General features: G+C 38.8%; 1 protein-coding gene across 1 annotated transcript; it reads left to right on the top strand.

Moving 5' to 3' along the window:
* Positions 1 to 77,601: 77,601 nt before the first annotated feature.
* Positions 77,602 to 221,873, top strand: PRTG (protogenin). Its single transcript, XM_043920675.1, has 20 exons — positions 77,602 to 77,984; positions 80,231 to 80,533; positions 145,578 to 145,722; positions 146,780 to 146,919; positions 148,421 to 148,558; positions 148,815 to 148,973; positions 149,594 to 149,753; positions 150,547 to 150,794; positions 152,966 to 153,130; positions 156,906 to 157,211; positions 160,105 to 160,293; positions 193,603 to 193,698; positions 194,360 to 194,546; positions 195,198 to 195,325; positions 200,358 to 200,528; positions 207,390 to 207,572; positions 208,980 to 209,100; positions 210,355 to 210,520; positions 212,648 to 212,752; positions 213,235 to 221,873. The coding sequence occupies exons 1-20, from the start codon at positions 77,891 to 77,893 to the stop codon at positions 213,637 to 213,639; spliced, it is 3,609 nt and encodes a 1,202-aa protein (XP_043776610.1). The 5' UTR covers positions 77,602 to 77,890; the 3' UTR covers positions 213,640 to 221,873.
* The last annotated feature ends 2,084 nt before the right edge of the window (positions 221,874 to 223,957 follow it).

Genomic DNA, 223,957 nt, shown 5'->3' with positions numbered 1-223,957 from the left:
ATCATGGTGTGATCACTCACCTTGAGCCAGACATCCTGGTGTGTGAAGTCAAGTGGGACTTAGGAAGCATTACTACAAACAAAGCCAGGGGAGGTGATGGAATTCCAGCTGAACTATTTCAAATCCTAAAAGATGAGGCTGTTAAAGTACTGCAGTCAATATACCAGCAAATTTGGAAAACTCAGCAGTGGCCACAGTACTAGAAAAGGTCAGTTTTCATTCCAACTCCAAAGAAGGGCAATGCCAAAGAATGTTCACACTGCCATACAGTTGTGCTCATTTCACATGCTAGCAAGATTATGCTCAAAATCCTTCAAGCTAGGCTTCAACAGTACATGAACCAGGAACTTCCAGATGTTCAAGCTGAATTTAGAAGGCAGAGGAACCACAGATCAAATTACCAACATTGCTGGATCATAGAAAAAGCAAAGGAATTCCAGAAAAACATCTGCTTCATTGACTATGCTAAAGCCTTTAACTGCATGGAAACAAATTGTGGAAAATTCTTAAAAAGATGGGAATACCAGGCCATCTTACCTGCCTCTGGAGAAACCTGTATACAGGTCAGGAAGCAACAGTTAGAACTGGACATGGAACAACAGACTGGTTCCAAATTGAGAAAGGAGTACGTCAAGGCTGTATATTGTCACCCTGCTTATTTAACTTATATGCAGAGTACCTCATGAGAATTGCCGGGCTGGATGAAGCACAAGCTGGAATCAAGACTGTTGGGAGAAATATCAATAACCTCAGATATGCAGATGACACCACCCTAACGGTAGAAAGCAAAGAGTAACTAAAGAGCCTCTTGATAAAGGTGAAAGAGTAGAGTGGAAAAGCGGGCATTCCAAAAATGAAGATTATGGCATCTGGTCCCATCATTTCATGGCAAATAGATGGGGGAAAAATGGAAACAGTGACAGACTTTATTTTCTTGGGCTCCAAAATCACTGTGGACTGTTACTGCAGCCATGAAATTAAAAGACGCTTGCTCCTTGGAAGAAAAGTTATGACCAACCTAGACAGCGTATTAAAAAGCAGAGACATTACTTTGCTAACAAAGGTCCATCTAGTCAAAGCTATTGCTTTTCCAATAGTCATGTATGGATGTGAGAGTTGGACTGTAAAGAAAGTTGAGCACCGAAGAAGTGATGCTTTCTGACTATGATGCTGGAGAAGACTTTTGAGAGTCCCTTGGACAGCAAGGAGATCAAACTAGGCAATCCTAAAGGAAATCAACCTCGAATATTCATTGGAAGGACTGATGCTGAAGGTCCAACACTTTGGCTACCTGATGCAAAGAGTCGACTCACTGGAAAAGACCTTGATGGTAGGAAAAATTGAGGGCAGGAGGAGAAGGCGGCGACAGAGGATGAGATGGTTGGATGGCATCAGTGACTCAATGGACATGAATTTGATCAAATTCTGGGAGATAGTGAAGGACAGGGAAGCCTAGTGCGCTGCAGTACATGGGGTTGCAAAGAGTCAGACCTGACTGAGCAACTGAAGAACAATTCATTCAAGAGGCCTGTCATATAATGTATTTACAACATTGTTTCTATGAGAAAAGGAGTTCCAGGTTTTAATTCAGAACTAAGTGTCTTTTCATCCTTCCTCTGGATACCTGGAAGGGAATCCAACACCCAACCCCTATCAGCGCTGGGAATGTATTGTTCTAGCCCTGTTTCTGTTAAAATCACGACTGTAGTTTTAATCTGTGGGGTGCAGACCCCTTTCCTCCATGTTCCCACCCTTCCAGGGCTAACCAGCTCAGGCAGTAGCTAGCCCTCACCATGTCTCCCTGTACAGGAAGTCCTTGCTTTGCTGTCCAATGTGGCAGACACGTTCCTTTTATAAAGGATATTGAACTGTGTTGTGGGCATCCCAGGTGTAATGGTAAAGAATCTGCCTGCAGTTCAGGAGACCCGGGTTTGATCCCTGGGTCCAGAGGATTCCCTGGAGAATGAAATGGCAACCCACTCCAGTATTCGTGCCTGGAAAATCCCATGGACAGAGCCTGGTGGGCTACAGCCGATGGGATTGCAAAAAGTCGGACACAACTGAGCAACTAACACACACAAACTAAGTGTTAGAATCTCAGGACCTCATTCTGAATAGTGGGCTTCAGTAGATTCCTGTGTATTTTTCTTAAGCATTAAAACTTACCACTAAATCAGCCGCCTGTTTGGGTTCTCCCAGTCTCTTCATCTGCTAGCCATCTTATACAGTCCATCCCTCCTACACCTATGCTCCTTTCTAGTAGACAAATCTGATCAGATTACTCTGCCAAAACCCTTTGAAAGCTCCCCAGAGGCAGAAGCAAGGAGCCCAAACCTATTGGCATGAAATTCAGTCTGTCCCCAGCTTAATGCATGAGTTCCACCTTCCATTGTACCCGACTCAGGCACCCTCCTCTCCCCCCAAACCGGGATATCCTCCAGTCCCTAATCACTGCAAGTTTCTCTGCAGCTGTTAATGTCCACTTGCAAAATCACTCCTCCTTTTGGACCAGTGCAAGGGTGCTGTGGCCTTGGCGTTTGGTACATAGTAGCATGAATTGCATTGTTTCGCTTTGCTTTGTTTACATAATTCTCTCCTACACACTTGGGCACCTTGAGAACAGGGACTTTGTATACATTTTTAATATGTTCACTTCCCAACACATAAATACTTGATAAACATGACTACAGTAAGTTCCCTACATGCAAATGAGTTCTGTTCTGAGAGCATATTTGTAAGTTCACAATTTGTTCATATGTCCAACAAGTTAGCCTAGGTACCCAGCTAACACAATGAGCTATATATACTGTATTATAATAGGTTTATAGTACTTTTTACACAAATAATATATAAAAACAAACACAGGCTGAGCACATACATATGCATCCTTAGAAGCTTCCTTATTATATAAACAGACCATCGCTGATCTTTTTGTTTGTTTGAAGGATTGGTATTCCTTCCAGTGAAGTTATATTCAGGATAGTGTGTGTGTGCATGCTAAGTCTCTTCAGTCATGTCCAACTTTTGCAACCCCATGGACTGTAGCCCACCAGGCTCCTCTGTCCATGGAATTCTCCAGGCAAGAATACTGGAGTGGGTTGCCATGCCCTCCTCCAAGGGATATTCCTGATTCAGGGATAGAACCTGCATGTCTTTTAAGTCTCCTGCAGGTGGGTTCTTGACCACTAGCGCCACGTGGGTGCAAATCAAGTGAAAGTGAAAGTCGCTCAGTCATGTCCAACTCTTTGCAGCCCCATGGACTGTAGCCTGCCAGGCTCCTCTGTCCATGAAATTCTCCAGGCCAGAATACTGGAGTGGGTTGCTGTTTCCTTCTCCAGGGAATCTTCCCAACCCAGGGATCAAACGCAGGTCTCCCTCATTGCAGGTGGATTCTTTAACATCTGAGCCACCAGAGAAGCCCTAGCCAAAAGCAGAGAAAGCTGTTCACAGCCCAGAGCTGTTGATCATTTGCTGGCTCTCAGTCTCCAGGGAGGAGAGGGGTGGGAGAACCTTCAGATGCCCTGGGGACTGAAAGGCCAAGAGCAGGCACAAAACTCTGGAGCAGAGTGTTCTCCTTGGGAAGCTAACCAGTTGTTAAAGCCGTAACTGTAGGCTGTTGAGGATCAACTGTAGGCTGATCTGAATTCATTGTTCAGATTCTGATTTAAGTTCTCTTATGAAGAATAATGACTATCAAGGCACACCCTATATCTGCCTGAGAGTTGTTTTTTAATATATATATTTTATAAATCAGAAACTCAAGTATATTCTCTCCAGTTAGTAAGAAGTAATGAGCACAGTGAGCTAAGGATAATCTGTTTAAACAAACAGGACTTTCATGAATGCTAGACTTAAAAACAGAATCCAGATCAATGATGTGGTTAATACTACATTACGGGGCATTAGGCCAAGTGTAGCATAAACTTCTAGACTTGAAGACAATGAAATAGCTCAGTGGGATGACCAGAGTCTCAGTGATGAAGACTGAGTAGCCAAGTACATTTGCTTTTTCAGTATTTCTCTGTATTGTAATGCTGTCATGCTTATGAATAAGTGTTGATGTTGTATGATTTTAAGCTATGAGGAATTCAGTGTTTTATTCTTCAAAAGAAGTGTGAGAAGGGAAAAAAGAAAGCTCTGTTAACTCAGTCACTACTAGAGCTCTGAATATCTGTGGTTGCCCCTGTGAATCAGTTTACATACTTTCCCCATTGCCATCTGGGAACAATGTGGATAGAAATTTGGGGTGTATCAACAAGACATCTAATTACTCATTTAAGCCAGGGATGGAAAAAAGGGAACACACAGCATACACTGCAAGCCTTTGGAAGGTATATTAAGACATTTAAGACTGAGCCAAGGTCTAGTCCAGCATTGTCCAATAGAAATATAATACAGTTCACATTATTATACAGCAGAAACTTAACATGGTAAAGCAATTATACCTCAATTAAAAAATTTTAAGAAATAAATATAATGCAGGTGACATATAATTTTAAATTTTCTAGTAGCACATTTTAAAAAGTAAAAAGAGGTAAGTGAATTTGACAGTAGTAAGATATTTTAATGAAGTATATCTAAAATATTAACATTTCAACATGTAATTAACAATGTTTTTTTATCATCTGATATTAAGTCTTCAATATACAGTGTGTATTTTATGCTTCCAGCACATCTCAATTAACAATGACCATATTTCACATAGCCACAAGGGGCTGGTGCTATGTATCGGACACCACTGGAATCAGTGGGCCTGGGTCATGCTTCAACATCACAAAAAGGAATGAAGCAGCAGCTAAGAGTGGCTCACCCAGGGAGGTGCTAAATTAGCTTACTTCCTACAGGCAACTCCAGTCGTGGAAGAAATTCCTCTAAGAGAGCCCAGTGCCAAAAACTAAGCAGCATTCCAGATCGCCAGTCTGTGCCAATTCCCAATTTTACATTTAGGAGCTTAAGGATGGCAGTCTGGCTGAAAGGGGAGCTGTATCTGCACTGTGAACAGTCTCCCCACATGGATTCTGTCTGCTAGGGATGGCTTGGGAGAGATCCAATGCAGATTATGGGAAGAGAAGCCAAAGCCCCAGATCACACCTGCAACCTCCTCCCTAAAAGCTGAAGTTGCCCCCTGACAGTGATGCTGAAAGTGCCCCACAATGAACGTCCTGCATGCTGTGGGAGAAAGCAAACGTGTGGAAATCACTGGCAACCGGCGTCCATTGTGAAGCACTGGGTCTAGGACTTGGGAAGAGCGTGACAGAACAGGGAGAGGGGGATGGGGAATGAGGTGATTTATCAGAAACTGCCAGAAATGGGGAGGGTGGTGACCAGACCAGACAACTGGGAGGACAAGGCCACCGCAGAGGAAGGAACTCCATGGGGTCGCACGGGGTCACCTGGGGGAGAGCCTCTGCGACCTTGGGAGGAAGGCAGAGACTGGGGGAGGGACAGCTGTTTGTTTTTCCTGCTGCAAGGAGAATAACAAAATGCTATCGGGAGAGCTAATAGGCTGCAGATGCAGAACTTCTGGCTGAGCGCTCAGGTCTGTGAAAGGCTTTGAACTGGAGCCAGCCCTCCCATTTTCAGTGCGTGTGGCCTGTGAAAAAGAAAGTGAAGTAAAACAAAGAGACTCGCCAGAGATAATTAGTTACTCCTAGCGGATAAAACAACAGAGATGATACTGGGCTGGAGAAAAAATAGGGGTTTGATTGTGAAAGGGACTTTTGTTTGTTGCTAAAGAAGTTGATTAACACTGAGGAAGCTATTCAGAAGTGACACGTAAAAGGTGTATGCTTTGGTATGAACTTTAGAAAGCTAGCTCTGCCTTTTTAAGGGTAGCAAGCCTGGGGTCCAGTGCTAATGTGGAGAGCAGGTGAGAGATAGTAGCCAAGGGTTCAGGTGTATGGAGTGAGGTGGTGCTGTTGTTGGGCAGGGAGGATCCTATGAGTACGCTGACACCTACTCTTACACTTGAATGGGTGCTGGTGCCCCCATTGGTCTACCACATTGACTTTCCATGTGGTGACATCAGAGGGGAGGCTGCTGGTAGGCACTTGTGGATCTAAAGGTGGGTAAAGATTTGGAGGTTATCAGCAAATAGTTGGGAGCCTGTGAGGGGATCATATTACATGTGCAGCAAACTAAGAAAGCTGATACAAATGATCAAACATCACTTTTTAAAAAATTACATTCATTTTTAATTGATGATTGCTTTACAATATTGGTTTGATTTTTGTCATATATCAACATGAATTAGCCATAGGTGTACATATGTCTCCTCCTTCTTGAACTTCCCTCCCACCCCACCCCTCTAAGAGAACAGATTTGTGGACAAGTACAGGGGAGAGGATGGAGAGGGGGAGATGAAGGGCAAGAGTAGCATGAAAGTATATATGCCAACATATGTAAAATAGGTAGCCAGTGGAAATCTGCTGTTTGACTCAGGGAACTCAAACATTACTTCTAAAAAATTCCATTGTCAGATTTTACTGGACTAACATAAGCTAACAAAGCAGAGGAAAAGTCTACAGCTAATACTATATATGTTGTATTTAAAACATCAGTTTTACATTTTAGGTTATACCAAGAAAAAACACTGGCTGGCCTTTGGCGTCATTCAAACAAAAGTAACCACATTGATGTTTAATATCTGATTATAATTTTTCCCTAAGAGTAAGTTTCTTTGTCAAACATCACATAATTAATAATTTTTATTATACTTTGTGTTTAATGGAATAAGTGGTGATTGAGAGATTATAAGAATACAATCTGTAGTGTGAAAGTGAAAGTCCCTCCCTCCTGTCCGACTCTTTGCGACCCCATGGACTATACAGCTCATGGAATTCTCTAGGCCAGAATACTGGAGTGGGTACTCTTTTCCCTTCTCCAGGGGATCTTCCCAACCCAGGGATCGAACCCAGGTCTCCTACATTGAAGGCAGATTCTTAACCAGCTGAGCCACAAGAGAAGCCCCAATCGGTAGTGTATATCTAGCCAAAACCAAATTTTAGGTTTTTCTTCACTCCTTGTTAGGTATTCCAAGACCTGTAATTATTGCCAACAGTTTTTTCTACTTGGTGTTGATCTTCCTCTTTCCGGCAGGCAAGAACCTAATGCTTACTGATGACCTGGGCTCCCAATTGTCCCTCAGTCAGGCCACATTACTCTTTGCTCGCTTCCTTCTGAGGCCCTTTATGGTCCTCTTCCTGGAGCCCTGGCACCTGTGGGTAACGTCGCTGATGGGAGCCACCTGAAATCTCGCGAGGGTGAGCGAGACCCCTTCCCCGCTAACGTTGCGAGCCAGATAGGCCATGGCGGGGAGGAGTAGGGAGCACGCGGTCTCCAACCAAGGGAAGACGCCGGAGAGGAAGGAGGGCCTGGCAGAGGACTAGGGGCCGGAGACTAGGCGCTGTGGTCACCAGGTGATCTGGATGGAGAGCAGATAAGATAGCAGTCCTGGAGGAAGAAGAAAGCCCCTCCTCTCCCCTTTTACCTCGTCACTCGAGTGAGCCCGCAGCACCCCAAGTGAGTAAATTTAGTTCCCTTGGGACTGACCTTCCTCAGGGTGAGCGTCAAGGCAATTGGATGAGCCCCCCAACACCCCCCCCCTCCACACACACCTGTTTGCTGATGCCTGAAATTATTTTAACAGCAAATAAGACCTTTCACTTCTGTACTTAAAAGAATTGAATTACAATACAAAGGACAAATATTTCCTGACCCATATGAGTTCGTAGTGAAGTATAGGGGACTAAGGTGAGGCCTGTTCAGTAATGATGGAGGTTGGGAAATGGCACGCCTCCCCTGAATGGAAAAGCTCTGAAATGGGAGGCTGGGGTTGGAAAAGACCGGTATTCACAGCCTTGCCTGTTCCTTTGGGCTGTTAACCTGAAATCGATCGAGTCCAGGAGAAACCGGGCGGGGCGGGTGTAGGCGTGCAGAGCCCCAGGGGTGGGTGGCCGTGTTGTCAGCTGTAATAGGGGTCGCTACTTGAGTCATTTCATCTGCAAGAGATCGAGCTCAGAACTCCTACGTGAGAGAAACATTTCACAAATCGCTGCGCCGCAGAATGCTTCCAAGTATTGAGTTACTGAAAAGATGCTTACTATTCATGGGCATGAACTCAGAGAACAAATATGCTCACTCCAAAAGGGACAGACATAAATGTGGGGTTTTCTTTAATTATATTGGTTCCTAGTTAAATATAACAGACACTGCTTCTCCGAGTGTCTAGAGAATCTTTTCCACAGTGACGATAACTTTTCCCCTTTGACTTAACCTCTTTCTGCATCTCGGTGTCCCCTGCCAGCGGTGCAGGGATGGCCTCATTCCCAGGACTGCCTGCTGGGTTATGGGGCTTGGAAGTCTTTTTAGCAGTGGGACACAGATTCCTCAGCCCTTTAAAAATGATCTAAGGTACATACAGATGTGGTTAAAATAGTGACTCAGCCACTAAGTGAGTGGATATCTTTTCATCCATGACAAACACGTCTGAAAATTATATAATTGTTTCCTCACTTCCTAATTAGGACACTGAAAAGTTCTGGAACAGTTCACTGGAGCAGTCTAGGGAGGCCCTTCCATTCAGACAGCACTTTTCCTCTTTAATGTATTTCCATGTTCATTGTCTGCTTTGATTCAACGCTAGTAAAGTAGGCAGGGCACATGTCATTCTGCTCACTTGACAGACCAGAAAGATAAAACACGACAGGGCAAGGGTTTGCTTTCCTCCCAGAGTAAATTAGGAGCAGACTTGGATCTAGAAGTGAGGTCAGCCACGTTGGGTGGTCTCCTGACCCCAGCTTCACACAACTTCAGACCCTTGTATCCAGGACTCATGAGCTCACCTGAATCTCACTAGGCCTGAGTCAGGTGAGCTGTGGAGGTACCCCCTCCACTAGGTTATCAGTCATCCAGCCAGCACCCTCCTCCCTCCAGATAGGATGGGGGATGGACCCTGAACCAGGGATTAGGGCAGGAGAAGCTTTGCATTTGTTCAGGTAAGGTTCTTAAAGTGGAACTTTTAGTGAACAGAATTCTCCAAACAACATTTCAGTGATAGACAAAATTTTCTAAATAGTAAAACATTACTGTTAATTAGAAATTAATATGTCAAGGTGCTTTGGACTTAAAACATGACACTTCACTCACAGAGGGGCTTTGCTAATCATCCTGTGGCCACGGTGGCAGAGTCAGGGTCTCTGTTCTGTCCCTCTCAGACCTTTGTTCTGTGTCTTGATCAATTCTTCTCTGTCCTCTGTGGGTATGTTTGTGCATGAGGATAGAAAGGGTAGATGGATATGTATAAATTCGCTGCAGTATATACAGGGCCTGATCTATTATGAGGGCTTTGCTATCCTGCCTGCATATCCCTACACACTTTCTTTCTCTCCCGCACTCTGTTCAGCAAATTTTTGCCTCAGATCATGGACTCCATTGGTTATACCAGCCTCCCTCTCCCTTTCTTCAAGAGATAGACGCTGTTTATCTTTCCCAAGAAATTTTATGGTTTAGGTGGGAAAGATCTTGCTCCCTGCAGAGCTCTGAGAGGAAGATCCAAGAAAGAAAATAACCTTGTATTTCTGGCATTTCCTGGCTGCCCAGAGCTTTCCTCTACAGCTGACATTGATAAAGTTTCATCAAAGACATTAGTCGATCAGGCTACTGGCTTTTATAACGTCATATTAGCATTTAAGATATTGGTCTTTTTTCTGCAGAGAATATGACATATCTCTACTTTGCATGTTATCAGATTGCTAAAAACTCAAAACAGCCCCTACAGTAATTGATAAGTGATTTTTAAAATAGAATTTGACACTCCTGACAGACACAAAAGTATTCTTAAACAGACACCTCCCTGTTTTTGCATAGGATGATACAACATCATAAAGATGTCATTTTCTCCTAGGTTAATTTAAAAAGCTAATGCATACTGACAAGGTTTTTTAGGCAAATTGATAATGAAGTTCACATGCAAAAACAAAGGCATCAATAGCCAGGAAAACACTTGAAAAATACCAACTACTAGAGATGACTTACCCTACCAGATATTAAAGTATACTCTAAATCCTGTGTAATTAAAAGTGTAGTAGTACCACATGAAAAGATATATTGACCAGTAAAATAGAATGCCCAGAAATAGATCCAAAAATATATGGAAAGTTAGACATTAAAGATGGCATCTCAAATCATGGGGTATAGATGGATATTTTAATAAATGACACTACAAAAGCCAAAAAGTGAAAAAAGCCCAAATGTCCATGTAATGGATGGATAAACAAAATGTTGTGTACTCATACAATGGAGTATCATTCAATAAAAATGAGATATTGATATTTTCTATAACCAATAAACCTTGAAAACATTATGCTAAATGAAAGAAGCAAGTCACAAAAGACCATTATTGTATGATTCCATTTATATGAAATGTCTACTATAGGCAAATCCATAGAGACTGAAGTTGGTTAGTGGATGCCTAGGCCTGGGGATGGGGAAGAATAAGAGTGGATGCAAGGTTTCTTTTGGGGGTGATAAAAACATTCTAAACTTAGACTATGTTAATGGTTACAAAAGTTCCTTAATATACTAAAATCATTGAATTTTACACTTAGAGGGTAAATTCTATTGTATATTAATTTATCTTAGGGTGCTTTTAAAAGGGACAAATGATCCAACAATCCAATAGAAAAAATGAAGATATTTTTCAAATATATGAAAAAATGTTCAAACTCACTCAGAAATGCAAATTAAGCAACACAGAGATGCAGTTTTCATCCATCATATTGGCAAAATATCAAAATGTATGATGATCTGTTCTGTGGGCTGTGGGAAACAGGCATTCTCACACATTATTGGTGGAAATCCAAACTGCAGAGAGAATTAGGCAGTAACCTAACAAAACTACACAAGGAGTTTGACTCAACAACACCACTTTTAGGAATACATCCTGCAGATACACTTCTAACAATGTGAAAATATATGTGCACAAGGTTACTCATTGCAACACTGCTGGTAGTTACAAATCTAAATGCTCATTTGAAAGATTAATTGAATCAGCTATGATTCATCTAGAAAATGAAAATCCTAAGCACTCTAGAAAAGAATGAGGACGACCTCTATAAAACTGATATGATTTCCAGGATATACTGTTAAGTGAAAAGAATAACATGCCCAAGAGCATTTTTAGTATGTTATCCTGCATGTGAGAAAGAAGGGATATAGGGAAAATATATAAATATTTGTTCTTTAATACACAATCTGAGGAGAAACCAAAAACTGAGGAGACAGATTACTGTTACAAGTTCAGTTGTGGTTCCCTGGACTCCCACTCCTGAAAAGATATGTCAAAGTCCTAACTCCTAGGACCTCAGAATGTGATCATGTTTGGCAACAAGTTCCTCCCAGATGTAATTAGTTAAGATGGGGTCATGCTGGAATAAGGTGGGCCCCTAATCCAATGTGACTGGTGTCCTTCTAAGATGATGACCATGTGAAGAGAGAAACAAAGGGAAAGCAGCATGTGGAGATGACAAGCATCTGGAGCATTGATAAGGGAAATGTGTCGGTGAGCTAAAGAGCATCAAAGATCACCAGCAGACCATCAGAGGCTAGGAAGCAACAAAAGGTATTCAGAGGGAGTTTGCCCCTGCCATAATCTCCATTTTGGACTCAGAGCCTCCAGAACTGAAAAGATAACTTTTTATTGTATTAAACCAGTCAGTTCATGGCACTTTTGCATGGCAGCCTTAATTACAGTTCTCTACAGGCTGTAGGTGGGGAAAGGGTTGAAAGAAGGGAGGAACTGGACTGGGGTCATGGGAATAAGGAGAGAGCATACTTCTCTGAATAGACCTTTTTACTATATATATATATATTTAATTTATTTGGCTGTGTCAGGTCTTAATTGTAGCATGGGGATCTTTAGTTGTAGTTGGCAGCATGTGAACTCTTAGTTGTGGCATGTGGAATCTAGTTCCCTGACCAGGGATCAAACCTGGGCTCCTGCATTGGGAGTGTAGAGTCTTAGCCACATTCAGGGAAGTTCCTGAATGGATCTTTTTTTGAAGCTCTAACTCAGAACCCTTGTAATGTTTCATATACCACCCCAAAATAAACATTTAAAAATCAAGATGTGGGGGAACACATGTGGCATTCAGACAGTAAAAACTGAACCTTACTGAGGTAAAAATAACACAACTCCACTGAGGAGAGGAAGGGGGGAAAGGAATAACTTAAATAACTTTGTAGAACAATATTGTAGTTGGATACCATAAGGTTAAATACAAACTACATACAAACTTTGTACTCTGGTTTTTAAGTTTTTTTCACAGTGGTATGAGTTAGCAATTCTGAAACTACTGTAGGTATATATTCAGAATTGAACAAATAAGTAAATATATTGTAAATATTGAAAGTCACATTTCTCAAAGCTAGAAGAGGCTCTAAAGGAGTGAGTGGGTTAAATTTGGAGGCATTCTAATAAATCATGGTTTGTAATATATATAAATATAGATAGAGCCATCCTTCTCTACTAAAAAGAACCAAGGTTCCTTAGAGAAAAAGTTGAATCCAGGGTTGGGGCAGGGAAAATTAAAAACTGAGCCTGGACCATCTTGCAGTTACAGAAAATAAGTTCTCAAAACATCAGAAGAACCAAGGAGCCAACCTCATGGCTCTCTCAACAGTAAGAGTGGAACAAATTGAGCAAGAAACTGATAGTATTGTATTACAATCTATAGAAAAAATATCCATGAGTCTGTATTGATAAAAATAATTGAGTAAGTAAAACAGTGGTAGCAGGAGACAGCTCTTCCTCACAAAAGAATTTCAATGAATTAATGTGAGAGGACTTAGAAAATAAAAACTTGGTTAGGTAAACATCATAGTGATAATTGTTGCAGGCAAGGCTCATACTAATCGATTCTGGAGTTTAAAGAGAAATGGACATTTGCATATTCTTAAAACTATTTCCTTGGAGAGAGTAGTTACCGAGAGGAAAATAGTAACTTTTGGAGAAGCCCTGCATACACCATCTTAACCAGGTGATCAGGGTTAACATCACCAATTGATAAGTCATGTTGATATCAGGTACCTCTGATTCAAGGTAATGAGAAGGGCATAGCATCACTCATGATCTTCTTGTCAAATGCATAGCTTCAACCTAATATAATAAGAAAACATCACACAAACCCCTGCAAAACACTACAAAATAACCCTTTAAAAGAGTCAAAGTCATGAAAGACCAGGCAAGACTGAGAACTGCACAGATTGGCAGAAACCAAGGGTGCATGACTAATAAATGAATTATGGGATCCTGGATGGGTTCCTGGGACAGAAAAAGGACAAAAGTGGAAAAACTGGTGAAATTCAGATAAGGTCTCTATTTTAGTTAATAGCATCATATCAGTGTTAACTTGCTGGTTTTGATCATGTGCCATGGTGATATAAAATGGTAACATTAAGGGCGGCTAGATTAAAAGTATATGCAAAATATTTGTACTATTTTTTACAACTAAGTTTAAAATTATTTCAAAATATTTAAGGAAAGTGATGTAGTTTGAAATGTTTATCCTCAATCTTACCCCCAAGTTTTAGTTATTTACCATCATATGTATAAATAACATTTCTGCTTGTATTCCTTGATTTACCAATTTTACACTTTACCTATTTCCTGCTATAATAAATGATATAGCTCATTTTTTTTTTCTGTCTCCTACCACTATAAAATCCTAGGAATAGTTATATTCCAGTTTTCAGTTTCTCTGTTGACCCATCGCTATGGCCTGAATGTCTGTGTCCCCCCCAAATTCACATGTTGAAATCCTAACCAAAGGTAATGGTATTAATATGTAGGTTCTTTTGGGAGGTGATTAGGTCATGAGAGTGGAGACCTCATGAATGGAATTTGCTCTTATTAAAAACTACCCCCCCAAAAAGAAAAATAAATAAAAATAAAAACTATCCCACAGAGCTCCCTTGCCCTTTCTACCACATGAGGATACAAGGAGAAGTCCAAACCTGGAAGAGGGCTCTCACCAGACCAGGATGGCACCCTGATCTGAGACGTCTATCCTCCAGAACCGTGAGCAGTAATTTTCTGCTGTACATAAGCCACTCAGTCTATGGTATTTTGTTATAGGAGCCAGACAGACTAGGGCAGCCATACTTAAAACTTTAAATACAATAATATCTTTATCTCTTCCATCTTGGCTTCCTATCAATATCCCTGCTTTTTTCTCCAGCTTGGCTTCCTCTCTTTCCTTTCTCCTAACTCAGTTCACCTAACTTTTAGTTTTGTATTTTCATTTCCTAACAGTGGATCTGTTAGTGTATCTGTCATTTCCTAACAGTGGCTTAAAGCTTAACATTCAGAAAACTAAGATCATGGCATCTGGTCCCATCATCTCATGGGAAATAGATGGGGAGACAGTGGAAACAGTGTCAGATTTTATTTTTTGGGGGCTCCAAAATCACTGCGGATGGTGACTGCAGCCATGAAATTGAAAGACGCTTACTCCTTGGAAGGAAAGTTATGACCAACCTAGATAGCATATTAAAAGGCAGAGACATTACTTTGCCAACAAAGGTCCGTCTGGTCAAGGCTATGGTTTATCCAGTGGTCATGTATGGATGTGAGAGTTGGACTGTGAAGAAAGCTGAGCGCCAAAAAATTGATGATTTTGAACTGTGGCATCGGAGAAGACTCTTGAGAGTCCCTTGGACTACAAGGAGATCCAACCAGTCCATCCTAAAGGAGATCAGTCCCGGGTGTTCATTGGAAGGACTGATGCTGAAGCTGAAACTCCAATACTTTGGCCACCTCATGCGAAGAGCTGACTCATTGGAAAAGACCCTGATGCTGGGAGGGATTGGGGGCAGGAGGAGAAGGGGACGACAGAGGATGAGATGGCTGGATGGCATCACCGACTCAATGGGCATGAGTTTGAGTAAACTTCAGGAGTTGGTGATGGACAGGGAGGCCTGGCGTGCTGCAACTCATGGGGTCGCAAAGAGTCGGACACAACTGAGCGACTGAACTGAACTGAACCATAATTTAGTCTTCTTTGAACAGCCTGTTAAGTCCAGTAACTGAAAACCAGTAAGCAACAATTATATTATTATGACCAGGTAAATATTATTCATTGCTGAGTCACACAGTGTATGTATCATAATTGAATTTCTTTTTGTGCAGCTTTCTGTTTTTCCTGGAATTTCTCAGTAGCTTTCTTTTCTGTTCCATTAGTTGTCTTTATCATATTCCCAATTATTTCCAAGCTCTTCCTAGCTTAAGTATTAGGTCTCCATTTTCCCTGGAGACCTCTTTTCAGGGATTTCTGGCTTCCTGCTCAGGTTGGAAATGCTTGCTCTAGAAATCTCTGGGATCCCTTGACTCCTCTCCTAGATTGGTTCCAGGACCTTCTAGGTCTTATTTTTACCTCAGTGTACTACCTCCTTTTTTGAGAGCCTATCTTAGTAAATTCCTTAGAGACTGTGTGAAATAAATTTCTTGAGTCCTTGCATGTCTGAAAATACCTTGGTTTTACCCTTGTATTCAAATGATAGTTTTGTTGAGTATATAAAAGTTGATCATTTTTTTCCCCTCAAAGATTTTAAGATCTTTGTTCCACTGTCTTCTGTATTTATTGTTAATATTGTCATTCTGATTTTTGTGCTTTTGTTGATGTTCTATTTTATTTGCCCCTGAAGCATTCAGCATCTTCTTCATTCTCAGTATGGTGCACTTTAATGTTATATCTAGATCTGAATCTATTTTTTAAGTTTATTGTACCAGGCACTCAGTGGACCATTTTAATTACAATGTACATTTACATTGTAACATCATTCAGGTTTAAACATTTTTCTTATATTCTTCCTTTCATAATTTTCCCCCTTCCGTGTTCTCAGTTTGTTCTTTCAGAGACTCAGGAGACAATTTGGTCCTCAATTGGTTGTCTTTTCCCCTCATTTTTAGTGTCTTTCTGGGTTTTTTTGCATGTTAATGTCCTTGTGTCTTATTTTTGTGTCTTCATGTTGTTGGCATCATGTTACTTTCTGGGAGAGTTCTTTTTGTTTCTATAATCTCTATTGAATATCTGTTTCCACAATCATATTTTAATTTCCAAGATCTCTTTCTTGTTTTTTTCCTTTTAAAATAGCATCCTATCCTTGCTTTAAAGGCATGGTTTCTTCTCACATTTTTCTGAAGATATTATTTACAGTTCTCTTCTGTTTTACTGAATTACTTTTGTTTCCTCTGAAACCAAGTTTCTCTATTTGTTTGGCTCTTTTGTTCATGTTGTAATTTGAGCCAACTGTCTGGCAGTCCTTGGATTTCTGTTCTTGTTTGAGAAAGAGAGACTTAAGAAATTGTGTGAATGGGAGAGGCCTGTCAATCAGCAAGTGAGTGAGCAGGAAGCTAGCTGTCCACTGGGCAGTCCCTAAATGCTAAATCTAGAGCTGCTCAACTTCATTAGAAGAGAACTTCTCATTTAAACTTTTTAAAGTTTTTTCCCCTAGGGAACAGATTGCAGCTTCCAGGGGTTGTGTGTATAGACAGGGGAAAGATGGTAGGACTCACCTTCCTCCTCACATGGTTTGGTGCAGCACAAGTTTCCAACCTGGGTTCAAGTCCTGGTCCCCTTCCTGGGCAACCTTGGTGAGTGACTGCAACATCACAGGGCCCAGGCTTCTTCCTACTGCAGTTCCGTCTAGGACACTACCTTCAACCTCAGCAAGGTCAGGTGGTAAGGGCAGTCGCAGAGAAGCGTTCTCTATGTGGCGGTAAGCCTGCGAGGCCAGCTCTATAAATAGCCACGGTGATTACAGAGTAACACTCCTTTTAAATGCTTGCACTTTATAGCTTTCCATTCAAAACAGTCCTGGCCCCCATGTTTAGTCTCTCCAGGGGATAGCTATAAAGGCCACCTTGTTTCACAGCTAAGGAGAGGTTACAAGGCAATTAAAATATTTTTGGCTCTTCACTCCTGTGATGATTATCCCTGTGTGGTGGCAACCACTAGAGTATTCCTGCCTCCGTTACCCACGAGGAACTCGACAGTGCAGCAGCAACAAGCCGGACTAGAATTAAGAGTCTTAGCCTGAAACCTTCCTGTGGTTTTCAGAGATTTTGAAGTAAAAGTCAGAAATAGTGATGTCTCTGGGACTTCCCTGGTGGTCCAGTATTTGAGACTTTGCCTTCCAGTGCAGGGGGTGTAGTTCGATCCCTGGTTGAGGGGTTAAGATCTCACATGCATCATGGCCAAACAAAAGAAAACAAAACATAAAACAGAAGTAATATTGTAAAAAATTCAATAAAAACTTTAAAAAATGGTCCACATTAAAAAAAAAACCCAACATAAAAAAACTAGTGATGTGTCTAATTGCGATAGCCAGGCAACTGCCACTTACTTCAAGATGTGTTTTTCTCCTGTAGGAATAGGATTAGATCCTTAAGGAACAGAATAGATACTTCTTATGCTAGAGTGATTAGATGCTCAAAACTCTGTCTGTTCTTCAGACTACTGATTTACATTTACATACTGATAAATGTAGTATGTGCCTGTGTGCTCAACTGATCAGTTGTGTCCGACTCTTTGCAACCTGATGGACTGTAGTCTGCAAGGCTCCTCTGTCTGTGGGATTTTCCTGTCAAGAATACTGGAGTGGGTTGCCATTTCCTTCTCCAGAGGATTTTCCCAATCCAAGGATTGAACCTGAGTCTTCTGCATCTCCTGCATTGCAGATGGATTCTTTACTGCTGAGCTGCCAGGGAAGCCCAATAAAAGTAGTCTTTGTACAAATAAATGTATGTTCAGAGCACATGGAGATATTTAGGTAAATACAATGTGCCACATCTAATAGCTCTGAATAACAAATAATGATGATTATCCTGGTCATAAATATTATCATTATGTGGAAAGAGTAGCTGTCATAATCTTAAAAATGACCCTGACACAAGCAGCCTGTTCAGTGTTCAAAATCGTGATTAACTCCTCAGAGCATCCACACAGGGCAGGCTAGACAGGTGTCGTTACCACCACCCCTGCGCCATACAGCTGAATACACAGAGACCTAGAGAAGTTCTAGCAATACTTAGTAATCAGTTCTGTATTAGGCTCATTAGACGTCAAATACTCTGTGTAGTCTGTCTCCCTCAGGCTTGGTGGCCAGTGGACAAAAGCCCACATTACACACCTGCCAGTGCTCTCTGCACCAAGCGATGGAGGCTGGTGTTGAGAGTGCTTGTTCCTGAGGTATAGATGACAAAGAGGAGAAGGAGAGAGAGGATTTAGAATGTTAAGAATTCTCCAACTCAGCAGGAACAGATTCTGCAAAACTTTTTTTTCCCCTCTTTCTCTCTCCCCTGACCCCAAAGAGCAATTATGAAAAATATTTCCAGGAAGGAAAATATTAAAATGCAAATTAAATACAGTTGTGACTGTAAATTACTGAATAAAAATGCCAGCACTGTGTTTAAGAGTCCAGTGTAAGCACTGAGGACTACTGGTCATGAGGCCAACGGAGCTGACATGAGATAGCGTAGGACCACAGAGATAATCCAGTCCAGATCCCTCATTTTACAGATGAGAACACTGAGGCGGAGATGGTTAGTGAATTTTCCCAATGACTGGAGATAGCATTAGTACTGCAGCCAGCACAGGGCTGGATACAAAGCAAGTACTTATATCCATTAGGAAAGTGTTCAGTTGCAAAGAGTAGAGAATTGGCTTTACAAGTTGGTTTTTCTCAACATGAGTCCAGAGGTAGGAGTGCATGGCCTGGCTGTTCCTGGTCCTAAACAAGAAAAATGAGCCTTGCACGTCAGCAGCCGATCTGCCCAGAGGCTGGGTAGAGTTCTAGGTCGCAATGTGACCAGAGAAGGGTGGCCTTGTTAAATGATGAGAGTAACCAAGGATATTTAACTTGAAGAGGAGGAACTGTGGAAACTTAAGAGAACAGGCCCTGTATTGCACAAGAGGTCAGAATTAAGACCAGTAGTGCAACTGTTAGATGACCAATAGGATTGGACAACAGGAATAATCTTTTTTAATTTTTTTTTATTTGACTGTGTTGGGTCTTACGTGTGGCATGTGGGACCTTCACTGTGGCACATGGGCTTCTCTGTAGTTGTGGTACTCAAGCTCAGTAGTTGGAGCATGGGGGCTTAATTGCTGCACCAGGGATGGAACCTAAGTTCCCTGCATTGGAAGAAAGATTCTTAACCACTGGACCACCAGTGAAATGCCAGGCATAGTTTTAATGATAAGCACTTACTGAAAATTATCTGCCTTTGAAAACAGTTTCTTAGACACATTCATGGAATTGGAGGGGGTGGGGGTTGGATGCTGCATGTTGGATCCGGGCGAATGAAAGAGAGCTTAGGAGGGAGAGAAGAATCAACAGCACTGAATGGGCAGATGGTCTCCAAATTCCCTTTTGGAACAATCCATTTAGCAAGGATCTGTTGAGTTTCTACTGTGTTCCACTGAGGAACCATATTTTCCAAATAAGAAGCTGGTCTGACATTTACGAAAAAGCTAAGGGAGAGAACAGGGTGTCTGATGAGTGTTACGTACTGTCTTCTCCGGAACCACTTGGTTCCTCCAGATGCCAGGGCTCCCGGTACCCCCTCCCTCTCCAGAGAACCGGCTGTTTTCATCCAGGCTCTCAGGGCGGGTGAACATGGCCAGATGCGTAGTTCAGTAGCAGCATTTTTTCCAGATACGCTGGAGCCTGGGTTTACTGTGTCGCATGAGATGCCCACGTGTCTGCAAGGCAGCTGGGAAGTATCAGAAGGTAGTGGGGAGCTCAGTCACTCATCTGCCATCTCTCAAGGCTTTCTTGCCCTCGCTCTTCTCACCTGGAACATGAAAGAGTATCTTCCTCCCAGATTTGCTGTGAGGAAGTTCTGGGCTTTTCATAGTGCTCAGTCCTTGGTAAGGATTCAACAGGTCTGGTTCATGTCGTTCCTCAGCTCTGTCACTGGTTTTGTCCGGTCACTTTTGCAGACGTGGGTATCCTGTCCTTTACATTGCGGCCAGGTTGGGCTGGAACAAGCCCGGGGATTCCCCCCAGGGCTGAACCGGCTGGTCCTCAAACAAAATGGCCGCCGCGCTTTCCCCTCCTCGGCCGGGAGGGCATCTCTGCCAGGAGGGGGCACCACGAGCTCATGTTTCCGGCAGAGACGTGGCTGACCATTTGGTAATCGCCCCTCAGCATTGCAAGGAGCCTGAAAATTCGCCTATTTAATAGCTGCCTCTACACAGACTTTTAATCACGGTGCTGATGGTGTGACTGGATTTTCCACTCTTCTACTTGCTTCCAGATCAAAATCATCTTCCTGCGGACTGTCCTCAGTATTTACGAAAGGGGTAAAGAGAGAATGTGGCAAGGCCAGCTTCCCCGCTGTGGTCTTTCCCTGTGCTCAGAAGCACAACTACAGACTCCAGGGAGCATGTACTGTGGAATTACACCTATAATAAGCCATTTGCATGCTATTCAGGAGCACAAATGGCCACTGATGCTGACAGTTGCCTCATTGTCACATAGAAGATCACATATAAGATTTTGAACCCTCACAACTCTGGCAGTGACTAGGCTGGAGAGGTCCAGAAAAAGTGGTTAAGGGGGTCTTCTTGGGTTCCTGTGAGCAGGATCAGTGTTGTGAAGACTGAGGAGGACTTGAACTAAAGGCAAATAGGGCCAAAGTCTGGGCTTCCCATGTGAGGCTAGTGGTCAAGAATCTGCTTGCCAATGCAGGAGATGTAAGAGGCCAGATTGGATCCCTAAGTGGGGAAGATCCCCTGGAAGAAGAAATAGCAACCCACTCCAGTATTCTTGCCTGGAGAATCCCAGGGTCCTGGTCAGGGGAGCCTGATGGGCTACAGTTCATAGGGTTGCATAGAGTCACCCAGGGCTAAAGTCTTAAATTTGTCGTGGGTTTGTTAAGTGAATTGAAGAAGGAAATTCCTCAACTCTCTTCCACTCTGTGACGTTTCTCAAGAGGAGAAAGAGGAAGGAAGAAAAGAGACAGAATGGGAGGTGGAGTGAAAAGAAAGATTAATTATGTGAAACAGTTAATGTTCAATTAGATTATCCTGCCTTTTCCCTCTTAAGTGCATAACTTTAAGCTTTAGAAAGCAGAAGATATATAAATGTTTTATTTGGTCTTTGCTTTGAGCTCTTCCTGTCTCCTGTACATGTGTGAGCACTAAACATGTATTTGGTTGGCAGGCTGGAAAATTAACGGGCTAAATCAAATTATGTGGACTGGTTTTGACCTTTTGAATGTTAGGTTGTCAAAACTTTCTTCTTTGGTGTACTAGCCTCAACTGAACATTTAGGATGCATTCATTTTGAAAAGGAAAAAATTATTTTCAGACCCCATACAAGATTCTTTTATCATTTAAAAAAGATATGATGATTCCTCATTTATGGCAAAGGAAGTGGTGCAAACAGAACAGGTGTCTCTCTGTTCTCCTTAAAAATTTTTTAAATTTAGCTTTTATTTTATATTGGGGTACAGTTGATTTACAATGTTGTGTTATGTTCAAGTGTCAGTTATACATATACCTATATCCATTCTTTATCAGATTCTTTTCCCATATAGATTATTACAGAATATTGTGTAGAGTTCCCTGTACTATACAGGAGGTCCTTGTTGATTATTTATTTTATATATAGCAGTGTGTATATGTTAATCCCAAACTCCTGATTTATCTCTCCCCACCCACACTTGCCATCTTTGGAAACCATAAGTTTGTTTTCAAAGAATGGGTCTGTGTGTGTTTTGTAAAAAGTTCACTTGTATCATTTTTTATATTCCATATATAAGTGATATTATTATTTGTCTTTCTCTTACTTCACTTAGTATGATATCTAAATACATTCATGTTACTGAAAATGGCATTATTTCATTCTTTTTATGGCTGAGTAATATTCCATTGTGGGCTTCCCTCATAGCTCAGTGGTAAAGAATCTGCCTGCTAATACAGGAGACACGGGTTTGAACCCTGGGTTGGGAGGGTCCCCTGGAGAAGGAAATGGCAACCCACTTCAGTATTCTTGTCTGGGAAATCTCATGGACAGAAGAGCCTAGCAGGCTATATCTTCCATGGGGTCACAAAGAGTTGGACATGACTTAGTGACTAAACAACAACCACAACAGTACTCCATTGTATATGTGCACCACATCTTCTTCATCCATTCACCTGTTGATGAATACTTAGATTGCTTCCATGCCCTGGCTATTGTAAATAGTGCTGCAGTGAACACTGGGATGCATATATATTTTTGAATTATGGTTTTCTCTGGATATATACCCAGGAGTGGGATTGCTGGATCATATGGTAGTTCTATTCTTAATTTTTTAAGGAACCTCTCTACTGCTCTTCACAGTGGCTGCACCAATTTACATTCCCAACAACAGTGTCAAAGGGTTCCTTTTCTCCACACCCTTCCCAGTATATATTATTTGTAGATTTTTTGATGATGGCCATTCTGACCAGTGTGAGGTGATACCTCATTATATTTTTGACTTGCATTTCTCTAATAATTAGTGATGTTGAGTATCTCTTCATGTGCTTTTTGGCCATCTGTATGTCCTCTTTGGAGAAATGTCTTGTTTAGGTCTTCTGCCCATTTTTTCTGTTGGGTTATTTTTTTTTTTTTTTTTTTTTGAGCTACATAAGCTGTTTGTATATTTTGGAGATTAATCCTCTTCTGTTAGAGCTAAACTGTAAATCTTGTGAAGCAATCATTTTTCTTCATTACTACCAAGTGCTTTGTGTGTGTGTTTGAAATTTACATGAAAGAACCCATGTCTTGAAAGACTGAAAGTCTGTTGAGGTTGGAGAGGTGGAATGGGACAGGGGATGTGAGAATGATGGTTCTGCAGTGTCCAGTATTGTGTGGACTTCAGTGGAGGCTTGTTTTTTTTCACTGGGCTGGGACAGAAGGGGTTGCTACATCCTGGAACAGTCCCTCCTGCTCTTCCCCCCATACCATCTGCAGAGTGGAGCAGGTGGTGTGTGGTTGAGTACACTAGCATGGTTTCATCTGTTGTTGCTTACAGGAGGAGAACCTTCCTGTTGAGGTTTTGGCTTTCTCCTGTCTAATGAATGAGTCCTACTCTAAGATCAGCCTCTCATGTTGCCACTGACAAATGAACTCTGTTAGAGGATTTTGCAGCAACTTTAAAAAATATCATCAGTACCATGCTGCATCATTGCAAAATGCATTTTCCTTCTCTTGCTTAAAAGTCACACTTCTAGTGTGCAACTGCCTTATATGACAGCATATAAAAAGCAGAGATTTTTCTATTATGAGAAGCATATCCAGTCAGATTTCTGACAAACTGGAAGATGCTTTAGGTCCTATTTCCTTTTTGGGGACTTTCCCAGAGTGTCAAATAATGAGCAGGGGGCCAGTTCTACAGGCTGTTCTGAGGGGTGGTGCTCTATTAAAATGCATTTGAAGTGAGAAGAAACTAGCGTTTGCTGGAAACACACTGTAAAGGAAGACATTTAACACATGATATGAATTCTTTCATTTAGTCCTCACTTCAGTGTATGAAGGTTTTCTTAGGTAAGGAAACAGGTTCAGAGACAAGGAGTAATTTGTTCTGAGTCACCTTGCATGTAGGCTTTAGAGGGGAGTTGAAATCTAGGTTTGTCTGACCAACCGTGGTGCTGTGTTGATACTCCATGTTAAGTTGATTGCTATAGAAATGCAAAATGTTATTTGTCAATCATTTCTATGGCACATATTTTATACTAAGCACTGTTTTGAGTTAGAGCCTGAGCTAGGGTGGTTGTGGATAGAGTGACTGCCAGAACCTGGAGGAATGGCTGGGGAAATGGGTTCAGGGGAGTTGTCAAAGGAAGCGTCAGTAGCACCCAAGGATGATTCATTGTGGGGTCTGAGGCAAGGAGGGAGCAGTCAGTTTTGGTACCAGGGTTGGATCTGTACCAGAACATTATTGCATATGAATTCAGAGTAGCCTGAGGTTGAGGAAGATGATCCCCCTTCCTCAGGCTGTACTGCTGTAAGCTTTGCAAAAGGTTCAAGAAAACATTGGCCCAGAGGAATGTAAAACATAGATGTGTAGACCAGCTGAAGTGAGTTTTAGGCCCAGTTGAATGTTGTCTTGGCCACATTACCTTGAAGCAGTGAAGTTCTCAAGAATCTGGCTTTCACAGTTAAGAGCTCGCTTCACATTTCCATGTTTACCTACTTGATATGTGACCTTGCACCTCAGTTTCCTCATCTCCAATAATAGCTGCCTTTTAGGGTTATGGTAAGGATCCAGTGATATCATTTACAAGATCTCTTGGTTCAGTGCTGGCCTGAGTTCTGCATATTATACATAGCACCTCTGGGATTTCACGTTCCTGTCTATCCGCCTTCCCTGACATTTCCAAACTCTCCGTCTCTATCTCCCCTCAGTCTGAGACCATATGCAGATCTTCATCTTAATACCAAAACAACAACAAACCAAACAGATTTTCTCTCCACTGCTTTGTGGTGCTACCCTCCTAGTTCTCCTGGTTGTTCCTCCAATCTTCCTCTTTTTTTTTTTTTTTTGTAATTATAGAGGTATAATTGACATACAGCTTTTCTCCAGTCTTCTTAAAAGAGGACTCATGGGCTGCTGGTTCCAAAAAGCAGAGACATGACTGTTGCATATGTCTGAATCCCTGTGTCTAGCGAAGTGCCTGGCATGTAGCTGGCACTCAAATATTTGCTGAATGAATGACTGACTGTCTCCATTTCTTCATTCGCAACTTGTATCCTTACAATGTAGCTGCTTGTCTCACCACTCTTCTAAAACTTCTCTTTCCAAAATTACCTCTGACTTAATTACCAAAATCAGGGCTTGTCTCTTCATCCTCTTGTCTCTGAGCTCTCCCTAATGACTGCAAGTCTTTAATCTACTTTGGAGTATAGTGAAGCAAATCTGAAAGTACTCCAGAGGACACAGACAAGGCTAGGCTCTCCAGTTTCTAACTTATCTACTTGGTTAGCAGTATCCTTTGAAGTCTTCTGAGGTCATGTCTCTTTGATGGGGGTGAGTGGCATAAGACAGTGAACATCCCGGAAGCCATCTTCCCTGATCTCAACAGCTGGAAACAATCTCCTCCTCTTCTCTGACATGCTGAACTAAGCTTTATCTGTGCTTCTCTAATGGAACTCTTTCAGTTTTGAGTTATGGTTCATTATAACCATATCTGTGTCACCTGCTACATTTACACCATCTAATGGCAGGAACTGGGCTTTTTCCTCATCTTCCTATCCTACTCAGCCTATACAATTAGATAGTGCAGATAGGCAATTTGAAAGAACTAGGGACTTCCCTGGTGGTCCAGTGTTTAGAACTCCACACTTTCAGTGCAGGGTGCACAAGTTTGAGTCCTGGTTGGGGAACTAAGATCCCGCATTCTGTATGGCATGGACAAAAAAAAAAAAAAACATGAATGACTTAATTTAAAATTTTTTTCTTAAAAAAAGAAAGAACTAATGGTGGAAAGAAGAGGAGGTGACCTTAAATGACTACAGAGCTCCTGCCCATGGAGGGTTTTTATAATAAGCCTTTCACTCGTGTTAAACTGAGTAAAGCCCTTTTTTGTCTTAGCCCTGTGTTGGGTACAATTGGAAGAATAAGATAGAGAATAACACTGAGAGCAGAGACCTGGCTTACAGTCTAAGAACAACAAGCTATACATGAGAGATGTTAAATAGCAATTAAAAAGTGCAAGAAAAAATATGAGAACAACAGGTTAAGAACATATTGAAATAATAAGTAGCGACTATATGCTAGCTATGTGTTATAGAACTAGTGGGGGCTGGGAGGAGAATCTCTGAAGTTGCAGTGATGAGGGGCAGTTTCTAGAAGACATTGGGATTATGCTGAACTCTTTGGATGACTCCATTCAGTTTTCCACAGTCTTAGATAGATATGTCCTAGCATTAATCCCATTAGCATTAATCTACAAGCTATGGGTCTTAGGTACTGTGCTCTTTAAAGCTCAGGTGGTCAAGTAGTAGGATGGTCAAGAGTAAGAGCTCTGGGTCAGCAAGATCTGCATCTGCCTGGCTGGGGGCCCAGGAACACGTGTTCTCTCTGATCTGGTAGCTTGCTGCAGTAAGAGGAGTTCAGTCCAGTCTCTAGTATTTTTTTAAATGTCTAAATGTCATGGTACTGTCTTCTCCCGGAAATATTTCCAAAATGTAAACAGCATAAATGCTAATTGTCATTAAGTTCGAGCCACAGCTGGGCTCAAGAGGATGCAAGGGTGAACTTTCTGGGCTGTTCTTGGCTGACAAGAGACGCCCAGTGCCCGTTGAGGGCGGACTTTGCTGCTGGCCCCCTTTTTCTCCTCCAGAGTCTCTTCTCCCCTGCTCCTGCAATGGTGCTGGGTAATCAGAAACACAAATCAGATGATTGTACTCACTTATTATCTGATTTGTTTGGGGTCTACTCCATACTTGTTTGAGGCAAAGTTATCCAGTTACTAGGTAACTTGACCTTTAATCCCACCAATTTTAAGTTAAAGGTTCTTTATTCTACACTCCATCATTTTACCAGCAATAGGTTTTGTTCAGTTACACCCATGTAGGGCATCCTCAGTTTTATGTATACATCTATCAGTTCAGTTTAGTTGCTCAGTCATGTCTGACTCTTTACAACCCCATAGACTGTAGTATGCCAGGCTTCCCTATCCATCACCAATTCCTGGAGCTTGCTCAAACTCACATCCATCAAGTTGGTGATGCCATCCAACCATCTCATCCTCTGTTGTCCCCTTCTTCTGTCTTCAATCTTTCCCAGCATCAGGGTCTTTTCCAGTGAGTCGGTTCTTCCCATCAGGTGGCCAAAGTATTGGAGCTTCAGCATCAGTCCTGCCAATGAATATCCAGGATTGATCTCCTTTAGGACTGACTGCTTGGATCACCTTGCAGTCCAAGGGACTCTCAAGAGTCTTCTCCAACACCACAGTTCAAAAGCATCAATTCTTCAGCACTCAGCTTTCTTTATGGTCCAACTCTCACATCCATACATGACTACTGGAAAAACCATAGATTTGGAGGAGCCAAGATGGCGGAGGAGTAGGACGGGGAGACCACTTTCTCTCCTACAAATTCATCGAAAGAATAACTGAACGCAGAGCAAACTTCACAGAACAACTTCTGATCGCTAGCTGAGGTCATCAGGCGCCCAGAAAAGCAGCCCATTGTCTTCGAAAGGAGGTAGGACAAAATATAAAAGATAAAAAGTGAGACAAAAGAGCTGAGGACGGAGATTCGTCCTGGGAAGGGAGTCTTGGGCGGCATTGCTTGGGGTAGGGTCCGGGCCTGAGTGCCCTGAGGACAATCGGAGGGAGCTTCTGTGAGGTGCCAACTTGAACTGTGGGAGACCAAAGGAGAGAGAGTACATTAACCGGCCCGAACACACTGCCGGCCGTTCGCAGAACAAAGAGACTGAGAAAGTCCAGAGAAGAGCTCGCAGGCTGCGGACCGGCCCAGCCCCACCGGAGGCAGGAGGCAGGGGGGAGGGGAAGGTCGCGGGGAGACACAGGGCGCAGGCACCCGACCGGCGCGGGCGGGGACTGGGGCTGGGGACGCGGAGGGCGGAAGGCGCGCGCACCCAACTGGCGCCAGAGGAAACTGAAACTGGGTCCGCGGAAGGGAGAGTGCGCCCACCAAGCCCCTGGCTGCCTGGACCGCTCTGACGGGGAAGGCACAGAGAGCAGGCGCAGCTTTTCGTTCCGCGCTTTTGTGGAACACCCGAGGGCTGGAGCCTCGCGCAGCGCGGGGCGCGCTCCATATAGAACAGCCGGTCCCAGCGGCGCAAGCCTGTCCCCATAGCGCCAGCCACTCCCGGCAGCGCCAGCCCATCCCCGCAGTGTCAGCCCCACCCGCAGAGCGACGGAACTAGCTACCTGAATAAGAGTCCACCTCCGCCCGCCTGTGTCAGGGCGGAAATGAGGCTCTGAAGAGACCGGCAAACAGAAGTCAAATAAACAAAGGGAACCGCTTCAGAAGGGACTGGTGCAACAGATTAAAATCCCTCTAGAAAACACCGACTACACCGTAAGGGGCCTGTAGATACCGAGAAGTGTAAGCTGGAACGAGGAGCTATCCGAAACTGAGCCGAACCCATACTGACCGCAACAGCTCTAGAGAAACTCCTAGATATAATTTTACTTTTTTCTTTTTTTTCTTTTTTTTCTTTTTTATTTTTTCTCTTTTATTTTCCTTTAAAATCCCCTATTACTCCCCCATTACTCCTTAACTTTCATTTTCATAGATTTTTACGATTTTTTTAATTAGGGGAAAAAAAATTTTTTTTTCTTTCTTTCTTTTTTTTTTCCTTTTTTTTTCTTTTTTCTTCTTTTTTTTTTCTTTTTCTTTCCTTTTTCTCTTCTATTTTCTATTTTTCTTTTCCTCTTATTTCTTTTAAAGTCCTCTAGTACTCCTCTACTACTCCTTAATTTTCATTTTCAACACACTATAACCTTACAAAAAAAGAAGAGAAGCCCTATTTTTAAACCGAAGATTATTCTCTCCCAATCTTGACTCTCTGTTTTCTACCTCAGAACACCTCTATTTCCTCCTTTCCCCTTCTCTTCCCAATCCAATTCTGTGAATCTTTGTAGGTGACTGGGCTACGGAGAACACTCTGGGAACAGACAGCTGCATAGATCTGTCTCTCTCCTCTTGAGTCCCCCTTTTTCTCCTCCTGCTCATCTCTATCTCCCTCCTCCCTCTCCTCTTCTTCATGTAACTCTGTGAACCTCTCTGGGTATGCCTAACAGGGGAGAATCTTTTCGCCATTAACCTAGAAGTTTTCTTATCAGTGCTGTATAGCTGGAGAAGTCCTGAGACTACAGGAAGAATAAAACTGAAATCCAGAGGCAGGAGACTTAAGCCCAAAACCTGAGAACACCAGAAAACTCCTGACTACATGGAACTTTAAGTAGTAAGTGACCGTCCAAAAGCCTCCATACCTACACTGAAACCAACCACCACCCAAGAGCCAATAAGTTATAGAGCAAGACATACCACGCAAATTCTCCAGCAACGCAGGAACATAGCCCTGAACGTCAACATACAGGCTGCCCAAGGTCACACCTAACACATAGACCCATCTCAAAACTCATTACTGGGCACTCCATTGTTCTCCAAAGAGAAGAAATCAAGTTCCACGCACCAGAACACTGACGCAAGCTTCCCTAACCAGGAAACCTTGACAAGCCAATCGTCTAACCCCACCCACTGGGTTAATCCTCCACAATAAAAAGGAACCACAGACCTCCAGAATACAGAAAGCCCACTCCAGACACAGCAATCTAAACAAGATGAAAAGGCAGAGAAATATCCAACAGGTAAAGGAACATGAAAAATGCCCACCAAGTCAAACAAAAGAGGAGGAGATAGGGAATCTACCTGAAAAAGAATTTAGAATAATGATAATAAAAATGATCCAAAATTTTGAAAACAAAATGGAGTTACAGATAAATAGCCTGGAAACACAAATTGAAAAGATACAAGAAATGTTTAATAAAGACCTAGAAGAAATAAAAAAGAGTCAATTAAAAATGAATAATGCAATGAATGAGATCAAAAACACTTTGGAGGGAACCAAGAGTAGAATAACGGAGGCAGAAGATAGGATAAGTGAGGTAGAAGATAAAATGGTGGAAATAAATGAAGCAGAGAGGAAAAAAGAAAAAAGGATCAAAAGAAATGAGGACAACCTCAGGGACCTCTGGGACAATGTGAAATGCCCCAACATTCGAATCATAGGAGTTCCAGAAGAAGAAGACAAAAAGAAAGGCCATGAGAAAATACTCGAGGAGATAATAGCTGAAAACTTCCCTAAAATGGGGAAGGAAATAGCCACCCAAGTCCAAGAAACCCAGAGAGTCCCAAACAGGATAAACCCAAGGCGAAACACCCAAGACACATATTAATCAAATTAACAAAGATCAAACACAAAGAACAAATATTAAAAGCAGCAAGGGAGAAACAACAAATAACACACAAAGGGATTCCCATAAGGATAACAGCTGATCTATCAATAGAAACCCTCCAGGCCAGAAGGGAATGGCAGGACGTACTGAAAGTAATGAAAGAGAATAACCTACAACCTAGATTACTGTATCCAGCAAGGATCTCATTCAGATATGAAGGAGAATTTAAAAGCTTTACAGATAAGCAAAAGCTGAGAGAATTCAGCACCACCAAACCAGCTCTTCAACAAATGCTAAAGGATCTTCTCTAGACAGGAAATGCAGAAAGGTTGTATAAACGTGAACCCAAAACAACAAAGTAAATGGCAACGGGACCACACCTATCGATAATTACCCTAAATGTAAATGGGTTGAATGCCCCAACCAAAAGACAAAGATTGGCTGAATGGATACAAAAACAAGACCCCTATATATGCTGTCTACAAGAGACCCACCTCAAAACAAGAGACACATACAGACTGAAAGTGAAGGGCTGGAAAAAAATATTTCATGCAAACGGAGACCAAAAGAAAGCAGGAGTCGCAATACTCATATCAGATAAAATAGACTTTCAAATAAAGGATGTGAAAAGAGACAAAGAAGGACACTACATAATGATCAAAGGATCAATCCAAGAAGAAGATATAACAATTATAAATATATGTGCACCCAACATAGGAGCACCGCAATATGTACGGCAAACGCTAACGAGTATGAAAGAGGAAATTAATAGTAACACAATAATAGTGGGAGACTTTAATACCCCACTCACAACTTTGGATAGATCAACTAAACAGAAAATTAACAAGGAAACACAAACCTTAAATGACACAATGGACCAGCTAGACCTAATTGATATCTATAGGACATTTCACCCCAAAACAATCAACTTCACCTTTTTCTCAAGTGCACACGGAACATTCTCCAGAATAGATCACATCCTGGGCCATAAATCTGGTCTTGGAAAATTCAAAAAAATTGAAATCATTCCAGTCATCTTTTCTGACCACAGTGCAGTAAGATTAGATCTCAATTACAGGGAAAAAATTGTTAAAAATTCAAACATATGGAGGCTAAATAACACGCTTCTGAATAACCAACAAATCATAGAAGAAATCAAAAAAGAAATCAAAATATGTATAGAAATGAATGAAAATGAAAACACAACAACCCAAAACCTATGGGACACTGTAAAAGCAGTGCTTAGGGGAAGGTTCATAGCATTACAGGCTTATATCAAGAAACAAGAAAAAAACCAAATAAATAACCTAACTCTACACCTAAAGCAATTAGAGAAGGAAGAAATGAAGAACCCCAGGGTTAGCAGAAGGAAAGAAATCTTAAAAATCAGGGCAGAAATAAATGCAAAAGAAACTAAAGAGACCATAGCAAAAATCAACAAAGCTAAAAGCTGGTTTTTTGAAAAAATAAACAAAATTGACAAACCATTAGCAAGACTCATTAAGAAGCAAAGAGAGAAGAACCAAATTAACAAAATTAGAAATGAAAATGGAGAGATCACAACAGACAACACTGAAATACAAAGGATCATAAGAGACTACTACCAGCAGCTCTATGCCAATAAAATGGACAACTTGGATGAAATGGACAAATTCTTAGAAAAGTATAACCTTCCAAAACTGAACCAGGAAGAAATAGAAGATCTTAACAGACCCATCACAAGCAAGGAAATCGAAACTGTAATCAAAAATCTTCCAGCAAACAAAAGCCCAGGACCAGATGGCTTCACAGCTGAATTCTACCAAAAATTTAGAGAAGAGCTAACACCTATCTTACTCAAACTCTTCCAGAAAATTGCAGATGAAGGTAAGCTTCCAAACTCATTCTATGAGGCCACCATCACCCTTATTCCAAAACCAGACAAAGATGCCACAAAAAAAGAAAACTACAGACCAATATCACTGATGAACATAGATGCAAAAATCCTTAACAAAATTCTAGCAAACAGAATCCAACAACATATTAAAAAAATCATACACCACGACCAAGTGGGCTTTATCCCAGGAATGCAAGGATTCTTTAATATCCGCAAATCAATCAATGTAATACACCACATTAACAAATTGAAAGATAAAAACCATATGATTATCTCAATAGATGCAGAGAAAGCCTTTGACAAAATTCAACACTCATTTATGATTAAAACTCTCCAGAAAGCAGGAATAGAAGGAACATGCCTCAACATAATAAAAGCTATATATGACAAACCCACAGCAAGCATCACCCTCAATGGTGAAAAATTGAAAGCATTTCCCCTGAAATCAGGAACAAGACAAGGGTGCCCACTCACCACTACTATTCAACATAGTGTTGGAAGTTTTGGCCACAGCAATCAGAGCAGAAAAAGAAGTAAAAGGAATCCAGATCGGAAAAGAAGAAGTGAAACTCTCACTGTTTGCAGATGACATGATCCTCTACATAAAAACCCTAAAGACTCTACCAGAAAATTACTAGAGCTAATCAATGAATATAGTAAAGTTGCAGGATATAAAATTAACACACAGAAATCCCTTGCATTCCTATATACTAACAATGAAAAAACAGAAAGAGAAATTAAGGAAACAATACCATTCACCATTGCAACAAAAAGAATAAAATACTTAGGAGTATATCTACCTAAAGAAACAAAAGACCTATACATAGAAAACTATAAAACACTGATGAAAGAAATCAAAGAGGACACAAACAGATGGAGAAACATACCGTGTTCATGGATTGGAAGAATCAATATTGTCAAAATGGCTATTCTACCCAAAGCAATCTATAGATTCAATGCAATCCCTATCAAGCTACCAACGGTATTTTTCACAGAACTAGAACAAATAATTTCACAATTTGTATGGAAATACAAAAAAAACTCGAATAGCCAAAGTAATCCTGAGAAAGAAGAATGGAACTGGAGGAATCAACCTGCCTGACTTCAGACTCTACTACAAAGCCACAGTCATCAAGACAGTATGGTACTGGCACAAAGACAGAAATATAGATCAATGGAACAGAATAGAAAGCCCAGAGATAAATCCATGAACCTGTGGACACCTTATCTTTGACAAAGGAGGCAAGGATATACAATGGAAAAAAGACAACCTCTTTAACAAGTGGTGCTGGGAAAACTGGTCAACCACTTATAAAAGAATGAAACTAGAACACTTTCTAACACCATACACAAAAATAAACTCAAAATGGATTAAAGATCTAAATGTCAGACCAGAAACTATAAAACTCCTAGAGGAGAACATAGGCAAAACACTCTCCGACATAAATCACAGCAAGATCCTCTATGACCCACCTCCCAGAATATTGGAAATAAAAGCAAAACTAAACAAATGGGACCTAATGAAACTTAAAAGCTTTTGCACTACAAAGGAAACTATAAGTAAGGTGAAAAGACAGCCCTCAGATTGGGAGAAAATAATAGCAAATGAAGAAACAGACAAAGGATTAATCTCAAAAATATACAAGCAACTCCTGAAGCTCAATTCCAGAAAAATAAATGACCCAATCAAAAAATGGGCCAAAGAACTAAACAGACATTTCTCCAAAGAAGACATACAGATGGCTAACAAACACATGAAAAGATGCTCAACATCACTCATTATTAGAGAAATGCAAATCAAAACCACAATGAGGTACCATTACACGCCAGTCAGGATGGCTGCTATCCAAAAGTCTACAAGCAATAAATGCTGGAGAGGGTGTGGAGAAAAGGGAACCCTCTTACACTGTTGGTGGGAATGCAAGCTAGTACAGCCACTATGGAAAACAGTGTGGAGATTTCTTAAAAAACTGGAAATAGAACTGCCATATGACCCAGCAATCCCACTTCTGGGCATACACACTGAGGAAACCAGATCTGAAAGAGACACGTGCACCCCAATGTTCATTGCAGCACTGTTTATAATAGCCAGGACATGGAAGCAACCTAAATGCCCATCAGCAGATGAATGGATAAGGAAGCTGTGGTACATATACACCATGGAATATTACTCAGCCGTTAAAAAGAATTCATTTGAACCAGTCCTAATGAGATGGATGAAACTGGAGCCCCTTATACAGAGTGAAGTAAGCCAGAAAGATAAAGAACATTACAGCATACTAACACATATATATGGAATTTAGAAAGATGGTAACGATAACCCTATATGCAAAACAGAAAAAGAGACACAGAAATACAGAACAGACTATTGAACTCTGTGGGAGAATGTGAGGGTGGGCTATTTCAAAAGAACAGCATGTATACTATCTATGGTGAAACAGATCCCCAGCCCAGGTGGGATGTGTGAGACAAGTGCTCGGGCCTGGTGCACTGGGAAGACACAGAGGAATCGGGTGGAGAGGGAGGTGGGAGGGGGAATCGGGATGGGGAATACGTGTAAATCTATGGCTGATTCATATCAATGTATGACAAAACCCACTGAAATGTTGTGAGGTAATTAGCCTCCAACTAATAAAAAATTTAAAAAAAAAACAAAAACCCATAGATTTGACTATATGGATCTTTGTTGGTAAAGTAATGTCTCTATTTAATATGCTATCTAGGCTGGTGATAGTTTTTCTTCCAAGGAGCAAGCATCTTTTAATTTCATGGCTACAGTCACCATCCAAAGTGATTTTGGAGCCAAAGAAAATAGTCTCTCACTGTTTCCATTGTTTCCCCATCTATTTCCCCATCATGAAGTGATGGGACCAGATACCATGATCTTCATTTTTTGAATGTTGAGTTTTAACACAGCTTTTTCACTCTCCTCTTTCACTTTCATCAAGAGGCTCTTTAGTTCCTCTTCACTTTCTGCCTTAAGGGTGGTGTCATCTGCATATCTGAGGTTATTGGTATTTCTCCTGGCAATCTTGATTTCACCTTGTGCTTCATCCAGCCAGGCATTTCGCATGATGTACTCTGCATAGAAGTTAAATAAGCAAGGTGACAATATACAGCCTTGATGTACTCATTTCCCAATTTGGAACCAGTCCGTATTTCCCTTTACAGTTCTAACTGTTGTTTCTTGACCTGTGTACAGATTTCTCAGGAGGCAAGTAAGGTGGACTGGTATTCCCATCTCTTTAAGAATTTTCCACAGTTTGTTGTGATCCATGTAGTCAAAGGCTCTAGTGTAGTCAATGAAGCAGAAGTAGATGTTTTTTCTGGAACTCACTTGCTTTTTCTATGATCCAACAGATGTTGGCAGTTTGACCTCTAGTTCTTCTACCTTTTCTAAATCCAGCTTGAACATCTGGAAATCCTTAGTTCACGTATTGTTGAAGCCTTGCTTGGAGAATTTTGAGCATTACTTTGCTAGCAGGTGAGATGAGCGCATTTGTGTGGTAGCTTGAACATTGTTTGGCATTGCCTTTGTTTGGGATTGGAATGAAAACTGACCTTTTCCAGTCCTGTGGCCACAGGACTGAGTTTTCCAAATTTGCTGGCATATCGAGTGCAGCACTTTCACAGCATCAGCTTTTAGGATTTGAAATAGCTCAACTGAAATTCCATCACCTCCACTGGCTTTGTTCATAGTGATGCTTCCTAGGACCACTTGACTTCACACTCCAGGATGTCTGGCTCTAGGTGAATGATTACACCATCATGGTTATCTCAGTCATGAAGATCTTTTTTGCATGGTTCTTCTGTGTGTTCTTGCCACCTCTTCTTAGTATCTTCTGCTTCTGTTAGATCCACCCCATTTCTGTCCTTTATTGTGCCCATCTTTGCATGAAATGTTCCCTTGGTATCTCTGATTTTCTTGAAGAGATCTCTAGTCTTTCCCATTGTATTGTTTTCCTCTATTTCTTTGCATTGATCACATAGGAAGGTTTTCTTATCTCTCCTTGCTATTCTTTGGAACTCTGCATTCAAACGGGTCTATCTTTCCTTTTCTCCTTTGCTTTTCACTTCTCTTCTTTTCTCAGTTATTTGTAAGGTCTTCTCAGACAGACAACCATTTTGCCTTTTTGCTTTTCTTCTTCTTGGGGATGGTTTTGATCACCACCTCCTGTACAATGTTATGTACTATGACTATGTTATGTATTCTGACTATGACAGCTTACTAAACTAGATACAGCTGTGAAGTTTTCTTTTTGAAGATGATATTATTGTTTAAATCAGTAGACTTTGAGTAAAGCAAATTACCCTTCATATTACGGGTGGACCTGACCCATCAGTTTAAGGTCTTAAGAAAAAAGACTGATCTCCCCTGATGAGAAAAGCATTCTGCCTCCTGAGTGCCTCCAGACTCAAGGCTTCAACATCAACTCCTGTGGGAATTTCTAGCCTGCTGACCAGCTCTGCAAGTTTCATACTTGGCAGCCCTAGTTCTTTCAGTCAGTTCCCATCTATTATCTATCTATTCATACATACACACACAAAACCTACTGGTTCTATTTCTCTGGAGCACTTTGGCTAATAAACTACTCAGTAAAGATTTATCATATCTTACAAATGCTTTAACCTATACAATACACACTGCTTCATGCTAAAAAAAAAAAAAATGCTCTCAGAATATATTAGACTCTGAAATTTCAGGAAGTGATTAAAAAAACAACCCTAACTTTGTCTAACTCAAGTATTCCTTAAGCATATTAGACCATAGGACCCCTTCAACCTGTTAGATGTTCTTCCAGCCCAAGGAGCATTGTTATCCATTGAAAGCCATGGGAGAAATTCTGGGATTAGCTTCAAACCCTGAAAGTACAAGTGAAAGTTAAAGTCACTCAGTCGTGTCCGACTCTTTGGGACCCCATGGACTATATAGTCCATGGAATTCTCCAGGCCAGAACACTAATGCAGATGCAAAGCACTTCACTGTCAGGCTCTCAGTAGCCTTTCTAACCTCTTTCTGTTTCTCACCATCATTTTTTTTCTCTACTCTCTCTCCTCAAAATAACCCATATGATAGCCTCAACAGACTGGCTTTCCATATTGCTATTTGGCTATTTCACACGTCTGGACTTTAACGCTTTTCCTTCTGCCTTGATTGCCCTTTCCCAGCCCTCCACCATCAGCTACTTCTGCACTTACAGCTCAGTCTCTACATGTAGACACCTCTTCATCTCCTAAGGCCTAGTTCATACGCCTCTTTCTCTAGGAAGCCTTCTTGGAGGGCCCAGCCCAGCGCCTCCCCCGGAGCGGGCCCTCCATCCTGTGCTCGCGCAGCTCATAGCCACTCCTCTGCTAGCACACCTGTCCGGCGGGGTTGCAGTTTCTGCTTATACACTTGTCTCCTCGACAAGTCTAAGAGATCACATAGGGCAGGAATTGGCTTATTCATCATGGTGATACTCGACTACAATTTTGTTGAATTGAATGAAAAAAATGAATAGACATTCCTTAGTTTGAAACTTCCAAAGTTTTTCAAAGACGCCACAGAGCATTAAACTTCCCTGACTATTAAGATCCTCCACAAAATAGCCTACCTATCCATCTAGACTTCCTTCTTTCTGCTGCCAGCCTGCAGGGCCCACTCCCACCCTCGCTTCAAGGCTATTACCGGATCCCTCCTCCAGTCATCCGTTTGTTAGCATAATTTTCTGAAAGGAAAAGGTGCTCCTGTCTTTTTTTCATATTTATTCAATCACAGGATTGTTGGTGGGGATCCTACAGAATAAGAAAACTAAATGTTTTGCAGGAAGTATAAAAGGTCAGACCTGGAAGGGAGCCCCATTGGGAAGGGGACATCTGTGGACTGACTTTCCTTTGTGACAGATTACAGCGTGGTTGGGACAGCAGCCCTCCACCACCCACCCATGCCCTCCAATTCTCCTGTAACTGTAGCCAGAGTCTGCAGATGCCTGTCTGGGTAGCCCCGGGCTGCTGTCCCTCATCCCAAAACCTGCTGAAGTTATTCAGGGGCTCTTTTGTGTTAACAAGCTCCTTTCTAGAAGTTAGGAAGGAAAATTAAACCACTTGCCTTTTACATCTTAATGTGAATTGTCATAAACTTTGCCTTTCTAGTAAAGTCTGAGGGGAGGGGATTTCTAAAGGGGGCTACTGAAGCTATTTGCCATTCTGACTATGACAACTTAGTAAACAGAAGTGGGAACCAGTCTTTCCAAGCTAATAGGTACATTTTTCCCTAACATTTCTTTCTTAGTCTAGTGGTACATCCACTGGAGGCCCTCAAGCTTTTGAACACTCCCTTTATGGAACAGCCCCTGTTGGTTGCTGTAGAACGATTGACAGAATAACCTGGGTGTGGGCTCTGCAGATGGCCTCTCAGGATCCTAGCCCTGCCACTGCCATTTACTAGCTGTGCGATTTCAGGCAAGCCACAAAAACTCAATTTCTTTATCCATTGAATGGGACTTATAGTAATTATGCTCACTTACAAAGTTGTGAGTCTAGACGAATAAATAAAAAGTGTTCAGCAGAGAGACTAGCCCATGGCGAGTTCCCAGGTGGTGCAGTAGTAAAGAATCCACCTGCCAATGCAGGAAATGCCAGAGACTCAGGTTCAATCCCTGGGTTGGGAAGATCCTCTGGAGAAGGAAGTGGCTGCCCACTCCATTATTCTTGCCTGGGAAATCCCATGGGCAGAGGGGCCTGGCGGCTACAGTCCATGGGGTCACAGAAAGTCAGACATGACTGAGCATGCACATGAGCATTGTTACTTGTTAGCATTTATTCCCTGTGTCCTCCACTAGGGCACCAGATACCTAGAAGACCCTTTGTGAATGTTAGTTGAAAAGGAGAAAAGCATTTTGGAACAATGGAAGGGACACTTGGGAGAGATGTCCCGGGTGTGATCTGTTCATTTCTCCATTCACTCACACTGAATACATAGCAACCAGGCCAACCAGATAGACATCCTCCCAACCCCAGGGGCCCTCAAGTCTAGAGGAGACAAGTATACAAACAGATCACAAATTGGACCAAGTCCAGGAAGGAACTGAGATTAAAGCAGAAAAAGGGAGGCGGGAGGGGAGCAACATCATGTAGGTACCTCAGAAAGGTGAATTCAAGCTGAGAATTTAAGGATGGATGCTGGGGTGGGATGGGGGTGTGTGGAAGAACTGGTGGGAAAGAAAGGAGACACAGCCATGGGTGCCAGCACTGAGCTTTCATGCCTGCAACTTTGGCTGGGGGGTGGGTGCTCTCCCCTTCTGCTGAGATCAGACAGACAGCTGCTTCTTTCTTAGGTGCCCAAGGAGAACGGGTCCCAGGCCCCCAAAGCCCATGATCCTGTCTGCCATTGGGAGCCAAGCTGAGGGTACTAAATCTTCTCCATCTTCCTCGGGACAGCCCTTCACCCACAGTCCAGGGATGCAGCTCCAGGGACAGAGTCAGATCCAATTTCTTCCCTTGCTGCCATGGGAGAGAGAAGCCTTTCCTCCCTCCCTCCCATGCCCCAAGAGCTGGCGCCAGAAGGGAACTCAGAGCCTGGAAAGATTTCTCTGGGACAAAAGCAGGAAGACACCAGAGAATGGATTTCTGACCACTAGGGGCCTCTGGCGGGGAGCTCTGTCTGCAACTCATCAAGCAGCCTTTTGTTACCTGCTGCTCGGGGATTATTGACCCAGTTGTCAATTCTGAGAGGTTATCGGTTTAACATTCCTACCTGGCCCGGGGACTGTGTTTTTCTGTGTTTCATTCCTACCACCAGACGTTGAGATTTGCATGTGTGAGTCCATTAGGGGACAGTGTTTACTTCTTCGATTTATGTGGGGCCTTCTCTTTGAAGAGCTAAATCCAGGCTTGCAAATCATGCCAGTAGGTAACTGTCAGTGTCCTGACAACAAAGTCTATTGCTTTTGCCCTGAAAAAAAAGAATTTTGAGAGTAGGCCTTTCCATGGCTTCTGGTGACCAAACTGCTCCCTACCCTCCCACCTCCCACAATTATTCACTGATGGAAATACTCACCTGTCAGACTTTTTACTGAACTATTTTAAGTATTTAGTTGTATGACTACTTGCATCCCTTCCAGAAGTAACCATGCTCCACTCCCACCCCGTACTATTGAATCAGACAGCAAACAAATAAGATGCACTGGGGCTTCAGAGAATCTCCTCTGGTGGAGGGGGAGGTGGCTGCCATGAAGACCTGAGTCCACAGCCAGCTTAAAGATAACAGAAACAGGAGTTGCTGCAGACATACTGGCAAGATGGACAGGCGTCCCCAGAAAGAAATTCAAGCAGCTATTCTCAGGTGGCAGATGTAGCATCAGAGAACCACTGTGTGTTAATACCCTTCTCTTCCCCATTTTTCTGTTTGCTCACCTATTTGGAGGGGGGCAGTGATTTTGTTTTTAAAGATTTTTTTTTTTTTATGTGGACCATTTTTGAAGTCTTTATTAAGTTTGTTACAGTACTGCTTCTGTTTTATGCTTTGGGTTTTGGCTGCCAGGCATGTGGGATCTTAGTTCCCTAACCAGGGATTGAACTCAAACCCTCTGCATTGGAAGGCAAAGTCTCAAGCACTGGACCACCAGGGAAGTCCCTGCTCACCTATTTTTGAACCAGTTTGTCTTGGCATTGCAGCCTCCTAAAAGCGCAAGTTGTGCTACCTGCCCCAGGGGATCCTGAGATGGCAAGAATGTGTGACTGGGTGCAGAGCAGTCATATTTGGGGTGTTTTTAAAGCAGGGGGATGGCCAGAAGGGTCCTTCCAGAGCAGGGGTGGGTAGGTGGTGCTGGGAACAAGCTTCACAGACAGAGAAATCTGTTTATCTTCACACTCTGGAGAGGCAATCACTCTTCCCCTGACAGCGGAGAGTACTGTAGGGAGCACATTCCAGGAGAAGAGACGTGTGGGCTCCCCGGCCAAGTGGCCCTCTCCTCATCATCAGTAGGTCTCCATGAGATAAAATGGGGTGAGAGCAGCAGGAAGCCTGTTCCATCTTTCCCGCTAGGTCTTCAGAAGAAACTTTGATCAAAGGAGAAGTGGTATTTGTGAAGAGCTGAGAAAACTTGAAAGAAAATCACAGTGGGCATGGATATTTGTTTATATTTGTCTGGGTTTCTGGGGCAGTCTGGCCTGCAGCTATTCAGCGGCTCTGCCCTCTCTTCAACTCTCCACCCCTCACCCCATTTATTCCCCTAAACAGAGAACTTTTCTGAAAGGTACAGCATTTCTTACAATTCTGTCATTTTTCCAAGTACCTAATCCATTCATGATTTTAGAGGCTAAGCAGGAGTCGTGAGGGTTCGCTCAGATTTTACAATTTTTATTATGTAAAAAAGTAGAAACTCTCAGGAATGTTCTTATCTTTGTCTCCAAGGCCTCAGAAAGGAAGGCTTGTGGACACAGACTGGTCAGAGAGAAACCAAATGTGTGTGTGTGTGTGTGTGTGTGTGTGTGTGTGTGTGTGTTACAGGGGCATTTTTTTTTTTAGATCAAAGAGTTTCATTTGGTGTCCTTTCTCTCCTCTTTCCTTCCCCTCCCCCCTTCATCTCAGATCAGTTTGAAAAGGACTCGGATCTCTTTTCCCACACACACACAGGCCGACCTGATAGTAGAGGAATGAGGGGGGAGGGGTCTGTGCTGGTGTGGAGTGGAGCCGACTCAGCACCCCCAGTCTCTGAGCTAAAGAGGATCCTGGTAAAAGGAGACTGTGTATGATTGCTGGACAGTGTGGAGGTGCAAAAAGTAAAAACAAATGCCCCCAGATCATTCAGTAGTAGTGTTACTTTTTTATTGCTTCACCCAAGACTCCTGACAGCTGCCGTGGACTGAGTGTTTATATTCCAGGCACTGTGTTGAGTATGTTCCAGGCAATGTGTTCAGCACTGTCCACAAATTAGCTCATTTATTGCTACTGACCACAGTCTGTGATAGAGCCAACCCCTGATTTCCAGATGGGGAAACTGAGGTTATGGGACATGAACTGACCCAAGACTTCCTGGCTGGTGGAGCCAGTGTTCACACCCAGCTCTGTCCCACTTCAAACCCCCAGGTCTTGGTCACTCTGCAATAAATGGTGCTTATTTGTAATGTAGATATAAATCCAGTGCAGGGACTCCTCTGAGAAGAGTTAGGCAACGCACTGTCCACGACAGTGCAACAAAATGAATAACATATGTCAGTAAACATGGAAGTCTTTGTGGGAGCAGAAGGACCCTGGCTCGGCTGACAGATGGAGACATTATTGTAGTCATCACGGAGTGTGGCACATCTGGAAATAAAGGCCAGCCTTGAAATCAGATGTATTCCAGACATGCACAGGTCCCCCTGCATCCCCCTTGGAAAAACCTTTGCTGGGTCCTGCTGTGCCCTCCAGCTACGAGCCTGTTCTCTCTTCCCTTGCCCTGCCAAACTTTCTGAATGAAAAATGGAGCCACTCATCATCCCGTTTCCTCAACCCCACCCCCTGCACTCCGGCTTCCTCCCACTGCTCTCCTGAAACCTTGAAGGGGTCACCAGTGAACTGACTGCTCATTTCTAAATCCTGTGACATTTTTTCCATCTTCATTCTCTCAACCTTCCCCCAGCATCTGATGCTCTTTATCATCATTTTTTTCTCCTTCGATTCTGTGGTTCTGTCCTGTGCGAATCCACTCACACCTTGTCTCTTCCTTGTGGTCAAAACATGGTCTTGGTGGACTAGGCCTCTCCCTCTTCTCTCTTTTCTCTACCCTGTGCTCTTTTAGTGATGTCTTGCAGTTGTCACTGCTTCAGCTGTTGTCTGTGAAGAAGACATCTAAGGGGATTCTGGGAAATCTTGGGAAGGTCACATAAGTGCTTTTCTGTGCCTCACTTTTCCTCATCAGTAAGTTAAGGATGGCCCCAGGTACTGAACGGGAACATCCTGTACAAACTGTAAAGCACTGTGGAGATACTAGCTATTGTTATTGTCATAATCTTTCTTTTCTCACCTTCTGCTCTAAAAATAGCACTCACTGGCTTTTCCCCCAAAATTGGAGCAGGACTTTTCAACCCCTCAAACTGCCATTCCAATCCCAAGGTGCATAAATATTGTGAGTTATTAAAATACATCAACTGCCATTTAATGGTGCAAATCTGCCATGAGAATTTTATGTTGCCAGCTCGACTAAGCCCTTGGCCACTTGGTAGTAACCCTATTACTATTTTGTAAGTTGAGTGCCCACACTGACTGCTGCTAACTTTCTCTCAACCGGAACTTTCCACGTTCTCTTCATCAACCCTCAATTCACAAAGAAGGTGAGAGCATTTCAGTCTTCAGTTTAAATTCTGACTCTGACTCTCATAAGCTTGATGACCATGGCAATGCATTTGGCTTCTCTGAACCCCAGTCTGCTGATTTATAAGAAGGAAACTGTAAATGGTTGAATAGTGTCCCCCTAAAACAATTATGTGACTCAGAATATAATCCAGTAACTCAGGGTGTGATCTTATATGGAAATAGTGTGGTTCCAGATGTAATTAATTAGGATGGTGTCAGGACTTCCCTGGTGGTCCAGTAGTTAAGACTCTGTGCTTACAATGTGTGGGGCACAAGTTTGATCCCTGTTCAGGGAAGTTCCACATGCCACATAGCATGACCAAAAATGATTTAAAAAAAAATTAGGATGGTGTCATACTAGAGTAGGAAGGACCCCAGTCCATTATTATTGTTGTCATTGTTTAGTCACTAAATCATGTCTAACTCTTTTTTGGCCATATGGACTGTAACATGCCAGGCTTCTTTGTCCATGGGATTTCCCAGGCAAGAATACTGGAGTGGGTTGTCATTTCCTCCTCCGGTAACTCTTCCCCAGGGATTGAGCCCATGTCTCCTGCATTAGTGTCCTTGTAAGAATAGGGCTGTGTGAAGTCACAGGGAAAACACCATATGAAGGTGTAAGGCAGAAATTGGAGTGATGAACCTACAAGCTAGGAACACCAAAGACTGTCAGCAAACCAGCAGAAGCTAGGAGAGAGGTGTGGGGCAGGTTCTTCTTGGAGCCCTTAGGAGGAACCAACCCTGCCAACTCCCTAGTTTCAGAGTTCCAGCTTCCAGACTGGGAGGCAATGAATTTCTGTTGCTTAAACCTCATAGTTTGTGACACCTTATTACAGCAATCCTGGGAAACTGATACAAGAACAATGCTCATCAGAGAAGAGACCATACACTAAAGTGTTAGGCTGTTGGTATGGGATCATCCCTGCCCCACTTTTCTGGGGTCCATGTTGTCTGCCTTGCAGCCAAACTGTTATCTTTGCCATGGTCCCAAAGGGAGGGTGATGTCCTCTGCTTGAACACGTAATAACCACCTACCCCAACTCTAGTCCTGACCCCTTCTTTACTCCACAAAATCCTGCCGGCAGTGAGCCTGTCTTTCAGAAGCTGCCATGATAGCTAGAACCATGCCCCAGTCCCCAAGGATGTGCCTCTCCACCACATCACACACACCTTCTTACTTGACCCTCTCTTCCCACTCATTTATCCTACTGACCAACTTACCTTCAGTCACATCCTCAGTTCAGTTCAGTTGCTTATTTGTGTTCGACTCTTTGTGACCCCATGGACTACAGCTTGCCAGGCTTCCCAGTCCATCACCAACTCCTGGAGCTTGCTCAAACTCGTGTCCATTGAGTCAGTGATGATGCCATCCAACCATCTCATTCTCTGTCATCCTCTTCTCCTCCTGCCTTCAATATTTCGCAGCACCAGGGTCTTTAAGTTTCCACTAACATGAAAAGAGAATAGTCCCTGGAATTTACAGAAGTTTTCTCTTTCCATTGCAACTGACTCTTCAATTATATGATTCAAATCAGCAGTGGGTTTAAGATCAGCTTCTTTGCTATATATGCTTTTCCCCCCTCCAGCCTCTACCTCTACAGTCTATAAGATAAAACAGACTACTAAGAATGAGAGCAACATTTTTATTTTTAAAATAAAGACATGTTTTCATTCTCCAACTTATAGGGGTTGGTCAATAACTCTTTTCTTACCCAATATTTGGCTTTTCTAGAGGTGAATTTATCCTTCCTCTTTCTGCCAGACTTTCCAAACAGGTCTGACTGTGAGATAGGTGCTGCTTGTGATTCTGCACAGTTCACAGACTCCCCCTCCTTTGAGAGGCAACCATACCCCACAGGCCTGGGCCCCGGAGGCCACATCCTTACTATGTGACCCAGTGACCTTGGCCATAGGTGTGCTAATTCCTCCTTGGGACATGAAGTATGGAAGGGAGAGATGAGGGATCCTGGGCCTTGTTGATGCTAAGTCATGTCAATGGAAGGACACCCAGAGATGTCCTGGGTCCTTTCCTTTCTTTCATCTGATTCTTTCTTTCTTTTTTAATTTTTAAAAATCTAAGTATAGTTGATTTACAATGTTGTGTTAATTTCTGCTATACAGAAAAGTGATTCAGTTACACATATATGTATATATACATTGTTTTTAAAAATTCTTTCGCATTATGGTTTATCATAGGGTATTGAATATAGTTCCCTGTGTTATATAGTAAGACCTTGTTGTTTATCCATTCTATTGTCTCTCTATATAATAGCTTACATCTGCTAACCTTCCACTCCATCCCTTCCCCAACTGTCTCCCCGCTGGCAACCACAAGTTTGTTCTATGTCTGTGAGTCTGTTTCTGTTTCATAGATGCGTTCCTTTGTGGTACATATATTCAGTGGGATAATACTCAGCCATAAAAAAGAACAAAATAATGCTATTTGCAGCAATGTGAATGCAACTAGAGATTATCGTGCTAAGTGAAGTAAGTCAGAAAAACAAGTACTATGTCATATCATTTATGTGTGGAATCTAAAATATGACACAAATGAACCTATCATGTGATTCTTTTTTATTCCAAAATAGACCCTACAGACACTTCCAGTCTTCTGTCCCATGTGTAAGGAGCTGTCTCTTCCATCCACACAAAAAAGAAAAATCCTGAACAAATGGAAAATAAATGTCTTCTTAAATCCATCAGAGAACTGAGGTCACAGGGCAAACTCTTGACTCCAAAATTGAGGAGATACACAGTAGGATACAGAGAAACTCTAGTAGTCAGAGTAGAAGCCCCAAAGCAGAAAACTCTACAGCAACCACTGCCAGTTTCCTTTTACTTGGCACTGACATCTGGCTTTCAGCAAGACAGATCCTATACGTTCTTGTCCTTAGTTTAAGATAGACAGTGTTGGCTCCTGTTGTTCAACTCTGATGAACATGGCCTAGACATTTCTACATTCTTTCACATAGTCAAAGCTACCAAGTGCTCACTGGGTAAAAGATTGGTACCAGCCCTGGTGAGAAATGTGAAAACATGGGATTCCTCCTCTCCTGGAACTCACAACCAACCAGAAGCAAATTTACAAAATTAACGTTAAATACAAGTTTGGTTGTGATCTGCTAAAGCAGAGGCACCAGGAAGTGCTATGGGAATTTAAGCTTGTGAATATTTGGGAAAGCTTTTGAAAAGCAAATGACGTTGAACTGGGTCTGATTTCAACAGACACAGATAGTGGTGTGGTGGTTTTCTTGTAAGTGGGTGAAAATGAAAATCCAGAGTTTAGAACCAGAACATGAAGGATAAAGAATGGGCATGCAGACACAGAGAACAGACTTGTGGACAAAAGGGGGAAAGGAGAGGGTGGGATGAATTGAGAGAGTAGCATGAAAACATATACATTACCATATGTAAAATAGATAGCCAGTGGAAATTTGCTGTAGGATACAGGGAGCTCAACTCAGTGCTCTGTGACAGCCTAGAGGAGTGGGAGGGAGGTTTAAGAGAGAGGGGACTTATGTATACCTATGGCTGATTCATGTTGCTATATGGCAGAAACCAATACAATATTGTAAAGCAATTATCTGCCAATTTAAAAAAAAAAAAAAAAAAAGAATGGGGAGGGACTGAAAGCGGCATGCGGGCCTGGAGTTGTGGGACCAGACTGTGATGAATGTAATAAATTTGACATCTTGCTGTAAGGTGAACTAGAAAGAGGAGAGATGCTGAGGGAGGTCACTGAAGTACATCAGAGAAGTTCTTGAAACCCAAACTAGATGGAAACTATGGGAAGGAGAGACAGACAGAAGCTGTGTGGCAGGTGAGACTCACTAACTGGATGTGTGCACACGAAGGGGACAAAAGGAGGCAGAGATGGGTCTATCTCTACCCATCCCTTTCTTCACCCCACACCCTTTCTAGCCCTGGTGATCTTCTGCACTTTGTGACCTCAGAGGGCTCCATCTCTCCTCTGAGCCACCAGAGCTGGCCTGGCCTGTGTCCAGGAAGGTGTGGGGCCTCAGACTCTCTCAGAGTGTGTGTCCTTAGCAGAATCTCACTGGTACAAGTCAGCATCAAGTCATACAGCCTTAAAAAAGGGGAAGAAAGGCTAAGCCATCTGTCACTATTCCACTATGTACATGCCTTGCATTTTAATCACATCTCTGACTATTAAGTCACAGATTTTCCAAACTGAAGGTGATCTTGTAGATCACAGCATCGAGTGCCCTCATTCACCTCTGAGGAGACTGGAATCCAGAGGAATTAAGAAGCCTGCCTGTCTTACATCAAGAAACAAGAAAAAAACCAAATAAATAACCTAACTCTACACCTAAAGCAATTAGAGAAGGAAGAAATGAAGAACCCCAGGGTTAGCAGAAGGAAAGAAATCTTTAAAATCAGGGCAGAAATAAATGCAAAAGAAACTAAAGAGACCATAGCAAAAATCAACAAAGCTAAAAGCTGTTTTTTTGAAAAAATAAACAAAATTGACAAACCATTAGCAAGACTCATTAAGAAACAAAGAGAGAAGAACCAAATTAACAAAATTAGAAATGAAAATGGAGAGATCACAACAGACAACACTGAAATACAAAGGATCATAAGAGACTACTACCAGCAGCTCTATGCCAATAAAATGGACAACTTGGATGAAATGGACAAATTCTTAGAAAAGTATAACTTTCCAAAACTGAACCAGGAAGAAATAGAAGATCTTAACAGACCCATCACAAGCAAGGAAATCGAAACTGTCATCAAAAATCTTCCAGCAAACAAAAGCCCAGGACCAGATGGCTTCACAGCTGAATTCTACCAAAAATTTAGAGAAGAGCTAACACCTATCTTACTCAAACTCTTCCAGAAAATTGCAGATGAAGGTAAGCTTGCAAACTCATTCTATGAGGCCACCATCACCCTTATTCCAAAACCAGACAAAGATGCCACAAAAAAAGAAAACTACAGACCAATATCACTGATGAACATAGATGCAAAAATCCTTAACAAAATTCTAGCAAACAGAATCCAACAACATATTAAAAAAAATCATACACCATGACCAAGTAGGCTTTATCCCAGGAATGCAAGGATTCTTTAATATCCACAAATCAATCAATGTAATACACCACATTAACAAATTGAAAGATAAAAACCATATGATTATCTCAATAGATGCAGAGAAAGCCTTTGACAAAATTCAACACTCATTTATGATTAAAACTCTCCAGAAAGCAGGAATAGAAGGAACATACCTCAACATAATAAAAGCTATATATGACAAACCCACAGCAAGCATCACCCTCAATGGTGAAAAATTGAAAGCATTTCCCCTGAAATCAGGAACAAGACAAGGGTGCCCACTCTCACCACTACTATTCAACATAGTGTTGGAAGTTTTGGCCACAGCAATCAGAGCAGAAAAAGAAGTAAAAGGAATCCAGATAGGAAAAGAAGAAGTGAAACTCTCACTGTTTGCAGATGACATGATCCTCTACATAAAAACCCTAAAGACTCTACCAGAAAATTACTAGAGCTAATCAATGAATATAGTAAAGTTGCAGGATATAAAATTAACACACAGAAATCCCTTGCATTCCTATATACTAACAATGAAAAAACAGAAAGAGAAATTAAGGAAACAATACCATTCACCATTGCAACAAAAAGAATAAAATACTTAGGAGTATATCTACCTAAAGAAACAAAAGACCTATACATAGAAAACTATAAAACACTGATGAAAGAAATCAAAGAGGACACAAACAGATGGAGAAACATACCGTGTTCATGGATTGGAAGAATCAATATTGTCAAAATGGCTATTCTACCCAAAGCAGTCTATAGATTCAATGCAATCCCTATCAAGCTACCAATGGTATTTTTCACAGAACTAGAACAAATAATTTCACAATTTGTATGGAAATACAAAAAACCTCGAATAGCTAAAGTAATCCTGAGAAAGAAGAATGGAACTGGAGGAATCAACCTGCCTGACTTCAGACTCTACTACAAAGCCACAGTCATCAAGACAGTATGGTACTGGCACAAAGACAGAAATAAAGATCAATGGAACAGAATAGAAAGCCCAGAGATAAATCCACGAACCTATGGACACCTTATCTTTGACAAAGGAGGCAAGGATATACAATGGAAAAAAGACAACCTCTTTAACAAGTGGTGCTGGGAAAACTGGTCAACCACTTGTAAAAGAATGAAACTAGAACACTTTCTAACACCATACACAAAAATAAACTCAAAATGGATTAAAGATCTAAATGTCAGACCAGAAACTATAAAACTCCTAGAGGAGAACATAGGCAAAACACTCTCCGACATAAATCACAGCAAGATCCTCTATGACCCACCTCCCAGAATATTGGAAATAAAAGCAAAACTAAACAAATGGGACCTAATGAAACTTAAAAGCTTTTGCACTACAAAGGAAACTATAAGTAAGGTGAAAAGACAGCCCTCAGATTGGGAGAAAATAATAGCAAATGAAGCAACAGACAAAGGATTAATCTCAAAAATATACAAGCAACTCCTGAAGCTCAATTCCAGAAAAATAAATGACCCAATCAAAAAATGGGCCAAAGAACTAAACAGACATTTCTCCAAAGAAGACATACAGATGGCTAACAAACACATGAAAAGATGCTCAACATCACTCATTATTAGAGAAATGCAAATCAAAACCACAATGAGGTACCATTACACGCCAGTCAGGATGGCTGCTATCCAAAAGTCTACAAGCAATAAATGCTGGAGAGGGTGTGGAGAAAAGGGAACCCTCTTACACTGTTGGTGGGAATGCAAACTAGTACAGCCACTATGGAAAACAGTGTGGAGATTTCTTAAAAAACTGGAAATAGAACTGCCATATGACCCAGCAATCCCACTTCTGGGCATACACACTGAGGAAACCAGATCTGAAAGAGACACGTGCACCCCAATGTTCATCGCAGCACTGTTTATAATAGCCAGGACATGGAAGCAACCTAGATGCCCATCAGCAGACGAATGGATAAGGAAGCTGTGGTACAGATACACCATGGAATATTACTCAGCTGTTAAAAAGAATTCATTTGAACCAGTCCTAATGAGATGGATGAAACTGGAGCCCCTTATACAGAGTGAAGTAAGCCAGAAAGATAAAGAACATTACAGCATACTAACACATATATATGGAATTTAGAAAGATGGTAATGATAACCCTATATGCAAAACAGAAAAAGAGACACAGAAATACAGAACAGAATTTTGAACTCTGTGGGAGAAGGTGAGGGTGGGATGTTTTGAAAGAACAGCATGTATATTATCTATGGTGAAACAGATCTCCAGCCCAGGTGGGATGCATGAGACAAGTGCTCTGGCCTGGTGCACTGGGAAGACACAGAGGAATCGGGTGGAGAGGGAGGTGGGAGGGGGGATCGGGATGGGGAATACGTGTAAATCTATGGCTGATTCATATCAATGTATGACAAAACCCACTGAAATGTTGTGAAGTAATTAGCCTCCAACTAATAAAAAAATAAATAAATAAATATTAATTGAATTCTAAAAAAAAAAAAGAAGCCTGCCTGTACCTATTGTATAGCACAGGGAACTCTGCCTGATGTCATATGGCAGCCTGAATGGAAGGGGGGTTTGGGAGGAATGTGTACCATGTCACTCAGTTGTGTCCAACTCTTTGCGACCCCATGGACTGTAGCCCGCCAGGTTCCTCTGTCCATGGAATTTTCTAGTTAAGAAAATTGGAGCAGGTTGCCATTTCCTACTCCAGGGGATCTTCCCAACCCCAGAATCAAACCCTTGTTTTTTGTGTCTCCTGCATTGGCAGCTGGATTCTTTACCGTTGCGCCACCTGGGGGAGAATGGATACATGTATGTATGGCTGAGTTCCTTTGCTGTGCACCTGAAACTATCACAATATTGGTAACTGACTATACTCCAATACGAAAAAAAAATTCAAAAAGTAAAGTGAGCACATTTTTCCATGTTAAAAAAAAAACACATTAATTTTGTCATGTTCACAAAAAAACCCAAGCAGATAACTTGACCTCTCTGGTTCTCAGTGTTTTCATCTGTCAATGTAAATACAAATCATGCTTTTTTCACAGAGCTGTAGCTTAGATTAAATAAGACTGTGAAGATAGAGTGCTGAGAATAGTATCTGAAGCAGAAAATAGATGTCGGCTATTACTATTATTAACTGCTCAGACATCATTATTGTTGTATCATGGCTTTGAATGTATGAGTAATTTTCCCATTCAGTCCATGCATACTGAGTGAGTATCCACCATGTGCCAAATACTATGCTAGGTGCTAAGCGTGGAGTTAGACCTTGCCCTCAACTATTTCACAGGTCACTGATTGCTGGGACAATGTGGACCAGGAACGAGCTCCAGGAGAACAGTGCTGCCGGCTGGCTGCAGGAAAGCTTTCAAGAGAAGACATTTGATCTTCTTAAAGGATCAGTTGGCGGGCTGGGGATGAGGAGCGAGACAGCCTCACAGGCGTTCTAGCCTCAGGGAATATCCTGGCAGAGACTAAGAGCTGAAAAGCAAGGGAGGCAGAGGTAAGAAAAGAGACCACAATGCGGAAAGGTTCTTATAAGTAAATTGCAAGCTTCCTGTCTGTCCCTTAGGAGTAATTAGCACGGTGTTTAATTAAAAAAATGACTTGATTGATTTCTTTTTTCCCCTTAGACACACATGGAGAAAATGGATTCATTCTCAGCTTCCGTTATCACCACGCTGTTTTTGATTCCCTAATCTGCATTTCCTCTTCTCTTTTCTCTACCATATGGCCAGATACCTTTGTAGTTGAAATATTTAAGATTCCTATACCCCACTATTTCCCATTACCACCCCCCACCACTTTTCCCTTCTTCTGTAGCATCATTACGAACAAAGCTAGTAGAGGTGATGGAATTCCAGTTGAGCTATTTCAAATCCTGAATAATGATGCTGTGAAAGTGCTGCACTCAATATGCCAGCAAATTTGGAAAACTTAGCAGTGGCCACAGGATTGGAAAAGTCAGTTTTCATTCCAATCCCAAAGAAAGGCAATGCCAAAGAATATTCAAACTACTGCACAATTGCACTCATCTCACACGCCAGTAAAGTAATGCTCAAAATTCTACAAGCCAGGCTTCAGCAATACTTGAACCATGAACTTCCAGGTGTTCAAGCTGGTTTTAGAAAAGGCAGAGGAACCAGAGATCAAATTGCCAACATCCGCTGGATCATCGAAAAAGCAAGAGAGGTCCAGAAAAGCATCTATTTCTGCTTTATTGACTATGCCAAAGCCTTTGACTGTGTGGATCACAATAAACTGGAAAATTCTGAAAGAGATGGGAATACGAGACCACCTGACCTGCCTCTTGAGAAACCTATATGCAGGTCAGGAAGCAACAGTTAGAACTGGACATGGACTGACAGACTGGTTCCAAATAGGAAAAGGAGTATGTCAAGGCTGCATATTGTCACCCTGCTTATTTAACTTATATGCAGAGTACATCATGAGAAATGCTGGGCTGGAAGAAGCACAAGCTGGAATCAAGATTGCCGGGAGAAATATCAATAACCTCAGATATGCAGATGACACCACCCTTATGGGAGAAAGTGAAGAGGAACTAAAAAGCCTCTTGATGAAAGTGAAAGAGGAGAGTGAAAAAGTTGGCTTAAAGCTCAACATTCAGAAAACTAAGATCACGGCATCTGGTCCCATTACTTCATGGGAAATAGATGGGGAAACAGTGGAAACTGTCAGACTTTTGCGGGGGGCTCCAAAATCACTGCAGATGGTGACTGCAGCCATGAAATTAAAAGACGCTTACTCCTTGGAAGGAAGGTTATGAACAACCTAGATAGCATACTAAAAAGCAGAGACATCACTTTGCCAACAAATGTTCATCTAGTCAAGGCTATGGTTTTTCCAGTGGTCATATATGGATGTGAGAATTGGACTATGAAGAAAGCTGAGCACCAAAGAATTGATGTTTTTGAACTGTGGTGTTGGAGAAGACTCTTGAGAGTCCCTTGGGCTGCAAGGAGATCCAACCAGTCCATCCTAAAGGAGATCAGTCCTGGGTATTCATTGGAAGGACTGATGTTGAAGCTGAAACTCCAATACTTTGGCCACCTCATGCAAAGAGTTGACTCATTGGAAAAGACCCTGATGCTGGGAGGGATTGGGGGCAGGAGGAGAAGGGGACGACAGAGGATGAGATGGCTAGATGGCATCACTGACTTGATGGACATGAGTTTGGGTAAACTCTGGGAGTTGGTGATCGACAGGGAGGCCTGATGTGTTGCGATTCATGGGGTCACAAAGAGTTGGACACAACTGAGCGACTGAACTGAACTGAATACCCCACTGTTTCCCATTACCACCCTCCCCAACTTTTCCCTTAATCAGGCAGCTAGACCAGAGGATGAATAGATGTCTATTTCATGGCAAATAGATGGGGAAACAGTGGAAAGAGTGACAGAGTTTATCTTCTTGGACACCAGAATGACTGCAGCCATGAAATAAAAAGACGCTTGCTCCTTGGAAGGAAGGCTATGACAAACCTAGAGAGCATATTAAAAAGCAGAGATGTTACTTTGCTGACAAAGGTCTGTATAGTCAAAGCTATGGTTTTTCCACTATTTATGTTTGGATGTGAGAGTTGTACCATAAAGAAAGCTGAGTGCTGAAGAATTGATGCTTTTGAACTGTGGCGTTGAAGAAGACTCTTGAGAGTCCTTTGGACTGCAAGGAGATCCAACCAGTCAATCCTAAAGGAAACCAATCCTGAATATTCATTGGCAGGAGTGATGCTGAAGCTCTAATACTTCGGCCACCTAACGTGAAGGGCTGACTGATTGGAAAAGACCCTGATGCTGGGAAAGATTGAAGGCAGGAGGAGAAGGGGACAATAGACGATGAGATGGCTGGATGGCATCACCAACTCAATGGACATGAGTTTGAGCCAGATCTGGGAGCTGGTGACAGGGAAGCCTAGCATGCTACAGTCCATGGGGTCACAAAGGGTTGGACACAACTGAGCAACTGCACTGAGACCAGAGGACATTTGATGCCTCAATTAGTAGAGGAAAAACTTTTGACACTTCAAAGTTCAAGGCATTTTTGGCCTGTTATTTAATTAATGATAATAGATTTCAGTTTCTAAAACCATACACATAGGCTTCTCCAAGTGTTATATATTTTTCACAAGATGTAACAGGCACTCCTGTTTGATTTTACTGAAATTACAATTTTTGTCTATTAATGTTATTAAAATATTAAAATAATATTTAGAGATCCTTTATTTACTCTTTATTATTTGTATTTACCTGTATCAACATAAATTTTTTTCTTATTCCAAAGTAATATGTGTTTATTACAGAAAAATATGGAAAAATAGAAAGTCCACATCAGAAAATTAAATCTATACTTAATCTCCTAGGACCAAAAAGGTAATTACCATTAGTCTTTTGCCATGATATTGATATATCTTCATACATAAAGTTTTATTTTTACAATATCAAACAAAGCAAAATTTTGCTTAAAACTATGTTATGAATATTTTTCCATGTCAGTACACAAAGTTCCAACAAATCTTTTAATAGCTGCATGTTATTCCATTGTAGCTATTCATAAATTATTTAACTAGTCCTCATATCGACAGAAATTCAACTTGTCATCAATATTTTGTATTTTGTAAATCCTTGGATTGAGCTCTTTCAGACAAGTGTGAGTATTCCTCTGGGGTAAATACCAACATGTAGATTTGCTTGGTATAGAAATAATAAAACAAAGCAGTTATATGTAGGTATCAAAAAACTTAGATGTCACAGGAAAAGAAGCATTGGAGTTGCTCATCTTAATCACGAGAAATTTTCATTTATTCCTTTGAAAACAAACTTTCTTAAGTTGCTTAGGGAGAACAAACATTCAGGTCTTGGAGGGACCCTCAGAGCACAGAAAACAACAACAATAACATCAAAAATTCTGATGCATGTATCAGAGCAAGTTTCCCCACTCTTGAGCCAAGAGGACAATCTTCTGCTTTGGAAGGAGGGGGAAAGTCCAGGCTGGGTTGGAAGACAGTGATAAAAATCACTAGCAGGTAGTTCCCTGAGAAAGGAGACTTGTGCCTGCTGGCTTCTTCTAACTTGGCCTGGGATGTGGTGTTGGGAAACAGGAAAACCCCAGATGGGTTTGGGGAGGCTGAGAGCAGAGGACAGTCGTCCTCTTGTCCTTTGGATGACCCCAGAGACAGCCCAGCACAGAGCAGGTATATCTCTGTATCTGAGCAGCTGGCCCCCAAGGCACCAGGGTGGTGGGATGAGCTCCCTTGTGCCCCAGAGGCAGAGAAGAGTCAAGGAATGAGAGACAACTCAGCTATGAGCTGTGCAGATGGGAGACTGAGAACAAGACGGCTCTGAGCCCTCCAGGTCCTACACTCAGCCCTAAGGGAAAGTGGGAGCATGCCCCTAAATTTCCGTCACCCTGAGGGAACAGGACTTAAAGAAAAGCAAATTTACTTTTTCCCCCGCACGTCTAGGGTTTGGGGAATATCCCCAACACCCACCTAAACAAATTTAACTATGGTAAATTTTAAACTCACCATGTGCCCTTTTATTTCAATAAATGCTTCTTGGGCATCCACTAATTGCAGGGCACTTGAAGGAGTCCAGTGGAGGGGACAGACACCCAAACATGCTCAGACTCAAAGGACAACCAATACATGGTGAGGCACAGAGGAAGTACTCCTGCTTTCTGGCTGGCAGGAGGTCAGAGCCTTGAGGAAGGGGCTGGCATTGGCTGGGGGACTAGAGACAGGGGTAGGAAATTGACAGGGAAGCAGCAGTGGTTTCTGCTGTGAAGAAGTTGGCCGCATTTGTGTTTAGAGCACAAGGCTGGAGGAAAGGGCCACAGAGCACTGAATGTCCCAGATCCTGCCCTCACTTCTGACGCACTGGCACTGCTATTCTCTAATTCCGTAATCAGGGGGGCAGGGGCCCTGAGGTGGTTCTCTGTTGCAGCAGGCGGACTTCTCTTGTTCTGGAGCATGGCTCTAGAGCACGCAGGCGCAGAGTGGTGGTGCCTGGGCTTAGTTGCTTGGAGGCATGTGGGACCCTAGTTCCCCTACCAGGAATGGAACTGTGTCCCCTGCATTGGAAGGTGGACTCTTAACCACTGGACCACCAGGGAAGTTCCCTCTTTCAATCCTTAGAGTTGTTTTTTGATACTTTCCTTCCCTCTCTTCTTGGGGCCATGCACTTTCAAGCCTTGGTTTTTTGAACTTGAGTTTCATATAACTATAATAATAGCAATAAACAAATTTAAAACAGTATTAACTGTCATTTAGGGATTTGTCATAATACTAAACTCTTAACCTAAATTATCTTCTTTATCCTTACAATAATCCTAAACATAAAAATTATCCCATATGGGAATATTATCTTTCCTTTTCTAAGCTCTACCCTAATCTCAGTAGTGTCTAAATAACTAGGATTTTTCCAAGATGTTCTGTATCATCCAAGGTGTTTTTTCTCATGTCCATATTGTTTTCTTAACAAAAATAATTTTAAACTAAGCCTCTAAAATGATCCTCTTTTAATTTTCTTCCTGTTCTTCATCCAGTTACTGTAATTTCATATTTCTCTTCCTCAATGCAATTTCATACTAATATTTATTTTTCAAACTCATTCCTACCTGTGTGCCTCTCACATTTGCTTCCTCTGCTAGGATTTCATTCAAGCTGCTTTTTTCCCCCTCTTCCTGGAATATCCTCCCTGACCTCTGTCCCCCTAACAAAACCCATTCATTAAATCATTCCTATTCTTCAAAAACAGGCTAACATGCTGCCTCCTACAAGCAGGCTTCAGGAAGTCTCCCCATCAAAATAATTCCCTTTGTGAGGGGAGAATGGACACATATATATCTATGGTTGAGTCACTCTGCTACACACCTGAAGGTATTACAACATTGTTAATTGGCTATACTCCAATATAAAATAAAAAGTGAAAAGTTTCACTGTGTGTGACACAGTGTAATTTCCTCTTTGCCACCTCATCAGGAGATCTGCAATAAATACCTACATTTTTTTTAAGTTAAAAAAAAAAGAATAACTCCTTTCCTCCTCTCTGTCCCTGTGAACATTGTGTCTGTCTTTACATGGTTGTATTTAAATTCTAGGGCTTCCCTGGTGGTGCTAGTGGTAAAAGCCCACCTGCCAAGACAGGAGACATAAGAGGCGCAGGTTTGGTCCTAATATGTATATTTTTCTTCCTCTTCCACTAGATTGTGCACCCACATCATATTTCTTGTTTGTCTTATGCATCCCCATTGTTCATATTTTACTGATTTTTACTCATATAAATATTTGTTGAATTAAATCGGAGACAAATCCAGATTTCTCATCAGGTGTTCTGGGCCTTCCCATATTCTGTCCTTTCAGCATATACACTAGATTTTTGTGAAGCCATGTTCATTAATAACAATCATTTCCTCTTCTTCCCATGGTCATTTTGTCCTAAAGTGGAGGCGGAAGGAACTAGATGAGCATCTGGCAGCCAGAAGTGCCCTAGGCATGCCCGAGTCCTCAACAGGCAGACACCATGGTGCGGGGGATGTGGAGTGAGGGAGAGGCTCTGGACTTCCAGCCATTGGAGTAGCCTTCTCTGGGGGCACCCTGATGCTGGGGGCAACTGTGGTTTCAGGGAGCTGAGATCCCTGCGACGGGAAGCCTGGAAAATACTCAAAAGTCAGACCCAGATTCCAGCAGATTTTCAAAAGAAAGGAAAAAACGAAAGTGCAGAGATAGAGAGGACTCATGGTGAGGTTTGCTGATTTCCTTTTCAGATTGATGGAGAGAGGTTAACAAGGAGGAAATGTCCCTGTGTCAGTTAAGTTACACATGAGCAAATCACTGAATTCCTCTTCAAAAGATGTCTGTCCAAATGTGCTTTAAAATATTCACAAGGGGGAAAGAAAAAGTTCTTTTAATAAGAAGTCCTTGTCTGAAGTACAGCATAAGCAATGGACAAGTTAGATGCCAGAGAAACCAAATCTAGCCATATGCTGAGCATATCTCATGTGCGTAGTCTTAGAAGCTTAACGTCCTTAAGTAGTTTGGGGATGAAGGCAGAGGGTTAGCCCTTGGGAAGGGTGCTCAAAATGTCTCATTCCACCTTCTAGAATACAAACAATTATACATAAAGAATAGTTTGCAAGAACAAGAGTAATCCAACGTCTTCATTCCTAGAGAGAGACTATGAAAAACAAAATGGGGCCTGTCTTTAATTCTTTATTTATCAGGGACAAAAACTGCCCTGGCATTTTAACTACCCAGATTAACAAAATAAAAGTAAAAATAACAAAAAGCAAGACTGTGTCATGCATTCCCACTTTCTCATCTTGTTGATGAGATAAAAATGAGTCCCTAAATGGTTGAATGACTTGCTCAAGATCATCAAAGACACTGATTTAAACTCATAATTTCAGAGAAGCCAAAGGGCTTTCCAAAGGGAAGTAATGCCAAGATATTAAATGATTCTTATAGTATGAGAGATGGGCAACTCCCCATGTCCCTTCCATGGTCTTGGCTACCCTGCCAAATGGGAAGAGATTTGAATGCCAGCATCTGGTGGCCCATGTGCCCATAGCCTGGGGAGGTCAGCCAGTAAGTCAGTTTCCAAATAGTGCTGGCTTTTAGAAAATGGCCAAGCAGGGAGGAACCAAAAATTAAGGCCTTTTAAAAGCTCTTCACAAAAGGCCAGGAGTTCTCCTCAACCAATCCTGACCCCAACCAACCTTGTGACCTTGTTACCTAAGGTCAGCTTAACACTTTAGAAATGGTCCTGGCTGGCTCTGTAACCTCTGTCACTCACAACTAACAAATACGTCTTTACAGAGGTCACCTTACAGATTTCTTTCCTTTCAATTCACATATTATCCCAAAGTCTCTTTGGTTTCTATTAGGAAATTCAAGCTGTCTAATTTGAAACCTTTTTCACTAACACAGGATGCTGTGGTAATTGTCACTAACTCAAAATTCTCTAGAGAGTCAACATACCAATACACTCTTTGGTAAAATGAGTACATTTCACAGCGACACTCAGAGAACAACCACAGTGTATGTCCCTGTAAACTTTCATGTTGCTGTTCAAGACAAGAGAGCACAGGATGGCAGGAAACTTGCATTTTAGGGGTCCAAATAAGTCTTGTCTTTGGATGAATTGTCAGTAGTCTCTCTGGTTCATAGAGATGCTTAGAGAAAAAGAACAGGGGCCTAAATAAATAATCATCAACTATTCTCATGACATTGTCAAATGTTGAAAGATCAAAAACAACCTGTTTAGAGTGAGGGGTTTCCATGTGCAAATAGAAAATTTAAATGACTACAGCTATTCAACACAGCTTCAGTTTTAATCAAGTTTCAATTTTTTTGAGGCAGGAGAATAATCAAAAGTTATACCTAAGGGACCTCTCTGATGGTCCAGTGGTTAAGCCTCCACATTTCCAATGCAGGAGGTGAGGGTGCAATCCCTGGTTGGAGAACTGAGATCCCACATGCTGCACAGTGTGACCAAAAAAAGAAATTCCTCTCTCAAAAAAAATTATACTTAGTCCCCAGCCTTCAAATTCCTTACATTTATTATATGTATAAGCAACTTATAGTTGCTGAGTCATGTCCAACTCTTTGTGACCCCGTGGACAGTAGCCTGCCATGCTTCTCTGTCCATGGGATTTTCCAGGCAAGAATACTGGATTGGGTTGCCATTTCCTTCTCCAGAGCAATCTTCCCAACCCAGGGATTAAACCTGGATCTCCTGCATTGTGGACGGGCGCCTTACCAACTGAGCCACCAGGGAATCCCATATATTTATTGTAAAGATATCTTATTACTCAAGGGATTTACCATCACAGGATTCTCTCTGGCTGATCTTCCAATTCATTTAAAGTATGTTCCAAATTCAGTAAGACTTTCTTGTTAGAGTGGGGTTGGCTTCCAAGTTCTTGTCTTTAGACCATTTTTCCTTAACTAAATTTAATCCAACGACAGTGTGCTGGATGTTAGGGATTTAGAACTAAATAAAGTAAAACTCCTGACCTCAGTGAGCTCAAAACGAGGGACAGGGAACCTGACTAGTAAACAAATGAGTGAAAGAGCAGTATTTCGGAAGAGGGCAGAGAATACATACGTACACACACACACACACACACACACACACACACTCACACACACGAGTATGGTGAGGGCAGGGCAAAGGTTAGTGTGGTAAGCTTGCCTCCTATATGGCCTCCTAATACAGGGTACTCACCCACTATACAGGTGATTCCTGCCCTGTGTGGTCTCTCCCATATCATATCAATTAATCTCTATGACTGTAAATATGGTAGAAGTGTTGGTGTGTGACTCTGAGGCTAGATCATAAAAGACACGGCTGCTTCTGCCTTGCTCTCTTGGATCGATCATTCTGTGGGATATTAGTAGTCATGACTGGAGGACTCCTAAGCATCAGAAGAGAACCTCCATGGGAAGGAACTTTCACCAAGAGCTGGCATCAACTTGATGAGTCACCTGCGAAGAGCATCCTCCAAGCCCAGTTGATATCTTGACTGCAACCTTGTGAGTGACCCAGAGTTAAGATGCTCCTGAATTTTTAACCCATTGTTGCAGGCAGAGTAACGACTTCTTCTTTTAAGATTTCCATGTTGTAATCCCCAGAACCTAGGAATATGGAATATTACATGGCACAGGAGGAAAAGGTAGCAGTTGGAATGAATATTTTTAATCATCTGATCTTGAAATGCAGAGTTTATCCTGGGTTATCCATGTGGACCCTGTGTCATTACAAGTCTCATTAAATGTGGAAGAAGAAGAGAGGAGAGGTTAGAGCAATGTGAGCACTCAGCCACCATTGCTGGCTTTGAAGATGGAGAGACGGGCATGAGAAAAGGAATGCAGTGGTCTCTAGATGCTGGAAAGTGCAAGAAGGGGAGATTATCACTAGAGCTTCCAGAAAGGAAGACAGCCCATCCGACGCCCTGATGTTAGCCCAGGGAAACCTACGTCAGACTTCTGACCTCCAGAGTGGAAAGATAATAAACCTGTTGTTTTAAGCCACTGTGTTTGTGGGAATTTGTTACAGCAACCACACAAAAATAATACATTTTTTTGAATATAATGATAAAAATTGAATATTGAATATCATTGAATAATGATAAAAATTGAATATTGAAAATTGAATATTGAATATCATTGAATAATGATAAAAATTGAATATTGAATATAATGATAAAAAAAGTTTGATTTTATTTTCAGACGCTAAAGGGGGGAGGGGTGATAATTTATTATGCATCAATAGATAACCAGTACAGATGTCGATGCCTCAAAGTGGGCTGCTGCCAAAATAAAAAACTTAAAATGTGAAATTTGGAGCCAGACAATAGGAAGAAACTGGAAGAACTTTCAGGAAAGCATTAGTAAAAACCTAAAGGGCTCTGAAGAGACTGTCCATTGAAGCCTGGTGGCCTTTGAGAAAGCTGACGCTAAGGTCTTAGAGGAAAGTTAGGAAATTTTTATTAGAAACTGAAGGAAAGGTGATACTCAGTATGCAATGGCAGAAACTTAGCAATGCTGTTGCTTGTAGTAACGGGAAAGTAATAAATGTTTCTAAAGAACTAAGTGTGCTAGCTAAAGAGATTTCCAAGCCCAGTATTGCAGGCACCACTGCTTTCCCTTTGCTGCTGCTAAGTCACTTCGGTCGTGTCCGACTCTGTGCAGCCCCATGGATGGCAGCCCACCAGGCTCCGGTGTCCCTGGGGTTTCCCTTTGCTACTTTAGGTGAAATGTGAGACGACGAGTGAGAGAAAGCTAAGAAAGGACTGTTCACAGGAAGATCCCAGGACTTAGGTTTGAGGACGCCCGGCTTTTCCAGGTGACACGTGTACTGTGATGTGTACTAAAATGAAGAAAAGGGGTTTCCGGAGGAAAATAAAATCAAAGGCATTTGCAGGAAAACATATGCAAAGATGAAGTTCGCTGTAGAGTCCTTTGTTAAAAATCTCATAAACATTCAAGACGATGCTTCAGAGAACCTTTCAGTTTTAAAAAATTGGGCTTCTAAGAAACTTAGAAGGTTTGGGTGCTGTCCCTTACCAATGGGGTGAGACACTCAGGGGGCAAATGTGGTTTTTTGTTTTTTTTTTAAATAATTTTATTTACTTATTTTTGGCTGTGCTGGATATTTGTTGCTGCACAGGCTTTTCTCTAGTTGTGGTGCTCGGTCTGCTCATTGCAGTGGTTTCTGTTGTCATAGAGCACAGGCTCCAGGCACGCTGGGCTCAGCAGTTGTGGCTCCTGGGTTCTAGAGCACAGGCTCAATAGTTGTGGCACATGGACTTAGTTGCTCCAAGGCATGTGGAATCTTCCCGGACCAGGGATCAAACCCATGTTCCCTGCATCAGCAGGCAGATTCTTAACCACTGGACCACCAGGGAAGCCCTGTTGTTGACTTCTTACTCTCTGATAGCTTCCCAGGGTATCTCTTGGCTTTCTTTCTGAACTAGCCTCTGGCAGAGACATGCGTTCATTAAAACCCATTTATTTTACTCACGGGAACCCATCTAGACTACATCTCCCCACCCCCAAATAGAAAGTTTGGGTCAGGGGTTGAGTTCTGGCCACTGGAAAAATGGGCTACAATGATGTATCCTATTTCCAAAACTGACCCATACATACCTTCTGCAAGGTCCTCTATACTCTGTCTCTCAGTCTGTTGGCCAGATGTAGAGTCCTCAGCAGAGGACTGTGAAGCCCTTATCTGATGGCAGATCCTGGGTTCCTGCATGACCATGTGGATCTTCATCCATTAACCAGGATTTACACTGGACATAGATAGCATGAAATAAACTTTTATTATGTTAAACTGTGGAGTTTTACAGCAGTTATTGTTCTTTATTACATATAAAACATGGGCCTACCAGAAGAGCATGCAGAAATGAAACTTGATCTATACATATCATAAATTGCTCAGCATCTTCCTTATATGAAGCAACTTCCTATCTGCTAACGGTTGCTGCAAGTATTAATAAATTACTTTAGAGTCAAATTAGTCAAATTCCTATAACCTAAGGTGACTGTCATACACAACGTGGATATCTAGAAGAGATTCATCTAAGTATACTCTACAAATCAATAAGTAACCCTTGTTGTTACAGCAGGTGGATTTGAAGCTTCTTGGTCATTATAAACATGGAATTGGATACTTGTGCACTGATCCAATAGTTCACAGGAAAGCTTGCATCAGATATTGTTTTGACCCTTGTAAGACAAGAATTCTCATTATATTCATTGAGAACAAAAATCTGAAATGAACAAAAGTGCGAAATGCTTGACTGAACATGGAGCTCAGATGCACATTATGTATGCAAGTATAATATGGTTTACATTTATTGAGCACTTATTTGCTGCATGCCAGGCACTCTGTCAAACTTTTATATGTACCATCTAATTTAGCATTTATAACAGCTTTGTGATATAGGTACTAATTATCTATGTACCACAAGTAGGGAAACTATAGTTCAGGGGATTAAATAATTTGCCCGATATCATAAAGGAAAACAATTTGAAATCAAGTGGTCAGATTCAAGATTAGAGAATTCATTCTTGATAACTACAACGATTATGAAAATAAAAATGAAAATTAGGAAACAAAACTTCACTTATATAGTTAGTTCCAAATCAGGTGTTTCAGGCAAACAACTGAAAGTAACTATTCATAATACAAATTTCTTTCTAAAGTTTTGAAGTCAAGATCAGAGCATCTTGCAAGCTAATAAAAGCCAGTAAAATTATTTTTTCACTTGAGAAATTTGTAGCTTAGAAAGATCCCACAAGTTTTTGGAGTAACAAATGAAAAATAATCTACACCAAATGTAAATTGGTGTAGCCACTGTGGAAAAACATTATGGTGTTTCTTTAAAAAACTAAAAATAGAATTATGATCTAGCAATTCCACTTCTGGGTATAGATCTGAAAAAGACAAAAACTGTAACTCAAAATGATGCTTGCACCCAATGTTCATAGCAGTACTATTTACAATAGTACTAAGACATGAAAGCAACCTAAATGTCCATTGACAGATGAATGGATAAAGAGGATGTGGTATGTATAAACAATGGACTGTTACTCAGTCATAAAAAAGAATGAAATATTGCCATTTGCAGTAACATGAATGGGTCTAGAGATTACCATATTAAGTAAAATCAGAGGAAGACAAATATTATATCACTTATTTGTGGAATCTGAAAAATAATACAAATAAACTTATTTATAAAATAGAAACAGACTTACGGACATAGAAAACAAACTTATGGTTATCAAAGGGGAAAGGAGTGAGGAAGGGATAAATTATGACTATGGGATTAACAGATATACACTACTACATACAAAATAAACGGATTTATTGTATAGCACAGGGAACTAACTATATTCAATATCTTGTAATAATCTATAATGGAAGAGAATTTGAAAAAAGAGTGTTTATAGATGTATATAGTTGCTATTTAGTCACTAAGTCATGTCTGACTAGTCTGTGACCCCATGGACTGCAGCTTGCCATGCTCCTCTGTCCATGGGATTTCCCAGGTAAGAATACTGGAGTGTGTTGTCATTCCCTTCTACAGGGGATCTTCTGACCTAGGGATGGAACTCGTGTCTCCTGCATTGGCAGGCGGATTCTTTACCACTGAGCCACCAGTGAAGCCCTGGTGGGGTTTTATACACACACACACACACACACACACATATATCTGAATCACTTTGTTGTATATCTGAAACTAATACAATATTGTAAATCAACTATACTGCAATTAAAAAAAAATCCACACCAAGTTACATGAAATTTCAGAGCAACTTTCAGAGTACATCTGAAGAGAAAGATCAAGCCACAGTCAAAGAATCAGGAATCAATTATTTTAAAGGACTCTTCAATACAAAGTAATGCCAGAAGACAGTGAATGCCTTTAAAATTTTGCAGAATGGTGATTTTCAATTGAGAATTCTGTATCTTGCCACACTGCCATTCAAGCATGAGTGAAGCAAAAGCATTTTCAGATATTCAAGGACTTAATATATCCCAAGCACCCTTTCTTGGAGATCTACTACAGAATATACATTAGCAAAATAAAGGAATAAGAAAGAAGATATGGGATCTGGGAAACATGACTCCAACTCTGGAGAACTAGATAGGAAAGTTCTAGAACAAGAACTATGCAGCATCTGATAGATTTCTGAGCCCAGCTTAGAGGAGGGAGATGGTGGCTCTGATGTGGTGGCGGGTGCACGGAACTGCTCATTCTCATCATGACTCTTTATGTCCATGTGTTACTTTAATAACTTTTAAATTATGTCCTGTCTTGGATTATCCTCTCCACCACTTAAACACATTCCTCCCCAGTCCAGTCCTCCTAGCACTTCTACACACTGCTGTTATACAGCATGTATCATGGAGCCTTATCAGCATTTGTTTATACGTCTGTCTCCAGAGTTATTATGTGAGTTTTATGAAGGTTGGGACTGTGTCATTTCATCTTGATTTTCTCAGTCTCTAACAGAGTGCCTGAGTATGTGTTTGCCCAGTTAAACCAAATACTGATTAAGCTAGTTGCCTGAGAGACATCCCTCAAAAAGAGCATTTTATGTTGACATGATAGGATTTTAAATCAGAGGCAACAGTCTATTTCAGACCTTTAACATTCTCCCGACATTACTATTAAGCCATCAACAGATGAAATGATTATATCTACCAAATGCACTAAGTCATTCATTGAATAGATATTGTGTCCACTTTATGCCAGAAAATCTTCAGCTTGCTCCTTGTCAGGTAAAATCCTCTAGTGGGAGAGTAAGTAAATAAATAGAGTACAAATAAACATATACAATAATGCTGTGGGGGGTAAGGAAACAGAATGACTGTGGAGGAGAATGGAGTACTCTTCTGGATGGGGTGGCCAGGGAAGCCCTTCTTTTGTTCTTGTTCTTCCTCCATTTCCCTCCACCTTATTAGAAAATGGGGCAGTCTCAGAAAACACACAGGTTTTAAGGACTGCCCTGAGCTAGGTCTGATTCTTTAAGTAGAGATGGAAAAAGAGAGTGCAGCTTTCCTCTCTTTCCCCCCATTTAAGGTGATAAAGCAGAACAACTTCTAAGGGACTTGGAAAGGCTTTCTTGCATCCTCAGAAGTTGTGAAGGAGCCACTGTGAAATCTTGGAAGAAATTAGCACTCCTTTACGAGTATAAGAGCTTTGAACTGAGAGCAAGTATCCAGGGTGCCAGTCCACCTTAGCTGCTGCCATTTGGTGATAGATGGGATTGGACTGGTATAATGGGAGTATGATTGCTTAGCTGATGTCAAACCTAAGGGAAACTTCAAGCATCAAGCTTGAAAATGACAGTCTCTCCTAATTCCTAAAACATTCATAATTAAGGAGGATCAATTTTTGTCAGCACATGTTATAAGTTGTACCTACCACTCCCAAAATATATAGTCATAGATTTTCATTCTGGAAAATAAAAACATATCAGATTACTCACTCCTTGTTCAGTTATCACTAAACATGCTACAAAAGAAAGTTGCTCTCCATTACGAAATGAATCTTTATCGGTAGACTATTTAAAAAAAATAAATAGAAGGCAGCTACTGACTTGTTGTCATCAGTCTTAGTTATTTTAGTGATAAATTTGAATTTGCAGAATGTACATTTTCTGAAAAATGCTAGCTGAAGCAAACAAATTATAATCTGTTTGTATGGTTATCTATGTCCTTGCATTTATTTACCTTTTCTTCTCTAACTCTTGTAGACAAAAGGTCTTAAAAACACCTTGCAAGGATTCGAAAATCTTTTAAAATCTTAATACCTACTTTAAAGATTCTATGTCTATCAGTATAATTAAACTATTCTCCCTTAATCACCTTCATATATCATCTATCCCTTGCCAATGATAGTCACACAATCTGCAAACTAGTGAATGTATCTGTACGTTTGTTAGCTGAAAGAATGTGTGCTTAATGTCAAGGATCTACAGGTTTATGAGCTCCTAGATAGAGCTGGTGAACCATTTGGATACAGCTACCCAGCAGACAGTAAACAGAAATGACTAAATACAGCTAGTGCTCTTATTTATGGTAGATAAGAGGAGTAACAGCAAACCAATGTATAGTGACAGACATAAAATTTCCCACTGATACAAAATGCATTTTCAATGCGACATTAAATCCCTTCCAATTTATAGAGGTCTTTGAAGGGCTGATCAAGAAAATTATTGGTTTATAAAATGTAGCTCAGTAAATTATGGGCTAGAAGTTGCTACTCTCTTTCTTTATGTGGGTCATCAACATTTCCATAACAGAGAGTGGAGAGAGGTTGAGGCTCAAAGCTTGACGTTTGAAACACTGGCCAGCTGAGTTGGGGGTGGGGGAGAGGGGACACAATCAGAGGCTTTCAGTTGTGAATTACATTCCTTTCCCTACTTCTACTTCAGCCCCACCACACACATACCAACCACTGACTGGAGACTATCAGCATCACTCCACTCATCAGAAGACAAAGTGAAAAGCAGTTTATTTCTCCCTTGGAAAACCTGGGGACCCATTGGTCCACTGTGTGCAAAGCACTTTGCTAGGTGCTATGTAAAGGTGTTGAGGGATGGTGCACTATTTGAGGACAGTCATAAAAGATTTATGAATGTACTAAATAAAAGCTTAGCATGGGTGTGTCTAGAAATTGAGTGCTGAAGTCCCTTTAGACCCCTGGCGTGTCTCTAATGAAGCATGACAGTGTTGGGGCCAATATCAGTCCACAGCATTCCCTCTTACCACCACTTTTCTCTTTTTCTCATCCACCAAACAGAGCATGAGTAAGAACACTCACCTCTTTAGTGGTTTAGGAGACCTGTGACAGGACTGGCTGGAAGATGGAGAATTTCTAAATCCTACAGTTATGTTGTGAATTTATTCCCCAACTTTTACTTCTTTGGTCAAAACACTTTTTTCACCTCTTTCTGTTGATCTCACTTTACAGTTCTCCACTATACTTCCCTTCAGCATCCTCAAATTTCCCATTTTCTAATCATTTTTCTTTCTTCCCCTGGAATTATATCAAGCAGAGCTGGACACAGAACTCTTACATGAAGAAAAGCTCATTGCTAGAGAGAAGGGAAAAGATTAACTTGCAGGTGCTGGAAGTTATACTTAGGCCTCCCACTGCCATTGTTCATGCATGTGTGTATTTTGCTTGTTGTTTCTTAGATGTATTAAAGTAAAATCCCTGAAATAAATTAAATCTTGTCTACTGTAAATAGTAGACATTTGTCTTGAACATAATCAAAGACAAATATGAACCCAATAATAAAGCCACTCTTGGTGTGGTTAAAAAAACATACAGGGAGTTTCCCTGATGGTCCAGTGGTTAAGAATCTGCCTTCCAATGCTGGAAATAAGGGTTTTATACTTGGTCAAGGAACTAAGATCCCACATGCCGTGGGGCAACTAAGTCCACGCTGCATCTATTTAGCCCATACACTCTGGAGCCTGTGTAGCATGACGAAGAGCCCACGTGCTACAACTAAGACCCAACACAGCCAAATAAATTAAAAAAAAATACACACAAAGCAATAAAGCATGGATGAGATGAGCCCAACTTTGAATTTTGCATTGCCACTTAACTGGTTGTAAGACCTTGAGTATGTATTTTTAACCTCTCCAAACCAAGTTCTTTAACCTCTGTGGAATAGATTAGCTATTTCTATGGCTGATATTATTTTGGCCTCCAAACATTTACCCTCTTGGGTTATTCTCTGCTTGTATTCTAGGCCTTGACTCTTAAAATGTGGAATTCAAAGATAACTATAATAAGCTAAACCTAGTAGGACCAAAGTGACATGTAATGAGACTAATCCTTCCTTATCCTGGTCAGTGTGCATCCATGAACACAACACAGATTTGCACTGGCACAGCTGCAACCACACACATTGTTGCCTCAATTGTGATCAATATCTTCAGGACATTTTCTCACAATCTACAGATAAATCAGGTTTCCCCATGACCACCCTTGATGCCTGTCTATCAAGTGTAATTAAATTAACCAAAAAGTACAAGGTTATGTTTATCACAGTTAAATTACATGCTATTTGAAAAACAAAGATGTTTCTCACCTGTCACATAGCCCAACGGTACCAACTATGTATGTGTTTACTGGTCCAGGTAAAGCAGAAAAAGGTGGTCTCAGATAGACCGTGAAAGAAGACAGGAGAATGTGCCATCAAGAACCAGTAAATTGTTTTATTTCAGAGCTTCAGAAATATAGAGACAACTCTTGGCTAGTAAAAGTACCTTGGTGGTCCAGTGGTTAAGAATTTCACCTTCCAAAGCAGGGGACATGGGTTCAGTCCCTGTTGGGGAGCTAACATCCCGTATGGAACAACTAAGCCCCTGCCACAACTTGAGAAGCTAGCACACTATGGAGCCCGTGCACTGCAACAGGAGAAGCACCAGTGCTTCAGTGAAGACTCACTGCAGCCAAAATAAAATAAATGTAAATACTGAATGACTAAAGTACTTTTTAAAAAAGTACCGTGTTAGATCTGTCCATAGTTCTGACTGTCCACTTCTAGCTATTATTCCTCTTTCCCTTCTACTTTTCACAAAACACTCAGAGCTAAGAACAAGGGACTCGGAGTCAAGTAGACTTAGAGGAGAAGCATGCTTTTGTCACGTATCTGCTATGGGAAGTCAACTAAGCTGCTTAGCCTCTCTGAGCCTCTGTTCATCTATAAAACGAGGACAGCAATACCTAGCCTAATCCTGTAAAGACTGGGTGAGATAAATTGCTGTAGCACCTGGCATGGGGCTCATAGAAAAGAATGCTCCAAAGAAAAGAAAAGAAAAGAATGCTCCACAGGTAACCCATCCAAAGGGCAGCTTTTTGGGAAATCATCGCCCCCAGGACAAAGGTCAGGCTCCTTAGCATGGCATGCTAAAGGCCTCTTTGGACGTGGTCCTGCCTCTTTTCCCTCCACTCTCCAAGGTGGCCTGCATTTCAGATTGCTGATCTACAGCATCCTGAATATACTTTGCTCCTTTGTTTGGTACTTCAGTGTCATATTCATACCATTCTCTGGAAGGCTCACCCCAATCCAGTCCAACTAGAAAACTTCCACTCACCCTCCAGATTCACTGAAGATGTCAGCTCCACAGTCAAGCACATGTTAGGAGACAATCCTTCATGGTTCTCTTGCATTTCTGTACATCTTGCAAGAGAGGAACCAGCTGCACTTTGTTCTGGACTATCTCTGCAACAATGTTTGTGAGGCAAGTAGACATGGAAGACAGAAATGGTGCCTCCTTCTGGAGCAAAGGGCAGGCATGCCTACTAACCATTATAAAAGATTTGGGTTCCTAAAGGCCAGGGCTCCTCTTCTGTAATACAACCCACTGTATGTGCAGGTGACATCTGGTTCTCTTTGTTCTGCTCTGTGGAATTTTAGGCTTAGGGGAAAAATTGAGGCTGATGCACAATTGCCTCTAGCAATTGTATTCTAGCTACTGCTATCACTATGCTTAATAAACTGCCCATCATCTCTGACACAGGAGTTTTGTGTCTTCTACCAGAATCCACGAAACAGTGGCAGGCTAATCCATTTGCTTGCAAGCAGGGTAAAATCTGAGACCTTCTGACTTCTTGGTAGCATGCTCCCTCCTTCCCATTTCATCCCTCTGTAGGCCTGCGATTGCTCCCTAAATTCCATTTTCAAATTATCATGAACATTGCAGACTTTATCACAATATTCAGTATCTGCATCATTTTCTGATAACTGTATCTGCATCATCTATCAGTCCTATAACACATTGGACCCTGAGTACTTTATTGATTGAGTGAATGTAGCCAGCTCTCTGCAGTTTCTCAAGACTCTTCCCATAGCTAACTTGTATCCAAGGGAATGCTCAGTGCTCTTGTCCTCAGTTCTAAATGTCCTGTGCTCTTCTACAAACCCTTATCATCTCCCCTTTCTGGCCCTGGAATGACCCATTCATTCCAGGTGGTGGTTGATGAGTTACTTCTGGCTCCTGTTTCCTGACTCTCTTCTGTTCCCTTGGAAATTATGTACTAAACAGTAACAAATTCTCACTTGAAGAGTCCCCCAGGACACCTCTTCTGAGTTTCTACCTTCCAAGACAACTACCAGGACTGGAAAAACATTCTCATTCTATCATATTAGTTGTGCACTTCTTACATGCAAATTAAGATAAATGACTCCACTGAACTTTTTATCCAAGCCAATGATATTTAAAATAGACTAGACAAGGTCAACCCCCGGGACTTCCCTGGTGGTCCAGTGCTTAAGACTCCATGCTTCTGTTGCAGGGAGCATGGGTTCCCCTGGTCGGGGAACTAAGATGCCACATGCACAGTCAAAAAAATAAAAGTCAACTCCAAATATATAACTTTGCACTATTCTCCTAGAGAACTTTCTCCTAATTGCTTTCCATATATTTAATCAGTATTTCAGTATACTAATTCATTATTTCTTCAGTCAGGAAATACCTATTCATTTCCTCTTCATGGTACTGTCCTTTTCACTCTGGGGAACACAAGATGAATAGGATATAATTTGTGCCTACAAAATGCTAGTGATATAGTAAGTTACATGTCACAAAAATACTATAAGGTTTCAGACAAAATAATGTCTGTGCTGCCCATAGAAATATAAATAATATTTGGAAAAGTCTCAATTACAGTGTGGGAGTGAAGGGTAAAGAAAGTAATATAGGTTTAGAGAGAGATCCTGCAAAGGCTTAGAGTCAGGACAGTTCAAGTGCTATTGGGCAATCACCAGTGGTTCACTTGGGCCTGAGTGTCAACTATATTTAGGAAAAAATGGACAGTAAATTTGTAATGATAGATTGGGGCCAGATCAGGGGCCATTAGGAATGAGTTTGTTGTTTAATGAACATTTGGCATTTTACAGGCCATGAGAGGGACGTGAAAGGTTTTTGATGAGAAGAAAAACTTGATCACAGACAAATTAATCTAGTAGTCACTGTAGAAATGGGTGGGAGCATGGAAAGATTGGAATATTTGAGGGGAAGTCTCTTAATAGCCCATTCTAGTGTGATGGGAGGTACTGAGAGCAGGAACATGGGCAGGATACTGAGTGTAGAACGGATTTTAAAAGGCTTCAGAGAGAAACTTGACAACCTGGAGCTCTTGAGTGGGAGTAGATGCTTCAGCTGAATGTTATTTTGCATAATCCCCTTAACATCTGATCAACTTTGTTCATATCATGAGATGTGGGTGGTCAAATGTCTTGTTGAAATGAAGATGTTTTGCTTTTCCATTTTCCTGACCTACTCTGATATATTCTTAGCAAACATGGCCTTCTGCTTTGTTGTTATCATTCACTGCTTTTACTGTACATTTACAACCTGCTTTTTAAAAATTGTGGTTAGAAAAAACAATGTAAATTTACTCTTGACAATTTTAGGTGTGAAATATAGTATCAACTATATGCACATCATTGTACAACAGATTTCTAGAACTTTTTCATATAACAAACACTATAACCATGGAACCTCAACTCTCCAGTTTCTCCTCCCTGCAGGCCCTGGCAACCACCATTCTATTTTCGGTTTCTATAAATCTGATTACCTTAAATACCTCACATTAGTGGTATCATGCATTACTTGTCTTTTTGCAGTTGACTTACTTTGCTTAGTATAACTCCCTCAAGGTTTATCTATGTTCTGGAACATGACAGGACTTCATTCTTCTTTTAGGGCTGAATAATATTTCATAATATGTGTTGTGATATACATATTGTTTTCTTTATCCATTCATCCGTTGATTAACTTTTAGGTTACTTCCACATCTTGGCTATCATGAATAGTGTCACAATTAACATGGGTGTGCAAGTATGTCTTCAGGACTCTATTTTCAATTATGTATACCCAGATGTGGGATTGCTGGATCATATTGTAGTTCTATTTCAATTTTTTGAGGAACTTCCACAGTTTTCCATAGCAGCCACACTATTTTTCAATCTCATGAAAGAGTTACCACCACTTTTAAAATAATCATTTCAGAATGCTTCTGATGGCAAACTATTAAGCTCATCAGTGAGTCAGTTCTTAAATCACAGGAAGATCATAACATGTGATACTCATCCAGGCCCTGGCCAGCTAACCAATATAGTAGTAGCTCAATTCCAGGGGAAAAAAATTGAACAACTCCAGACTTTCACTGTGTTTTCTCATTTGCTATGCTTCATAAGCATAAACAAATGGGCCTATGATTCCACAGAACCAGGTAACACTTAGAGGTCAGAGGGCTGGAAGATCATTTTGTACAACTCCATAACTTGTTGGGAGAAGTTATGTCATTTTCCCCCCTGGAAGGCTAGGAGTCTTGAATTTATTTAGAGAAACCTGATTTTTTTTTTTTTTAACCTACCATCATCAGATTTCAATTCTTTTTTAACTATATAGACTCTACCCTCTTTGGCCTGAAAATAATTGCCCTTGTTTTACAATATGAAGCAGAATAGGGCTTAATTGTATTTGTTTGAGATTTTTCCTTCAAACAGGTATTTGGGAGATTAAACACCTAGGCATTTCTTATCTTTTTCAGGAGCAGCTTAGGAAACTTTCCAATAAGTCAGCAGTGTCACCATCAGTGTAATCACCAAACAAATGAATCAGATTTGACTTAAAAAACCTGAGTATTGCAAAACTAAGCCCACTCTAAAAGGACACAGATTTGGTACTATTGGGAATATTTACTCACAAAATAATAATAGCAATTATTTACAGAGCTGTGCACTACTATCCATGCATTGTATCACAGCACTCCATTAGTATTATATATACATATTCCCATTAAATGGATGAGGTTTGAGAGCATAAATAACTTGTCTACATTAAACTGAAATTTGAACTCTAGTCTGTCAGACACTCAAAACTACACCCTTAGCCACTGCAGTGTTACCTACTGTGTGCAAGGCACTGTGGTGGAATCTGGGGGGCATTCGAGAACTGGGTAGCAAGTCCTTTGGCAGCTTATGCAGCCTACTTCATGATATAAGGCAAATGTTTTACTGGAAAGAAAGTGTAACTGTCCAATAAGACATGTACTGTGTTATTTAAAGACACATGCTATAAATTCTGAAGTCCACAAGAATAGGAGGGAAGGGAGGAAGGGAGGAAGAGGGAGAGAAGAGATGGAAGGAAGGGAGGAGGGAAAGAAAATAAGTTTAAATTTAAGACATAAAGGATTATACGGTAGAAAGGGCAACAAACAAATCAGAAGGCATGCATTTTGGTTTCCAGTTATTTATCACTCACTAATAAATGACTTCGGGTATACTGTAAATTTTATATGATACTGTATAATTACATCATCAGGATAAGTTTATTGCTGCCGAACATGAGACTATAAATATATCAGAAAAGTTTAATTTGGGTTAATCTCATCACATTATATATGTGCGTGTGTGTGTGTGTGTGTGTGTGTGTGTGTGTATCACTTATATTATTTTTTTTTGTGTGTGTGTTTTGCATATTTAATAAACAGATACCTGTCAAATACAGGATGAATATCCACATACTCATACATTACTAGATTTCATTTGTTTCAATCAAATCTTTTGGAGAAAAGTTTGATCATATTCACCAAAAAGGCTGAACATATATTTGACTTTTATCCTGATATTTCTCTAGAAAATCTGTCCTATTGTGAAGTATAGGATGTTTTCATCAAGCGAGAAAAATGTTTCTATGATCTTTCATCTTCAGTCATATCTAGTAAATAGTGATGGTGCGGAAGAACATGTTAACATGGAAATTTGCTTATACTAAATTCTAAAAACTCAAGATACAGTCACATAATTTCAAACCAAATAAGCTATATGAAAAAAATTAAAATTATTAAAATTAAAATATTGAGACCGCATGTTCTCATGCTCTGGTTTCTCTTTATTTACAGATGGTGTAACCTCTTACCATCGAGTGACTGGAGTAGCGGGTCAGTCTGTCAGGCTACCCTGCTCATATACTGGAGAAATCACAACCGCATGCTGGGGCCGAGGGGCATGTTCTTTGCTGAGCTGCGGAAGTAACATTATCTGGACTGATGGATACAAAGTCAGTTTTCAGAAGGACAGATGTTATCAACTAAAAGGAAATATTGGTGAAAGGGATTTGTCTTTGACCATAGAGAATGCTGTCCCATCTGACAGTGGCTTGTATTGCTGCCGTACTGAGAAAAGAGGGTGTTCAATGATATAAAAATCATTCAAGAGTTGAGCATAAGGCCAGGTGAGTTTGTCTTCCTACTTCCTTTGATCACTTACTGTAGGTTCCCAGAGATAAGAGTTTTCTGTTTGATATTAACTCCCTTTTCCTTTAATAGAGAAACAGGAGGTTCTTATAGTTTTGTTTTCTAATAAATCTTCAGTAGAATAACTTGTATTTGTGTGGAGTGAAATATTAAGACTAATCTTGTTTCAGGATCATAGGCTAGAGGACCTTTCTAGTCAGCATCTCCTAAAGCCGTTCTTCAGGAGTTCTAGTTGCTTAATGAAAATGCATTCACTGTTCCACATTGAGGTATAGTGAACATTTCTATGGAGCTAAATTTATTCCACTTGAAGAACTGCCCTTTTCATATTAGATGCAGTGCTGTGATCCTCCCCAGAACAAGTCAAGGTCCAAAGTCATCTTAGGATCAAAGGCTCCTATGATTAATTGAAATGTTAAAGAAAGGGCGAAGTAGCAGTTTAAAAAAAAAAAAAAAAGTTCTTCCTTTGCTTTTTAGCTTATCTCTCCCCTCCCCCAATCTTTATTCTTCCGATTTATTCAAAGAGGAGAGCATAAAAGCATCTTGTTAGCAATTCTTATCCAGGAAATATGAGCACTTAGGATCGATTGAAAGGGAACTGGGAGAAGGGGGAGTCAAGAAGGAAAAGGATGTCATACAATAAAAAAATCTAGTTGGCACACAGTTAAGAGCATCATTTTGTGTGTATTTATCAGATGTTTAGAGTATCCTTGCAAACGTTTCATTACCTCTAAACATTTTCCCTTTCCATGGACCTTTATTCCGATGCTTAGAAATACTTGAAATTCATCTAAATTTTAAGTAAATTTTGGGAGGCAAGAGAGCCCAGGGTGTTACAGTTTTACATGCAGTTAAGTTGAAATTGTTAAGTAGACTGATCCCTATTATATAGTAAGCTTCCGGGGAAGGTTACTCCCAGCAGATGTTCTAAAACTGTTGATCCTCTCCCCGCCTTTTTCCCCCATAAGGAGGACTTTTGCAATATGCTTCAGCAGTGAATGTGTTGCTGTCCTACTGACAAAACCTAGATTTCTGTCAGCAGCTTTCATTAAGGTTAGCTTTTAGCCTGTGCCCTAATCATAGCCGTGGATTTCATTTTGGATTAGGAAACCCTAATCCACATGTAAATATTCTCCGTGATCCACACATGATTAGCAATCTGATTACATTTTTAATGTACCTTTTAACGCCTCTTGTTATCCTTAATTACTTTTAAGAGATGTTAACAAATTCACAACATTTGTGTCTTTCCAAGTCAGTTTAACTTGTAACCAGGTAGTCTATGCACGCCTAGTCCCCCAGACCCACCCAGCTCGGAGAATCTAGAAATCTCATCTGGCCTCACCTCTCAGGACAGGGCCTTTTGTGTGCACAGTTCTGACGAATTAAAGAACTTGACTAAGTTGAGAGATAATAAAACATCTCCCCAAACGGCAATTGTTCATTTCTGGGCACTTTTCAGAGATGGTTCTAAGCCGGCGCTGCTTCTGATGGGAACGGGGTGGGGGGGGGGGGGGGCGGACAGGAACCGTCCCCAAATGTGGGGGCTGATCTCCCGGAGATGCCTCCAGTGGAGCTGACAAATCTCTGAAGTGGGAAATAGTTTTCCCTCCGCAGGGCCTCGGCGTGTGAGGGATGGAGGGGGATGGGCAGGGGCCATCAGGGGAGAAGTCTCCGGCCTTTCCACGTCTCTCAACACCATCCCTCCCCCACCCCGCCTCCTCCTTACCCGAATCCTAAACAAGCCCAGGAGTGAAGGGGGGTGGTCTGCGGGGGAAAGAGGGGCCCTGGCCGGGAGGCTTGGCCTTTATGGCTCTGTCCTCGACGGTGGTGGGGAAAGCCAGAGGGGAGGGGAAGCGGGCCGGAGACCTTCAGCCGGGGCTTGACCCCCAGGTGCATTGTCCGGCGGGGCCCGTCCCCTCCCCCCGGGGCCACGACCCGGCCGCCACGGGGCCCCCTCCTAGCGAGCGTCTCCCTCCGCGGCCGCACCGACCTCGCGGTCCTCAGACCAGGGGCCAGATGTAGAAAGTAGTCCCCAGGCCAGCAGCAGCGGCGCTGTCCACTCCACCGCCCCCGCCCCCTCCAGCCGTCGCCTCACTCCGCCCCCGGGCCGGACGCTCTGGACCCCCGCCTCCTGCGAGCGGGTGTCCGTGCGCCGGCCTCGCCGCTCCCGCAGAGAGCAGACACCGGTCGCGTCACGCCACGCCGGTACCCGAGCGGGAAACCCACGCTGCGCGTGTCCAGCCGCCGCGCGAAGAGGGCTCGGAGTTGGGGACTGGCAGGCGGACAGCGGCTGAGGGACGCCGGGGGAGCATGCCCGCGCAGCCCCGCTGAATGGCGCCTTCCCTGCGACCCCTCGCCCGGCCACGGCCGCCAGGGATGCTGCTCGGCGCGCTCCTGCTCCTGCCGCTCCTCGGCCGCGTTCCAGGTGGGCGCGCTTTCTTCTGCGGCGGTGGGGAGTGAGCGGGCGCGAGCGGGCTGGGGAAGGAGGCAAACGGCTGCGTGCGTTGGGAGGCGGCGGGGTCCTCTGCGGGAGCGCTGACCCCCGGCCCCCTCCCTGCAGCCAGTCGGGAGCCGCTGGAACGCGAGGTGCCCGCGAGCTCTCCTGGGGCGCGGGCGACAGTGGCCGCCTCTCGCAGCGCCCGCCCCTCCTCGCTGCGCTCCCCCGGCCGCGCGCTGGGGGCCGGCGCCCGCTGTCCACTGTCGCCCCTGTCTCTTCGTGCCATTGTCCGCGCTCCGGCCGTGTCCTCGCTTCCGCGGCCAGACAGGGCACCGCGCGCCCGCCTGTCTGTCTGGGCCGCAGCAGCCGCACGTGGCTTTATTTATATTGTTTCCTTAGTGGCAGCCTCGCCGCGCAGGGGGCGCCGCTTTTCCGCGCGGCTCCCGGGTTTGTAGTGGGGGCTGCCTCACATTTTAGGGCGGGGGAGAAACTAGGTGAACTCAGCGCTCAGGTCAGACCCCTAAGTGCCCCCACTTTCCCGGAACCGGATCGAATGAGGAGGAGACGGGAAGCGTGGCATTGGAAAGAGGAGTGGAAGTTTTGTGGCCCAGTTGGGCCCCGGAGGGGAGGAAGAAGGGTCCCGAAGCTGAGAAGGAAGGTATCTAAGTAGGATTTACTTCTCACAGCTAGGTATTTTGGGGCAGGATCTGAGGTGTGCATGAATCTAAAGATCCCTCCAAACTCCAGGTTAGCCTTGCGCAAACTTGGATGAACTCATTTTTGGCTTTTCTTTTCCTTTTTTTTTTTTTTTTTTTTGCGTCCGGGTTGCTTTATCCTCAAAGGGTTAAGAAGTGTAAAGTGGAGGGGGGTGGGCGGGGAAAAGAGGTGTTCAGAAGAATGGGTTCTTTTATTTATTTACAGGTTACAAACCCCAGACTTTGGTGTTCTAACCACACCCCTCTTCTCCAGGAGGAGTTAGTTTTCTTTTAGCATGAGAAAAGGATCAAAGTCAGATGTGACTCGGAAACACAACGGGCGCCTTCCGGAGTGGTCCTCGCTGCGCGGGGCTGTTAGGGTCGCTCTTGTCGCCCTGGGCATCCATTAGGAGAAGTCAGCAGCCCGGGCGTGGGAGCGTGACTGGTGTGTGAGGTTTGGAGGACCTGCCTTGATGAGAAACAGATCAGTACGTGGATTGGTACTGTGAAATCAAGACAATCAGAAGGAATATGAAATGCACTCCCCCCGCCCCCCGGCTCCAGGGCGCTAATACTCAACTCGGCCCCACTCAGTATGCAAGACTTTCGTTGACCTTTGCGCTAAATGAAGGAGGTGACAGGGTATTAGTTGGTCATCGGATGCTTTATTCTGGCCGGGACCTGGGACGATGTGTATACTTAGAATAAAGCCTTTCCTCTGCTCTGATGAAAATGTGTATTAGTTGATTAAGCAATCTCGTCTCCCTATTAGACAGTAAGGACCAATTAGTCACACTCCACCCCCCCCCAACAGTTGGTAGTTCTTAAAAAAAAAAAAAAAAAAAAAAAAAAATAGAAGGTTCCTAATCCGATCACCCACTGAGTACAAGCAGCAAGAGTTACCAGCATTTCAGAGTCAACTGTTTGTCCTTTAAATACCTTACCATACTCTGCAGAAATTAAGTAAATGGGTCTCTTTCAAGAAGAGACAGAATCTTTGCTGTTAAAGGGCAGGTATAAAAGTGCAAACTTGTAATTTGTCACAAAAGATAAACGCACTTGCCAAAGGACTAGGTGCCAAGAGTTTCAAAAACTCTTCAAGGGACAAGGAAATAAACTCGCTTGTTCACAGAGTTGGAGTTTTGCTAATGATTTCTTGTAAAATTAGACTTTTACGACTTACTCTGTTCAAGATCTTTTTGACAAGCTTGTAAAAGTAGCAAACAGCTTTTGCTCAAGAGCTTTCCTGATGATTTTGAAACTCTAGCAGGGCACTTGAGAACAGAATTCTTAAAAGGGATGAAAAGTTATTGAAATCTTCCCTAGGCTTTTAGTGTAAGATGTTGTAAAAAGATTTATCTGATTTGCTGAAAAGGTTTGCTGAAACTTAGATTGGTTTATTAAGGTGTTTGTCAGTAAACTAGTTTGGTTTGTTAAACTGTGACCCATTACACTCTGAATATGTGTTTTACAATTGTGTGTTAAGAAATAATTTTACACCTGTAATTCTGGATATGCCTTTCCCCCCTTTCCTTGTAGGAGTATGGTGCTTTAGCGAACTGGTTTTTATAAAAGAACCACAGGATATAACTGTCACAAGAAAGGATCCAGTCGTTTTAGATTGCCAGGCTCATGGAGAAGTTCCTATTAAGGTCACTTGGTTGAAAAATGGAGCAAAAGTGTCTGAAAATAAGCGGATCCAGGTTCTGTCCAACGGCTCTTTATACATCAGTGAGGTGGAAGGCAAGCGAGGAGAGCAGTATGATGAAGGATTTTATCAGTGCTTGGCCATGAACAGACATGGAGCCATTCTTAGTCAAAAAGCTCATCTTACTTTATCAAGTAAGTGCTTAAGTTCTTGATTGGTGTTTTTCACTGCTACATTTTGATGATTTTTTGGTTTTCATTAATATGCTAACCTGAAAAATCATACATTAGGAATTTTCCTGGAGATAGTAGTTGATGCTAAGGCCTACAAAAAAAAAAAATCTGAGGTGAAAATATATATGCATGTATAAATTTGAATGAGTGAGAACAAAAGTCACATTCACGTTTAGAACACCAGAACTTGTAGGTGACTTATATGAATAAGCACTTCAAACTCTGAAAAGAGTTGGGTGAAAAATTTGGTCAACACAACAAAGGTTGTTCTAAAATCTCATTTTTAAAATTAATAATTAAATTTTGAAAATCACAAACAGTGTTTTCTGCTTTGTAAATGGTCCTTAAACCCTAAATCTTCCATATAACCCAACCTTTCAGTTCTCTGACTGCTTTAAGATCACCCATGTTGCTTTTTAATTGAAAGAGAGGGCACTGGTCAGTAACTCTCAAGCCTTTGAAGTATTCGTAGGCTTTTCCTGCTGGGAGAGAAAGAGATTAAGGCCATTTCCATATTATGCCTAATGGACTTAAACCAGATCTGCCCACTTTTTCTCAGTTGTCATAAAGTTTGCTGTCTAATGATTTCCTTTGTATTAACAACCCCATCAGATCAACCATTTGTCCAAGTGACCCACTGCTTGGTGGTTGCCCTGATAACCGTTGAGTGTAAACGTGGGCCTAGGATAGTTAGAGAAGAACTTGTTTTCACTGAGGCTTTCCATCTCTTCAGGTGATCCAACACCCAGCACTCAAGATTACAATAGACAAAATTTAAATCTTAAAACACACTTTATCTTAAAAACAGTTTTACAGGCATCCTATCTACATGTTTTTGTTAATCCATAAAAGATAGATTTTGCTCTACACCTACAAATTGATCATTTACAAGATGAACAGTAGACAGAGGGAGCTCTTGAGATAAAGTCGTAATCTTCAGGAAATAGTTTCTTCAAGGTCTCCACAGTTGAAATTTAGGAAGCTGTTGGTGGGGATTTCCTAGGTGACTTTATTGTAACAGTCTGTATTTATGCCACCTTCATTTTAGTAACTTATTTGCGCAATAATAATTAATAGTAGAAAATAAATTGTAAGCCAAGATCTTTTTGTATTGAAATATGTCAGGAAAGTAGAGAAGTTTCCAATTCTAATAAGCCTGAGAGAATGTCTGATAAACTTGCTTTTTTTTTTCTGTGATTATTGGTCAATCATCATTTGTTGCTGCTGTTGTTGAGTAATGGTTTTTCACTACCATATTGTTTTCAGAATAGTGTGCTTTTTATGCCTATGTTTTATTCATTTAATTTTTGTCTAATTGTTCCATAAAGTTGTAATTTTTTCCCCCTTTTTGGGTTTGTGGAATCTTGTGTTTTCATGTCCAAAAACCCTAACTTGTATTACTTTGCCAGAGAGGAGAAGGGGCAGGATGGAAAGGTGGAGGGGGACTGATGGCTCTGAAAGATTTGTCATGACCACTCGGTATTTCCAGGACCTCCTTAGCAGCCTGACAATTCTAGGGCACTTAGAAATGCTTTGAAAACACGCAGAGCTTTCAGGTTTCATAAATAGTCTCGATAGTATTAATAATAGTAACTAACAGTGTTAGTAACAGTGAAACAAAGATTTGTATTGGCTTTTGAATAGCCTTAGGTTTTGTATCTTTATAAAAAGTATTAATGACAAATATTTTTTAGATGTAAATATTTTGAAGGATTTGGTGGTGAAGTAGTCTTGATATTTTAAGTATCAAAAAAAACTTTCTAGTTAAACTGTGTAGAACATTGCTTTGCTATTAAATATCAACTATAGTATGTTAGTTATAAGAACCACACTTTTCATATGCACACAACTTATTAACTTGGAGGAGGTACTCTGCTCAGAAAGTGCATTCAGTTATTATAGATTTAAAGTAAGATATGCCTAGTGGGTTTAGATTTTTCTTTATGAAATTTCTTAGAGATTTAAAATTTATGAAGTCAGTTCTGATGTCTGAGAAGCAGTGTCCAATGACATTGTAGGCTTGGATGACTTTATCCTGTGTTCAGGGTGAAGATGTAATACATATTAAACAGGAAGAGAATAGGCATTAAGTGGACATTCTATTTGTGTGTGTGTGTGTGTGTGTGTTTGTGTTTTGAAGGCTAGCTCTCTCCTAGTTATTGATAGCAGCGGGGTGCAAGTATGTTCTTTTTATTTTCTGGTCAAGGGTTTTGTCACCAAGCATATCATTTAGTTCTGAAGTGTAATAAGTATAGCACCTGGAAATCTAAAACTTTAATCGGTGCGAGTTGTAGATTTTTAACACAGGCAATGAAGTCTTGGTTTCTAAACTTAGGAACTAGAAGCTGAAAGTTGCACTCTAGGCAAGAATTCCATTATTCATGTGTAAATTAGGAATTCACAGGGTTAAAAGGTTAGAAACTGGCCAGGATGAGGTTTACCCTTGTGATAAAGAGCAGATGACCCTCATTCATTGGCCGAAGCTTTCATGTAGCTCTTCTGCAAAGTTAGTTATTGCCATGAATTGTTCTTGAGGAATGCAGAAATTCAAATGTGAACCGGCCTTTCCTTAAGTGTCACTGTGGAGCCTTATCTCCCAGGCACATCAGAGCCGGCTGTGGGGACAAGGTTCCTCCCCTAAGGCCTGGAGGCTTTGCTTTCCTGTTCATCCAAGCACAAAAGAATTTGTCTAACTTAGCTTTTCTAAGGCATCCTATTTTTAAAGGAAAGTATAGGGTTAAAGTAATATTTAGTTTTTTTTAAAAAAGTTAATCCTTTTTATTGATAGCTATTTTAGCCATTTTACATTTTCATGTAATTAGAATAGAAAGGGGAGTGATGTGGAGGGCTCTTTTTCCAGTTGTATACAATAGTAAGAACAGGAGATTCAACCTTTACCTATAAATTTCAGTATTTTTAACTTTTGGCAGATCAAATTTTCACTTTCATAGGTGCTAAGTCTTTATTATATAAATAATTTAATTTAAATATTTTAGGAGTAAGAAATAATCTATGACATCTTGACATTTCTTACATTCTAAATGTTGGAGTAAGTAAGATAAATTTCATAGAAAAGCATTAGTGTGGTAAAACGGTCTCGTATTTCAACAAGTTTAAATTAAGATAAGAGACATTTGAGAGAAGTAAAGGAGGAGGCGGGTTGTGTTCTGTGATGTGTAAAAGACTGGCGGTGAGCTAGTGATTGAACAGGAAGCTGGTTGTTTATTTCCTTTCCATAAAAGGTGGAAATTGAAGTCTTAGAATGGAGGGAAAGAGCTGACATAAAGCTGACTTATATTTGCTGGGTTTTTCACGACTGTTCACTTGGGTGTGAAATAAATTTTAAGTGAGTGTTTGTAGCTAGAAGACCATAGGAATAATTACAACTTTATGATGCATTTCACCCCCCACCCCAATTTTGAGATTAGTTTTAGCATCCATAAAACTAATAGCAGTAGTTGTTTTCCTTTAAAAGAATGTAGGTTGTTTTCAGTGAATAACATGTTTATCATTTCAGTTTAAGTTCAGATGAAACGAGGTCTTTTGGTGAGATTAATGAAAAACTGTTCTATGAGAGTGGTTTCTATTTTAAAGAGTAATACATAAATTATAACTCAAAGCTGATCTTTGAAATGTGAAGGTAAAACATATTCAAAACATTGAAAGTCATGTTAGAAAGAAAAGAAGATGGGTGGTATATTGAGAAAGATAAGAACTATGAACCTATTAGCCTAAATTTTGAATTTTATTCATCATCCTCGACCCAAGATGGGCAAGAGTTTGCTTCATTGACACTTAGTGAGATTTGTAGATGCTGTAAAAAGGATAACATCTCTTATCTGTGTGCATGTTCACTTCAAATCAAGCTGTTAACAGTTACTTGTCCTAACTCTAGAGTGCTAGCACAAAAGCAAAAGTTGTTTGATTTTGGAAAAAGAAGACAAACTGAGATATTTAGAGAGACTTATCTGCCAGCATTGTAGATAAGGTTCAGATGGTGCTTTCTGGGATCCAAGAAAAATCATCTTTAAATAGAAGAGAGAGTGGTATGGTTGAAAATTACATGTTTAAATTAAAAACTGACCATCCTAAAATTGTCTAAATTAAGTCAGGGAAGTAAAAGCACATGTAGTTCTACAGGCTTATTTACAATAACACTTGGTTCTTAAACTCTGTCTGCCTAAGAGGTTTATCAGGTACCTGTAATCTCTGGGTAATGAAACCAGTTTTTCCCACTTTGCACTTGATTATTGAGGATCATTTCTCATTTTCAGAAACCTGTAACACTATCTCACTATTTTTCAAAGTTGTTGGAGTTTTTATTTTTCAATGAAGCAGAGTCCGCTGAGGGATAGAATTATAGTTTGGTTTAAGATGTATAAATGTGTTTGTTTATTTCTGTCAGGCTTCTTAATGGAATTTTGACGGGCATTTGGTATGGCCCTGCTGTGTCAACTAGCTCTGATTATTCTAAAGAAAGGCCCTCACTCTCAGCACTTGTTTGTCCGGGCATTTGTTGTCATTTCCCCTGAATTTAACAGCTGGGCTTATTGATGAAGTCCAGAGCAGTTTAAAAGAATAGCAGAAAACAAATCTCTTAAACTACTGTGTTAGGTTGAATGAGTATTTCAAGTAATAAGTGAATGCATTTGAGGTTACTTTTTTTGAAAACTTTTATATTCTTGACTACAATTTCGAGACATGATTTTTTCTCTCTTATAGGCAGAGGTGCTCAATTAAGGTTGTTTACTTTCAGCTTTTAAACTGGCAATTACTATTAATGTGAAAATAATCAATAATGTTAGGTCAAGCATTTTGCTGAGGATTATACTTGCATTTTGCAATTATCTGATTATTGATGTTTTAAGAAAAATTCTAAAAATTATACCACAAATTTAAGTTTTTTCCTGTCAATCAGGGCTATTTTAGTACTTCTGACAGTTTATGGTGTTCAGACTCTTTATTAAAACATTTTAAAAACTCATCATTTCCTATATATCTTAGTACATAAGAGAGGAAGAAGATATGGTTGTAATCATTGAAGCAGAATTGACAGTTGCCCTAACATGATAATTGGCACAGAGGAAGTTCACAGTCAACAATGGACAATAGTGATGTACAAAAAAGGTAAAACTGTACCAAATTACCTTCAGTGGCTATAATTCTGAAGCCAAGTGAACTGCTTTAGGGATATGTATTACAGAGGATAAAGGCGTCATCCTCACAAAGGTCTCTGACACTAATCTGACAAATACTTTCCTGACTTTTACATTTCTTGTTTTTTTCTCTTTTAAAACCTCTGGTTCTCAGAAACTGCTTTTGATGAGCTTTAAAAGCCAAATTCTTATAGACTGAACAGAAGATATGAATTTAAATTTTTTTTTTTAGTTTCTAGAGTGTTTGCCTTTTCTCTGTGTGTGTGTGTATTTTATAGCTTTAGTGTTTGTAGTGACTAGATTAATCAAGTAACTATTGGGGAGTGCAATCATTGTTCAGGGTCCTGGTTTCAAACTTGTATCCTTGCTAGACTTAATTTTTAGGACTGATGGAAATAAAATTTTCTTTAAAATTTTTGTTTTATGAAACTATAGTAAATCCTTGTTTAGGACAATGTGATTTTTTAAAAAATGATGTTGCTTTATATAGACATCTTTCTCTGAGTAAATCATATTCCTTTGGGATAATCCCCCCAAATGTCCCCCCTCCTTTTTTTGGTAGTCTTTTTTAGTACTACTGAGAATATGATTTAGTAGTACTTAGAATGGATCTTCAACTCCACCAATATACCAAATATATACATAGAGAGTTAATCGATTACATTTCTCAGGGTTTCTCAGCCTTGGTTCAGTTGAAATTTGGGGCTAGGTAGTTCTTCAGTGCAGAGGCTGACTTGTGTAACATAGAATGTATAGCTTCTAGACACCAGATGTCAATGGCACCGCTTCCTAGCTATGTTGATGAAAGAATGTGTTTTGGGAGGCAAAATCACCCCTGGTTGAGAACCACTGATGTTTCTGAAAGTAGTGGCAAACTTCAATCCAAGTAATACTTGGTTATTAGGTTTTTTTAACTGTTTCTGTCTTAACTTGATATTCAACTTTTCTTGGTGTTAGTGTTAAATTTATTGATTAAAGACTACTTTCTATTTTAAGTTATTGTAAAGGGAGTTTGATAAAAAAAAAAAATATGTGTGGGTTGCTATTGTCCTCTTGGAACAATGCCTTTCCATCCCTTTTCACACTCAAGAGTACGTTGGAAACTGCTGTTAAGAGTTTACCCTCCTGTAGATTCATTCAATTTGATTTCAGTATTTTAGATCTTTTCTTGGGAATATCTAGTCTAAGAGAAAATACACATTTCATTTAGTCATGTTTATGTAACACTTTTTTTTCTTAATGTGATGGACACTGTAGTTGAAGAGATGAGAAATCTCCATGTGTGGTGAATGTTAGAGAACATCTTTTGTGAGTGCAGCAGTGAGTGCAAGGGACCTTCTGAAGGAGGTCTCCATTATCTTCATTACCTCCACCATAGCTTGGATGAGGAGATACCCCTACGTCCAGGGGCAGAGAAGCCCCAGCAAGACCACAGGCACTGGGGTGGAGCGACTTTGAGGAGATACCCCACGTCTGAGAGCGAAGGAGAAGCCCTAGCAAGATGGTAGGAGGGGTGAAATCACGTTTTGAATCAAACCCCGTACCTGCCAGAGACACTCAGAGGGTCAAACAAACCTCGTGCGCTCCAGGACCCAGAGCCAACGCGGAGACGGGGGCAGGACCGTGCGCGAGTGTCTCCTCCGGCCGTGCGGGTCAGCAGCGGGCTGCCGCAGAGCGGGGGCTCTGGGTGCAGCAGGCTTGGGTACGGCTTAAGCCCTCTCAGAGGAGGTCACCAAGAGCTGCCAGAACTTACACAGGACTGGGGAAGTAGGCTCTTGGAGGGCACATACAGAACCTTGTGTGCACCAGGACCCAGGAGAAAGGAGCAGTGACCCCACAAGAGACTGACCTAGACTTGCCCGTGAGTGTCCGGGAGTCTCTGGCAGAGGCGAGGGTCGGCGGTGGCCTGCTGCAGGGCCGGGGGCACTGAGTGTAGCCGTGTGTGCATGGGGCCTTTTAAAGGAAGCTGCCATTATCATCATTACCTCCACCATAGTTTGGCTCCCAGGTAAATAACAGGGAGGGAGCTCCAACCATCAGCAGAAAACTGGATTAAAGATTTTCTGAGCATGGCCCCGCCCATCAGAACAAGACCCAGTTTCCCCCTCAGTCACTCTCTCCCATCAGGAAGCTTCCATAAGCCTCTTATCTTTCTCCAATCAGAGGGCAGACAGACTGAAAACCACAATCACAGAAAACTAACCAATCTGATCACATGGACCACAGCCTTGTCTAACTGAATGAAACTATGAGCCATGCCTTGTAGGGCCACCCAAGATGGACGGGTCATGGTAGAGAGTTCTGATATAATGTGGTCCATTGCGAAGTGAATGCAAAACCACTTCCGTATTCTTGCCTTGAGAACCCCAGGAACAGTATGAAAAGGCAAAAAGATAGGACACCCTAAGATGAACTCCTTAGGTCAGTAGGTGCCCAATATGCTACTGGAGATCAGTGGAGAAATAACTCCAGAAATACTGAAGAGACAGAGCCAAAGCAAAAATAACACCCAGTTGTGGCTGTGACGGGTGATGGAAGTAAAGTCCATTGCTGTAAAGAGCAATATTGCATAGGTCCATGAATCAAGGCAAATTGGAAGTGGTCAGACAGGAGATGGCAAGAGTGAACATTGACATTTTAGAAGTCAGTAAACTAAAATGGACTGGAATGGATGAATTTAACTCAGATGACCATTATATCTACTACTGTGGGCAAGAATCCTCTAGAAGAAATGGAGTAGCCATCATAGTCAACAAGAGAGTCCGAAATTCTGTACTTGGATGCAATCTCAAAAACGACAGAATGGTCTCATTCGTTTCCAAGGCAAACCATTCAGTATCACAGTAATCCAAGTCTATGCCCCCACCAGTAATGCTGAAGAAGCTGAACAGTTCTGTGAAAACTTACAAGACCTTCTAGAACTAACATCCAAAAAAGATGTCCTCTTATAGGGGACTGGAATGCAAAAGTAGGAAGTCAAGAGATACATGGAGTAATGGGCAAATTTGGCCTTGGAATACAAAATGAAGCTGGTCAAAGGCTAACAAGAGTTTTGCCAAGAGAACGCACTGGTCATAACTAACACCCTCTTCGAACAACAAAAGAGAAGACGCTACACATGTACATGACCAAATGGTCGATACTGAAATCAGATTGATTATATTCTTTGCAGCCAAAGATGGAGAAGCTCCCTAGAGTCAGCAAAAACAAGACTGGGAGCTGACTATGGCTCAGATCATGAACTCCTTATTGCCAAATTCAGACTTAAATGGAAAAAAGTAGGGAAAACCACTAGACCATTCAGGTATAACCTAAATCAAATCCCTTACAATTATACAGTGAAAGTGAGAAATAGATTCAAGGGATTAGATCTGATAGAGTGCCTGAAGAACTATGGACAGAGATCCATGACATTGTATAGAAGGCAGTGATCAAGACCACCCCCAAGAAAAATGCAAAAAGGCAAAATGGTTGTCTGAGGAAACCTTACAAATACCTGAGAAAAAAGAGAAGCTAAAGGCAAAGGAGAAAAGGAAAGATATACCCTCTGAATGCAGAGTTCCAAAGAACAGTAAGGAGAGATAAGAAAACCTTCCTCAGCGATCAATGCAAAGAAATAGAGGAAAACAATAGAATGGGAAAGACTACAGATCTCTTCAAGAAATTTAGAGATACCAAGGGAACATTTCATGCAAAGTTGGGCTCAATAAAGGACAGAAATGATATGGACCTAAGAGCAGCAGAAGATACTAAGAAGATGTGGCAAGAATACACAGAACTGTACAAAACAGACTTTCTTGACCCAGGTAAGCACAATGGTATGATCACTCACCTAGACCCAGACATCCTGGAATGTGAAGTCAAGTGGGCCTTAGGAATCATCATTATGAACAAAGGTAGTGGATATGATGGAATTCCAGTTGAGCTATTTCAAATCCTAAAAGATGATGCTATGAAAGTGCTGCATTCAATATGTCAGCAAATCTGGAAAACTCAGCAGTGGCCACAGGACTGGAAAGGTCAGTTTTCATTCCAATCCCTAAGAAAGGCAATGCCAAAGAATGTTCAAACTACTGCACAATTGCACTCATTTCACATGCTAGCAAAGTAATGCTCAAAATTCTGCAAGCCAGGTTTCAACAGTACATAAACCATGAACTTCCAGATGTTCAAGTTGAATTCAGAAATGGCAAAGGAACCAGATCAAGTTACCACCATCCGCTGGATCATCAAAAAAGCAAGAGTTCCAGAAAAACATCTATTTCTGCTTTATTGTCGATGCCAAAGCCTTTAACAGTGTGGATCACAACAAACTGTGGAAGATTCCTAAAGAGATGGGAATACCAGACCACCTGACCTGCCTTTTGAGAAATCTGTATGCAAGTCAAGAAACAACAGTTAGAACTGAACATGGAACAACAGACTGGTTCCAAATTGGGAAAGGAGTACGTCAAGGCTGTATATTGTCACCCTGCTTATTTCTATGCAGAGTACATCATGCGACATGCTGGGCTGGATGAAGCACAAGGTGGAATCAGGATTGTCGGGAGAAATATCAATAACCTCAGATACACAGATGACACCACCCTTATGACAGAAAGTGAAGAAGAACTAAAGAGCCTCTTGATGAAAGAAGGGAGTGAAAAAGTTGGCTTCAAACTCAACATTCAGAAAACTAAGATCATGGCATCCGGTCCCATCACTTCATGGCAAATAGATGGGGAAACTGTGGAAACAGTGACAGACTTTATTTTCTTGGGCTCCAGAATCACTGCAGATGGTGATTGCAGCCATGAAATAAAAAGACGCTTGCTCCTTGGAAGAAAAGCTATGACCAACTCAGACAGCATATTAAATAGCAGAGGCATTACTTTACCAGCAAAGGTCCATCTAGTCGAAGCAATGGTTTTTCCGTTAGCCATGTATGGATGTGAGAGTTGGACTATGATGAAAGCTGAGTGCCAAAGAATTGATGCTTTTGAACTGTGGTGTCGGAGAAGACTCTTGAGAGTCCCTTGGACTGCAAGGAGATCCAACCAGTCTATCCTACAAGAAATCAGTCCTGAATATTCATTGGAAGGACTGATGCTGAAGCTGAAACTCCAATACTTCAGCCACCTGATGTGAAGAGCTGACTCATTTGAAAAGACTCTGATGCGCAAATGAAGAAACAGACAAAGGATTAATCTCAAAAATATACAAGCAACTCCTGAAGCTCAATTCCAGAAAAATAAATGACCCAATCAAAAAATAGGCCAAAGAACTAAACAGACATTTCTCCAAAGAAGACATACAGATGGCTAACAAACACATGAAAAGATGCTCAACATCACTCATTATTAGAGAAATGCAAATCAAAACCACAATGAGGTACCATTACACGCCAGTCAGGATGGCTGCTATCCAAAAGTCTACAAGCAATAAATGCTGGAGAGGGTGTGGAGAAAAGGGAACCCTCTTACACTGTTGGTGGGAATGCAAACTAGTACAGCCACTATGGAAAACAGTGTGGAGATTTCTTAAAAAACTGGAAATAGAACTGCCATATGACCCAGCAATCCCACTTCTGGGCATACACACTGAGGAAACCAGATCTGACAGAGACACGTGCACCCCAATGTTCATCGCAGCACTGTTTATAATAGCCAGGACATGGAAGCAACCTAGATGCCCATCAGCAGATGAATGGATAAGGAAGCTGTGGTACATATACACCATGGAATATTACTCAGCTGTTAAAAAGAATTCATTTGAACCAGTCCTAATGAGATGGATGAAGCTGGAGCCCATTATACAGAGTGAAGTAAGCCAGAAAGATAAAGATCATTACAGCATACTAACACATATATATGGAATTTAGAAAGGTGATAACGATAACCCTATATGCAAAACAGAAAAAGAGACACAGAAATACAGAACAGACTTTTGAACTTTGTGGGAGAATGTGAGGGTGGGATATTTCAAAAGAACAGCATGTATACTATCTATGGTGAAACAGATCCCCAGCCCAGGTGGGATGCATGAGACAAGTGCCTGGTGCACTGGGAAGACCCAGAGGAATCGGGTGGAGAGGGAGGTGGGAGGGGGGATCGGGATTGGGAATACATGTAAATCCATGGCTGATTCATATCAATGTATGACAAAACCCACTGGAAAAAAAAAAAAAAAAGACCCTGATGCTGGGAAAGATTGAAGGCAGGAGGAGAAGCGGACAACAGAGGATGAAATGGTTGAATGGCATCAGTGACACGATGGACATGGGTTTGAGTAGGCTCCGGAGTTGGTGATGGACAGGGAGACCTGGTGTGCTGCAGTCCATGGGGTCACAAAGAGTCGCACACAACTGAGTGAACTGAACTGAACTGAACATGATAAGAAGTAAAACTGTATCAGATTAACAACCATAGAATAACATTTGCTGTGTAGTAGGTGGTTCATCGGAGAAGGCAATGGCACCCCACCCAGTACTCTTGCCTGGAAAATCCCATGGACAAAGGAGCCTGGTGGGCTGCAGTCCATGGGGTCGCTAAGAATCAGACATGACTGAGCGACTTCACTTTCGCTTTTCTCTTTCATGCATTGGAGAAGGAAATGGCAACCTACTCCAGTGTTCTTGCCTGGAGAATCCCAGGGACGAAGGAGCCTGGTAGGCTGCTGTCTATGGGGTCGCACAGAGTCGGACACGACTGAAGCGACTTAGCAGCAGTGGCAGCAGCAGGTGGTTCATTGGGAAAATTGTTAACAGAAGTCTTTTCAACTCATTCGTTGGTACCATAGACTTATTTTGGGCAGAAGCAGTTTAACTTTTATAGATAATGATGTAAAGATGGTAGCATCTTCTGAGGGTATCAAAGGATTATTAAAAGGAAAGAATTAGACAATATAATATTTAGTACACAGAAAGTCACATGGAAATTTTTGAGTGATTGTTATTGAAATATTTGTTTTATTTTATTTTTTAAAACCTTTTTGTTTTGTATTGGGGTTATCCGATTAACAGTGTTGTGATAGATTCAGGTGAACAGTGAATGGACTCCACTATGTATATACACGTATCCATTCTCCCCCAAACTTCCCTTTCATCCAGCCTGCCACGTAAGATTGAGCAGAATTCCATCTACTGTACAGGGGGTACTTGTTGGTCATCCATTTTGAAATATTTGTTTTATATTACTTAGTAGCAGTGGGCAGGTATTTCATAGTTTTTATCTTTTGCAGGATATTACTCTTTGTGTATGCCTCAGTTTTGGTTAAGCTGTTCATGCTAGTAAAAGTTTTGATTATTGCTACATGGAGTTAATCACCTGTAGAAGCCAGTAGCCACTGGTGACTCAGGGGGGAAAGTTGAGATAGATGAAGAAGGAACCAGAATATTTTATTTTATTTTTTATTTTTTAAACCAGAATATTTTAAAGTTGCTCTAGTGCTGAGCAAGGGTGGTTAAATGTTTTTGGTACGTGTGTTCTATGCCACAGGTGTACTTGGAGTGGAACAAATCACCAATTAGTTCAAAATAGAAGAATGCACATTTTCATTATATTTGAGGAAAATAGTATTTGGGTCAAAGTGGAATTTTAATTTTGTTGAGTTCTTATTTTCCTGTCCTTGAAGTCATTCATAAAGAGGTGATGGAGTTCACAGTTTCCAGTAGCTGGTAAATACTCTTAGCGCTGCTGTGCTTTTTATTCAGTTGCTGGGAGGGGTGAGGTGGGAAGGCAGGAAGAGTGATAGAAAGGCAGAAGAGGCAAACGTTAATGCCTTCTCCATTATTGGTGACTTACACAACTTTAGACAAATCACTCTATCATTCTGATCATTGTCAGATCCTGGACAGATACCTGTATCTGTGGAGGTATCTGGGGAGAAAAAGGAGGAGGGATGGATATTGAGCAACACAGTGCCCTTAGTTTTGTAATTCTGTTGTTATAATTCTAAGTAAATGGCCAAGAGATTATGTTTTTGTAAGGCTGAGTCCAATGACATTGCAAGAGAACGATTTAAGTCGTGGAGAAAAAATTAAAATAGCTTGTCAGTTTTCTAATTTGGTACTTTTAAGAATTCATACTCTTGCCATAGACCTTGGGAAGATCTGCTTTTGGAGAGGAGAAGCTTTAAGCCAGTACTGATCATTTGAACTAGTATTATTTTTAGGAGTCTAGAAAAATAGATTACCTTGCCTGAGATTGGACAGTTCAGAATAGTTGTGCTGCTTTGAAGGTTGACATAGTGTAAGAGAAGTATAACTTTACAAATATGTGTCTGCCTCTGCCAGTAATTAATGGTGTATTCTAATGTTTATTGACTCGGTGTTGGGAAAAGTAGTACTGATTTCATCTTAAGAGAGTGTTGCTAGTGTTATTAGTGTTTTAATAGAAATAGATTATACTGGCTTCCTGCTGTGACCACCAATTCCTGTTAAGAATGATAAGGTTTAATTTTCCCCCCAGCTTTCAAACTGAATTAGCTTGAATCCCTCTGATTGGACTGAAAGTAATTTCGATTAAAGTATTGACCTCAAACTGGACAGATAACAAGAAAAAAATGCTTTGATGTTGGTATTGCATTTTGGTAGTTCTTTTTAAAAGGGAGATCACTAATTTTCTTGAATAATTTTACCAGCTAAAAGTGTTTACTATTTTCTTAAAAATAATTCATTTTTATATGTTTAAAAAAGCTGTATTTTCATGCTCTGATTTAGTAACAAGTTTAATATAATTTTAATTGAGAAAGCAGCTTCAGTAAAGCAGTAAGGTTACCAAAGTTTCACCAAAAGGATTATTAAAGTTATCCTAATGATGGAGTAATGTTTCTTCAAAGCCTGTTAGTGTCTCTACCTGGATGATTTACCACATTTTTAGAACTAATAGTAATTAATACTTGAAAGAAAATATACAGACAGAAGAAACTTTGTGAAATTTAAATCTATCAGATGTCAACTTGTAAGCTCTAAGATTTAGGGAGGAAATTTTACTGCTTAGCAGGTGGAGTAATGAGAAAATATAAGTGAATTCACAGTTGGTTGGTAGAAAGGTTATCAGTTTCTTATCATACTTGAATTAACTCTGCCATTCTTTTTTTTTCCCTAATTGAGGAATAGTTAATGTACAATATTATATAAGTTGTATGTATACAACATAGTGATTCACAAATTTTAACTACTGGGCCACCAGGGAATTCCCCAAAAGGTTGGATTTTAACTAAATGATCGAGCATGTGTCATTTATTATGGGAAGAGAGACATAGTAATAATCTATATCTAGCATGGAAATGGTCTTTATAATAAGATTTTTTTTGAGATAGAATTAACATACCACAAAGTTCACCCTGTTAAAGTGTACAAGTCAGTAGGTGTTTGTGCGTCTATCACCACTATCAAATTCTAGATTATATCCAGAAAGAAAATGCACATCTCCCAATTCTCCCCTCCCCTATCGCTGAAACAACTAATTCTGTTTCTCTCTCTGCAGATTTGCCTCTTATGGATATATTATAAAAACAGGGTCATACAGTATGTGGACTTTTGTGTCTGGCTTCTTTCACTGAGCATATATTTTCAAGGTTCCTCCATGTTTTAGCATGCATCAGTACTTCATTCCTTTTGGGGGGCTGTTTAAGATTCTGTTGTGTGACATGCCACATTTTATTTATCTGGCCATCTGCTGATGGTCACTTGGATTATTTATATCTTTAGGCAGTCTTGAGTAATTCTGTAGTGAACATTAGCACATAAGTAATTGTTTTTTGCGTCTCTCTTTTCAATTCTTTTGGGCACGTACCTAGCAGTGAAATTGCTAGGTCATCTGAAAATTCTGCATTTAACCTTTTGAAGAGATACCAAACATCTTTTAGGTGCTTATTGGCCATTTGTATATTTTCTTTGAAGAAATATCTTTTCAAATTCTTTGCTCATTTTAAAAAATTGGGTTATTGATCTTTCTGTTGTTGAGTTGTAGGAGTTCTTTATATATCTTGGACATTAAACCCTTGTAAATTATCTGATTCACAAGTATTTTCTCCTGTTCTGTATTTTTTTTTTTTTGTTCTGTATTTTTGTCATTTCACTTTCTTGTTAATATCCTTTGATGCTCTAAAGTTTATAATTTTGATGAGGTCCACTTGATTTGATTTTTTGTTGTTGTTGCTTGTGCTTTTGGTGTTATATCTAAAAATCCATTACCAAATCCAGTGGTAGGAGTCCAGCTTCACACTTTTGTATTTGGAAATCCAGTTGTCCGGAAACCACTTGTTGAAGAGACTGTTGATTCCCCCTTGAATGAACTTGGCATCCTTGTTGAAATAAATTTGCCATAGATATACAGGGTTTGTTTCTAAACTCAATTTTATTCCATTGGCCTATATCCCTGCCTTTATAGAACCATGCTATTTTGATTATTGTAGCCTTGCAAAGTTTTTAAATCAGGAAATGTGAGTCAATCAACTTTGTTCTTTTCCTAAGAGTGTTTTGACTATTCATGTGAATGTCAAATTCCATATGAATTTTAGGATTGGCTTTTCCATTTCTAAATAAAAGAATGTGGAATTGATATGGATTGCATTAAATCTGTAGATGGCTTTGGGTAGTATTGATATCTTAATATTAAGTCTTACAGTTCATAAGCAGTGTATCTTTCCATTTATTTTAGTCTTTATTTTCTTCTGTAATATTTTACAGTTTTCAGTGTACAAATATTTCATCTTTTGGTAATATTTATTTCTATTTTATTCTTTTAGATGCTCTTGTAAATGAAATAGTTTATTATGGGTGTATATACCCACGATGGCTTTATATGTGTCATCTTATACCCTGAAACTCTTCTGAATTCATTTATTAGCTTTAGTAGTTTTCTTACAGATTCTTTGAAGTTATATATAATTGTGTTATCTGTGAATGATATAGTTTTACTTATTTTTCTCTATTGTATGCTGTTTATATCTTTTTATTATCTAATTGCTCTGGCTAGAACTTCTATATTGAATAAGTTCTCCTTCCAGTTATCAAAACAGTAATATGGCTATTACTACTGCAAGGACTGCAGCATATTATGGGAAAGTGCCTATGTGTGGTATCTACAGGGTTCTTGCAAGGTTTACTTTAAGAAATTTTGCAGAACTTGTCAGAAGTCTTAATAACCCTTACCAAGTGGAGAGTATCACCTATCATGTAAATCAGCTGTTTGCGTTTTGTGTCTGAATTTGATGGTGGTAGAAAGTCTTAGTGTAGTTTCTTGAGTGTATTTTCTGAAAGAGGCTAGGTTCCCAATGACCTTAGGTTTTGATTTCTTAGGCAGGAGTTGTAGAAATAATATTCAGCTAGGAAAATGAGACCTTAGTGAATGTTTCCTTCTGCTCTTGCAAATCTTGGTCTTGTTAACCTCTTGAAACTTATCTCACGTGCATTATGGAAGAGTATTTTCTTAACCTGCTATTCAGAGTCTAATGTAAATATACATATATATATATATATATATATAAAGTGCTTACATATTTATATTAAAATATGTTTATATTTTGCTACCCCCTATTTCATATATTTCTCCTTCAATATTTATTTCCTCTTTATGCTAGTTTAGATTTACTGTTTACTTTTTTTCCTATTTCCTCAGGGTATAGTTTAGATTATTATTTTGAGATCTTTCTTTTTTATTAAATGTACACATTTACTGATTTATATATATATAAATATAAATATATATATATATATATATATATATATATATATATATGTATCTCCCTCTGAGTACTATTTTCATCAAAATTCCCATGAGTTTTGGTATGTTTTATTTTTATTTTTCTCAAAATATTTTCAAATTTTTATTTTGGTGATTTTTTGCTTAACCCATTTGTTAAGAGTGTGTTGTTTAATTTCTACATATATATGTATTCTAGTTTTCCTTCTGTGCTTTTACTTCCAGTTTCATTTCATTGTGATTGGAGAAAATATTTTGTTTAAGCCTAATACTTAAAATGTAACGAGATTTGTTTCATGGCCCAACATGTGGTCTATCCTGGAGAATGTTCCTTCTGTATTTGAGGAAAATGTATGTTCTGCTCTTTTGGTTAGAGTGTCTTTATATGTCTTATTAGGTCTAATTGGTTTATAGGGTTCTTTAAATCCACTATTTCCCTGTTGATCATCTGTCTAGATGTTCTGTTCATTATTGAATGTCTAGTATTGAAGTCTATATTATCATAAAACATCTATTTTTCCCTTCAATTTTGTCAGTGTTTGCTTCATGTATTTTGGGACTCTGTTGTTTGGTGTACATATGTTTATAATTGTTTTATTTTCTTGATGAATTGACCTGCTTAGTTGTATTTAATGTCCTCTCTTGTCTCTTTTAACAGTTTTTGACTTAGAGTGTATTTTGTCTGATACTAGTCTAGCCCCTCAGCTCTCCCTAGTCACCATTAACATGGAATACCTTTTTCCATTCTTTCACTTTCAACCTGTTTGTTTCTTGGATATATTATATTTAATCTTCTAAATTTATAACTATCTAGTTTGAATTGATACCAACCTAACTTAAGTAGCATGTAAAACTCTGCTCCTATGCAGCTCAGTCTAGCATTTAAAAAAATATATATTTATTATTATTATTTTTAGTTATGCTGGGTCTTCATTGCTGCACATGGCCTTTCTCTACTTGCAGCAAATGGGGGCTACTCTTTATTGCACTGTGTGGGCTTCTCCTTGCGGTGGCTTCTCTTGTTGTGGAGCACAGGCTCTAGGCAAATGTGCTTCAGTAGTTGCAGCCCATGGGCTTAGTTGTCCCATGGCATGTGGAATTTCCCCAGACCAGGAATCAAACCCTTGTCCCCTAAGTCTAGCCTTTTATATTAAACTGTGATAAATTGCATCTTTCTATGGCATGTCCCCAGTAAAATAGATTTATAATTCTTCTATGATTTTTCTTTAAATTATGTAGGAAATAAAAAGTGGAGGTACAAACCAAAAATACATTAATTCTGACTTTAATGTTTTCCTATCTAGTTACATTTACTGGAGATCTCTATTTCTTCATATGACTTTGAGTTACTGACTAGTATTATCCTTTCATTTCAACATGAAGGATTTCTTTTAGCATTTCTTACAGGGCCAGTCTCATGGTAATGAGCTTCCTTAGCTTTTGTTGATCTACAAATGTTTTAATTTCTGTCTGATTTCCGAAGGATAGTTTTATTGGATATACAATTCTTGGTTTACAGTGTTTTCTGTCACTTTAACTATGTCGTTCTACTGTCTTCTGGCCTCTGTGGTCTCTGATGAGAAATTAACCATTAATTTTATTGAGAAATAATAAGTATATGACCAATCTCTTCTCTCTTGTTGCTTTCAAGATTTTCTGTTTGCCTTTGTCTTGCAACAGTTTGATTATATTTATGCGCCTGTCTTTCTTAATTCATTCTCTTGGAGTTCATAGAATTTCTTGGGCTTTGATCAAATCTGTAAATTTTTCAGCTGTCATGTCCTCAGATAGTCTTTGTGCCCCATTCTCTCTTTCTTTTACTTCTAGAACTCCCACAATGAATATGCTGAATGGCTTAGTGGTGTCCCCTGTGTCCTCTAGGTTCTGTTTACCCATCTTTGGTTTTGCAAATCATTATGTCTTTTCTTTATGGGTTTTATTTTTGCCTTTTCTTTAATGTCTTTAAACATTTTAAATCCTTATCTTGCAGTTTTCTTCAACTTTACTGTTAGTCACAGTGCTTGAGGTGCCAAATTCCTTGTTTTCTGTCTGGCGATTTTCCTCAGGGCAGATTGTTTCCTTATGTGACTTGTAATCTTTTATTATGAGCTCATCTTCACTAGGGCTTAATATATCTGATATTATGGAAGTGTTTGCTTTTGTTTGGTGCCCCACAGTTTCACTGGTCGTGGACCAATTGGGGATTACGTTTTGGCTGCTCTATATTATTTGTATAATTTTGTAATCTACACAAGTGTGTGGTAAAGTCCAGGGGTTTATGTTTGTCATGGAAAACATTTCTTCTCATCTAGAATAAAGCCTCCTTGTTGCTGAACATACTGGTGGTTGAGCATTTCTACTGACTCTTCCATTGTTTTAGAGATTTCAGCCTCAGGTCTCAGTTAGTTATGTTGTGATGGAACAAAACCACTTCTTCCTAGAAGCCTGTAGTGCCTATAGCTGACTGTCACTGCATCAGGCCAAAGTTTACTATTCTGTCCTTGCCCTTAAAATTTTGTTAGTGGTGGTGATATTGTTTTGAATATGTTTTGTACAACATTTCTGTGTGTTTTTAATAGGAGAAAACATCTATATTTACTCAGCCTACTGTTTTGCAGGGAATGAAAAGGATATAGAGTCTTGAAGAATCTTTTCTTCCCTCAGAAACTATACACCTGGTCTTTGAGGGCTTAGTTTCTAACTTCTTTTAACTTCACATCTCTGTATAATCCTAGCTCCCTTCATTTTATTTCTCAACACCTCTTCCAATTACATTTCTGTCTTTGCTTATTATTTCAGTCCAGTCCTAGTTAATGGGATTTTTCAGTGACCTTGACTTATATTCCCTTCCACTGCCAGAATATTCAAGAAAATGCTTGACATATTATAGACACTAAATCACCTACTGGATTCTTGAGAATTCTGTGTTTAGACTTATTTCTGACTTGACATTGTCATTCTTTGCTTCAACAAATATTGATTGAAAGCCTGCTCTGTTGTTAGGTCCTAAGAATGCCACAATTTACAAAAACAACCCCTGACCTCAGTGATAGGTTAGTGGGAGAAAGGAATTAATAAATAAATAATTTTTAGAATACTATGATTGTGCAGTAGTAGAGTGTATTTTTGATAGAATTGCATATGTAATATTATTTTTTCTAACTTTATATTGAAAAAGTTTAAATCTGTAGAAAAGTGGCAGGGTAGTATAATGAATACCTGAATACCTTTCACCTAGATTCTTAGCTGTATATTAAAATTTTGCCACAGTTGCTTCATCCTCACTCTCTGTAAAAATGTAAGTTGCAGGCATCATAACTTTTTGCCTCTGAATACTTATGTGTGCATCTCCAAGTGTGAGATAGAAGGGTGGAAGGTACTTAGGGAGAGATAACTTACAGAAGTGATGCCAAAGCTTAAATTTTAAAGGAAAACTAGAGTTTAGTTAGATGAGAAAGAGGGTTAGTCCAAAAAGATGCAATGGTAAGTAATAGCATGTTATGTGTGCAGTAATAAGCTGTTTGGTGTTGCTAGAGAACAGATTTCAAGGAAATGATGCCCATAAATGGAATTGGAGATGAGGGCAGGATCCACTCAGAAAAAAAAAAAAAAAAAGAAAGACCTCTTGTATACCACATGCCATTTTAAGGAACTTATAAGCTGTGAGTGATGAGGTGCTGCAGGGGATTGGACTGGCCAGTTTGTGTTTGACATTGACTGCACCGGAGTCTGTGTGAACAGAGTCAGGTGAGCAGGGACGGAGGCTGTGGCAGTAGCACCGTGAGAGCTCCGAAGGGCCTGGACTAGAGCACCAGTGACGGGGTGAAGGGAAGACAGGGTCTAGGTTATTGTTAGGGTTAAAAATCGGCGGTGCTTGTTAGATGTGGGGAATAAGGGAGAAGGGAGGGACAAGCTCAGAGTGATGTTGATATTTCTATTTTGGGTGACTTGGTGAATGGTCGTGTCACCAAATGAGATAGATCACAGGAGGAGGAGCTAATAAATGGAGCAAGAGTATGAGTTTGGCTTGGAATAAGTTCATTTTTGGTGTCTGTGAGATACCAGTGTGGTCCAAGAGAGTGATTGGAGTCAGGAGAGGCATGGCCCAAAGATGCTGAGTTGAGCATCACCAGAACTTAGATGGAGCCCAGTTGTGGGTACTTTTGAGCAGGATGGGTGTGCAGTGCAAGAAGCGTGGGCAGCCACCAGAGACAGAAGCAGCTGTCAGGAATGTAGGTGGAAAACCAGGAGAATGCACAAGCACAGAGGCCAAGGGTGACGTTTCAAAGAGTTTATGCAACAATTAGATGCAATAAAGAGTTTCAGTAAGACAAGACTTGAAAAATACCCTTTGCTGCAGACTGTTAATAGGTCATTAAAGTCCTTGAGCCATTTTGGGAGAGTGAAAATGAACACCGTTTTTAGGAACACAGAATTTTCCCTAAACCTTAACAGTGGGATAATTTCTTACTGTTTTAATATTCTCCAACATGATTTTCAAATTATGAATAATACTCTTATGTTATGATTTAGTAAAGTAATGCCATTTTATATTTTACTGAAACTTGTATCAATGTCATGGTTGATACCAGAAAGTTGAGTTATTTAAATAGCATTTGTTGTTCAGTCACCCAGTCCTGTCTGACTCTTTGTGACCCCATGAACTGCAGCATGCCAGGCTTCCCTGTCCTTCACTATCTCCCAGAGTTTGCTCAAACTCATGTCCATTGAGTTGATGATGCCATCCAACCGTTTCATCCTCTGTCACCCGCTTCTCCTACCCTCAATCTTTCCCACCATCAGGGTCTTTTCCAGTGAGTCAGCACTTTGCATCAGGTGGCCAAAGTACTGGAGCTTCAGCTTCAGCATTAGTCCTTTCAATGAATATTCAGGACTGATTTCCCTTAGGATTGACTGGTTCCATCTCTTTGCTGTCCACAGGACTCTCAAGAGTCTTCTCCAGTACCACAGTTCGAAAGCATTAATTCTTTGGTGCTCAGCCTTCTTTATGGCCCAACTTTCACATCCGTACATTACTACTGAAAAAACCATAGCTTTGACTCTACAGACCTTTGTCGGCAGAATGATGTCTCTTCTTTTTAATATGCTGTCTAGTTTCATCATAGCTTTTCTTCCAAGAAGCAAGTGTCTTTTAATTTCATGGCTGTGGTCACCGTCCACAGTGATTTTGGAGCCCGAGAAGATAAGGGCTGTCACTGTTTCCATTTTTTCCTCATCTGCTTGCCATGAAGTGATGGGACCAGATGCCATGATCTTATTAGTTTTTTGAATGTTGAGTTTTCAGCCAACTTTTTCACTCTCCTCTTTAACCTTCATCAGGAGGCTCTTTATTTCCTCTTTGCTTTCTGCCATTAGTGTAGTGTCATCCTTGTATCTGAGGTTATTGATATTTCTCCCAGCAGTCTTGATTCCAGTTTGTGTTTCATCCAGCCTGGCATTTTGCATGATGTACTCTGCGTAGAAGTTAAATAAGCAGGGTGACAATATACAGCCTTGACGTATTCCTTTCTCAATTTAGAACCAATAAGTCTGTTCTACTGTTGCTTCTTGACCTGAATACAGGTTTCCCAGGAAGCAGCTAAGGTGGTCTGGTATTCCCATCTCTTGAAGAATTTGCCACAGTTTGTTGTGATCCACACAATCAAAGGTTTTAGCATAGTCCATGAAGCAGAAGTAAATGTTTCTCTGGAATTCCCTTGCTTTTTCTGTGATCCAGTGGGTGTTTGCCATTTGATCTCTTGTTCCTCTGCCTTTTCTAAACCCAGCTTGTACATCTGGAAGCTCTCAGTTCAAGTACTATTGAGTCTAGCTTGAAGGATTTTGAACGTTACCTTGCTAGCATGTGAAGTGAGTGCAGTTGTGTGGTAGTTTGAACATTCTTTGGCCTTGCCCTTCTCTGGAGTTGGAACGAAAACTAACCTTTTCCAGTCTTGTGACCACTGCTGAGTTTTCCAAATTTGCTGGCATGTTGAGTGCAACACTTAAACAGCCTCCTCTTTTAGGATTTGAAATAGATCAGCTGAAATTCCATTACCTCCACTGGCATTGTTCGTAGTAATGCTTCCTAAGGCCCACTTCACACTCCAGAGTGTCTGGCTGTAGTTGAGTGATCACACCATTGTGATTATCCGGGTCATTAAGACCTTCTTTGTACAATTCTTCTTTGTATTCTTGCCACCTCTTCTTAATATCTTGTACTTCTGTTAGGTCCATACCATTTCTGTCCTTTATTGTGCCCATCTTTGTGTAAAAGCAAATTTTCTTGAAGAGTCTTTCCCATTCTATTATTTCCCTCTATTTCTTTGCATTGATCACTTAAGGTATTCGTATCTGCCCTTGCTGTTCTTTGGAACTCTGCATTCAGGTGGGTATATCTTTCCTTTCCTCCTTTGCCTTTTGCTTAAGTGGTGTAAATGGTAAAATTGCTTTTGTATTTTACCTGAAATAACTATTACACTTACACAGTTCTGTTTTGGGGGACATGCTCTTTAAAAATAATGACCAGGGTCTCCCCTGATGGTCTAGCAGATAATAATCTGACTTCCAATGCAGGGGCATGGGTTTGATCCCTGATCGGGGACTAAGATCCCGCATGCGGCAGAGCAGCCAAGCCTGTGCGCCACAGCTAGAGAAGCCCCTGTGCTGTACTGCTGTGCCTCGTCGCCGCTCTGTAACCGGAGAGACGGGACCGCTCACGGCAACTAGAGAACGAAGACCCAGCACAGCCAAGGTTTTAAAAATAAATAAAAATAAAAGTAACGATTAGTGAGTATCTGAAACTATTAATAGCCATTCATCATTTGTTTATTAAAGTTCTTTGTGCCATCCATTAAATTGATGTTCCCTCAAAATATACCCTTCTAAAATATTAGCATGCCAAGTCTTGAACTTGGAAGGAAAAGCTTGATTTATGAACAAACTTCCCTGTTCTTTATCTTCTAATATCAACTTTGCAGATAGCGTTCATGTGGCATAACAGATGTAGCCGTTTCTCAATTTCTTGTAAATCTTTGAAATATTTTAGAAAACCAGTTAAGGAAAGCAATTAATCCCACAACTCCTGTACTACTATGTACCTTGTACTATGGCTTTTCTAAGTAATTAAGTCATTCCGTTTTAGTAAGGAACCCACTGAGATACTGATTTGAAAGTGTATATGTTTACAAAAACCAGTTACACGTGTATGTGTACTTTATATATAAGTAATTTGAGTCTTAAGAGACATATTATTATAAACATGATGTAGCCATATTTGAGAAGGTCAAACGAAAATATTGCATTCAAAACTTGAAATTTTTACAAGGCATTTTTCTTTTAAAAAAAGAGATTTCATGTTAACTTTAACATGCTGGACACTTCCCACATACAGTGAGAGTTACAATGATTTTTAAAACTGCAAAACAGGCCAACAAAATTTTTGTCCTAATGAAATAGCAGCATAGGTGTTAATAAGAGGAGGACATTTGGCTCTTCAAGCATATTGGCCCACTATATAACAGTTCACTAGATTAAATGAAATTATTGATTTCTGCTTCATTACTGACATACATTTATGAGCAGTTTCTTTGGCACCACAGCTCTGTGTCAAAGGTCATAACTTTCTTTCTTTGGGAGAATAAAAGCTTTCAGATGGCAACTCCCAGAAACCTTCACTGTGGCCTTTTGCTTTTTCTCTCTTGCATAGAATTACTCGAGAGGCATGCTTGAAAGAGACATCTCATAAATCAGCAGGAGAGAGCCTTTACCCTGTGAGGCTTCTTAAAATCATTGACCACTAGTAGAATTCCACTACAGGATAATATTGTGCTTTACCCAGATTTTGATAGTTTGCAGTAGGAAATGGTTTGTAGTAACATGCCTCTTTGTGTCCTCTATTTTACGAGTAGTAGTGGTTTCGTTGCTAATTCACGTCCGATTCTGTGCGACCCCATGGACTGACGTGCCAGTCTCCTCTGCCCATGGGATTTCCCAGGCAAGAATACTGGAGTGAGTTGCCATTTCCTTCTCTGGGGGATCTTCCCAACCCAGGGATTGAACCTGGGTATCCTGTATTACAGATGGATTCTTTACTGACTGAGCCACGTGGTTTATGGGAAATACTTTGATTTTTAGCAGAGCGTTCAGTAAGAAATGTTAGACTATTGAGTCTGTGTTAGATTTATACATTTTCTCCTTCCCTATAGAAACCAGGTCTCCATGACATCAGAATGGACCAGTATAGAATTAGGGGTTTGGGAATTCCCTGGCAGCCTGGGGGTTAGGATTCAGAGCTTTCACTGCTGGGGGCCCAGGTCCAATACCTGGTTGGGGAACTAAATTTCCACAAGCTGCATAGCATACTTAAAAAAAAAAAGTAGCATTTGGATGTTTCCGTCACTTAATTGGGTCATGTAACCAAAGCTCTTGCATCAGTGGCTGTTTTTTCCACTTTGCGTCAAGTTGTCTTGGTATCATGTAGCTAGAACCACAGTTTTTACATAACTGGCACATCAGTGTGCACATGAGGATGTTACTAGACGTGGATCCTGGTGGAGAATAAAAAAGCTCTTTCAGTTTCATAATGGCAGCTTGAGTTTTAGGGATTAACAAGTTTATAAAGAGACACAGGCATACCGTGGCAGTATTACAAGTTTGTTTCCAGACCACTGCAGTGTAGTGAATATCACAATAAATTGAATCACATTAATTTTCTGGTTTCCTGGTGCAAAGTTCAGCTTACACTGTACCATAGTTTGTTAAATGTGCAATAACGTAATGTCTCAAAAATGTCCGTACCTTCATTAAACACTTTATTACTAAAAAATGCTAACCGTCAGCTGCACTTAAGCAAGTCATATTCTTTTTGCAGTAGTAAGGTCAGAGATCCCTGATAACAGATCACAAGAACAAATATCAGAATAATGAAAAGTTTGAAATGTTGTGGGAATTACCAAAATGTGACAACAGAGATACAAAAGTGAGCAAATGTTAGAAAAATGGCACTGAGAGACTTGCTTGATATAGAATGGCTACAAACTTTCTATTTGTAAGTAACATCTGCAGAGCTCAATAAAGGAAATCACAATAAAATGAGGTATACCTGTGTGTGTGTGTGTGTGTGTGTGGCGTCTGTGTATACATAGGTACTCTATTACACGTAGTATATGTTTTTACTTACTTAAAACTACTTACTGCTGTGATAAACTTGGCAATCATAATCCTAAGAATTCTTCATTGTATGTTTCATCTATATAGATACAAAAAAAAGGTGAAAAATTATTTTCTTCCTCCTAGTGGTCTGGTCATTTAGAAATAAATTTAAAACTAAATTATACTGTTTTCTTCAAGAGTCGATCTTCTCATCCCTTGACTTTAAGATGATTTTCATATTCTGAAGATTTTGTAACACCCTATTGAAATGCTCTTAAATTCCCAGACTTCTCTAATGAATCCTTGCCTTCCATGCAACTAAGGGTTAACTGACTACCAGTTTATCAGTCATGATTAGAGAGGTAGGAAAAGCTTATGTATTTGGCAAAGGATCTGTCATTCTTCAGCCCACTGATTATTTATTCTGAATAAAAGATCAGTCTTTGTTAACAACAAATAGGGCTGTTGTGATTGATATAAAAATTTATTTGGAGAATCAGCTAAATAATCCAAATTTACTTATACATTGGTGGCAAATAATTTTTACTTTCCTCAAGCAGAATGCTATATTCTGACTGTATGATAGTAAATAGCTTTTGGGTGTACCTGAAAAACAAGTTAATGTGAACAAATGTTGAGCATTTTAGTATCTGTGTACTTGCTGAATAATTTACCTATGCCTCTTCACCAACTTATGCTAGTTTAGATAGAAATGTTTATCTAACAGTTATATCAAAAAGTTCTCCCTGAGTTTTCCTCTCTCTTGGTGTGTTGATAGACCAAGCCAACAGTAGTTAAATAGCTTTTTGAGTTTCTTTCACTGCCTTTTTGGCTTAGAGATGAGCGCTTTTTGATGTTAAAAGTGGTATTTTCCCTGCAGATTTCCAGTTTGAATCCCCAATACTCAAAAGAATTTTTTGGATAATTCCAAAGGACCCAGGATGCTGTGATTCCAAATCAAAGACATTTATCCCCCTTTTTAAAGAAAAAGGGATTAGGAACTTCCTGCTGCTTTTGTAAACACTAAAAGCATCCTTCAGGGCTTGGAGTTGCCCTAAGGTCACTTTTACAAATGCTTTGAATACTCTCAAGGCCCGAGGTCAGCTCCCAACTTCATGATCTTGCTTTTATGGGTAAGGGGTAAAATTCCTAATAGTCTAATAGATTTGTGCATAGGATCAATAAATCAATCAGGTTAAAAATATCTTTGGGAATATCTAAAGAAAGTGTTCTTATTCCTGAAGACAAATGGAAAATATCCTGATTAGCCTGAAACTTCAGTTTTATTTTCCTACAGTTTTGCCACGGATGTGGTAGAAACTGATTCACTAGACAGGAAACAAATGTGAAAGCTTTGGCAGTGAGGTTTTAGGTTGAAAGTATTTTGTTTAAGCTCATAGTCTGTCATTGTAGCCTCAGTTAAACAATAGACACAGAAATATATAAAGATAGCTGGTGTTATCAAGTGTTTTGGTGTTAGATAATTCGAAAAATACTTTACATTTCGAATAAATAAAAATATTAGATTAAAAGTTACAGTTACATTCAAGTGTTATCATTATAATGTTTTATCTGTTATTATAAAGCTCTACTCCTAAAAGGTTAAGGAACTCTCTAAGTGGACTCTCAGTGTCTCCATTGTGAAGTTGCCATTTGAATTTGCTAAATACAGAGTAGTTTCTGTTTGTTTTTTGGCTGTGTGTGGTAAGCCTTGCAGGATGTTAGTTTCACCAGCAAGGATTGAACTCAGGCCACTGCAGTGCAAGCACCAGTTACTAATCTGGACCACCAGGAAATTCCCTAAGCACAGAGATTTTAAAAGATTATTTCCAAATTTAAACTTTTAGCAACATCAAAAGAAGTTTATGTATTTCTTTAAGAAGTGTCTACTTAATTTTGATTCATAGAAACATGTTTTAAGTGGGGAAAAAATGTATATCATTTCTTAAAGCTATTTTATGTAGGTTTATTTTTTAAATGGTTAGGAGATTTAAATAGTCACAATCTGGACTAGATCATGATACCTGAAACAATATTTCAAAGCTGATATGGTGCATAAGCATGGGAAATAGCCTTTATTTAGAAACTTAACCTTACTTAAAGCCTTTTTCTCTAGTTAAAAATAAAAGAAGTGTCACTTTTAGTAGTCATGGAGCAGTGAGCTCATGCTTTGGCATATTCTCTCTGCTCCATATACATAGAAGTGGCAGTTTAAATATAAGAAAAGAAAACTGAAAGACATCCTGGCTCAAAAACAAGAAAGATATACAGAAACCAAAACAGAAGAGAAATGTAGAGGGTTGTGTGGTCTGAAGTAGTAGACTTGGTCTTAGTTCTGGATACAGAAGGATTTAAAAATAATTGACAAAACCCCTAAACTATAAAGAAAAATTTTAAACTTATGAATTTTGACAATTAATATAAACCAGGAGTAAAGTGGCAAGCCACACAGAAAATAAGAAATGTGTAGTAAATCTAAATGACAAAGGATTCATAACCAAAATATATAAATAACTCCTGCAAATCAATAGAAAAAGACATGTCATAGTGGAAAAAAACATGAATAGGAGACAGTTCACAGATAGCTGATAAATGTATAAAACTGTGCTTCACTCACTTGAAATCAGAGAAATGAAAAAAAGTTTTTAAATGAAACTGTTTTACACCTAATAGATTAATAAAAAAAAGTGGTGTTTCCAACTGATGGCAAAGAAAGCTGATGGTAATCTAAATTGGTAGAACTATTTTAGAGAGTAATTTGGCAATGTCTGGAAAATTTGAAAATGTTTATGCCCTTTGAATCACTAATTTCGTTTCCAGGTAAATGTCATAGGAGAATTCTTGCCCATATATATAAGACGGCTTATATAAGAATGCTTCTTGAAGCATCCTTTGTAATAATAAAAAGTTGGAAACAGCTTACATGTCCATTGATAAGAAGATGGCTAATAAATTGTGGCATACTTTGTATAGTGAAATAATCCATTAAGATGATTGATTAGTTATTATACATCTCAGTATGGATCAATGGCCAAAAACAGTTGAGCATAGAAATTAATTACAGCATAGAATATGATGACTTTGTGATAGATTGAAAGTATGTAGAACCGTGTATACTTTGTTTATAAATGCATAGATATTTAGTAAAATTACCCATGGGACTAATGAACACTAAATTCAGGTTAGTGGTTACTTCTGGAGAGGGAAGGAAGACGATCAGGTCAGAGATAAGTATACAAAGAACTTCCGCCAAATCAATAATATTCTATATTCTTTAAGAAACTTCTGAAACAAATCTGATAAAGTTAATATTTGATAAAGCTTGGTGGAGTGTACATCAGTGCTTGTTACAAGCACTAACATTACTCCCTCTTATATCTGTATGAAATATTTTGAATAAACACTCTGATGAGTGGTTTTAAATACATTTTCCTGTTTTGTCAGAGATAGTGTCCTATTAATGCCTTTCTGAAGTTAGATTATCTTATATTGCTGTAAATACTTTGTTTGCTAAAGTTATTTGACAGCTTAAAGTTTTATATTTATTGTCTTTTTACTATCTTTCTTCTAAGTTTTGAAGGTAACTTGAATTTGTGTATAAATTTATGATATAAAAGGATATTAATAATCCAAAATAACATCTACTCTGGTATATGTTCAAAAATTAAAGCCCATAATTGCTTGGCACCAAATTGTCTTAAGTTGCTTCAGCATGGCCTTTGAGTTATCAATTGTATTGCCATATATTTAATTCAGTTTTAGAACACAATTATAATGACAAGACCATGAACCATTATTTTGGTTGTCTTAATGATCAAATTGGATCAACAATTATGGGTCGGATCAGCTGTTTTTCAGTTAGCTATTGTAGTATCCAAAGAAAGCAAATCCACCTGAGATTTGTGGATTTGGTTAAAACATACAGACACAAAGCTACATTCTGGAAAATCTTTGCAGGTACAGAAAACAACCCCTGTCTCTGAAGACTAAAGCTATTATTTAAGACAGGGCTCTTTGTCTGTCTTTGACCAGTGGTCAGTGAACTCTGACCGCACATTTCATTTCACCATCTTGACCATGGTGTGGGTTGCCAATGATTGATTCATTAACCCTCTAGTGTTCACATTCTTATGTCAAAGACTTATGAATATAGGGGGAAAGGTTCCATGTGAGGTTATTCATTTGATTTAAAAGGTTATGATGAGTTGTGTGATTGAGGAGGTTACTCCAAGGCCTGAGAATGCCTTCATTCCTCCATTTTAATTTGACCCAATTCAAGTCTTACATCCAGAATCATTTACTGTTTTCTTCAACATTTCATCAGTTATCTATCTCTTCTGTGAACTTCCCTCTGTGTAACATTCATCTAAGAGCTGTCATCTACTTTTTACTTAGAACTTCCATCTGCATTCATTAAGTAAATGTTTTTGTGTGTAGATACATAGACATACACATACATATATAAACATATACATAGATATACACAGGACTTCCCTGGTGGTTCAGATGGTAAAGGGTCGGCCTACAATACGGGAGACCCAGGTTCAATCCCTGGGTTGGGAAGATCTCCTGGAGAAGGAAATGGCAACCCACTCCAGTACTCTTGCCTGGAAAATCCCATGGACAGAGAAGCCTGGTAGGCTACAGTCCATGGGGTTGTGAAGAGTTGGACACGACTGAGCAACTGCACTCACTTTATAGATATACACACAAATACTAAAATTATTTTTATAATATATATATGCACACATGTAAATATGCATAAATGATTACAGGGTAAGAGACAAAACAAGGAAACCGATTATGGCACATTTCCAATAGCCAACTCAGAGACAGATGCATACATAACCAAGAGAACAAAAAAGACAGTTTATCAGTTCGCTATCACACATAAAAAACTACTCCTAAACATGGTGGCTTAAAACTGTAAATATTATTGCTACAAGTCTATGGATCAGGTGGGTGGCTCTAATGACCTGAGATTTGGCTGATCTTATCAGGGCTCACACATGTGTTTACAGTCAGCAGGCAGGTCTGCTGGGAGGAGGGGTGCTGGTTGGTCTAGGATTATGTCAGCTGATGTGGCTGCATCTTGGTTGGAATGATGGGAGAGATTGGACCACATGTTTTTCATCACCCACCAGGTTGTCCTGAATTTATTTATGTTATCGTGGCAAATTCCAAGAGAGTGGGGGAATCACACAAACCTTCTCAAGGTGCTGGCATGGAATTAGCAGGCTGTTATTTCCATTCCATTCTGCTGGCCAAAAGCAATTCTCAGGGGCAGCCCGGATTCTAGAGGTGGGAATGGAGCTCTTTCTTTACAATGGAAAGAACATGGATTTGGAAGAGTGAAGCATCAAGTATACTACAGATGGAAAAGATACGAGAGAAAGTGTGGAAAGGAAAATTTGTTGATCTCTACCCTTGAAGATAACTTGAAGTTTATGGCTTTGTTTTTAGATGGTGACATCATTAAGTCACATGGGAAAGAAAGAAGGGATTGGTAGGTGGAAAGAAAGAAGGGATTGGTAGGCAGAAAGAAAGAGTTAAGAGGTGGAAGAGATAGAAAGGGGAAAGAAGAGGAAAGAACATGAATGAATGAGAAAGAGAGTGAATTTAGTCCTATCGTACCAAGCTTTAGGTGTCTTTGGGACTTCTTGATGTAGACATTTAGCCATATTGTTGGTAGAACTGAAGATTTTCTAAGAGAAAAGTTGAAGTCTAGAAATATATAGATTTGGCAGTCATTAACACATTAGGTGCTGGAAGTTGATGGGATTGCTAAGGACACAGTGTAGTGTACAAAAATAACAGTAAGAGGGCTGCAGACACAGTCAGCCTTAATGTTTAAGGAGCGAGTAAAAGAAGAGTCATCAAAGTAGGTAGGAAGCAGGAAAGAAAATAGTGATGTGGGAGTCAAAAGGAGAAAGTCTGAAACTGCGTGTATTCCACTTTTGTAGATACTACAGAGCTTGAATACGCTGAGGATTGAGGAGAAGCCATTTGGTTCATCACTAATGGTCATGGTGGGGTTGAGAAGTGAGTAGGAGATGTAGTGGTAGAGGGGTGAAGTGAGAAAAAGGCAAAGGGCTTGAGGCAGAAGCCCGAGACCAGCCCCATGGGATAGGAAAGACAAGAGTGTATTTGTAAGCTAATGGTCCCTAGGGATGAGGAAAAGCTGGAAGACAGAAGTTGTAACAAATCAGTATTATGAAGCAGTGGGAGGGAAAGGACAGAATTCAGTCCTTTATTAGAATATTTCATTTAATCCTCACCATGACTCTATGAAATAAATTTCTTACCCTTTTATAGATTAAGAAACTAAGAAATGGGGACTTCCCTCGTGGTTCAGTGGTTAAGACTTCACTTTCCAGTGCAGGGGTTGTGGGTTAGATCCCTGGTTGGGGAGCTGAGATCTCACATGCCTCTCAGCCCGAAACCCCACAACATGAAACATAAGCAGTATTGTAACAGGTTCAATAAAGACTTTAAAAATGGTCCACATTACAAAAAAACTTAAAAAAGCAAACTAAGACATAGAAACATTAAATAATTTACAAAGTCACACAGCTGTTCAATTAGTGGCTCTAAAATTACTGTTTTTTTCCTTCACTCTTTCTGTATTGTTTTTTATTTGTGCATATTTTTAAAAAGTATATCTGCTTTTAGAGGGGAGGAGGCAAGTCTACTGAGGGCAGGTATAGGTTTCACTTTTTCTTCTCCCACTGTGTCATAGATAAAATTTGAGGGTTTACTATATTTTTGATTGACAATTTTGATTAGTTTAGATTATCTCTGTGTTTAAATTGATCAGGAATTGAATGAATGCATTGAGAGAGGTGTAACATTTTAGTGTATAAATAGAGAAGACCTTTGCATCTGTTAAAAATAGAAGAATGTTTTAAGGACAAACTTAAAGTATTTAAACATACCTATGGTAGATATCCTTGTACAAATCTTTTTGTGGATAAGTTCATTTCTCCTGGTTAGATACCTGCAGGTGAAATGGCTGGGTTGTATTTTACATATTCATTCATTTTTTTAAAGAAACTGCCAATGGTTGTAATCCCATAGTATGAGCACTAATTGTTCTTCAACTTTTTTTCTCACTTAACAAACATTTTATTTTTGTTACTGGCCTCCTTAATACTGTTGAATCATTATTGTGTCCTTACATCTATAACTACAGCCATAAAGAAATTTAATTAAACTATCTTTGAGGTCTCTTAGAGCATAAACATAGTTCTACAATTTTGTTAACTACTCGTTTTCCAAGATAACTAGGAATTAAAAAAATTCAATTTCATAGCCCCAGCAGGGATCACTTTGAAAATAGTCCTGGCTAAGTGTATTTACTAGTATAGTCAACTCCAGTACTCTATCACCAAATTAAAATGTTGTAGAAGCTATTGTCATATTTGCTTAGCAGTGATTGGCAGAGCCATCATTATCCCTTAAAAAAGTTTTTTTTTGTTTCCCTTTATTTGCACCATTCATTCCTGATCTGTTCCTTCTCGTTGTATTTTTACTTGTCATGCAATATTTTCTCCTGTATTTTTTTCTATTTTCCTCCTTCTCTTTCCTCTCTTTCTCACTGATTGTTTTGCCTCAGTTTTCTTTGCCATCTTACTCCACCTTTCCATAGATATACACACAGACTCCTATCAACAAATTTGTGTTTGTGGGAAAGGAAACTTCTAAAGGGCTGCCTGTCATGGAATAGGTGTTGAAAACCACTGCTTTAGTGACTTCTGAGCACTGGTATATGCCTCCAAGTCATTCAAATTACCTGATGCCACTGATGGTCATTTCTTTGAAAGAAACTCAGAGTTTCTATTAAGCCATGTGGAAAATTTGCATTAGGCTATGAATAGCACTCCACACCAAGTTGGGGAATCCAGCTTTACGACTGGCTCTGAATGTAGTTTTTCCAGTAGTCATGTATGGATGTGAGAATTGGACCATAAAGAAGGCACTGAAGAATTGATGCTTTTGAACTGTGGTGCTTGAGAAGACCCTTGAGAGTCCCTTGGACTGCAAGGAGATCAAATCAGTCAATCCTAAAGGAAGTCAACCTTGATCGATATTTCATTGGTACACCGATGCTAAAGCCACCTGATGCGAAGAGCCGACTCATTGAAAAAGACCCTGATGCTGGGAAAGATTGATGGCAAAAGGAGAAGGGAGCAGCAGAGGATGAGATGGTTAGATAGCATCACTGACTTAGTGGACGTGAGTTTGAACAAACTCCAGGAAATAGTGACGGAGAGAGGAGCCTGGCATGCTGCAGTCTCTGGGGTCTCAAAGAGTTGGACACAACTTAGCAACTGAACAACAACATCTGAATGTAGTTATGTTTATATCAGAGTCATGATTCTATTGGGGTGTCTGTCCAGACCAGAGGACTGTGAGGACTGAACGTAGGTAGCATCATGATTTTTGTGTCACTATAAAAGATGCATTACATAGTCAAACGTAACTTTTAGTACATTTTTGCTGCTGTTATTAAGAAAATCAGTTTTATTTTCTTTTTCAGCAGAATCATGTTTCTTTAAGCACAGAATATTTTCTATGACATTCACTGTAAGCCATCAAAAAAAAACCAGGTTGTCTAGCTCTCTCCACTGCCACTAACAGGCATTTAAAAGCAGATTTTTTTATCAGTTAACTTTCCTTTGCTTGAATGAATGTGACACTTGACAACAGATATGAGCTGTAAGTTTCTTTGACCTCATTTCTATAAACTATGAATTGTTTTGATATGGCTTATTGAACACATTATGGGAGATTTCTGTATGGCTGTGGTTTAGAATTCTGGGCTCTTAGTCTTCTTAGCTTAAGGTTGCATATAATTTAGGAAAAAAAATTCTGTAAGAGTGCATGCTTTCGTCATTTAAAAACTGGTTTGTGAAGAGCAGATCCAGCCTTACTACCCTACCCAGGTAATTCAAAAGCTGTTAACAGGCCAGATAAGAGTTTGAGTTAAAGAAATTGTTTAGGGAGCATGGTTGTACAAATTTGATTTAAATCATTAGTTGTATATAGTTAATATATGGATATGGTGCTTTTATCCTATAGAAAGTGCATTCTTGGTGTTTGAGATAATATTAAATGTCTTATCACTGGGAGCCTTTCTATAGGTAAGGAAGCACTTCTTAAAAAATGTCAGCTCTACTGGGGTATAATTGACATAAATTGTAAGATATCTAGATATCTGAAGTGTATGTCCACAGTGACTTGATATATATTATGAAAGAATTCCCTTCATCTAGTTACTTAGCAAATCCATCACCTCACATGTTTGTGCATGTGTGAAAACATTAAGTTCTACCCCCTTAGCAAATTTCAGTTATACAATTTAGTGTTATTAACTGTAGCTGCCATGTTCTCAATTAGACCTTCAGACCTTATTGTATAGCTGAGAGTTTGTACTCTTTCACCAACCTCTCACATATCTCCCTAGCTCCCCAGGTCCTGACAAACATAGAAAAAGAGAGTAGAAATGTGGGAAGCATTTTTATGGAACAATCATTCTCAAACAGCAGAATCCAAAGCAATTACACCATGAAGAAACCACATTTGCATTTTTGGCTACTCATAGTAAATTTCCCACATTGCTTTCAAATATGATCATGTATATCTTTTACTTAAAATGTTTCAGTGGTGGGCTTCTGTGATGGCTCAGTGATAAGGAATCTGCCTGCCAATGCAGTAGACTCAGGAGACACAGGTTTGATCCCTGGGTTGGGAAGATCCCCTGAAGAAGGAAATGGCAACCCACTGCAGTATTCTTGCGTGGAAAATTCTGTGGACAGAGGAGCCTGGCGGGCTACAGTCTGTGGGGTTGCAAAAGAGTCGGACACGACTTAGCGACTAAAAAGAAACAGACCAATATATGAAGAAAGTGGTTGACAACGTTAAAAAAAAAAAAAAGACATTTCAGTAGCTTCTCATTGCCTTCAAGATGCAACCCAAATGCTTGGAGCCTTGCTTCTCAGATTTTTAAAGCACATGTAAGTCACCTGAGTATCTTTAAAAAATGCTGATTGGCATTTGATAAATCTGAGGTTCGGCTTGTATTCTGTATTTCAAATAAATTCTAAGGCTTTTCCAGGGACCACACTTTGAGTAGCAAAGCATTAGAACACTAATAGGCAAGGCTCTTCATTATCCCATCCCTGCCCACTTGGCAGCTGCACCCTTTACTACTCTGTCTCCACCCTACCTCACCCTCTGACTCTCCTACATGCCTTAAATTCCTGTTGCGTGGAATTTCAATTCTATGAATGCATTATGCTCTCTTGTTGCTCTGTGCCTTTGCCCATTCTCTACCCTTCGCCAGGACTACTGTTGATAATCTCTGACTGCTTAGTAGTTCTTAAACCCTCAACTACACATGCCACCTCTTCTGAGAAGCCTTGCCTGATTCTCAAGCTTGATTTGATGGCTGGGGGATGTGAAAGCATCCTGTGGGTTGTACTTTTATGGAGGACTTTATCAGTTTAGTGTTCTTAGGGTCTGAGTGTTCTTTTTTATTTTTTTGTTTTCTCCCTCATTTTTTCATTTTTTTAAAAAAAATTATTTATTTTTAAATGAAGGATAATTGCTTTACAATATTGTGTTGGTTTCTGCCATACATCAAAATGAATCAGCCATAGGTATACATATGTCTGCTCCCTGAGTCTCCCTTCCACTTCCCACCCATACCACTCTTCTAGGTTGTCACAGAGCCTGATTCTGAGTGTTCTTTAAAGAACAGCACGTGATTCACTTGTAATAGACAAGTCTGTATTGGAGAATAATGTGGAATTAGGATAATGAATTGCACAATTAAATTGATGTTGCTAAAAAATAAGAAGAGGGAGAAAGAATTGCTGACAGAAGATCCCAAAAGTTCTCACTGATGATTTTGAGAGTGATTCAGTCAACTGGAAGGTTGGGGAAGTATGTTTTTGCTGTTACTTCTACGAAGGTTTAAAGGAGAGAAAATTGGGGGAAGGGAAACTGCTTGTCTTCTGGGCATGAATGTCTGTTTCCTGTCAGGAGAATAGACTCACAAGGCCAGATTTGTGTTCCTTCTCTGAAGTGCCATGATGGACTTCTTAAGTGGACTCCTTATGTCTCTAGGGCTGCAGGTTGGGCATAATTTAAAAAATAAAAAGCACCATTTTGACTTATGTCTCTGCTGTTTACTAATTCTATGACCCTGAGCAAGTGCCGGGAGAAATATCAATAACCTCAGATATGCAGATGGCACCACCCTTACGGCAGAAAGCAAAGAAGAACTAACGAGCCTCTTCATGAAAGTGAAAGGAGAGTGAGAAATTTGACTTAAAACTCAACATTCAGAAAACCAAGCTCATGGCTTCTGGTCTCATCACTTCATGGCAAATAGATGGGGAAACAGTGGAAACAGTGGCTGACTTTATTTTTCTGGGCTCCAAAATCACTGCAGATGGTGATTGCAGACATGAAATTAAAAGACGCTTAGTCCTTGGAATGAGTTATGACTAACATAGACAGCATGTTAAAAAGCAGAGACATCACTTTGTCAACAAAGGTCCGTCTAGTCAAGGCTATGGTTTTTCCAGTGGTCATGTATGGATGTGAGAGTTGGACTGTGAAGAAAGCTGAGCGCAGAAGAATTGATGCTTTTGAACTGTGGTGTTGGAGAAGACTCTTGAGAGTCCCTTGGACTGCAAGGAGTTCCAACCAGTCCATCCTAAAGGAGATCAGTCCTGGGTGTTCATTGGAAGGACTGATGTTGAAGCTGAAACTCCAATACTTTGGCCACCTGATGCAAAGAGCTGACTCATTTGAAAAGACCCTGATGCTGGGAAAGATTGAGGGCAGGAGGAGAAGGGGACGACAGAGGATGAGATGGTTGGATGGCATCACCGACTCAATGGACATGGGTTTGGGTGGACTCTGGGAGCTGGTGTTGGAGAGGGAGGTCTGGCGTGCTACGATTCATGGGGTCGCAAAGAGTCGGACACGACTGAGTGACGGAACTGAACTGAGCCAGTGGCTTAACTTCCTAGAATTTTGGCCTATAAGTAGAAGCAATATTATTTATCTGTTAAGGTTTTCATGAATATTAAATGGGTTAATATATATAAAATGTGTAGTAAATTAATCCTCTTGTCTCTCCTTTTTATTAAATGGGTTAATATATATAAAATGTGTAGTAAATTAATCCTCTTGTCTCTCCTTTTTATTTATTTATTTTGTTGTTGTTGTTGTCTCTCCTTTTTAGTACTGGGTGGTCAAGCCAAAAAAAAGAAGGGAGCTCTAGTATCATTAAAAAACTTCATTGTATTATAGACAGGTAGCTTAGAACTCAGAGTCCACTATATGAATTCACTTTAACAAGGTCACCTGATGTGTATGTATATCTATATTTTTTCTGTTATCAGCTATATAGGCTTGTCTTTAAGTTATTAGAAGATGAAAAAACTACCCATACATTTCATAGTGATTGATGTCCAGTTTATGAATTGTTTCATACATAGACCATTTAATTAATAAATTATGATTATGCAAACTTCAGTGAGTTGTATTAACAGACATTTACTAACTATCCACTGAGTGTCAGGTTATTATGTGAAAAAGAAAGGAAAACCAGGTTCTTTATAATCTGAGAAAGCAACGTATAAAACAATAGTGGAAAAGAATATAGTAAAGTTTATCAACAAATAATACACTGCAGTTCTTGAATTGTTTTGAATGTCCTTTAAATAGTTATTTGGAGAAGCAAAAGTAATCCTAATAGAAATATTTCTGCTTTAATTTTGGTGGATTTTGTGATTTTTCTCATTCTAACTTTGTACACGGATGAAATTGCTAAATGACATAAATTTTGTTACAAAATCTCACTCCCTTAATGCTTTCTTGATCCTTCTGTTTCTCTGACTGCTGCAAAGTGTAAAATTGCATGGAATGTTCTTCCTGCACAGTTGAGCTATTAAGCAGAACTAATTCTTTATGGAATGACAACAAGGCGTAAGAAAGGCATCTCTTGGATTAGGCAATATAAGGCAATCACTTGACAAACGCTGAAGGGGAAGTGGTCTTGGAGAAGACAAAGCAACAGCACTTTTTCTCTTCCCCCTGAATTCATAGGAACCACACAAGTTGAACAGCTTTGAAGCTGGTTAATGTGGCTTACTATGCATGTTTTTTCTGTGCCATTTCCTGCTTGTTTTTGCCAGCAGAGGGGCCAAGAATAATCACTTGATAAATGCATTAGCATGTCTCATACACTTCTGTGACCACACACTGTTGCTGGGAAGACAGATAATTTGAGAAGAGGAAAATCCCAGTTGGGGATGTCTTTCAAAGTGAGATCAGATTTTATTCCCAAACTAACAGGATTCTGTCTAGATTATGAGAGTACCATATGGACACTGATTATTTAAAATAAAATTTTCAACTCAAGATTAAGTAAAAGTTGGGAAAGATGAAAGGCAATGTGAACAGTGATTTATTTTCATTTTATCAGCTTTAGAATGGGAGACAGGAATGTTGGTATTAATTTTATGATATTTTAACAATCATAGAAAGCTGTTTTTATTTCCTTGGATTTTTCCTGTTGGCAGTGAAGGTCTTCCCGGGTGGCACAGTGGTAAAGAGTCCGCCTGCCAGTGCAGGTGACACAGGAGACGTGGGTTCGATCCCTGGGTCGGGCAGATCCCCTGGAGAAGGAAATGGCAACCCACTCCAGTATTCTTGCCTGGGACATCCCATGGACAGAGGAGCCTGGTGGGCTACAGTCCATGGGGTAACGAAGAGTCAGACATGACTGAACAGCTGAGCATGTGTGCTCCTGTTTGTTTATTTGCTGAGGTGTGTGATTTTTCCTTCTTTCTAATCTCTTCCTTAAATTCCTGCGAAGACAGACCATTTCTCTTATAGAATCACATTTCTATGTCTGCTTCTGGTGCTCTTTATGATTTGGCCCTCAGAAGCCACTCTGATTACCTGCTATTCTCTACTTACTGCTGATCTCTGTAGGAGGGAACAGCATCAATGCAGCAGAACATAAGTCACGGTGCAGCTGAAGAGAACTAACTGTATGTTAGCTGTAGGTGAGGGTGTTGGGAACATTAGTAACTTCGGCATTGAAAATCGCCCTTCAGATCACTCGTTTCACCTCTGCTTTAGGAGAGTGTAAGTGCAGATGTGGTACAGATGCATGTGTAAAACAGTGCACCTTTATTTTAGCATGCAGTGGGGCACTTTAATCCTGGAGGTGATGTGCAGATCTCAGATATGTAAGTCTTTTTAATTTTTATTGGAGTATAGTTTTTTTTACAGTGTTGTGTTTCTGCTGTGTGGCAGAATGAATCAGCCGTACGTATTCATGTATCCCCCCCTTTTGGACTTCTTCCCCACTCAGGTCACCACAGTGAGTTAAGTAGAATTCCCCATGCTATAATGTTGTGCGTTCTCATTAGCTATCTATTTTATACAAGAATTCCAAAAACCCAGTAGCCAATCTAGAAAATCTGTTTCTCATTTGAGATACCTTGGATGAAACCATTTGGTTTTAGGACCAAATTCTAAATAATTTCAAGCCTGGCCTGATGGAACCTGAGACAGGTGAATATTATGAAACTCCTTAAGTTGGGTTCAGAATGCCAGGGGTCCTAGAGCTGACGGGTGTCTGCAGGATGCGCTGGGGCAGCAGCCTGTTAAAGGTCTGTGCAGAAGTTGCAGCCCTGCAGTGTGCTTCTGGCAACAAGAGGCAGGAAACTGAGCTGGGCTACTCAGGAAAGACTGCTTGTTCCGATGTTTGCCTCTGTGTGTGTTGCCTCCGTGACTCCCCACTCTTCTAACCTCTCTGCAGAGGTTTTACTGATTTGGCACTGCTTCACTGCGTGAAGGGATAGGAGGACTGTAGGTTCCCCGCTCCTCCTGTTCCTCAGGAACATATATTCATGTATAGTTATATCTATATGTCTCATGTGTAGTATTCTAAAGAAAATGTAAACTTAGAGTCATCGCCTTATACTCCTGCAGATTATTATTGTGTGCATACTATACTGTGTGCACTCCAGATGCAGTGACTGAACTGAATGTATATGCACCCTAGGACGTATTTTATTCATGTGTTTATTAGATATCTCTGGAGGGCCTTTGTATCTATCTGGAGGGCCTATGTAATCTATGGTATTAATGCCAGGAACATAAAGATGAAAAGACAGGTTTTGTCCTGTGGGTAGAAGCAGAAAGTAGAGCTTAGAGAACAGTGGGATGGGGTGGGAGGTAGGTTCACGAGGGAGGGGACATATGTATACCTATGGCTGATTCATGTTGCTACATGGCAGAAACCAACACAATATAGTAAAGCAACTATCCTTCAATTAAAAATAATTGAAAAAAAAATCAAACAGACAAACAGTATACTCCAAACTCCTGGGAGTATATAAGAGTTCTGTATTTTTATTTGGGAAGATCAGGTGTATCCTCACAGAAGAAATGAAGATGGTTTGCAGGAGTCAGCAGACCACACATAAATTAAAATTTATGCGTGCTGTCAACTTGATTTATAGTTCTTTGTTAAGAGTGATTTGGAAATTAACAAGTCTTTCTGTTTTGTAAGGAATACAGTCTTTTTGAAACTTATTTTTAAATTTACATACAGTGAAACTTGTGATTTGGGTCCACAGTTCTGTCAGTTTTAACGTATGCAGAGTTATGTAACCTTCACTATGATCAGGATACAGAATAATCACCCAAACCTTCTCTTATGCTGCCTTCCCTCCTCCTAACTCCTAGTAGCTACTATATTTTACATTCTCCAGTACATCATATAAATGAGATTATACATTATGTAGCCTTTTGGGTCTTGCTTCTTCTACCTAGCATGATATGCTGAAATTTGTCTATATTGTTGAGTGTTTCAGTAGTTTTTACCTTTTTATTGCTGAGTACTGTTCCATAGTATAAATTTACTATCATTTATCCATTCACCAGTTAAAGTTGAAGGACATTTCAGTTGTTTACATTTTGGGCGATTATAAATACAGCTTTGATAAATTTTCTTGTACAGGTTTTTGCCTAAACAGAAGTTTTCATTTCTGTTGAGACTGAGCATGTGTGCTTTGTTTATTTGCTGAGGTGTGTGATTTTTCCTTCTTCCTAATCTCTTCCTTAAATTCCTACCAAGCCAGACCATTTCTCTTATAGCTTCCAATTTCCACATCTACTTCAGGTGTTCATTTAAGGTGACAATACAGTCAGTATGTATTTAATTTTATAAGAAATTGCTAAGTTATTTTCCAAAGTGACTGTACCAGTTTGCATTCCCACCAGCAAGTTATGAATTTCCAGGTACCCTACACCCTCCTCAGCACTTGGTATTGTCAGTTTTTTATTTGAGCCACACTGATAGGTGTGCAGTGATAGCTCACTGTAGTTTTAAATAGCATTTCCCTATGATTGCAACTAATGAACTTGATCATCTTTATACGTGTTAGCATAAAGATGTTAGTTAGCATAACTATTAACTAACTATAGTTAGTATAACTATATACTATAGTTAGTTAGTATAGTTAGTTTCCATCCTTGAATCTTGTTTGGTAAAGTATCTGTTCAAATCTTTTGCCAAATTTTTTGTTGGTTTTCTAACTATTAAATTCTGAGATTTTTTTATGTATTATGGATACAAATCCCCCCTCAGACATGTGCTTTGCAAATTTTCTTCCAGTTGATGGCTTGCATTTTCCTTCTCTTAAGTTTATTTTTTCAAGAGCAGAATCTTTTTTGTTTTGATGGAAGTCTAATTTATCAATGTTTTTTCTTTATAGATTGTGTTTTTTATGTCATATCTAAGAACTCTTTGCCTAACACAGATCACAAAGATTTGTCTGTGTTTTCTTCTAAAGGTTTTACTGTTTTGTGTTTCACATTTAGTTCTATGACCCACTTTTTTTTTCATTTATTTTTATTAGTTGGAGGCCAACCATTTCACAACATTGCAGTGGGTTTTGTCATACATTGACATGAATCAGCCATGGAGTTACATGTATTCCCCATCCCGATCCCCCCTCCCACCTCCCTCTCCACCCGATTCCTCTGGGTCTTCCCAGTGCACCAGGCCCAAGCACTTGTCTCATGCATCCCATCTGGGCTGGTGATCTGTTTCACTATAGATAATGTTCATGCTGTCCTCTTGAAACATCCCACCCTCACCTTCTCCCACAGAGTCCAAAAGTCTGTTCTGTACATCTGTGTCTCTTTTTCTGTTTTGCATATAGGGTTATCATTACCATCTTTCTAAATTCCATATATATGTGTTAGTATGCTGTAATGTTCTTTATCTTTCTGGCTTACTTCACTCTGTATAAGGGGCTCCAGTTTCATCCATCTCATTAGAACTGATTCAAATGAATTCTTTTTAACGGCTGAGTAATATTCCATGGTGTATCTGTACCACAGCTTCCTTATCCATTCGTCTGCTGATGGGCATCTAGGTTGCTTCCATGTCCTGGCTATTATAAACAGTGCTGCGATGAACATTGGGGTGCACGTGTCTCTTTCAGATCTGGTTTCCTCAGTGTGTATGCCCAGAAGTGGGATTGCTGGGTCATATGGCAGTTCTATTTCCAGTTTTTTAAGAAATCTCCACACTGTTTTCCATAGCGGCTGTACTAGTTTGCATTCCCACCAACAGTGTAAGAGGGTTCCCTTTTCTCCACACCCTCTCCAGCATTTATTGCTTGTAGACTTTTGGATAGCAGCCATCCTGACTGGCGTGTAATGGTACCTCATTGTGGCTTTGATTTGCATTTCTCTAATAATGAGTGATGTTGAGCATCTTTTCATGTGTTTGTTAGCCATCTGTATGTCTTCTTTGGAGAAATGTCTGTTTAGTTCTTTGGCCCATTTTTTGATTGGGTCATTTGTTTTTCTGGAATTGAGCTTCAGGAGTTGCTTGTATATTTTTGAGATTAATCCTTTGTCTGTTGCTTCATTTGCTATTATTTTCTCCCAGTCTGAGGGCTGTCTTTTCACCTTGCTTATAGTTTCCTTTGTTGTGCAAAAGCTTTTAAGTTTCATTAGGTCCCATTTGTTTATTTTTGCTTTTATTTGCAATATTTTGGGAGGTGTATGACCCATTTTTATATAAGGTGAAGGTCAAGGTGCTTTTTAATGTTACAGGCACTGTGCTAAGCACTTTACACTCATTATCTTATGAATTCATAAAAACTCTTTTAAAAATCCTATTTTATATAACAAAATATGAAGAATAAGTAGGGAATTTCTTGGTGGTCCAGTGGTTAGGACTCGGGTGCTTTCACTGCTGAATGGGGCCAGGCTCAATCCCTGCCCAGGGTCATGCAGTAGGGAGTGATGTAGCCCAAATTATGGTAATCTTCTCAAGGACATAAAAGGCAGAGTTTTTTGTTGTAAATAAGGAGTGAATGGTGATGTGGTTTACTGAGTTTACTTAATGGTTTCTTTAAGTAACCATTACTGAGTACCTGTTGTACACAGGCCACCATTCTAGCAATCTGCAGACAAGTAAGACATGTCTCTAAACTTAAAGTCATTTATAGTTTTGGTTAAAAGTGACTGGGAACTTGAATAAATTGGAAAGCTACGTAGAGAATTTCTGAAACCAGTTGTTAGTATGAGTTAAGAAGAGAATTGTTGAATACCACTGAGTGGCAATATGAAGAGCTTTGTGTCACTCTTTCCAGCCAAAGAAATTGAGTTTGGGGACTGCCAAGTCTGGCATTTGGCAGGATAGGGTTGATAAAATATCAAAGAAGCACATTCTCAGATGTTATTAAAGGTGTCTTTCAATATGGATACAGTAAGAACAGACTGGAAAAATAATGTAGTCTGTGGGAAATTTGCATATAGAATCTGTTTCTGAAAGGTCCTGGTTCCTAACTTTGTTACAAAGTTTCTAACCTTCATTTTGTTTATACTTCTGTGGACACATTTTGATCCAGATATTTCCTTTGAAAAGCAAATATATACTGCTTAGCAGCTGGATTTTAGAATTGCCACATAGTCAAGCAGGATACTAAATTCACTAGAAGTTGGGTAATAAGCCACTTATAAAATAGCTGTTGCATACTCAGTATAGATTTTCAAAAAGAAGTCAATGCCCAAGATGTTGTGATTGTGTTACATTATTTTTATTAAACACATGAATATTTTTCTGTAAAATAACTTTTTTTCATTTATTTTTATTAGTTGAAAGCTAATTACTTTACAGTATTGTAGTGGTTTTTGCCATACATTGACATGAATCAGCCATGGATTTACATGTGTTCCCCATCCTGATTCCCCCTCCTGCCTCCCTCCCCATCCCATCCCTCTGGGTCTTCCCAGTGCACCAGCCCTGAGCACTTGTCTCATGCATCCAACCTGGGCTGGTGATCTGTTCCACCTTAAAAAAGTTTAAATAGCTACTTGTGTAGTCTTAAGGCTATAATAAATTTTCAGCTTCTGTTTGAAACTTGTACCTTGGTTGATTTTTTTACTTCAGTAGCTAAAGCATGAGTTACCCTGGTTTGATGAAATGCTGGATCAGGGTCTCTTGTTTACTTCCTGTTCAGTTGCAGGTCAGTCTTCAAGGTTTGAAGACTTGAAGTGAACTGAACCTGTTGAGGTAAGAAGTTACAACTGTGTTTTGATTAGTAAATCCTGGAGTAGACAAATGCATGATTTGAATGACCAGCATCATAGAAATAAACTTTAAGCTAAACTTTATATACATAAAATTCTGTAACTGACTCTGGAATTGTGGACATTTGAGAATCTGAGATAGGAATCTCCCTGTTTCCTTGTTTGAGCTAGCTATAGAATTCTCCAGAGTTGGGCCGGCTCGTGCAGGTACAAAGAGAGTGCTGCCGAGAGCCAGGGTTCCTTGAGGTCTCAGGAACTGTCTGGGGTTTGGCAGGCAAGAGTTGTCCCTCTGTCCCACTCCGGGATATAGCCACAGCCATTTCCCACCCAGAGTCAGAGGCTTGTGGGACTCCCCTGAACTTCCTTGCCCTCGCGGTAGCAGTGGAGCCCTGGTTGATCTGAATGATTGTCACTGTACTTACTGGATGGATTGCTGAGCTATTGAATTACTTCCATCTTTTGACCACACTAGGAAATTGTCCATGGAGTTGAGATATTTATTGCAGTAATTTCTGGTCTTACATACTTAAGAGATCAAGCCCTGAGCCTTTGGAGTGGGAGCACTGACTCCACGACCCTAGACTACCAGAGAACTAACCCTCAGGGGTATCAAATAGTGAGAACTCATACAAAGGAAACCACTGGAATACAAGACCCAGCAACACCCAAACACCAGTAGCACCCTGTGCAGGACACCTCATCTAAACAACAAAACAAAAATACAGACCTAATCATCAGACAGGATTACCACCTCACTCAGCCTTGTCCATCAGAGGAAAAACAAACAAACAAAAACTCAGCACAAATCTCACCCTATAAGAAGCTTACACAAACCACTGGACCAATCTTAGGAGGGCAGAAACCAAAGGAAGAAAGAATTCAGTGTTGAAGCCTGGGAAGAGGAGACCTCAAGCACAATAAGTTAAAAAAAAAAGATAATGAAAAGGTAGAGAAATACTACACAAACAAAGGAACAAACTAGAAACACAGAAGTCCAAATAAGTGAAGAAGAAATAGGCAAACTACCTGAAAAAGAATTCAGAATAATGATAGTAAAGATGATGAAAAACCTTGAAAGCAAAATGGAGACAATGCAAGAATCAATTAACAAAGACCTAGAAGAATTAAAGGGTAAGCATACGGAGACAAACAGCACAATTACTAAAATTAAAAATACTCTAGAAGAAATCAACAACAGAATATCCGAAGCAGAAGAACAAATCAGAACAATAACTTCTGAAGAGCAAAGTAAAAAGAATGAAAAGAACTAAGGATAATCTCAGAGACCTCTGGGATCATATCAAATGCACCAACATTTGAATTATAGGGTCCCAGAAGAAGAAGAGAAAAAGAAAGGGTATGAGAAAATTTTTGAAGAGATTAGAGTTGAAATTTCCCCAACATGGAAAAGAAAATAGTCAATCAAGTTCAAGAGGCACAAAGAATCCCATACAGGATAAACCCGAGGAGAAACATGCCAAGACACATACTAATCAAACTAACAGACTAAACACAAAAAGAATATTAAAAGCAGCAAGGGAGAAGCAACAGGTAACATACAAGGGAAGCCCCATACGCTTAACAGCTGATCTTTCAGCAGAAACTGCAGGCCAGAAGGGAATGGCAGGATATATTTAAAGCACTGAAAGGGAAAAATCTACAAGCAAGATTACTGTGTGCGGCAAGGATCTCATTCAAAATTGATGGAGAAATAAAAAGCTTTTCAGACAAGCAACATTTAAGAGAATTCATACCACAAAACCAGCTTTGCAACAAATATTAAACAGACTTATATAGTCCAGAAAAAAAAGAGAAGAGAAAAATTTACAAAATCAACCTCAAACAATTTAGAAAATGGCAATAGGAACATATGTATCAATAATGACTTTAAAATAAGTGGTTTAAATGCTCAACCAAAAGACACAGACTGGCTGAATGGATACAAAAACAAGACCCATATCTATGCTGTTTACAAGAAACCCACTTCAGACCTCAGGACACATATAGACTGAAAGTGAGAGGATGGAAAAATATATTCCATGCAAATGGAAAGCAAAAGAAAGCTGGAGTAGCAATCCTCATATCAGACAAAATAGACCTTAAAGTAAAGAAGTTTACAAGAGATAAGGAAGGACACAACATAATGATCAAGGGATCAATCCAAGCGTAAGACATAACAATTGTAAATATCTGTGCACCCAACATAGGAGCACCTCAATACATAAGACAAACACCAGCAGAATAAAAGGAGAAATTGACAGCACAATAATAGTAGGAGACTGTAACACCCCACTCACACCAATGAACAGATCATTAAAACAGAAAATTAATAAGGAAACAAAGTCTTAAATGATACATTAGATGAGATGGATCTCATTGATATCTTTAGGACATTCCATCCAAATGCAGAAGAATACACCTTCTTCTCAAGTGCGCATGGAACATTCTCCAGGATAGACCACATCTTCAGTCACAAATCAAACCTCAATAAATTTAAGAAAATTGAAATTGTATCAAGCATCTTCTCTGACCACAACACTATGAGACTAAATATCAATTACAAGAAAAAAACTGTAAGAAACACAAACACATGGACATTAAACAACACGTTTCTAAATAACCAACAGGTTACTGGAGAGATCAAAAGGGAAATAAAAAAATTTCTAGAAACAAATGACAATGAAAACACATCAATTCAAAACCTATGGGATGCAGCAAAAGCAGTCCTAAGAGGGAAGCAATACAATCCTACCTCAAAAAACAAGAAAAACATCAAATAGACGACCTAACTTTACCTCTAAAACAACTGGGAAAAGAAGAAGAACAACAACAAAAAAATTAGTAGAAGGAAAGAAACATAAAGATCTGAGAAGAAATAGATGAAAAAGAAATGAAAGAAGCAATAGTAAATATTAATAAAACTAAAATCTGGTTCTTTGAGAAGATAAACAAAATTGAAAAACTTCTGGCCAGACTCGTCAAGAAAAAAAGAGAGAAAAATCAAATAAACAAAATTAGAAATGAAAAAGGAGAGGTTACAACACACAATGAAGAAATACAAAGGATTATAAGAGACTATTATGAACAACTATATGGCAATAAAATGGATAACCTGGAGGAAATGGACAGGTTCTTAGAAAAGTTCAATCTTCCAAGACTGAACCAGGAAGAAATAGAAATTATGAACAACCCAATTACAAGCATTGAAATTGAAGCTGTGATAAAAAATCTCCCAAAAAACAAAAGCCCAGAATCAGATGGCTTCACAGGAGAATTCTATCAAACATTTAGAGAAGAGCTAATGCCTATCTTTCTAAAACTCTTTCAAAAAATTGCAGAGGAAGGAACACTTCCAAACTCGTTCTACAAGGCCATCATCACCCTGATACCAAAACCAGACAAAGGCAACACACACAAAAAAACTACAGGCCAGTATCATTGATGAATATAGATGCAAAAATCCTCAACAAAATTTCAGCAAACAGAATTTAGCAACACACCAAAAAGCTCATACACCATGATCAAGTTGGGTTTATTCCAGAAATGCAAATATTCTTCAATATACACAAATCAATCAATGTGGTATACCATATTGACTAATTGCAAGATAAAAACCATATGATAATCTAAATAGATGCAGAAAAAGCCTTTGACAAAATTCAGCACCTATTTATGATTAAAACTCTTCAAAAAATGGGCATAGAAGGAACCTACCTCAACATAATAAAGGCCATATATGATAAGCCTACAGCAAACATTATTCTCAATGGTGAAAAACTGAAAGCAGTCCCCCTATGATAAGGAAGAAGACAAGGGTGTCCACTTTCACCACTACTATTTGACATAGTTCTGGAAGTCCTAGCTACAGCAATAAGAGAAGAAAAAGAAATGAAAGGAATCCACATCAGAAAAGAAGAAGTAAAGTTCTTGCTGTCTGTAGGTGACATTATACTGTACATAGAAAACCCTAAAGATAGTATCAGAAAATTACTACAGCTGATCAGTGAACTTAGCAAAGTTGCAGGATACAAAATCAATACACAGAAATCACTTGCATTTCTATACACTAACAATAAAAAATCAGAAAGAGAAATTAAGGAAGCAATCCCATTCACCATTGCAATAAAAAGGATTAAATATCTAGGAATAACCTTACCTAAGGAGACAAAAGAGCTGTACACAGAAAATTATAAGACACTGATGAAAGAAATCAAAGATGATATAAACAGGTGGAGAGATATTCCACATTCCTGGGTAGGAAGAATCAATATTGTGAAAATGACTATACTACCAAGTGCAATCTACAGATCAGTGTGACCTCTATCAAATTACCAATGGCATTTTTCACAGAACTAGAACAAAAAATTTCACAATTCATATGGAAACACAAAAGACTCCGCATAGCCAAAGCAGTTTTGAGAAAGAATGGAGCTGGAGGAATCAACCTTCCTGACTTCAGATTATACTACAAAGCTTCAGTCATCAAGACAGTATGGTACTGGCACAAAAACAGAAATATAGACCAATGGAACCAGATAGAAAGCCCAGAAATAAACCCATGCACATGTGGGTACCTTATTTTTTACAAAGGAGGCAAGAATATACAATGGGGCAAAGACAGCCTCTTCAATAAATGATGCTGGGAAAACAGGACAACTGCATGTAAAAGATTGAAATTAGAACACTTCCTAACACCACATACAAATATAAACTCAAAATGGATTAAAGACCTAAATGTAAGACCAGAAACTATAAAACTCTTAGAGGAAAACATAGGCAGAACACTCGACATAAAGCAAGATCCTCTATGATGCACCTCCTAGAGTAATTAAAAACAAAAGTAAACAAGTGAGACCTGATTAAAATTAAAAGCTTTTGCACAGCAAAGGAAACTATAAGCAAGTTGAGAAGACAACCCTCAGAATGGGAGAAAATAATAGCAAATGAAACAACTGACAAAGGATTAATTTCCAAAATATACAAGCAGCTCATAAAACTCAATGCTAGAAAAACAAGCAACCCAATCAAAAAGTGGGAAAAGGACCTAAACAGACATTTCTCCAAAGACATACAGATGGCTAACAAACACATGAAAAGATGCTCAACATTACTCATTATTCAGTAAGTTTAGTCGCTCAGTCATGTCCGACTCTTTGTGACCCCATGAATCGCAGCACGCCAGGCTTCCCTGTCCATCACCAACTCTAGGAGATTACTCAAACTCGTGTCTGTCGAGTCGGTGATGCCATCCAGCCATCTCATTCTCTGTCATCCCTTTCTCCTCTTGCCCCCAATCCCTCCCAGCATCAAGGTCTTTTCCAATGAGTCACTCTTCACATGAGGTGGCCAAAGTATTGGAGTTTCAGCTTCGGCATCAGTCCTTCCAGTGAACATCCAGGACTGATCTCCTTTAGGATGGACTGGTTGGATCTTCTTGCAGTCCAAGGAACTCTCAAGAGTCTTCTCCAACACCACAGTTCAGAAACATCAATTCTTTGGTGCTCAGCTTTCTTTATAGTCCAACTCTCACATCCATACATGACCACTGGAAAAGCCATAGCTTTGACTAGATGGACGTTTGTTGGCAAAGTAATGTCTCTGCTTTTTAACATGGTATCTAGGTTGGTCATAACTTTCCTTCCAAGGAGTAAGCATTATTATTAGAGACGCATTATTAGGGAAATGCAAATCAAAACTACAATGAGATATCACCCCACACCAGTCAGAATGGCCCTCATCAAAAAGTCTACAAACAATAAACGCTGGAGAGGATGTGAAAAAGAGGGAATACTCTTGCACTGTTGGTGGGAATGTAAATTGATGTAGCCACTATGGAAGATGGTATGGAGATTCCTTAAAAAACGAGGGGAAAAAACTGCCATATGACCCAGCAATCCCACTTCTAGGCATATACCCTGAGGAAACCAGTGTTGTAAGAGACACATGTATCCCATTGTTCATTGCAGCATTATTTACAATATCTAGAACATGAAAGCAACCTAGATGTCCGTTGACAGATGAATGCATAAAGAAGTTGTGATACATATACACAATGGAATACTCAGTTCAGTTCAGTTGCTCAGTCATGTCCGACTCTTTTCGACCCTATGAACCACAGCACACTAGACCTCCCTGTCCATCACCAACTCCTGGAGTCCACCCAAACCCATGTCCATTGAGTTGGTGATGCCATTCAACCATCTCATCCTCTGTCATCCCCTTCTCCTCCTGTCCTCAGTCTTTCCCAGCATCAGGGTCTTTCCAGATGAGTCAGCTCTTCGCATCAGGTGGCCAAAGTAGTGGAGCTGAACACCCAGGACTGATCTCCTTTAGGATGGACTGGTTGGATCTCTTTGCAGTCCCAGGGACTCTCAAGAGTCTTCTCCAACACCACAGTTCAAAAGCATCAATTGTTTTGCACTCAGCTTTCTTTATAGTCCAACTCTCACATCTACACATGACCACTGGAAAAACCATAGCGTTGACTAGACGGACCTTTGTTGCCAAAGTAATGGAATATTACTCAGCCATAAAAAGGAACACGTTTGAGTCAGTTCTGATGAGGTGGATGAACCTAGAACCTATTATACAGAATGAAGTGAGTCAAAAAGAGAAAGATTAATATCGTAGTCTAACATACATTACGGAATATAGAAAAATGGCACTGAAAAATTTATTTATAGGGCAGCAGTGGAGAAACAGACTTAGAGAATAGACTTATGGACATGGGGAGAGGGAAGAGAGAGTAAGATGTATGAAAAGAGTAACGTGGAAACTTACATTGCCATATGTAAAATAGATAGCCAACGGGAATTTGCTGTCTGGCTCAGGAAACTCAAACAGGAGCTCTGTATCAGCCTAGAGGGGTGGGATGGGGAGGGAGGTGGGAGGGAGGTTCAAAAGGGAGGGGATATGTGTATACCTATGGCTGATTCATGTTGAAGTTTGATAGAAAACAGCAAAATTCTGTAAAGCAGTTATCCTTCAATAAAAAATAAATTAAAAAAAAAAAAGAATTCTCCAAAGTTACTGATTGGTGACTTAGAACCATGGAAACAGCAAGAGGTATTGGAACATGACTGCTGGCCACCATACCTTGGTACTTAGGACTCCCCAAGGAGAGGTGGGGCACTCGCAACTGGTACGTTCCTTGACCAGTTGAGACTCCAGATCCTCTGGCTGCTGTGCAGTGTCAGAACCACCAGTGTAAATACTGTGTTCAGGTTCTCACCAACTGAAGTATTTCCTGTTTAGTGAAAGAATATTTTAAATGTAATTTACACAAGAAAATTATATTTTCTTACATTAGGGAATAGTTCCTGAACTTATGAGTTGTCATTTAACTCAGAGATTGTGAATTCATAATTTTTGGGCTCCCCTGGTGGTTCAGTAGTCAAGAATTTGCTTGCAGTGCAGGAGACGAGGGTTTGATCCCTGGGTCAGGAAGAGCCCCTGGAGAAGAAAATAGCAACCCACCCCAATATTTTTGCCTGGGAAATCTGATAGATAGAAGAGCCTGGTGGCTACAGTCCATGGGGTCTCAAAGAGTCAGACATAACTGAATGACAACAATAATTCACAATTTTTAGTTGGTTTTAAAATCAACGTGTGTTAAGTATTTCATTCATTGCAATTTCCATTCTTTGTAACATGTATTGAGTTATTTTATTCATTGCAACTCAAGAACCATGAATAGCATGTTAGTTTAATATTATAGTCATACATTTCCATGGTGGAAACATGAATACGTTGCTTTCTGTTGTTCTTCAAATAAAACTTTGAAGAACATTTTCCTCTTAGCATTTTTATCCCCTCTTAGCATTTCTGATCCTTTTTCTCTGACTATAAATCATAGAAGCAAATGCTTAAGTAGACAGGTGAAGAGGAGGAAATCACAAATAAAATAGGCACTTACATTTATTGTGTTTGCAAGGTTGTTTTTGAGGATGGTGCATGTTTCTTGAGACCTTGTTTTATAGAGCTCTGGCCTCTTAACAGCACTGCTTTAATGACTTCTTGTGGGGCTCTTGGTTTATGTTAACACTGACTATGGAGGGAAGAAAGAGGTCAGGTTTCACAAGGAGGCTGCGGACTTGTAAAATCATACCCAACTGGCAGAAATGAAGTCCACTTCAAGGAGAAAGTGAGATTTGCATAACACAAGATATTTTGCCATATAAATAAGTGCATGATGTTTTGATGGTGCCTAAAACAGTTTGTCAGACGTGTGTGTTGGGAGGAGGGGATTCTGACACTCATTTTAAAGGATCTATTCATTTACTCTGCTTAATACCACAGTTAAAAAGTTAAAATAGAAAAATATTTGCTGAGAAACAAAATTTGACTATCATGATATATGATATTTGTACATGCTTTTCTGAAGTTTCTAAGTTTTGATTCAAATTTTTATGTAATTTATCTTTTTATTGAAAAGTAATTCTTCTTCAGATGTTCTTTTTCTTACTGTTTTTCACATTGAAGGCACTGACTAGGGAGGGAATCAAACATCCATATAGGTGATAGCTACCCAAAGAATGATAAGCTCAAAGTACTAAAAAGACAGATAAAAATTAAGAATGAGGGACCTTTTTTTGTCCGCACTGCATGTCATGCAGAATCTTAGTTTCCTGATCAGAAATTGAAAGTTTACCCCTCTGCAGGAGAAGCTCAGAGTTTTAACCACTGGACTTTAATGGAAGTTCCAGGATGAACGATTTTATCAGGCAGTGGAGCAGTGGTAGAAAATTTATGCAAATTCCTCTTTCAGTCCATTCACCGTAAAACTGTTAGTCATGTCTGACTCTTTGTGACCCCATGGACTGTAGCCCACCAGGCTCCTCTGTCCGTGGAGTTCTCCAGGCAAGAATACTGGAGTGGGTTGCCATTCCCTCGTCCAGGGGATCTTCCTGACCCAGGGGTTGAACCCAGCTCTCTCACAATGCAGGCAGTTTCTTTACTGTTGGAGTCACACATGCAAAGTTTATTTTTAAATATCACTTTTTAAAAATTATATAATTTTGTAGAAAAAATAAAAGTAGAAAGTACATAATTTATAGATACCCTCTTGTAATCTAACCCTTAGTATTTTATTACTGAAGTAGGGGATTTTATCCTCTTTATATAATTTGTCTATTCACATTAAAAATGAGAAAATTATTTCTATTTCTCTACTTTATATATACCTTTATGTAAAAACTACATAGTCTGGCTTAGTAGAGAAAAAGAAAAAATTAAATCTTAGAATATCTCTACCTTTGTTAGGGCTTTAAAATTTATTTCGTTGTATAATGGCTACTAGCATCCTTTGTTTGGCTTTAAGTTATCATTCTGGAAGGAAAATCAGTATATTCTTAGCAAGATATCCTACTGTCCTATGCTTTCATAATATTCCATAATTTTCCTTCATAATATTTATCACAGTTTGACATTGCTATATACTTGAAAATATATAGATAAAAGTCCATCTAGTCAAAGCTATGGCTTTTCCAGTAGTCATATATGGATGTGAGAGTTGGACCATAAAGAAGGTTAAGTGCCGAAAAATTGATGCCTTTGAACTGTGGTGTTGGAGAGGACTCTTGAGAGTCCCTGGGACTGCAAGGAGATCCAACCAGTCAATTCTAAAGGAAATCAGTCCTGAATATTCATTGGAAGGATTGATGCTGAAGTTGAAGCTCCAGTACTTTGGCCATCTTATGCAAAAAACTGACTCATTAGAAAAGACCCTCATGCTGGGAAAGAATTGAAGGCAGGAGGAGAAGGGGATGACAGAGAGTGAGATTTAGATTTTTGGATGCCATCACTGACTTAATGGACAGGAGTTTGAGTAAGCTCCAGGAGTTGGTGATGGACAGGGAAGCCTGGTATGCTGCAGTCCATGGGGTTGCAAAGAGCCGGATGTGACTGAGAGACTGAACTGAAGTGAACGGCCTAGTAATTTTAGTTAAATCTTTCTCCATCACTAGACAAAGATCCCTGAGAATAGAGCCTTAGTTTTGTTCATCATTAGTTCCTTGACATGTTGAACATGCTAGGCACAGAATAAACAACTGTTGATGAATGAATGAATGAATTTAGAAAAGATTACTTTAGTCTAAAATTGTTCTAAAATAAGTATGATTAAAACCCTTTTTGGGATTAGGGATGCAGTTAACATGCCCCATTATTTTATGAATAATTGCATGATTCAAAGCCTGTCAGCATGGGTTAACTACACATTAAATAAATGGTTTGATTATAAAGATAATGGGCTTGATGTTAACATGTGATTCATGAAGGTTAACTTCTTTGTGTCTTATAATAATGTGTATCTTTGATAGAAATATTCACTTTTTTATATAATTATTTTACATTAACTATTTAAATACTGTTGCAAGCTTACCACATAAATAGTTTGGGAGTAACTGGTGCCAAATTAATTCTTTGGGAGGGGGGTTAAAAGCTAGCTGACAGATCTATTTTTGAGAATGTCCCCAGTCAAAAAGAATTAAAAATATATAGTTGATATAAAGAAAAATATCAGTTCCTTTCAAAGTAACAAAGATATACACATACAGTCAGTTTTTCTAGTAAGTAGGCTAAGCTGTTTAAAGATTTAGAAAGAGAGTTTCTAGAACAGTGCTTTTGGACAGCATTTTATTTTTTTTATTTTTTATTTTTTTGGACAGCATTTTAAAATTGAATCATTTTTTGTGAGTTTGTGTTGTTCATGGTGGTTTTAGCGGTAATGGATGGTCTTATAGGAGTGTTTAATAGATGGAAGCCACTTGTGAGTCAATTGCAGCCTGTATCAAACACTGATGAATGTCTGGAGGATGTTTTTGAAAGGGAAAGAGGGAAAATGAGAGCAAGGAGACCAGATAAGAGACAGTTATAATGATTCCATTGAGAGATGTTGGGACTGGGATGGATGTTTAGGGGTTAAAGTCAGTGGGAAACAGTGACTGAAGAGAGTGCAGAAGGAGTCAGTAGCTCAGGTGAATTGCTGCACAGTGGTGTAACAGACTGAGGCAGAGATACAGGCTGGGAGGAAAGAAGACGATTTCGTTATGGACGTGGTGAGTTTGAAGTATGTTTTGTAAATTCTAGGTGAAGGTGTCCAGTAGGCAGTAGCAGCCACAATGAACTGAGCATGATGAGCTAAGCTGGAGATATGTTTTGGGAACTCTGCAGCAACAGATGGATGTAGCTGAAAACTGAAACTGGGTGTGATCACCCAAGGAGAATGTGGAGAGAGGAGAGAGAAGAGAGCAGAGAATCTTAGACGGGAGCACGGCAGGAGGAGGACTCAGAAATAGGAGTGCATAGTGTCATAGACACTGTTTCAATAAAATAATAGGGGAAGAAGGCAGATAGAATATGTGAGGCCTCGAATCAAAGAGGGAGAAGGGGAGACAGCTAGAACTGACTATTATTTAGAGAATTTGATGCCATGGGGAAGAGAGAGAGTGGGTAGCTGCTTGAGAGATTCATGGTGTAAGAGAGGCCTGGAGTTTTGTTCTCTTTGTGTTTTCAGTTTGGAAGGCACTTAATCACTTTTACAAGCTGAAGGAAAAAATTGGGAGAAGAGTTTAAATATACAGGAGAGAAAAATGAAAACCACAAATATATCACATTCCCAGAGGCGAGGGCAGAGGATGGGATTGTCACGCAGATGATGATGTTGTTTAGTCGCTCAGTCGTGTCCAACTCTTTGAGACCCCATGGACTGCGTGCAGCATGCCAGGCTTCCCTGTTCACCATCTCTTGGAGCTTGCTCCAGCTCATGTCTATTGAGTCAGTGATTCCATCCAACCATGTCATCCTTGGTCGTCCTCCTCTCCTCCTGCCTTCAGTCTTTCCCTGAATCAGGGTCTTTTCTAATGAGTCAGCTCTTTGAATAGGTGGCCAAAGTATTGGAGCTTCATTCAGCTTCAGCAGGTCCTTCCAATGAATATTCAGGGTTGATTTCCTTTATGATGGACTGGTTTGATCTCCTTGTAGTCCAAGGGACTCTGAAGAGTCTTCTCCAACACCACAGTTCAAAATCATCAATTGTTTGGCACTCAGCCTTTTTTATGGTCCAACTCTTGCATCTGTACATGACTACTGGAAAAACCGTATCTCTGATTGTACCGTGCCCAGATGGAGGAGTTGCAGAGAGAAAAAGGGAACTTGTTTTTATGATTGAGTCACATTTGCCTCCTTCTGTTCAGTCTGAGAGATACTGATGAAAGTCCCAGGGAATATCTGGCTTGGTTTTCTCTAGGCAAAATATATTTTGCCAGCAAGTTGGTTCAAAAGAGACCAAGAAGTTAGACATGTTAAGTATAAAGGTGTTTTTGAGGATTAAAAAATAAAGTCTTTATTCAGTACTTGTTTCATAACTTGCTGCAAACCAGAGTGAGATCAAGAAATACTGTTACTTGATGGATGTATTAACTAACCTTATTATGGTAATCATTTCCAGTATATGGATGTATTAGACCTCCAGCTTACACAGTGTTGTATACCTTAAACTTATACAGTGCTGTTTATCAACTGTATCTCAATAAAGCTGGAGGTAGGAGGGGAAAAAAAACTACCTTAAAGATTGCCTAGAGCTGGGGTGGGAAGGGAATGGGAAGATTAGGGATTTGTAACTGAAGAATATAAAATTTTGAAGTGAGGAAAATATTCTAAAATTGATTTGGGGGATGTTCATGGACTTCGTGAATACACTAAAACCCGTTGAATTGTATACTTTAAATAGGTGAATTTAAATTGAATTTTACACTTTAAATGGGTGTAAATCACATGCAGTGTGAATTATAGCTCAGTAAACCTGCCCCCCCCCCATACACTGCCAAAATTAAACAAATACCCTTGCTGTGTTATAGGATACAACTATTTATCTTTTCATTCTCAGACTTCTGAAACTGTAAAATTCTAGCCCATTTGACCTAAAGTCAAAGTTACTTTCGTTTTTATAGTAAAAAAGCTTAGGGATTTCATAGACTCATATATCTGGGGAAGAAAGGGAATTGTTCAAAGAAAAGGTGGTTTGGAGGCATCATGTTGTTTGATTGGTTAGATTGGATTCAGATAAAAAACACTCAATTGCCTAAGTGGTTGGAGGGAAATTACTCAGAGCAACAGAGTGACTATTTTTATTCTTAGTATTCACAACACTGATAAAAAGTTTTATAATATAGATAGCCCTACTATATTGACTTATTTAATTTTTAGAAAAATCCTTTAATAGAGGAAGTATAAATTTTTGTCTCCAAAAAATGATACCACTAAAGTATCAGGAATTGTTTAGAATTAGAGCACACAAAATAATAAGAAGCGTTACTCTCTTCTAATATCACGTCTTGGTATTTGTACCTGGGAAACTCACTACATTACTGTTTATTTTGCTTTAAGACCTAATAGAATTAGTTCAGTTCAGTCGCTTAGTTGTGTTCCACTCTTTGCGTCCCCACGGACTGCAGCACGCCAGGCTTCCCTGTCCTGCATCAACTCCCAGAGCTTGCTCAAACTCATGTCCGTTGAGTCGATGATGCCATCCAGTCATCTCATCCTCTGTCATCCCCTTCTCCTCCTGCCTTCAGTCTTTCCCAACATCAGAGTCTTTTCCAGTGAGTCAGTTCTTCACATCAAGTGGCCAAAGTATTGGAGCTTCAACTTTAGCATCAGTCCTTCCAATGAATATTCAGGAATGATTTCCTTTAGAATAGGCTGGTTGGATCTCCTTGCATTCCAAGGTTCTCTCAAGAGTCTTCTCCAACACCACAGTTCAAAAGCATCAATTCTTTGGCACTCAGCTTTCTTTATAGTCCAACTCTCACATCCGTACATGACTACTGGAAAAACCATAGGTTTGACTAGATGGACCTTTGTTGGTGAAGTAATGTCTCTGCTATTTAATATGCTGTCTAGGTTGGTCATGGCTTTTCTTCCACGGATCAAGCACTTTTAATTTCATGGCTGCAATCACCATCTGCAGTGATTTTGGAGCCAAAGAAAATTAAGTCTCTCACTGTTTCTATTGTTTGCCCATCATTTGCCATGAAGTGATGGGACCAGATGCCATGATCTGAGTTTTCTGAATGTTGAGTTTTAAGCCAACTTTTTCACTTTCCTCTCTCACTTTCATCAAAAGGCTCTTCACTTTCTGCGATAAGGGTGGTGTCATCTGCATATCTGAGGTTATTGATATTTCTCCCAGCAATCTTGATTCCAGCTTGTGCTTCATCCAGTCCAGCCTTTCTCATGATGTACTCTGCATATAAGTTAAATAAGCAGGGTGACAATATACAGCCTTGAGGTACTCCTTTTCCTATTTGGAACCAGTCTGTTGTTCCATGTCTGGTTCTAACTGTTGCTTCTTGATCTGCATACAGATTTCTCAAGACGCATGTCAGGTGGTCTGGTATTCCCATCTCTTTTAAGAATTTTCCACAGTTTATTGTGATCCACACAGTCAAAGGCTTTGGCATAGTCAATAAAGCAAAAGTAGATGTTTTTTTGGAACTCTCTTGCTTTTTCAGTGATCCAATGGATGTTGGCAATATGATCTCTGGTTCCTCTGCCTTTTCTAAATCCAGCTTGAACATCTGGAAGTTCTCGGTTCACGTACTGTTGAAGCCTGGCTTGGAGAATTTTGAGCATTAGTTTGTTGGCGTGTGAGATGAGTACAATTGTGTTATAGTTTGAGCATTCTTTGGCATTGCCTTTCTCTGGGATTGGAATGAAAACTAACCTTTTCCAGTCCTGTGGCCACTGCTGAGTTTTCCAAATTTGCTGACATATTGAGTGCAGCACTTTCACAGCATCATCTTTTTGGATTTGAAATAGCTCAACTGGAATTCCATCACCTTCACTAGCTTTGTTCGTAGTGATGCTTCCTAAGGCCCGCTTGTCTTCACGTTCCAAGATATATGGCTCTAGGTGAGTATTCATACCATTGTGGTTATCTGGGTCTTAAGATCTTTTTTGTATAATTCTTCTGTATATTCTTGCCACCTTTTGTTAATATCTTCTGCTTCTGTTATGTCCACACTGTTTCTGTTGTTTATTGTGTACATCTTTGCATGGAATGTTCCCGTGGTATCTACTTTCTTGAAGAGATCTTTAGTCTTTCCCATTCTATTGTTTTCCTCTTTTTTTCTGCCTTGATCGCTGATGAAGGCTTTCTTATCTCTCCTTGCTATTCTTTGGAACTCTGCATTCAAATGGGTATATTTTGCCTTTAGCCTCTCTTCTTTCTCAGCTACTTGTAAGTCTTCCTCACACAACCATTTTGCCTTTGTTTTTCTTGGGAATGGTCTTGATCACTGCCTCCTGTACAATGTCACGACCCTCTGTCTATAGTTCTTCAGGCATTCTCTCCATCAGATCTAATCCCTTGAATCTATTTGTTACTTCCACTGTATAATCGTAAGGGATTTGATTAGGTCATGCTTGGATGGTCTAGTAGTTTTCCCTACTTTCTTAAATTTAATCTAAATTTTGCAATAAGGAGTTCATGATCTGAGCCGCAGTCAGCTCCTGGTCTTGTTTTTGCTGATGGTATAGAGCTTCTCCATCTTCAGCTGCAAAGAATATAATCAATCTGCTATCGGTATTGGCCATGTGTAGAGTCATCTCTTACGTTGTTGGAAGAGGATGTTTTCTATGACCAGTGTGTTCTCTTGGCAAAACCGTTAGCCTTTTCCCTGCCTCATTTTGTATTCTTAAGGCCAAACTTGCCTGTTACTCCAGATATCTCTTGACTTCCTACTTTTGCATTCCAGTCCCCTGTGATGGAAAGGACATCTTTTTTTGGTGTTAGTTCTAGAAGATCTTTTAGGTCATCATAGAACCATTCAACTTCAGCTTCTTTGGCATTAGTGGTTTGGTATAGACTTGGATTACTGTGATATTGAATGGTTTGCCTTGGAAATGAACCGAGATCATTATGTTATTTTTGAGATTGCACCCAAGTATTGCATTTCCAACTCTTTTGTTGACTATGGTAGCTACTCCATTTTTTCTAAGGGATTTTTGCCCACAATAGTACATATAATGGTCATCTGAGTTAAATTCACCCATTCCAGTCCATTTTAGTTCACTGATTCCTAGAATGTCAACGTTCACTTTTGCCATCTCTTGTTTGACCACTTCCAGTTTATCTTGATTTGTGGACCTAACATTCCAGGTTCTTATGCAATACTTTTCTTTACAACATCGGACTTTACTTACATCACCCATAACGTCCACAACTAGGCATTGTTTTTGCTTTGGCTCCATCTCTTCATTCTTTCTGGAGTTATTTCTCCACTCTTTTCCAGTAGCCGACTGGGCACTTACTGAGTGGGGGAGTTCATCTTTCAGTGTCATATCTTTTTGCCTTTTTATGCTGTCCATAGGGTTCTCAAGGCAACAATACTGAAGTGGTTTGCCATTCCCTTCTCCAGTGGACCATGTTTTTTCAGAACTCTACACCATGACCCATCTGTCTTGGGGTAGAATTAAAGCACATTTCTAAAATTTCAGTTTAATTCAACAGGTATTGTTTTAGTGCCAAGTCTATACCATTCACTGACTTAAGGGATCCTGCAAAGTTATGACCCCCTACTTGTCCTTATTGAGCTCAGAATGTGGAATGGGAGACAGTCTTGTGAATATGTGACTATAATACTGTGGAATAAAAGTAGCAATAAAGGTCTTCATTCTACAGAAGTTTTATAGAAGAAAAAAGTCAGGAACAGCTTCCCAAAGGGTGAGACAAGAGAACTAGGTTTTAAATGATAGTAGGATTTCATCAGGTGGACAAAGAGATCTACAACATTTGAAAGAGAAGGAAAGCTTATATATTGTTCAGAGGTATGAAATACAGTATATTCAGAGAATTATGAATAGTTCAGTGTCTGTGAGACATAATTTTAAGTGGTTGAATGCAAAGTGATAGAGTTTTGTAGAGACTAAATAATTCATCAGTAACACAAATCAAATTTGTTTTTTATGACCATCACTCTGGAAGGTAACTCTGATATCAGGACAGAGCTCACCTAAAGACACTCCTTCAAGACTTCCAGGCAGTTGGTGATAAGGACCTGAATCACAGAGAGAGTCCAGTGTTCTTGAATAGTGATCCTTAAACATTTAGTCTTACTCTTTATATGCTTAAATCTTGAGGACTCCAAAGAGCTTTTGTTTATATAGGTTATATTTAACAATACTTTATTATTAGAAATTAAAACTGAGAAATTTTAAAAATATTAATTTTGAAATGAAAACACTGATCAATTACATATTAACATAGCACATTTAATGAAAAATAACTGTTTTCCAAAAAATTTTAGAAAGATGAGTGACACTGTTTTACATTTGGCCAAATATTTTTAATTAGCTTAGTAGAAGACAGTTGGATTCTCACAGTGAATTAGGTTTGTTGCTTTATATCACCCATCATGTAGTTTCTGGAAGCACTATATGATATACTCGAGAAATGAAAGTGAAAAAGGCAAAGGATGATTATCATAAAAATGCTTTTAACCTTTTGAGTCTACTGACAATAGCAGTGTGAAACCGCTGTTTTGAAGTAGTAAGGATTTTTTGTTACATACACAAAATACTAATTTACCCCCACTCTATCCTTTCTGGAAGGAGATATTCCTAAGAGTATTTTCGTTATTACTCACTGACTTTGTTCTACACCTCTAAAGGCCCATGATACATTTACAGATTAATGAAGTCACATCCAAGGCAGAATTTATTAGTCTTCTGTAACCTCTTACACTTCCCAGTGCAATGCGGCATAAGTCATCCAGCCCTTATTGCTTCTATATTTCTTCATAATTTCTCATTTTATTGATAAATTGTATATATGCATATTTATTTTTTGAACTGGGGTTTGAGGATGGAGAGTGAGACTATTATTGTGGCCCTTTCACAATACTTAGTAGAGGAAAGGCAAGCTACACTATTACCTGGAGTCTGGGCTCCATCAAAATGTAAAACTTGGAGTCTTGTCTAGAAGAGTAAAGAAGAATTATCTCTAGAAAATATCAACATTTCAAGACTTAAGTCTAAAAATAGTCTCTTGAATCTGTGTGAGTTTATTCTTCAGACACATCATTTGTCTTCACTTTTTCCTCTCTCATTCTGCTCCATCAATACCAACCTCATTTTATTCCAAACATGGAGTGACATATCTGTGTCCAATAAAAACCAAGTCTGTTTTCATTACAGTATCTGCAAAATCTCTCTGTTCTCACTGCTGCCACCCAGTTCTGTCATTTTTATTTAAACAGCCTGTTGGTCTTTTGACTTAAGACTCTTTTTCTTCAATCCATCCTAACAGTACCTGATTAATTTTCCCACACACTACTGTTACCATGATACTCCTTTGCTTGAAGCTTTTCAGTGATGCCTTATTTTGTACCATGGTACAAACCTGTTTTAGCTCTACTCTCCTTCCACTCTGCCATGAACCTTTAATCTGATTTATTCTACAATAGTTAATCCTGGCTGTTGCCTCACAATCCTGTGAACACAGGCTGCACATTTCTTATTTCTGTGCTTGCCTTCATGTTACTCCTTTCATCTGAAATGTCTTGTTTTTCTCTTTCTATCTAAACCCAATGGGTTCTTCAAAAGTCAGTTTAACACCAGCCCCTGTTGGGACTTCCGTGATGGAACAGTGGATAATAATCCTTCTGCCATGTGTGGAGACACAAGTTTGATCCCTGGTTAGGGAATATCCCACATGCCACAGAGCAGCTAAGCCCATGCATTGCAGCTCTAGAGCCCAAAAGCTGCAACTACTGAGCCCATTTGCTGCAATTAATTACTGAAGCCCACACACCCTAGAGCCTGTACTCTGCAACTAGAGAAGCCATCACAATGAGAAGCCTATGCACTGCAGCAAGAAGTAGTCCCCACTCGCCTCAACTAGAGAAGAGCCTGTGCAAAAGCAACAAAGACCCAATACAGCCAAAAATCATGATAATTAATTTTTAAAAATGCTTGTGAAAGGTTTTTACCTGACTTGTCTGTCTTTATTGATTTCCCTGTCCTCTGAAATACACTAGTATTTGACATTTGTGTTGCACAGCTTAGTATATCATTGTCTACCATTAGTAATTGCTGTTTTTTGTTTCAGTTATGTTCATTTTTTTCTGAAATCTAAGTTTCTTGAGAATTTCATTTTGGGAAAGACTAAACTCCTTTAGTAGGGTAACAGCCCAGTGGTTTTCTAAAATTATCTTTTAATTTCTGTTTGTGCTTGTTGAGTTGGCCTTATGTCTGAGCAGAAGTTCAAGTTTGATAAGTAATATCTAGCATAATTTTATTTCCAAGTATTATATAATAGTGCATATACTTACTCTGAATGTGAAAAACTTTATCTTATAGCTATTTCTGCATTTGAAGTTCAGCCAATTTCTATTGAGGTCCAAGAAGGTGGAGTTGCTAGATTTGCATGCAAGATTTCATCAAACCCTCCTGCAGCCATAACTTGGGAATTAAATCGGACAACTCTGTCTGTAACTATGGACAGGTAAATGCAGCTTTTGTCTTTGAAGATGTTACGGAAGGACCAAAGATTTCATCATAAAACTGTATATGGAGAAAGATCATGGTGAAACTCATTTTTGTTTATGATAGCCATAACTAATTTCTTAAAGACATTTCAAACTTAGGCAGAGAATTAGATCATCAGTCTCTGGTGCATGGGGCATAGTTCCTGGCATCTTGGTTCAGATCAGAATTCAGATTCTCTTAGTGCTTTGTTCTTTTCCTCAAATATGTTTTCCAACCATGGGACCCCCTGGGCACCTGGATTGCAGCCCAAGAATTTAGGAAACTAAATTACACTTTGACTACTGAGAATAGCAGTGCTATTTTAAAGGCTTAAGGGTTTCCCATATATGCAATAATGGTTGCCCACTTCCACCTTTGCCTACTGCTTAGCAGCCCCCTCTACACTGCGCGCGCGCGCACACACACACACACACACACACACACTCACGTGCATGCATGAATGCATATACCTAGTGCTCTGAGGTGGTCAGAGTTTAAGGGTCAGGAACTTGGCAGCAAATTCAAAAGTTTGGTTCCTGTCCTAATGAGTAGCAGTATTCCTTAGCAGGCTCAAATTGCTTACTGAAATGGTAAAGAGCATTAAGATGGACGAAGTTATTCAAGGAAGAGCTTTAAAAAAATTTACATTCAGATAAATCTTGACGAATACCTAGATACTAATAGGCAAAAAGTCAGGAATTTGGAAAAAATCATACTAAGCTCTAGATTGTAAGTTCTAAATGTACTAAGTACTAAAAGTACTGATTATACTAAGCTCTAAATGTAAATTATCATGTCAAGTGAGATTTCTGTGTAAAATTACACCAGTAGATTTCACAAGTCACATACAGGCGTGATGACTTACGTTGTAGAGAGTTATAGCCCAAATGAAAACAACTGAATCAAGCTGATATTTTTAGTCTTGAAAGTATTGCATCTGGCATTTTTAAAAGATTGAGTATATTAATTCTTACCATAGGATAAATGTTAGAATATAAAATCTACTACAAAGAGTTTAATCATGTTTCTTCTAGTGACAGGATAACTGCCCTGCCAACAGGAGTACTGCAGATATATGATGTTGACCAAAGGGATGCTGGAAATTACCGTTGTGTTGCTGCTACTGTAGCCCACAGACGTAAAAGTATGGAGGCCTCTCTCACAGTGATTCCAGGTACCACATTATTTTTGAATTTTTAATTGGCCCAGGTATTAATTTTCCTCCTCTGGTTATACTAGTGTACTCTAAAGTAGTACTTTAATTTCATTTAAATTTTATTGTAATCTAGTTGGAAAATGATCATTTTTATATATTTAAGCAACCTTCTTCCTCTAACTTGTTTTATATATTAATATCAACATCTTTAAGAAAGACTGAATTTTTGTTTTATAAATACTTTTGTTTTTAAAATATAAAATGCAGAAAGGCTCGAAAAAGAATAATAATCATCTAGCTCTACCAAAATTTCCCATGGTCAATAAAAATGTATTTGTTCCCAGTTTGGGTTTTTCTGTCTGTTGTTTTAGGAAAAATTATCATTTGTAGAAATGATGCGTGCTTTATTATAAAGAGTAATGTCTATAAAAGTAAAATATATTTTTTTTACTTTAAACAATGTGAAAAGTACAAAGATATGTTTTAAAATGTCCCTAGTCCATATCCAGAGGTGATCATTTTAACATTAAGTGTATATAATTTCATGTATTTTGCCATACATGAATATAGTTAGAAGGGAAACTACCTAGAGAGATGAATATGAAGAAATGTGTTTTATTAAAATGGAATTATACACAGATGCTAGTTTTTTATTTTTAAATAATTAACTTTACTTGAATGTTGTGGGAAAAAAACCGTCCTAAAGACATTGTTGAACTTCACATGAATGTTTACTCTTCACAAGAGATATTACTTCCTAAAAGATCCTTTAAGATTAAAAATTTTTTTTGAAAAACATCACCACTGAAATTAAATTTTTAATGCCGTGTTTTTTAATTTTAGGTGGTATCTATTAGCTTCTTGGAATGAAGCTTAAAGACAAAAGCAATCTCTCACTTCTTCATTCTCCTCACTGTCACATAAATTCCTAACTAACAAGATTAGTGAAAGTATTAAGTCAGTGTTTGAACCTCAATTAAAAGTGGATAATATGGAAACAACCTAAGTGTCCATCAACCAATGAATGAATAAATAAGATGTATTTTATCCATTTAATTAAGTATTTAATCTATTATTATTATTATTCAATGAAAAGAAATGAAGTACTGGTACATGGTACAACTTAAATGAACCTTAAACTAATGTTTAAATGAAAAGAAGCCAGTTCCGAAAGACCATGTAAGATGTGATTCCTTTTTTATTAAATATCTGGAATAGGCAAACCCAGAGACAGAAAGTAGATCAATGATTTTCAGGCTGTGGGGAGCTTTGGGAGTGACTGCTGATAGAATGGAATTTGTTTTTGGAGTAATGAAAATGCTTTAAAATGGGTTATGGTAATAGTTGTACAACTCCAAAAGTACTAAAAACAGTTGAATTTACTTCAAATGGGTGAGTTATATCTCAAGTTGTTTTAGAAAAGGAAAAAAGTGAGTGACTTCAGAATAGATGTTTTAATTCATTTATTGTATCTTATTTATAATGTTTTTTTTTATCTCCTGCCTTTCCCCTCTTAAAGGTAAGGAGTCTAAGTCCTTCCACACACCAACCATTGTAGCAGGTCCACAAAACATAACAACATCCCTTCATCAGACTGTTGTTTTAGAATGTGTGGCCACAGGAAATCCCAAACCAATCATTTCTTGGAGCCGTCTTGGTAAGTCTTCTGAGGAAAAAAAATCTTTTCCTTCAACTTTGTTTGTGCTAGTGAAATTGATAACATGTTTGTATACAACACACATATTTGGCAGTTACATAGCTTTTAACTTTCTGGCATTACAGAGTATAGATGAAAGGTTTTAGTATAGCAAATCTTAGACCTTTTGTGATAATGATTGTTTGGATAGTGATCTTCTGTCAAATTTTAGATCATATATTACATTGTTTTAACTCAAGTATTCTCTTTGAAATAGATCACAAGTCCATAGATGTCTTTAATACTCGAGTACTTGGAAATGGTAACCTCATGATATCTGACATCAGGCTGCAACATGCTGGAGTGTATGTGTGCCGGGCCACTACCCCAGGCACACGCAACTTTACAGTTGCCATGGCAACTTTAACTGTATTGGGTATGTTTCCTTTCTTTCTGCAATTAGGAGAATCTTACATTTTAACACTTGCTATTTTACCTCTAGCTTACTTCCACTTTTCTTTAATTATGTAGCATTTATGTGAAAGTTGATATGAATTATTATAATCCAGTAATGAAGTTTAGGAGGAAATTAAAGCCCTGTGTTAAAATATGACTAGAATCACTCTGAAGTATTCATCATATTTGCTTTTATAACATCATGGTCCTTCTTAGTTAAGCTTCCCTTTTATCTCCTCACCCACCTACAAATTCATATCCACATTGACCAGTCTCCAGTTTTAATCTGTTGTCTATGTGCATTCACAAGGGAATGTATGTTGGGCTTAGTTAAGTTCGGATCACGACACACATATTTTTGGTGTGTTTGTATGTTTGGTGTCGATGGAGAAAGCCTGAGGGAAGTGGACATCTAACTGAGCAAAGCAGAGGAAAGGCATCCAGAGAGAGAGAGGTTTTAACAGATGTCGAGTGCAGGCAGGAAGATTAGAATGTCAGATATTTTCAGGGAGGGGACTTGTAGCATTTGCTGTTCTCTTCCTTGACTGTCTGATTTGTGTTTGTACCACAAAAATATTTTCTTTTTTTCTTTAAAAATAGCTCCTCCTTCATTTGTCGAATGGCCAGAAAGTTTAACAAGGCCTCGAGCTGGTACTGCTCGATTTGTATGTCAGGCAGAAGGAATACCCTCACCCAAAATGTCATGGTTGAAAAACGGGCGGAAGATACATTCAAATGGTAGAATTAAAATGTACAACAGGTGGGCTAAGTCATTTTGCTACTATTTTAGATAAAACATAATGATTTAGTAATTCTTATGTGAAATGGTTATAAGGTCAAATACCCAAATTGGTATTTTAAACTGAAGTAACAATAAGAAATTAACTTAAGACTGGAATATCAGCATGCCAAAATCCTTTTGTATTTTACATGTGGATCATGGAAGTGGTAGATTATAATAAAAGTTGGAACGGTTCTCCAGACCTGACTTCTGGTCCTGGTAAGCCACCAGCTAAGTTATTAGCAGCGTGTCAACCCTTTGGAGTCTCAGTTCCTTGCTCCATAAAGTGAGGAATTTAGAAGGAAATAATTAAGTCTCTAAGAATTCCTCCACAGTTCAAACTTAATGATTTTAAGAATTCATTTTTATTAGTGTAAATATGAATCTTCTTGTACTGTTCTCATATGTTGAACAAAACTTCTGAACATTTTTATTGACCTGAATTTTATGTAACATTGCAACATTATAGAAATTAGATGCTATTAATGATTAATGTTAATATGCTTAATATACTTCCTTAATAAAAGTCAAATTTGAAAAAAGAGTTCAAGCTGTCACCTCAAGCCAAAAGGATTTGGATATCACACATACTTATATAGACTTAAAAAATAAGAGTAATTTTAAACAATTCATATAGGTTTTTCCTTAGTAGGGCTGTTTACACAGGTTGTTCTTAGTAACTTGCTTTTTAAAATTTAGAGTGCACTTAGCATAACTTTATTTTTATGTCATCCTTAGACGTTTCATTGAAATAATTTTTTTCTTCCTTCAGTAAATTGGTAATTAACCAGATTATTCCTGAAGATGATGCTATTTATCAGTGCATGGCTGAGAACAGCCAAGGATCAATTTTATCTAGAGCCAGACTGACTGTAGTAATGTCAGAAGACAGACCCAGTGCTCCCTATAACGTGCATGCTGAAACCATGTCGAGTTCAGCCATCCTTTTAGCTTGGGAGAGGCCACTTTACAATTCAGACAAAGTCATCGCTTATTCTGTACACTACATGAAAGCAGAAGGTAAGCAATTTGAGAAGTGTTTATTTTTAAGTGCTACTTACTGTCACGGCTTTGTTTTCAATATAAATGATGTTTTACATAATCCACAAAATATTTTTGAAGTTCTGTGGCATTTACCTCTTTTAATAAAAATAATTACTATATGATCTGTGTATCAGTTTTTTGCTAAATTTTGTATTGTTGTATACTTTATGCATGGCTGCTCAGTCCCTTCAGGCCCGTCTGACTCTTTGCAACCCTCTGGACTATATAGCCTGCCAGGCTCCTCTGTTCATGGGATTCTCCAGGCAAGAATATTGGAGTGGATTCTTTATGTGTTTAAGTATAGTTTAAGATTTTTTTGTTTAGAAATAATTACCATCTGTGTCTGCTCAAAAGTTAGAGTGGTGTACTTTACGAATTTCATTTCAGCCAAGATCAATTCCTTAAGACTTAGTATACCAATTTAAGTATGCAATCACATAGGAACAATGGTGTAACTACTTAATAAAATAAGGTGAACTCTAGTCACCGTAGCATGTTATTTTCAAGGGGGAAAGTAAACATTTTCAAATTCCCCATAGTATGATTTTTATATTTTAAAGGTTTTCTGAAATCTCATAGAAGTCTCTAAAAATTGAGCAGGATACTCTTTATTGATATCTCATTTATTATATAAAAGTAGAAATCAAATCTGTCTTTAAATTTTTATTTAGTTCCATATCTGGAATCTTTTTTATCCTCATATTTTCTTTTAGCAAAAAATGTAGAGGAAATGGAAAAAACTAGTTATAAATCCTAGAGATTTCACTGTTGATTTCTCATGGAAACCATAGCAGAGGTTTACAGATTTTAGTTGTTTACACAGTCTGCTTTTTTATGCAGTAGACATTCCAAGCGAATTTCAAAGAATAGTGCTCTAATAAAATTGTAGAAACAGGTGGTTTGTTGTTGTTTGTTTTTTGTATTTTGAAGTAGTATTTTGAATTTAAATCAGAGGTCATGGTAGCAAGAAGAATGAAAATCTGATAACTAAGCATGTTGGAGTATGTTAATACCCTTTTTAGTGATTTAAGAAGGTAAAAGGAATGCTGGCTTTGGTGGAGACCACTCTTGTTGGCTATTATGGCTGTTTCATTAGAGCCTCCACATGCAGCTCAGTGGTCTATTCAGAGGCAGAACAAGGCTTTTTAATTTGAACTCAAGGACCTTGTTTGGTAGGTCAGAAATCGTACTATGCAGTTCCTAATTAACGAGCTATTAGCTAGTCTGTTGTGAAATGCCTGTAATCTTGTCTAATTAAAATGCTATCAAGTTAATTCAGAAATGTGGGAAAACTTAATAGTGGAATTTGCCTTCTGTTTTGTTTATAAATCCAGTGTGGAGAGAAGGGGCTCCATCCTTAGAGAGTTTTGATTAAGTTGACGTGCATTTACTGTGAATTGTTCACAAAGCACAGTAGCTGCCAGCGCTCTTGTTCCACTTTACAGGTTTGCTCTGTAGGAATTAAATCTCACAAAGACAAATCCTCTTCTATATCTTGCCATGCATATTTTATTAAGAATTGCTGAGAGTATTTTTCCTCTTTGGGCGTGGGGGAGTGGGTACCTCATAGTGGAACAAAAAGTTTTGAAGCACATTCTGTGCCTCCCAGTTCTTTTGCTTTTAGTATAAATAAAAGAACAACTTGTGTCAGTCAAATTTAATAGAATCTCTAGGGGCAAAATGAGACCTTTTGCAGGACAACTTTTGGTTTGGTTTATTTTTATAAAGAGTCGAGCCATTACATTCCCTACTGTCTCTCCATTTATGTTTAAAAGAGAAAAGAAACCGTGAGTTTAAGCAAGTAAGATTTACACTGTTACGAACTACAGTGTTCTGTAGTATTAAACTCTGTTGTGTTACTGCTGTACATTGTCTCTGCTGTGGGTTTTGACTAGATGTTAAATGAAGTTTAGAGAAGATTAATTGTTTTCAATTTGATTTCTTCATGAAAAATTCAAGCTAGTAACTTGTAGCAAAATATGATTACTTTTAGAAAATAAAAACCTTCCTATTCACATTTTTCAAAGTGTCACAAAAATAACAGAGAGATCCAAGGGTCAGTGTTTCATAGTCTTGTTAAATGGTAATGATCTTGTTAATTTAATGTTGAATATTCATAATTTTTAGACACCGATTCTTTAATCTAGGTTTAAATAATGAAGAGTATCAAGTAGTCATTGGAAACGACACCACTCATTATATTATTGATGACTTGGAACCTGCCAGCAATTATACTTTCTACATTGTGGCATATATGCCAATGGGGGCCAGTCAGATGTCCGACCACGTGATACAGAACACTTTAGAGGATGGTAAGAAAACATGATTCTAAGTTATGTAAGCATGAACATTAATATGTTTTTTACAACTTTAAAGGAATATATGTTTTAAGAGGAAATATCCTGGTTTTGGTTTTAAAAAAAAAACCAGATGTGATAACTTAGCAGGCTAATTTACCATTTCAGATTTTACTCTCAATTTTTTGACAGTAACATGATATGATGAGGATAAAGAGCACTTTTGTTTATAATTCATACAGTTTTTTTAATTGGTCATCTGATTTAGTAATAATTTTAAATTCCATGAGCTATAAATATTTATTTGAACAAATTCAGACACATAATGCAAATTTTAATAACAAAATTGTCATTATATTTCTTCAGGTTCCTAGTTTAAATTGTAAATGCATTGCAGAGTTTTTTGTTTTCTTTACCGAGTGAAACAAAATGTGAGATTCTCTTGACAGGAATAAATGTAATGGCAATTACAAATAGTGTATGTAAAGACTGGAGGTCAGAGGACTTGATTTTCTGATACTGAAAGTTTATAAAATTTAGTACAATCAATTAAAAAATTCTTATGAAATCAGATGGTTTATTTTTAGAAAAATTTGTGTTTATTCTGCTTAAGGAGGAAAGTATTACTTGTTCAGTTTGTTATCTCTGGTTGGAAGTTGAATTGCTGTGCATTTGAGGGCGGGCCTCCATGTACTCTTAGGAAAGTGAAAATGTTAATTGTTTAGTCATGTCCAACTCTTTGTGACCCTATGGACTGTATGTAGCCCGCCAGGCTCCTCTGTCCTTGAAATTCTCCAGGCAAGAATACTGGAGTTGGTTGCCATTTCCTTCTCCAGAGGATCTTCTCGACCCGGGGATCGAACCCAGGTCTCCTGAATGATAGGCCGATTCTTTACCATCTGAACCACAGGGGAAGCCCATATATTCTTATAATGGTGGGAAATTCTGTCCATTAAAATAGTCCTGATAGAACTGATTCTTCTCCTCTGACTCTTCATCTTGCTTTCAGGGTCTCTCCACAGCCCATTTTTGTACTCTACAGTGTGAAAGGGGGATTATTTAAAATATACTTACACTGTTCCCCCTTTACAAATGTTTTCTCAGCCATCCTCAAGAAATGGTCTTCCTTTAGTTTTCACAGCATTTTAATATAAATGATTCTTAATCTTTTTCTTCATCCATTTAGTCCTACATCTCTTATATGTCTATAATGCCACTTGTGTAAATGTTTATTTATAAATTCAGACTTTTGCTAAAGGAAAAAATTATCACTGATCTGGATGCTGAATTCCACATTTGAGTTTATTCCGTTTTAGAGTGAACCATCACCTCTCTAGTTATCTCATTATGTTTAACAACCTCTGACATGCATAAACTAAAGTGAAACACGGGCTGGTGTTTGCTGTTGTTGCTTTGGGTTTATTTGGTATATGAGGTATTGCCCCATAGAAGAAAATGTGTGTAAAGCATAGCAAGCCACTGGTTAAACTTGCCAGTTCCAGTTCAGTTATGATCTCAAAGTTTTCTCCTTTAAACCTTTCCTTATTTTGCAACTTTTTTGTTTAATTAAATTTCATTTTGTTTTATGGATAACATACAGATTTATGACCCTGCTTTTTCAGTTTCCACATCAGTATCCGCCCCACCTCACCCCATTTCATCAGCCTGTGCTTGTCAGGCTTCAGGCAAGATACTGGAGTGGGTTGCCGTTCTACTTCGTGTGGGTCTCTTAGGGTACACAGCAGATGCAGCTAATATTTGTGAAATGTTTGCCACTGCCTGTTCTAAAAACCTTTCCTCCAGTGGCTCATTTAATCCCGACCTAGCCCTATGATAGAAGAACCATTGTTTTATGAGAGTAGTAAAGTGTAGGTGTGAGAAGCCCATCTCTAGATCTACTTCCTCACTTCCACGCTTTGTGACCTTGGGTAAGTGATTTCACCTCTCTACCTCAGTTTCCTTAGCTATAAAGTAGAAATAATGACACTCTCTTCACTGGGTTTTTGTGAGAATTCATGTGTTCATGTAAAGGACTCAGAAATGCTTGGTTTTCCCTTTTCTACCTATTATTTCATTAATTCAACAAATATTTATTGAGTACCTGCTATGTGTTATTCAGTATTTAGTAGTGAATGAAAGAGATGAAAAATTGGCCCATAACTTGTGGAGCTTACTTTCTACTGTGGGAGAAGAGGGAGAGGAACAATAAATAAGATAAACACCCAGTGATACATACTAGGTTAGATAGTAATAAGTGTTGAGAAGAAGGAAGAAAGCAGGGAAGGGGAGTAAGGCTTCAGACAGAGACACCTCTTGTCATGGGTTACATTTGAAGAGCTAAAGGAAATGAAGGGGCTTCCTTGGTGGCTCAAATGGTAAAGAATCTGCCTGCAATGCAGAAGAACTGGGTTCGATCCCCTGAAGAAGGGAATGGCTACCCACTCCAGTATCCTTGCCTGGAGAATTCCAAGAACAGAGGAGCCTGGTGGACTAGAGTTCATGGGGTCGCGAAGAAGTGGACAAGACTGAGTGACTAACACACACACGAAGGAAACAAAAATGAGAGAACTGGCTAGGCAAATGACTGGAGGATGTGCGTTCTTGGAGAGGAAACAGAAATTGGTAAGGGCCTGAAGCACAAACATGGCTACAGTGGAGGGAACAAGCAGAGAGTAGTAGGAGATGAGGCATAGAATGAGGAGCCGACCACACAAGTATCAATGGATAGGGTTTTGCATGAAGCTTCAGTGAGGACTTTAGCTTTTCCTGTGAGTGAAATGGGAGGTATTTTTAGGAGAATAATGACAAGATCTGACCTGGAATTTAATAGCAAATGTTTTGAGACTAAATGGTAGAGATGAGGACAGGGTAGAGAGGGAGATCTGTTTGGAGGCTGTTTCGACAGTACAGGCTGAGGGTGACGGTGCAGGGACCAAGGGGGTGGCCATGTGAATCACAGAGCCATGCGACTGAATGTGGGGAGTGTGTGGACGAGTCAAGAGTGACACCAGGGTTTTCACCTTTTGCAGTTGGACAGGTAGTTTCCATCACTTGAGGCAGGAAAGCCTGTAGAAGAAGCTGTTGTTTTCATCCCCATTTTGTATATGAAGAAACCTAGACACAGAGAAATTAATTTGGCCAAAATCACACAGAGTAGAAATTGATATAACAAGGACTCAGTTATGCAGAGGCTAACTCCAAAACTCATCTTAACTTTTAATATTAGACCGCTTCCCAGTATTCTTGGCCCATTTTCCTGGAGTGCCAGTTATATTCAGATTATTCACAGGAAAATCATTGTGTTAATGTTAAGCAGCATGGAGATATAATTGGGGATAAAAAAAGTCACACTAATTTTTAAGATACAACTGTTAAACACTTCAAATTATTTGTCAGGTTTTAACCCTGCTGTCCTCAGCTTCTCCATTCTTGTGAAATTCTCTTTTCTGTGTTTTAAGGCATCTTGGTGAAGTTATTGAGAAATATTCTCAGGTTTTTTATGAGTATTTAGTAAGCTCATATTCATCCCAGACAACATCAAAACAGTCACAGCTACATTGATGAAAATCTTGCTTTCTTTGGTTCTCTACACTGGATCCTCCCTTCAGTATTTTTTCCTTTCTTTTTCTGGTTTGTACTCTGCTTGACTGGAAGCCTCAGCCAGAGTTGGAAGTACCTCTCCTTTATTATATGATGTGCTGCTGCTAAGATACTTCAGTAAATACTAGTGTGCTAGTTGATCATTTTGATTCTAAATATTGATAAGCAATCTGCCTTCTTGTGTGACTAGTTCCCCTGAGACCTCCTGAAATTAGTTTGACAAGTCGAAGTCCCACTGATATCCTCGTCTCCTGGCTGCCCATCCCAGCCAAGTACCGGCGGGGCCAGGTGGTCCTCTACCGCCTCTCCTTCCGCCTGAGCACTGACAACTCTGTCCAAGTTCTGGAGCTCCCAGGGACCACTCATGAGCACCTCTTGGAAGGTCTGAAACCTGATAGTGTCTACCTGGTGAGGATTACTGCTGCCACCAGAGTGGGGCTGGGAGAGTCTTCAGTGTGGACCTCACATAGGACTCCCAAAGCTACAAGTGTGAAAGGTAAATGTTGACTGTTGAGGAAGAATAACAAAGTATCTTTCTTTTTTGTCTTATTTAACTTAGGTTGATATTTTTAAATTTTGTCTTAAAAATTAAAATATTCCATAAATCATGGGTTTAATTGAAAACAATTTAAACTTTTGGTTACTCTATGTTTAGTTTGCACATCCTTCAAAGATACATGGGTCCATATTATACAGAGTGAAGTAAGTCAGAAAGAGAAAGATAAATCTCATATGCTAGAATTGGACATGGAACAAAGGACTAGTTCCAAATAGGGAAAGGAGTACGTCAAGGCTGTATATTGTCACCCTGCTTATTTAACTTATATGCAGAGTACATCATTGGAAATGCTGGGCTGGAAGAAGCACAAGCTGGAATCATGATTGCCAGGAGAAATATCAATAACCTCAGATATGCAGATGACACCACCCTTATGGGAGAAAGTGAAGAGGAACTAAAAAGCCTCTTGCTGAAAGTGAAAGAGGAGAGTGAAAAAGTTGGCTTAAAGCTCAACATTCAGAAAACTAAGATCATGGCATCTGGTCCCATCACCTCATGGGAAATAGATGGGGAAACAGTGGAAACAGTGTCAGACTATTTTTTTGGGCTCCAAAATCACTGCAGATGGTGACTGCAGCCATGAAATTAAAAGATGCTCACTCCTTGGAAGGAAAGTTATGACTAACCTAGACGGCATATTAAAAAGTAGAGACATTACTTTGCCAACAAAGGTCCATCTGGTCAAGGCTATGGTTTTTCCAGTGGTCATGTATGGATGTGAGAGTTGGACTGTGAAGAAAGCTGAGTGCAGAAGAATTGATGCTTTTGAACTGTGGTTTTGGAGAAGACTCTTGAGAGTTCCTTGAGCTGCAAGGAGATCCAACCAGTCCATCCTAAAGGAGATCAGTCCTGGGTGTTCATTGGAAGGACTGATGTTGAAGCTGAAACTCCAATACTTTGGCCACCTCATGCGAAGAATTGACTCACTGGAAAAGACCCTGATGCTGGGAGCGATTGAGGGCAGGAGGAAAAGGGGACGACAGAGAATGAGATGGCTGGATGGTATCACCAACTCCATGGACATGAGTTTGAGTAAACTCCGGTAGTTGGTAATGCACAGGGAGGCTTGGCGTGCTGTGATTCATGGGGTTGCAAAGAGTCAGACACGACTGAGCGACTGAACTGAACACATATATATGAAATCCAGGAAGATGGTACTGAAGAATTTATTTGCAGGGCAGCAGTGGAGAAACAGACATAGAGAACAGACTTATGGACGTGGGGAAAGGGGAGGAGAGGTGAGATGTATGGCGAGAGTAACATGGAAACTTACATTACCATATGTAAAATAGAAAACCAACGGCAATTTGCTATATGTCTCAGGTAACTCGAAACAGGAGCTCTGTATCAACCTAGAGGGGTGGGATGGGGAGTGAGATGGGAGGGAGGTAAGAGAGAGGGAATATATGTATACCTATGTCTGATTCATGTTGAGGTTTGACAGAAAACAGCAAAATTCTGTAAAGCAATTACCTTCAATTAAAAAATTAATTAATTAAAAAAGATACATGGGTCTAAATAAAATTGAATTACCAAGTTATTTATTAATAGAGACCTAATTAACATCACTTCTGTGCCAGCACAGCCGCTGCGCTCAATGCAAAGAAATAGGGTGCTCAATTTTTCTGGTCTCCAAAATCACTGCAGATGGTGATTGCAGCCATGAAATTAAAAGACGCTTACTCCTTGGAAGGAAAGTTATGACCAACCTAGACAGCATCTTAAAAAGCAGAGACATCACTTTGTCAACAAAGGTCTGTCTAGTCAAGGCTGTGGTTTTTCCAGTGGTCATGTATGGATGTGAGAGTTGGACTGTGAAGAAAGCTGAGCGCAGAAGAATTGATGCTTTTGAACTGTGGTGTTGGAGAAGACTCTTGAGAGTCCCTTGGACTACAAGGAGGTGCAACCAGTCCATCCTAAAGGAGATCAGTCCTGGGTGTTCATTGGTAGGACTGATATTGAAGCTGAAACTCCAGTACTTTGGCCACCTGATGCAAAGAGCTGACTCATTTGAAAAGACCCTGATGCTGGGAAAGATTGAGGGTAGGAGGTGAAGGGGACGACAGAGGATGAGATGGTTGGATGGCATCACTGACTCAATGGACGTGGGTTTGGGTGGACTTCAGGAGTTGGTGATGGACAGGGAGGCCTGGCATGCTGTGGTTATTGGGGTCTCAAAGAGTCGGACAAGACTGAGTGACTGAACTGAACTGAATTAATATCACTACTATTTTTAAACAAATCATCAATTTAATAGAAAGACCATAATACTAGGAAGTTCCAGACCCTCCTCCTCTTTTACTAATGTGGAGTGTAATGTGACTGGGCTTTTTGTTGTTAATTGATTAATCACAATTAGATGGTCAAAATTAGGAAATACATATGACTGATTCATGTTGATATTTGGCAAAAACAACAAAATTCTGTTAAGTAATTATCCTTCAATTAAAAAATAAATTTTTAAAAATAGGAAATACTTAATGCTTCTTTGAAAAAACTTAAAATCCACAAATATAATTTTGTTCTTATTTATATATTGGATTGGCCAAAAAGTTCATTTGGGTTTTCATACACTATTATGGAAAAACCGAAACAAACTTTTTGGCCAACCCAATACCTTAGTTTTTTTTCTTTTTTTGTAGTATCATATACTTTTAATTCTGTCTCAAAGTTTAATATCGTTGTGTAATTTTTAATATGAAGGGCAAGTGTAATTATTGGAATTCAACTTTTATGCAGCTGTTGATTTAAATGGAGAGCTCTCCACTCTCCTGTGTTTTTATGTGAATTATGAGTTTTCTTACACATACACGTCTGATGAATTTTCTAGCCCCTAAGTCTCCAGAGTTACATTTGGAACCTCTGAACTGCACCACCATTTCTGTGAAGTGGCAGCAAGATGCTGAGGACACAGCCACCATTCAAGGCTACAAGCTGTACTACAAGGAGGAGGGGCAGCAGGAGCACGGGCCCATTTTCTTAGACACCAGTGACCTTCTCTACACCCTCGGTGGTTTAGGTGAGTAAACTTGTTCAGTGCTTTGCCTTTTTTCCTTCCTCTCTGACCATTTGGGAGGAAAAGTTACTGGATACAAGGCAGAAGTACTGACTTAATGATAAAAAGAAAAGCAGTGACTTCACTCCCTCACTGTGTGCGTCCTGCTGCATGCGTCGCTCAGTGGTCCCCGACTCACCGTTGAGCGACTCGGCAGTGTCACCGGTGCTCAGTCACTCAGTCCTGGCTGACTCTGCAACCCCGTGCGCTGCAGCCCGCCAGGCTCCTCTGTCCATGGGATTCTCCAGGCAAGAATACTGCCGTGGGTTGCCATTTCCTCCTCCAGGCGATCCTCCCAACCCAGGGATTGAACCTGGGTCTCCTGCACTGCAGGCAGATTCTTTACCCTCTGAGCCAATATATCTTTCTATCTTCTCCCCACCTTTGAGCATCTTACTTTCTGAAGTTCACTTGTGGTGGAGTGAGATACCAATCGATTCTTGTGACTGTATGGTGGATGTAGAATAGAAATGTGAAAATAGCAATATTGTTATACCAGATGATCAGGCTAACTTAGAAATAACTTAGAAATTGACATAAAGAGCAAATTAATGGTTACCAGTGCAGAGGGGAGAGGCACTATGGGGTGGGGGAGAGAGGGGTATAAAAATTATTGGGTGTAAGACAGGCTCTAGGATTATGATACAACATGGGGAATATAGCCAATATTCTGTAATAATTGTAAATGGACTGTAAGATTTAAAATTGTATTAACAAATAACCAATTTTTTTTAAAAAAGAAATTGCCTGAGAGTTCTGTATAGGTATATTATTTTGCATGTGTAAAAAATATGTAAATTATGTACAAAATAACGCTGTTACATATGAACCATGAAACTGTAAATATTTATTGTATATAGTTCTAACATAGAAACACTCAAGAAAAAAGCACTTAATTTTATGTTTGGGTTCATCAGAGTTCTGAAAGACACTGTTTTGTTCCCTATTCATCCTATCTTTGCACAGTGAAAGGGTTTTGTGATATAAACATGTTTAGTAGAAGGTATAATAAAGACACTTACAACTACAATAAATATATGAGTATAAACAGATACTCAAGGTGTAGACTACACACTTAGCTGTTTGTTGCTCATGAGTAGATTTTTACCCTTAAGCACAAAGCAGCAAGTTTATGATCATCAGCTGAATTCCTACTGGATTGTTACAGCCCCTTCTGCACATACTGGACATTTACAAGCACTCTGGCTTTCCCCGTCACAGACCACCCTTTGGTGTGCGGGCAGGAAAGAGGCACAGTGGTCCCATCCAGGAAGGCTTCATTTCCCTGGCCTTGCAGCATTAGACCAGAGTCCCTGTGAGTAAGAAGCAGTGGTGCAAATCTCTTTTCAGACCCAAGGACCGAGAACCCCACCCTCCAGTTCCTGGCAGTGGTTTTCCAGATGGCATTTTGCTTGTAATCTTGTTGTTTTGGATTTTAATTTAATCTGTATTAGGTTAAATAAGTTTTACAGTTGATCCCTGTCATACAGCTTTATAAAGGATGAGAAGTTACATATGTTCCAGGGTGACCTTCCTTAAGCCATTGATGCTCAGATGACATTAGCGCAACCTACTGTCAAGCACTCAGCAGCATTTATCTCTAGCCACGCTTTCTCAGGGTGCTTTCCCTTTCCATAGGCATGTCATTTCATCTGGAAAATTTTAGTCAGTATCAAGTAAGAAACAGGCTTTGAGACAATTGTTGATGAAAAATCGTACATCAAGCTTAATACCTCCAATTTCTTCACTGATAGTTTAGAAATATAAACACACTGAAGATAGAAAACAGTAGATTCTTAGAGCAATCTTCTGGAATATATTAGTAGCTTATTCTAAACAGATGAGTAATTTATTAGAAAAAAAAGTAATGCTCTGCTTGTGAAAAGTTTAGAGAAACATTTTATTAAAACTTTGCCAATTAAAAACAGTTCTTTAAAATTTAATTTTTTTTCTGCAGATAGCATATATTTATATATATATATAGAAGATCCATTGATTTTTGTTAAAATCTTTTATAATCTCTATATAATAGCTTTCATCTTATAAACCTTTATTTCTTCCTGTGTTTTAAAAATAAATTGCATATGTTTACTGCCTGAGTTTTTTTTATGGTATGATCCTTTGCATATGCCATTTGGGGTAATTCAGTTTAAAATCATTTTATAGTGTATAAAAATAGGAAATGATTCTGTTATAGTCCCTATACCCCATCTATTAAAATAGCCCCGTGTTTCCTGACTGGAGTTGGGCTGAGTGGCTGGAGTAATTGCAGTGCAGGGAGGCAGAGGACTTCGTCATGGCCGTAGGGCTTTCTTATTAGAGGCACGTCCATACCCCTGGGGTTTCAGGGACAGAGCTGGAATGGTTGACTGGCAGGGATGCAGTTGTACAGATTCACACAGTTGTACAGCTGTTAATTAGATCACCTTTAAGATGCCTTCTAATTTTTAAGAGTCCTGGGATCCCATCTTCCTTTTCTTAAAAGTCACCATGGGGCCTAGCCTGGCTTATAGCAAGCGAATGGGTTTACCCCACTGAGCAACCAAGTGTTAACAGCTCTCACTCCTTTCCTTCTTACTTTTGGCTGTTGGGGGGTGGGCAGTATCTTCTGTTAACTGGACAGCTGACCATCTGTGATCATTTTTAGTGAGAGCATCTGGCAGTAGCTGCCTGTTTAACAGAGAGTGATGTGTCTAAAGGGCAGTAGGTTAAGGGAACCCTATCTGTGTCTTACATGGCGAGTACTTGCTTTTACTGAGCTTCTGCACATTAAAGATACTCTAACTGGAACTAGATTTACTAAGTGGGCTTGGAAATGAAATTTAAATGCTTTTGTTTGCTGATTCATTGTCAGTTTGAGTAGCAAACTGATGTCTCAAAATTTCATTTTCATACTAATCCCCTTCCTGATGCCCTTTTTGTTCAATTTCTGATAATTAAGTTTTCATTAAAAAAGTATGCTACTGGGACATATTCTCTTTAGTAATATATATAGGTCTTTGTTTCTGAAAAAAAGAAATAGGTGAAGGAGTTCATGTATTTCAGTTCCTTTGACAGTCATTTAAAATTCTTTTTTATGTAAGGCATCATTATAGCACTAGATTAAAAAAATGTAACCAATGTGACCACTCCTTAAAACAAGAGGGATTAAACCAAGATTCAGTTGACTGACTTGTCTAATTTTCTCCCAAATCTGATTAACTAAATTTAATTGTACTTAATATTGAAAGTTATTTTAGAGCATTATACTTTAAACTCTCAAAGCTCCATTCCCTGAAATGTAGAATGTTTTGTTTTTTAAAGTGGGTAAAGATTCTTGTGTATTTGTTAGTGTAGTATAAATATTGTCAGAGCAGTGGAAGTATTTTAATGTTGCTAGTTTGTTCTGGTTTAATGGTTTTAAGATACACAGTTTGATTTTATTGGAAGTGGTTTACTTTGGGGGAGTTGGATAAAAAGCACTGGGCTTGTGATTTAATGTTTATGTGATTTGTTCTAAATTGTGGTTTGTGGTTTTCTTCAAGATTTTGCATCTTTGTAGTGATTATTTTCACTTACGTTTTTTACCCCCTTGGTACTTCAAGTGTTTTGTTCAGTTTAAATAGAATTTTAAAGTGTTTGTTTCATTCGTCATACAATAAACTGAAGCAAAATTAATAAGCACAGTTGTGCTCCCTGATAATAGGCTGATTGGAATAATTTGTTCCTCTTTTATTGTCTGTTTATTTCAGAAATTGGCTTCAAATTCTGAAGTTAGAGTTTCTAATCACAAAAGGACTGTTTTCATAAGCTGATTGTCAGAAACTGTTCTTAATTGTTTTGTCTGTGTAGAAGAAAGTGAAAAGGGGAGGATTACTTATATAGTGCTATTGTTAGTTTAGCATTTAGGACACTGATAGTAGATCATCTTTAGCTTCTATTTTGTCAAAGAATTTGTGCTATTAAATATTTCACAGCAAGCATGATTAGTGAGCAGGCTATTTAGCACCAATTGTAAAGATCTAAAATATTTAAAATCACACCTTCAAAACTTAGAGATCTCTTTTTGAGAAATCTAAAGTTAGAACTCCCAACGCTAGGAGTAGGAGTCTGAAGAAACAGTCCCTGGTTAATGATGTAATTTTTTTTCTTTTTTTAAAATTTGTTTTTTAAATTAAGGAGGAAATTTGCTATACAGTGTTGTGATGGTTTCTACCATACAGCAACGCAAATGTAATTTTAAAGTCCATTAGCCAGTTTGTGTAGAAGCATGATAAAATTAAGTGAGATTTCTGGGTGTTATCTTTCCCTATAGTATTGATAGAACAGAGTTTGGTTGCATGGTTACATATCTCATGAAAGAAAATAGAGAACTAGCACTAGTGAGCCAAATTGATCTAACCGGAGGAAGTTATAATCTTCCCTTTCATCAAGGCAGAACAAAATTTTGTGGCATGATGATCAGAGACGCTTCATTGTGAACCTTACTATAATAGAGATTTTGTTTTCAGGAGAATTAGAATCTTTCAATTTATGAAATATGGAAGTCACGTTTTTAAAGCAAACCTAAGTCTTTTCAGAGACTGTATTCCTCACCCCTCTCAGCCAAGGAAGGCTTAGATAACACTCAGAAAATCTTTGAAAGCATGCTGCAGGTGAAAATCCGTATGATGTGGTTGGTCTGCATGCTTCTGACTGTATCACTTAAGATGGAGTAAAAAAGACGTGGTATTGTGTAACAAAATCTTGCTAATGGTGAATAATTTCAGATGTATAATTCTGTACTGACTTTTAGTGTATAAATTAATTTCAGACAATCTGGTGCTTTGATAGTGACTACCAGCCCAAATACCATTACAGATGTCAGGAGTCTTTCACCGCTGAAGTAATTTATCAACAACAACATAAATATCATTAAGCATTCTGTCCAGATTAGCTTTGACTTCACAATGCAGCACTAGTTTCTGTGAGATCATTTTGCATTTATTTGTTAACAGACCATTTTTAGGATTGGTGTAGACATTCCATTAACATTATTGTTATCATTTACCATGGGCAAGATCTTTGAAGACACAGCCTCACATTTTTTGTCTCTCTTCAGTTCTTCCTGTGCTTTACCAGAGATAATTTTCACTTTTAGTAGAAAAAGTTGCTCTGAACAGTATCTGATTATATTCTTTTATTCTTTCTTTTCAGATAATTACAAAATAAGTTCATTTAACTGAAGTCAGTAGACTTCTTAAAGGAATGATTTTTGGAAACCACCTGCTATGTAGGCCATAAAATTGACTATGAGCACTAATTAAAGGGAACATTTAAAAAGTACTGTATTTCACTTCCTTCATTGTTAAATATCTTTTAAGTTATCATTTTTTAATTTTGTGTTTAATCTGTTATCAAGACAAAACATGTTGACAGTCAGAGACTTTAGGGAATAGTGAAATATTTTTTCCTAATTTACTGATAGTGAAAATCTTAAAAATTTCCTTCTCTGTACTGTCCAGCAATGCCACATATGATTGATATTCAGATCACACTTTAGAACCTTAATACTTAAATTTTAAAAAATACTTAAAAAAACAAGTTGCTCAAAAGAAATGGAGCTTCTGGTGTAAAACATCCCATTACTAAAAAAATACTGTTTCATTAAGACAATAAAAAAGACTTTTGTTTGACAATTTGCAGCTACCTCTAATTAAAAACAGAATGTTTGTAGGTTGATGAAACTGTAAAAACTATAAAAAAGTTACAGTTAATCATCTGTTTATCTTTTCTTAAATTCTTTTTCTTGGATGAAAGGTAATCTTCCATTTTAAAATATTTTTGGTACTCTCTAGACAAAATTAGACACCTATACTTTCTGTTTGGAAAAAATCTTGCCCAACTTTTTTTTTTTTTTTACCTCTCTAAGGATTAAGCTTTATTTATTTATTTTTTTTTATTAGTTGGAGGCTAATTACTTCACAACATTTCAGTGGGTTTTGTCATACATTGATATGAATCAGCCATAGATTTACACGTATTCCCCATCCCGATCCCCCCTCCCACCTCCCTCTCCACCCGATTCCTCTGGGTCTTCCCAGTGCACCAGGCCCGAGCACTTGTCTCATGCATCCCACCTGGGCTGGTGATCTGTTTCACCATAGATAGTATACATGCTGTTCTTTTGAAACATCCCACCCTCACCTTCTCCCACAGAGTTCAAAAGTCTGTTCTGTATTTCTGTGTCTCTTTTTCTGTTTTGCATATAGGGTTATCGTTACCATCTTTCTAAATTCCATATATATGTGTTAGTATGCTGTAATGTTCTTTATCTTTCTGGCTTACTTCACTCTGTATAAGGGGCTCCAGTTTCATCCATCTCATTAGAACTGATTCAAATGAATTCTTTTTAACGGCTGAGTAATATTCCATGGTGTATCTGTACCACAGCTTCCTTATCCATTCGTCTGCTGATGGGCATCTAGGTTGCTTCCATGTCCTGGCTATTATAAACAGTGCTGCGATGAACATTGGGGTGCACGTGTCTCTTTCAGATCTGGTTTCCTCAGTGTGTATGCCCAGAAGTGGGATTGCTGGGTCATATTTGCCCAACTTTTAAGTCTTAACTCTTCTGGGAATATTTTTGTGATCCCAAATGGAATCAGGCTTTCCAATAGTACATCATGTACAATACACTGTTACAGAAGCCCATGGCCCTGACAGAGGAAAAGCATCAGTTGACTAGGTTTCATGTCTATTGCCTCAATTTAACTTACAAGTTCCACAGTTCATTAACAAATTAAATCCTGGTTGTTTGCCTCAATAGAGATAATAATAATAGTTATTTTAGAATGTTAGGAAGATTAAATAACATAATACACATAAGGGTTAACATTGCATTGTAAATTGCATTGTACGTCCTCAACAAATGTTAGCTGTCGTAACTGTTTTTAAAATGGTTCTTCTCCCAGGATGGAGTCTGAAAATCTGGATTTAAAAAAAATTTTTTCCCATGTTACTTTCCATGATCATTAGATGTGGAGACCACTACTTCTTGAGCTTTAATATGTGTATGAATTTATCCGGAGCCTTGTTAAAATTTACTATGTCTGGGTGAAGCCCGAAATTTTTGTATTTTTACCCATTTTGAGAAGCAAGGGTCTAGACCAAGACTAGGCAGATTTTCTCTGTAATGAGCCAGATAGTAAATATTTTAGGCTTTGTGGGTGCTATGAGCTGAATGTTTTATGTTCCCGCCAAATTCATATGGTGAAGCCCTAATCCATAATGTGACTGTATTTGAAGACATAGCCTTTGAGAGTGTGATAAATGTTGAATGAGGTCATGAGTGTGGGGCCCTAATCTAATAGGGCTGGTGCCCTTATAAGAAGAGAAAGAATTACCAGAGTGTTCTCTCCACCATCAGACAGTGAGAAAGTAACAGTCTACAAGCCAGGAAGAGAACTCTTATCAGAAACAGACTCCTGCCACACCTTGATCTTGGACTTCCCAGCCTCCAGAACCTTGAGAATATCATTTCTATTGTTTAAGCCATCCAGTCCATGGCATTTTGTCATGGCAGCCTACGCAGATGAATACAGTGAGCCACATGGTCTCTTCCACAAATGCATGACTCTGGCACTATAGCACAAAGCAGCATAGAAAATTCATAAATGTATGGGTGTTGGTTATGGTCCAATAAGGGTTTATTTATGGAAACTGAAATTTTAAAAAAATATTTATTTGACTGTAATGGGTCTTAGTTGTGGCTCCTGGGATCTTTGGTCTTCATTGCAGCGTGCAGACTTTCTAGTTGCCACATTCGAACTCTTAGCTGTGGCATGCAAACTCTTAGTTGGGATATGTGGAATCTAATTCCCCAACCAGGGATCAAACCCAGGCCCCCTGCATTGGGAGCATGGCATCTTAGCCACTGGACCATCAAAGAAGTCCCTGGAGACTGAAATGCAAGTTTCATGTAATTTTTGATGTGTCATAAATATTGTTTAAAATTTTTTTCTGACTGCTCAAAAATGTGAAAACCATTTTTTAGCTGACAGGTTACCCAGAGGCAGTAGGCCATATTGCTGTGCTTTGGCAATTCCAGGTGTAGACTTGATAGTCTTTGCTCTTCAAAATGTGGTCCTGGGATCAGCAACATAATCTGAAATTTTATTTAAATGTTGAATTTCAGGTTCCCCCGTCCCTTCCCCAGATCTACTAAATCAGAGTCTCCATTTTAACACAATTACTAGGTGACTAGTATGTACATAAAAGTGGAAACACTGGTCTAGATGACCTAGTACAGTAATATTTTTCCTAAATAGCCATGTTAATTTTTTATAACCTAATTAACTCTTAGTTCTAGTTTGTTATTCTTGTTGGAAATCTTTCATAAATTTATTTTTGTGCCTTCTAGATGCCTATAATTGTCAGGCCAGTGATAGTTTTTAATTTTGTTACTGCTGAACCTCTTTTTAGTCCATGTTTATTGTGCTTTTTATTGTCTGTCTTGTTTCCAGTCACATTTCCCCATACTTCTCAGCTTGTTGATGTTGTTCAGTTGCTGAATTATATCCGACTGTCTGCAGCCTCATGAACTGCAGCTCTCCCGGCTTCCCTGTCCTTCACTATCTCCCGGAGTTTGCTCAAACTCATGTCCATTGAGTCAGTGGTGCCATCTAACCATCTCATCTGCTGTTGCCCCTTCTTCTCCTGCCCTCAGTTTTTCCCAGCATCAGGGTCTTTTCCAGTGAGTCGGCTCTTTGCATCAGGTGGCCAAAGTATTAGAGCTTCAGCTTCAGCATCAGTCCTTCCAATGAATATTCAGGGTTGATTTCCTTTATACAATGAGGAAAACGTGAACTTCATGGGTATCATCATTCAATCAGTACATTTCTTCCCAAACATTCAAGGAGTGGGTGAGTCACAGACTTTCAGGTATAATCTTATAGTTTGAGTCCTATATTCCTGTATTTTGTTTGCCACTGAGTACTCCTTCACAGATTCATTTTCTGATTCTCAAATATTTACCAAGTTCACCATGTGGTGGTCCCTACATTAGAACACAACCATATTTAATGTAGACAGATCATACATTTGGGGAACTTAGGAGGAAGAATAATAATTAAACAATTAAAATAAGGTGTGATGAACTCCTTGATAGTGGAAGTCAGATTGCTGCTATGGCATTTGGCAGGAACCTCTGACCTACTTGAAGGCTAAAATGGGGATGGCTTTCAAGAAGAGAGAACATTTGTGTTGAGCTCTAAAGGAAGATCTCAGCCAGGCAAAGGTGCTGGGGCAGATACAGGTTGTGGGGGTCTGATAAAATAAAATAATATAAAGTAGGTTAAAGCAATATAAAAATATACTACAGATACAGCGTCTTTAATAGACCTCATGGAAATACAGAGTTCTGAAGCTCTAGCTTCATAGCTTCTGGGTAAAGTTACCTCTGCAAAGAGGGGATAGAAGAACCCAGGAAGTACTCAAGGAATGCTGGAGTTTATGTGGGATGGCCAGGAGGTGAGGGAGACTGTGTTCTGGAGGAACTAAAATGTTACTATGACTAGAGTGAAATGGGAGAGGAAAGTGCCTGATAAGGCATGTGAGGGAATTCGGCTTTATCCTTAGGGCAGTGTGAAGCCATTAAATGATTTTAAGTAAGCAAGCGTCCTGATTAGATTCATGTTTAGAAATACCTTTCTGTTGCAGTGTGTAGAATATAATATAGAGAAATGAGACACAAATCAGCTCAGAACTTCTTCCCTTAAAGAGGAAATTTTGTGAACTTTCTTTTCACTTTCTGGTTCGGAGATGTTATAAATATCTGTATGCCCAAGTTTGCTCTAGACCCTACTATACATGGCAGTTTTCATGTACACAAACAGTAAATTAAAATTCCTGTAGAAAACAGCTTACTCTGTTGCTTTAAATGACTTTACACAAGGTTCAGTGGTAAAGAATCTGCCTTCTAATGCAGGAGACTCGGGTTTGATCTCTGGGTCAGGAAGATCCCCTGGAGAAGGAAATGACAACCCTCTCCAGTATTCTTGCCTGGGAAATCCCATGGACAGAGGAGCCTGGAGAGCTGCAGTCCATGGGATCATAAAAGAGTCAGACACTTAGTGACTAAATGACAAGCAGCAACTGTAACAACAAGCAACAATTGTAAAAATGTAATATTCACCAGATCAGCAACTTTGGAAATTTTTACTGTGCAGACCCTCTTCAAAACTCATTTACAAAATATTAGGTAATATTGATCCCATATCTGAAAAACAAACTATTTTAACATATAAGGGGGAAGGTATTTGAACCTTTGGCTTATGCCTGTCTTTAAGCCAGTTCCATAACTGTGTTAAAGTGTTCTAATTTATCCTTTGTTCTGATTGAGGAAACTCTCAGGAGGCATCCAGTCATAAATCTAATGACATATTCTGTCCCCTGAGAAAGCCTAGTTAGTCTTGATTTGGTCAGTAACTGTTACAGTGCCAAGTTAATTAAATTTTGTGTTTTTAAATGATCAGAGAAATAAAGGAAATACAACCATGGATTCCACAAACCCATAACACAGACTGTTCTTTGAGTCCACAGCATGAAGCCAGGAGCATTTAGTAGTCACTCAAATGGAGAATATTTTTTAACTCACTCAGCTGCTATTATTGAGCTTTATTATGGGCCCTGAGAGTTGCAATACTGTTTGTAAAGTATTCATTTTAGCACTGTGTGAGTACAGTGTTTTATGGAACTTAATAGGTCTCAGATAAAGAGGCTCCTATGCTTTCTTGGGGCTGGTCTCTTGGGCCCTACTAGGAGGCTTATAACACAGAAGCTCTTTGGCTTTGCAAATCAGTTGAACTCCATTTAGAAATTACTGATAATGAGCTGCAGTTACCATTAAATTAGTGTAAATTAATTACCAGCAAATAAGTTGCAAAATTGAAACCATCCCTACAACGTTCAGTTTTAACTTGTGTGAGTTCTTGTGACTCCTCATGAAGACATTGTCTGGAAGATAGTGCCAGTTAGAAATGCAAGATTTCTGATGTTAAGGTTAATACAATACGCATTTTTCTCAGAAGTCTCTATGTGTGTGTTCTCTGTTATTCCCCATTACTTTTAAAATTCAAAAATTAGAATATAGTAATTTAATACACATACTCATCAGGCCCTGGATTGGACACAAGGAACCTGAATATAAGATGGCATGTCTGTCTCCAAAGTGTTTAACTTCAGCCTGGAGGACCTATCAGCGTTCATAGAAAAGTGTGCTGATAAAATTGAGATGTGATCAGAGTATTCTGTAAGCATGAAGGAAAAATGACTAATTTTTACTACTATATGATGAAAAATTGCCCAGTTGAAAAATGAAGGAAAATCATTCCAATCATAGGAGCTCAAAATGTACAAAAAGATTAAAAGAGGTAGCTTCATTGGTTTGTTATGGCTAAATTATGGGTTGCATGGGTGGGAGCTGTGGAGACCAAAACCATAGAATTAACTAGGGCTGGTGTTTTAAGGACCCTGCATACCATAAAAAGTTAGTCTTTGTCTTATATTGTATAATAAACAGTGAAGAGCCATCAAATTTTGAAGTGAGAAAATGACATGGCTTGTTTAGACTGATACCTGGTAATGATACTGTAAAGGATAGATTTAGAGAATCAGTGAGCACGGGCCCAGGAGAGGGCTACCAAAGACAGGAAATCAGTGAAATGGTTGTTGAAATAATCTAAAATAATAAGATGAAGTACAAACTAAAACAGTTCATTGGAGAGAAGGCAGGTGTGAAATTTTGGGGGCTTAGAACTTGACTCATTACATGTGGGCCTGATGGGAGACCTTCATGTATAGCTATTATGCCTAAGGGATCTATGAAAAGATGTGCAACATCATTAGCCATTACAGAAATGGCAAAGTAAAAAATTTTAACTGTAGTAGGATAACACTGCATACATATTAGAATGACTAAAAAATTTGCAAATGTCAAAACTGCCAATAACAAATGCTGACATGGATACAGAACACCTGGAACTATTATGCATTATTGTAGGAATGCAAAATGGTACAGCCAGTCTGGAAACCAGTTCAGTGCTATCTTATGAAGTTAAATATGCCTGTGCCATGCGACTCAGCAGTCCCATCCTACATGTTTGCCCTAGAAAAATGAAAATGGATGTTCACACAAGAACCTTTACACAGAATGTATAGCTCAAGTTACAGTTCCCACAAACTGGAAACAGCAGTTGTCCTTCACTGGGTGAGTAAATAAACTGTGATATAGCCATATAATTGAGTTACTCCTCAGCAGTGGAAAGCAATGAACTATATGGCTACTTGCAATAGTTTGTTGATGGATATCACTGGCATCATGCTGAGTGAAAGAATCCATTCTCAAAATACACTCTGTATTATTCCAATTATGTGACATTCTTGAGAAGTCAAAACTATAGGGATGGAGAACAGATCAGTGATTGCCATAAATTAGGGGTGGGAGCAGGATTAACTACCAAGAGGCAGCACTGGCAGTTGCTTGATACTGTGAAATTTTTCTGTTTTCTGATTGTGGTGGTTGCATAAACCTGTGCGTGTGTTGAATAGAACCATACACCCCCAAAAGGTCAGTTTTCAAATTTAAAATAGAAGAATGAGGGTCTTGAGATCAGGTGGCCAGTGTTTGAATTCTAGCTGTCCTCACATTGGTGTGATCTTGGTTAAGTTACTGTACCTCCATAAACCTCAATTTGCACAATGTTCAGAATATTGAGAATTAAATGTACTAGAACATGCTCAACCCTCAACACAGTGCTCTTGTACATAGTAAGTGCTCAGTAGCTGTTAGCTGCTTACAAATCTGATTAGGTGAAGAAGTTGGACTGATTCCCAAGAGTCCTGAATGGATGATACTTCACTGGAGTAGAGCTTCAGGAGTAAGACCGGATTTGGAAAAGTGGGAGATTATTTAGTTCAATTGGAAAGTTTGGTGTTCTGATGGAGACGTCTCTAGGAGCTTAATATGTGGTTTTGATTTCAGAAGATCTGAGATGGTGAATCATTGCTGTACACTTTGGAGTTAAGCCTACACACTGATGCTGTCCTGCTCCAAGGGACCCAATATCTTTTTGTCTGAGCTACAAATATTTGAGTGGAAGAAACCATTTGTCAGCATAATTGTAAAATGAAAGACATTTTCAGGAAATGTCTTTCCTGAAAGGTCATTTTCAGGAAAGTGGGGCACATTCAACAAATCTCATTGAAATTTTGGATGAGGTCATATTTATATTCTTAATTTGGTATAATTCTAAACATTTATCAGTTTTTTACTTGCTGCAAAAGATAGAAGAATTTTGATTAAGAAGGAAGCAAAATGGATCAGGCAAATCATTTCTGCTATATTATGGGAGAAATATAGCTAGCAAATTCCAAATTGTATTTTGAATTGTAGCAGATCACAGGATATTTTGCACTCTTCAGTGTTTGAAAGCCATTTTGTAATTTTTTGGTAACTCAGTTAAATGCAATAGAAGTACTGTTATAATTTGTATTTCTGCCTCTTAAATGCAGAGGACTGCAGAGAGTGTTAAAATGACAGTGCCCCCTGGAAGAATAAATGCCTTTTACTCTTGTGCTGTATATTGTGCTGTCTCAAAATTGTATCAGTGGCACCTTATGGGATGTTACACTCAATTTTTCCCCACTTTAGAAAAGATCATTTTGGTGAGAGAAAAGGAAGGCAGCAATAAATGCCTATATTTTCTTAAATATTTTTCTCTTTGTTTAAAAATTAAGGTTCAACTTTCTGTATCAAAACCAAAAAAATAATTGGAAAAAGAATTTTGATGGTTTTTCCTGAACTTTTATATGCTTAGTCTTGAATAGTCATCACCTTTCAAAATACTCTAAAACATGAAAAGCTCTGTGAAAAACATCTGTCTTGTTATTAAATGAGGTGTAATTTGTGAACAAAAACCTTACTCCTTTTTTTCTTTTTTAAGATAAAGCAAAGTTGTTTTTTTCCCAAGAACAAAATTGGTGCATTTGCCTAAATTGGTCATCACTTTTGTAGATTTAAAGTTGTTTTACTGCTTTAGCAGCTGTGTGGTAAGTTTTCTAGCAGACAATAGTGGTGAGAAGGGGGACTCAGTTGCATCTGGTTTCTCTTTGTAAAATGCCTGAAAAGTTGATATTTAGTAGTTTTCCTGAGAAAGAGGTTCATCAGTAGAACTTTTTTAGTACCTAAATTAGCTTGCTGTGTTTCATATGCCTATGTTTTGTTGCCTTTTTAAAAAAAAAAATGGGGAGAGAAAGAAAAGAATAAAGAAAATCATCTACCCTAAAACTGCATAGCACAGATAACCCTTTGACCTTTGGCACTGGGTAAAGATTTACAGTACTTCTGGAGCCTCACTTCTCATGCCTGACTGAAAAGAATCCTAAATAAAGTAAGGCCCCTGTGGAGGTGGAGAAAATAAGCAGGGTAAGGAAGTTCCATTATTTCAAGTAGCTCTGTTTTTTTTAACCAGTTTATGAAGTGAAATACCAATTGTGATGTGTTTCCAGTTTTGAGTCTTATGTCACTTAAGTATGAAGTCTGATGTTACAGTAGTTAAAGAGTTGGGGATGCAGGAAGCAAAGTGTCCTTCTCCATTTCCTTCATTCTCAGCAAATATCCCTTCCCGCTGCCTTCCTCAAAGTAAATTTCCACCTGAAATATCTTTTCTTTACAGCAGTATCTCTTCTTTAGGGAAAGCAAAACAACAGAAAGCTTATTTAAAAAAAAGGCGCTATTGAAATACAGATGAGAATGGAAATTGCCAGTTGTTTCTTTCTCTGTAGTTAAGTGGTCAAGTTTTCCTTCAGATATCAAATATAAAAAGTGTATGAGAACAAAATTAGTTCCATGGTTTGTCTCCCGAAAAAGTATTCTTAAAATTTTATTTTATTCAACTATAGTTGATTTACAGTGTTGTGTTAATTTCTGCTGAATGGCAAAGGGATTCAGTTTTATATATGTGTGTATATATATACACACACATTCTTTTTTAAAATGTTCTTTTTCATTATGGTTTATCACAGGGTACTGAGTATAGTTCCCTGTGCTACACAGCTAGGACCTGGTTGTTTATCCATCCTGTATATAATAGTTTGTATCTGCTAATCCCAAATTCCCAATCTATCCCTCCCCACAGAAAAAGAATTTTTAACTTCATTCCAAATGACACAAATTAAGATCTTTGAAGAAACTTTTACTATCTAATGATGTTCACATCTATTTAATAATTATTTAACTAACTCCTTTACATTGAATCTTTATGTTTCTCTCTCCTAAAATATTCCAGTTATCTCTATAACCCTTTGTATTTATATTTCGAAGGTTGTTAAGTTTATCTTCTGTTATGTTTTCTGCTTCCTTTCTACATGTGGTAATAAAACCTCATTAAAATGGTAACAAATGAAAGCCATGTTTCCTTGATATTAGGAAGACACTTATAGTTATTGATCAGCTCTTGACTGTTTTATAGTGCAGAACATTCCCAGTGGTAATTTTATGAATGAAGGAAAAACTTCAGTAAGCCTTTCCTTCTTATTTTTAAAAATCTGTAAGCATGGTAAAATGCTTTACATGAATTGCAAACAGTTTTCCTTACAGAAGGGAAAACTCCTGTAGGAAATTAAATCAGTGCTATCCATTAATTGTCAACCTTCAGACCACTCTGGAATTTTCTGGTCAATGTAAAGAATCTTTAGATGTGTGAGATCTTTAAATATCTAAGTAAGTTAAAGGAGAGAAGGTTTTTTAAATACCACATTAGCGGAAAAAAAAACCAAAAAACCACATTAGCACATGAAAGAAACTTCAGAGTGAATAGAAAAAAACATTTGCTGCATATCAGTAATTATACTTGAGGGTTTTGTTTTGTTTTTGTTTTAAGCTTGTTCTTAAAAAAACTTAGTGCAAATAAAATGTTAAGCTTTGTACCAGTTACACACACCGTGAGGTAGAGGGGAGCTATAAGACAGGCATTGCTGTAGGAAAATATTTTTATATCTTAACGCTTTAAAAATATTTTTGTATGTTTCATAATATACATAATAGGACAGTCGCATATGTATATATTATATATATTATAAAGGGTGTATATATTATGAGTATGCTTGCTAGAAAAAATTATTAATGGGTAAAATGAAAAAAATGTGGAGACCACTATTCTAAAATAATTGATTATTTCTAAGTAACTACCCAAATTATGAAGCTTTACAACTAGAAGAGGAAACAGATGTTATAATCAAATCACCATATAAATTACATTAATAATTGTAAGCTTTTGTAGGTGCTGTGGTAGAAAAGTATACAGAGTTGTGAGTTAAAGGGAACACTACATAGTTTGCTAGTAAGGATCTGGTTAAGTTTCTCTGAGAAACTGATAATGAATTAAGATCTGAAGGATAACAGAAGTTAACTAGGTGAAAGACCCTGATGGGATAATGAAAGTTTTAAAGGAGGCATGGCATAAACCATAGTCATAGACTAAGAATTAAAATAGGCTAAATACTGGTGTATTTTCCTATTTAAAACAACTTGATTTAACATTTGATTTGGATAAACTGCTGTGATATCATAATCCTGACAGAGTTTATTGATATTGTACTTTTCCATTTTGAGATGTTTGAACTCTTGAAAGATTTTGCACATCTCAGAATGTAGGCTGCCCTATATAAGCAGAGGCTTCTTAAGTTGGCCAAGATAGCATAACTCTATTGACACTTACCTTATTATAGAAACTAGAGTGGATGCTTCAGCTGAAGGTGAAAATGGCATCTTGGCTTTCTCAGCATGCCAGACATTAACAATAACTTAGGAAATCTGTGCGGACAGTAGGCATCACATTTTGCCTGTTTGTCACAGTTGATACATCTTTCCTGGTAGAATATGTAAATATATCTAGCTTGACATTATTGAAAATTTATATACCTCCTAACTTCCTTCTAAGGAAGATTTGGAGTAACTCAATATAGAAACACAAAATTCAACAAAATTAAAAAGAAATAGGTGATGTAAGGCCAGAGTTGGTGAGGTTTTGGGATTAAAGAACCACTCATATTAATAGTGGGAGTATAAATTGATACACAGCTTTTCTAGGGATAATTAGGCAACTCCAAAAGCGGGTAGAATAATATATACACACTCTTTTACCCAACAACTCCATTAACAGAACCTGCCATAAAAAGGTATTCTAAACATGCACAAACATTTAACCACAGAGATGCTCACTGTAGTATATGGAGTCATTTATTAACTGTGAAAATCTGGAGAAAACCGAAATAGTCAGTTTTTTGTTGTTTAGTCGCTAAGTTGTGACTCTTTGCAACCCCATAGACTGTAACCCTCCTGCCTCCTCCGTCCCTGGGATTTCCCTGGCAAGAATCCTGGAGTAGGTTGCCATTTCCTCATCCAGGGAATCTTCCGGATTCAGGACCGAATCAGTGTCTCCTGCTTGGCAGGCAGATTCTATACTGCGGAGCCACCTGGGAAGCACTATAGAGGTTTAATAAAATAAACTATGGTACATCCATACAGTTTGAATGAATGTAGACATTAGAAAGAATGTTTTAGGATAGTGTTTAATAATATGAATAGTTATCCATAGTATATTAACTGAAAAAGATTATAAAGTAGAAAATATACTGAATATGGGTGCATATGGATAGGAAATGGGAGGAAAAACATAACACACTAATGTTCACAGTGCTTATCTCTAGGTGCTAGTTTTAAGAATATTTAATTTTTTTCTTTTGGCTTGTCTGAGTTATATAAATTTTCTGTAATAGACATATTTTATCATAATGAGAAAAAACAGTACTTCATCTGGATGACCAAGTATGATGATTTTTAGTATGGTTTCCCTTTCTTGAATACACTCCCACTCTTTTCATAAAAACAGCCTTTTGTCTCAGAAGAAGAATCATGGTAGATGGGCCTTAATTCTGACCCTACAAAACTATAGAAACTACTTTGGAACACTCTTTTTAAAAGGCCCATTTTTTTATGCACATATCCACTCTGAGAAATTACAGTGATTGTTTCAATCATATTAATTCTCTTTCCCATGTTGACTGAATTGTACACTTTATGGCCGTGATTTCTTAGTTTACTCTGTTCTCAAGCTGTGTGTATTACAAATTGGCATTCCATTGTGAGTTGTTGAGCGTTAAGGAAACAATCTGTATTTGCATTACTTATACACAGACTCTCAGATATTTCTAGAAATCTTTCAAGAACCTAAAACTGTATTGGTACTTTGCATTGTCTTGTCAGGCTAGAGTGCTGTACAAATATTCATATGGATAAATGTAGATAAATAGATAATAGAGATAAAATTGCCCACTAAGAAAATTACACTGTTTTGGAGTTAGGAAAGCTTTTGAAACTATGTGAGTGTTTGAAAGTCACTTAGTTGTGTCCGACTCTTTGTGACCCCATGGACTATACAGTCCATGGAATTCTCCAGGCCAGAATACTGGTGTGGGTGTCTGTTCCCTTCTCCAGGGTATCTTCCCCAACCCAGGGATTGAACCCAGGTCTCCTGCATTGCAGGTGGATTCTTTACCAGCTGAGCCATGAGGGAAGCCCTATGAAATTTGAAACTATGAAAGCCCTCTGTGAAACTATGAAATCTAACAAATTTGCAATTACAAAAAATGTGGATTTTAAGATTTATTTCCCTTAATAAAACCAAAACCCTATGTTGAAGTCATAGTCTGACCTGTATAATAGTCTTTCCAAAAACATTTAGTCTGAATCTGACAATGAGGAAACAATTATTATAGATAAATCCATATGTGAGATAGTCTGTAAAACATCTGGACAGGATTTTTCAAAGAATGTCATTGTCACGAAAGATAGGAATAGGACAGGGAACAGTTCTAGATGAAGAAGCAGTGATCCTCAGGTGGATTTAGGAATTGGGGATAAGAGATGTAAAGGGTATTATCAGTAGGAAATTTAAAAACAGATAAAATTGTGTTTTTGTTAAATCTACTGGATGTAATAATGGTATTGTGGTTATATAGGAGAGGATGTCCCTGTTCTCAGGGGAATCATGTTCAAGTATTTAGGTGTAAAGTGTACTGACTACAAAAGAAAAACTGTGTGTGTATATGTATACTTGTACATATGCACGTACAAATAAGGAAAATATATCAAAATGTTTAAAAAATAATTTAACAGGTTAAAAAAGCACTGTGTGTGTTCAGTTGCTTCACTGTGTCCAACTCTGTGTGACCCCATGGACTGCAGCCCTCCAGGCTCCTCTGTCCGTGGGATTCTCTACGCAAGAATACTGGAGTGGGTTGCCATGCCCTTTTCCAGGGGCTCTTTCCGATCCAGAGATTGAACCCGTGTCTCCTGCATTGCAGGCAGATTCTTTACAAAAATGCCCTGTGCTGTGTGGTTAATCAGTTCCTTCAAATTGAGAGTGCTTGTACAATGATTATGCACATGGTTAAAACAACAGCAATTATGAAATAACTGATTATATAAAACAGTTTTCTAGTGATGTGTGGGATATTTAAAAGTTATGTCAAGTGGTATACATTGTAGTATAATTTTACCTCCTGAGAAATAAAGTTCAGAAAATCAGATTCTTTCTCATCCTGCAGAGTAGCCCCTCCAGTTAAAGCTTATTTGAGGAACTAAAAACAAATTATTTCTTTAAACAACTAAATGTTTCTTCTATCCATGGAATATTTATAAAATGATATTTATAATAATATATCTCTTTTGTGTGGGGGGGATCCACCACATGGCTTGTAGGACTTTAGTTTCCCAACTGGGAATTGAACCCAAGCCACGGCAGTGAAAGCGCTGCATCCTACCACTGGACCGCCAAGGAATTCCCTATAATAATATAGTTCAGGTTGAATGTAAGAAACCTTTAAGTATTCTGTTGAATATTTTATTTACCAGAAAATATTTTTAGTTTAATTCCATATGCTCAAGTTGTTTCTGGTTCTCTATCATATGTGTTGAAAACTATTTAAAGATATATTGAATAACTGCCAAGCACTCTCAAACGTTTTCAGTGTCTTTCACTACCTGAAAGACTTAAGATTTATATAAAATTTGGGTGGACCACTTATAGTCAAGTAACATGGTAATGACCTGCACCTGCTTGTATCAAAGAACTTTCAGAATTCTCTTATCTGTTAACATCAAAATCAATTTCAAAGTGATAAATTCAGCAAAGATGAAATAAATTGCTGTAACAGTGCTTTTTGTGAGTTCTAAAGGAGGTGTGAATAAATAACACAATAATGTTTTATCACTATGACTGATGAAGCTTATATTTCACCAGCTTGCATTTCATACTTGAGAAGAAATTTTAGACTGGTTTCAAGCTGTCTACCTGCTTCTCTCCCATCCTGTAAGCATGCTTTTAACTGCCGAGGGCTGAGATTTGGAGGAATGGTTATCAAACCACAGATGTTTTTGCCATGAAACTGTGCACCTCCAACCAAGTCACCGTGGTTCAGGAGATGATAGATTGTATTTTCATGTTGCCTCACAAAAAGGTCAAAATGGCATGGTGAGCCCATGACAGTGAAAGGGAGAAATGTTAGTCCTGGAAGGAAATTTATTTCATGGCTTCAGGGGAAATGTGGTTGTCATGAATAGGCTCTCTCTGTCAGTCTATAAAAATATTGTTTGTAAGGCAATGATGTATGTCAGACAGTGTCTGTGTGCTGGCAGACAGAGCAGCTACTTAAACAAATGCTGAGCCAAGTATAGTAGCATAAGTCAAGTACTTTGGATGTTTTTAGGGGTAAGGATTGCTCTTGATAGAAATATCAACTTAAAGGAGTTTACTTCATTTTCTGTAACAACTTTAAGTAAACTTCCTTTGAACATTTTATAGCCTCTTAAAATGCACCCCCCCCCCAATTCTGACACTTTTCTGGTGTTTGAAATTCTTGTCATTGGCAATTACTCTGTTTTATTCATTTTTATTAATTCATTTATTCATTTGAAATTATTCAGGAACATATGTGTCAGGCCAGCCTTATTAGCACTCCTCCTATAAGGATGTTATCAATTTTGAAACTGACAGAGCAGGTAAGCCCCTGCTCTTTTGGAGTCTTTCTTTTTCTCCTCCCAGCCTGTAGGAATTATCAACCATGGGCATAATTCCATGAATTGATGGTGTGGTAAGAGAGGTTCAGTGGCGGTCAAAATTAGACAGTTGAGGTGATTTTCTTCCACAGAAATTCCCAAATGGAAAGGAATGCCATACAAAAAGAAGATAAAAGATCAAAAACTGTGTTTGTTGGAGTCTCCAGTATCATTTTCAGATTTGTTTTCTCAGTGTTTGGAACTAAATCAGATTCATTCATGGCAATGTTGAAGTAGAAATCTTCAACCCCAAATATTTCTTATCCAGACAGCCCCAAGTAATACATTTATCAAAAATGAAAAATAGATTTTCAAAGTCATCAAAGTCTAATAGATATATTAAAATGAAATCACATAATTAAGAAAGAAATATCAGTATCACAGTGTAATTGGGAAAGCCTTATACTTCTGGATTTTGCCAAACAATCCCAGTCTTTTGGGGAAGGTTTTTAACATAGAGGTGAACAATAGGGTATACTTACTTTGGTAGGAAACTAATTCTCACACGTCACATACAAAGAACTTTCTTCCAAATTATCCCAAACGCAGTAGGAGAGGGGATGTTTTTACTGGGAGTGAGAGGTGTTATTTGTCTTCAGGTCCTTGGAGTGGGGAGGTACAGAACAAAAGGAACTGAGTCATTTCAGGTTTAGACAAATACTCAGCCATCAGCTTCTGTAGAGAGCTGTTCTGCAGAACACTTAAGGAAAGTTGGGAGAGTGGGGGATTGCCCACTCCATCTGCCATTCTATCCATTTTACACTCAAATAAATATTCTGTTTTATCACAGAACAGATTTATAACATTTTTCGCATGGTGATCATAAAAAAAAAAAAAACTTTCTTTAAATTTAAATTCAAATGAAGTGAATTATGTTTATGATTAACAATCCCTTACAGAAATTCAGTTTAACAAAAGAATGAATTTTTAATTTAGGTTTAAAATTTGCATTGTTTTAGCTAAAAATCCTTTGCTTTTAAATTAGAACACTAGCACGTTTATGTAAGGCATTATTTCAACCTTCGTGAACTAACTTTTTCCATGCTTAACATAAATCTGATGATACAAGACAAAGAAACCCCTCTTAGAGGAGACTTGCTCTCCTAATTTGCAACATGGTTTAGAGAGAAGAGAAACACTAGTCTCTCACCGTTCAGATAACTTGAAGGCAAATCACATCATTCAAATGTGATTTGTGTTTTTGTTACTTTGCTTAAACATGGCATTTTAGAGTTATTTCACTCTGCTTTCCGTTCCCACCCATCCCCCTTAGCATTTTTTCTGCTCCTCTGCTGTTGGACCAGACTTGGTCTGGCCCCAGATTCTATGTCAGAGGCCATGACCCAGGTGTCACAGTGGTGCGTACTGCTGGCTCTTCTCTGAATAATTATATGGGGGTATTGTGTTAGAAGGACCGGCTTGGGGCAGTGCAGTCACCCTGGCTATCCAGACCAAGGAGCTCTCCAGTCGAACCACAGGGGAACAATGGGCCTGAAAAAGCTCACACAAAACCTGGTAGCACAAAAGATTAAATTAAAAATGGACCTTTGGCCAGACACTAGTTTCATCCCTCAAAATGTCACCTTTCTCACTTATTCTGAGCATTTCCTACTTACACAGTGTTCATATATTGACCTTCTAGCAGCAGATTTTCAGATTGCTACTTTCGGGTTACCTCGGCATATATATTCTAATTTATTTGATTATTTTTAATCCTTTGAGGATATCTTAATTGTGACACTGTTGCTAGTATAAGCAAAGCTTTCTTTAGCAGTGGTTTAAGTAAGTATTTTAAAGTAATACATAGTGATTTTTAAGGTAACACTTTTTGTCCTCTTAAGATGTTTTATTAAGCTGTCTGTAAATTGAACAAGTGGCAGAGGACTGTACAGAGGAGACATGATTGCTTTACCTTCCTCTGGCCCTAGGAGGATTATTTTTCCCACCACCTGAGAAGTTTCCATTGAAGGATGGGTAATAAAACTCATTGTCTTCATGAGGTTTGAATGTTAGAAATGTCAGAGGTGGACTCACTCTGTGGAGTATGAGTTTTCTCATGGTCCTGATCTCAAGTTTTCTCTTAATTTTATCTACTTCTGATCTGTCCACATGGGCCTGGCTCTTGTCAAGGCTTCTGGAGCCTCACCAGCAAGCCGCAGCCAGAAGAAACAGAGGCTTGGTTTTCATGACCCTGATGTTATCTCTTATTATTTGTCCACAGCTAAATACTTTGTAAATAATTGTCTTCTAGTATGCATTATCCAGGAAGCCAAACTTCTAGAAATGTCAATATCATCGCAAAGAATTCATAAATGGTGTCCATCAGTTTTACCATCTGTCTTTATCACCAGTCAGAGAGCACTTGGTCTTTACTAGCATTTGGGGGAAAGTATTGGTGTAAGAGCTTCCTACAAAGTGAGCCTTCTAGTTTTTACCTTCGAACCTGTGTCTCTTACATCCCCTGCTTTAACAGGCGGGTTCTTTATCACTGGCACCGTCTGGGAAGCCCTTAGGGTGGAATAGTGATCAAAATCCAGAAGAATTGCAACTCTTTAAATGTTTTCTCCTCAAAGTAAATTTTATTCCTTATTGGTTAAATGTTTGATTATTTGTGTTTTTTTTTCTACTTGTGTATTTGATTACTTTGAATGCATATTAATATCACCCACTTATTCAGAGCCTACTTTAAAGATAACCTAAACCCGGAATCAAGCCAAAAAAAGGGTGGAAGTCATAAAGCCACTCAGTAAAGAGGATGACATTCTTTAGAATGTGTTCTCTTAATTTTACACTTGTTCTCACATTTTGCTCTCTGATTTCTTAAATATCTGTGATTATAAAACCAGGACCCCTGATTTTATCACATATCCCATAAGCACAGTATTGAAGCTGAAGGACAATAAAAGCAAGTTTTAAAAAGCCCAACTACTCTATGTTGTAGAAGATATACTAAGTGAACTTATAGTAAGCCCAGCTTATTTTTAGCATACTAAAGAATCAAAGAGGTTTGAAATAGATTGGGGGGTCTTTTATACAGAAAAATGGTTACTTTTTTGAGGGAAGTCAGTTTACTAATATAGAAGTATATTTATAAAATAAAAATAATAATTCTTATTTTATAGGGTTGTTGTAAGGATTATTTAAGATAAATGCAAATAAACATATAGTAGTTTGTTGGCATATAAAAGGTAATACATTTTCCCAACAATTCTTTAATGTTATTATCACAGCAGTTCATATTTATTGTAGAACAGTTACACGAAGCATAGTAATTAAAATTTTGCCATATAGAGCCAGATACCACTGTTAACATTTTGTTACACATCATAATAATAATGCACTTTCATTCCCTTCATAACTCTGCCTCAGATGTCCCACCACTTCCTTGCTCTTTAACTCCGTGTTTCCTGCTACCTCTATCCTCACCGCTTTCTGATGAATTTATTCTGTTAAAGGACCTGCATAACCAAATGTCATTCTTACCCTTGATGCTGTCTCTGCAGCTTTGGATATTGTCAACCAACCTTCTCTTGGTTTCCATGGTATTTTACTTTGCTGGTTCTCCTCAGGAGTCTTCAAGTCCACTTCCCTTCCTGCCCTCAGTTTCTAGTCCTTGCTGTCTTTTCTGTCCTGTGACACCCCTTCTTCTGTGTGAATGACTGCTGAATGTGGTTCTTCATCCTGCCTGTTGGCTCCAGTCCACACTTTGAGTCACCTGCTGGTCAGCTCCACTCCAGTGCTTCACTGGCATCTCGTATTTGGCATGTCACTGGCTCCACCAAGCATATTCTCTTCTATTTCTGTTGGTCAACCCAGGCTGGAAACTTGGGAATTTTCTTACTCCTTCTCATTCATGCTTTCTCTCAACAGTCTCATTTAGTCAGCTATTTCCCAAGTATATGTAATAAAATCTGCAGTGTCAAGCCTGGCTCTCAAAGCCCTCTGAGGTCTCACCCCCAGTCCAACTTTTCTTTGAGACCCTCACTCATGCACCCTATACTGAGCACTTCTTCACTCATCCCTGATCCTTGTGTTCCTGTCCCCGAACCTTTGTTTATACTCTTTCTATGGCCTCCATCTCTCTTTTCCCCATGCCTCCGAAAAGGTCAGATTCTGCTCGGGTGCACGTCTGTGGTGTCCTCTCCATGCCCCAAGCTACTAGTCAGCTTTCCCTTTTTAATTCCCTTAGAGGTTCAACAAATCTCTGCAGCGGTTACTCCTACCTTGCATGGTGCTTACTTGTATCTTTGTCTTAGCTTCCCTAGTACACTGTTACCTAAACAAATTTGAGAGCAACTGAAATATTTCAATTTCCTAATCTTAAAGACAAGGAAACTGAATTCCAGGAGTCTACCTTTGCAGCCACACAACTACTAAATCCAAGATTAAAATCCAAAACCCACAGTTCTCAAACCAGCTCCCTCCTGTGCATTTATTTAGAATTATAAAGCACCTACTCAGTGCTGGACATTTTCCAAAGCATTTTGTGTATATAAACTCATTTAATCCCCATTTTATAGAAGAGGAAACTCAATCTGAACCCAAGTAGTCTATCTGCTCCCAGGGTGTGTCCTTTCACCGTTATACCCTTCTGCCCTTCTGCATGAGAGGGAAGAGGGATTAGGGGTCATAAGATGCTTCTCGTTCCTGTCATTCAGTCACTAAGTTGTGTCCGACTCTCTGCAACCCCATGGACTGGAGCATGACAGGCCTCCCTGTCCCTCACTATCTCCTAGAGTTGGCTCAGCTTCATGTCCATGGAGTTGGTGATGCCATCCAACCATCTCATCTTCTGTTCCACCCTTCTTCTCCTGCCCTCAATCTTTTCCACCATCAGGGTCTTTCCCAGTGAGTCGGCTCTTCGCTTAAGGCCAGAGTATTGGAGCTTCAGCTTCAGTGTTAGTCCTTCCAGTGAACAGTCAGTGCTGTTGTTTCTAATAGTTAGTTTATTACTATTGGTATTTTTATCTGTATATCATTTTTATTTGTAGGTTATTATTATTGTTGATGTTATTATACATTGTCACTACTTTAAGTACTTCAAGTGAATCAGTTTCTGTCCTCCTCCCACCACCTCAAGAGAGAGATGCTTTATCATCATCACATCCATCGTATAGATTACTTTAGCAAAGGTAAAGAGAGAGAAAATAAATCTCCCAAGTTATACAGTAATGACCAAGGTAAATTGGAATCCAGGCTGTCTGGGTATGACATCTCAGCCCTTAACCCTTGTGCTAAACCATCTCTTAGCTTCCTAGTAGTGCTGAGCCGTTAGGTAAGTTGTCTTGGTTTGTCTCAGCATCCTGAGAGGACTGGTGACGAAAGCAGCATCTCGTTCACAGGGTTTTTATCATTCATGTGAAATACTCCTGGGTATGACAAAACCTGATTTAGGGCAGCCCTTTCCCCTTTCTACAGCTTTGCATTTCATCAAGTCTGTATAATATGATGAAACTAAAGCAGTCACCCTGGAGGAGAAAATGGCAGCCCACTACAGTATTCTTGCTGGGATAATCGCATGGACAGAGGAGCCTGGCAGGCTACAGTCTATGGGCTTGCAAAGAGTTGGACATGACTGAGCAACTTAGCATGCACAGTCAAAGCAGTGGCACATTTCCTGCACTTGAATTGCTCTTTCGTCAGTTTCAATGGGTATCAGAATAGCTCCCACCTTAATAGCTAGATGAGTCATCCTTCTCCTTCACAGGCACACAGATGCCATCTAGTGATAGAGAAGAGAAATGCAAGTTATTTAAGTAAAACCCTGGAAGAAGGCAGGGGTTTTTTGTTGTTTTCTGGTCATTCAAAACATGTTGCATGGAGAAGGAAATGGCAACCCACTCCAGTATTCTTGTCTAGAAAATCCCATGGATGGAGGAGCCTGGTGGACTGCAGCCCATGGGATTGCAAAAGGGTTGGACACAATTTAGTAACTAAAGAACAACAAACCATTAAAACATCACAAGTGATAAAAAAGAGTGTTTATTACCTAGTGTAAGTATGTAATGTGTATAAAACAAGATGTGTGAAGATGAATGAAAAATGCCTTGAAAGATTGATTCCCCATTGTCTCATGTCTTATTAGTAATAAAATATATTGAATTCAAAAAAAAAAAAAAACATGTTGCAGTGAAAAATAGGTAATATTATACCAACACTTTTAGTAGGTTACTTAAGATTTTGTGTCAAGATACAATTAAAGCATGGTTGTTAAATCATATGCTTTTAGAATAGAATTAAAGCAGGTTCTGTTTTAATCTTTGTGCATCTTTAAAAGACCTTGGCATTACAAGGAGTCTCATTGTACTGATCTTTGTCTTGTTTTTTTTTTTGCTCCAAGTTGTTGTCACTGAAAGGTAATAAACACCTAACTGTTAAAACTGGATATAATTAACGATAAATCAATTTGTTGTGTCCATCTGCTTGATGTATCTAATGCTAGTCCTCAGATTTTCCCATACTTCATTTATATGAAACAATCTACTGTTCTTCCGTGAGGGAAGAAATCTATTAAGTTGCTTTCCTAAGCATTTATCTTCATTAGGTTGTTTCTTTGTTAGCAGATGATAATGTATTCAATTGATATGGAAGACCTAGGTGAAGGTGGATTTGACACTGAGAGGACTATACGCCATGTGGTGTGGTTGCCAGAACAGCACGCATTCTCAGTGGCCATGAACATGAAACACAGCTCCTTCAATCATGTGTACAACTCTGATACACACTTGAGAGCTTTTGCCAGCTCTGCGAACCTGGGAATGTTAATGAGGACAGAGGGTAGTTAGAGCTCAGCTCCACTGTCTGCTGATTGCTGATTTGCTGATATTCTGGATTCTGAACCTTGCTTGTATGAACGAATAGCCTTCATTTGCCTTCGCCAAGTTGATTCCCAAATTTAAGTGCACCCTACTTTTGGTAGTGCCTCTTCTGTTATCCCAGGCAACTTTACTCACATAATGACAGTAATGTTGTGTTTACTAATTAGAGGAGCTGTACAAAGCCCTTAATAGGCGTGATTTCATTTAATACTGTCAAAATTCCTATAAGTGATTATATCCCTATTTTCCAAATAAAAATAAAGCTTAGAAAACTCAGAAACTTATTCAAGGTTATACAGTTGGTAAACAGTACACAGATTCATTTCATAGTCTATCCCTATTGGCAGATTGAAATTAAGAGTTTTCTAATCCTTGAGTCTTCTGTAAAGTGCCCAACTTTTAGTAGACACTTGATAAATATGTATTTGATACCTGTGAACTCTTTCTTAGCCAGCTAGACTTCTGGTTCTGATTCTCCCTTATGTGAAACAAACTCATGTAGAAGAACTGATAGTGAGAAAGAAACAAAGGGAAGAAAGAGAGGTGGGTCCTAGGACCAGTGGAGAAAAAATAAAAGGTAGAACCGTAGTCGTGTTTTAGGAAGGAGAGCTTCAATTTTGGCCACAGGTTGACTCCCTAATAAAGACAGACAGGTTAATTTGGCTGAGATCTTGAGCACACTAACTTAAACTGACACTCCAGAGTTACATATCAAAATGTTTAGTCAGATATGTGTTAAATTAATTTGGGCTTCCTTTCCTGACCCTTCATCTTTATATATTGCTAAAGGTTTAGGCAAGTTTAACCATAAATCCATATGCTGCCTATCACCCCTGGGATCAATTAAGAAATTAGCCCTGTTGAGGAGTGATTTCTATGCCCCTTGTATTGAGTTTTGAAGGAACTGGGACCAGCTCTCTCCCCCACTTCTCATTCTCCTTGTCTCACTGGGTTTTGAGGAGGCCTGTGCTGTTCTTTGTGGCTGCTCTTCCTGACTCTGCTGGTTTCCCCTGAAACCGCAGAGCTTAAGTCTGCTGAGTCTTGTGTAACCAAGCACCATATACGTGGCAGTGCTTGACTCAAGAAGGCCTGTAACAGGCCCTGGAAACTCGATCCCTGGGGCATTTCACAGCATTGATCCTAAGTCTCTGCTTTGTCCCTTTTGTATCATCACAGGGTCTTTGCAGGCCTGTAGAATTTTAAGACTTGTGCTACTTTGCTGAGGTTCATTATGTGTGCACTTAACTGTACTTAACATGTTGGTCCTAAATTTTATTTTTTTATTCTGTATCTTTAATTTTGTTAATTGTGCAACTGTTCCTCTGTTTTCTTAGCTGGTAACTTGTTGCCTGGTTATGGTCATCTTATGAGCTTCCCCGGTGTTTAATGAGAAAGAATTTGCCTGCCAAGCAGGAGACATGGATTCGATCCCTGGGTTGGGAAGATCCCTGGGAGAAGGAAATGGCAACCTACTCCAGTATTCTTGCCTGGGAAATCCCATGAACAGAGGAGCCTGGTGGGCTATAGTCCATGGTGTCTCAAAGAGTTGGACATGACTTAATGGCTAAACACCAACAGTGCTCATCTTAATGTTATTTGAGGTCTTCTGGTCCTTGGGTCCCCTCTTAAATTTACAAAAGTAGATGAAATGGAATTTCTAGCAAATTGATAAACAAGAATGAGTCAGGTTTTTCCTGGGGTCTCTGGATTCACAAACCAAAATAATACAGTGACTAGATTTTTAAATTGGAGTCATATTTTTACAGCCTAAGAGAGAGGAATACATGGCAAATGCAAGTGGCCCACAGCTCAGCTTGGCCCCCAGCCTGGTACTTTTTATTTTTTAAAGTGAGATTCTTCATAGAGCATGAAGAATAGATCACATGTGAACAAATGTGAATGGATTTTCCCTTTCCTTTACATTATTTTTCCTACCTAGTATGTCCTAGTGGCTCAGACAGTAAAGAATCGGCCAGTAATGGGGGAAACCCGGGTTCAGTCCCTGGGTTGGGAAGTTCCCCTGGAGAAGGGAATGGCAACCGACTCCAGTATTCTTGCCTGGAGAATTCCATAGACAGAGGAGTCTGGAGAGCTAGTCCATGGGATTGCAGAGAGTTGGGCACGACTGAACGACTAACACACACACAGTATATCTGAAAAAAATTTTTTCTACTAAAATAATTTCCAAAATTATCCTGGTTCATGTTTTACCTATTTTGTGTGGATAGAAAGGAATCTCATTTACCCAGTGTATTGAATACTTATTTGCCTGTCTGTGGTTTACCTATTCCTGACCTCACATGGACTTGAAGGGGAAGGAGCCCAGCGCTGGAGATGGTTGCTCTGGCCACATGGATGGTTTCCAGGGGGCCTCAGAAAAGCTGCCTCTCCTGGTGTAAGGCTTGCTGGCATTTGTGCTGAGTGAGTAACAGCCAGGTGTGGCGCATGTTGAGGAACCAACTCTGTTCTCTCATCTTCCTAGGACATTTAAGCTGCTTCTGTCTGATCAGCAACAACAAAAAAGGTTAATTCTGGGTTTAAAACTTGGGGTAAGCGGCTCACTTTTTTAAAAGAGGGAAATGAAGAATCAATTTTAGGGCTAAAAATAAGTAACCTTTCCGGAGAGGTGTTTATGAAGTGTTGGTTGACTGTTTGCACAGTGGAAAAAAGCTTAATCTCTCTACCTCTACTCATGACCCTCAACAAAATGAGCTTTCTGGGCGGGTTAGCTGTATCTGTGTCTGGCTCCAGGAGAATGTGAGTTGCGTTCGTCAAATACTGTCTCATCCTTTCTTTTCTGTGTCTCGTAACTCCTGGCATAACACATCAATCACACTCAGGAGGCTGTCCTAAAGGTACTCTTCGAATAGTATAGAGATAGGATAAAGCAATATGTTTGAAGATCTTTTGCAGAGAGTCGGTTGAGTTGCGTTTGTACCCATTCACAGGGAGAATTTGTAATGTGGAGCTCTGGATTCAGTTGACTAATGAACACAGCAATAGGAAGAAAGAAAGAAGAAAACAGATTCAAATTAAGTAGCCATTAATCTGAACAGAAGCCTTTTGAATCTTAGAATTCCAGTGCTGAATATTAGAGATCATTTCAGTGAGGAAACTCAAATGTGTTTATGTTTTCTGATAATTATCTTATAAAATTTGAAAATTTCTGTTTTAAAATGCATTATCAGAAGATGTACTTACTGTGACAAAGGCACGTGTATTTGTGTAAATTTAAATGCCCTGTATTTTTGTCATAGAAATATCCACAAGTTCTTGGTTCAGCTTTGTGTGACATTGGATATGCTACTTAACACTTGTGTATGACGGTTTGTGAAATGGGAATAACATATGTCTTACAGTGTTTTGTTTAAAAGATACCTTCTATAGGATGGTCAAATGTTGTTAGTGTTCTTACCTTTCTGTCTAGAAAGTACAGAAATGTTCTAAGTTGTATAAATTTTTCTTGTGTAATTTTGTCAGAACAGAAATAAAAATTTTATATTTTAGGACATCCTTTTAATGCATTTAATATTAAATATTAAAATGCATCCATTTCAAAAATATTTATACAAAGTCTTAAATTACATTGGAGAATTTAGTAAACTTCGCATCTTGTTTTTGGATTTTAAATGTTTGAATTCAGTCTAGAATTATTTTTATTATTCTAAGGGTTTTTTTTTTGCATTTGATATATCTGTTAAGGATGGTTGTTTTCCTTTGTGGATTTATTTATATGTGTTATTATTACTTAGAGAATTATAATGTAGAAATACATTAGAAATAGACTTACCATATGACTCAGCAATCCCTTTTCTGGGTATATATCAAAAGGAAATGAGATCAGTACCTCAAAGAGTTATCTACATCCTCGTGTTCTTTGCAGCATTAGTCACAGTAGACAAGCTGTGAAAGCCTGAATGCCTGTTAGCAGGTAAATAGAAAAAGAAAATGGGGCATACACACACACACATACTCACACACACACACACACACACACACACACACACACAATGGAGTATTATTCAGCTTTTAAAAAGAAAGAAATCTTACCATTTTCACAACTTAAATGAAATAGAGGACATTATGCTAAATGAAATAAGCCAGAAAGACAAATATGACATGATCTCATTTATATATGAAATCTAAAATACTTAAACTCTCAGAAGCAGAAAGTGGAATGGTGGTTACCAGGGGTGGGGAAAATGGGGAGATGGGTAGAGTTTCATTTATGCAGGATGAGTAAGTTCTGGAGGTCTGATGTATAGCATGGTGATTGTAGTTCTCAATGATGTATTGCATACTTGAAATTTACTGAGAGTATAAATCTTAAATGTTTTCACCACATATATACGCACACACACAAATGGTTTAATAGTGAAGTAATGGGTCTATCTGTTAATTTACTTGATTATAGTGATCATTTCACAATGTATACCCTTATCAAACATCAAGGTTATATACTTTAAATATATATAATATACAAGTTTTATTTGTCAACTATACCTCAATGAAGATGGGGAGGAAGAAAGAATTACATTATTTCTGAATATTTTTACCTTAAGCAAGTATTATTCTATAGGTGTTATCATAAACACTGAAATTTAAATGTATTTATATCATTAAGCTTCATACATATCTCCTAGAGTATATTTTTTAAAATTTGTAACCACTTAATTCCTCAAAGACCTGAAAAAAAATTTTGTTTTAAGATGTATGGAGTAGACCTTTAGTGTCTGTGTTGTGATAGTTAATGATATCCAGTAGAGGGAGCTCCAACTCATCTTTCTTGATAAATATAGCTCTCAACAGAAATGTGAGTGTGAGGGAAGGGCATAGGGTGAAATAAAGTTAACACGTGGTTATAAACATTTTCAAAGGCACTAAAGAATGACAACTGTAATTCTTAGGGGGAAAATCTCAGTTTGATTTCCATGCTTAACTACCATCCAGTAACTAAACAGAAAACTTATGTAGCATAACCACTTGTAAGGAATCCATCAGTCAGCCCAAGGCTTTTAAAATCAAGAATCTATGTCTGGTCAGTTGAGGAAGGAAGAGAACAGTGGTGGTAATGTTTTTGTTTGAAGTAAGGTTAAATAAAGTAAAATTTTGTTAGTTGGTATTATTGTGACGGTCTAGTCACAATAGCAAAGGTGAATTGCTGAGTCATTGTGTAGGACAAGGAGAGAGAAAATTTTTATTTCACTTAGAGCTTTTACACATTCAGAAGATTTTAAAACCAAAATCTAGAAAATCTATAGAACCCTTGTTCCCATCTAGAAAGCTGGACCTATTTATTACCTGTTGGTTTCTTCATAGACCCGAGAAGAAAGTATCATGTGAGACTGCTGGCTTACAACAACATGGAAGATGGCTACCAGGCAGATCAGACAGTTAGTACACCAGGATGCGTGTGTAAGTAAGAGCTATGGTATCTTGTTTCACTGTGCAAGACTCATACTCTTTTTTTCTCCTCTTCTTTCTTTAAATTTAAGTCTCTTTACTACTTGGATACCTTGATGGTTTTATTACTTTTGTATCTTCCAGGATACTCAACATAGTATTTTGTACCAAGTACATACTCAGTAAATATTTGAGACTTGTTTAATCATAAGAACCTGTTTTAGTTTTGCATGCAAGAGATCATTAGAAATTAAACTGGGAAAATAACCCTGAATACCTACATATATTTTCTTTTATCTCCTTTAACCTTGAGGCTAATTGTTTCCTTCCAGTTGCTGTTCAGTTTTATTGCTACTGAAAGCTGTTTGGTTTTATTGCTACTAAAGAGGATGTCAGTCTAGTTTTTAAGTCTACTGCTGGCTTTCTGAATATCTTTGGCTGGTAGCTTGACTCCTCTGAGCTTCTATTTTGTGTTTTACGTATTGATAATGTTTGATTCTTTATCTAACTCATGGAAGAGTCGCTCAGGTTTGAACGATGTATCTCTGGACCACTGTGAACCTCTGTGATGGAATAAAGACCTAAAGGGTGGGGTGTTATGATTTCACCATTTTACGACTTTCTGTATTAAATATTACGCCATGTGGCAAAGTAACATTGTCTCTTCCAATAGCTGTTCGTGATCGCATGGTTCCTCCTCCACCACCACCCCACCATCTCTATGCAAAGGCTAACACCTCATCTTCCATCTTTCTGCATTGGAGGAGGCCTGCATTCACCACTGCACAGATGATTAACTACACCATCCGCTGTAACCCTGTTGGCCTGCAGAATGCTTCTTTGGTTCTGTACCTTCAAACGTATGTAACTTCTATTAATGGTTGTTTTCTTTGCTCTCCTCCCCACTCACACTTCCTTCTTTACCATCTTGAGCCAGCTTGAGCTTCAGCTGTAAGCATTTGTCTCAGGACCTATTTTCTGTATACAGTGGTGGGAGATTTTGCATTTTTACATATTCAATTCTGAGAACCACATTTTTTGAAATTGAATTTTCAGAAATGATTTTTTTTCCCCTAGACTCACACAGTAAGATTAGGCAAGAAACTATCAATATTAATGACCTTCAATCAGCTAAACTTAGCATTTTTAAAGAAAGAAACAAGACAATTTTCAGATTATACCGAAAAATAAACCTAGTTATTCTGTTTGCTAGGTTATAGTTAGAAGCCCATAAAATGCTTTAAAGGAATGATTTGACTTCCAGTATTTCAGAGGAAATCCCTTTGATTTGGGACATATTTATACTCTTAATTTCCTAGTTTCCTCTTGGAGAGGCTGCTTTTAGGCTTATTTCTATAATATCAAATATAGCATTTTAATAGTCAAATTAGATTCCTAAATTTTTTTTAAAGAAAATCAAGAGGTAATAAATAATAATAATAACCTATATTGATTGGAAATACAATCTTTTAGAAACAATGCACTAACAATTTTATTACTACTTATTATAGATCAGAAACTCACATGCTGGTTCAAGGTCTAGAACCAAACACCAAATATGAATTTGCTGTTCGACTGCATGTGGATCAACTTTCCAGTCCCTGGAGCCCTGTTGTCTACCACTCTACACTTCCGGAAGGTAAAGAAAGCAAGTCCTTGTGGGTTTTACCTACATATTTGATGTGTGTATGTGTCTCACTTTGAAGAAGTCTACCTGTATATATTTGTGTTGGTAGTTTCTTTTCCTTTATTATAGTAAAAACATTTTTTCCTCTCAATGTGTTGCACAAGCAAGTGGACTTAAATTTAGGGTCGTTTTAGGGGGTTGTGCATTTTCTAAGAACAAGTATACTGTACAAGGCTGCACCCAGGCAATTTAAAATGGAAGTAAGTAAATAATGTATGTAATGATGTTGTTGTTTAGTTGCTAAGTCATGTCCAACTCTTGCGAACCCATGGACTGTAGCCTGCCAGGCTCTTCTGTCCATGGGATTTCCCAGGCAAGAATACTGAAGTGGGTTGCCATTTCCTTCTTCAATTTAATGATATTAGGAGGCCACATTAGAACCTAATGTGAGCAGTAGCTTGATGCTGTGCATAGTACAGTATACATGATACCTGATTGAGCACCAATTCTGTAGCTTACCTATAGCACTTGTTAAAATATTTCATGTCTCTAAACCTGCATTTCCTTTTTATGGAAAAAAAATTTTTTTTTAATTAGTATTTATTTATTTGGCTGCATTGAGTCTCAGTTGAAGCATGCAGGCTCTTTCGCTGCAGTGCATGGGCTCTCTAGTTGTGGTGTGGGCGCCAGAACTCGCAGGCTCTTTAGTTTGGGCATATGGGCTTAGTTGCTCTGCGACATGTGAGATCTTAGTTCCCTGATCAGGAATCTAACCCACATCTCCTGCATTGCAAAGTGGATTCTTAACCACTGGACCACCAAGGAAGTCCCAGCATTTCCTTTTTTTAAGAAAAAGTTAACTTTTATTGGAATATAGTTGCTTTACAATGTTGTGTTAGTTCCTATTGTACAGCAAAATGAATCAGCTCTACATACACATACATCCCCTCTTCTTTGGATTTCCTTCCTGTTTAGGTCGCCACAGGGCATTGAGTAGAGTTCCCTGTGCTACACAGTAGAATCTTATTAATTATCTATTTGATACATAGTTAGCACATATATGTCAGTCCCAGTCTCCCAATTCATCCTACCCCCTCTTACTGCTTGTTATTATCCGTACATTTGTTCTCTACATCTTTGTCTTTATTTCTGCTTTGCAAACAAGTTTATCTGTTTTCTTTTTCTAGATTTCACATATAAGCAATGTTATATGATATTTGTTTTTCTGATTTACTTCACACTGTATGAGTCTTTAGGTCCATCCACATCTCTGCAAATGGCACAATTTAATTCCTCTTTATCTCTGAGTAACATTCCATTGTATATATGTACCACATTGTATATATGTACTATTCTTCTGTCAATGGACATTTAGATTGCTTCCATGTCCTGGCTATGTAAGTAGTGTTACAGTGAACATTGGGGTGCATGTATTTTTTTGAATTATGATTTTCTCTGCGTATAAGCCCAAGAGTGAGATTACTGGGTTATATGGTAGTTCTGTTTTTAGTTTTTTTAAGGAACCTCCATACTGTTCTCCATAGTTGCTGTATCGTTTACATTTACAGTGTAAGAGGGTTACCTTTTCTCCATACCCTCTCCAGCATTTATTGTTTGTAGATTTTTTGATCATGGCCATTCTGACTGGTATAAAGTGATATCTCATTGTAGTTTTGACTTGCATTTCTCTAACAATCAGTAATGTTGAGCATCTTTTCATGTGTTTGTTGGCCATCTGTATATCTTCTTTGGAGAAATGTCTGTTTAGGTCTTTGCTCATTTTTTGATTGGGTTGTCTGTTTTGATATTGAGTTGCAAGAGCTGTTTATATATTTTGGAGATTAATCTCTTGTCAGTTCCTTCATTAGAAAATATTTTCTCTCAATCTGAGTTGTCTTTTCATCTTACGATTTCCTTTTTTTGTGGAAAAGCTTTTTTTAATTAGGTCCCATTTGTTTATTTTTGTTTTTATTCTTGTTACTCTAAGAAGCAGGTCAAAAGAGATCTTTCTGTGATTTATGTCAGTTTTCTGCCTATGTTTTCTTAATATTATTTTTATTTATTTGGCTGTGCTGGGGTCTTATTAGTTGTGGCATGTGGGATCCAGTTTACCCCACCTGGGATCAAACTCAGGCCCCCTGCATTGGGAGAATAGAGTCTTAGTCACTGAACCACCAGGGAAGTCCCTACGTTTTCTTCTAAGAGTTTTATAGTGTCTGGACATATATTTAGGTCTTTAATCCATTTTGAATTTATTTTTGTGTATGGTGTTAGGGAGTGTTCTAATTTCGTTCTTTTATATGTACCTGTTCAGTTTTCCCAGCACCACTTATTTAAGAGACTGCCTTTTCTCCACTGTATATACTTGCCTCCTTTGTCAAGGAAAAGGATAGAAAGTTGAGAGATAAACCCATGCTCCTAGGTATCCATAGGGTTTAATCTCTCAACTTTCTATCCTGTTCCATTGATCTCTATTTCTATTTTTGTGCCAGTAGCATACTCTTTTTTTTAAATTTTAACTTTTTGGTTTGTATTGGGGTATAGCTGATTAGCAAACAATGTTGTGATAGTTTCAGGTGAACAGCAAAGGGATTCAAACACACACATACATATATACATTCCCCTCCAAACTCCCCTCCCATCTAGGCTGCCGCATAACATTGAACAGAGTTCCATGTGCTATACAGTAAGTCCTTGTTGGTTATCCATTTTAACTATAGCAGTGTAAATAACCCAAACGCCCTAATTTTCCTATCCTAATTCTCCCATCCTTCCCCCCCCAGCAACCACAAGTTCATTCTCTAAGCCTGTGAATCTCTTTCTGTTCTATAAGTAAGTTCATTTGTATCATTTCTTTTTAGATTTCACATGTAAGGGATGTCATATGATATTTCTCTTTCTCTGTCTGACTGACTTCACTCTGTATGACACTCTCTAGGTCCATCCATGTTGCTGCAAATGCCCTTATTTCATTCTTTTTAATGGCTGAGTAACATTCTATTGTATACATGTACCAAGTCTTCTTTATCCTTTCCTCTGTCAGTGCACGTTTAGGTTGCTTCCATGTCTCGACTATTGTAAACAGTACTACAGTAAACATTGGAGTGCATGTATCCTTTCAGATCATGTTTTCCTATGGGTATATCCCCAGGAGTGGGATTGCAGGGTCATATGGTATAGCTCTGTTTTCAGTTTTTTAAGGAACCTCCATACTGTTCTACATAGTGGCTGTACCAACTTACATTCCCAACAACAGTGTAGAAATGTTCCCTTCTCTCCATATTCTCTCTGGCATTTATCATCTGTGGATTTTTTGATAATAGCCATTCTGACTGGTGTGAGATGATATCTCATTGTAGTTTTGATTTGCATTTCTCTAATAATTAACACTGTTGAACGTCTTTTCATGTGCCTCTTGGCTACCTGTATGTCTTCTTTGGAGAGATGTTTAAGTCTTCTGCCTATTCGTTAATTGGGTTGTTTGTTTTGATGATGTTAAGCATCATGAGCTGTTTATAAACTTTGGAAACTAATCCCTGTCAGTCACATTATTTGCAAATATTTTCTCCCAGTCTGTGAGCTGTGTTTTGGTTTACTTATTGTTTCCTTTGCTATGCAAAAACTTTTGAGTTTAAATAGGTCCCATTTGTTTATTTTTGTATTTATTTCCATTATTCTGGGAGACAGATTGAAAAACATACTGCTGTGATTTATGTCAGAGACTGTTCTGCCTATGTTTTCCTCTAAGAGTTTTACAGTGTCTGGTCTCACATTTCTGTCTTTAATTAATTTTGAGCGTATTTTTGTGTATGGCATTAAAGAATTGTCTAATTTCATTTTTTACATGTAGTCCAGTTTTCCCAGCACCATTCATTGAAGAGACTATCTTTTCAAGAATTTGTTGTCTTGCCTCCTTTGTCATAAATTAGTTGACCATTGGAGCATGGATTTATTTCCAGGTTTTCTATCCTGTTCCACAGATCTTTGTGCCAGTACCATACTGTCTTGATTACTGTACCTTTGTAGTATAGTCTGAAGTCAGGGAGCCTGATTCCTCCAGTTCTATTTTTCTTTCTCAAGATTGCTTTGGCTGTTTGGAATCTTTTGTTTCCATACAAATTGTGTAAATTTTTGTTCTAATTCTTTGAAAAATGCCATTGGTAATTTAATAGGGATTATGTTGAATCTGTAGATTGCTTTGGGCACTATTATCATTTTCACAATATTGATTCTTCCAATCGAAGAACATGGTGTATCTCTCTGTGCTCTTCCTTTTCTCTAGAATGAGGGTGAATGTGCAGATGATCTCCAAGAACCAGTGCAGCTCTTTTTTTAATGATGTTGAGAGAAAACAACGGATATTTATTTAAGTGAGCATTGGACTGTTTTGCTATGGTTTTGACAATATTCCATATGTGACATGGTGCTCAAATCCAGCTCTTTACACCTTTATCTCATAGTGAACAAGGGATCAGCTGAAATCCCAAGACTTCCCTACCTTTTGTAGATATAAGGTGTTAGTCTAAAGTCTGTTCTATAAACTCACTGATTCACAGCATTTGGAGAATAACTGAATATTTCAGTCTCAGAAGTATTTTCTTGAGTGGCTTCCTAGATCAGGTTAAGTATACAGTATATGCATTTTAGTAGTAAGTGTAGTTTAGATTCAGTACCTAAAAGGGTAAGTAATGTGGTACACTGGTAGAACTGTAAACCTTTCTAGTTGCCAGTGTGGCAAAACAGTATGAATAGCCCTAAAAATGCTGACAACTTTTGACTCAGCAGTTCCTCATCTAGAAATCTACCACCTCCTTTATATTCTTTTTAATGCCTTAAACAAAATAAAAATAAAATTAGCCTTGTGGTAAAGAAGAGAAACATCATATTTTGATGTATCACTAATGGTCTGTGCAAGCTGTAATTTTGAGATGTTTTTATAGCAGCTGGTAGTGTTTCTAACTCTCATCTGTACCTATCCAGGTATTTGAGTAACTTAGTGACCATTCTCTCCTAATAATACAATATTTTCTGCATGTGCACACAGCACCAGCAGGCCCACCAGTTGGAGTGAAAGTGACGTTGATAGAGGACGACACTGCTCTGGTTTCATGGAGACCTCCTGATGGGCCAGAGACAGTTGTGACACGCTATACTATCTTGTACGCATCCAGGAAGGCCTGGATTGCAGGGGAGTGGCAGGTCCTCCATCGAGAAGGTAAGTATGACCAGAATTTACCAAAGGGCATGAGAAGTAAGACTATTAATGATAAGGAAACAAAGGGAAAGAGGGATCTCGAGTTCATTTTGAATTTATATTTATGCAGTAGCAAATGACTAAGGATTTTGGTTTTATTCTGGGGACATTGGGAAGCCATTGACATACTTTAAGCATGAACAATTCATGCTTCAGAAAGCTCACACTGAGTTTTGTGAATAGAAGAGGTTTGGTAGAGGAGAAGTAGGGGTAAGAGTAATACAAGCAGACTAGAAAATGATTGTTGTGGCCCAGGAAAGAGAGAAGCCTGGATTAGGTGGTGAGGATTGAGATGGAAAGGAAAGGGAGGTTGGAAGAAACCAAGGAGATAAAATTAACAGGACTTGGTAGCTATAGAGGGAGAGAGAAGGTAAGAAAGAAAGAATTGTTACAGATAACTACTGTATTTCGTGTGGTTGTGTGTCTTACACTAGAGTAGCAAACAATGGTAGAAGACCTGGTTTAATGGAGTAGACCTTTGTACAACTACTAAAATGGTGCACATGCAAATAAATTGACCCATATGAATATCAGACAGTGTCTACTTAAGTACAGGGAAAAGTTGATTAAGGTTTAGGAACATTGAATTTAAATTTTTTAATACCAACTGTATTTTGCCTGAGAAAAAAATGAATTCTAGAACTCAGTATTCTTATTTCATGCTGTTATAGTATGTCCTTTTTGAATTTTTCATTTGGACAAGTTCCATATATGGTTTTTAGATGGGTCATCACATAAATATTATAATTTTATTATTTTGATACTTAAAATTTTTTAAATTAAAATATAGCTCAGCTGGTAAAGAATCTGCCTGCAATGTGGGAGACTTGGATTCGATCTCTGAGTTGGGAAGATCCCTTGGATCAGGGAACAGCTACCCACTCCAGTATTCTGGCCTGGAGAATCCCACGGACTGTGTATCCATGGAGTTGCAAACAGTCTGACACGACTGAGCAACTTTCACTCACTCATAGTTGATTTTGATACTTTCTTAATTCAGACATGCATGCTAGGAAAAGAAGTTTTCCAAGCAATTAAAAGCTTAAGAAGGGTTTTGAGAAGGAAACTTGTTGGCAATCTAACACTTTACAGTGCTAAGTATTTCCACATACATTTTACCTTTTAAGGGGAATAGTCACCCAATTAAGAGAATATACTTTAATATCACTTATGTAGATTAATTAATATATAACACTTTTTGTAACTATAAAATATATAAATGGTAACTGTAGCTAGTAGTTGTATATTCATAGTTTTGACTAAGCACGTGCCCCAATAAGTAATGATTTCCTAGTTACTGAACAGCCTGGAAAGTAATAAGTACCTGCTAACAATATAGTTTTGTATTTTATTCATTATCTGTTGCTAAATAGCACACCACTCTAAAATTGAGCCATTTTATTTTCTCATACTCTGGGAGTCTGCAGTTTAAACTGGGATCAGCTGGGCAGTTCTTGTGTTGGTCTCTCCTGAGGTCACTCATGAGGCTCTAACCATCTCAGAGTTTCAACAGAGTGCGGGTAGCATAAAAAACATGAAGAGATTTCCAAAATCAGGGAGAGAGGGAGTAGGACGCTCCACATACAAAGAATCAGACCTCTGTCTAATTCACATTTGCTAACATCCCACTGTCAGGCAAGCCCATACTTAGCTTAGTGTGGGTAGAGACTGCCCACAGGTATGGAGAGATAGAGGTATAATTTGTGCCGGACTCTTCATCCTACAGCTGGCTACCATAGTCTTAAAATACATAATTCAGGTTTCATAAATTAATTCCAAAATGATCTCTTGACACATTTGTCCAAGTGACTAACTTGATGTAATGAGTGTTATTTGTAAGTACTAATAGAATAATTTTAATCTCATGAGCACATACTTCCTTTACCTTTTCGTGTGTACCTACCTGAAAAGAAACAGTATTTTGTTTTGGTACTTTTTTTTCTTTTTTTTTTGTTTTTTTTTGTTTTGGTACTTTTTATTGCATTCATTTGTCAGTTTCAGACAAGGCTCAGAAAGCAGTATTTTTTGCCTCACTGATGGCCCAATAACCATCAATGGATTGTAATTGGAGGTTTTTACTTCTTCTAACTATAAAATAGTGCATGGAGAGGAGAGAATCCATTTTTGCCATTATACTGCTTCTATAATTTTAAGAAACATTATCAGTGAAAAACTTTTTTGTTAAATGTGGGGAACCTTTTACATAGCTAATGCTAGTAATTTGTAGTGAACAAAAAAACAATATAAGTAAAATGTAATTGAGGTTTTTTTTTCAGAGCGAAAAATACAAAGAGTTTGAGTTACCCACTTCTAAACAAAAAGCAAACAATATAACATGGCATTTACAGAAAAAGAAAGTAAAGTAGTCTGTAGTACCTAATTATGGCAACTTTGGGAAAAGGTAATGGTGTAGAAAAATATGGGGAGAAAAGGGAAGAATATTTGTATCTCTTTCATATATACCTGTTAATCATCTTACACATATGTTTTTACACATTTATGTGTAATTCACATATTTATTACCAAGTAGAACAAGTTTTTTTTCATTAGTCAAACATTTTAAAAATGTTTCTGGTGACCATATATTTGTGGCTAAAATGGGACATGGTAAAATGGTTTAGAAAAAAATGCAGTGTGAAAGTATGCTTGTGTGTAATTTAAAGTAGGTCAGAAATGATAGCCTTTACCTTCCTGATATGCGGTAGATTAGCGCAAAGTACTCAATTATTTTAAAATCTACAAGGCACTGTAAGAAATCATTCTCTACTATCTACTACAGCAGTTTTTTCACAGATTAGTTTCCCAAGATGTTAAAGATACCTTGCTTCCAAAAACAAAGTTCCATAACTAAGTAAGTTTGAGAAACATTATGCACTATTTCCTATTAAGAAGAATTCCTTTCCTTCAGTAAAGGAGTTCATCTAACTTAATATTTACTGAATAAATAGGACTACTGATAGTAAGAACCTATTGATTTGTTAAATATTGAGGGATTGCTATGTGTCAGGCTCGCTTCTAGGCACTGGCAGTACCACAATGAACAGAACAATGTCCCTTTCTCATTAGAGCTTACATGTCAGATAACAAACAGATATGTTCAGGTAGTGTCATAAGTGCTATGAAGAAAGCTACAGTAAGGGAAAGAACAAAGTGATGGAGTTGGTGAACTAAGTTCTTTTGAAAGAAATGGCATCTGAGCAGAGCCATATGGTTATCTGGGGGAAGTGCAGAGACCCTGAGATAGAAGTGTGCTTGACATTTTAGAGGAACAACAAGGAGGCCAGGGAGGCTAGAGTGAAGGGAAGCATAGGAAGTGGGAAATGAGATGGGGAGGTAGCCAAGAGATCTTGTAGGCCAGACTTTGTGGACCATAGACTTTTTCTAAGAGGGATGGAAGACATTGATATGATTGACATTTTGAAAGGATTTCTTTGTCAGCCTCCTAACAGCCCACCTGAAAAATTGACTCTAGAGAGGTAAGAGTAGAAATTGGGAGACCATTTAATACTCAGGTGTCCGTGTGAGAGTTAGTGGGGGTTTGCGTGCCAAGTTGCTTCAGTCGTATCTGACTCTTTGCAACCCTATGGACTGTAGCCCGCCAGGCTCCTCTCTCCGTGGGATTCTCCAGGCAAGAACACTGGAGTAGGTTGCCATGGCTGCTTCCAGGGGATCTTCCCAACCCGAGGATCAAACCCACGTCTTTTATGTCTCCTGCATTGTCAGGCAAGTTCACAGTGATAATAAGAAGAAAGGTAGTAAGAAGCTATTAGAACATAATTTGAAAGAATGGTCTCCTCAATTTGCCACAGGTTGATGTGGTGTGTAAGAAAAAAAAAAAAAAGACACAAAATTGATGGAGGAAATCACAAGTTTAGTTTTGAACACAGTACATTGGAGATGCCTGTTAGATGTAAGAGAGGTTGGGTAAGCAGGGAGGGTTAAATTCATAGGAGAGGTATGGACTAGGGATATAACTTAGAAGTCATCAGTATGGAGATAATGTTAAGACTCTGGAATTTAACAAAATCACTTAGTGTTGACAGAAGAGAGAAAGGTATGAGATTGCATTCTGGGGCTTTTCTTCATCCACAAAATCTTACCCTTTGCTTTTATATTTTAAATGAACATTCCTTTAATAACAAATGGCTGATATTCTAATATAAGTTCAATTGGTATTTACTGAGAACTACCGTGTACAAAGCATCATGTTAGCCACCTGCAGCTGTGGATATGTGAAAAAAAATTTCTATCTTCCAGAAAGGAAAGAGGGAATATCAGAGGTGAGGAAAAAGACTTACTTTCATTGATCATATACACTTGTGTCAGACACTTGTCTGTGGTAGTTTATTTAATCCTTATAGTAATTATATGAGGTGGGAATTATTGCCCCCATGAGGAAAGTATAGTTCAGTGACATGTCCCAAGTTGCAAATTACTTAGTTGGTAATATGCCAGGATTTGATCAACATTGATCCAATGCTGAGCCTGTTACACTGTCTGGTTTGTGAAGCTCCTAGTCAAGTTAAAGATTCAGATGCATATAAAAGGCTAGAGATTGAAATAATCATGCCAACCAGAATAGAGACTGTTTGCTGAAAGAATACAGGGACAGTCAGATTACTTTAGTACTTGGTTTTGACTGTGCTCATAAGGAAGACTTTCTGTGGAAGAAAGGGGAACATGTGTACACACATACGTACACACACATACCCACATACACAGCTCATCTGCTTGCAATGTTTAAATTAAGTGAATTTTAGTTTCAGGTAGTGATTGGTTTTGCCAAACACTCTCTAAAATTAAATGTATGATATGATAAATTGGAAGCAATTTATTTATATGTCTATTTGTGAAGAAATTGAAATTTTCTTCCTTCTAGCTAATTGTAACATGTCCCAAACATTGTTGCTTTTTAATTCACCTGCCTAAGAATACATAACAGTGGAAAGACTCTTCCTGATTCTAAATAGAGGTTGGTTTGTTTATTCAACAGTTGTATGCTCAAGTAGCTCACAGTCTCTTCAGGCCAAGTTGAAACCAGAGCACAGGAAAACAAACCACCTCGGTACAGCTGCCTCCCTCCATGTGACCTGCAGAGGCAGCCTCTGAATCATGACCTCAGCTCTAAGATCACCCGCATTTCACTTGCATAATGAAATATACTACCGAAGCAAGTGCACTAGAGGAGCCAGCTCTGAGCTGGTGGTGAGTGAGGACTACCAGCAGTTGTAAGCTCTCTGAAACTATTGTGAGGGTGCCCTGCGTCACAAAAAATGAGAAGAAAGCACCATAAGGAAGCTAGGTTTCCCTGTGAATATCCACCCACCAGTGCAGTGCAGGAGTAGCTTCCTGGCTGCTTTCTTAACATTAGGGCTAGTTCCTAAGGTGAGAGCCCCTCTGTAAGAAAATACTTAAATGCCATGGCAGGACAAGAGCAGAAAGACCCCTCAAGAAATAGGAGTGCCCAGAGAGGAATCCTTCTTGGCAGTCATGCCATCAGAGAAGATACCCTTTAATACCAAATATTATATATAAATTCAAATGATGACTACTTCTGGAGAAAAGTAGATGCTAGCCATGTTGCTAGTGGTAATTTTGATAGTTAATCTGTGGTAAATCTAGTTAATCTAGATCTTCAACCCTCTGAGGTTCCTACATAGCTTTGGCATTTTCTGACCTGTTTATATTCAGGAAATCTGAGAAAATGATGAGGAAGATGAAAAGCATGTTCATACTTTCAGAAATAGTTGTGTTTCTAATTTAAGAAATAAGAACAGAATCATCTATCACAGTTGCTGTAAGTGGTTTAAACATTTCGTAAAGGAAACAAAAAGGCAGCTCTCATCCATTTCCCTGGCAGTCCAGTGGTTAGGGCTCAGTGCTTCCACTGCCGTGGCCCCGGATCAATCAATAGTCATGGAATTAGATTCAGCAAGCCACAGGTGTGGCAAAAAAAATAAATAAATAAACGCAAAGTCTCACATTGAATTTTTTTTCAAGTGGATGTTTATTTTTTTGGCTGTGCCGAGTGTTAGCTGCAGCATGCAGGATCTTTGTGGCATCATGCAGCATCTTCCATTGCACTGCTTGGACTCTCTAGTTATGAAACTCAGGCTCCAGAGCGACAGGCTTCAGCAGTTGTGGTGGCTCAGTTGCTCCGTGGCATGTGGGGATCTTAGTTCCCCAACCAGAGATGAGACCCACATCCCCTCCATTGCAAGGCAGATTCTTAACCGCTGGACCACCAGGGAAGTCCCTCACATTGGATTTTAAAAATCTAATTATAATTGTGGAATCTGAGTTTTTTGTGTCATTTTCTCTTTACCTGTGTTTGATATATTCCATAATAAAATGTTTTCAATTCTGTTTGTATCCATACCTATATAGAGAGTAAAACATTATATATATATATATATATATATATATATATATGTTTATTTATATTTTTCAGTAAAAGTGCTGCTTTTACAAGCTGCTCTTAAAATTACAAACAAAAATATATGCTGCTTTTACAAGCTACTTTTAAAATTACAGAGAAGGATTATATATGGGCACCGTGTTAAATGAAAACTCTAGGATATAAAAATACGTGTAGTAGATAAGTACTCACATGTGTATGGTACACATATACACGCACACAAATACACCAAAATGTTAATAATGGGAGATTGTTATTTATATGTATTTTTATTTTACAGGTGTTCTACAATAAATGTGGTGCTTTTATAATCAGAAAAATACTTTAAAAATAAAGGATCATGAATATGTGAAAGAATGAATAAAAGATAAAGTTTATTTAATTTGTAATTGATGTATTTATAGGAGCAATAACCATGGCTCTGCTGGAAAACCTGGTGGCAGGAAATATATACATTGTCAAGATATCTGCATCCAATGAGGTAGGAGAAGGACCCTTTTCAAATTCTGTGGAGCTGGCAGTTCTTCCAAAGGAAACTCCTGAGTCAAATCAGAGGCCCAAGCGTTTAGATTCTGCTGATGCCAAAGGTCTGTATGCTGCCGTAATCACTGATTTTCCTAAAGGAAAGAAAATACCAGTGTTTTTTTCCAGCTCCCCTGTGCTTTATTTCTGCTCTTACCTTGGCCATGTCCCTAAACCCACACTCAGCTCCTTGAATTGTTGCTTGTGAGGTTCACATGCTGTGAAGCTGCATGGCTCTGTCTGCACTCCTACATGGAGACACACTTACCTCAGAATTTCCCTCAGTTTGCAGATCACTGTGTCCCAGTAACTTCTCCTTCCAGCTGTGCACCCACCAAGACAGATGAACCATACCACCTGTGAACTGATGGGAGTAGGCGTCCAGGGAGGTCCATGGAAATAAACAGCAGTGGTGGTTGTGGTGTCCAAGCTAAGGAGAACATGGTTTTCATTAAGAGTTTTCAACACACACACATACACACACACACAAACCAACAACAAACAACCTTTCCAGAGAGAAAGTTGTTTCTCTCCAGAAAACAGTTGGGAAAAATATCTTTAAAGAGCCATTGTCACTCCAGTCAGGACATCATCCTTCTGTTTTGAAGGAAACTGGGGCCCCCTGTGACAGAGGACTAGATGCTTCCTTTTCCTCCTCCCTGGGGAGGTGTGCCTGTGTGGTGATGCGGGGTGTGGCAGGGACAGCTATAATGGAGGAAATGCCAGCTGAACTGGGCAGGATTAAGGGCACTTAGTTCTTCTGAGGATAGCTATTCAGTACTGTGTATGTCTTGAGGGGAACACTGGGGAGGAGAGAGAGAGACAGAGAAAGGCAGGGCAGTCAAATTTAAGCTCAGGAAGGAGGTAGCCATAGTAGCTGCCCTATCATCAGGGAAAGCTGAGGGCAAAGCTCATATGTGCTTCTCAGATACCTTGCTAGTCAAAGTGTCTAGGGACCAGCAGCCTGACTGTCTCCCAGGAACTTGTCAGATATGCAGAATTGCCTATGGGCTTTACCCCAGACCTCGTGAATCAGAATCTGCATTTTAACATATCCTTTAGTGACTGTTATGCACATTAAAGTTTGAGAAGCACTACTATATGAAAATACATAATGAAAACTTATCTTCAATATACAGATCTGCTTTTAAGGTAATATGATATGAAAGGTATCTTTGACCCATCAATGAACATCTTTGCCTTGTGCTTTTTAGCATTATAAATTTTGAACTGATGTTCGTGTTTGATATAATATCTAGAACTCATATTTAGAATCTTCAATATGAGAAGATAAGCCAATTTTAAGTTCCCTGATAAAAGAGTAATACATCTTTTTTGCTTAGACACGGATACTGTCAAAAGTTTTCCTATGAGAGGAAGACAAATTATTGAAAAGCTAATATCTAAGAATTATGATATATGGGGTCATTTATTTTTTTGATTGATTCTGATACATGTACTTCCCCTTCTAGTTTATTCAGGATACTACCATCTGGACCAAAAATCAATGACTGGCATTGCTGTAGGTGTTGGCATAGCCTTGACCTGCATCCTCATCTGTGGTCTCATCTTGATATACCGAAGTAAAGCCAGGTGTGTTTCCATTGCTAGAGATGTTGAGGTGATTAACATTTAAGTTATAGTAACCACAGAAACAAAATCAAGTGCCTGTTAGAGGAACTGGGATTTTCCCACTTAAAAATGAATGTTTTATTACTTGAGTTCTTGCAGCTATATAGAGATGTGCTTACTTTGGAAGATTATTCTCTCACCATTTGAAAAAAATTGCTGTGCCAACAAAATATTCTTAAATTAAGACCTAGTTTCTTCATTTCCTTGGTATTTTGAGAAACACAAAATATATCCTTTGGCTTTTTTTTTTTTTTAATGATATGCTTAATCTAATGTATCTCCTGATTGGAGAATTCCTTACTGCCTGGACTATTTTCATATTTAAGTAGCCTGAAATGTCTGAGTCACTTGAGAGCTCTACCCTCACCACCACAGGACACATGGTTGGGATTCTCCAGACATGGATTAAAAGAAATGTAATAGCTGGGGATTAGTTCTCTATAAACTCTTTGTCGGGCAGTTTTATCTGTGATTTTGACTTCAGCTAAATTCTCAGCATTCAGGGAATTTGTCTGTTTCTATACTTTTATATTTTGACTTTTGCTTTCATTTATTTTCTTAAAGTTCTCTATTAAAAAAAACTGAAGTCAAATACACATCATTTTTAGGTAATCTCCATCACTAGACTGTCTATTATTAGAGGTTTTTCAGAATTTATTCTATATGTTTTTGGTACTTGTGCATATAAACACACTATGCACAAGTGTGTTTCATTTTACTGGTCAAGTTTCTTGTTTCCCAAGAACTTTTTAATGAAATCTTTCTGTATTTTGTTTTAGTGATGCCTGGATCTTGCAAAAGTGCTGCTATAAATTTTTCATCATTAGTTGTTCTGTTAGTGTGAAAGTCTGCAGACCTGAAGGAGAACATGTAGATTTTAAAATTTATAATTTCTACATAAATTATAAATAAGCAAAAATAATTAATAGTACTTTGTAAATAAATATTAAGGTTTTTACTAAGTATTTGTAAAAATTAATTTTATATAAACAGACATTGGGGCCAAAAAACAATAAGAAACTTTCTTCCATTTTAAAAGTTTGCGTCAGTGAGTTGGAGTTAAAATCTAATCATTCCTAAGGATATTTGATAAACAAGCATTAAGGAAGTCCATTGTTTGCAAAGTTGTGAATGTCCCAGATTTCACCAAGTTTGGTACATTTTCCTTTCTCTTTTTGTGGACTTAGAAGAATTCCTTTTCATGCAATATTTCAGGAAATCAACTGCCTCCAAGACAGCCCAGAATGGAACTCAGCAGTTACCTCGTATCAGTGCCTCCCGAGCCAGTGGAAATGAAGTAGGGAAGAACCTGGAGGGAGCCATAGAAAATGGAGAGTCCTTGATGCCAATGATCATGCCAAATAGCTTCATAGATGCCAAGGTACTCTGAGCTGACAGGCTGTTGTGCTGCATAATCCTTCCCACCATTCATCTTCTCTTTATGTGTAAAATCTTACCAAAAAATTTTATGTTAAATGTATTATGTCCATAGTCCACATAATGAAATGTGAAGCCATTTCATTCAGATTCTTTCTTGCATACAATATTTGGGGAGAAGAACATAGGGTAGATAAAAGAATAAAAGATGAAAAAGATAAATAAAAAATGAGCAAGTAGCCTAAATTCAGTTAGTTTGGATCATATGGAGCTGAGATGTCATAAATAAGGACTGCAAGGTTATCAGTCCATATTTACTATAATTTGGATTGTTTTGGATATACTGGATGGAACATTTTTCATTAATCCATTCTAAATTTAGTTTATTTGATTTTAGGACTAAATGGAGCATCAGAATCTTCCAGATATAAATTACATTTTTAAAAATATGAAGTATCTATATAGGTGTTTCAAGATCCTTCTCTTCATGGCCTTAGGAAGTTGGATACAGTAAAGAAATGTCATTGGAGGATGTCATTTCATGTCCTTTCCACTGCGGGTAGTAGTGGTACAGTGATAAGCATTATGAACACCAAATTATTTTTAGTCACATTGCAGCATAGATATTGTGCATTATTAAATAGTTCTCATAACCAGCATGTTATAAATAAAGTATCTGCAGACTGTAATCCAGCTCAAGCCAGTCCGTGGCCTGTTTTTGTATGCCCATCCTGAGCTAAGTATAATTTCTACATTTTTAAAGGATAGTTTGGGGCTGACAAAAAAGGAGGAAGAGAAAATGAAGCAGAGGCCGTGTGTGTTCTGCAAAACCTAGGACATTTACTATCTGCCCTTTTACGGAAAAAGTTTGCCAAATCCTGTTATACATTCTTCTTATCCAACCCTTCCCCAAAATTTAGAATATCAAAAATATAACAGGGAAGTTTCAATATTAAATTTTATACAATTAAATTTAACAAATGCAGTTTACATGTATCTAGCTATCACGGTGCTATATATGATACATACAATGGGTAAATAATAGTGAATTGATTTTGGCTATTCCTGTTTTCTATTTTGTTACAACTTAATTTAGCTTTCATTTTCTGATAAAAACGTAAGCCGTTTAACTTATTTCAAACTAATCTAGAACATCAGAACCTAAAACTTTTAAATAAGCACAAAACTACTAAAATACACTATTGTTCTGTTATCATTAACTTGGAACTAGACATGAGAAAGGACTGAGGAGAAGTGAAAAGGGGAGGAAGACATGGGAAAGAGACAGAATCTAAAGTGAAGGAGGCAGAGCACAGTTGGGGGTCTGAGTCAAGCAGAGGCCAGTGTAGAGGTCAGGTCTCTGACTTCCCTTGGATTATTAGCCCAAGAGTTGATCCCCTGTCTGTCGTCATTTTGTTGAGGGTATGCAGATTCATTTTTTTTTTTAAATTTTATAGCATTTTAAAAAAATTGATTATTTTTGACTGCTCTGGGTCTTCATTGCTGTGTGCGGGCTTCCTCTAGTTGTAGCAAGCAGGGGCTGTTCTCTGGTGTGGTGTGTGGGCTTCTCATTGTGGTAGCTTTTCTTGTTGCAAAACATAGGCTCAAGGCTCACAGGCTTCAGGAGTTGTGGCTCGCAGGCTCTAGAGCATAGGCTCAGTAGTTGGTCTGCAGCATGTGGGATCTTCCCAGACCAGGGATCAAACCTGTGTCCCCTGCACTGGCAGGCAGATTCTTAGCCACCAGACCACTAGGGAAGCCCTGTGAGTCCATTTCTATCTGCCTAAATCCTTCTTAAATTTTTCAGTCATGTGGAAAATTTGAAAAATAATAAATGCACAAATAATTGTCAGTATCTTTTCATAGTTCTGTATATCTTGCTATATATTTTTGTTTGGCCTGTCATTTGAAAATAAATTTTGGGATTATTACACTTCACTTCAAATACTTCAGCATCTCTCTTAGGAATAAACTTATTATATCTTTTTTATCACTAACAAATACCCCATATTTGTTGTGTGCCACTGTGTAAAAGAAGAAATAATAATGTCTGTGATCATATTTTTCCTTTAACATCTAAAAATTTTGTGTACTTGTAATAAACTGAAATTTTCCTCTTTTATATCTACAGGGAGGAACTGACCTGATAATTAATAGCTATGGTCCTATAATTAAAAACACCCCTAAGAAAAAATGGCTCTTTTTCCAAGATTCTAAGAAGATAAAAGCTGAGCAGGTAACTCCCCTAAATGGGAAGACTCTTTCAGTACTCATGGTGTGTGAGATGATAATTTTAAGAAGAGGAAAATGTAAATGAGTGGTTTTTTTTTTTAACTTCGGTATTCTTTCTGGATGTGATTTTATTAATTTGGGGCATGACTCTATGGAAAGCCATGGGGATTGATGATTGACATGACAGTTGGAATTGTAATCAGAGCTGTGGTTTTCAGTGGGGGCTGGGGTATAATGGAGAAAGGGATGAGGCAGGCGCCTGCATCAAAATCACTGAAGAAGGCTTCTGACACCTCACTTGCCTCGGTAATTCTGATGTGTTCCCACTGCTTGGAGAACCACTGACAGTTCCTTTGTGATGATGAACTTTTCACCCACATACTCCATCGATTTGCTATCTCAGAATATATGAAATATGTAAAACCAATTTATTATTTTTCAGAGCACTCTGTTATCACTGATGGTGTTTTATGTATTTTTACCTAGCCTCAAAGAAGATTTACTCAAGCGGTCTGCCTTTACCAGCCAGGCACTACCATACTAATCAGCGATGAAGACTCCCCCAGCTCCCCAGGTCAGACAGCCAGCTTCCCAAGACCCTTTGGTGTTACAGCTGATACTGAGCATTCAGCCAACAGTGAAGGCAGCCACGAAACTGGGGATTCTGGAAGGTTCTCCCACGAGTCCAATGATGAAATACACCTGTCCTCCGTTATCAGTACCATACCCGTAACCCCCAGTTCCTTCACCGGCAGCAATTTGGGTGGGGACCCCTCGGTGAGAAAGTGTGAAGAGACTGCAGTGCGGTCGGGTGCTGAGCAAACTTCCTCTTCAGTTTCTCAGCCAGCCCCTGCCAGGCTTTGCTTTGAGAAAAAGGATTTTCCAATCTAGACAGCCACATCCAGGTATTCTCACCTGTAAGTCTGTTCGAAGGACAATGAACAGGGAGCCAAAGCCTTTTGTGAAACTCTTGGTATCTTGGTATCTTACTGGGTATCTCACCTTTTTTGAATGTTGTTTTTTTTTTAATCTTTAAGCTCACGTATTTTGAATGTTTCATTGTCAGCAATGTGAAAAGACAGTCAAGGTGTTTGACTGGATTATAAAATATATCACTGGAGCAAAGGGAAGACTTTTGAAAGCCCCTTTGCTGACTATCTACCTCAGTTTGCCAGAGGGCAAACTCAGAAGACAACTTTGTTACCTCATTCGTTGTGATAGTTGATCTCAGCTACATAAACGATGATACTTCCTAGTAGCGTTTTGTTTTCAGTTGCTGTATGTGTCATGTGTGTGATCCAAGGAGTCATATAGGTAGGTGAGTAAGAATGTTTATCTGAAGCTCTGAGTTAAAACAATAACAACAAACTATGACCTCTGCATGGTTTGGATCATTTAACACCTCTAGCTGTGAGGACTGAAACCACTGAGAAAAGTGGGCTGTTTGACTTTATTGAATGACCAGCACACAAAAAAAGTGTATCTCTTCTGAGAATAGAACTGTTCAGTAGCATACAGGGAACCCTCTTGTATCAAGGGCTTCTGTGCTGTGGGCATTGGAGTCGGAGTGCTTTATCTGCTGTGTCCCACACCTCAGCCTGCCTGGAAGCCGTGCCTTTTCAACCTGTTTCTTTACCTGACGGTTGGCCAAAGTCTGCACTGTCTTAGTTTGCAAAGCAGCCTCAACCTTTCCAGAATTAGTTGCAAAACAGCTTGCAGAAAACAGATTTTTAAAGAAAATAAGTTAGAGTTTGCAGTTTTTTTTTGTATAAATCCCAGCTTGGTGACCCAGGTCTCCTGCATTGCAGGCGGATTCTTTACCATCTGAGCCACCAGGGAAGCCCAAAATGGGTAAAAAAAAAAACTTTCATTAAATATTAATAATGAGTATAAATGCAACAGTAGACAGTGAAATGAACTTGAGGTTATCATGGTAACAGTGCCTTCCATTATATATTATGAAGTTCTTTGCCTTATACTTTTTTAATATTCACGAAGTTGTTCAGGATAAGAGTACCAAAAGTTGCCTTAAGAGTTTCTTGGATTTCATCAATAACTGTTTTAAGGTACAGTGTTTTATCAAAGCATTTGGGTTTGTTTTCGTGCAGGTTTTGTTGGGATAAGTATTCTGAGCTCTACTAACTTGTTTGTATTTTCTTGAATCCTTAAGAGAATTTGGTACCATGTTTAATCTTCCTTCAGTGTCGACGCTGTGAACGAGGAATGCTAACTCCAGTAGTGAGTTAATCCTCTTGCCGTTTGAAATCCGTAAACTGTTTACTTAGCCACACAGAATAGGCCTTCTCTTAGTTTTAAGACACTTACCTATTAGGTGCCCAGCAGTGGGAGATGATAAAGAATTAAACCCATGGTGTAGAGAGGGGATCCTCTTACCTTTGAAAAATATTTCTTCAAATTATCTGGAAATGACTTTTGAGCCTCTTTTTAAAAGAAATCTTTATCCCCCTTGAAACTTTTGTTTATAGACTGGGGATGAGGCCATGTTAAATGGTGTTCTAAAGACAAAAAAATATTATTGGATAATAGTCCCATCTCTGCCATCTTCTTTCCCAGTATCTGGTGATACAACATTTTTTGGTTGTTTTTCAATCTGTAGTTTTGTGCCAAATTGGATGTGCTCAGAAGCAGACCACCATTAAGTGCCAGTTAATGCAGTTCTGAACTAAATTCACAGTCCTCCATTTAGTTATCTAAGTATGGGCTTCATGGCGAAACAAAAAGGCAGAGCTTTAGGTGAACAATCTGAGGCAAGGAAAAATGCTGCTCCTGCCTTTATAGCTCCTGTTTATACTACCTCCTTTTAAAGTTATTCTAGTGTTATTTTTTTTTCCTGTACTCAGGGAACATTTTGTTACTTTTGAGCTGCCTCATGGAAGCATGGGCAAATTGACAGGGTATATCTTTGTGGGCTTGTAAGTAGAAAGTATGTGGGGCCAACTTTTATCAGTATCTAAAAGGAAGGAGTACAATGAGTTCATTTTATTTTTTTTAACTTTTGTTAAAAGGCAAACAAAATCTATAAAGTTGAAACATCATCCATCCTGTCTAGGAAGCTATTCATTTGAATCATTTTAAAAGCCTAAAATTGATAATTTGAAGTCCTTAAGGAAAGTATTTTGTTTTTGATGAATAGGCCCATAGTTATTGTAGATCTTTAGGCTGTAACTATTTGCTAATTATTTACCAGTATGTTTTTTACTCTTTCACTTTTTCATTTTGTTCTTGTATAAGATTTTTTCATAATAATCTTGTTACCAAAGAAGTTTCAGTAGAGAGTGAAAATTCATCTATGATTTCCCTCCAAATTGAATTAACTAGAAACATCTATAGGTATGAAGCTTATACAAGTAGATACTAACCCAGAATAATAGGGGTTATATTGATTGTTATAGTTAATTAGACTAGTAATTTTAACTACCTTATTGTTACCAGAGCATTTAAAAGTTCTTCACCAGCAGATAGTTCCCAAAGAATTTCAAGTGTAATTTTTTTTCTTCAGCAAGTAAATCTTCAGCTACACAGTATTATAGTATTTTGAAATTGTTGAAACTACTTGTTGGAGAGGAAAAAAAATCTTTTCACCAAAGACAAATATTTTAGTATCATTGAATAAGATATTTAGTATACACCAAAGACTTCTTTTTACTTGGCCAAAGCTAGCTTCTTTGAAGTCTTAAGTGTGAAATTGTAACTGAAATGTGAAGGTTCTCATTCATCTTTCACAGTGGTGTTACTTCATGGTGTTTCACTCTGAAGGGGCTAATATGCAAATAGTAACTATTTTCTTTTCCAAAGACTTTTTTGCTATAAGTACTAATACATGCATGTCATTTTTATGCCAAATATTACAAGATACTGCTCATCAGTATTTTCATACCAAAGACCATTTAAGTATATAGATTAGCCTGTAAGTAAGTAAAGATGAGCAGATTTGAAATAAATTTATTTAGAGGCTGATAGAGACTCTAGCTTTAGTAGCAAAGGGTATCAAAGGGCTAAGTTTACATAATTAAAAGCAATACAGTTATATTGGTATTTATCAGTGTTTTAATTCATGTGTTTTTTATCAGCAAGTTTTTAAAAAACCAAAGATAAATTTAAGGTTTCCTCCACATATAGGCAGATTTAGTTGTACATTAAACTGTTGTTTCTTGTTTCTATGTCAACCAAACTTGTCTCTCCAGAACCGAGTCTATATACAAACAGCATACAAAGGGACTTTCCATTGAATCTGCTGATTCAACCACAGGATGTTTTTGCCAAATGATGTGATACTTTCCTAAGCACCTTGAGTGTGGGATGTCTACAGAAATATCAGCAGGCTCTTCCATTGCAGAGCACTGTGGCAACCCCTGAATCAGCCTATGCAGCCTTCCTCCTGCTTAACGCATTACCTGGTTTACTCTGAAGGCTTGAGGCAGTCACTTAATAACAAGAATGTTCTCATGTCTGGAGAGCAATGGGATATAACAAGGAAATGAATCGTATCAATTTTCAAGTGGCTGTTCTTTGATAGATGTGCTCTTTGAAGTTGTTCGTGAATTGACATATTTTAATTGCAACAAGGGAGCTTGCTATTTCAAACTTCAGTGGAACCATGGGTAAAACAAATATCTTGTTCATGAAATACAGAGTTTTATATTTTGATTAGCTTAAAAGTAAGGACACAACTTTATCCACTAAGTGGCTTTAAAAAATTAGCCTTGGCACATCAGGGAAATTAGATCCTCAGGGAAGTGCTTTTTTATTTGCCTTAGCTTCAAACAAGAGTGGTGCCAACCTTGGGAACAATAACAGTGATTTGCGTTGGTTTGTCTTGCCTTTGTTAAGGACATTGTGCTTGCCCATGTTGACGACTCAGGGTCATTGCTCAGGTCCATGAAGACAACTTTGGAGACAATTGAGTCTCACAAAAAAGATGGATTTGAAAGTTGTTTTTTTTTAATGCTAGAATATCCAGATGTGGTTCCACCTCAGCAGTGGCTGTCATGATTCACATATACATTTATATTTCATTGAATGTAAAATTTTTAATAGTGTAAAAAAAGTTCCAGTATATTGGAAGAGTCATGATTTAAGACTAAACATGTATTTTGTAGATTTTGTTTCTGACAGTTTGCCACGTGGGTCTCTGATAAAACTGCTTTGGTTTAATGGTCATAATTTCTGTGAGCACAGAATAGAAGGTTCTGGAGATTACCATACACAATCAGTTGTCTAATTGTGAATTTTATTGATGTTTAGAAGGACACATACATAGAATTGTGTGAAGCTGATTTATGCTCAGGACGTAAGATTGCAGGCTAATGCAATGTGTATGTTTGCAGGCTTTAATCTTCTCAGGTGATTTCCCCTGGTAAGCTTTTGAAGGTGTTTAAGATTAACATGACAGTCTTGCATTTTTACCAGACAGATACTATATTATTTTCTTGCTATTGCTATAATAAATTACCACAAAGAAGGCCTTAAAGCAACACAGATTTATTATCTTACATTTCTGTAGGTCAGAAGTCTGACACAGGTCTCAATGGGATAAAATCAAAGTTCATTTCCTTGTCTTTTCTGGCTTTTAGAAGTTGTAGATCCCACTCTCTGTCTTCAAAGTCAGCTACATAGCAGCTCTCTGACCCACTTCCATTAACATATCTCTTTTTCTGACCCTAACCAGCAAAGGCTCTTGGATGTTAAGGACTCACTTGATAAGATGGCGTCCATTTGGACAAACCAAGAAAATTCTTAACTTAATCACATCCTTAGTGTCTTTTTTGCCCTGTATGGTAACATACTCAGAGTCCTGGTATTTAAGCTTGAACTTCTGTGGGTGGCCATTATTTTGCTTACAACAGGTACATTATTTCTGTAGAACTCTGATCCCCATAAAATGTCTGTTGCATTACAGAGATTGGAAGTGTGAAGTCATGTGTCCCTTGGGGATCTTCAAAATTTCAAAGGTATGAAAACCTTGGCTTATCGCCTATCAAATGTACACATTAAGCTTTCTCTCTAAATCAGTTGCAAAAACAATTCAACTTGAAACTTTTTGAATACGTACTTTGTGAATTAACATCTCAGTTCCATCTGTTTAACAGGAAAGTTTCATAGTATTTGGCTCTAAACTTTATGGAATTTCATCAGAAATTTTTGAAACCTGTTCTTATTATAGTTGAGCTTTGTCCTTTTCTCTTAAGTGATTGTTAGGGTAGAGTGGAGGAAAAGTCCTCAAACATAGGAATTCAGAGTAGATGAACAGAACCATGCTCAAGTTCATTCTTCATTTCCTTTTAAAAGCATTTTGCAACATGCACACCTTCTGACTTTTAAGTCAGGCTTATTTCTTCAGCTTCACAAGCCACTGTTTGGTTTTCAATTTGATATAGCTTCTTGATTTTCCATGAGCCTCAGCTAGAGCCTCCACTTAACCTTATCAGCATGTACAACTCCTGGGAAATTTTATCTTTCTTGTAATTCTTTTTTGATGTCAATTGTTCCTTTACCTAGAAAGCTTTAGATTCCACTGCTGTAGTTTGTTCTGATTCCTGGGTTATGTCAATCAAGCCTTCTTTCAGATATAAAGGATAGTTTATAATTCTACCCTAAGTTTTAGCATTTCTTCAATGAACAAGATAAAGCTTTCTCCATTAAGAGGTAGGGCCCGTGATGATGATATGAGTAAGGTTAAGAGTGCTGGTCATTTTTCAGCCACTTCTGATTCTATTCCTTAGAAAGGGATGTGCCATTTACTGAGCATACATGATGTGCCATGCATATGCTTCAGCCATGCATACTGCTACATTCTACAGAGTAAATAGTATCTCCATTTTAGAGATCAGGAAGTAGGTTTAAAATGTCTAACTTGCCAAAGATCACAGCTAGTATGGTGCTTAGCCAAGACACAAACCCAAGTTGGTCCAACTGCAGCATTTACAGTATTTCTACTGTGATACATCATCTCAACTGAGACATGATATTTAATTACCTAGGCTCATGGTACCTTCCACTCTGTCAGCACAACCTGTCCACATAGTCATAGCCAACCAACAGAGAGAAGTCTGTCTTACTTACATCCATTTATTCACAGGAGGAATTTACAGGGGCTATAACTCACTCTTTGTCATCTCCTAACCACCCTTCTTTTCTCCTTTGACACCATCAATTTCTCTTAGTCAGAACTGAGTGTGAAAACTGATGCTTAGGCCTAGAGTTGCATTAAATAAGGGAGATATAGTTTCTGGAGCCCTTAACTATTCAAGCCCTTCTTTATTAGACTAGGTGTTCAGAATTGAATTTTTATTTTTTGTAATTTTCCTGTTGTCCCCAAATCTAAGTAGAAATTTATTAACTGGAAAAAGCCAGGCCTGTAACCAGTCATCCCTGTTTGCTAGATCTGAAGAGCATAGGTGTTATTTGAATTCAACCTAGTTAATATAGGAGGGAGCAAAGTTGAAGGAGAATCATATAGTAGAACAAGTATAACGTTAGTCTTTGGCACACCTAAATTCTAGTCCTTGACCATTTTGAAAATTGGTAGGAAAAAAAATCCTTAACTCATTTTTTGTTCCTTTTATTCCATACTTTGTTGTGCAGAATGAAGCAGTAGTACTTTGAAAACTTAAAAGTGTAAATAATTAGAATCCTAAAGTCATTTCTTTTCAGCTATGAAACATATCTTAATAGCTTTTTCTTTCTTTACCTGACAGCCTTTCCAATTACATTTGCCTGTGCTAAAATGAAAAATGCTTTCGTTTTCAATATACACACCAAAAAAACTACCAGAAGAAAGTGGGGGATAACAGATGTAGACAGGGATTTAAACACTCATCTTTAATGTAGGTAAATCTATGTGCTGAACAGGGGGATTTACAGTGCTTTTGAAAGTACTAAACATGAAATCGCCTTACCCTAATTTAAATCTTTTATTTTTTGATATCTTGGCTTTTAAAGATTTAGGGAGAGAGTCAAATATCCCCAGAGGGGTGGATGGGTAAGGACAGAGTGCATTTTTAGGATTCTTCTCTAACAGATCTACTTTTTCAAGATTATGGGGCATTTCCAAATTTCTTTAAACTGTTTGGAATCAATTTTAGGGTAAGACATACTGGCATCTAATTCTAGTTTATTCAAGTCAGCCTTTAAGGCTTATTGACAAGAATTACATGATTATCTTTTTTTAGAGAAAGGAAATATTTTCTCTAACTTTCTTGAACCAGCAAATATCACTCTTAGTATAACCCATGGGATTCTGAACTCCTTTCTTGATTTACTTGTTTGTATCTTATAAGTAGTTCATGGTATATAGACATAGTCCTGATTTATAGATTTTATCTTTAAAATTTACATTACAGAAGTTTGTTTTTCTGCAGAACTATCTTTAAAAATAACAGCTAAAAATACTTAAAAATTTTTACCTGAAACATTTTCTCCCTTTTACCACATTCTTTATTCTGTTTGCAAATGAAAATGATTATCAATGATTTAACATGAGCCTGTTAAAGAAATTTGCAAAGCCTTAATTCACACACATTGCCTTAGCCTATCAGTAGACTAGAGGACATATATTAAGTTTGTCTGTCTGTTGCTGTTGTTGGACAATATTTTATGTCTGTGTATGTGCGATTTTTTTTTTCTATTTTCTTCAAAGATGTGAATTAAATGAAAGTGTGGGAGCCAGCTGTTTATTGTTTCATATCATGGGTGTTCTGGATCCTTTCACTCTGTATACCATTTTCTTGTAAGGGCAGCATTTGCAGACTAGCTAATGGACTCTAGAGCTGAGCTATTTTAATTTTATACTTGACTCAGGGGATCAGCTCTGTGAACTCCATTGCATGAAGAAAGCAAATGTTTGCCTTGATTTTGAATGTACTTTTTTAATGTCTTCTTAAAACATATTTTGCTTAATAATGTGGGCTTGTTTTCTTTTTCTAGCATCATAGTAAATATTGCCTAGTACTTTTCCCATCCTCAGGATAGTTTATATACTATCCTACAGGTCATGCCAAAAATGAATAAAAGTTTAAATGCCAAAATGTTTATGAAACTGCTGTCTAAATACTGATTGATTGCACAGTTTAAATAAAAATTTTCCTTAGTTAAAAAAAAAAAGAAAAAAAGACATGTTTTCTTTCACTTTTCACTTTTCTTTTGGGTGATAGAGAATGAAAACTTTGAGTTTATAAAATTGATGGCTTTCATATCCTGTGATGGGATGATTATAGAGTCTACTCCAAGCAATAGGAATAGAGCTGGGAGAAATATCGATAACCTCAGATATGCAGATGATACCACTCTAATGGCAGAAAGCAAAGAGAAAATAAAGAGCCTCTTAATGAGGGTGAAAGAAGAGAGTGAAAAAGCTGACTTAGAACTCAGCATTAAAAATCCGAAGATCATGGCATCTGATTCCATCACTTCATGGCAAGTAGATGGGGAAAGGGGGAAACAGTGACAGATTTTATTTTCTTGGGCTCCAAAATCACTACAGATGGCATCTGCAGCCATGACATTAAAAGACGCTTGCTCCTTGGAAGAAAAGCTATAACAAACCCAGAGAGAATATTGAAAAGCAAAGACATTACTTTGTTGACAAAGATCCATCTAGTCAAAGCTATGGTTTTTCCAGTAGGTATGTGTGGATGTGAGTGCTGGACTAGAAAGAAAGCTGAGCGCCAAAAAATTGATGCTTTTGAACTGTGGCCTTGGAGAAGACTCTTTAGAGTCCCTTGGACTGCAAGGAGATCCAACCAGTCAATCCTAAAGGAAATCAACCCTAAATACTCATTTGAAGGATGGATGCTGAAGCTCCAATACTTTGGCCACCTGATGCGAAGAGCTGACTGGAAAAGACCCTGATGCTGGGAAAGATTGAGGATAGGAGGATAAGGGGGCATCAGAGGATGAGATGGTTGGATAGCATCACCGACTCATTGGACATGAGTTTGAGCAAACTTCTGGAGATAGTGAAGGACAGGGAACCTGGCATGCTGCAGTCCACAGGGTCATAAAGAGTCGGACACAACTTAGCAACTGAACAATTACAGCAAGGCATCTTAGAATTGTTTTCATCTGGCATTTATTGAATAGCAACAAGGAAAGAGCAATTTTCCCATTCCGGTAGATGACTGCTTACCTTAGAAATAAATAGCCTAAAAGCTATGACTCATCCAGATAGACACACTTCTAATTCAGTTAAAACTTTTGTTTTTTAATATTATAAAAAATGATTGAGAAATATTGAAAGCCTTTCCACTTAAAAAATCTAGAAATAACAGGTAAAATATGACCCAAACAAACTTTGTAAGATAGCTGAATTATTTTTTAAAAGATCTCCTGATTTGGGTAATGAAAGGGGAACTGAAAAATAGAACAGTAGCTTCTCAAAATGACATTGTGCTGATTGGAGGACATGAAAGAAAGAAAACAAGCGAACAAGAAACTATATCAAAAAAATAAGAAAAGTGAAAGTCACTCAGTCGTGTCTGACTCTTTTGACCCCATGGCCTATACAGCCCATGGAATTCTCCAGGCCAGACTGGAGTGGGTAGCTGTTCCTTTCTCCAGGGGATCTTCCCAACCCAGGGATCGAACCCAGGTATCCCGCATTGTAGGCGGATTCTTTACCAGCTCAGCCACAAGGGAACAAGTACATTAAAAAAAAAAAAAAGATTTCCTAGAAATTAGGAAAAAAAAAAGTTGTTGAATTTTTGAAAGTCCATTTAACAGCATATCAACTACATTGAATATTCTAAAACTGGAAGATAGATGTGAGGAAATTGTCCAGGATGCAGCACAATAGTTAAATAGAAAATAGAAATAAACAGAAGATTCAACATACATCTGACAGTCATTCTAAAGTGAAAGAAGGAAGGCTAAGCAATTTTCAAAAAGAATATGACTAAATTTATGAAATCCTTGGATTCAGGAAGCATAATCCTCAGTCTTAAAAAAATCCACAGCAAGATGTCTTTTTTTTCATATTAAGAAAGTCTTGAGTTGTATTCAGCATTTTATCTGAGGCTCTAATGAGAGTAAAAGAAGAAAATGATTATCTCACATTCAATTTTAAGGACTCTTGCAATAGTGAAAGCTCAGAGACTAAAACAATCTTGAATGTATGAAATGCATTGTTTACAATATACAAAAATACCATAAAGATTTTATATCAAAAGGAGATAGTCTGAATATCTGCAAA

This window comes from Cervus elaphus, chromosome 12, assembly GCF_910594005.1.
Source record: "Cervus elaphus chromosome 12, mCerEla1.1, whole genome shotgun sequence".
NCBI lineage: Eukaryota > Metazoa > Chordata > Mammalia > Artiodactyla > Cervidae > Cervus > Cervus elaphus.
The sequence above is the reverse complement of the archived record's forward strand: the minus strand, read 5'-3'. Positions and strand labels throughout refer to the sequence as shown.

Excerpts from the sequence above, each read along its gene's own strand:
- PRTG (XM_043920675.1), top strand. The coding sequence starts at position 77,891 with ATGGCGCCTTCCCTGCGACCCCTCGCCCGGCCACGGCCGCCAGGGATG. Across the intron at positions 80,534-145,577 it reads AGCTCATCTTACTTTATCAA|CTATTTCTGCATTTGAAGTT; the intron begins GTAAGTGCTTAA and ends TTTATCTTATAG. Across the intron at positions 145,723-146,779 it reads CTGTCTGTAACTATGGACAG|TGACAGGATAACTGCCCTGC; the intron begins GTAAATGCAGCT and ends TGTTTCTTCTAG.